The sequence below is a fragment of the Xiphophorus hellerii genome, chromosome 24 (genome assembly GCF_003331165.1).
Source record: "Xiphophorus hellerii strain 12219 chromosome 24, Xiphophorus_hellerii-4.1, whole genome shotgun sequence".
NCBI classification, from domain to species: domain Eukaryota; kingdom Metazoa; phylum Chordata; class Actinopteri; order Cyprinodontiformes; family Poeciliidae; genus Xiphophorus; species Xiphophorus hellerii.
The window spans coordinates 7,562,995-7,843,980 of NC_045695.1; the positions used below are offsets into that span (position 1 = coordinate 7,562,995).

The following is a 280,986-nucleotide window of genomic DNA, read 5'->3' on the forward strand; positions in this document are numbered from 1 at the left end:
TGCAGAAAAGGACTGAAACCCAACACATAAACTGTATTGAAACGAGTAACATGAAAACAATTAAGATTTTTTTTTTTTTTTTTTTACTTCTTATTTTTGGATTAAGGCAAATACAATTCTAGCTGTGCTAAAATAACTAAATAAATGTAAATATGTATCCAACTTGTCTTTTTGTTTGTTTTGTTATGGGGTATTTTTGTAACTGCAATTAAGCTGTTGACCAGAAGGGGCAGCATTGTATTACCATGGCTACTGAATCGAACTTGCAGTCACACAAAGAAGAAACCCGCCAATAAAAAAACAATCCAGAAGAAGAAGACAAAGAAGACGGTAGTTGATCCCAGGCAACTGTGTATCTACATCACCCGGTAAGCGATTTTGCTTTGTGAATTTTTTAGGGGTTTTGTAAATAGTATAGAAATGTTTTTTTTATGTTTATGTGAGTAGGACAGAAACAGCGTTGCTCTATTATTTCCTGTCTAAAGGTTTTGTCGTTGTAAGGAGATGCTTTAGGTAAGAAGAGCTCGATGGAAATGCTTAACTTACTAAGCTAATCATGCGTAATTTACCTCTACACGCCTGACTAAAATATATAAAGGTATTTAGCTTTTTGGTTAAAAGGAGAGTACTTGAGAGAAATGACGCAGTTGTATATAGCTGATAAGTTTTTGTCTCGCTGCCAAACAACTTAAAAATTCAGCAATTCAAGAGTTCCAGCATGTTTCTCATGGCTTTCAAGAGTCCAGTTGACAAAGTATGACACTAGCTTTGCTTAGTTCAATAGTTAATGAAGGAAGAGGAGCTGGTATGCAGTAACTCTAATCCAGTAACTTAGCAGAAGGATTAAGGATTAAGCATTGTAATGCATGCTATCCATAACTATAAAATTACAGTCAAAACCAGGAATGCTGATCTAAAGGACAAACTTTGTTTCTTCAAAGCAACTTTTGATACATGATGCTCTGGTTTTTGAGACTATAATAAAGACAAGGAATGTGTAAAAGTATTTTTCTTTGTTTTAACCATCTCTTCTTTTCTGTCTTGCAGGAATGCTTCTCCACCTTTTAACTTCCACCCTTCCCCTAATAACTCCCCACTCCCACCATTTTCCTGAACTCTTTTATTACTGACTTTTCCTCATCATCATTGCGTGGGGGAGCTAAAATTAGCAGCAGTCATGGTAGATGTCAGTAAATGGCCACTGTTCTCTCTGCTGAGCAGCGAGGTGCGAGCCACAGTCCGCCAGGCCTGTGTCTTTGGGACATCAGCGAACGAAGCCATCTACGTCACTCAAGAAAATGACGTGAGCACAAACCGTTTTAAGTCACACACACACACACGAGGGCATACAGTGTCATTTGAAGGCATTCACATGTCTTGAACTTTCTCCACACCTTACCACAAGCTTCAATGTATTCTATTGTGATTTTTATGACATAGACCAGGCGTCTGTGTTTTATAAAAGACTGGCCATTGTTAAAAAGAAGTCCTGTTTTGTCGTTTGCAAACAAAGCCAGCATGTGGCAGAAGGCGCTCTGTTTACATGAGACCAAATGAGGCTTTGTGCTTGCATGCAAAATGCTGCATGGGGAAGAAAATGAACGCTGCACATATCCCTGAAGATGGTGGTGGCAGCTGCAGGTATACTTGCTCTTCAGCAGGGACAATCCTGAAGGAAAGTCTTTCCATATTGTTTCCACAATCTTTGCACAAGCTCATCTTTTGGAGCTACTTGAAGTTGCAGTGTTGCATATAAATGAGGCTATTATGTGAAATGCACAAATTTTTTTTAATGTTTTTGCATAATTTTTTATTTTTTTTATTTTTAGGTGTATGTATTTGGTCTAAACTGCAGTGGCTGCCTTGGGACAGGTGACAGTGTGAGCACTATTGTGCCAAAGAAACTGGACTTCCTGGAGGGAAAGAAGATCGTCAGCCTCAGTTACGGCAGTGGACCTCATGTGCTGTTGGCGTCAGAAGGCAGGTTATTACACTCATCATTTAGTATGTAAACGGAAGGTCTGTGTTTTGCTCCTTCAGTGGTTGTTAAGTGCTAAAGTCTGCTAATTTAAGTTTAAATCTTATGTCATGTGACTTTTAGAATCTGTGTTATTCTGGGGAATAACGTAAACATGTGAAATATCTCAGTTGTTTAGCCATATACAAAACACCGTGAAGATTAATTTTCAGTTGAGATTTTTGTTTTCCTGTCAAAACTAGAAGTTTAGGGCTTTTCCAGTCACATTTGCACGATTTTAGTGACTTGATCCCAAGCAAACGGCACTACTTCAGATGCATTTGCATAAATATCCAGTCCTTCTAGTAACATTTTAAAATAATATATTGAATATCATCAAATGCCAATTTCAATCATTTTCAGATTATGCAGGCTTATTTATTTTGGGTGTAAGCAAATGAAGCTCATTTCAGTTTCTAGAAAAATTTAAATATTTTCTAGGACTAATAAGAATTTTAGATCCAGAGCAGTTGGCAGCTGACATCTTCTCCTTAGCCTAGGATGAATGCTTTTGGTGTTGACCTCGTATAAGGAATGAGAGTTCAGAAATCTCCCTCAAATTATCCTTTACTGTTCTGTAAATACTGCAGTTATCTCTGTTGCTTGTGTAAAATTCTTAACTACTTTTCCCACCCCCCTAACTTTTCATTAATGTGCACAGATACTACACTCCCTCACAGCCTCACCACATTAAGCAGAAGGGCGTTAGCTTCAATATAAGATTGTGAAGAATTGGGTTAGTTGCGACTTGAAGGCAAACATGCTTGGGATTTGATCACTCAGGAAGCTTTCAGAGCCCAAAGCTCTGGTTTTCATGCTGTTTTTGTTTGTAACTTCTAACAAGACAAGTAAAGGATGTATGTCTGTTGCTATCTCTCAGATGGTCAGCTGTTTGCCTGGGGTCATAATGGTTACAGTCAGCTAGGGAACGGCACAACCAACCCGGGATTTTCAGCCGTGGCGATCACGACGAACCTACAGAACAAGAAAGTGATGGAGGTGGCATGCGGCTCGCATCATTCTCTGGCTCTCACTCACGACGGAGAGGTAAGCGTTCTTTTTATTATCGCCTTGCCTGTTATTGGTAATGTATAACATGTATTTTATTTGTTTTCTTGCATATAGCAACATGGTTAACAAAGTGCATAAATACCAGACTACTACTTGATTAATTCAATCAGTTCATTGAATGAGGTAAATGTAAGCAATCATGACTGCAAAGGAATCTAAAATAACTTATACAAATTATTAAATGAATAATTTTAAATGAATGTTACTAAATGTACACACAAATCTTCCATATTCTGTTTAAATTTAAACATTACCATCCTCCCCGCAGGTGTTTGCATGGGGTTATAACAACTGTGGCCAGGTGGGTTCAGGCTCTACAGCCAACCAGCCGTACCCAAGGAAAGTCTGCAGCAGCCTGCAGGGCAAGACTGCAGTGAGCATCACATGTGGACAAGCATCCTCCATGGCTCTGGTTGACAACGGCGAGGTGATGATGCTGTGTTTATTTTTTCTAATTCTTCTAAGAGCCTGAACTTGATGCAGTGTTTTTGTACTTTTAGATTTACGGTTGGGGCTACAATGGAAACGGGCAGCTAGGAACTGGGAACAATGGCAATCAGCTTTCTCCTTGTCGCCTTACTACGCTTCAAGGGTTGTGCATTCAACAAGTAAGAACTTTCTAACTTGCTGTATAGTTTTGAAGTAATCATGGTTTACAATTAAACTGCGTTGGTTGAATGTCAAATTCAACTCCAACAGCTCTTTTCCTACTGTCCAGATTGTTTCAGGATACGGACACTGCTTGGCCCTAACAGATGAAGGACTACTGTATGCCTGGGGAGCAAATACTTATGGTCAACTAGGAACTGGCAATAAGAACAACCATCTCAGTCCTGTGCAAATCATGGCTGACAAAGAAAGGTAAAGTGGAAGAGAACGCATTTGAAACAAAAGGTTCTTTTTTCCTTTTGGGATTTAGCCTCCCTGTTTCCTGTCTTTGTTTCAACCCTCTCTACTTCAACTTCCACAGGAAGCTAGAAGCAGTAGTCGCTTGGCAAAATTATCATTTTCCTTTTCATACACAATGGCTTCAGGGCAGATGCCCATCATGTGTTACTGTGCGGTGTATAAATAAATCTGTAATCCTGTAGGGTTGTAGAGATTGCAGCATGCCACTCGACACACACTTCAGCAGCCAAGACTTCAAGCGGCAAGGTACATATCCGATTTTATCTTTGCAATATTTATATATAGACAGAATCGTTTGGGGGAAAAAAAATTTTGTTGTTTTTTTCACACTACATGTTAAAATGGTCTTTTTTTAATGATTTATTTAAAACAACAAACATCTACCTCAGAGGTTTTGACAGGGAAAATGTCTAAAAGGATAAAATGGTCCAGCTTTTCAATGTCAAGATAATCAGAATGAAATTGAAAGTTAGTAAGATCTAGATAATTAATTCAGTCTAGTACTTATGAAAGTTTAACAACTAAAACAAGATAAATCTTGCATGTAATCATTCAAGTTTATAGCAAGTCAAGCCAAGAAATTTTCCCAATCAAGCTAACTGCTAACTAGATCAAGCCAGTCAGTCAAATTTGGAGCCCATCAGAATTGAGCTATAAATGAATCCAGTCAAACTTAGAGCTAGTCCAAGCAAAGTCAACTACTTTCCCAAATCAAGTTCGCAGCTAAACAGATCAACCTAACATCGAGAGCAAGTGGAAATGCCTGCTTTAAAAAACTAAAGTTCAGTTCAGGTTCAAACCAAACTTAATTAGTCAACAAAAAAATCTAAATAAATGAGGGATGATCACTTTAGACGTGGCCACAGCACTGCAAATATCTTACTTTACAGCGTGCATCATTAACTCTTCATTGCCTGTACCTCCAAATAGTTGCGTATTAAAATTCTAATTCAAATACCTGCTTTTCAGGTGTACATGTGGGGTCAGTGTCGAGGCCAGTTGATCTCGCGTCCTCGCCTCACCCACCTCAGCAGCATGGATGATGTGTTCGCCTGCTTCGCTACGCCCCCTGTGACGTGGCGCCTCGTGTCTATGGGTGAGAAAAAGAAAACGATGTGGACAACTCATTCACAGCGCCCTCCACAACTTTTGACACCCCTGGTAAAGAAGCGTTAAAAAAAAATTTACTAAATCAGTCTTTTGTAGTAGTAACATATTCTCATACTGAATTTTAGAAAATTCCATGTTTTCTTTATTTACAAATCCACAATTATTCGCACTCCTTCTGTTAACTGGAAATTAAGGGTGGAAGAAATCTAATGAATAAATTGTCAGTATGACAATTTGCCTTTGCCATCAAAGATGCATCTATTTTAAGGCTTCTTACTCATCTCTATCAGGTGCGAAAATAAATATTTAGTGTACTGTATTCACTAAATATCCAATGAAATGAACACCATTGAACTGCATCACTATTTCAGAACACGATGACTTCATGACCATTTCCGAGGCTCTCAGGGAAGAGTTTGACTGTCCAGACACTGCTGACCTCAAGTTCAGCGTTGATGGAAAATACATTTATGTTCACAAAGCTGTCCTGAAGATCAGGTTTGTTTATTTCTGTCTGGGAATGAAACTAAATTTGAATATTTGAGCTTCTCTGCTGTCCAATTGGTCAGAGCGCCATTAGAAGAAGGGCACACAAGCACCAGATAAAAATAACTAATCACAAACATTTGACTTTTTTCCTTTATGACCGCTAATTGTATCCTTTCACCAGTACTCTAGCTTCTCCTCTGCCTAAATGAAGGTGTTTTGTGTGCTGTTAGGTGTGAGCATTTCCGCTTAATGTTTCGCTCCCAGTGGACAGAAGATCAGCAGGACGTGATCGAGATCGTCCAGTTCTCATATCCCGTCTACAGATCCTTCCTGCAGTTCCTCTACACAGACACTGTCGATCTGCCACCCGAGGACGCCATCGGTAAGACGGAACGCACGTTTTCCAAACATGATGCATTTTCTAAAGTTTGTGTCTTTGGTTCAGGCTTATTGGATCTGGCTACGTCTTACTGTGAAAACCACCTGAAACGTCTGTGTCAGCAGATAATCAAGAGGGGAATTACTGTAGAAAATGCCTTCACCCTGCTGTCTGCAGCCATTCGATATGATGCAGAGGTAATGCTATTTGGAGAATTGCTCTCCATTGTAAATACTTTGTACTCTTAATACCATATCTGATCAAATCTAATGTTTAACACATGACTAAAGTTGATCATCTAAAGGATATATTGACCTGACTAGAGGAAAATGAATGTACCGCTTCTTCTAAAACATGCAGTCCAAACTTTCTCCTTTAGATATTTGACTTTTCCCACCTTCGCAGATGCAGTGCCTTACAAAACATTTTCATGCCTTTTAAGATTTTTACATTTTCTCACGCAAAATTGTCAAAAATATTCGTTTCTACACATGCAAAGCTGGTGGAGACACAAGATTTCCAAATGTAATGGTACTAAAAGGTTTTCCTGGAAAGTATTGACTCAGAGGGGCTGAAAAAATATGTTAAACCACTGCCCAAGTATGTGCTAATCTGTTGTGTAACATCCCAATAAAATATGTTTAAGTTGGTGGTGACAAAACTGAAGCATTATGAAAACTTGCATTTCTCTAATTAGTTTGCACTTAAACAGATGCATCAATGAGGAATTGTCTCTTTCTGTGAGATTGTGACCACTAGTGTACACTTGGTGAACTGCAATCTTTGCTAACATGCGTTGTTAATGTCCTAGACATTACTTCTAATTTTCTCTGATTCATTTAACTTTAATGTTCCGTACCACTCTTGGATCTAATCATGATTGTTTTTTGTTTTTTTTCCAGGATCTTGAAGAATTTTGCTTCAAGTTTTGTGTCAACCACATGACTCAGGTGACTCAGACCACAACTTTCTGGGAAGTAGACGGAGCCATGCTCAAAGAGTTTGTCAGCCGAGCCAGCCGCTGCGGAGCCTTCAAAAACTGAGCGATGCTCTTGCCTTCTCGCATTTTAAACACACGTGTGCTGCAGGTTCAGCACGCCATATTGAACTGACAGTAGTTATCTACGGATTTTTAATCAGCACTTTTGGCCAATTCCTGTGAAGTCATTCTGAATGTTCATAAATATGAATATTTACATGCTGCAAGTGTTCTCTACCGCAATTTTCTTAACCAGTTCTTGCATTCCACTTTATTTAACTGCACAATGCATGTGAGAAACCGAAAGGGTTAAGCCACATTTGAAGTTTTAAATGATATCATCTGATTAGTGCAGGTCATTTGGTTGATTGCTACTGTTCAAGATATTTTAAGTTCAAAACGACTGATTTTGGACTTTGCTCTGTAGCACCTAATCTTGCCTGTGTTATCAAGTCAAACTTGATTTTTAAAGAGATTTGAGCGTTTACTTTTAAGGACGTTACACTAGAATCTTTACTAATGTTGTGCGCTGTTACAATGTTCTAAGCTTCCTTGTTTCTCTGTTAATGTATATGTTTTGAAATTGATTTAAAGCAATATTTGACAAAACTTAATACTTGTAGTTATTACTGTATTCATACAGTTACCAAAGATAGAATAAGAATCCTGCTGCCTGGATGTGCTTGATAAAACTAAATGTTGACCAAATTAATCTGCAGGAGGACAAAGGAAGATCTGTTTGTTTCCTTTCTTAGGTTTCCTTTTCTCAATGATCTGAAACAATCTTTATTTGGAATGAATTTGATCTTGGAGCTTAGTTTATGTGTTCTGTTTAGGGACTGTTTCAGATTTAGTAAAGTAGGTCAATGGGCAGTTAAAATCATGAGGTTGAGGTTTACAGTTTTTATTTTGTCTTGTATAAATATGGAGATTGAAACTGAAAATGTGATGGTTTCCTTAACTTGTTTTTTTTTTAAAGCTCATATTTGCTAACTTAAACACAACTCTAAAATTCTTGAGTCGATTTGCTGTTAAATACTTGCAATGATTTTTGCTTTTTTATATCTAGTTTTAAAATGCTCTTTGTCTGAATAAATAAAGACCTTGAAATAAGCAATGCTGGAGTTTTTGACTTCCACACTTTTTGTGACATGTGCCAAAAAAAAAAAATGGTTAAGCTAAAATTACAGAATTTTATTTACTTTTTTTCTCCAGCTCACTAATAAACTGAGCATGTCATATTAAGTAAACATTGTTACATTTTAGTAGGGATGTGTAAATATTGTAAATCCAAAACTTAAACAGAATTTTGCTAAATGCATTAAGAAAACACTGTTATTTTGGTGTTGTTTTTTAGTTTTTGTTATAATTTGGCTCTAAACAAAAAAGCCTCCCTTTGTGTAAACGACCATCATAAGAGCGGACAATTTTGTGTCATCCTCCAACTGAAAATCAGGGGCTACAAAAAGTGTCCTGGGGCTGGAAATGGCCCCCAGGCCACACTTTAGACACACTTGTGCAAAGGGGAGGTACACTCTCACAATTGTACATCCTTGTTTTTAAGTACCAGCTTCTTGTCATGATAACATGACATTTTAATCTGTATTTTTGCTAAAACACAAATGTCAGGATACATGTGAAAGTTACAAAATATGGCCACACCTTTGAACTAATGTTACTGAATCACCTTTTAATTCAGCTCCAACATTTGATCTGTTTCAGACACCAATCTACCCTAAAGTTATCAGTTTCTTTGAAAAATTTATTGTAAATAAGAATTTCTTGGAATTGCTAGCGTCAATTGGAACGGATGTATGATTGGATTGAACTGACTTGACTTTTTATTTGCAAAAAGTTGAGTTAAAAGCCACTCACAATATGGCGGAACTGCTTACGTGGGACTGGGTCAGCCTAAGGAAAGACATCCGGGAAGTTTGCGGAAGTAGATCAGATTGGTCAAGTTAGGAGAAATCAACCGCAAAGTGCCACTAATCGTCGGACAAAAATAAGATGTTGATGTTAGTGGGTTATTTAAACTGGAAGTAAGTTTTCTAGGCAACTTTAACTTTAATGTAACTTTTAATGTTTGTACTCCACTGTGAAAATTGGAGCAAAGTTTTAAATGTAACTACGGTTGTTAGCGGTAACAACTCTTGTTGTGAAAGAAGCAACCGGAACCGGTGCTAGTCCGTCTTGTACGCTTTAAACAGGGTTCATGTTAATACCCTAAAGTAGTCTTCCTCCTGTCGCAACTGCGATAGAAACGAAATCTATCTACTGCTCGCTGGTTTACTTTCCGAATGGACGGTACATGGAACCGAACCGAACCGGTCCGGATTGGGCCGTGCCGAGAAACGAAAGACAGCAGCACCCAAACTGACAGCAAGATACAAGGTGAGCTGGATGGAAGAGACTTCATGTTTCAGCAGCAAAGGTTTCTGTCTTGTGATGCCATTAACAGCCGGTTTACTAAAGACACAGCAGAGTGACACTTAAAGTTAATCATAGCTTTTAAATGGTTGCTTTTGAAAGGTATGGTTTTAAAAGCATAGCTTTTAAATGTCATTCAGTGTAATATAGCAATACTACGCTGTAACAATATTACAGTGTAGTGTTTTTTTTTACAGAGTAATACTTACAAATTAGCTGGTTTTTGTGTTTATATTTCTTACCAGGATCATATTCTCATTCTATATTGGAGAAAATCCACATATTTACTAACAGAATATATCAAATTGCCGTAATGACACGCCTACTGTGAAAAGTTTCAAAGTCTAACTAGTTACAATCAGTCACCCAGTTTCTAAAAAGCTTTCTAAAACCTGGGGACGGCTTCAAACGCTTTTGGCATTTTCACTGCAAAGTGTGAAAGCATTCAGCATTCACACTTTGCATTGTCACAGAAGATGCAACATTTCTAGTTTTAATTGTCTTTTGGTTATGTCTCTGTCAGCTTTGCACATTTTACCAGCAGTGTTAAAGAATTACAGCGATAACTCGTCCCAGTATTGTTTTTATAAACATATGGTGTCATCACCAAGGTCACGATCCCAGGTTGTCAAAGGTGAATCTGTTTACCTTGTTGAGCTTGTGGATGGAGGTGTTCCCTCGGGATCAACCTGAGGACAGTGAAAGCAGTCAGGTCAGTGTAAAGGCTGCACAAAGATAGATGTTTTGAACATTGATGTGCACACACCAGAGCGGGAGGAACATTTTTAATGCCTGTTCTCCATTTCAGATCCGTGGTACTGGTCTGGTGGTGGTGCATCAAGGGAAAATCTTGGGACTCCACTGTTCTGGAGTCGACCTTCACGCAGCACAAGGAGCCATCATCCAGCATGGGGCAAACCTGGCCGGCTGCCAGCTCTACTTCTCCAGGAGACCTTGTGCCACTTGCCTTAAGATGATCATAAATGGTGAGAAAGACAGTTGAGACTGATTAATATAGACTCAGATTTTCTCAAAATTTAACAGTTTAATATATTTCTATGCATTGTAATCGTGGTGTCAGATTCAAATACGTTCATAGTGTCTAGTTGGACGTATTCAGTCGCCTATGATGAGTAAAACATGCATATACAAATCCAAGGAAGCGCAGCTGACTTTACTACAGTTCCCTCTCATTAGCAAGTATCAAAAACATACAATTATTGGGGCCTGCCATGCAAAGCAATGGCAGGAACCTATTACTATTGTCGGAGAGAAGCGTCTCTTTAATATTCTTCTTCTTTATTTTTCTTCCGTCACCGTTAATGCGGCTCATACCGCTGGGTGCACACCTACAAATGAGGTATCAAAACGTGCAGAAAATTCACGCCATTGGAGCTATTATTTTTGGTGGGATTTGGGGTTAACGTGGCGACATAATTCGCAAAAAACTACGAAAAAAACCCCATTATAAGTCAATGGGAAAAATCCTGGAAATACCCTATTTTTGAGGATTTTCTGTGTCGTCACAAATTCACCTAGAAATGCTATTCAAATTTCATTTTGTAGATACGTCTGTGATCTCTTCGAAAGTGAAGACGGCTCGTCGATACCAGTTACGGTTTGTCCACAATTTGTCTCTAAGCGACCCAAAGTTTCTCATTTTTCCTAAAGTTAGAGTGCTTCTCTCGCTGATTAGAGTGAGAGATCAAGACAACTTTTTCAGCCCTAATCATTTTTGAAATCGCCATCACGCCCACAAATATCGCACGATTAGTATCAAAATCGGTCCTGACATTGATACGCCTGTCTGCTCCGGTAAAATGTTTTCGAAATTTATCTAGACCGTACGGTTTTCTGTCACGGTGCTTCAGAGCAAAGTCATGCGACAGGATTTTCTGAGGCTCTCAGGCTGTTTCACTAACACTTCACACCTTGGTGTGAAACTTATTTAACATAGCAACGGATCTCAAGAGGCTATTGGCTGCTGATTTGGACTACAAATACGCATCGTTGTAGTTCTAACTATCCTCAGTTGAAACAGATCAGGACTGAACTGGCCTTTACAACTACTTGCTGCTATGTGCTGTATATAACTGATTTAACTCAGTAACTGTTACACATGGGATTAGTTTGGAACTTTAAAATTAAGCATATTGAAAATTTCAAAATAAAAGCCCTGAATATTTTTACATGACGTAATTGCTCTTTTTGGCTTTATTTGACTTTTCCATCCAAAGCACTGTTACACATGGGATTAGTTTGGAACTTTAAAATTAAGCATACTGAAAATTTCAAAATAAAAGCCTTGAATATTTTACATGACGTAATTGCTCTTTTTGGCCGTATATGACTTTTTCATCCAAAGCAATGTTACACATGGGATTAGTTCGGAACTTTAAAATGGAGCATAATAATAATTTCAAAATAAAAGCCTTGAATATTTTTACATCAGGTAATTGCTGTTTTTGGCTTTATGTGACTTTTTCATCCAAAGCACTGTTACACGTGGTATTAGTTTGGCCCTCTGAAATGAAGCATACTGAAAATTTCAAAATAAAAGCCTTGAATATTTTTACATCATGTAATTGCTTTTTTTGGCCGTATATGACTTTTTCATGCAAAGCACTGTTACACATGGGATTAGTTCGGAACTTTAAAATGGAGCATAATAATAGATTCAAAATAAAAGCCTTGAATATTTTTACATTACGTAATTGCTCTTTTTGGCTTTATTTGACTTTTTCATCCAAAGCACTGTTACACATGGTATTAGTTTGGCCCTTTGAAATGAAGCATACAGAAAATTTCAAAATAAAAGCCTTGAATATTTTTTACATGAAGTAATTGCTCTTTTTGGCTTTATTTGACTTTTTCATCCAAAGCACTGTTACACGTGGTATTAGTTCGGAACTTTGAAATGAAGCATACTGAAAATTTCAAAATAAAAGCCTTGAATATTTTTACATTACGTAATTGCTCTTTTTGGCTTTATTTGACTTTTTCATCCAAAGCACTGTTACACATGGTATTAGTTTGGCCCTTTGAAATGAAGCATACTGAAAATTTCAAAATAAAAGCCTTGAATATTTTTACATCATGTAATTGCTCTTTTTGGCTTTATTTGACTTTTTCATCCAAAGCACTGTTACACATGGTATTAGCTTGGCCCTTTGAAATGAAGCATACTTGAAAATTTCAAAATAAAAGCCTTGAATAGTTTTACATCAGGTAATTGCTGTTTTTGGCTTTATTTGACTTTTTCATCCAAAGCACTGTTACACATGGTATTAGTTTGGCCCTTTAAAATTAAGCATACTGAAAATGTCAAAATAAAAGCCTTGAATATTTTTACATCAGGTAATTGCTGTTTTTGGCTTTATATGACTTTTTCATCCAAAGCACTCTTACACGTGGAATTAGTTCAGAACTTTAAAATGAAGCATACTGAAAATTTCAAAATAAAAGCCTTGAATATTTTTACATGACGTAATTGCTCTTTTTGGCTTTATTTGACTTTTTCATCCAAAGCACTCTTACATGTGGTATTAGTTCAGAACTTTAAAATGAAGCATACTGAAAATTTCAAAATAAAAGCCTTAAATATTTTTACATCAGCTACTTGTGTTTTGAGCATTATATAACTATTTTATCCCAAGGACTATTACGCATGGGATTAGTTTGGCCCTTTAAAATGAAGTTTAACAAAACTTCCAAAATAAAAGCCTTGACAACATTTTAAATCGTACTGAATGGTGCACGTCCGCCTTACTTAACGTTCTTGCGGTTCTCCGCGTGCCACTGATTACGTTGCGGCGTTCTTAAGCGTCGATGCCAATTTGTAGCGTGACGACGCCGGGCCCGAACCCCACGGGCGCGCCTTGGCAGGCCCCTGCTAAATTTCTTCCGAAATTTTCTAGTTTACCTTCATATTCAATTCAGAAATACTTTATTCATCCCAAAGGGAAATTAAATGTTGTCATCCAAGTATCTTCAAAGAGTTGCTGTGGACTGGAAGGATCTCCAGTAGCAGACAGGCTTGCAGCAATCTAAAGAGGCCTCTGACTGAAAACGACAGTCCCATGACATCCTAACAGCTCAATACACAGAGACTACTCCACAGTAACATATTTTGGATGACATCATCAATTATAAAAGTCTACAAAAATAGATTCTAGAGCAAGAAAGGACAGAATAATCAAACCAAACATAAATGTATCAATATACCCATTAATGGTTTCAATTTGGGAAGATATAGCAACACAGCAAATAAATAAATGCTGCAGCTTATGAAAAAATCTAGTCAAGCAGACCCAGGACTTTTCTCTTTGGGAAAGAAAAACCAAAGTATATAAAAGAAAACTTAAGTAGATATAGATAATGGTTGGAGTAGCTGTATCGATCATTTCTTCCAGAAAACAAAGCAATGGAAAACACATCACTAGGTCAGAAGAACTTTCCATTAAAGAGAAAACAAAGGGCAGCACACTGCAACAATAACTACGGGAGTGGTTTAGACACAGTCCATCAGAAGAATGCTTTCTGTGGAAAAGAAAACTAAAGAAGTGTGTAGCTAAGGGCAGCAGTAATTACAGATATTGCATTTTAATATGCTTTGCTTTCTGTTTAATTTATCTGCCATAGACGTAGTTTCTGTTTTCAATTCTGTCAAATTTCAAACCAATACCCAGACGAAAACACAACATACTTGTTACATTAAATAACATAGATACGTGAGAGCAATAAAAATAGCAATCAGCGGTTTTCATTTATTTATTCCATAATTACCATCTGAAGATGTTATTTTATTGTGTCAGAATTTGAAGAGGGTTGTCTTGGTAGTTTAATCTACACTAATGTTATCTCTATGCTGGCTTTTATTAGGGACTGTTGTACGCTGGCAACACGCTGAACTTTGGAATTGTCTTGCCGCTTTTTCTCTCCCTCAGCTGGAGTCAGTCAGATCTCCTTTTGGCCCGGGGATCCGGAGATCAGCATGCTGAGGTCCATGTCTTCAACTCAAACAAACGCCAGCAGCACGTCGCTCTCTGTGACAGAAGACGTTGTCCTGGACGCAGTTGCAGTAGAGAAGCTGAAGTCCAACAGCCGTCCTCACATCTGCGTGCTGCTGCAGCCGCTGGCGCTCGGCCAGCTGCAGTTTGTTGAGGAGACGTCTAGGGAGAGCGATTTCATGAAGAGGACGGCCGAGGATGACCCAGGACTGAACGAACAGGAACTCTTCAACAGGTAAACTCACAGCACTGAACATACATCAAATGTATATATATATATATATATATATATATATATATTGTATGTATATACAATGTAGATTCTGCACAGTTCAACGAGTTGCAAAAGTTTGGACAGGGTCAATGCAAAAGGTACCAGTCAGAAAACAGTTACAAAAATTCTCCACATTATTTATATACCATAAGATATTGAAGACTGTGAATAATAATTAAAGTAAACGATCCTGCCAAAATTAGCATGAAATATAGAAATAAAATAATTTTTTCTTTCATTTTTATTTCTATATTTACTGGCATTTTCGTCCATAAACATATACTTTCTAAAAACACGAAACATCCAGCCTTGCCTACAATCTTCCAAAACCTCAGGAGAATGTTTGGTTTGTTCAGCTTGATGAAAGTGATCTTAAAGATTTGCGCATTAATTCAAAAAATATTCGATATCAGTTTTATTTGATCACATTCCAACAACCTGACATTTGTCAAGGACGCATTAACTATTAGTATACCAATAAAGAATTTTACTTTCATTTTAGCTACTATTTTTCTTTTTTGTTGTTATTGTTTCTGATATGTTAAATGTAGAGATTGTGAAGTGATGCTTGTTCTTCATCAGTGGTTATCAGACACTACCAGGCGTCCAAATGAACCTAAAGGACAAGGACACTGTAAAAAATAAAATCACAGGTTGGACTCTGTTTCATTTGCAAAACATACAATTTGAAGTTTAAAACACTAAATTTGTTTCCAGACAACGTCTAAGGCACTTCAGAGAATTTTCCAGTAAGTTCTTGGTTGGAACATCCCAGCAGCATAAGGAGATTTTGATCCAAATGGGCCTGGAGAACCTCTGTGTGGAGCCCTACTTCTCCAACCTGAGGAACAACATGGCGGCGCTGGTGGAGGTTCTAGCTGCTGTGGCTGCAGGGCTCCCTCAACACCAGTATGGCTTCTACAGGTTGGGAACTAATTTTGTTTTGACCAAAAACTAGGTACTTAAGTTGTTGGGTTTTTTTTTTTTTTTTGGTAATTAATAAACGTTTTTGTGATTCAGAGAAAACTGTGCAACTACGCCTCCTCATCCAGGGGCCGTGTCTCAAGAGGTGGCTCGCCACTGCATCATCCAGGCCAGGCTACTGGCATACAGGACAGGTTGGTTTGACTCCACTGAAGAAAACAACTCAGAGCATGGAGGGATTTAGAGCAGATCATTCTTATATCAGAGTAGTATTAACAACTTAACTTAGAATGTAACTATAGAGGAGAGGTGCTAATCACATGGACCAAAAAAAAGCATACTTTTAAAAATTAAAATCACCAAAAATGTGATTTTATTTTAGCTATACGACAATAATCTGAGCATTAAGTATTTTAATTAAGCAACTAAAGTAATCAGATTTTTTTTCTTTTTGGAACAGGATTGTTGATACAAACAATACATTGTTTTAATACATTAATTAAAATTATATTTGGGTGCACCACGGTATACTTTTAATGCGTAGATGTGGTCATATTTACCATGAAAATAGAAGGAAATCAGAAAGCTGGGTAAAAATAATGATCACCTTGTGTTCCATCCAACATTTTTCTAAGTAAATTTTAATATAAAAGGCATAGTTTATTAAATTAATTCTTATTTAGCCGCACAAAATCAGTCAGTAAATGATCCCCATGCCCGCCTTTGAACACCCTGAGTTTAGCGATCATGTGCTAACCTAGTTATGACTGGTATTGATTATGTAATTCAATACCAGTTATTTAGTTTAATTTCAAAATAAGTTAAACTATCACTGTTACTGAAATATTCAAAATGTATGTGTTTTGCCGTGGTTGTAAAGCAGGTCTGCACCAGTTACCACAGTTAATCTTTTTATTTAAATCTAAAACTCCTCTGTGAGGAAAAGGCCAAGACTGTTCAACCTGTACAGCCATTATTGTGCCACGAAACACAAACATAACACATTGACATCAACATTAGACTGGTTTAACAGGATGCTTGATTTGAGTTAAAGCTCTGTTGCATTTCAGTATGAGTGTTTACTTTTGACAGCAAGTTGCCTGGTCAACTCTTTGCTTTTTAATTCTCAACTAGCTAAATAGTTGGAAAATAAGTCCTTAGTCATTATTGATGAGCAAGAGTTGTTAAAATAAAGAAACTTTATTACACAGATAATAGAATTTTACTCTAAGCAATTTACACAATTTCATTTTCTGTCATTTGTTGTACAAACAAAAGATAAAGTATTAAGAAATAATAGTTTTCTTACTAAATCGCTGTGTCCAACAGGGCCCCCTGCTGGTTGTACATGGTACAGCTTCCTTCTTGGATTTCCATAAGCTTTAAGCCATAATGATCTAAAGCAACAAAAATATATCACTCTGTGTGACAAATCTATATATTATACATGCTAAACGTTTTTTAAATTAAGTACTGATGTAAACAAACATTTCCACAAAATTCAGCTTTATTACCTCTAATATTTTTAATACACAAATTAATAGAAGTTTTTAGGTATTAAAATATTCATGGAAGCTTGCAGGATATATTTCTAAAACAACATGATTAGAACATAGTTATGCTACAGTGTTGATGTCTGACTGGTCTATTTTTAACCACTTTTCTTTTTTTTTTCCATCGTTCCAGAGGATCCAAAAGTGGGAGTGGGTGCTGTTATCTGGGCGAGAGGGCGGTCGGTAAGAACTCTGTTTTTTTTTTTTTTATTTCACCATAAATCATTAGTCTCTACAATAAAACGTTACCACTGTTTTGTGTGATGGAAACTCTAAATTGTAATTATTATTATTATTATTATTTTTTAATGTGTTTAGGTTCAGTTTTTACAGTTCATAATGCAGTGGTATGAAGCAGGTAAATAATTCAGGTGTCCTAATTCTTGAGTGATTGCTATGTCTTTTTCCAGCAGGTGGCGCCATTACACTGAATTTCAGTCTGTAAACCAGTTCCTAAAAGTAAGGGATACTCCAATCACAAATTAAAAATATATATCTTGACCTCCCTCTTCTCAGGCTGGCTGTCGAGGAACAGGCTGCCTGGATTTGGTGGGTTGCGGGTACAACGGCTACCCTGCAGGCTCCGAGTACGCAGCGTACCCCCAAATGGACTGTACACAGGAGGACCGTCAGAGACGCAAATACAGATACATCATCCACGCAGAACAGAACGCCCTCACCTTCAGGTCAGCTCGTTTAACCACACCTGAATGTCAAGTCTCATTTGTCTCTGTTAACTGACAGATGTCTCCTCCGTCTTTGTGTTTTCAGGACGCGAGACGTCAAACCAGAGGAGCTAACCATGATGTTTCTGACCAAATGTCCATGTGACGAGTGTATCCCTTTGATAAGAGGGGCTGGAATTACACACATCTACACCTCAGACCAGGACAGGGACAAAGACAAGGGGGACATTTCCTACCTGAGATTTAGCACCCTGGAGGACATCAGCAAGTTTGTTGTAAGTTAGTATCAGAGAGAATTAATATTTATTTTCCCTGTAAAGCTGCAGTATGTAACTTTTTCAAAAAAAGTTTTTTCTATATTTGTTAAAACTGTCACGATGTCGTGACAGTGTAATTGAGTCAGATAATTTGTGAAAAGATGGTGCTCCTCCACCCCTTGTGCTGTTGTCATCTGAAGAAAAGCACCGTTCCCGGTCAAAAACAACCCATCAGAGCCAGGAGGAAGGTCTTAGCGCTGTCAATCACCCTCGTGTACTCACTGCTAAAAGTGCTAATGGCAGAGAAACAACTGAACGTTGCAGGAAAAGTGTTAATCCCGACAACCAAACACAATAAATAAAACAGAAATAAAAATCATTTACAATCTAAGCCATTCATGTAGTGGATTATGATGTCAAGCAAAACTGACCTTTCACAAAATGTTAACCATCAGAAAAAAACTGCCAACTTATTTTAATATATCATGCAATTAATTGATTAATTGCTTATTGCAACAGGCTTCAAGGGGAGGGATGTGATCAGCCAGTAACACAAGCGTGATTGACAGCACCAAGACCCGCCTCTTGGTCCTGATTGGTTGTTTCTGACTGAGTGGTGTATTTGTGCAGTTAGTACAAGGAGATGTTTCAGAGATTATCTGACACATACTACTGTATACTGTCACAACATGTACAAAACATATTTTTCATACTGTCGCTTTAAGGAGTAAAGTAAGACATATTTATTTTCTCGCAGTGGCAAAGGAACCCATCTATTCCTCCTGAATCGTCTTCTCATCTCGCAAGTGAGTTACAGCTCCCTGTCCTCGTGCTTTTTCACTTTAACTGTGTTTTATGTTTTTTTACGTGAAACACTGTGACCTCGTCGTTTCTCTAGATGGTTGTATTCGGAAGCACGGCCGGCAGACTGAGCAGGAGTACGGAAATAAGAAGCTGTGCACCGAGAACACCAAGAGTTCACCTTCTGGCAGCTGAACGTTAGTTAGTAAAGGACGGACTAGCCTGTGCATGAGCTCCATTCCACAGACGTTATACGAGGGGCGAATAATTTGCTGATGGTAAAATCTGCACCACTACAAAAAGTATTTCCTCCTTTACAGATTTCATGTTTCTTGCTTTTTTGTCACACTTCAATGTTTCAGATCATCTACCACCACCATGTTTGGTAGTCCACTAAAAATATCCTCTTTTTTTTCTCATCAGTACACAAAATATTTTGTCCAAATTCTTGGGGATCATTAAGATATATACATATATATCAAATCTGAGGCTGACTTTTTTTGTCTTGGAGTCATTTTGATAGATTGGCTACCCTTGAAAAGGTTCCATGTTTCCTCCAAACGCCTCGTTTAGAAATCTAACCCTAAGAAATGGCTTTGTAACCTTTTCCAGTCTTGACAGATGTCAATAACTTTCTCATCTGTTCTTTAATTCCTTCAGAGCAGAGCATGAGGAGTTGCTTTTTGAGATTCTTTGATCTTTTTTTTTTTTTACTTACTTATTTACTTAGATTATTCTTGTCTAATGTTAAATGGTTCAGTTAAAAATTTTCAGTGTGTCAAGAAAAAAAAAAAACAGAAGAAACCTGTAAGGGGGAAGATGAACGAACTATTTTACAATTTATTTGAACATTTGGGACAACGTAGTAACCACAGCAACATGAGGAGTTAGTCATATATGCAAGACGCAATATAAAGTGAAATTGTTTCATATTTCCATATGAGAGGACTAAGCGGTTGAGAATGGATGCTAAACGTGGTGAGACTTGTTGACAGAGACTTGACGGAAATTTAAAGGAATGCAGATTGCACTATTTCCAGATGTTTTTATTTGACAGTTTATTACAGAATATCTAAATACATTAAGTTTATTTTCTATTTTAATCCCTCGCTATGTGTATTTTTCTCCATAGTTCAGACAAAGAAGCTCAATGTTGCCTGTGTAAACAGATGTGACTTTCAAAGTTTGAACACACCTGTGACCAAGTTTTGGATCTGAAAAGATAAAAGAAAAACAGCTTTGTGAAACCAAAATGCTACATTGACATGTAAAGAAAAGTTTGTAATGAAAGGGATTTCATTGTGATTTGTTTGAACCTTTTTGCCTTTTAGTTTTCAGCTTGTAAAATTATGTCTCTGTACGAAAAAGTTTATGTTGTTCAAAATGTGAAACTCATTCTATTGGTTAAAGATTTCAAGCATTTATCTCTTTATAGCTCCCTATCTTTATTTTGATAACTGTGGTTTACAGTTAATGAAAACCCAAAATTCACTTTCTCCCAGAATTAGTCCTCAGGTTTAACCCCCAACCTCTGATTGTCTTCCTCTTCTCTTTCTGCCCACCTTCCTGTTACACTAGTAATGAGGATAAAGTATTTTTTTTGTTTCTATTTATGCAGTATGCTTACCACAATTATCCTTTCTGGTAAGCCACAAGTCATCGTTGTGCACTCTAGAACATTTAACAGTTCAAATAAATTGTTTAGTTCTCCTTGTGTAATTTGAACTTTGGGTTTTCTTCAGCTGTAACTCAGAATCGTCACAAACCGTGACGGTTTCTGATACAGGCGACATATCAGAAGGAGGCAGACCAAGCAAGCTTGGTCCACCTCTGGTCACAAATAAAAGAAATAAACGCTTAAAATATTAAAATTTGTGTAGAGTTACTCTCAAAACTCTACACACCCTTGTAGAAACTTTCCCCGAGTTTGGCTTTTGTGACATAAAAAAAAAAACACGAGAACGTGGTATCTAACTTTCTTCAAATATTGTGCTCTAAAGATACAACAAACAAGTGCTTTGTAGCAACATTTTTGATTCCGTTAGAGCGTAAAATATATTAGGTATGAGCAAGTCCACATTCAACATCTTCAGCGGCTGACGTGGGCTGTGGAAGATGTTTATGAAGTCTTTCTTTTGTTAAGCTGGATGTATGCTTCGACTCACTCTGATTCTGAAAAAATAAATTCCTTCTTCATATTCGACTCTCTTGAGGTTTTGTTAGCCACTGTTCTGCTCTGCAGAGAGAGGTTTGACTGATAGACCAGCCCACCAGGTCATGTCTGCACGTTTGCACTAGTCACTCGTTAGTAGTGACCCCACTGTTGCCAACTCAGCGACTTTCTTGCTACATTTCAGACAAAAATATTGGTATCGGCCAAAATCAAAATCAGTAGCTAAGGCTTTTTAAAGATGGGTAATCAGCCAGAAAACTGCAATCGGTACATCCCAACTTAAGATGGAATACATACACACATGTGCAGTGATGGCATAGTTACTTTGAAAAAGTTACTTTAATCGGATTACTGATTACTCCTTGAAAAAGTAACTTAGTTAGATTACTGATTAGTTGATTTGGAAAGTAACTAAGTTACATTAAAAAAACCTTTTTTTAGTTACTTTCAGCAGCTGCTATCAACAACGCTCCGCCTCCTGTGAAAATTACATTTACATCTTTGCCAAAACTTAATTACAAGTTATTTTATAATAGTAATATCAACAATGAATCTCCACTTATAGGGTTGGACTGAAGGGGAGATTGTTTAATGGTTACAACAGTACAAAAATAAATTTAGTAATTTGTGCGTGTTTTTGTGTGTTTCTATTGTCTGGAAAACTATAAATAGGATTTTAGACCTACCCCCCACCCCGTCCCCTGCCCCAGCGTCCAGGTTGTGCGTTACGGCCCTGTGTTTGCTGTCACAGCGCACTTATCTTAATATTAATAATTATATCACTGCCCACATGACATTCTTTGATTAAATTAATTTCTCGTAGGTGTAATTACAATAGTTAAAAATTTTATTTATATCAGAAGTCTTTCTCGTCTGAGAATGTGGACCGCCGGTACTGGGCTTAGTCTGAGCCTTCAGACTATTTTAATTGGCGAAGTTTCACATAACTTATAAGCTGATGTAAAAATAATGTTTGTTTTAGATACACAGATTATTATGCTCAGCAACAAAATAATATGTATCGCCAATTACAGCTTACAGTAGCGCATTTGGTATATTAATGCAGTAGCCTGATGTAAAAACCTTTTTTTTGCTAGACAATGTCAAACATTGAGAAGTTGTAATTGTTATCAAACACGCCGTTTTGAACCCCCCCAAAAACCTCAGTAATATACAAAGAAAACCATGAGAATTAACTCATTTAAAGTTAAAACTCGGTTTCACACGAATACAAACATTGTAGCATAAAAGTTTGGGACAAGGTCAGGGTCGCTGTCAAGCTAAGTGTCTAATAGCAGCTCCGTAAAAACTTTCTGGTAAACATTACAATACCAAGACACATTAAAACATACCTTTATGTTGGCTTTTTCGATTCTTCCTTTCCTTTCTCTCTTCAGTGCTTTTTCGCGACAAAGAAATGGCTAGAAGATAAGTGATAGACTAGAACAGTGGTGCCCAGGGTTGGTCCTCAAGGCCCTGCGTGTTTTAGGTTTAACGCACCTGGATCAAATGACGGCTCGTTAAAAGGCCTAAGAAGAACATTGACATGCTGAGGTTGTTACTGCCACCACCTGGGAGAGAACTAGAACATGCAGAGCATAAAATAAGATACGTTCTGCTAACTTAGAAGATTAAAAACTTGATTATATTATTCTTATTACTGATAATATTAATATTCTTATATAGTATATATTTACATATTATCTAATACGCTATAAGACTATAACATTAATAACAGATGAGTATGTTGTCATTAGTAAACATATGCCTGGTTATACTTTAAAGCAACGTGAGATGTGGTTTGCAACGCCATGAAATAGAGGGTTGAATAAGTAATATTTTTTTATTTATTCAACATAAAGAGATTAACAATATATTTTAAACAATGTAATCTCATCTGTACCGCTCAAAAATGCACAATATGTCTATAAACAATTCTGGAGTATTATCCACCTTATTCCTGGGAGGCGTTTTGTTTCCGGTTAACTGTTGTGCTGTTCGTGGCTGTACTAACGCGTTACTATTTCAAATCCAGTAGTCAGACTACAGTTACTTATCGAAACCACTGTGCGTTACTGTTTTATTTTTTGTAATTCAATGTTCTCGTCTTGGGGAGCGATCGCCGTTTCTATGCGACGGTTATCAGCAGCGACAGAACAATGGGAGATGCGCATTTTGTCGCTGGAAAAACAGGAACTATTTTGAGTCTCGGTCGCCAAGCCCGATTATTATAAGCGGCTTTGGGCTTGTGTTTTGTTTTTCTAAAGTCGCCAGCAAATTTAATGAGTCGCGGGTTGCGCTTTTGGGCTCGTTTTTGAACGTGAAGTTGCTTATTTGGGCTTGGAAATAAGCAGACATAACCCCCAGAATTTGTCTGACCTCCAACTAGTTTTAGTCAGACTCTCCCTGTCCATCATTTCCCGGATGATCCGTCCCGCTGTGTCTTTGTTAATGTCAAGTTAATGTATTTGCTGCGAAGGACGTCGAGCTTCGCGTTGCGCTACAACTGCAAACATCGAGACTATTATTTACAGCGCAATAAACGTGAAAACAGCCACGAATGAACGTGTCCGTAAAGTTTCGCAACTAAACGCCATTATAATCATTAATATTAAGATAAATGTCATAAATTTGTGCAGGAAACATCTGCGTTGAGGAGCGCTGTGCGATGCGTGACAGCAGGGCCGTAACGCACAACCTGGCGGCTGGGGCAGGGAGGGGAGGGGGGCTCTAAAATCCTACTTAGAGTTTAGTGGAGAATAGTGGAACACACAAAAACACACACAAATTACTAAATGTATTTTTGTACTGTTGTAACCATTAAACAATCTCCCCTTCAGTTCAACCTCATAAGTGGAGATTCACTGTTGATGTTACCATTATAAAATAACTTGAAATTAAGTGTTGGCAAAGATCAATGTAATTTTCACAGGTGTCGGAGCGTTGTTGATAGTTATAGGTAGAAGTAAAACAATATTACCATACTTAAGCTGAGATTGTACATATTTTGTAGCCTAAAACCTCTGACGAAAGCCGGTTAGCGAGTTGCTGACATGTAAACAATGGTTTCGCGGCAGAAGTCGCGCCCATCAATCAGGCAAAACCTCATAGAGGCTAGGAATAAGGTGGATAAAGAAGTACTGAAATATTCCGCTTTCCAACGAAATAACGTCATTGCCACTTTGGCACAAGCACAGTGACAAACTTTCAGAGGATGAAAAATAATAAGACTCCGAGCAAAACTCATATGACCCAGCTTTCCACCGGCATTTAAACGCACCACTTCCGCACAAATTTGAGGCTGTCTGAAGCGTGAAATGAGTTTCAAAAATCCTTGTGCAGTCGTAACCGGATCTGTGCGAACATGCAAGTCTTGTCTGTGCGCATCGGGCGACTCGTGCGGACCTATTTAACATTTGTAGGCGTGGAAGGTTTGAATTCGTATTTATCAGATTTGTGAGGTTGTAAGTTAAAAAATGTGTGTGTAGAAATTTAATGTTTGTAGAAATTGTAATTGTGTGTGTGTACTTTTATTTTATATTCATAATTTCTTCATTTTTGTCTATGCATTTGATCACATATTTTCAAGTACCCGTAGTTATGCACACATTTTCTTTTTACGGTTCACAAATCATGTTTCAAAGGTACAACTCTCCAAAGTTACACACAAAGATGCTCACACGGATTACAAATCCAGTATTACACGCGCACAGGTATTTTGAGACTATTTTCACTCCATACTCTACTAACATCTTCCATCTTCCCTCAGGAATCTTTGTCAGAAAAAAAAAAATCATCCTTTGAGATTTTGGCGATTTGCAGCAACTTCACATGATTGCAGATTTCATCTTTAAAAAGCGGCGGAAGGAGAAAGCATTTTTGGCCCAAGCCGTCTTTTTTTTTTTTTTTTTTTTTTTACCCCCCTGCTGGTTCGTTTGACAAAGCTAATCAGATGCTTCCAACACATTGAGCTACGTGCTACACATGAAAAAAAGAGAAAAGATTTTCTAAATAAAAAAAATTAATTTACAAAAGTTAGATCATTGATTATGAGCTACTTTTACCAACAAACAGAATAATCTTTTTAAATAGTACAACCATTATTGTTGATGTGGTTTTTTTTTGTTTTGTTTTTTTCTATTTTCTACGCCTTCCTATTAATAAAAAATTAGGTGGGATCGGGGGGGCTCTTTTAGGAGGCTGGTTTTTTAAGATCCTTGATCTGTTTGATAAGGTACGTCTTCTCGTCGTTGAACTGCTCGTCGTCTGTGCGGTCCTTCTGGAAGTTGCTTAAGAACTCGATTAGTTTGGTCTGGTTCTTCAGCAGGATGTCAGCGATGGGCTGCGTCTTGTTGGGGTTCGCTACAAACACCTGAACAGAGACGGGATTTGGATCACACACAGGGGCTGCAGGAGTAGTTACACCACCTCAAACTTTTCCTGGCTTGGTTACATTACAGCCACAAAGTTATCTAAGTGTTTTATTTTATTTAGGAGCATCATAGTAAATGGGGACAAATACAAATGCATAATTTTTTTCAGTTTCTTTAAACCATGTATCATGTCCCTTTCCACTTCATAATTATGCACTACTTTGTGTTGGTCTGACACATAAAATATTGGTAAAATACACTGAAGTTTTTAGTTGTAATGAGACATAACAAAATAAATATCTCTTTTTCTTCTGTCCATTTTCTATTTCACTTTAGGGCTGGACAACAAATCAATAAGTTTCAGGTTTCTTATAACTGCCTAAAAGCAAAGAACAGCGTGGAGTAAAAACTGTGAATAAAAACAGCCACCAGTTTAGCAGAATCGTAGATATCTAAAACAAAAACCGAATAAATAATTATCCACACTTGTACATTTTTCAGCCATATCGTTCGGCCCCAATTCACTTAAAAGCATTTTTGCCTGTTTTACCTTAAACACGTGGAAGGCCTCAAACTGAATGTTGGAGCTCTTGTCTCTGAGCAGATTCATCATTAGCTTGAGGTTTTCAGGCTTGCTGATGTAGCATGTCATCACCGTGAAGTTGTGTCTGTCCAATAACAGCTCGCCCAGGAGCTGCAGGAAGCATAGTTTCAAATGATTTTATGTCCTGACAGGCTTTCTGAGTGCTTGCTTGATAAAAACATCGGGTGGAGTCTGAGTCAAACCTTAAGTGACTGCCGCTTTGTGACGTAGTTCTCAGAGTGCAGCAGCTTCTCATAGTTAGCAAACACCTGCAATCGAATGTAAAGAACATAATAGTTTAGTTTGTTAAGAGTTTGAGATCTGATCTGAGATGTACACAAGGTTTTAGGGCTAACCACAGGACCTGAGACCTCCACAGCAGAAACAGTATCTACAGCTGCATTCATTCATTTATAAAGCTCTTTAAAAAACCAGAGGAATTCCTTTCATCACATCACAAAATAACATCTAGGTGATGTTGTCTATATGTGTTCTAATCTAACTCTGGAAGGGTGTTTTTAACGTCAATCACTCACAGCATCGTAGTTCTTTTCGAGGAATTCAGCCACAACCGCTTTGTGTCTTGTAAGGAGATCCTGTGGATATAAAGAAACAATAAGAATATTATTGATCAAAGAAATTAAGAGTTTTAGCCTCTATTATTTCCTTCCTTGCAGCACTCTTGTTTTTTTCAAAGGTTTTAACAAAAATATCAGAAAATAATCTTACTAAGATGCAGAAAGGTTGTTTGGCCTGGTAAGAATTAATGGAAATAGCTGGAATGTTTTATTTATCAGGAACAATAGCCACTGATTAGAAAAAACTGAATAATAATAAAGGATTTCAGACTTCTTCAAAGGAAAATCTAAAGGCAATTGTATAAAAAAAAAAAAAAAAGATTAAAAGCAAATCTGCTTTTTGCTAAATCTATGGAAGGCAAGCCAACATAAAATATTTTGCTGACACAGTTGATGGGACTGCTGTTTTAGAGTAAAACATTGATCAGAAGTATAGCACAATTTGCATTGTGCTTTTAAAATCCGCAGAGTGGCGGTTTGTTAGGTCTCTCCGATCCATAAGAGTCGGACAATATTTCACCCGACTTCCTCCTCCTAATTGGATAAATCAACATTTATATCTTTCTTTAATGAGCTCAAATTAGAGTCAATGACTTTACTATTATAACTCATGTTTGAACACAACTAAAAGGAAAACTTGTAAAAATGATGTTATGTACCCTTAAAGAAGACCATATTAATAAAAGCTGACATCATTCAAAGTTACCTTAAAGGTCGCAAAGGCGTCAGAAGCAATGTCAAATGTGGACATTTCCACATAGCTGAAGAAGCTGTGGAAATGTTCGGAATAGAGAACTATCCTGGCGAGTGGCTCGTAGCGAATACATTCCCTCAGCATGATGCCGCAGTTCAGCGCTATCTGGGGGGTTTCGTATCTGGAAATACACAGAGGCAGCGTTGCGTCAGCTTGCGGGATTCACAGAGCCAATGCCATAAAAAACCCTGTCTGACTCACCCTTTCAGCAGGATGAAGAGGACCTCTTGGTGGGAGCACAAGTATTCAACGGTGGGGCTCCTCGCGCCAATCTGCCTCCTCAAGATGTTGTTAAAGATCTGACAAACATCCTTCTTACCCTGAAAACACACAGAAATGAAATTGAAACACTGAATTCTGGAGATTCTTACACCTCGTTCTTCACCATGTGGATTCGTGAACTTGGTTTCTGCTCACCTCAAATTCTATATACTGCAGGTTTTCTACCAGCGCAATCAGCAAGCCGTTGTTGTACAGCTCCTGTGCGAGCTGAGCCACGGTCTCGGTGTGCGGCTCCTTGTCGTTGCTGCCGTACAGAATCTCCTTCATCGACACCAAGCATTTTGACACCTCCTCAGACGCCTGGAGAACAGAAAAGGCAAGCAGAATGAAAAAATGCAACTCGGTTAGGAGGAATGCAGCGCTACTGTGAGTGGGAGACTGAACGGTCCTGGCAGTGAAGTGTCAGGAGGTGACATGCTCATATCTTTAATTTCACAGAGCATTGTGACCACTTAGCCTCTGGACATCCTGGAAGTTAGAGAAACTCATCTTGTAGAGTCTGTTTTTTTCTACCTTGTCTGTCTTCTTGTCATGTTTGACCAGGATGGCCAGGTTTTCCTTTAGGGTCTTGATAATGTCTGTGGGACTCTTGTGGGATTTACCAAACAGCGGCATGACGGACACCCGTTAACGCCTCGAGACCTGCAAAACACAACAGACTTTAGTCTGTGATAGGTGGCAGGAAGGAGCTACTAACAATTATATTAGATATTTTTAATTAATAAAATGAACATTTTATAGCGTTCTTTTAGTGTATGTTTGATCATTTGTAGCAAAAGATGCACCTGCAGCTAAAATACACTTCTGACATCAACATGTGAAAAGCACTTTCTGCTGGATCAACACAGCGTAGAGTTAATCTATTAATTATTCATTGGATTAACTGATTAATAATTTGATAGCAAAAGGTGTTGAGATTTCACTTATATAATTTGAACCAGGTGAAGATAAATCTGCCACCTTAGGAGTTCTGGGTAGAAAATATTTACAGACAAAGAAGGGTTTTGTTGTTCTTTTTTCCATTCAAAATGTTTGAACAGTTTGGGGTTATTTACTGCTGTTTAACGATAAATTAATTACTAAATTATTCCAATAATCACTAAATTATTCCAATAATCAATTAATCGATTCAGCCATAGTTACCACCACACACTCTAGTGTATTTTATTGGAATTTTCTGTGATGGACGCACATGTGAGGAGGAAAACTAGCACTTCACATCACTCATAGATGGATGGAGATAAACCATCTTCCAGCAGGGCAGCTGGTGCAACAATACTACAGTATATAACCATGTGCTAGAATGACCTAGTCAAAGTCTAGATCTAAATCCAATTGAGAATGTAGGGGAGAATGTAAAATCAACATTCCTCAAAGGTTAAAGAGTGTAAATACTTTTAAACTCTGAGCCCTGGGCCGTCTCTTTTTGTTCTTCCTGTAAAGGCAACTAGCAACACAAAAAAAAGACATGAGGTAAAAGTAATAACAATAAAAAGAAAATGTAAGGCTTGTGTGACTTTGAAGAATAATTGTTGGTTTGCATTTCTGCACCACATCCTGGCATTGTTCTGCAAATAATGAGTCAGGTCCGAAACACTTCTAACATCCCAGATATGCACGTCTCAAAGACTGTAAGCGTATAAAGTGGACGAAAAGCGACAAAACTGGACTGACAGTAGCCGAGTCGGACAACTTCGATGTACCCGAGTTGCGATGAAACCCTGCAGAAAATGTAAGATTCAAAACCATCTGCCAGCTAACAAAAATGAATCTACCTTGACAACAGCGTTTTCTCTTTTTTCCCATTTAAAGACAGCCTGGACGAGCTCGGAAGGAAACACATATTCATCTGATGTCAAGTAGACATGGCGTGGTTTTCCATCATTGCATAACTCATCGCTTGGGTTGTATTTTGCCCGAGCGATGAACACCCAGAATGTCAAGGAGTGTTTGGCATCTGCCTGTCCCAGTAGGTGGAGGCTAGCTGAGAATGGCGTTGAAGCCACTCTGTTGGCATGGAAACGCATAAGATAACGACATGCACATAGAGAAGGAGCAGTTTTAGAAGCAGCTCAGGACGGGAACTTGTGACTGCTAATCCTCATCTGGGAATGTGAGAGGGCATTACTCACCCCTCCTTCATAGATATTTCAGTTTCCAAAGATTTTATTTTATTTTTTTCAAATATTTGAGAGATAATTAAATTTTTACACAAATAATTTTGAGTCGCGTTCCACAGGAAAATCGGCAAATAGGTGAATCCACAACAACTTCATTTAAACTACGTACTCATGTCAGAATAGAAATGATGTAGTTCATTTTAATTTATGATGCAATAAATTACATGCTTACTGCGACAAGCTGGGGCATTAGCATTGATGTCAGCCGATATTTGTCATTTCTAAACTTATCAGTAAAACTGGGCAGATATTAGCAACCAATATTTGTTTCCATCTTGTTGGCACTTGGTTTTCAGAAGTTAATGTGATAATTGTCATGTGACAGTGATGCAGCACAGGATTGTGGGTGCTTTTAACTGATGCAGAGTAGCAATGTAATCGTGACCTTTTTATTTTTTTTAAATAGTGTTGAAATATAATGTTGGAAAAAATGGTTTTCAACTGTTACTTAACTCAGTTAGTAAGCAGATTTTAGAGCGAAAGCAAACTCCCGATTACTTGTTTTGGTTGTTTTTTAAATTATAATCTTTCCATTTTGATTAAAGTATAATAGTACTGTGAGGAAGTATTTTAAAACAGAGAGTACAGACCCCTTAATGCTTCTTTAGCTAATCATGCTGGGTCCTGTTCTCTAGTGTTTCCTGGTAGGTCTTGTTGTTACCCAGTAATTATTAAGAATAAGGTCCAAAGGGCCAGCTTTAATTACCTGATCACATGGCTTTGAGCCATTGAAAGCTTCAGCAGCTGGTTAGTGTTCATTCCTGCCTCTAAAGACTGACTAAATGTGATGTAATGAGATTAATCTGATGCCTGCCGGGGTTGAACGCACACAGCTATCAGCTCAGTTTGAATAAAAGCTAACCAGAGAGCTTCCGCATTAACCCAAATACCTAATTTATAAGCCACAATCTTGATGGAGATAAACAGAACAAAGCTAAAGTTTGGGAAGCAGTGGCAGAGACAAATGCCTAAATAAAGCCTGAAATATATCCCAGTGTACTGGTTAGCCATGATTGAAACAGCTGAACTGGCTGTGAACTTGTCAAAGACACCAAACAGCATATTTCACCATCAGATTACAACATCCAATGAATCAACCTGTGCTTGCCGGATGACTAATCGCTGACGTAGCGATGCAGCAAGGCGACGATCAGGAGGCGCTGAGCAGTCACATGCTGGAGATGCCATTCAGGAGGAGAAGGAACTATGAGATGGGGCTTTACCTAAACCTGACAGGCCGATGAACTTTACCAGCATTGATCCATTAATCTAAATACTAAAAAAAACCCTCAAATGTTAGGTTGTTCTGGGATTAAAAAGGCATTTCAAACCAAAAACTGGGCTTAGAGGTGTTAAAAGATGTCAAAAGCTGCAAATTTGTTCAAAATGTGTGCAAAAAAACAAAAATAGAGAAACACTCCCATATGGTTGATAATTTTGGTAAATCAATGCTATAAGAGCCCTCTGATTAACAAGAATTTCAAAAGCTTCAAGTTTAAACAAAACATCAACCGTGATAGGGATTATTTAGTATTGCTTTGAGTCTCATATGCTCTTTTTGTCTTAATGTTCTTGTCAAGCATCCAGGAGTTAGTAGTTACTAACTTATGACTTCCTGCTTCCAAAAAGTAGAAATTCGTGTTGCCACATTTCTCTTCACCACTCCTGAAAAGTGGTGAAGAGAAATCCATGTAAGGCAGGTTTGCTGATCTTCATAAAGTCGCTCAATAGATTAATCTTTATTTGCAACGGCATTTATTCCTAGTAAAGTAACCGAAGCATTTAAAAACTGCAGGAACTACATGATACCTGTTTTTGTAAAGCTCTTCATCGCTCAGTGTTTCCCTGGGGTAAAAAAATTATGTGACACAAAGGTCTGTTCCACTTAGCCATTCTTCAAAGCGGGAAAGATAAGAGAGCATGACATTTAAGTAACATTATTTGCATTTTTGCGACTTTGAGGTAAACGGGTAGGAATGTTTCCTTCCTGGACAAACGTACAGCTGTCAGGTTCGGTTGATGTTGGATAATGGTGCAAAGGGACCGGAGTTTGTGAAAACACACAAATAAATCTAATCTAATTGCCGACAAACTCAATTAAATTCAATTAAAAATATTTAATCATAATTCATAACATCCAAGTGTTAAAGAACCTTTGTGGATAGTGGTGCAGTGGGCAGGAAGGATCTCCAGGAGCAGTCAGTTTTGCAATAAGTCTGAAGAGGCCTCTGACTGAAGACTGTTGCTGTATGATAGTCTTATGACTGTCATGACTGTAGCAGCTCAATGTCTGGACAACAGAGATGATATTTCACAGCAACATATCCCAGATCTATTGTTGTAATTGTGATAATGAAAAAGGAGGCAAAGAGTCGATATAATCCAAAATTTCAGCAGTATTATTGTAATTATACGTTTGTCCCAATATAATGCAGCCCTAATTTGTATTCAGCCAACTTAACTCCAGTATTTCTAAGAAAAATCTAATTGCAACCAGCTCCCTTAATAAACAACCTTAATAGTGTATATTTAATCTCAATTTAAATACAGCTGTTCTACTAACAATGTACTATGTTTGGAGAACCATCTTCATGTCTTAGGTCAGAATGTAGCAATGTGTTAGATTGGCCTAGTCAAAATCCATACTTAAAAAAAATTATTGAGTTGAAGATAGTTAGCTAGTTTCAGATAACTACTTCAAAGATAACCCTAACACTCACAAAAAGGCCAACATCCTGTTTAAAATCAGGATAAATAAATACAAATTTTGAGTTTTGAACAGTTTTGTTTTGAAAATTCACACCGGAAGAGGGGGGGTATTCCTTTAAGACTTGCTTGACGATGATTGTCCAAAGTAACATACGAGATAAGGAGGCAGGGAGGAGGAAGGAGGGCAACAAAAACAAAATACACGCACGGCATTTACGGTGAAGCTAAAGAGTTAAAGAGCCCATAAACGACGGGTTTGGCGGAGTAATCTAACAATAAGGTGGAGGGAAGTGATAAGCACATAAGGCCGCATTAACAGACCCAGACAATGTGATTTACCGCGGCTACACCCCTCTCTCTCGCCTCCAGCCAAACTCCCTTCTTGTCTGACAGATTTCCAAAGCTAACCACAGCTGCAGACATCACTGCAGGAACAACCGCACGACGGGGGGGCGAGAAAGGCCTCCCATATGTACCGCCATTAAAGACATTTTAACCCCTTTTGTGAAGTTATGGACACTGTCAAGGGCAGTGATGTGAAGCCATAAGGGTAACTGGAAGCTACTGCTTTCGGCAGCATTAGCTAGAAATTATACTCACAGCGAGAAGATGTTTGGTGCCTTTTAAACGTCCTGACCGCTCCAGTCCCGGTTCACAGCGCGGCGGAGCCTGAAAGTAAAGACTCTGTGTTCACACCAGGGCTGTTGGTTGACCACTAAAAGTCTGCTAAAAATGTCTGCGATACAATTCAAAACGTGAGGGATCCGTAAAGAAGGGAGTGCAGGATTCCATCTGGTCGCGCTCCAGTATTCTGAAAAGCTAGCACGAATAAAATAGACGACTTCCGGTACAGATTGTCAAAATAAAATCACAAAGGATAATTCACGCTAAAAAGATAGGATTCAAAATAACTTAAATGCTAATATCTGCAAAAAAAAAAAAATTATTAATGTCCTATGAACTTTTCTATTCTTGTTTTTCTTTTTATCACATAGTTTTTATTTATAGCGTTTTTAAAAAATCCACTTCCGGTAGTACATAGTTGCGTTTGTCATTACTAACTTGACAAATCTGTATCTTTCCAGCTGCGGCCAAATCTCATTCACATTCTCTCACCTGATACCTGCCTGCCTCTGCACCTTATTCACTGTTTTTCCCCGACGTACGCATTTAAATTGGTAGTAGCGTAATTTCATTTACTAAATTTACCTTTAGAACATATCTGTTATGCAGTTTGCAGACTTCTGGAGAAATTATGTAGAAAAACTTGCAAGTTTTTTAAAATTTCAGACTAACTGGGCTACAATCCATGTGTATGGAGCGCCAAAGGAGCCAAAACACAAGCTTTTGTTATGCCTGGCTACTTTGGTCAAAATAGATAACATTAACACTGCAGTCACGTAAATAAGAAATCCAGTTGAGGAAACAATCTCAGATTTTATTAAAGCTGCTTTAATTGTACATACAAGTCAGAATACATATTTACAAATATACATATGTCTCATAACACTTTTATTTCACCATCATACACAGTAGATATACCATCAGAAAATAAAGACAGTGGTTGCCGCAATGTGCTGCATAAAACAGAAAAGTAAAAAATATATAACCCCTTTCTCAATTGTGTTTTTTTTTTTTTTTTTTTTTTTCCAGCCTCGGAATAAAAAGTAAAAATGATTCATTTAACTTTATGGCGTGACCATGATCAAACCCCGACAAGTTTAGTGCCCGTGTCAGGTTGTTTTTTTTCTCTAAAGAGGGCAGAAAATAAACTCTCATAATCAGGTAAAAAATATATATATTTTAGGTTTAAAATGGGGAGCTGTGAGGAACATGCCACAAAGAGTGAAACGCTGAGACAAAGAGACTCTTCTTTACAGTGTACGTGCTTTTGAGGAAAACAGCATGAGGTATAGAGGCGACATCGACAGAACAGGTACATTTACCAACACAAAATGCCAGCCAGTGATACACACAGTTTGAAAACGAAAAGGCCTGCAGCATAGTTTCTTCCTTTCCCTTTACTAACAGAGGCGTCAGGCCCAGTGTGGGCAATAAACGGGTGGAGCTGTGCTTAGTTCAATAGCATTCCTGTTCATAAAAATAAAGGAAGAGAGTACTTTACCGCGCCTTGTGGATACAGTAGAAACCTGGGGCATATAAAACCATGTTTGCTCTCAAAGAGCGAATGTGATTCGGTGTTTGTAACAGCACAAGCTCCTCATTCTGTGAAAATCCTACAAAAAGTCACATTTTTCATCGTTTCCCAATGGGATCAGATACATTAAATGGATGCGCACAAACATGTTGGGCAGGTCTGGCTTTCTTTAAAAAGAAAAAAATGAGTGGCGAGTGTCACATGCCTGAATGGGGCTGGGAGCAAAGGCCGGGGACAAAGCTTTCTTTTGTGCGGAGAAACAAACATAAATGCAGTTGACTGAGATTTGCGACGTTGTTTGGTCATTTCAGCGCGCGTCAGCGGAGGTCACAGTGACACAGTGCTGCTGGAAAATGATTTATATAGCCACTGAGTCGACTTGCGCCTGCCCCTTTAACAGCTCTGTGAACTGGCGGGCAGGAATGTGCACACAAAGACAGTAAGCCCCCATGCGCAGGTATGCAGTCACACCTGCCGGACCGAGCAACCACTAAGGTTTCCTGAGAGATAAACAGAGAGAAAAAAAAAAGAAACAAAGAAATCTAGATGTCCAAGCTGCCAGTAGTTATAAGTAGAGAAGTGCAGGATGTGGATCTTTTGGTGACAATCACCTTCTAAGACATCGAAATCTTTGTTTATGCGGTGAAAATATGGAAGGGACACAGCATTTTTGTGCCAAATAAACACACACAACGGCCTCTTTCAACTCCCATGAACAACAGGAGCGCAGTTTCGCTCCAAGACGCGGCCGCTGGCATGTTTCTAGTTGCAGCCACCCGCCACTTTTCACAGTGTACAATCGATGCCCGACACTGAAGCCGTCGCAATACGTGAAATGCCTGTTTGATAGCATCTGTGCGAGCTCTGAAGAAGAATCTGTCGCTGAGCTGCAAAGTTTGACTCCAGTGTTGTTGCATTTAGTGCAGATATTCTTGAAAATGTCTCTTGTGATGCTACATTATAGCGCTATGGCACTGAACGCATGTCCAGTAAGTTAAGGCTTCCGAGCCTTTTGGGATTTTTAAAGCAGACCTGACAGGAGACGATGAATCCACATGGTACGACTGCAAAAATGAGAAGTCTAAGGTGCAAGGAAACTTTAAAGTGTGCCACTGAAAAGAAATAAAGAAACAAACAAACACTAATTCTGTTCTCCTGTCAGAGTCAGCTGCAGATTTTATGATGGGAGTAGAAAAATAACTTAAGGGTTGAGGTATGGCGATGGGATCTTCGGTCAGGGTTTGATGTCGGAGAAGCTGGTGTAGGTCTCGCTGCAGCTGGAAGAGGTGCTTAGGTTCCCAGAGACGCTGCCATCTGCAGGACAAATGTGCAATCGGTTTCTGCTTGCAGTCACAACACAGAGTAAAGCGAGAAATGGCAACCAACCGGAGCTGCTGAGTGATTGAGATGATTTGGACTCTGAGATGAGGCTGAGGAGGTTCGCCGCTGCCACCCAGCCCTCTTTACCGCTGCGGAGGTTTTTCACAAACCTGCAGAGGAGGAAGGGTTACACAACAATGTATCAGTTCTGTTGTTCGGTCAAATAAAATCCCAGTGGAATCCATTAATAGTGGTGGAAGGAAAGTTTTTACCATTGTCCGTCCTCTCCCTCTCTGATTAGCTGGACCATGTCTCCACTTTTGACAGACAGCTCTTGAGGGCCCGCCTTCTCGCAGTCTGCTACCACACTGTACTTCCCTGGAGCCTTCAGAGTTAAAAAAAACCCAACAACAACAACAAAAAAACATATTTAATGAGATAATTACAGTGAAGAAAGGATTAGGGAATGCCAGAGATTTCAAGCTCACCAGTTTTTTCACCACTTCATCCTCGATGTCAGAGGTCATGGGGTCCTCTCCGCTGGAGAAGCCATCGTTCTCCTCCGAGGCGTCCACTGACAGAGACGGCTTGTTCCAGCCTGTCGGTACGAGACGTTAAAAAGGACGACAAAGAATTCAATCAAATGAAATTAAAGACACGAAGAAGAAAAATGTTGATTTGACGCACTCAGATTGTGATATACAGTATGATTGCAACCAGGGAGACCAATTTCTTTCTCCAAACCAGGGGTGGACTTTTATTGTTTGTTGTAAAAAAAAATTCTTATTGTGATTATAAAATTCACTTGATGTTGGGGGGGAGAAAAAAACAGATTTCATCAGAAATGTTCTTTTTTACAGAGAGCTATTTTCTCCGCTTTCTGTTCAATGAAAGCATTAATAATTCCATATCCCAGCGAGCTCCACAGAAAAAATGTTGTATCTAAATGTTGAGTTTAAAAAAAAAAAAACATCCACGTCTGTGATTGCAAACCGAAAGTCACAGTCAAATTAGGAGAAAGTGTCAAACTAAGACAAGCCAGTCCACCAATACAGAGAGTAAAACTGGGAAGCCAGAAGGATTTGTTTTGTTCAAAGATCTGGTTGTTGAAAAGGTGTTAAAGTCGCACAAAACCACCCAAAATAGAAAGATCACCAAACTGATTTATGGTGAAGCAGGCATTTCAAATCAACCATTTGACCTCAATTAGTTGTTTCTCTGGTCTGAATGCGGGAGAAAATGACTTGGAATGTTGCTAACTTCACCATAAGGAGCACAGAAACAGCAAAACCCGCCACAGTGTGACCGAACCGCCAACTTTCAAGCGGCGGTGTTACCTCGCCGCTTGCTCTGTAGCAGGTTAGAGGTACTCATCCATTTGACTCTGCTCAGAGTGCTGCGTGAAGCCGGCTCTGAAAGGGGGAAGAAACTGCCAGCGAGTCAATGACAGGAGGCCAGTGGAGGAGAGGAAATGGTGTTACACTTTAAACTGGAGGATTTGGGAGTATTTTGCTTCCGAGCTGGTCAGAAGAAAGAATTAGTGAAGCATCTAGAGAGATGTTTAGGTTGGAAAAGAGACTTTGAGGGATGATGATCTGCAGATCAATGTAAAAATGTTGTTCTTGATATAAAACCTCCAGATTTATGAGGCCTTTTAGGGACCTTTTTCAGGAATAAGCAAATTTGTGTCATAATTCTGGATGCTTAAAATGGTACCTTGTTTTTATAGTACCTACTATAGAAAATTTATTTAGCTTTTTACATTAAAAACGAATTTTATCTTTCTATTAAGGTTTAATATGGTTTCTATCATTAAATTGTGATACAGAATGACATAAAATTACTTAAATAATAGCTTGCAGTTTGTAGATTCCCTTTTTGCAAAAAGAGCCTATGAAAAGCTGCCAAAGCTAGATTCTTTGTAAAGAAATTGCCTTTATATTTTAAAATATTAATCAATTCTTTAGCATTTTTGTAAGGTAATAAGAGGAACAGTGTAGAGTCATTCAAAACCCAAACTTATTAGGACATGATAAGAATATGTAATCAACGTGTCAGCAATGAAATAATAATGAAAACACAGCTCGTTATGCAGATAGCCGATTTCTCTCCACACATATAAAACAAATTAAATGTGAAATGAGAGTATTTCCACGAAACGCTGGTAAAATCTAATCAATACGAGTATCAAACTACGCCGTGGTAAACGTGACAAGAATGTACCTTTGAACCCAAACGGCGTGGGGTCACTCTTGACCGAGTGGCGTTTGGAGGAGAGCTCAGGACTCAGAGCTGAGCCTGGGCAGGCAGGGAGCAGAGGAAGAAACGAGCAGCGGGTTGAGAGAGGGGGAAGCAAAAGCAAAAGTCAGGTTTTGTTTGGAAAAAATGGAAAAGAGCAGAGAAAAGGTACAAAAGCACAAAAAAAAAAGCAAAAGGATTGTTTCACTTTTGACCACCAGGTGGCAGGATACCTCCACCGTCGGTTTTTATAGCTCTGGAAACTCATGAGGTTGTTGTTTCTTAATGTTACCTTTGGGGCTCTTGAGGTTGCTGAAACCCTGCAAAGTAAAACGCTTTTTAGCCACTGAGGACCTGTCAGTGGTCGGGCTGGTCACAGCTTCATCTGTAGGCGATGGGTGGGAATGGGAGAGAGGATAGAGCAAATAGAGCCATGGAGATGAAGATGACGGAGAGAAATAGAGTCCAGATTACGGAGAGTCGACAGAGCAGCCTTCAGCAGAGACAGGGGACGCTTTTAAAAGCCCTGCAGCCACAGCTGGGTTTCTGGTTTTTTAACCTTTTACCTTTATGTTTCGGCGAGGGACACGAGTTCGCCTCTGAGGTCGGGTTTGGCTCCACCTTCTTCTCATCCTGCTTCCTCTGGTTCTTCTGAGCGCTGCTGCGGAACGGGCTGCGGGAAACAAACGGGCGACTTCACACACGGCTATAAAATTCAGATTTCTTCTGTTTCACTGACATGTTTTAGATCGTAAGTTACATTTTAGTACCTGAAAAAGATAACCTGAGCAAATATCAAAAGCAACTTTTTCGCCTACATGGAAAAAGTAAGAAATGATTTAATAAAACTCTGTCATTTACTCTGCCAAAACACAAAATCTTACAAAGTAATCAGCAACCATACCTGAGGGAGATGGAGGAGTTATTGCTGGTGGGATTCGGAGAGTCCGAGCTCTTCTGCTGGGTGGCGTCTGAAACACACGACAGTTTGCTGCAGAGATGAGCGGCAGCGCGTTGCAGGAAACGGAGAGCGCAAAGCAAACCAGCCTACCTCTGCAGGCTTTGAGCTGCTGAGTCAGAACCTTGCGGATCTCGTTCACCCAGGCCGTTTTAATCTCTGCGGTTGGAGCCTGGACGAAGCAAACCAGTGTTCCTCTGTTTAGTCTGCAGATTTACAGGCGGGTCTGCAGAGGCAGCTGATTTGTTTTTTTGTGTTACCTGCACTATAAAGACCTCTTCTCTGGAATTGCACCAAATCTCAAACTTCTTGTTGTCGCCTTTAGCATTCTCAGTGATGCCCACCGCACTCATCTGCACATAAACCCCCACAGATAGACACGTTAACCTGCAACGAGGACACGACGGCGATGTGAAAACGACGTCAGCTTACGCTAAGCGAGTGCTTGAAGCTATACGAGGGCGCCTTCTCGTAGCCTTCCCCGTTCTCCTCCCTCTTTTTGCAGAAGAGGAGAGCTTTCTCGTGCAGAAACAGGTGCCTCTGCATGGGCTTGAACCTGGCCAGGTCCTTGACCTTGGCGTGACCTTTTTTATGCTCCGTCCAGACGCTGAAGGAGCCCTGCATCATCAGACGGCCCAGATCTGACAGGTTGCCCTAAAAGAAGAAAAGGTGGCTTATTAAAGCAACAATCCAAGTCAAAAAAGGTGCTGATGGTCAAACACGGCGGTGGCAGCGTCATGCTGTGCGAATGCCTAACTGCGATTGAGACTTTTCATCTGATTTGACTGAATCAAAATATTTAAGCAGTTTTGGAAGAAAAAATGAAAACACTTGCAGCTGCATTTGCATTAAATTGTAGCTCAGACTCACTTCATCATCATTTTTTAACATGTTTGTAGCTTGTGTGTTTTTATTCGTCTTAATTAATGTTTAATTTTTCTTTTACATGATTCTATTTTGTGACTTATCGTCTACTGAGAAAGGGTTGTTACCGTTCTTTTATTTATTGTGATGAACAAGTCCACTGATCTTTTTTTTCTAAAGCATTGAAATTGGCATTGTGATATTGTGACTGTATGTTTTGTCAAATTCACTTCTTTAGGAATCACTGGAGTTAAATGACTTGAGATTAAAACATTTTTATAAATAACCGAGTGAACGTTACGCAAACCTCGTATCCTGTGATGGCGATGAGATGCATGGAGTCGTTGACGGCTTTCAGGATTCCCAAGATGGAGGACAGCGCTTCCTGCAGGTCGTCGGCACCGTCACAGCCCTTACTGTACTTCAGCAACTCCTGAAGGAAAACAACAGGCAGTGAGTAATACTGCTCCATGTTTGTTTTATTTAAAACTAATAACGGGTCGCTCACTTTTAGCAGTAGCTGGTACTTTGTGATTCTCTGGACGGGTTTGAGGAGGTAGGAGTCCAAACCAAGTTTGTGTTCCAGCTTCTTCTGGCACTCCTAAACCACAAAAGCAAAAGTCAGAGGAGACACTTAAGGCTGCGTTTCTCCCGGAAGAGACGTAAAGAGGAAGGCGTCGAACCTGGAAGAAGGCACAGTCCGAGCATTGTCGCCACAAGCTCTCTGAGCGAGGTTTGTTCTGGCAATAGGCCTCGTAGATCTGCAAGTCTTTCATCTGCAGGGAAGCGGCAACAGAATGTGTAACGGGTGCACTCCTTCAGTAAAGCAAGTGCTTCTTTGTTGTGGGAAAAAAGAGAAAAATCATACCCGCTCTAAAAAGCAGCGGCCTACAAGTTCTGGGCAGTCCGTGTACGCTTCCAGATCCTTCAGGAACGTCCTGGAGAGTAAAATGAAACGCCCCGATTATTGAAAAAACGATGTTAATCTAAGCTTGATCATCAGAAAAAGAACACTGATAAGTAGACCTTTTATGAAACTGATAAATTTCCGGCATGTTCCCAAACAGGATGTCCTTCTTGCTCTGCAGGGTGCTGGGGATGAGATGGGCCATGGCTGGGTTGTCCATCTCTGCTGCATAACCCTGAGCAGAACATCAGCGAATCAATGCCACGATCCGGCGCTTAGCACCGGGCTGCGAGCAAAACGCCGCGCTCACCTCCAGAACGCACAGAAGCTCCTCGACATACGCCCGCTCCGTCTCCAGCAGCTCGTTCATCACATGCCTGGGAGCCGAGGAAACGAAACAAACAAAGAATTCAGACGGATCTGAATTAGCCCGGCTGCCAGTTATTAAATTATAATTCTGAGGATGACTTACCGACGAAGTACTGCCAGGTTTTCCTCTTCTTCTGAAAGGGAAGCGTGTCTTGTCCCGCCGTTGTGTACGGGAGACTCGCCCTGGAAACATTGTAAATATTTATAGAAGAAGAAACCTCTGTAGATGCAGTGCTTCATACATTTTAGCGTATTTTTTTGGAATTTTAAAATTTACAATTTCTTTTACCTTTTTACAGAGTGCACTATCTGCTGAGTATCTCCTCTCTTTTCTCTCTGGGTCTGGAAAGCAGATTCGTTTTCACATTTTAACTACTTTATTCACATAATGTTTAGCTGCATCCATTAATTCACTGGAGACTTACTGGGAGAGGAGAGCGGAGACTTGACCTCTGGTCTCGGTGCCACTGGCTGGACTGGTCTGGTTTGCTTGGCAGCGAGTTTCTTCAGGCTAACTCGTCTCTTCTCAAACATCTCCTGAACAGAGCTCTGCTTCTGGAAAACCTTATCCATGTGATCCTGACAGAGGAAGAGTCCATCTTTAATGTTGTTGCATATCATGTTTTCATAAACTCTCAGAATGAAATCTCATCCTCTCACCCTGAGTTGAGGATTGAGCACCGCCTCGTACTGACAGCAGATGGCGCCGCGGTCCGAGATGGTGTGCAGAGCTGCTGTATCCAGGTAGCGCTCCAGCTCCTGCAGAGCCGCCTCGGCTCCATCCTGAGACTGACAGCGGTCCACCGGTTGGTTAGCCAACAGCAAGATCCCGTCCTCACACCACTGGGACGCCTGCAAGGAAAGTGTTTTTCAGCGCTTCGTCCAGATTGTCTTATTCCTGACGTTATTTCAGTAGCGGTACCTTCTCCAGGGCGTGGTGCAGCTCCCGGGCCCTGAGCAGGAGGCCCTTCTTGCTCCGCAGAGTGGAGCCGATCTCCTCACACACACCTCGCAGCTCGCCACACTTCGGCCGGATGCTGTCCTCGGCGTAGTGAGAGTTTTCTATCAGACTGTCCCCCTCGCTGGCCAGAGACAAGGCGAGGTCCATCAGCTCCTGATAGAACAAAAAACAAACAACGGCATGTCAAAGCAATCTTTGGATAAAACACTAGATGGAACAGTTTGTGTTTCACTGACTGATAATGGACCCATCATTTTAATACCAATAAATCTGCCTGTAGTCATTTATTTTGACTGAAATGTTGCTAATCCTTTCTCTTCCATTACTCAGTTGTTCACCACTTTGTTTTACGTCAACTACATAAAATCCTTCTAAAGCACATTGAAGTTTGCAGCTGTAACTTTGCGACAAAATCTACAAGTAATCATGTTGTGTGAATTCTTCTGCAAGGAAGTGTAGTGCCCTCCTATAAACACTGAATTAAAATGTATTGCAAACATCTTGAACTGATTTTATTTATTTATTTTCTTATACTGGGATCTTACGCAAGCCTTCTCCTCGTGGCTGCTGAGCTCTCGCAGGACGTGCTCTGCGTGGGCGGGGCTTATGCTGACTTCGGAGAAACCCGACAGGCGCTCGAACATCACGTCAAGCTGGGGACGCACCTAAGAAACAGGAAGGCGCTTTGATTTAAAAGTTTGCTCCCCACGGTGCGAGCAGGGCACAAAACGCGACTAACTTCACGGAAGTGCTTTTCAAAGTGGCGGAGCTGCAGACACTGCTCCAGCTTGGTGCGGTGACGTTCCCAGAAATCATCAAACGCCGTTTGGGTTTCGTCCAACTGACCCAGGAGTCTGAAGCAGACGTAATGAAATAAAGAAGCAGATTTGTGAGAAGCGGTTTCTTTGTTTGTTCATGGAAAAAGCGAATTATTATTTTTGGATGCGTCCACGCCATTGACGCACCTCTGAACAGTCGCCAAGTTCTCCATTTCATCTTGTGTCATGCTGTAATCAGGGTCTGTCTGTAGAGGCTCATTGATGCAAGCCAGCAAACGCCCTCCTTGAGACAGCGCCACCTTCAGGTCCTCCTAGGAATTGGAAAGATATTCTTTAGCAAACAAACTGAATACGCAATATTAAAAAAAAAAACCCCTCTTATTTAGCCTAGTTAAATAAATGGGTTCACTTTGATTCTACTTTCAAGTCAAACTTCATAAATATTCTTGGTGATATGAAAGCAAAAAATATGCTTGATAAAAGATGGATGCTTTGTCTTTCTGTTTTAAGATTATTCTATTTTGACTGCATCATTCACTTTAATTAGTTTTAAGTGTCTCTCCACGAACAGTCTGGTGAAATGAAGCTATTCTTGAATTGTGGACAAAAGCCGCACAAAATCATTCGTAGGGCCACATATGGCCCTCAGGCCACATGTTGTACCTCCCTGTACCAGACCTAACTAGTCGATAGTTCAAAAATCTATTTGGAAAATACTCCTTTATCCAATTAGTAAGAGCTGGAAGTCAGGTTTTTGAAGCACTAACCTACAAATTAGTCACACTTATTGTGCAGAAAAAAACCCCATCTTTAAGTCGTCAACACCAAAGCGTAGAAAACTTTACATCAATTAGGATAACTAGATACTTTTACATTAAACACAAACTGCTTGCCGTAGATTTATGTAAATATAATCCTGTTTCAAATATTTATGGAAGAGGAAAGAGGACTGCTGACCTTCATTGTGTCTTTCTGCAGTGTGTGTTTGTGCAGCAGGTCCACGGTGGCCTCTGCATCGTTGGGTAACTCTGTCTCTGCAAGCTCGGTGCCAAACGCCTGCAGGGTCTGTGCCATGGTCTTCACCATGAGGGCGAACGCCTCGATGGCCTGCGTAGAAATGCAGACGATCGTTTAAGAAAAACCTGAACTGGAGCCATGAATATGCAGAAAACACACAAAACTTTTGCGTTGACGTACAGTGCGGTGTGTGATCCAGCTGTCATGGCAGTACTCCTGTGTGCCTCCCAGCTCTGTGGTCAGTTGCCCCGGGTCGATATAAGCGTGGAGCTCGGTCACTGTACTCAGCATCACCACCTGATAAAGACATGCAATCAGAGGAGATTCCAAGGAGGGGCGAAAAAAAACATCTGAAAGGTAAGTTCATTTTTTTATCTGGTGTTTCTGAGCCACCCTTTGTAATGTCGCCCTGGGCAACTGCCTGTGTGGTTACATCTAATACCCTCACTGTACACGCGTAATAATGAGAGACAACAATTACAACTAAGTGAGCGAACATTCGTTGGTCATGTTGGCACCTTCATTTTGAACTCATCCCTGTTGAACTTGAACAGGAAGTCTGAGAGAGTCCGCTGGAACAGAGTAGTGGGACGCAACACCAGAACCAAGTGCAAGTTCCCTGGAAATGAACCCTGAGTGGGAGAAAAAAGGAACAAAAACATGTTTATTAGCCAGACTCTATATGTTAAAAGAAGGTTTAATTTGTCAGATGTTTCCAATTTGGATTTTCTGGGGAGGGGGAAAATACATCCGACACTCCTAAGGCTTTTGATTAAAACCGTAGCTTTTCTAACCTTGTAAATTGGGTAATCCTTTGATTTTAGGCCCAATTTAATTTCTATCAATGACTGAATCACATTTCGTTTTTGTGGATGCAGTTCCATAGAGAGGCATTTAATAATCAATACATAATAAAAAAAATTCACAGCTGAATAATTAAAAAAAAATTTATATTAGGAAATATATTAAGATTTAATTAGAAATCTCAGAGTTCTTGGTGTAATGGTATAAATATGACATGAAACTCTTAAAAACAGGAAAGACAATAGAGTTTAATACTATTAAAGAGAAGTAAACGTGTTCAGAAAAAGGCTTGAAGCATTTTTTTCTATTGTTCCACTTGCAGCTTATTTAACTTCTAACAAGACATTTTTTCTTATGTTGTAAGTGAAATTATCTGTCAGTGGAACTAGCACTTTTTTTAAATCAATATTAAGAAATAACTGAGCTAAAACAAGCTCTCATATGTTGCCAAAATATTACTTAAAGTCAGTTTTGTTTTATTTCAAGGGTATTAATATATTTGCACTTGAAACTGGACTGACGATTTTGTATTTTTGCAGTGTCTTTAACATCAGGCTGCACAATATCATGATATTAACCTACATTTTTCAGATTTTTCCTCTTAATTTTCTTTCCTCAGGATCCCCTCCACCTCTTGGAATTAGAATTTTTAGCATCTTAGAAAACATGCTTCCAATGTGGCATCGATGGCTTTGAAAGGTTCATCCAACAGACCACATTTATCATTGGCAAGCAGCATTTGCATTCATGGCACTTCAAATATGATATGCATTCAACCAGTTCTTGTGTTTATTCTTGAATTAAATACCTTCTTATCTTAAACCCCCTACATTGCATTGCATTTTTGCACTTCGGTTCTGCAACTTAACCGTAGCTTTTCTCTCGCCGGTTCAAAATACAGCGGAGCCATTCGATAGACAGGACAGAACCCAAGAGGCCACTCAGCTCAAAGACTTTATTGGATGTGGCTTCCTCTGAAACCCCTGAGTGAATTGCTCCTCCCTGTTAGACGGGATAAATCAATGCAGACTGACATGTACACACACAAACACAGGAGCGCACACACATGTACATGGCTGGAGGCGAGCTTAGGAAGACGCGTGACAAGATCATGACGCCATATAAAGGAAAAAAAAAAGGTATTCCCACAGCTAATCTAGGAGATATGATATTGTGAAAAGCTAAAAAGGGAAAAAAAGCTTTGATTTGCTTTTCCATTCATTACAGGCTGGAAAATGTAACCCTAGATGTGCTGCTTTTCTTCAAACAGAAAACACATTTTTAGAAAAATGTTAATATTTTTAACAAAAAGCCCTCTTGTTTCTAAAAGCAGCTTCGCTCCTCCGCTAGCAGCAAACACAGAGCAACATATGTGTATCTGGAAGCCATTAAATTCAATCAGCCCTGAGAGGTCCTGGTTTAATTTGTAGCCCTGCATTAGCTTGACAATGCTGGAGCTGCTCGGTGCATCCCCCTGACACGCCGACACAGATATATGCTAATGCGCACACGCCTCTCCGGACCCCGGGCTCTCGTGGATGAAAAGCACACATTAATAAATGATACGGATCAGGATGCTGACCGAGTTGATTTATATTCAGCCAGTGAGGAAGGACGGGTGGACAGGGAGGAACCTCTCCTGGCATGTCCTCTAATGACATCCACATGGTCCCACTGGGAGTCCGAGCCGCCTGGATATTAAACCTCCTCCCTCTGTTTTAGCGTTTAAGATGTGGAAAATGTTCTTTCCATTAGAAAGAAGGGACTTAGCTTAAATCCATACATCAAAAGCTATATTACACCTGCTTTTTTTCAGCTGACTTTACGTGTTGCAACATATTCGCTGTTTGCGTTTGCACCCGCTGACAGAGCCATCTGCCATTCAGCCTGCAGCAACGCTCCTGCTTGGTTCAGTGGCTGCGGATGCATTACTCTGACTCCCAAAGGTGGACTGCAACAAAGACAAAATGGTCCCTTTATGCAGCTTTATCCTGTTAGACTGTACTGGTGCCTCTGAAATAAAGCAAACGTTGTACATGGGGTTTATTACGGAACATGTTGTAGAAGGAGAAGGATAAAAAGCAAGAACTGGCAGCCTGCATGATCCCCATATATGATTATTTAACATAGGGCTGCTGATAATAATTTGACACATGTGTTCAAAGCTTTAGCATCTTCTTATTTGTAAAACTTACACAAATTGCATTTTAAATAGTTATTGTTTGTGCTGGGGTTCTAATAAAATTACTACTTAATTCTTCAAATATTATGACTTTATTCTCAAAATTTAAAAACAATGAAAAATTACCTTGTTCCTAATACTTCGTCATAGAGTTAACCTGAATTTAAGGTCCAAACAGAAGCTGTAAAGCAAGCTTCTCGAGCAAGATGGCCGCTCTGCAACACTGAAATATGGAGACCCCAAGGAGTGCAATCATAAAATCCAGATTTTCCAAAAATTAAATCTCTAAACATTTTTAGAAATTTTCAATTTGAAGGACAATTTGTAATGAAGCAACAACTCAAATTTGCATGGTTGTGGTTAAATACTGGCTTAGCATCACATCACAAAAACCGACATCCATAAGCAAAATAAAAATGTTTACTGTTACTCCATCTACCAAATTCACATAAAAAAAATGTTGTTTATGAGGTTCAAGCAATCAAAACACATGTTTTTGCTAAAACACAATGGAAAAAGTCCCACTGTATTTTATTAATTCCATCTTCTGGTGTTGAAACAGCAAATTGCAAACCTTGACAAAGAGCACATTTCACAGCGAGGAAGACAAGCTTCACCTTTCAGTAAGAGAAAGCTTCATTGGTCAGGCGTGTCCAACAAAGGACGAACAGAGACTGTGTCCTCCCACCACCTGCCGTTAAAGCCTTCAGGTTATAATACAATTCCTGTCCACTGTGAATTTCTTACTCTGCTTCATACATTAAAAATGAAGCGTCTTCCATGTCTTTGAATTCAGATAAATGTAGATTTACACAAAATATATTGAATTTGTTGAAATTAAACATCTCGTTCTTGTCTTTTTTTCCCCCCTTAGATTTCAACTTGAGAGGCTTTTTTTAAATATATTTCAGAGTAAAACAAACAAGCCATTAGAAAAACAGAATCGGGACAGAATGAAGTGATTAACAATTAGAAAAAAAAGAGAGATAAGAAGAAGGAGGGGTAGAGAGGAGGGGAGACCCTGCAGAGCAGCTTCTGCTTCCCTGCTGATAAACTCACCAACCACTCGAAACAATGTTATCACACCGAAAGACATAAATCGTCCCGGCTTCATCACTACAATCATCTCCACCTTTTGTTAGTTTCATTTAAAGAGAAGCGATTGAATAAAAATGGCAAGGAAAACAGGAAAAGGGGAAACACCTACAAACTATACAAAATATGTTAAACGACACCTGCAAAAACACTTAGTGTCCATGAACTTTAGTTTTACAGAAATATGAAAGACTGAACATGTTCAAAGCACCTCTGCAAGGTGGATTTTGGTTGGAGGATGAAAATCTCTTTTCGTTCCAGCCTGTGCTTCACCAGACGCTTCGTACGCCAGCGGTGAGAGTTCAATATTGATCTCCTGTTTGCCTCTTTAATAAATCATACTACTGCTAATCAGGCAGTGACATTTGGTCAGGCTATGTGCTCTGAAGGACATTATTATTATTATTAAGTTCAGGATTTTGTGATTTGCACTTCAGATCGGGGCGTGTTGTGTTGCTGTTTAAGATATCTTAGCCTACTTCATGTGGTCAGACAGGTTCTATTTAAGTGATTCCCTGGCCTTTAAGGTCTGGCAGTAGTTTGGTCTCGGTGTGGACTGTAAAATTAAACTCAGTTTTTTCCAAAAACGTGCTTATGCTGCAAAAACACAAACTCTTACTAAGTATATTTGGTCAAGTTTCTAGTGCAAATATCTTCATATACTTGCAAGTTACTTAAAATGTTTGTTTTAAGTCAAAAGAATTGATGAAAAATGACCAGATAAACATACAAACCAAACCAATCAGCAGACTGTGATTATGGTTCATGTTTACTGCCATGTTTGCATCTCAAGTGCTCAGATGTTTCTCTACAAGTGGAAGGAGTCTCATAACGGCTTATAGCCACTATGGGAATAGTTTTGCTCAAACAGAGCGATTAGGCTGGATGGTAATTAGTATCCTATTAGCATACATTTGCATAGATTTGCACAGATTGGTTGGGGGAGCTAATCGGTAGCAGACAGAGCGAGCATCCAGACAGCAGATGTGTAAGGTAAGGTGAAGCTTTGTCCTCAAGCTGCTAGAGCTGCTAAATAACATCCACACGCAGTACAGGTGAGGTAATTCAAGAAATTTGCAAGAGAATCGAAGTTATCGAATGAAAAGGACGTACTTGTTCAAACAGCACAGGGTTCTTCCTAATGAAAATCGAAATAATATAAGCAATTACAGTGTGACAATATTTTTTTATTGTGTTAAATAGACAAATAAGTAGCTAAAATTATTTAAAAACAAAAATTCATCATGTTCATTTACACCAGAACAGGAGATAAGCTATCTTAGAAGTGTTTATTTTAGATTAGGTTGTGCAATTAATTGTAAAATACATATTATTAATCTGTGAACATGGAAGTTTTTGTGTCTCGTCAGATTTTTTATTTTTTTTTTACAGTGTAAGCAAGAATCTGATCTGTACAAGAGTTTTTGCAGTGTTATCAGGCATCTGGTGTGTACAAAAGGCGCAAACAGAACTGGGCAATGTCGACGTTTTACAGTACAAAAAAGTATCTGGACCTGGTAAAGTTTTATTACAGCGTCTCCTATGATCTAATTGGTGCACAAAGTTTTTTTGGTTTTTTTACAGTTTACACAAGTATGTAAGCGTCTGTGCAAAAGGTTTTCATTGTGCAAAGAATGATTGATCTATATAAAAGATTATTTTGCAATCCAATTTGTTACTTTCTAAAACATTGAACAGTTCTACAGCCATTTTGTCCCAAGTTACTCGGACACAAAAGAGCCACATACTGTATTTATTCATTGGTCCGGCTCTACCTGTCCACTGTTTTTCCTCTTTAAGTTTGGAATATAAAACCTTTTCTGGATTGTTTTTCACTGTCGTGTCCATTTAAAAATGATTCAATCCCTCTTCTGCTTATTCTAGGCAAGGCTAAGATCATCTAGAAACAGGCTAAAAGGACACAGACAAAAAAATGTCAAAGGATTTTCCTGAGTAGAAAAAAAAGTGTGAATAACATCCGTTTCTGCTCCAGCAGGAGACCGTCTCACATGTTGTGAGACACTCCACCTCCCACTCCGGAATAATACGCTATTTTTAACTTCCCACCTCATTTCAACATCCAGGAAGACGCAGAGAGCTTGCACATGCCCTTTCAACAACGCAGCTCATGAATAAGTAGCAGCAGTGAATCTGGTTCGCACTGTAGATCATCCTAAAACATCCATTATTCTCACTAAATTATACCCACAGACAGCTGACAGCCCACAGATCGGCGTGAAGACAAGCATTAAATCATGTAAAACCCAACGGCCAGACCAAAACAGCCATTTGCCGTTGCCAACGCACTTTCTCCCTCGGTCACAAACGCACAAACAAAACAGGACGGGGGTCTTACTGCGATGCGAAGCAGGGTGGCTCTGACGGCGGCCCATCGGTCCAGCCGTCTGTCGATGATCAGGATGAAGCCCTCTCCAGACGCTGCGACGCTGCAGGAGAGAGGCATCGTTATCGCAGGGGGAAAAGACACTTTGCCGCATTCGTGTGGCGGATAGATAAGAAGAGGGTGTGCGGTGTTGAAGCACTACGTGGGACCAACGAGGGGGGCTTAAAGATTAATTTGGATGCTCCATGCAGGACGTCTTCCAGTTTTGCAGATTCACGTTGGAGTAATAGTAAGAATAGTTGTGTTGGATGACGGCTGACCACATTGGGGCTGCTTTCACTGTGATGTCATGACTTTTGAAGATGCACCAAACATGTCGGCTGAGGTCGGAACCGGACGATTTTCCCTCGAGCCATCAAAGCTAAAAAACTTTCTACATTTCTCAGTCTGTAAGCTATACATTTACACATTTTCTCTGGTGTACAACTGAAAATTATTGTGTTTCTTTTTTCCTTCCCTCTTAAGGGTTTTACTCCTTAGAAACAAAAGAATTGGAAATGCTCAAAACTAGAATCAGTGGGTCAGACTTCAAACAAAATCAGCATCAGCCAGGAAAAGCTCAACCTGCGGATCGCTAATAATGAAGTAATTTGTGATATGTCTTTTAGTTGCTTGAAATAAAAGATTTCAAAATACAACATTTTTGTAAATCCTACAATCAATAGGCTAGAGATTGAATCGGACAATTGTCTTTTGGTTGACTGATTAGAGAGCAGAAGGGCATCAAAGTGAAAATTCCTACTACTTTTGGTCTAGAAACGTATCATACAGCATGCACTTTGCAGCATTTTTTGAGTTTATGATGCATAAATGATATTCTCTTTCATTTGATTGGCAGTTGATTTTAAACTTGCCACCTTGAATTTTAATTAATGAGTCTGCAGCACGTCGTATCGTCTCCTTTGTGTATTTTAGTCCTTCAAACAAGTCAGGAAAAGCTCAGTCAAAGCAACAACAGTTTTCAAGAAAAGCTGTTTTCTCTGTGATGCTATTATAATATAGTTTTAATAAAACAAATACTGGAAATTGCTCATTTTGCCTTGATCGGCTGCTGAAAAATATGATTTTTTTTCCTACTCATTAATGCGTTAAAATTCAGCACATTAATCAAGAGCACATATTCTGTTTAGATTTTTATGACTAATCGACATGTTTTCATGTAATATGGTTTTTTTTTATCATTCAGTATATGAAGGCTCTACAGGGCATGTTTTCTCCTTTTATGCATTCTAATCCTTAACATAACAACTCTTCAAAAATTGACCTGACCGGTGCAATAACTTTCAGCGCAACCCATCAATTTTCTCCCCATTTGAAGGCTCACATAATGCAAATTCAGGAGAACTAGTTTAATTAGCTCATGCTTGATTTCTGTTTCTTTTTTAGTGTTATCTTTTCATACATTTAGACTTTAACACATTCAGAGAATCGAGATGGGTCCCAATGAAGGTCAAAGCCTCGCTGCCCGGCTGCCTGCAGTCATCATTTCTCACCGGCTGCGATTATGAGCAACCATCCTGATTACCATGGCAACCTTTTTGGCACCGCATTAATGCGCTGTTGTGCGAGGAGGGAGAAAATCTGGCCATTCATTCCACAGGCAGAGCCATATGTAGCAGCCTCATTAAGCTAATGCTCCTAAGTGTGTGCGTGCGTGGGCGTGTGTGACAATGCCACGTTTTCGTGAAAGGTCCTGTTGAACAACATGACATGCACCCTAACACCTCCAAACACACACACACACACACACGCAATGATGGCGAACAGAGTGTTCTGCCAACATGCTAACGCTGCAGAGCCGAACTCTCCGGCTGTCAGATGATGTACCGAGTGAATGCTGCTGCAGCAAAATCCTCAATCCATCTCTGCTGGTAAAAACATCCAAAACCAAAGAGAAAAGGGGACGTGGAAAATCCAAATACTTCAGGGTGAAACGAAAGAGATCCTCAATATTCCATGGTGATCATCCAATCGTCCTTAAATCTTGCTTATCCTGAGCTCATCCACTGTTTTTTCTTTGGGGTTTTTTTTTGTTGCCGTCTGTAGACGGAGAGAGGTGACCGTTCCCATCCTTGCAGAGCATCTCCCTCCTCCTCCTCCTCCTCTCTGCTCCTCCATCAACCACTTCAGAGCCTCTTCGGCCAATCACGGCCGAGTTCCGCAGCCTCTCGTCCAATTGGAGCTCGGAGTGGGAGAGAGGAGACAGGAGGGGACTCAGGAGCGTGTGTGTGTGTGGTGGATGTTATATATGAAAGGTAATCAGGCATAGACAATAAAAAAAAAAAAAGGATGTACAAGAGTCATGTTGATAACAGATGAATTATGTGTGAGAGAGAAAGACGTAAAGGGCTGATTTTGACTTTATTTTATTAAAAAAATAACGAATAAGACCTTAAAGCAAATCCCAAATCGTTCTTTCATTACAGTTTATCGTAAAAAAAAAAATGGTGAAAAAAAGTTTAATAGTTCAAGCGTAATCCCTAATTTTCTTTAAAAAAATTCATTTCAGTCTCGTTACCCCTTTTCCTTGCCTTTAGTGTTGCAGCGCCATCTGAAGGCTCCACACGGTATTATTGTACAAGCAGCTGCACTAACCTGGGGACCCTTGTGAGGTAGCGGAGCACATTCTGCAGCTCCTCCTCCGGCAGCTCACCGAACGCCGGGAACTCTGGGAAGAAGATGACGGGGTGGCCATTGATCCCGCGACCCCCTGGAGACACAGAGGTCACGGAGGAGTCATTATTGACTTCTTAAACCCTCTTTAAGTCCTGGGTGTAATGAGATTTAACTGGGCTATCTGTGAAAGATTTGTTTCTAGATAAACTGGTCCAAAAAAGTATCAAAAAGCAGTCAATTTCTTCCCATTACAGAAATTGAGGTTAATGAACTCCATCGGGATTTCAACAACAGGCGCATCGTTGAAGTAGATAGAAAATGATGCATTACTTTCAAAATCTTTTTTAGGTAAAAATCTGAAAATGTAGGTGTGTTGTTTTTTGTTTTCGGACCCCTTTATTTAGATGCACCAAAATAAAATTGTGTGCGACCGATTGCCTTTGGCTTAGCTTTCCTGTTGCGACCACTGTCATATGGGTGGTGTGTTCAGGGAGCTGTGCAGCGTTCGATTCCCCACCAAAGGTAGCCAAAAAGTTCTTCTTCCACAGTCCATTGTATCGTTTCTTTCAGCAAAAGTTTTCTTCTTCCAACTCTAAAAGCCAGATTAAGCATCAACACTTTCTTTTTTATAGGCTGTAATTTACTGATTTTCATTACTTATACTCAAAAATATATATATCTTAATGTTTAATCCACAGAGCAGCCCTTTCCTTTCCTTTCCCTAGAGACTCAGATTACACAGCACATCATCACCACAGTAAATTATTCACCAGGCAGTCGAGATCATCATGGCAACCCAAAACAGCCCCCCTCCCACCTCCCCAAGTGTGTATTTGTGTGTAATTTACTGTCTGGTGTGGACTGCGATGCTGTGTGTCTCTTATCTGGGTCGACTTGTCGTCAGAAACAGAGAAGCATTAAACTTTTCCCGCAGAGACGCCTAAAAGACAGCAGCAGAGTTTTTTCTTCCTTGTTTTCTTCCTTTCCTTCACACACCAGGAAATGCAATTCAAGAAGGATTCAAACTTGACCCCTCTAGCACAGGTGGATGATGCAAACAGAGGTTTTTCCATTCTTAATCAGGGTGAAATAATTTCCAACATATTTTTCTCACAATGAAAAAGTGTTTAGTAAGACACGAAGTATTTCATCTTTTTAGAGCCTCGTCTGTCCAGAGAATTTTACTGATAAGCCGACTTTGCTGCACCCAAACCAGCTTTTGTTGGATTTATTAACTTTGCTAAACATAGCAAGTATTTTGAAAAAAAGTGACCTAAATTCTGTTTTTATAATTGAGAATAAATTCCTTCAATGAAGCCCAAAAGAATTTAAAAACTAGAAGCCTTTGGTGCAAAATACTTTCTTAGGTTTTGGATCTACGATGAATGAGATTCCTTTCCTATAAAAATAAATAAAATAGAAGAAATTCAGACTACTTTGATTTTATTTTCATTTTCTTGGCCTGTGATGCTTTCGACTCCATGATTTTGTCTTAGACACCAAGAGCTAAGCCCAAATAGCTCTTGGCCAAAGCTACATGGCGAGATATAAAAGATATCGCAAATTTTAACAAAACCTTTGGACTTACTAGAAGGTGCCAAACCAATATCTTCTTCAAAAATGTTTTAGTTTTTTTTAGTAAACGTATGAGCTCTGTTGGACCTCCAAATTAAATTTATACAGCTGAAACTTCATTTCACCAAATAAGACGTCATCCATTGAGTTAACCATCTAAAAATAACAAGTCTTTCATTCAACACTTGGTGCTATCATTAGAACGGAAATGATAAATTAGTTCATTTCAGAATAAAATGTTGCTTTTCCAACCCAATCAAACTCTCTCAACCCTCAATAAACAACGCATGACTTCCTGTTTTCCTGGAGTTTGTTGTAATACGAACCACTGTGACTCTTCAAAATGGGAAAGACAATTCCAGTAAGGCAGGTGTAAAGCAGTCATGACAGAAATCTGACTTCAATTCGGACTCAAAGTAAAATGTCAAACTGACACAAAGGTCAACATTTGCGACCTCACTGGCTAAATGTGCTCAAATTGAAGGTAGGATTTCCCCCAAAATTTGAGGGGTGTTTTATGATTCTGCATTGGGAGTGAATCAAACCAACCTGGCAGGATGGCGAATTGCTTCTGCAGTTCGGAGCCAATCTGAGCTGCTAACAGAGGACCGTCTTCCTTCCGCAGGATGTCATCTGAACAAAAAAAATGAGCAAAAATAGAAGAAAAGTCAACATGCATTTTTGGCGTTATAGAAGAAATACATATTTTATAGGTGAAAGTGGGGTGGAAAGAGGATGACACAAACAGCATTTGCATTTCCTCTCTTCCCTGGTCAAGTTGGATTACCGTAATCTCATTTAGCCCGCTCAGACATATAGAGCCAGAGGAAAACCCCCTCCTCTTTCCACTCCCCCATGTGTTTGACCCGGCAGTGCCAACAGTCTGCAATCACGTGCGCGGCTGTGAATGAAAACTGAGAGCGTCTCTGAGGGGGTGTGCGCATGCAGACGAAGGCTGGCGCTGACATGAAGCGGGGAGGTTTGCAGGCACAATGGTGTAGCTGGCAGTGAGCGACGCTAATTACAATCCAAGTACAAACCAAACAAACTGCTAGCAGTCTAAATCGCCCCACAGAGCTCACTGTAAGGCAGTTTACAGTTATCGTATGCATCACAATGCTTCACACCTTGGAAACCAGACAAACTGAGGTTGATGTTTCTGCATTCTGGTTCTGTGTTTGGATGCAGGAGCCTGCTGCAGGCAGGGAGGAAGGCCAAATGTCAGTTTTTAGCTGCAGCAGGAGATTAACACATGAACGAAGCCGACTTTGAACATTATTTTTTTAAATTAACCAACTCTGTTGAACGTTCTTACACAATATTTACGTTGAAATTTTGCCCTTACTGTACAGCATTTCTGCTTTTAAATATATTTTATATTCTTCGTGCGAGTATTTGCGGTTATCGCCTGAGATTTTTCAGTCTGAAGCTGTTTGGAAAAGGACTGGCATACGACCAGCAGACGTGAACAGCTGTTGGAGAGGGAGCTGAATACAGCTGCACATCATATTTTTCAGATTATCACAAAAAAAAAGCTAGAAAATCTCTGTTGTAGTATTAGCAGCACATTTAACTTTTTTGTTATCTTATCTTGAAAATAAAAATGTCTGGTCCATATGACGAGGAAACCAGTCGGATTAAAAGATTACATCTGGAGTAATGCTACATATCCATACGTGTCAGCACACACCGACTAGACAGTGACTCATTCTACATGCTCTAAGTCTATTATGTAGTCCAAACTTTACTCTGACTTAGCAAGAGAAACTCAGGTTTACAACTTTGGTTTCAATCCCCAAAAAATCCTTGACATGTTTAGATTTCAAATCATTTTTTGAATTGTTTTAGAAAGAAAAGGGCAAAGAGAAGATGCTCTGAAGAGGGAAAAACCGATATGGAGAAAAGAGGGAGTTAAGGAGAAAGTCCAGAGGCAGGTGGATAAGTTAAGCAGATTAGTATGGCGGTTTAATGGAGCTTAATGGAGCTGTGACAAGAAACAGGCTTAAGCAGAAACAGTTTCTCAAAGAATTCAAAGAGTAAATAGAAAGGATGGGTGTCTTTTCTGTTTTTTTTTAGATTTTTTTTAGTCGTACTTGTGAAGTGGAGTAAAAAGGGAAAAGTGGTGAATGATTGCTCCAACACTTTATGTTCAGTATCAGAGGATATTTGATATATGAGGCAGCCTGCGGGAGAAAGTGAACTGACACATGAGTGTGTTTCAGTGTGTTGTTTTGAGCTTTCCGTAGCAGCTGTCGGTTCCGACCAGGACTCCAACTCTGGACCACAGCCTGACACGTAGCATTAGGCTTTGACTTCAGATATATTTCTATTTGTGTGTGTGTGTGTGTGTGTGTGTGTACTTGTTTAGCTGTTCTATTTTGGTCTTTCTCTGGTATATTCACTAATTTTCTCTTTCACTAACTTATACATTCCTTCTTTATTGTCTGCAGATTTCATAAAATTTGATTTATGATGTTTTTTTTAATGATCTATTAAAAATTCTTAGAAATCTGGTGTTTTTTAATATAAAAAAAAGATAATTATTGGAAAGAATCTTGAAGCTTATGTTAAAACTGCTAAAATGTTTGAATTATTTATATGTAAAATGATCTTTTTTCATTGTTTTCATTGTCAAAAAATCTGAACTTATGCTTTTGCAAAATATTTTGCTGAATTTGCATTATGTATTTATAACCAAGCTGCCAAATATGTCATTATCTTAAAAATTAATATCAGTATTTCCCTAACACTTGGAAGTGATTTATTTATTTTTTACTAGCTTGGTGTGGGTGACAACAACATTCTTTATAAATGGGAGGAAACCGATTTGATTAAGCTGAACCAATCTGCACAACACACACACACACACACACACACTCCTCCTGTGGTACAGCGGTAAACGGTGCAAATCTATTAGACATTCAGGCGTCGGGCGGCTTTTCAGGGCTGCTGCAACCCGAAAACGCTGCTTTGTCCTCCGTGGCCTGAATGAAATTAAACTACGGGTTGCAAATGAACCCTTTTACCCACCAAACAACACACACACACATATACAGACACAGAGCAGAAGTGGGCCAATTCTGCCAAACACAAATAGTGATTATGGAGGGGTTAGAAAGAATCCCCCCCCCCAGGATTCTTGTTCCCTTCCCCCCAGACTCTGACACCCCCCCCACACTTCATTCATCCCTTTTCTCAGCCTCTCTGAGCGACGAATCCAACAACTTTCATATTAAAACGTTTCGCCGCACATGTAGGCAACAGTGTATTATTTGGATTCAGCAAGAGAGAGAGACATTTCTGCACCACCTCAGCATCTCCAGCTGAGTTTATCGGTGGATTTAGCAGGGTGAAAGGACAGCGAAGAGGTGGCGGGGATATTTAATGAAGAGAGAGGGTTAAGGTGATCGTGTCTCAATGAGATGAAATGGAGGACAGGGTTTCTTTGAAGGTGTCTACATATTTAATGCCTGGAGGCAGCCGATACGTTGGATGTGACCCGTCTGTAGCGATTGGGTCAGAAGAAGCACAACACTTTCCAACAACTGCAACATTTCTTCCATCATTCATCACCTACACTGGAAAATGTTGGCAAACTTGACGGCAATTGGAAGAAAAGTTATTAATAATGCTTCGACTAGACCTTCGTTGCATGCAGGTGTTCACTGTCTGAACAGATTTTCTGAAATAAATTTTTTTTTTTTGGTAATACTCTAATTTTCTGGGATGAAAAGCGACATTCTGTAGCTGGTTTTAACCCAGACGCTGTCAAACTCTGAACTTTAGTCGTGTTTTGCTGTTTCTGGCAGGTGACAACTGCTGCATGAAAAAGAAGAAGCGAGCAACATCTGTTCCGGCTTCTCCACAAGTGTGAGATGCTTTCAGTTAAACGCTTAATTGCAGGCTTTGTTGCAACCCTAAACTCACAACTCTGTGTGTGAATTTCCTTTATTTTGTAATCTAGATTTGTGAAGCAAATCAAATTGTTATGCTGGTATGCAGAGGTGGAAAGAAGGACATTTTTCAGCTGAATCCTGTAAAGACAGATTGGTATTATCCCCATTATTCACACACAGCCTCCTCCTTTGTGCAGTAGTCATGTTCCTACAGGTCTTCCGCTGCTGAATACACACACACACACACACACCAGCGGTTCAAAGACAGCAGCCAGCTGCTCTGCTCTTGTTGGCGGCCGGCGTTGCTGGTGGCCAGTCAAAGTTCAAAGCCGCAGGAAGCCGTATCATGTTCGCTCAAACACACTTGAACTCCCCTGGCTGGGAGTTATGCTCCCAAAAACAACTGAGACGTGCAGCAGGAACTGACCTTAGAAATGTTACAGTAAGTGTTAACGTTATACATGTTCAGAAAAACAAAATAAAAGAAAGCAAATTAAGGTAGTCTCTCTTTTTTTAAAAGAAGAGTTTAAAGTAAATTCAGAACTGTTTTTTCTGTATCGGAAGTGAATGAATCCCTAATAAATGTACATTTGCGAAGGTGTTTTTCTGCAAAATGGATGTCTTAAAAGCAGAAATGTTCATTTATTCATTCAAATATATAAAAAAATTAAAGTGTTTGGCAAATGAGTACAAAAGTCACCCTGCTGGCATCAAATGGCAACAGAAATGTGGCCAGCCGGGTGTTTTAGCAAAAAAAAAAAAAAAAAGAGAAGCGACAATCCTCCAGCTTGTCTGCATATATGTTTGCACGTGTGTGTGAGGGAATCCGAGCCATATTATCTGGCATTACAGTGTGGGTTTACCAAAGCTCCATCTGTCCCCGCTGTGTGCTATCTGAAGCACACGGGCCAGCGGCTGACATGCACTCACACCGGGGCCAAACAACAACTGGGTCACAGGGCCAGAAGCGGCCTGCTATGCACCCATCCCCACACCCAAAGCTCGAATTAGTGTGGCTTAAGACGGGTTGTATGCGGTCAAACATTAGATTATTACTGATGTTCACAGGATTCCAGGGCTCCTCTTCATGTCCTGAAGCAGCACTGAGGGCAGCTTCGTATTTCAATTCTGCAGGAGTTCAACTGTTACATTTGTATTACTAAGAAAGGCTGAGAAGCCAACGTTGACTTGCTCCCTGCCGCAAACAAAAACAATGGCTTCGGGCTTGCTTGTCTCGGGCGCTGAGCCCTGATTTACTGAATAGATGGTGGCATCATCATCTCGACCAAACAACGCGCTAACTGTCCCTCTGTCTACAGTCTGCGCTGCCGTCACAACAGACACGCAACCCCTGCTCCGGCTCGAGCAAGCTGCATCCAAACCATTTTCAAGAACTGCCGATTGGTGGGCTTCCAGTGGTATGATTTACAGTGTAGAGATGAATAATCTGCACTGAGCAATTAAAGCAGCTTCTGCTTTATGACGGATGGCTCATTAGTCTCGTCAGTCGTGCTGTGGGATCAGTCAACTTGTTGTTGCATGGTAATGAGTGCTTGCTAAACAAAGCAAGCTCCATTTTGATCTCATTAGTTGCATACATGAAGCTTTATTCTGGGCCTGGATTGCATATTAAAATGAAAACATCTTAACGCGAGGCTCAGAAAAGCCTTATTAGTGACAGAGTTGAGAGCAGAACTTTCAGATTTAATTTTGGATCATTTTTATTTCAGGCATTAGATGCTTATGTCTAACCCCGTTGTCTCAGTTTGCATTAATTACAGAAAAAAGAAAAGAAAATCAGAGTAGCAATGCCGGTCAGAACTCTCACAACATTTGCCCTCAAAATATCGCATTAATTCTGTCAAAATTAAAATCCTGGTTTGATTAATCAGAATGGAACGATAAATCACAAGTTTTATTCGCACAAGCAGATTTTATAGCCACCAAATACCTCATGTGAACTCCACCCAGAAGCCACAAACTTCGGTACAAGACATTATAAAACTCCACCTGCCCTCCAGGCAAAAGCACAACCGGCTTGTGATCCCACATGATTATTTATGGCTCAAAGGAATTCCCAAATCACTGGACTACAAAAGCGTACATATGCTTGCAGTTCTGTGGGTTTAAGTCTACATCCACTCCTTTCCTCTTTCTCTGCTATTACAGTAATAGCTCCGCTGAGACCAAAGCCAGCAAATATGACAGCAGCCCTTTTTTAGCTGCCTCCGGCCATAGCTACCAGTCATTACACTACACAGAACAAAGACCATGAAACCTTAGAAAGGGAGCTGGGGGAGGATAAAAAAATGGAAACGACACACAAAGAGGGTAAGAGGTAGGGAGAAAGCAGCTAATCCTAGTGGGTTGTGTTTTTACTTGCCGTGGAGGAAAAAGAATCACTCATTCCACTAACACTGCTGTTCCTTATACAGCTGAGTGTTGCACCTTAAGACGCTCCTAATATTTGAAAATTGTTGGAATATGAGGGGAAATGTGTTCAAACATAAAACAATCTTCCTACCTTTCTACTAAACATTGTTTCATTGTATTCATGTGGCTGAACTCAAGGTTTTCTAATGCAAACATACAGCAACCTGTACAAATATTAGGATTAGTGTAAAAACCCTTGAAAAAGTTTTTAAAAATTTTATTATTATTACAGTACCGTAATTTCACAACTAATTTGAGGAAAGTCCAGCCTATAACTCAGATACATTTGTTTCACTGGGGAGAAATAAATGTAACTCAGGCACTTATTTTTAATGCTTTTTTTCTTTGAATGTCTAGACGATATGTATCTGCGACCTCCTGTTTCACTAGGGCATAAAAACAATGTCAAATAGTGGTCGATTTCTCTTAGATTAGAAAATGGGAAACATCAGAGAACGTCAAGCCACTCAAGCAAAGCAGATGTGTTTTAATCTTCAAATCTCTGGAGATTGATGCAAGGCGCACACAATCGGAGCCATTTTTAAAGTTTAAAACAACCAAAACTGTGTCAAACAAGGGTGGATGAGGACTGAGGTTTATCTTTATTCCTTTAAAATATGTTTATTAATAATCTATGTTTCACTTCCTTGCCAAACTCTGAAATCTGAAACACAAAAATTCAGTTCTGAGCAGAAATGGTGTCAGGAAGCCAAATACCGATTGGTTGGTTTCATTCTTTCTTTCTTATTTATTTTTATGTTTTCTGGTGATAAAATGTGACATTTGCCCTTTAAGGGGAGCCAAGATAATTCGGTCACGGATGACTGTTGCTCTTTTTTTGCCTGGGCTTAATCTTGGTTAGAGATCTGAACCAAAAAAATAAAATATATTGCACGATAATAAGATACCCTTTAACCCCAACATGAAACAATCAAATAAAGCCCGATTAGGTAGATGTTAAGAGTCATCCAGCTTTAAATGGATTTGATTTGCTTTAACATGATACACGTGTCTCCTCATTAATAAATCAATTTATTTGATTTGTTGTGCTTCTGCTTCCTCCCTCAGGGATCATGAAAGATTCATTCGGCTTTTCTTTCGCTTTTATTGATTCGCTCCGTTTCAAATCTTGTGTTGCGCTGCAGAATCCAACACAAAACGCAAATTTAACGTTAAATTAGTTCTCCTGAGTTACTTGAGGCGCGGCTGCACAGCACAGACAAAGGGAGAGGTTGACACTTTGCTGTTTTAGTGTGTGAGTCGGGTTTAGGTTGGCTCAAGAGTCAACTAACACCTATAAAAGCCAACAGAGAGAAAAGAGAAGCCTGACGAAATCTCCATGGAATTTTTGTATTTTTTTTAAAGCAGTCGATATTTCTCACCAGAGCAAATAAAAAGAGCAGAATAAAACAACACAAAGCCATCCAGTGCGAACAGAAGAGAGAGGAAAGAAAGGGGAGGAGATGTTGACAGTCTAAGCCTTTGGCCCCAACTGACAGGAGGAAACACTATTAATGAGCTGAATGTGATTAACATGCTGTCAGCGTGCTGCTCAGAGTACTGTACGGAGGATGGAGCAGGCTCACATGACCCCGCACTTTGCTTCGACAACACAACCGCGCGACCCGAGGACAAAATGCACCGTCCACCTCAGATTTGATTATGTAAGCTTCCGATGGATAGTGTTGCCTTCGGCCGGAAAAGCACCTTTTGTGCAACGAGACGAAATCAATTTTGGAAAAGAACGCCGGGTCGTAATAATTCTGTCAGTTGAGGGATGAAAGCTAATTCAGAAATGGTCCTGAGTGGCTCTGTTAGATCAGCAGGTTTCAAAAAAGAAAACAAATTAACTGAAAGAGGAGAGAATTCATCAGAAAAGCTGCTAAAAGTTGCAAAAGACTTGAGACTGGAGGTTCACAACCCTAAACAGTCAGAGTTCGAGTGGCCCAGTCAAAGTCCCCACCAAAATCAGCAAAAATATCAAACTCCCGATGTGCAGCTTTGATAAAAAATGTTCTCCAAAGCTTTGCAGAACAAAAACTGGTTCTGCAAAGTATTGGCTTAGGATGCATCAAACACTTTTCGAATTTGTATTTGTAAAAATAAATGAAAACCATGCATCAGTTGTCTTCTACTTATTGTATATCCTGGTTTGAGTTTCACATAAAATCCTGTGAAAAACCATTGAATTTTGTGGCTGTAGCAAGACAAAAGGAGCAAAAATGCAAAGCTTTGCAACACGATTAGGTAACCGGATGCTTCAGGATGTCGATATCAAAATGTTTGCTGGTTAACACCTTCTTTTGAAACAAGACAAAGCCATAAAATCTGATGGAGAACCATGGAGATAGCGAACAATGACAAGGCAGCACCACCCTACTAAAATAATTTCCCTTCTTGTTCATTTTTTAGTCTAATTAGAGTCATAGTTTACAAAATGAGGAACACGCCAACTTGAAAAGTACATGAAACAAAAACTTCAGCCCCTAAAGTCTGGTAACCTACATATAAAGCTAAGCTCAGCAATTTAGAACAGAATCTGTGGCATTACCTCCTTTAAAGTTTATTCCAATTTCTAGTTTTTGCACAAACAAAAGACAAATAAAGGGAATTTTACAGGAAGGACTTGAAAGTTGGATTTCTTTAGACTCATAATAAAGACGATACGACATATTTGTGCATTTTTTTAAAAAAAATACGTCGTTTATCCGACTGAATTGAATGCTAAGATGCAGAAAAATCACCTTCTGAATTTCCACCGTCTCATTAGTCGTCACGAAACCTATTTTAACACAACACAGACTCATCCGCCAGCTGTCAGAGGAAAGAGACACCAGAACTCTACCTGTGATCATCTTCAGCTGCAGCCACAGCCTGGTAATTTCTTGGCACAGTTGAGATACTCTGTTTAGAGCCATTGTTCTGCAGCCACATGCATGCCCTCTCATGCACACCCATGCACACGCTGAGCTAAAAGAGACTCAAAAGCATCCAAAGTGTCTGTCATAGAACATCCCGGTGGAAGTTAAGGCTGTCCATTCCGCTGCAGCCGAGGATTTCAGCCGCTTACTGAGCTGTCACCAAACAGCAGAGCTCTGCACAATCCCCCTTCCACACACAGCTCTCTCTCTCTCACACACACACACACACACATGCTCCCACAGTGTGTGCCAGCAAGGGGAGGAGGAGATTCAAACGGCCCGCCCCTGGTTTCATATAACACACTTTTTCCACAGGGAGACCAGACACAGCATGGAAATCTGCATAAACATAAATTATGCTTCAGTTTCCTGCTTTGATTTAGGAGTAAACAGTAAATGCAATAGTGATTAGCGTTTGTAATAAATGTTGAAATACATGTTCTGGCTTTATTGTGGCTCAGTGGTATGGAAAGCTGAAGATTATGCCCCAAACAATCAAGTGAAAATTGTAAAGCATACAAGCGCAAAAACAAAGTCTCCCTCTCGCTTTTCTAATCTTAATCGTGTTTTTCTCCTCCATTCAGCGGGACAAACTCTCCCACAAACAAACAATGCCAGTGAAGACAGCAGGGGGACCCAGTCTGCCACACACTGGTGACTGCATGAACGGCCATTCAGAGCTCCAGTTTCAAAGATGCAGCCCTGCAGAGACAAAACACATTTTTCAAATGTTTGCTTGCTCAACACCAAGCCCGTTTTCATGCAAACCTATAAGAAAAGCTCCACTGCCCCTCTGAATGACGGCACATGGCGTGAAAATACAAAAAAAGTCTGCATACTGACACAGATCTGTCTTTGTGTAAATTAGGATTAGAAAAAAGATATACGTTTTTGCAACTCGTAATAAACATCCAAGAGAAAACGTCAGATTCTGCCGATTGACACAAAGAGGTTAATCCATCTTTACATATCCTGAACACAAACATTGCCTTTAAGTTCTGTCTAAGATCTTCAAACTGTGCCGGTATTATACTGTATTAGATAACATTAGAAAACAACTGGCATCATTAAGTCCAGACAAGTCATGAGGTTCATGAGGTCAGTCATGCATACTACGGCAAGAGGAAAACCGCAAGAAGTCCTGATCACAGTTTGTCACCAGTCGTGTCGCCGCTAACATGTGGGCGAAAGCAGTCTGGTCAGATGAGATCAAAACTTCCCTTCTTGACCAGCATGCAAAGCGCCGTGTGAACACGGTTATCTCTACTGTAAAGCACGGTGGTGGCAGCAACAGACATTGGAGATGCTTTAGACCTAAATTTAATATAACGAGGCTTGAAAATTGGTGCGCACAAACACTTTCCATACGATTTTAAGTCTCGTGGGTGTGATACTCATTTCCCTTTTGGGCCTTATAAGGATTATGAATGTTTTCAAAGGGCTGGTTGTGACAGAATGTATTAATAAAATCCATTAACAAACTGCTAAAATATTAGTTAAAAGTTGTGTTTGCATTTAATAAGTACTTCTTAAACAATAAATGTGCTTATTTGTAATTATTTGCAATTAAAATCACTCATTTTGTGTTGCTAGTTTAGAAATATTTACAAGACAGTTTGCGATATTTGCTCTTGCTATGACGGTAATAAATGTGACTTTTTTGTTACTCGCCACATCAATAAAAGACTATTACGTGACATCAAGTAAGACCGAGGCAGCAGCGTAGTGAAGTAAGACATACTGCCACCTGCAGGTGGGAGTTAGCAACACTTAAACCCAATGCTTTTGAACATTTTTGTGGAAAATTTGTTATAAGCTCACAACTAGTAGTACAGTAAAAGTGCGGGGATCTGTTGATCTGGGGGACTAAAATATGTAATATGGCAGTATATAACTGCTTTGATTTGAGTGATAAAATAACATTAACGCACACAACTGACTTATTTATGTGTCACGCTATAGCTGAGGACCACACAGAAAGTTCCGGAGGGCTGCATTTCGCCCCCGGGCCTCCAGTTTGACACATATGTCAAACTGTTCAAAGTTAAGATGTTCAAAGGTGGAAGAAAAGCCAGAAAAACTTTCTGCTCCAATTAGGTTGCTCTGCAAAGTATTGATGCCACAATTTCTGTATTTATATTTTTGTTCCATTTCATAATTATGCACAACATTGTGTTGCTTTTGCAGACGTCTGTACAATGGGACAGACCACGCAGTTTATACCAGGTCTTCACATTCCCCTCCCAACCTTAGACACACGTCAGAGTCATCTTATTACCTTGCACAGAGCTTGTATTCATCTGATGATTATGTCCCTGATCAGGCCTATTAAGTCCACATCACAAATAGATTTGTTATATTGAGACCAAGTAGAACAAGTCTAATTTGATTAGAACAAAAATAGCGTATGTTTTTTAATCATCTCAACTTGTTTGCATTGGTTTTGTATGAATTTTAGGGATCTGTCTGGGTGAAAATAGTAAAAATGAGATTAGGCACAAAGAGATGAAAGACAATGTCAATGAGAATTGGCGTTTGAATTGGTCTAAATGCCTAAATGAATCTCATGTTGAAAATCGGATTATTGCTAAATGAGACTCAGGGGCTTTTTTACATTTATTAAACACGCTAAAAGCTGCAGGCCGTTCAGGGTGTGTGCCCTCATCGTGAGACTTAGGTGACGGAGTAAGTTGGCTGCGGGACAAAGGCAACCTCAAAAAAGCATTTTTGCCTCACAGATTTCTTCTGTTTTTCATCCATTCTCTTCCACTTATTCTAGGGTCAGGTGACAGGGCATGCTGATGTTCTCAAATGTTCAAATGACACTCCAATATTCCAGCTCTATAAACTAATTCAATAAGAATAGCGCAAGAGAAAAATTGCACCCAAGTCTGTTTTTGTGGGATGTGTAGGAGACTGCTACGGAAAGCTACTTATTGTTAGAAAGGATGTGATGCAGACTGCAGGCAGAGCAGCTTCCAGGTGGAGTTTTAGTTTTAGAAATCTTCTGTTTTTAAAGAAGAGACGCTGCTGAACTCTTCCGTTTCGCGCTCAAACACTATTGGCCTGTTCCAGTGTAAACAGGAAGACACCAATTCAGAAATGACTCACACAGGCCTGAAAAGGAATTGGCAACTAAAGCAGGGAACAACTCTGCAGAGGTTGGAGCAACACACTTGTCAATATAGTTGCTTTTTTAAAAAATATATATTTGGATGTAGCACCGCAAGTCTTTTAAAACCACTTAAACGACTAAACTCTCTCGCTATCTTTACATATCATAGTTTGCAGATGAAAAGATTTGGTAGCAGGAAGTAATTAGGTCAATTTTCTGTTCCCCTTTGGCCAAACGTATAACTTTGCCTCCTTCAAAGTTCACATTAACTTGACAGAAAGCAGCCTGAAGTCGTCAACGCAGCCTCACTTCTATTGCCACTGTAAAAGCCAACTCCTGTATCCATAAAATACAACACCCGAAAAATCAATATTTAGCCAACAGTTAATGTAATTCTATTTTTATTGTTTTATAATCCAGCGCCGTCTTTGAGGTCCAATATAACCGTGTGGAGAGACCATTATCCGCCTGCTAGGGTGGAACTTAATAAAGCAGATAACCAATATCCTCTTTTAGCATCAAAAGGTGTTTGCTGCAGGCTAATCTCTTCAATTATATTCTACTACAGCTGAGAAAAAAATACATCTTTATCCCTAATTCCTGTCGTTTTGGTAGATACAACTTTGTTAAAATGCCAGGTTCTATGACAAAAGAAAAAAAAAAAAGAGACCAGAACAAATATTTTTTTAAAGCTTTTCCACATGTAATGCGGCATGTGTGCCACGCAATTTAATCTAACAAGAATAAATAACTGTTAGGGAGAAATGTACAAAACTTTGGAGGGAAGTAACTTGATTTAAATTCAGCATTCTTAACTTGAAGTAGCATCCGGCAAAAGGACCTTTATTAGATCAAAAACAGAGACATACTGTAAAGAGTAATGAGTAAATAATGACAGCAATTCTACAAATAAGAAACTGTTTTTGTAAAATCATAAGATGACTAGAAAGAGGAAGAATTGCCACAACAAGAAATAACAGACAACTCAGGGAAATACCACAGGAAAACCAAGAAAAATAAATAAACAGCTGACCATAATAAGTCAGGGGACTCCATAAGTTTTTTTTCCTCTGCATATTTTCCAAAAAGTTTTTCAAAAATTACTGCCGACAGTTGCCTAATCCATATGTGCATTGCGAGTTCTTAAACCTGAATGGGAAGAAAATTAAGTATTTCCAGAGTTTTAGAAACTTTTTAAAGTATTAAATGACTTGACAGCTTCTATTCTTAAAAGGGAGCAGTGCTTAATAATCTTTTTTCTTTAGGGAACCATGGTTACCTTCAAGAAAAGCACTTGCTGTCGCCAAGTGCTTTGCTTTTCATCACGAAGGTCTTTAAAGGCAAAGGCATTGCTGCTGGTACAACTTCATACAAATAAAAAAAATTTTGAGTCGTCCAAAAAAAATAAAAAATAAAATAAAGGATCAGTTTTGGAAAAGAAAACGTCAGAAAGTCCAACAAATGGCAGAGTTTTTAAAGATGATCACAGGTGAAGACGTGATATTGGTTTTATCAGAACTTTATTTTGAAGCCAATCAGCTTCAAGGTTCAACATGTTGTCATGGATTCGAATATCGTCTTCTACCAAGATCCCGACGAGACTTTCTGTCACCTCAAACCAGTCTGTCCATTTTCCTCTGACCAGTAACTACTGCTCACTGGACATTTCCAACTTTTCAGACCAAACCTGACAGGTGCTTGTTCATAAAAATCCCGTCACATCAACTGTTTCTGAAATATACAGAACAGTTCATCTGGCACCATAGCCTCTTTTTTTGTTCCCCGTACTGATACTCAGTTTGAACTTCAGCAAGCGGTTTTCAGCCTATCAAGATATCTCAATGTCAAAATTTTATATCTTCCACACCCAGAGCAATTTTAATGAGAAAAACATGATGTAGAACTGAAACATAGCACTGTTTTTGTCTGTGACATACGAGTTGTTGCTAAAAATAATCCCCACCATGTCTAAATACAGACCAAAGCTCCCAGGAATAGATCAGAATAGCCATGTAGAAACACTGAAAGGCGTCAAGAACCAGAAACCATCAAGAAAATACTTCAAGAGTCAAGAGGCTGGTTCAGTTGTGAACAAATATGTAATTTTCATGTTACAAATATGTAACTTTAGCTAATGCAAACACACACACACACACACACCCCTTCTTACAGCTTACGCAAAGATTTAAGAAGATATCCAGGAAATGACAACTTTTACTGCACCACCTTAAGTAAATAAGGATGTTGGTTGTATGTCTTATTGTTTCGATTTAAACTCCTCCTCACAGCGCTTCTGCAGCATCGAACTTCAGGTCATTTTTCAGAAGAAGAGAGACAAAAAGCAGCTGACCCGAACGCTTCGGATAAACTAAAGAGAAGCTCAAATATTTGCTCAGAGAGCGACTTTACAGTACAAACAGTCATAAGAACTACAATGGTCTGTAAACTTTAAAAGATGGCTGCTTTTGTTGGCTCATCTGAGATCATAAAACTGGAAAATAGGAGTGGACGTCTTATTAAAATAAGATTCTTAATAATGAAAATTATTCGCAGGCTATTAAGAAATCCAGTTATTTCATGCATAATGAAACTGTAAGAGAAGAAACGACCAAAATCCCCCTGAATTGCTTCAGAGAATATCAAGAAAGAAAAAGGAAATTATAATCATGTGGTTTAAAAACAAAGGAAATGAAACATTTCCTGCAAAGTCGCACATTTATTTTGCTAAGATGTACCTTTTAGATTAGCGGCAGCTATAAATTAGACACTGGTATGCGCATTAATGTCTTTATTAAATGTGAAATCAAATAAAATCTTATGCGTTAATTGACAGCAAATGCTCTTTACTCATCACACATATATACATGTCTGTAAAACTTACTGTACAGCAGCTGGCAGCAGTGTGTATATTTGTAAAAGCTCTTCATTTCCTCCACAGTAATGGAGACAAAGCTCTCCTTTCCACCGCCTTCCTTCACATCCTCGCTCTCCACCTTCTCCCTCACCGTCTCCATCTCCTCAGGTGGAGGGACGGACGTCGCCGAGCTTTTATTCTGCTCTCCTCATCCGTTTGCAAACTCTCGCTTTCTGCTGCACACCTGTCAAGACGCCCCGTGTGATCACGTCGCTCCTGTTTCTGCCACCCCACCCCTCGGCGACAACATGTCCTTTCAACCTGCAGTGTGTTTGAGCAGCGCCAGGTTGCTGCGGGTAAATCGAAATGCCATCAGAAACAGTTTGTTAGGGATGAATACAGAGGTTTAATTGAGATCTGTTTTGCTATGAGCTACGCAATTGTGGTGGACACCGTTAATAAGACGGGAAAGCCGCAAAACGTCATTGCCATCTGCATATGCGTGAAAAGTTGAGTGGAAGGACAAAATGTGGTAGAACAAAAAAGCATCCATGAACTTATTAAGATATGTAGGTCCATCACAATTAATTAAAAATGTTAATTAAAAAAATTAGCAATACATTCAAAAAGTGAAATGTGTAGTTTTTATTATAAACAAGTGATATATGTCTTTGAGGGTTTTTTATGTTAATTTTGATTAACAGATCTCAGAAAAACCTAAATTGGACTTTCCTTCACAATCCCCTAAAGGTCTGTTGCAAACTCAGGTTTTCTTTCCACTAAACTTTACATTAACATGCTTGAATATGTTAGGACTAACCAGAGTTTTCTCAGTACGGTGCATAAAGTGCTCCATCAGTCACTCACACATCTGCACACAACCACACAGCTGGCTGAAGGAAGGTTTGCATATCACCAAAATCCCAGTCATGGCATTGAAAATACAGGAAGCTATCGCTAATATATTGTGTTTGAGCTCAACGCTTTGGCAGCTTGTCTCAGAGAAGTTAAAAATCTTGCAGGGAGCCTCATCAGCAGCTTAACAGCCATGTTACACATTACGAAACAGTAGTGAATGGAAAACAGGAGACAAATGTGATAAAACTGCATATTTAAATGTTTCTAGAAGAAAAATAACCCTTGAAATTTACATCCCAAAGCATTGATGGGACCATAGTCCAGCCCGGAGCTTGGCTTTCAGCACATATTTGAGCTGGCTCTCTCCAAATCGCATTACAAAAACGTCACAAACTCAAGGTAGAATTTTTCTAATTTCTTTACTTTTTCCACCAGCTTTATGCAGCACATAAACCATCTACAAACTCATTTTCTACACCTAAACAGAGCTTTTTTCCAACCCTGTTCAGACAAAGCGTGCCTGCTCAGTCGCCAGCCCAAGCAGGCAGAAAACGCAACACTCACCTTGCGTGTTTGTCTGTGTGGATTTGTGAGCCTTTGTCATTTCTGCAGTTTGACGGCCGCAACAGAACCAGGCGCACATGGTGAAGGTAAAAGGTCGACTTCACCTGCCAACCAGCTGTCTTGTGAACGCACTTCTACGCTGGTGAAACACTGACTGGTGGGTTAGGATTTCCAATCAGCCACTGGCAGAGGTCATGTCAGCTAATCAGTAACAAGGCTCAAAGCAAAAGTCCACTAGTGCCCCTCCTGGTCTGCCGAGTGGAAAGAGTCGGACCTGATCTCCGTTTAGATAAAGACGCGGACACGTTCGTGCCGCAGAACCAGCGGGAGTTAAACACCGGGATTGTGCTTATATGTTTAAAAAAAATACAACCCGTATCTTTACTGCTGGTAGGAAATCCTGTTCTGTCGTCTTGCCACTTTATTTAAAAAAAAAAAGAAAGAAACTCAGCTACAGGAAACTGAGACAGTTTAAAGAAGAATGGATAAAAAGTGGAGATTTTCCAGATGTAAAAGCCGCACTGTTACTTGGCGGGATCGACACTAACCTCTTCTCCAGGTTGGTGTGTGTCGGGTCAGCAGGCTGATCGAAACACACACGTCACTCAGCAGCTGGAAGAACTCTGGGCTCTCTTGAATCAACTCCAAAAGAGACATTTTTTGAACTGTACCGTATTTTTAATAAACATAACAATGACAACTCAGTTCCTGCTGCTTTACATGTCCCTTTTCCCTCAGTTTGGCAGCGGTGTACACGTCTAGTAGTGAGTGTGTGGTTATTTATCTTATTTCATGAGTTTATCTCAGGAAAAGAAGGGTGGAGGGTGGGCAGGAACAAGAATCCCCCCCCCCCCAACAGCTAATTATACCATCGGAGCATGTGTGTGTACGTGTGTCTAGGCTACAAAAAAAAAACAAATTTAATATGGACACAAATCCTGCACATTAAGGCATTTACATTCACACCCTCGTTGCTCGTATACCCCTAAATCAAATCCATTGCAAGCAATTCCTTACAGGAGTCGATCAATTAGGACATTTTATAAAGTCAAACCTAATATGTAAAAACTAAAACTGAATGATCGCCATACTAGAAAATGCTTAGCAATTGTTCATTGAAAATGCAGTGTTTTAAAAGAAAAAAAGTAGAAAAGAACAAATTATGGTAGGTCTGAAAAAGTTTCAGATATTTGCCTTCATGAAAGTAAATAAAGTTTACATCTCTTCGCTTTTTGGGTCAAATGTTTTTTTTATTTTGTTGGTCTAGAAAATGTTTTTGTTTTTTTTTGTCTATTCTCAGCACAAAAATGAAAACTGTCAGGTTTAATGAGATTGTGACCTGTATATTATAACACCAAAAATAAAAGCGCGCTTTGGAGAAAAATACTTTGTTTTGCAGTGAACATTTTCAAATAAGAGGATATAACGTTGCCAGTGAAACGCTCAACCTAAAAAAAAATATATGTGCCCATTTACTTGAAGGTGAAATTTCAAGTAAATTCACATATTTTAACTGCAGTAAAATATGTGAAAATTTTTTTTTTATGTATTTAAAAATGTTTCCAATTTTTTCTGCGCAATCAGATGTACTCATGTATCCAGTGCAAGTGATCAAAAGAAAAATAACATGTAGCCTTAAAAGGAATAAAATTGTTTAAAGCGGTATTAAAATCCAGTTTTTCTTTTCTTGTGAAGAATGTTCCAGTTTTTAAATACAGGAAAATAACCATATTATTTTAGGCCACTGCATTTATTATTTCATAAAGAAAGATGAGTTCAAATCCCTCTCAGCAGCTGCTATTCGGAAACAAACGGTCAGAACTAGAGGTGGGATTATTATTTTGTGATCTTAAAATGACGCAAAAGCGCATCTGAGATGACCTTCATTCTTAGGAGCTTAGCGAAATAAGTGAATAATAAAAATACATAGGGGGGAAAAAAAACATGCGATCGTCTTTTCTCCTGTGATGCAGCGGAGTTTCAAAACGCCGCATAACGTGTTTAAAGCCTTGACAGCTTTACGCGATCCTGTCAGTTACAGCAGAGCTAATCATTCCCAACAATCTGAAGCTCATTTTTAAAATATCACGTTTTCCGACGTTTCCAAGTCGTGCTGAGCTCAAACAGTGGGAGCTCCTGAAGCCCGGCACTCCAGACACTACTTGGAAGTTACGGCTACTAAATGAATGAAATAAGAAATTACACTGGTGCCATCCGCAAAGGTCTCCATCTCCTTTAGACGATTGCATTATCTCTGCCTTACCTAATTTATCATCACACAATCGCACTGACATTCCCACTTTGCGACTTCAAAGGCAACAGGAAAAGTCTGCTCATGCACTTTTCATTATCTGGTATCCTGCACAATTTGATTTATTAATGAGTGAAGCAGAAGAGTCGGGAGTTAAGTTGTAACAAAAAGATGAATTGTTCCAACATTTCCCCCCCGTGTTGAGATTCTTCTTGAACGCAGCGTTCTCAAGACAGCCAGGAATTGATTTAATAGGATGTGAATATATTCATACGTGTTTCTGTCTCGCCCAAATATTAGTCCCACTCTTATTTCTCATCTGACGAAGCAAAAGAGTTTTATGCACAACAAGCTGCAGGGGCAAAAGCACAGATTTCCAAAAACTGCATTACTGCAACATTAACATATCCTGACCAAGCTGAAGCTAAATAATATGGAGTATGAGGGCCAAACTATGAGAAAATTACAAAATTAAATGAGAATATAGTGGCAATATCACAAGAAATTATACTAGAATCAAGTTGTAAAATTTCAAGAAGTCATAATGTCACGAGAATAAGGTTTCAACATTACAAGAATAAAGTCGTATGAGAATAAAGTTGAAATAATATTAGAATAAAGTCATAGTAGAAAAACAATAAACTACAACTTTATTCTCGTGATTTTATTTACTTTTTTATTTCCTTAGCATGATGACCCTAATTCTTGGTCGTAAAACGCTGTACGAGTCACAGAGAGAAAGAAATTTGGGAAGCAGAGAAAAAAAAAAGAACAACTATTAAGAGAAAATCTCCATTATTTATAGCAAGTGGGTTGATGTAAAGTTGAATATTTTGGCCAACTTGAACAGCTATGAAATGAAAATAGATCATTTCATTAGGAAGAGAGGCTGAGGAAGACGTTTTTAACCCAGCTGTATTGTGATTAAACACATGCAACTATCTGCCACTTTAAATGACTTTAATATACTTCCATAATTAGGTATTTGAGCAAAGAGAATAATTCAATAAACTCTGGAAAAAGCTGCGACATAAATTGTATAAAAAGTGAAACACTGATTATTTTCATCCATTTTTTTTTTTTCTACATTTTGCTGATGCGGTTTGAATTATCTGCCAATAGGCAAATTTTCCAAAGAAAAGTCTGTCCACTATGTCACACTATAAAAAAAGTGCCACAATTTCCTCCACTGTATTTGTTTTTACGATAGAAAAGCACTTTAGCTTTTCTGCCAGCTTGGTACTGCCACATTTTGTGACTAAAAGGTTTATTTTAGTATTTTTTTAAGTGTGTGAAAACACTAAAAGCACACTAATTGAGAGAAACCAAAGTAATGAGTACATTCTGGACAAAAGTTTTCACGGTCAGATAAGACAAAGGTTAAGCATTTTTGGCTACAATGACAAGAATGAATGTTTGGGAGTCAAACTGAGGAACAACTAAGAATGATGTAGCAATTGTCAAGCAAGGTGGTGGCAGCGTCGTACTGAGGGGTTGTTGCCAATGTTGCTGTGCGTCAATTTCCAGAAATGTTCAGAAACTGTGTCATTTATTTGTGGTGCAATCATCTAAAAACGAACAGCTCAAATAAATAATTAAAAGCTCAAACTCATCACAGTGTACTGTAGATTTTGTTTTAGAATGACAAATATTAAAAATAAAAAGTCTCTCATATACTAAGATATGTGTTGGCTACTGAGATTTATTTTTCAAATAAAGAAATAAAATGTGCAATACAATTAGGAATGAACTTTATCGCACTTAAAATAAACTTACTGGTTGAGGAACTTATACCGCCAATTTTTTTTTTATTTTTTTTATTCTATTTAATTTATTTGTGTGATTTTACAGGCTTTTATTGTATAGATGATTCTGAAATGTCTCAAACAAGATTTGAGGCAAGAAGTGAAAATGTTTACAAAAATCTGAAGAAGTAAAGAGGAAAAGATGGCAGAAAACGGCGGCTCTCCTTACCGCTGACTGTTGACATCACCTCCCCCGCCGCGTCCACCTCGTCCACCTCGTCCACCTCGTCCACCTCCTCCACCAGAGATGCCTTTTGTCCCATACTTACTGGACTAAAAACAACAACAACAAAAAAAAAAAAGGCTCTCAGCAGATTTCTCTTCACATGCAAGTCACAGCCTGTAGCAACGCAACAAACAAACGCAACAAATGTATATTTATCCAACTGCACAGAGCTAAGTTCAGACGTGCGAGCGCCCTGCAAAGAGTACGGCTCAGGTGAAACTCCTCGGAAGGAATAACGAGAAGAGAGACAGACGGATGCTTATTTTGGTCAGCTGAATGAAGAGCGGGAGGGGAGGAGAGGAAGGAAGGAAGGGACACTGAAGGCAGTTCTGCAATCGCATAACACATAATGACCTCCATGATTCTGTTCTTGCAGCCGCGTTAACGACATTACAGCTGCCAATATGATCCTCTTCGATGTAGCTGAGGTTAGCTTTGCATTGTGTGATCATCTCAGGATTTCGTTTGAAACAAAATTGAACCAGGAAAGTCGCCTACTTCTACTAAATTTGACCTTATATACACATATATATGTAAAATAATTCTCATAATTTCTGTGAAAACTCCAATTGTTACTCAGTTCAGGTTTTTCACTTTGAATGTCTGGTGTTTTATCTCATGGATCCCCATCTGATGAATTCTGGTAAGAACAATCAACACAAATTTGTCCAATTATCCCCACAGAGGGCCCTTTCATTGCTTTGACAATACAGCAGCGTGCTCGCAGTCATATGGACTAAGATCTTGTGACGTGGTGATATGCCAGTCTAAATACAGACCAAGGCAAGCGAGCTCCATGTGAAGCACAATGTGACACTTCTGTTAGTCAAGTTTTTTTTCTCAGATGTGGCCAAAGAAAGGGGGGAGTCCAGAGGATACGGAAACAGAGGAATCAGCGGATTTTAAATGGGCGTAATTTCCAGAAAGAAAAAAAAAAAAAGGGAACAAACTCACTTTTGGTTTCAGTTTGGCACCGAGACGAACGTTTATCCAGAGACATTTTGGGTTCTGTGTCAGTGTGGCAGCTTCATGACCAGATGCGAGGAGAAAACGCACAAGATTTGTGAAAAGCAAGAATAAAGTTGACATGAAGGACACTGCATGCAAGTTATTGGTGAAGGACTTGATCTAATCAATCGTTTTCACAGAATGATGAACAGAAGTGGAAAAAAAGTGGAGGGATGTTAAAAAGTTGAGTGGTGGGGCGTGCTGTGGTGGCGCAGGGGGTTAGCATGCCCCACGTGTGGAGGCCTTAGTCCTCGACGCGGACGTCGCGGGTTCGACTCCCGACGACCTTTGCCGCATGTCTTCCCCCTCTCCTCACCCTCCTTCCTGTCTGCCTACTGTAGAAAAAATACAAGCCACTAGCGCCGCAAAACTCTTCAGAGAAAAAAAAAAAAAAGTTGAGTGGAAGAAGAAAAAACGCAACATGGACAGCAGCACCCTTCGTGGATTTTTAAAGCAGAACCAAGTCGACTGAGGCAGTGTGTGCATTCCTCAACACCAAGTAGGAAGAAGTGGTGAAGAGTAGATTACATTTTAAAAAGAGAGCAAAGCTTTTTCTTGTAGGGTGAGGACCGAACGGTGCTCAAAAAGCAACAATTATTGGCACAAAACAAACAAATACAGTGATAAAAATATTGCTCTTTGTAATTTATCTAATTGTGGAGTCAGTTTTCTGAGTTATTGGTGATATAAGTAACATTTTCAGTCATATTCAGATCTAGATGCACTTCTAATTTGCATGTATGTATTTGCTTATCTGTTTACCTGAACAAAACACCCTGAATAAAATGCAGATTTAACCCAATAGAGGGTCATTGATTTATCTTTCGTATTTGTGACTTACATATAAAGCAATTACTAAGCTCTCCAAAAGAGATATTCCTTTGTGCAAACAAACAGTAAATTAATTTACTATTATGTAAAGCAACAGATAAAACCTTGTGTTTTTAACTTTGCGTTGAAAGCCCTCAAATAGTTTGGATCCAACTGCATCTTCTTAATTGTGTTAGCTTAGTTCCTGCTCTGTGTCTTTTTAGGTTTTGATTCAGTTTATAATAGTTATTAATAGCTCATTTCTAACTATGCTATGCGAGATTACAGTGAGCGCACTAAGAAATATCCAGGACCGTTCTCAAAAATGTTTTATGTTATTTACACCGTGAAACCTGCAGATGTCACTAGAGAGCCATAAACAGAAACCATTAGCTTGATTTCTCCACATTTCTGAGAATAAGAATTTTGCACACTTACATTTAGACAACTAGTCTTTTTGACCATTTAAAAAAATAAAATAAAATAAAAATGTAATTTTCCCATAGAAAAAAACAGAGTTGTCTTATAGTTATTAGAGTTGAAATACGAGGATTACGTCCGGGAAAATAAATATTTTTTTTCAATGTCTTTTCCATGCTTAACTAAACCTGTAAATTGCTAAAATCAATTAACATACTTTCCCAGACTGTGTAGCAAGCCTGTGGATAATTTCTGAAAAGTAGCTGCCCCAAATTTCACTGTATTTTCACAACCTGCATAAGTTTTTATAGAAATTTTTTTTAGGAACGATTGACAGGTATTGAGACAAATGTAACAGAAGCAATAAGCTTCAAACATGGAAGTTGAAGTGCAAATATGAATTAAATCTTTTAAATTTTTATGTGGTTCTTAGCAAAATCCCCAAAACTTTGAGCGTGGACTCATATTTCCAGAATGGGGCGCTCAACTCAGTTCAGGCCTACTCTTAAATGCAAAAATTTGTACATTATTATTTTCCTCCCTAAAAATTAAAAAATATATACTTCATGTGTTAATTTCTGGGGATGCTATCTACTCAGTTTTGCGCTAGCTAAATCCACCCTCCATGTATTTAACCGCACGTACCATAACCCAGTCAGATGTTGCATCCCTCCCTTGCCTGACAGCCATATTGAACATCCCTATATATAAAAGCGTGTCAAGTTTGTAATAAGAACCCAAGACTTGGTCGGAAATGTTGGAATTGTTCTTCAAAATAAAATAAAATTTACAAAGTAACATATTTCAACTTCCAATTTGAGCTCAGAACATTAGCATTCAGCTTTGATGTGGCATTCCTGTTTAGTATATGGAAAATCAGATTCGTGTCTATGGGGAAAATCTTTAGAACCCGAAATGTTTTAAGGTCGATTCTACTGCCTCCCTCTTCAGACCGTTCCGAATTAGGCTTTTATTTTGTAAGCTTCAACCGGAACGTGCGGTATTTTATTCCGTGTACGTTGACATGGACGCCTCAAATCGCCTTACGGTTGTTTAGACTTAAACGCTTTTCTCGTGTCTGTAGGTGATTGAGTGTAAGAGACTTAAAAACGGGAATCGGCATTAAATTATCGTTGTGGTTAATTGGTTACAGCTCAGCTCGTCCCTTTGAATTTTGAGGAAGACACGTCGACCCCCGGTGAGTTTAAAAAAAGATGAGCTTCTCTTCAACTTTGATGCGCTACTAGCGGATGTCCTCGTGCTCGCGCCGTTGGCGTCTCACAAATACAGATTTAAACCGGGTTGTGTCCATTAAACTGAACAAACTCTCAGAAAACATGGTTTTATTAGCCCTTTCTCAACGACTTTCTGAATTATGTCGGTAAATTTAGCGAATTACCAACAAGCGAAACTTCACAGCCTCGGCTAGGCTCGTCCCGTTATGCGGACTACACCCACTAGCAAGAAAATGTCAGATTTCAAGGGCTCCCTTCTAAAGACTGTATATTTACACCGATAGCAGTTGCCGTGCTGTAGTTAGAAACTCAAAAAGCAGATGCTGTTTGTTTCCGTCAAACATTGAAGGTGTACTTGGCAGTCAGTCTGATGCTAGTGTGTTTTCTAGCAACAGTTGTCTCGCCGTTGTTTGATGAAGTTGTGGTTAAATTTCAGTTTAAACGGAAGCCAAATCGGCGGGTAAATAGGCGAGCTAGCTGATTTAACGAGACATGTTAGCCTTCAAACGCCCCAGTTGTAAAAAATCCGCATCGTTTAAATCAATTAGATTATTTTTACATTTTTTATTAAGTTGTTGGACATGTGTGTTAGACACTTTTATGGTAAAATTAGAACCTTAAACTGTCTAAAATAAAGTGCAAGTCAAAGAAGTATCTTAAAGGGAAATGACTTAACTCGTACCATTGAAATTTCTTAAAATACTTGTGGACGGTGATGCTGTCTGGTAGCAGTCAGTCTTGCAACCAATTGGAAGAAACCTCTGACTGAAGACTGTAGCTGTACTTGCTAGCAGCTAATATCTGGGCAGCAGAGACTGTATTCCACAGTAACATGTCCTGGTTGACGCTATCAGTATTTGGCAAGCACTGCTAATCCACCTCATTTTCTTTTGCCTCTTTAAATCTCAGTCTGACCGAATGCTTAGAAAGCTCTTCTAAAACCAAGGAGCAATGACTTTATACGACAACGTAGAAGGAAATGGAACGACGAATGGTTAGAGGATGCAAATAAGACTGCGAGGGCAGTTTACCTTCCAGAAAAACACCAACCCTCAGCTTACAGGCACAGCTACAGTCTGATTAAATCAAAGCATATTCTTGTGTTAAAATTACTTATTCAATGAACAAATCCAAGTCCCATTGAGAATATGTGCTAAAGCTGCTCTATATAGTATCTATTTTATGAAGAAGAAAGGACAGAAATGTCAGTGAATGTGCAGAAACACACCCCAAAAGACTTCCAGCTGTATTAAATAGGAGACAGAGTACAAATGCATACAGTGCTTTTTTATGATTTTTAGGGGTTTTTTACGCAAAATTGATCATATAAATGACTGTATTCGCCCCCTAAATAATGGCTTGGCTGTAATTCAGTTCCCTCCTGACTATTTCCATTTCCACTTATCTACATTTAAGCGAACATGGTGGGATTCACTGCACAAGCACCTCTTTGTTTTGTGTTGTCATCGAAAGAGATGGGAAAGTATTTGTTTTCGTCCTTTTCCCTCCTGACTTCACATAAAGTTCCTCTTGTTTTATTTGCAACTTTCAATACTTCTATCAAGACCTAGCTGGGCAATTCTGGACTCTGATGTGAAAATTGAACGTATTGATTGTTCCTGAACTCATCCATTGCCAGAGCACTTGTTTAAAAAACAAATGTTCTTTTAATTTCAGGTCTCACTTCCGTCCGCTGACGGATTTATCCTCTCAGCTGTTGGGCGAAAGGTGGAGAGGAAGCAAACATGCCTAAACCGGTAAGATGGAGTAATTCATGCTTCATTCCTGCATGTGTTAGTTGCGCAAATAGTCTCTTGTTGTGTTCAAAATCTATTTACTTAAAGGTGAATGTGAAGAGTCTTGGAAGTGGTGCATTCACCATCCTGCTTCCTTCCACTCCTCATGCACTTCTTCCAAGTAAACAACAGCCATACTGTCTTGCAGAGTGCCAAGCCCACTGGGCCTGCAGCAGCAACACTGCAGCCATTGTTGTTGAAAAGGGTAAAAAGAGAATGCCTCAGTCCAAGGATGTGAACAGCGCCGAAACAAAACCAATTTGATGCAGTCTTGTCATGGGTGTCTGCTTTCCACAGTCGAGCCTCTTTATCCAAATTAGACTTGGGAATCCTTGTTCTCACACTCCTTTGGTGCTGATCAACGTGGATATTTTAAATGAGTTATTCTACATTTATCTGATTCTGGCTAAGTTTTTCTTCTGCTCATGAGCAAGGCTGTTTCTTACGGTTTGTAATTAGGAAGCTGCAAAATATAACTGGATGAATTTTAAGCGTGCTGTAAGTGAGGCACCTCCCTGTTCTTGGATGGTAGGAGGTGGCTTGGGCTTTAGGAAGATTTAAAGAGGAACAGACGAGCACTGATTTCCTCCTTCACTTCCTCTTCTCATCGTACAGTAAACAACCTGCCGCTCTGCTAGGATCAATGCCTGGTCATAGAGAAAAATCTGGTAGCTTTGTATAGGCAGAAAACAAGTTCATGGTCTGTCTCTGGATTTTCTAAAGTGCCTCTCATGTCTTGATGTGAAACTAATCGTTTGAGAATGCACCAATCAATCAGACTGATTGGAATCAGGCAATTTTTTTTTTTGTATGAAATCAGTTGTTTTTTTTGGTTTTTTTATTGAATACATCAGAAGTACAGTTTTGCACTTTTGTAGCTGAATAAAAATCAGATATGCATGAGGGGAAGTTCTATGATGCAAAAATCTTGTAATTCCCCTTTTAAACATCCTCTATCAAACACATCGCCGCTTTTCTTTATGCAGTACAGTTTGTAGAAGAACGAGAGGAGAAAAAAGGGAAGTGGCTGGTCAGACTTAACCAAAAGTCAGAAATTCATATCGAAGTAAAGTTTGAGTTTCTGTTGTTTTTGAGTGATAGAAATTTAGAAAACTTCACCACAAACCTGTGAACCTTCAGAAGCAAAGCTCATTTTTCCATATGGGTGTTTTAGATTAACCCAGTCAATCAAAAAGAACGGACATGTGTATTGTAGCTAGACTAGGTTGGAGAGGATCATAATGAAAACGTATTTTTAAGTTCTGATTTATGGATTTAATCAAAAAGCAGGAGAAATAAAAACAGATTTATCAGTCTTTAACATGAGAATCACCAAATTGATTGACTCCAATATATGGGTGATTGATTGGTCCATCTCTAGTCTTTGGTTTCTGCTTTAAACAAATATTTGAGTTGTTCATTTGTATTTGTGTTAACATTTTACTCCCTCAGCTTGGAAACCGTTCCATGAAGAAGACTTTCAGATTTCTTGCTTGAGGCAATTTTTCTGTTTGCTGAAGAGAGAGAGAGTGTGTGTGTGTGAGAGAGAGAGAGGGGGGTCTGTGTACTTTTTGGGGCCCAGTTTAAGTCAACATCCTGGTTCTGTGGAAGTAAAAGAGCAGCTTGCAGACAGAAGATCACCAGGCAACTGAGCGACTGTCGAGGAAGGATGAGCTTCACAACATAAAGATCCCATCCAGTTTTTCAGAACGTATCTGTAAAATGACGACCCCCCGCTTTCAGATGAATAGTTTCTGGCCTCCCCTCCCTGTGTGGGAGGATTCCTTCGGTGTGCTGGGAGGTTAATCAGAGGGACAGACAGTTGCTCTGAGCCTGGCAGCTCAGATTAGCAGCTCTGTACTGACTGCAGACGGTGTGTGTTTGCTTTAAGACCGCTCTCAGCAAAGCCTCTGTAAACAGCTTACGGTGACTAAACAGCTGCACGTTTAACAATGGTCAAATCAGAGTGAGAACTGAGCTTTGCCGCTGAAATGGAGAGCGAGAATCTCATAAATTGACCGCACGCCGTTAATGATGCTGCACAAATCTAAAGAAGGCTAAAGTTGAGTAAGATTAGCTTTGCGGAAGAAGACGTGTAGAAAATGTTTTTTTTTAAAGGCAAAAGAAGTAAATAAAGCTGGGTAAAAGTTCATTGAATGGCTGAGGATTTACCCATCAGGGTGAAGCCACTTAATGCTTTTGTCACGTTTTTTTCTGCTCTCTGTCTGACTGAGGTGGTCATCTGCTGTTCCTAAACAGTGTGCCAGTCTCTTTACATGTGTTGTCTACTTTTACTGCGTGTGTTTTATCGGTAGAGAAATCTCAGTGGCCCCAATCAGTGACCAGCTGCTTGGAAACTCAAAGATCTCATTTTTTTCTGATCAGATTATGCATCACGTTCAGGAACTCCCATGTTGCACTAACTACAACTCTGTTTGGTGTGGATCAAGCTTTCTCCCATAGCATGGTGATTTGTTCTCAAAGTATGAGCCTTTCTTCAAATTGGAGAATGAGCGAATTGATCCAGTGTTGACTTTGCCCTTTGATAACATTAATTACTTTTCTGAGATGCCAAATAGTTTAAATTCCCAAATTTGTAATCATTTTCTTTTGTTTTTTTGTATCCTTTCCCTCCAGTTGTTAGATCATTTAAAAAGTTTAAACCTAACAGACAATTGATAATAGTCTAATTTCACACAAATAATAATTTTAAATTTATTATATCTCAAACAAATGGACTTGCAAAAGTCAGTTCTTGAAGACATCGCATTTGTCGCTTTGTATGATTAGCGGCGTCGGAGTCCCAGCATGTTGCTACCATCGCTCATCTCCTCCCCCTCTGTCTGCAAGCGAAGGGATTAACTGACTGTCTGCTCCAGACGAGATTCCTCTTCCTTAGGGTGTTGGTTTCCAATGTTTTGGCAGCGTCCTACTCGATGCTTCACCGCAAACACGGAGCACGAAGACTAGAGTGTCACAACTTAAAAACAGAGATGAGTGTGTGTGTTCTGTTCTGACTCCTGTCTCAGGCATGCTCCAACTTTTCACATGTACTCAGTGGGAGTCACGAGGTTTAAGTTCAGCGTTTGCTCAGGTTTCCTGGGTTATTCATTCTTGGGACGGCGCTGAGGGAAACCACGAGAGGAATGATGGCAGAAAAATTGATTAAAATTAGAGCAGAGGAATCCAAAACAATCATTCCTGAGGTTTTGTGTATAACTGCTAAGCAGAAAAAGGAGAAAATCGTCTCCTCAGCTTTTTTTTTTTTTTTTTTTTTGGCGCTTAAGTTCTCTTACTGTAATTTCATCTCAGTTTCCCCAGATCTTCTCTTGTGCTTCCTGTTGCGCTCTGCCTCACTCACAATTTCATTTCGTTTTCTTGCGCTTCCTCACCCTGCCCTACTTGCTTGTCACCATCCGCCCTGCTGAGCACCTCGCCGCTTCTCGTCATGTGCTGCAAACTGCCGCTGAGCTCATGCGCTGCGCTACGTGCACGTAGGTGTGAGAGGAAGGATGTGAGATGCCTCTGAGGTCAGCCCTCCTCGCTCTTTGTCATCAGCTGCTGCTCGGCCTGCTGCCAGCGCAGCTTAGCCGCAGCCAATGGCTGACTTTTAGCGTCTGCTCCACCCAGCAGAGGCCTGTAAGCAACAGGCTTGAAGAATTGGTCTTTCTCACAATGCAGTGCTTGGTCTGTAGGATGGAAACGATTTAATGTGTTTGTACTGCTATGGTATGCCAAGAAACCCCAGACAGCCGCTACAACCCTTCAACTGCACTCGACACTTTCATCCCAAAACATGAATGCATGACGGATAAAATATAAATTTTCTGCTTCATATTCCTTTAAAGTTTCTTTGCAATTCTAGTAGTGCAGAACTTGTATTTTGTTTTTTTGTCATTTGATATGTTATATTTCACGTATATTTTGAGGATGTAAATAGTTTGCTTTACTTTGGTAAAGGAAAGTTTTTTTGCTTTGAAATTCAGGACTAAACTATAGATGATACAAGAGAGATGCACTGAAACAAAAAAAATCTAGATTGGGTATTTGTGACACTGTTGGATCGATAAGAGCAGATCTATTCGGTCTAATTCTATGCTTTGTGCTTTGAGCAACGTCACGCTTTACTCATTTTGCAATATATTTCCAATTTCTAATTGCACTTTCTAAACAATTTGACAGTTTTTTTTTTTCTTTTTTTCAGTTTTTACATGTTTGACCAAGGTTGTCAACCTTTTATTTTGTCAGTTTGTTTCTTTGTTTTCCATTGGATGTTATAATCCTAATTGCACTGACTGAACAAATGAAAGTTGTTACTTTTACATGTTTGACCAAGCTTATAAAGCTATCTGTGTAATTTAAGTTTGCTGCACTGGTGCAGAGTTATTTATGTCAAATAAAGGAACGTCTTAAGTCAACTCAGAGCTGCTTTTCTGTATCGAATCGGTATCGGCTGATGCCAAACCTCAGATACCAATATTAGAAGTGAAAAAAGTGTATCAGTGCATTCCTACATGATGCCGAAATTCAATCTTACTCAGGCTTTTTGTTCTCAACCACAGGTGTGTGAAGACAAAGACAAATGAAGTTTGCGAAAACGTCTAAAATGTATAGTAGACAAAAGCAGTTTAAAAACCAAATTGTTTTGTCATTAATTCAAATCGATCCATCATATTTTAGTTCTTGTTTTGTTTTCCTCTTTCATTCCATCCCTCTGTGTTGCCGTTCCACGGCTCACCAGAGTCGCCATTGTGATCTCATCTGGTGACCACGGAGGGGTTGAGATTTCCATGCAAGAAAAATGTTAATGAAATAGAAATGGTGTTTCTAGTCCTGGGGGCGTGGGGACGGCAGCATCAGATAAATAGGTTCACACAAAAAGTAGTACTATTTCTACTTTTGGAGCTCAAGAAAGCCTGCAAATGCAATGATGAGTTAATAGTCATTATTGCATAATTTTCATTTACTCAATGAAGCCTTTGGCATTGTAGGACTACAGATACAGCAGTCAGATGGCCAAAGATCTGAATCAGCCAATTTTCTCATGACTGAGTCTTATGTGTCAACGGTAGATCAAGTACAGGAAATTGTATTTTTTTTATTTTTTTATTTTTTTAATGAATTAAGAGCTCCCACTGTTTTTGGTCACATAGCTGTATTCACTTTACCAGCCAGGAAAATCCTGATAGGTGTACCTAATAGTATAATCAAAGTAAATTACAGTTTTTATGTTTTGTTTTTTGCGCAGATCAATGTCCGTGTGACCACCATGGATGCAGAGCTGGAGTTTGCCATCCAGCCTAACACCACAGGAAAACAGCTTTTTGACCAGGTGAGTCTCACTAAAGTAGCTAAACATTTCATGATGGTGGAAGTCCCACCATGAGGAGAATTTTAAAACCTTTGCTGTGGAAGATTTGACATGCACAGTTTTTTCTTATTTTCCATTCCAGGTGGTGAAAACAGTAGGTCTGCGGGAGGTTTGGTTCTTCGGTCTGCAGTATGTGGACAGTAAAGGTTACGTCACCTGGCTAAAACTGAACAAAAAGGTCAGTTGTTGATTTTTTTATTTTTGATTATTTGATTTTGGGCTAATCTCCACTTTAACAATCTGCTAAAGGTATTTCTGCATGTGTTTGAATTAAAATGTCAAATAATTTTGTCCAACTAATTCATGTGACTTGCTTAGTTGGTATAAACTGACGGTGACGGATCATAATGTTGGTTATATTTCCCAGGTGACCCAGCAAGATGTGAAAAAAGAAAACCCTCTGCAGTTCAAGTTCAGGGCCAAGTTCTTCCCAGAGGACGTTTCTGAGGAACTGATCCAAGAGATCACACAGAGACTCTTCTTCTTGCAGGTAAAACGCTCATTTTTTATTTTATGTTTTGTAAAGAAAAGTAAACATTTGTGTGACTCCACTCGTACTTAAAATAAAAATCTGGACACAAAATCTCTAATGTGCGATTATTTCCATTTTCATTTCTCTTTTAGGTCAAAGAGGCAATTTTGAACGACGACAACTACTGTCCTCCAGAGACGGCCGTGTTGCTGGCTTCATATGCTGTCCAGGCCAAGTATGGAGACTACAACAAAGATGTCCATAAGGCTGGATACCTGACCCATGACAGACTACTGCCTCAGAGGTATGTGACCACAATAGATCCTGCTTTTGACTAGACAGCACAAAGTTGTGCAGAAATGTGAAGTGGAAGGACAATACATAAATTTTTCAATTTCAGAAATGTGTTGTTTGCATTTGTATTCAGAGCACTATTGCTTAAAATAAAGATATCTTTTATCTGTTGTGTGATTAAAAAACAGAAAAAGGTCAGACTGCTTTGTAACGTCTGGAGCAACCTGCTCTCTTCCGTGAGAGAGTGATCCTTTTGTTGTGAAAGGAAAATCAACTGTTTTTCATTCCCTGTTGGAGTACTGTATTATTTCCTCCGGAGGAAACAATTTCAGGGTATTTGACATTCCTCCAGGTGAACGTCACTGTCTGTGTGTTTTCCCAGAGTTCTGGAGCAGCACAAGCTGACGAAGGAGCAATGGGAGGACAGGATACAGACCTGGCATGAGGAGCACAAAGGAATGCTCAGGTAACTGTTCAGCTTTTTCTATCATTATGTGCTTAAATTTGTCATTTGATGATAGAATATCACTGGATTAAATGTGATAAAACGCCATATAATTTCACAATGTTTGATTTAACTTTCTTCTCCAATTTGTATTTGACAAAACAGTCAAATATATTCTGCTTTACAAGAAAATGCTTTGTTCTAATAGTTGTAATAGTTTTAAAATCCTTTCTCTTGTATTTTTTTATTTTTTTTTTAGAGAAGATTCAATGATGGAGTACCTAAAAATTGCTCAAGACCTGGAAATGTATGGAGTGAACTACTTTGAGATCAAAAACAAGAAGGGCACACAGCTGTGGCTGGGCGTGGACGCTCTGGGTCTCAACATCTATGAACACGACGACAAGTAAGGGATTCACACTGAAGTTCTCCAGCCTAGAACTGAAACACACATCTAATATCTAATAGGGTTTCTACACAGTTAAATTTCATTTAAATATTTTTACAGGTTTTGGGATTAAAGATGTGTCCTTTTTAGAGATTGCAGTTTGGAAATGCGAAGATGTTTTCAGTCTGTATACAGTATTTAAAGCCTGATCCCAATGAATATCTGTAGCAAATCCATTGGGAACTTATTTATTTGTACTATTAAGAATAAAAAAAAGAGATTTTTAAGATGTAAAGCTGTAATTATGCAGAGTCTGCATTAGCTGGAAGCTCATATCCTAATGTCTCAGTTGTAACAGTTGGTGGAGGTTTGTCAATGTGTGTGTCATCATAACGATGTCTATGGTGTAACCTTAAACCTGAAGGTGCAGAGTTACAGATATTGTTAGAAGGTGGAAGGAGGAAAAACTCCCATCTTTTTATTGTTCAAGGGGATTTCCTATTCTGATGAATCAGATTTATTTTTCACTTTTTGGAAAGAGAGAATAGATTTAATTACTGATCTTATGGAATTTCCTCTTGATAGGAATCTGCGTTGTTATCAAAGATTAGAGCTTTCTTTCCTTATCTAAGAAACATGAGAAGTAAACAAGAAAGAAAGCGTCTCAATGTACCAGGCAGTCTGTAATTCCTAATTATCTGAACCACTTTTAATGCTAAATCCACCCATGGTGGGTGTTGGTGTAATTGTTTTTATGAAAACTCAAAATTAACCTCCAGTCCCAATTCTGATGTTTCCTCTCTTTCAGATTGACACCAAAGATCGGCTTCCCCTGGAGTGAGATCAGAAACATCTCATTTAATGACAAGAAGTTTGTGATCAAGCCTATTGACAAAAAAGCACCTGTGAGTAAATGGTCGTCAGAGAACCTGAGGCGTCAACCAATGCAAGTTCTGTAAAAAAAAAAAAAAGTATGCTTTTACTCTCAATTTTTCCAGGACTTTGTGTTTTATGCCCCGCGACTGCGCATCAACAAGCGTATTTTGGCGTTGTGTATGGGTAACCACGAGTTGTACATGAGGAGAAGAAAGCCTGACACCATAGAGGTGCAGCAGATGAAGGCCCAAGCCCGGGAAGAAAAGCACCACAAGCAGATGGAAAGGTAGGAACACTCTGTCAGTAATACGCTTTAGAAAACACTGAACAGACTGAAAAAAATGACCTCCTAGACACTAAATACACAACAAAATGTATTTAATGTTCCCATCAAGTAAAAACTTAAAAGCATTAAAAAAATTTAACTTGAAATTGATTATATGAAGAATTTTAAACCCAGAGTGAAACTTTTACCGTTATCCAAGATGGACTGCAGCTGTGTGTCAACTGGAGTTATAGTCCCTAACGCCCCATGTTTCTTTATTTGTTCAAATCATTTGGCGAAGCCTTGTGCCTCCCTACAGAAACGGTCATTTGGCATACTTATGAATGTTCTCAGGGCCCAGTTGGAGAATGAAAAGAAGAAGCGAGAGCTTGCCGAGAAGGAGAAGGAAAGAATAGAGCGAGAGAAGGAAGAGCTCATGGAGAGGCTGCGGCAGATCGAAGAGCAGACCATGAAGGCTCAGAGAGGTACTCGTACTCTTCTGTTCTCAACATCCATCATGTTTGCTGCGACTGCACCATTGGTTTAAATCAACTTAAACCTGTGTCTGTGCCCTCTGCTAGAGCTTGAAGAACAGACTCGCCGGGCCATGGAGTTGGAGCAAGAAAGACAGAAAGCACGAGAGGAGGCCGAGAAGCTGGAGAGGGAGAGACAAGCAGCTGAAGAGGCCAAGGCAGAGCTGGCCAAGCAGGCGGCAGACCAGCAGAAGACCCAAGAGCAACTGGTGTGTTTTTGGCTTTTGGCACGTTTCAAACTCTTCTGCGTTTGCGCTCAGTATCTGTAACACGGCCATGTTTCTGGTGTCCCAGGCCACGGAGCTGGCCGAGTTCACAGCAAAGATTGCTCTCCTGGAGGAGGCCAAGAGGAAGAAGGAGGATGAGGCCACCGAGTGGCAGCACAAGGTACTGCAGTTGTCATTACTTGTAGAGATTGTAAAAACTGAATAAGTGTGTCAAAAGTTTCAGGGGTATTTAAGACGTTATATGATTCTATATCACTCCTTTTTTCTTTTTTTTTCAAATGTGGTGTTCGCTCAGGGTGCTGATTCCATATTTCAAAGCCAGTTTTAACTCTTGAGAATCAGTGATAGAAACTGACATCCACCAACTGTACGTTCCACTGAACAACATAATAAGAAACTAATCCAAAACAAAACAGAGCTCACAACCTGAAGGTTTCTTATTTAACACTGATGGAGGAAGAAAAGGAGGACCAATCCAAAGATTACTGAATTGCTCACCTTAAATGATGTCAAGTAGAATGTAAACATCACTGATAGAAAAAAAATAGTCTCCAAATCCAGCTGCCTGGAGCGTTGAACTTGCCTCTAAGGCCGTGTCAGTCTTTATTATGGCAGATGTTGTTTTCTGATGACAGGTTTGCTTGTAGTGTGCGAGTCTAACTCGTACTCTGGCTCGAGTTAAACTCGCAATGTATGCATTTCTTTATTAGCGAATGTTACGATAACCAATTTGAAGCGGTTTAGTCGTCGTCTCTCAACCTGCTTGTGCTTTAGTAATCGCCAAAATCAAAACAAATCTCCAGTCAGTTTTTAGTCAGTTTTTTTACTGATTCAAGTAAAAGAGGGATAAAATTTTGTTTTTCTTTTGATTAAAACGTACCGAAAACCAAACCGCGACATTAAAACTAAGGTATGTACCTTACCTTTATTTTTGTGTATTGTTACACCCATAATATCCTTCACTTTTTTTTTCCCCCACTTGTTCGTCGGTTTATCCATGTGGTTTGTGCATCTAACCATTAATTATTCTGTCCACCCATCAGTTAGATGATCCGTTCACAGATTTAACTTTTTATTCATTTTTTATCTACCCATCAGTTTGTCCGTCCATATTATTATTTTTGTGCGTGTTTGTCTTTTTATTCCATTCATTTCTGTTATCCGTCCGTTATGTCTTTCTGTCCATCCATCAGTTTGCCCACTTATCCATGTGGAACATTTGGAAAAAAATCTGAAAATTTGACTTCAAAAGCCTTTTTAACCAACTTAAAGGCATAATAATCTTAACTTGGCTCCATATTTTAATATCTTTTTAGCCTTTTCTTAACACTTCCTTGCGACATTTGATGAGTTTTATCGCGCATAGACACTGTGACATTAATAATGTGGATATGCAAGGTTAGCATGTCTGTTTGTGACAGCAAACATTTCACGGTGCCAAGCCCAGCTACAAAAGCCTTGTGGGTCTCCGTCTCAGTGTCCGTGTCGTCCTCTGTCCGCCTGCAGGCTCTGTCTGCTCAGGAGGACCTGGAGAAAACCAAGGAGGAGCTGAAGACCGCCGTGACACCCGCGCCCGCTCACCCGGGCGGCGACGCCGAGCCCGAGCACGACGAGCAGGACGAGAACCACGCCGAGGCCAGCGCCGAGCTGTCCAACGAGGGCGTCTGCCAGCTGGACCTCCGCAGCGAAGAGGCCCGCGTCACCGAAGCGCAGAAGAACGAGAGGGTCAAGAAGCAGCTGCAGGTGAGAAGCGCCGACGAAAGGGTTCAGAGGTGGTTTCCAAGGAAGGTGGCGTCTCGCTTCGTGATCCGAAAGTTTGTCTAAAACCACTTTCTACATTAGGTCTGGAATACATTTCAGTTAAGCTGCTACAATCTAACCGAAAAAAAACAAAAAACCTGCTTATTAAAGGTGCATTAAACAAAGACATTTACATCCCACGAAAGCAAATAACAACAAGACTATATTATTTTCTAACAGCAGTTTTGTAACAAAGAAGAAACACGATCCAAGCAATGGCAAATAAGGGTAAGAGAAAGGCACACTTGTTTGTCCGTTCGTCTTCATCCTCCTGGCCTCAGCAGGAGCTGTGCTGGCTTAGACTGTAGCCCGGCTTCAATCAGACACTCGACTCATTCACCTCAAAAAAATCTGTTTCCTCTGTCATGTTTATTCATGTACAACTGAATCCACATATCTGCATGCACTGCATACAAAAACAATCAACGTCTCGGTTGTTTTTGCTCAACCTTAATGTTTCTAAATGTTTTAATAAATTTATCTCGTGTTCTTAATGCAGTGTATGTAAGCATCTGGATTTAGCCACATTTTTAAAAAAAAACAAAAAAAACAAAATCCAAATACAAGCTTGGCTGCTGCATAGGCCAGGACTCATACTAAAGCTGTACAACCAGAACAAATTAAAATCATGTCCAAACAAACTGAAAAACCTGAAAAAAATGAACCAAACGAACAATCCTAAGAATCAGAGATGCTCAGAGAAATAGTCAAGTTTTTAGTTTAGATCAGCTCATTGAGTGAAAGTTGGATATTTCATTAATGTTGACAGAAAGTGATCATAGGAAAGTTGAGCAAAGGAATGTTCTCATAATGACCGCTCACAGCAGGAAGTATGAAGGGGAGAAAAAAAGCATTTTGAACCTCCAGCTTTGATCAAATCACCCCTTTGCCTCTGTCCTGTTCACGTTTGTCTCCATTTGTCCTCCCGTTTGCCTCATCAACCCCGGCTTCCTCTGTCTCTCCCGTCCAGACTTTGAGCACGGAGCTGGCCGACGCCCGAGACGAGACCAAGAAGACGCAGAACGACGTGCTGCACGCCGAGAACGTCAAGCAGGGCCGAGACAAGTACAAAACGCTGCGGCAAATCCGGCAGGGCAACACCAAGCAGCGCATCGATGAGTTCGAGTCCATGTGAAAGCGGAGCCGCCTAATTTCCCTCTACCTGCCCAGGCAATCTGGTTAAATTGCTCGTCGGACATTGCCAAAGCTTAAGATAGAGCCGCTCTGAGCCAGAGCCAGTCATCATTAATCCTAAAATGTTTTAGGAAAGAGTAACTATAAAACCAAAAGCTAGGTTTTATTTTGTACGGAATCAACCTGGCCATAGAAAGCTATTTTTAATTTTTTGTTGTTGTTGTCCTTGACCCATGTATGCAAAGCTTTAGTCGGATCCCCTTCTTTTCTGCTTTTGTTTCTCGCTTGTTTTATCAATGGTTTGGGGATAAACCAGGTCATATCAGCGTTTGGAGAGCTTCTGTTACATCATGTCAAAACATATCAAATATTAGAGCTGAAGTTACTTCACTATGTCCTTTCAATTCAAACTATGATTTAATATTTAGAGGTTTATGTGGAAGAAACGGAGCTGCAGTATTTTTTTTTTAATGGCTGGCTGATCAAAAACCAGCAGTATTTTTTGAGATTTTAAATGAAATCTTTTCTGTGAATTAGAAGCGAACAAAGAGCCTCTTGTCAAGCAGCGAGTTTGGACAATTGAATGTAGCAAAGATTACAAAGGGAAAATGTCTTGTTTTTTTTTTTTTGTTTTGTTTTTTATATATAAAAATATATATTCATAGCAGTAACTAATCAGCTTGTGCCACTCAGCTGTCGCCCTCAAGTTTAAAAGTATTATTAAAGATAAGCTAAATGGTTCGGTTGTAGTGATGCCGTGTGGGTCTTTCCTTTGTGTGTTTTGGGCTTTCCAGTTGAGTCCCAGTGTTTCATTCCCAGTCACCGTCGATGGTTTTCTCTGCCTACCAGCTCACAAAGGAACCAAGGGCGTTCGAAGGACACGCGGACGGATCGGTTCGGTGGTTTTTAAGGCGTGGAAGCTGAGCCTGGGCACCTGTCTGACTGGAGAGCTTATGAAAACATCAGTCCCAAGGCGGGACGCATCTCTACCTCAGCAATTAAAGCAGTGGTGACTGAAAGTCAAACACTTGGGATGCGTCCTCCCCTCCCTGCCTTTATGTAAAAGAAACAAAATCATAATGTTTGTTTTTTTTTTTTTGTTCAAATTACAAAGTTCCTTCCCCTAAAATCTATTACGTAATTCAGATTTAACACAACAGTAGAATATAGTTTTCAATAATAGTTTTATCTTTGCTATACCTGGCAGCTGGTGTTGGGTCATAGTTTTAGGCCTGCTTTTTGTGTTAAACGTCTGTATCCTCTAGTGTGTTTTTGCCACAGCAGGTGGAAAGAAATGATGTCGTGCTTCCATCGCCTGGGGAACAAAACAAAACAGGAACTGGAAAACCAGCAGCCAGGCGTCGTTTCAGTTGCCGGCTCCACCGAAGGGGAAAACGCTTGCCGACATGTCCGCCCATGCTCTCAAACTCTCCGTGTCCGAGCCGTGAAATCTTCAGTTTGACACAAAGACGCTGACGATGTCGGCTCTGGCACCTGCTGTCACTTTTTGATATGATTTTTTTTTTTTTTTTTTTTGTTCCCCCATCTTTTATTTCTGATGTTCGTTAGTTTGTATTGTTTAAGTTAGAGGTCACAGGTGGATCATGATCCATTTCTTTGGCTCACAAATAAAAGTTTTGCATTTTAAACTTGTTTTCCTGTATGTATTCTTTAAAACACAAATTGCACATTTCTCCCCCGTCCTTTAATGACAACTTAGAGGAGATGTCATGAAAAATCCACTTTTCCAGTCCTTAAAAATTTGTGTACTCTGAGTGTCTAGGAGAGAAAGAAAAAATAATTCTCTCCTGATGCTGTGTCTTTAAATTCTTTAAATTCTCATATCTTTAAATTCTTTTTGGGATATATTTTTCAGCCAATTAACGTTCTTTTGTCTGACATCACTATTTGTTGAACTGTTTAAAAGGTCATGACTTCGTTAATCAGTTTTATGAATGTGACATTTTTTTCCCTCCTATTCCTAGGGTGTTGATTTTTTTTTTTTTTAAAAAAAGGTCCGTTAAATAGGAAATTATTAATTTAAGAATATATTTTGTTGAAAAACTTGAGTGTAGAATAAGATGATATATTTGTTAAGCTACCACTTACGCCCTGGAAAATGTTAGAAAGTAAACTTGGGACAGAAGAAGTAAGGCAAGCAAAAATACCAAAGGCGACATAAAGTTATAGGCCAGCTGTAAACTTCACTTCAACAATTACAGCTTAGAAATATATATTTTTTTATATGCTGTTATTAGTTTAGCCATTTTGCCTACATTCTGATAAATAAAATTTGACTAGATCTGTAAAACCTACGGGACCCTTTGAAAAAAACAAGTTTATTAAGTTTTATGAACATGTAATGTATAAACTAGAAAGGTATTTTTAATTGTAGATTTCAGAGTACATAAAAATGTTGCACCATTTATTGAATACAACATTATGATTGTATGAAAAATTTATTTACAAAATATTCCTTGTGTCATTAGTGTGATTTTTTCCCACTGGCAAAGAATATAGATGTCTCTAATTTTAATCATCTTCAACTGTGACTGATGGAATCTTAAGCAGAAATCCAGAAAATGACATTGCATTTTTTAAGTAATTTGCAATTTATTGCAATTTCATACATTCGAAAAACATTGTTTTTCTAAATGGACCAGGAGAAACTTCCAATGCATAGAAGGTTGTGTGGTCCACAGGTTATGGCATCAGACATTAACTACGAAGGACAAGGTTTCAAATCTTGGGAGAAAAGCATAGTGTATACTGATTTTGTCAGTATCTTTCAAAGTCAATACTGACACCTGGAAAAATAAATGAGTCACGAGAAAATTCTAAAGCATAGGTCATGTGGTCCACAGGTTAAGGCAACAGACCTCAGATGCAAAAGACAAGGGTTCAAATCCTGATCTCGGTCTGTAAATATGTTCATGATTATTTTGGTATTTAATGGGATTTTTAGATGAAAACGCACAAAGTTCATCATAATTAGCCAAAATTAAGGATTTATGTCAAGAAAGACATGATTTCTGCTTAAGTATGTTATTTTTTTATCAATCTATTTTTACTCCAGGAATGCACCGATTTCAAAGTTTTTTGCTGATACTGCCGATATTCCTTTTTTGGTGCTTTTTAAGCAAAAACTCAAAAACAGGAATATCGGCAGTATCAGCAAAAAACTTTGAAATCGGTGCATTCCTGGAGTGACAAAATAGAATGGTAAAAAAAGATATTTAAGCAGAAATTGGCCTTAATTTTGACTGATTATTATGAAGTTTGTGGGTTTTAATCTAAAAATCCCAAATTAATCATTTAGATCCACTTTATTAATAGACCATTTGAACTCACATCCTTTGCATTTGAGGTCTGTTGCCTTAACCAGTGGACCACATGACCTTCTACACTTTAGAAATTTCTCGTGGCGCATTTATCTTTTCAGGTATCAGTATTGACTGAAAGAGGCTGACAAAATAGACATTCTGTCCAGGATATGAACCCTTGACCTTCATAGTTGGTGTCTGACGCCATAACCTGTAGACCACATGATCTCCTACGCTGCAGAAATTTCTCGTAGCGCATTTATCTTTTCTGCTGTCAATAGTGACTGAAAGAGGCTAATAAAATAGACATCCATGCCAGGTCACTTGTTACATGAAGATCAAAACACCTCAACATATGTCACTCAAACAGTGGAAGATGATGTGGTCAACAGGTTAAAGCATCAGTCTCCAATTATGAAGGTCAAGGGTTCAAATCCTGGACAGAATTGTCTATTTTTCCAGCCTCTTTCAAAGGCACCATTGACAGCAGAAAATATAAATGCTCCACAAGGAACTTCTAAAGCGTAGAAGGTCATGTGGTCCACAGGTAAAGGCATCAGACCTCAGATACAAAGGATGTGGGTTCAAATCCTGATCTTGGTCTATTAATAAAGAAGATCTTAATGATTAATTTGGGATTTTTAGATTAAAACCCACAAACTTCATGATAATCAGTCAAAATTAAGACCAATTGCTGCTTAAATATCTTTTTTTATCATTCTTTTTTTACCCCAGGAATGCACCGATTTCAAAGTTTTTTGCTGATACTGCCGATATTCCTTTTTTGGTGCTTTTTAAGCAAAAACTCAAAAACAGGAACATCGGCAGTATCAGCAAAAAACTTTGAAATCGGTGCATTCCTGGAGTGACAAAATAGAATGGTAAAAAAAAGATATTTAAGCAGAAATTGGCCTTAATTTTGACTGATTATTATGAAGTTTGTGGGTTTTAATCTAAAAATCCCAAATTAATCATTTAGATCCACTTTATTAATAGACCAAGATCAGGATTTGAACTCACATCCTTTGCATTTGAGGTCTGTTGCCTTAACCATTGGACCACATGACCTTCTACACTTTAGAAATTTCTCGTGGCGCATTTATCTTTCCAGGTATCAGTATTGACTGAAAGAGGCTGACAAAATAGACATTCTGTCCAGGATTTGAACCCTTGACCTTCATACTTGGGGTCTGACGCCATAACATGCAGACCACATGATCTCCTACACTGCAGAAATTTCTCGTAGCGCATTTATCTTTTCTGCTGTCAATAGTTACTGAAAGAGGCTAATAAAATAGACATCCATGCCAGGTCACTTGTTACATAAGATCAAAACACCTCAACATATGTCACTGAAACAGTGGAAGATGATGTGGTCAACAGGTTAAAGCATCAGTCTCCAATTATGAAGGTCAAGGGTTCAAATCCTGGACAGAATTGTCTATTTTTCCAGCCTCTTTCAAAGGCACCATTGACAGCAGAAAATATAAATGCTCCACAAGGAACTTCTAAAGCGTAGAAGGTCATGTGGTCCACAGGTAAAGGCATCAGACCTCAGATACAAAGGATGTGGGTTCAAATCCTGATCTTGGTCTATTAATAAAGTGGATCTTAATGATTAATTTGGGATTTTTAGATTAAAACCCACAAACTTAATGATAATCAGTCAAAATTAAGACCAATTGCTGCTTAAATATCTTTTTTTTATCATTCTTTTTTTACCCCAGGAATGCACCGATTTCAAAGTTTTTTGCTGATACTGCCGATATTCCTGTTTTTGAGTTTTTGCTTAAAAAGCCGCAAAAAAGGAAAATCGGCAGTATCAGCAAAAAACTTTGAAATCGGTGCATTCCTGGAGTGACAAAATAGAATGGTAAAAAAAAGATATTTAAGCAGAAATTGGCCTTAATTTTGACTGATTATTATGAAGTTTGTGGGTTTTAATCTAAAAATCCCAAATTAATCATTTAGATCCACTTTATTAATAGACCAAGACCAGGATTTGAACTCACATCCTTTGCATTTGAGGTCTGTTGCCTGAACCAGTGGACCACATGACCTTCTACACTTTATAAATTTCTCGTGGCGCATTTATCTTTCCAGGTATCAGTATTGACTGAAAGAGGCTGACAAAATAGACATTCTGTCCAGGATTTGAACCTTTGACCTTCATAGTTGGTGTCTGACGCCATAACCTGTAGACCACATGATCTCCTACACTGCAGAAATTTCTCGTAGCGCATTTATCTTTTCTGCTGTCAATAGTGACTGAAAGAGGCTAATAAAATAGACATCCATGCCAGGTCACTTGTTACATGAAGATCAAAACACCTCAACATATGTCACTCAAACAGTGGAAGATGATGTGGTCAACAGGTTAAAACATCAGTCTCCAATTATGAAGGTCAAGGGTTCAAATCCTGGACAGAATTGTCTATTTTTCCAGCCTCTTTCAAAGGCACCATTGACAGCAGAAAATATAAATGCTCCACAAGGAACTTCTAAAGCGTAGAAGGTCATGTGGTCCACAGGTAAAGGCATCAGACCTCAGATACAAAGGATGTGGGTTCAAATCCTGATCTTGGTCTATTAATAAAGTGGATCTTAATGATTAATTTGCGATTTTTAGATTAAAACCCACAAACTTCATGATAATCAGTCAAAATTAAGACCAATTGCTGCTTAAATATCTTTTTTTTATCATTCTTTTTTTACCCCAGGAATGCACCGATTTCAAAGTTTTTTGCTGATACTGCCGATATTCCTGTTTTTGAGTTTTTGCTTAAAAAGCCGCAAAAAAGGAAAATCGGCAGTATCAGCAAAAAACTTTGAAATCGGTGCATTCCTGGAGTGACAAAATAGAATGGTAAAAAAAAGATATTTAAGCAGAAATTGGCCTTAATTTTGACTGATTATTATGAAGTTTGTGGGTTTTAATCTAAAAATCCCAAATTAATCATTTAGATCCACTTTATTAATAGACCAAGACCAGGATTTGAACTCACATCCTTTGCATTTGAGGTCTGTTGCCTGAACCAGTGGACCACATGACCTTCTACACTTTATAAATTTCTCGTGGCGCATTTATCTTTCCAGGTATCAGTATTGACTGAAAGAGGCTGACAAAATAGACATTCTGTCCAGGATTTGAACCTTTGACCTTCATAGTTGGTGTCTGACGCCATAACCTGTAGACCACATGATCTCCTACACTGCAGAAATTTCTCGTAGCGCATTTATCTTTTCTGCTGTCAATAGTGACTGAAAGAGGCTAATAAAATAGACATCCATGCCAGGTCACTTGTTACATGAAGATCAAAACACCTCAACATATGTCACTCAAACAGTGGAAGATGATGTGGTCAACAGGTTAAAACATCAGTCTCCAATTATGAAGGTCAAGGGTTCAAATCCTGGACAGAATTGTCTATTTTTCCAGCCTCTTTCAAAGGCACCATTGACAGCAGAAAATATAAATGCTCCACAAGGAACTTCTAAAGCGTAGAAGGTCATGTGGTCCACAGGTAAAGGCATCAGACCTCAGATACAAAGGATGTGGGTTCAAATCCTGATCTTGGTCTATTAATAAAGTGGATCTTAATGATTAATTTGCGATTTTTAGATTAAAACCCACAAACTTCATGATAATCAGTCAAAATTAAGACCAATTGCTGCTTAAATATCTTTTTTTTATCATTCTTTTTTTACCCCAGGAATGCACCGATTTCAAAGTTTTTTGCTGATACTGCCGATATTCCTGTTTTTGAGTTTTTGCTTAAAAAGCCGCAAAAAAGGAAAATCGGCAGTATCAGCAAAAAACTTTGAAATCGGTGCATTCCTGGAGTGACAAAATAGAATGGTAATAAAAAGATATTTAAGCAGAAATTGGCCTTAATTTTGACTGATTATTATGAAGTTTGTGGGTTTTAATCTAAAAATCCCAAATTAATCATTTAGATCCACTTTATTAATAGACCAAGATCAGGATTTGAACTCACATCCTTTGCATTTGAGGTCTGTTGCCTTAACCATTGGACCACATGACCTTCTACGCTTTAGAAATTTCTCATGGCGCATTTATCTTTCCAGGTATCAGTATTGACTGAAAGAGGCTCACAAAATAGACATTCTGTCCAGGATTTGAACCCTTGACCTTCATACTTGGGGTCTGACGCCATAACATGCAGACCACATGATCTCCTACACTGCAGAAATTTCTCGTAGCGCATTTATCTTTTCTGCTGTCAATAGTTACTGAAAGAGGCTAATAAAATAGACATCCATGCCAGGTCACTTGTTACATGAAGATCAAAACACCTCAACATATGTCACTCAAACAGTGGAAGATGATGTGGTCAACAGGTTAAAGCATCAGTCTCCAATTATGAAGGTCAAGGGTTCAAATCCTGGACAGAATTGTCTATTTTTCCAGCCTCTTTCAAAGGCACCATTGACAGCAGAAAATATAAATGCTCCACAAGGAACTTCTAAAGCGTAGAAGGTCATGTGGTCCACAGGTAAAGGCATCAGACCTCAGATACAAAGGATGTGGGTTCAAATCCTGATCTTGGTCTATTAATAAAGTGGATCTTAATGATTAATTTGGGATTTTTAGATTAAAACCCACAAACTTAATGATAATCAGTCAAAATTAAGACCAATTGCTGCTTAAATATCTTTTTTTTATCATTCTTTTTTTACCCCAGGAATGCACCGATTTCAAAGTTTTTTGCTGATACTGCCGATATTCCTGTTTTTGAGTTTTTGCTTAAAAAGCCGCAAAAAAGGAAAATCGGCAGTATCAGCAAAAAACTTTGAAATCGGTGCATTCCTGGAGTGACAAAATAGAATGGTAAAAAAAAGATATTTAAGCAGAAATTGGCCTTAATTTTGACTGATTATTATGAAGTTTGTGGGTTTTAATCTAAAAATCCCAAATTAATCATTTAGATCCACTTTATTAATAGACCAAGACCAGGATTTGAACTCACATCCTTTGCATTTGAGGTCTGTTGCCTGAACCAGTGGACCACATGACCTTCTACACTTTATAAATTTCTCGTGGCGCATTTATCTTTCCAGGTATCAGTATTGACTGAAAGAGGCTGACAAAATAGACATTCTGTCCAGGATTTGAACCTTTGACCTTCATAGTTGGTGTCTGACGCCATAACCTGTAGACCACATGATCTCCTACACTGCAGAAATTTCTCGTAGCGCATTTATCTTTTCTGCTGTCAATAGTGACTGAAAGAGGCTAATAAAATAGACATCCATGCCAGGTCACTTGTTACATGAAGATCAAAACACCTCAACATATGTCACTCAAACAGTGGAAGATGATGTGGTCAACAGGTTAAAACATCAGTCTCCAATTATGAAGGTCAAGGGTTCAAATCCTGGACAGAATTGTCTATTTTTCCAGCCTCTTTCAAAGGCACCATTGACAGCAGAAAATATAAATGCTCCACAAGGAACTTCTAAAGCGTAGAAGGTCATGTGGTCCACAGGTAAAGGCATCAGACCTCAGATACAAAGGATGTGGGTTCAAATCCTGATCTTGGTCTATTAATAAAGTGGATCTTAATGATTAATTTGCGATTTTTAGATTAAAACCCACAAACTTCATGATAATCAGTCAAAATTAAGACCAATTGCTGCTTAAATATCTTTTTTTTATCATTCTTTTTTTACCCCAGGAATGCACCGATTTCAAAGTTTTTTGCTGATACTGCCGATATTCCTGTTTTTGAGTTTTTGCTTAAAAAGCCGCAAAAAAGGAAAATCGGCAGTATCAGCAAAAAACTTTGAAATCGGTGCATTCCTGGAGTGACAAAATAGAATGGTAATAAAAAGATATTTAAGCAGAAATTGGCCTTAATTTTGACTGATTATTATGAAGTTTGTGGGTTTTAATCTAAAAATCCCAAATTAATCATTTAGATCCACTTTATTAATAGACCAAGATCAGGATTTGAACTCACATCCTTTGCATTTGAGGTCTGTTGCCTTAACCATTGGACCACATGACCTTCTACGCTTTAGAAATTTCTCATGGCGCATTTATCTTTCCAGGTATCAGTATTGACTGAAAGAGGCTCACAAAATAGACATTCTGTCCAGGATTTGAACCCTTGACCTTCATACTTGGGGTCTGACGCCATAACATGCAGACCACATGATCTCCTACACTGCAGAAATTTCTCGTAGCGCATTTATCTTTTCTGCTGTCAATAGTTACTGAAAGAGGCTAATAAAATAGACATCCATGCCAGGTCACTTGTTACATGAAGATCAAAACACCTCAACATATGTCACTCAAACAGTGGAAGATGATGTGGTCAACAGGTTAAAGCATCAGTCTCCAATTATGAAGGTCAAGGGTTCAAATCCTGGACAGAATTGTCTATTTTTCCAGCCTCTTTCAAAGGCACCATTGACAGCAGAAAATATAAATGCTCCACAAGGAACTTCTAAAGCGTAGAAGGTCATGTGGTCCACAGGTAAAGGCATCAGACCTCAGATACAAAGGATGTGGGTTCAAATCCTGATCTTGGTCTATTAATAAAGTGGATCTTAATGATTAATTTGGGATTTTTAGATTAAAACCCACAAACTTAATGATAATCAGTCAAAATTAAGACCAATTGCTGCTTAAATATCTTTTTTTTATCATTCTTTTTTTACCCCAGGAATGCACCGATTTCAAAGTTTTTTGCTGATACTGCCGATATTCCTGTTTTTGAGTTTTTGCTTAAAAAGCCGCAAAAAAGGAAAATCGGCAGTATCAGCAAAAAACTTTGAAATCGGTGCATTCCTGGAGTGACAAAATAGAATGGTAAAAAAAAGATATTTAAGCAGAAATGGGCCTTAATTTTGACTGATTATTATGAAGTTTGTGGGTTTTAATCTAAAAATCCCAAATTAATCATTTAGATCCACTTTATTAATAGACCAAGACCAGGATTTGAACTCACATCCTTTGCATTTGAGGTCTGTTGCCTGAACCAGTGGACCACATGACCTTCTGCACTTTAGAGATTTCTCGTGGCGCATTTATCTTTCCAGGTATCAGTATTGACTGAAAGAGGCTGACAAAATAGACATTCTGTCCAGGATTTGAACCTTTGACCTTCATAGTTGGTGTCTGATGCCATAACCTGTAGACCACATGATCTCCTACACTGCAGAAATTTCTCGTAGCGCATTTATCTTTTCTGCTGTCAATAGTGACTGAAAGAGGCTAATAAAATAGACATCCATGCCAGGTCACTTGTTACATAAGATCAAAACACCTCAACATATGTCACTCAAACAGTGGAAGATGATGTGGTCAACAGGTTAAAGCATCAGTCTCCAATTATGAAGGTCAAGGGTTCAAATCCTGGACAGAATTGTCTATTTTTCCAGCCTCTTTCAAAGGCACCATTGACAGCAGAAAATATAAATGCTCCACAAGGAACTTCTAAAGCGTAGAAGGTCATGTGGTCCACAGGTAAAGGCATCAGACCTCAGATACAAAGGATGTGGGTTCAAATCCTGATCTTGGTCTATTAATAAAGTGGATCTTAATGATTAATTTGCAATTTTTAGATTAAAACCCACAAACTTCATGATAATCAGTCAAAATTAAGACCAATTGCTGCTTAAATATCTTTTTTTTATCATTCTTTTTTTACCCCAGGAATGCACCGATTTCAAAGTTTTTTGCTGATACTGCCAATATTCCTGTTTTTGAGTTTTTGCTTAAAAAGCCGCAAAAAAGGAAAATCGGCAGTATCAGCAAAAAACTTTGAAATCGGTGCATTCCTGGAGTGACAAAATAGAATGGTAAAAAAAAGATATTTAAGCAGAAATTGGCCTTAATTTTGACTGATTATTATGAAGTTTGTGGGTTTTAATCTAAAAATCCCAAATTAATCATTTAGATCCACTTTATTAATAGACCAAGATCAGGATTTGAACTCACATCCTTTGCATTTGAGGTCTGTTGCCTGAACCAGTGGACCACATGACCTTCTACACTTTAGAAATTTCTCGTGGCGCATTTATCTTTCCAGGTATCAGTATTGACTGAAAGAGGCTGACGAAATAGACATTCTGTCCAGGATTTGAACCCTTGACCTTCATACTTGGTGTCTCACGCCATAACCTGTAGACCACATGATCTCCTACTCTGCAAAAATTCCTCGTAGCGCATTTATCTTTTCTGCTGTCAATAGTGACTGAAAGAGGATAATAAAATAGACATTCATTCCAGGATTTGAACCATAATATATAAAACATGGAGCAACTTATTAGATGTGCAAAGATAGTTTTTGTGATGCCATTCATCAAAATGTAATGTTACTGGTTTTCTCAATTGTTTCCTGCGTGGTGTTTTCATGACTGTGTAGTTTCGTGTCTTTATGATGTAAATCACTATGAACTGTCTTGTTGCTGAAATGTGATATACAAACCAGGGGGGGGTTATAGAGATTTTTAGAAATATATATAATTTAACTGCTGGAAAAACCATAAATAGGGATACTTTCCCCCACAAAAATCCAAATTAGGTTAATTTGTTGGTGGAGACAAAAATTAAGACAAACAACCTGAAGTGTATTTTAGAGCAGTATGTTGCCTTTATTCAACAATCACAATTACAGTTGAAGTTTTTACACTGTTAGTTTATTGAGAAAATGTAACAAATGTGAAACTGGACTTTTAGCCTCCGAGTCAATTTTAAAATACTTACAAGTCAGAAGTTACCACAGGGTGCAGTAAACAGGAGAGGAGGTGACGCCCCCTTCATGGTTAGTGTACACTATAAATAAAGCATCCTGGTCTGTTGTAGCTGCTCATAAAATTTACAAGCAAGCAAACATTTAAACCTACAGGCCTGTCAGTAACATCATGGCAAGACAAAAACAACTCATGCAGAAAATAAAGAATTTAAAAAAACTTCATGCATAATAGTTAGCTGAACATAGTTCAGATTATCGGATGTGTCATAAGCACAATGCCACGAAGAGGCATTACTTTGGGCCCACGCTCAGTCGCCACACTGACACACAGTGCCAGGAAGCCGGAGGGAAGGCGCTTCTTCAATAAACACAAAGAATTCTCTCTCAGTATTATTGTACAGTTAAACAGATATTTGTACAATGTCTGGTCTACGAAGCAAGCTTGTAACAAGATTCACTCAAGCTACCCTCCTTGGTAGCCATTTTGAACTTCAAATGGGGGTTTGAATTCTTTCTAATTTAAAAGTTTGGCGTTTTCAAGTAATATAATCTCCTTTCGTCTTTTTTTCCTAAGTGCTTTTTTGCAATTATATGGCAAAACATCATCAGGGTCGAAAGAAATCTGAGGAAAATTCCATCAAAACCATGCTCAGGGTTTTATAGTATTTTGATAAGCAGTTTTCACAAAAATATTAAAAACTGCTCATCAATTTATTTAAATCCTAATCATTTTGAATATATATAAATAACCATGCGTCCCATTGGGATTTAGAAAACAACATCATCATTATCTTGTCTGGTAAATCGTCAAATCAAATAGAGTTCGTAAATAAGTATAGGGTGTGTATGTGTGATGAAAATAATGCTATTTAGGCGTTAGAGAAATTCAAAATGGCCACAGGGATATCATCTAAGTATTATTTTAATCATGAATGAACTCTACTGAATTCATGACTTGGGAGAAATTGTTTTAAGTTCTTTCATTACAACTTGTGTTACGTACATAAAAACAACGCCAATAAACGGAGAATGGAGATTTAAAAACGTAGTGATCCCAACCTTAGAGTAAAATCAGGCTGTCAATCACTAAATGTTCCTTTAATGGTTATTTACAGCAGCTTCCATTGTTATTGCCCACCCTGCTTATCGATGTGTAAAAAGATCCATTATGTTAAACAGAAATGTGAAAATTGCACTTTTTCCTCATTTATTGCGATTGTGTAAATGTAAAATTGGTTTCTTCTTACACATCTTTACCAACGTAGCCAATAACAAAACCCAAAAATAACAAGTAATGTAGTTGATACCTAAACATAGTAGGTCTGCAACTAATTTTCAAAAAATATATATTCAAATGAATTGTCGCAAAGCTATTTTTAAGAATAAAAGTTGTAAAATTGCGATTAAAACAGAACGGTTGTCAATGCACTTTGTCATTTCGCTTTACAACGACAAGTCCATGTACTGTATATAATGTCAGCGACTTAGTTCATGATACAATTTGTATCAAACAGGGTTTTTCTCCGTCTAGCGTGAATTCAGCTGGGATCTGCTCCAGACGACAGCAGACTCTACTGCCCCGAAAGCAAAGCGAAAGAAAACGGTTAAATATATTTACACTTGCTGTCGACGATGCGCCTGAACTGAAGCAGATAACCAGAGTTGACCCAAAAGTCTAGGGCTTACAGAGAGAGAGAGAATGAGAGAGATGTCCCTTACTAAAACTAAGGTACACAGGACAGGGTCACCCATCTCTACGGCTTACAACTCTGACCAAAAAAGACTGCCGTCTCAATAAGACGACATTTTGAACACCCTTTTTTTTTTTAAACAATCATGGAAAAAACCCCCAGCAAACACAACACACACACAAAAAGATTGATACAGGAAACAGACCAAGTACCAGAGAGTGAACTGTAGCATAAAGATCATTAATCTGTAAATACATAGTTTTTAAGCCATGTGAACTTTAACCTAAACAACTGCATTTCTGCAGGTTTCTCTAGACAGCCTTATTCAGTCAAAGTTAATTCTTATTGAAGTCGGTGGCATACCTCCACCAACATGATATAAAACTGTTTCACACACTGGACTGCAAAATTAGGGTTCGTGTTCTTTGAAGTACAAAGAGTTAAGTAACTGAATTATTAAATGTTAGCCAAGTGTCCTGTAGCTTAACTTCATCGGAATTAAATACAGACAAGAGAAAAGTCAGAATACTCCATAGGAAAGACCAGCGGTTTTGGATATAAAGCTGAAAATGTGTCTTAGCATCCTAGAAAAAGATTAAAACAGTATTTTGTGTTAGCAAGAGTTCAATACATCCATGTATAATACATGTTTAATAATTGATCATTAATGTAGCAGCTGACAAAGTTATAATTTCGATGTAAAATCATAAACGTTCCTTTGGGCAGTCATGTAAAAGTAGTCTTGCTTGTTAAAGACGTGTCTACTTTAAAAACAAAAGAACTGCTTCATCTGGGTAACAGATTCTCAAAGATGACTGTTCCTACAGAGATCAGAGCTGCGTTTTTTATTAGCATCTTCCAGGTATTTCATTAAAGGGGCAGTTTTATGCAAAATAGACTTTTTAGAGCTTTACATCAAGTTATGATGTTATTCCCTCATCAGAAACATACCTGGAGAGCTGCCTTGATTCTTTCATGCATGTTTGATTAAATGAAAGTTTTTTTAAGTCATATTTGACACCCAAATAGAGCATTTTTATAATTACTATATGCCTGAAAATATATAATACTGCCCCTTTAAGACTGCACCTACATTGCTTAAAAGTTCTTGACTAATTTCTTTTGCTTGTCCAAACGGGAGGGGATTCTTCAGTAGCCACTTTGCGCTTTCTCTGCCAAGATGGCGGCAGCCAGCTGCTGGGGGTCCGCGACATGGGGGCTCCTAGCCATCACACGCCTCACCAGCTCCGAGGGGAAGATGTTGCAAAGGTCGACGTACACCTTCTCCCTCACGTCTTCGTAGCGGCAGTGCACGGGGGACTCCGGGTGCTGCGGCCCGTACGGAGGAGGAGGGTGTGACAGAAGAGCGAGATGGGAGCTATGAGGCGAGTAAGGAGGGTGGGGTGAGAGGGCTGGTGGCGGCGGGTGGCCTAGGTAACGTGTCGGGGACGGGTGCAGAGCTGGGTGAGACGAGCTGTAGCCCTCTTGAGGCCACGGTGCGGGGTGCCAGGACGACTGATGCGTGTCAGGCAGACTCTGGTAGGCTGACGGCTCGTACCTCGACGGTGGGAGTGACGGCTGTCTGTAATAAGTCTCCCAGCTGGGCAGCGTTTTCGGTCGATGGTGGTGGTGAGACGCAGAGAGATGTTCGTACAGATGCGAGTCGGACACACTTTCACTGCGAGTGGGGGCCAGGCAGCGGCCAATGGGAGATCCAGGGGGCTGACGGTTGGACTGAGGCAGAGAATGGTAGTCGCCGGGGCAGCTGGAGCGGGCAGCTAGCGGCTGGTGTTGGAGGTGAGGAGGCAGAGGGTAAAGGGGTCGCTTAGGGGGTCCCTCTGGTGGAGGCTGCTCATGAACACAGCTCTGCCCACACGCAGCATTCAGATGGTAGGAATGAACGGCTGGATTAGAGGTGTGGTTGTGTTGGATGCTTGGGTAATCTGCCGCATGCAGACCGCACAGCTCATGGTTAGAAGCGATGTGATGAGCGTACAGACGGCCAGCGGGGTTGGGGAAATGAACGCTTTCTTCTAATAAAGGTTCTGGGGGGCATCCGGGACAGGATCGGTCACTATACGAGTCACTGCTACCACAACTGATGCTGCTTTCACTCCCACATTCAGAACCTGTGGAGCCCATCGAGCCGAGCCGCAGCTCCGGATCGTTGGGGTAGCGGCAGTCCGGGCTTCGTCGGGAGGAGAGGCTCAGACCAGAGTAGGCCCGTGTTACAGAGTAGTAGCTTAAGTCTGGAGTCTCACAGTGAGGGTAGAGATCATGGCTGGGGGCCGGTAGATGTGTCCCTGATCTGGACTGTTGGTCTTGCAAAAGACCAAAACCAGGTGACGATCCTGCCAGGGCTGAAGACACAGCTAAACCTCTGCTACAGCTGATGTTGCTACTAGAACTGCTACTGCTGCTCCCACCTATGTTGCTCTTCTGGCTGTCTAGTCTACTTTTCACCAGTAGCTTCTCCTCAGCGTCACTGTACGACAGAGCTCGGATGCTGGGATCCGATTGCCTTTTTGGGGCACCGTTTTTTGCCTCGATGGTGCCAGCTGGCACACTGTGGCTCTTCACCAGTCCAGCATCCCCCTGGTTCTTGGAGGGGACGCAGCTCTTGGCACTGGCACGCAACTCATCGGCCACGGCGCGCTGAGGCTGAGCTCCTCTCTCAGGGTGGTAGTACTTGCACTTGTGGCCATACGTGCACTTTTTCCCTAAAACAGAGAGTTGGGGAGAGAGGAAAGGAGGAGCAGTGTGTGAGGTAGTGCAGAAACTGGCTGTAATGACCGTGACAGCAACAACTATAATCAGTGTGGAGGACTTTCAACCAACTCTTTTTTCCAGAATTGTTCCAATTGTTTCAAAGCCACTCCAAAACCTTTATTTTGTCCTACAGATCCACTCGGATGTGGACTTGCTGGTGTGGCACAACCTCACTTTAAATTATCCTGCCTTTTTATATGATTTCCTACTCCAACAAATATGATTCAAATGCCTGAACCAGTTTTCAGCAGGTAAATCTATAATAGCAAACCAATAACTCTTTCATTTGGTTCAGGTAAACACCTAAAATACGCAGGACAGCAGTCCTTCAAGACCAACTTTAGACACCACTGCTTTAAGTGGACAAGAGGGTATTTGGACACAGTGACAACATTTTCCTGTTGTTTTCTCACCATATGGACAGGGTTGTTTCTTCTGCTCAGGCAGGATTGGCCTTTTCCTCAAGAAGTTGTCCAGGCTGGGGCCGTGACGTCCGAGAGGATCATCTGGAGGCATAAATCTGAAACAAAAGGTTCATTTAAAGGCTGGTAAGAACCTGAGGTTCTTTCTTAAGGCGCAAGACAAGCGTCCTCTTTGCTAATGACTTTCTACAAAGAAACTAAAGACCTGCACGTCACTATTCTTTTGCAGCAAAATCCTTACTTGTCATTGACAAAGGAATACATGAGCAGCCGCTCGTCTATGAACTTTTTCCACTCAGGCTTTTCATTAGCCAGGTCTCTGTAGTTGTCATTGGAGACGATGATGCCATCTGACTCATAAGCCAGCTTGACGATGAAGCGATCGTCATAACAGACCACGCGCCGGCCTTGGACGCGCCGTGAGGGGGTGAAGACCAGGATTTTTTCTTTCTCGAGGCGCCGCAGGATCTCCTGATCTGAGAAAGTGGGAAAAAAATCAGGTAACGGACGTAACAGAAAAAAGAATTGCACTGCTTAAAGAAAATATTTTGGTTTTCACTTACCTGTTATTGGAGCATCAGGGCGGGACTGCTCTTTCCTCCAAGCAGGCACAAAAACCGTGATTTCCTGATGGCCGCGCTCCACAAACCAGTCTACAGCCAGCTGGATGCCCTGACAGGAAAACACCTCCTTGTTTCCATGACTGCAGAGCATAACAAAGATATGTCTTTACATGTATTATAAATGTTGAATTTGTGTTCTTAGATTATATTTGCCTGTTTTACTTAAAGTTCCTGATTCTATTCAATCAAACTTCACAATAATCAGGGTTTTTCCCAGTGTCAGGCCACCAGTCTCAGTGTTTCTTTTTTATAATTTTTTTTTATATACCACTAACAGTGACAGTGGAGATGGATTGAACCAGGTTTATAGATGACACATTTAACTGTGTATACCTGGCCAGAGCGTTCCTTCTCACCTCATGGCCACGTTGCTGCCGTCCACCACGATCGGTCGCAGGTTGTCCTGGTCACAGACAGACTCCGTGGGTAGTGGAGAGTCCGATCTCTGCCCATCTAGCACATCAGAGCAGCCACAAGACGAGGATGATGAAGACGATGAGGTAGAAGTCAATATTCCCGCTGGCTGCTCGCTGTCAGGTTTGGTGCCCAGTTTGACCAATTCGCCCAGTATGTCGTTGATGAGGGTGTCGGGTCCGAGCTTGGACAGCACCTGGCGCACAGTCTCTTCAGAGTAACCCAGCTTCAAGGCAAACTCCAGCTTCGCCTGGTAGTCCTTCCCCGCCAGCTTGGGCTCTGGTTCTGGTGCGGGGCAGTCGGCCAGAGGCTCGGCCGGTTCCCGCTCCGGTTCTCCTGAGGGATCCGACGGAGCCTCCGGAGGCCCCTCCGTGCCCAGATCTACACATGGCGTGCGGCACAGCGGCTGGTGGGTGTTTTTACTGGAAGTGTAGCTGACCTCTCCTCCGTCTGAGTCTGCTGTGGCCGGCGGCGCCGTCTTGCACTCGCCATCAGACCCACCGCTCTCCTCCGGAGGGGAACAAACAGCGGTGGTGGTGGTGGTGAAGCTCTCCGCCTGCTCCTCCATAGCAGGGGGTCCTTCAAGGCCGCCAGCCTGCCGGTCGGCCCCTGCTACGTGGAGATACTCCAGGTCTGGCGCCAGGTCGAGGACTGCTCCCGCCTCCACATGGTCCTTCTGGCCCATGGATCCGTCACAGACATCCAGCACACCGGGCCGAGCAGCGCTCCTTCACAAAGCTCCACTCACCTGAGCCTGACGGGGGAGACGAAGAGGAGTTAATCACTTTAAGCAATATTTTCCCCGTCGTCCAAGCTAGCATTCATACAGCCGGCATAGACATGTTGCATGCTATCGTTTACATCCACATGTGCACAATGCTGGAAGGCATCCATTACTCATCATCCGTAGCATCGTTTACACTTCCGTTAACAGAGTGAAACCTGGAGATGCACACATTATTAACTTAGTGCAAAGGAGAAAACAACGCAGAAAAATTCTTGAACAACCGAGAGCCACTCGTATTCTTTTTCGTTGCTACAGCAACCAACTGACAACAACGTCACTAATGCGCTAGGACTCGACATCAAAACAACATGCAAACATTTCCCACACAAAGTACAGAACATTCAGTCTGTTACAGTTTCATGTTTCCAAGCTTTATGCTTATTTTCTGATTATTAACAATCGGAAAATAACGCAGTGGCGCGTAGATGAGCTAATTTAAACACCTTCTCTGCTGATGATTTCTCAGAGGGTTGGTATGTATGTTGCCTGTTGCATCAAATTCTGCAGAACATAAGGTTGTCAAAGTCAAGCTAGCATAACTGACCTACTTCCCTTTCCATTGCAATTTTTTTTTAATTAAAATATTTTCCTGACCTTCTTATCAACTTACTATAGTGTTGACAATTAGTAGCAAAGCATTGCATCCATTTTTCTTTTATGTATCGTGTGCCTTTGACTAATTGATATCCAAAACCAAATTGTAGTCATAATCTGCTAGCAGTTTTTTTGCCCTCCAGCTGCATAACGGGACGTAGCACACATGATATCATGCTGCAACATATCGACATATAGCAGCCAGAAACGGCTTTTTAAAAATAATCTTACCAAATAAAAATGTCTTTTTTTCTCTTTATGTTTCTGTACATTTATAATGTCATCTGCTTTGGTTCTGACTGCGTGCCGCACACACAAAGAACCAAAGGGGCCCCCTCACTGTAATTAATGAATTAATGGACTCTCGCCCCCCCTACCCAAGAAGCTGACCTCAGTATGTTTAAAAATGCGCTGTGCCCCAGCACATTAATCTACAGAGCAACACAGGATGAATCACTTTATATGAAAACAAGACATCCAGCCGTTAACCCCCCTTTTCCCCCCCATTCCGTCAATCTTGTAATTAAGGTCCATATGCTCCCTCCCACCCTGAGGTGCTTCAAATATCTGGCAAAACCTGCATGTTACCACCTCAAAATAAACTCCCTGGCTGCATTTATCTTTAATGGCGCATGCCTCTTAGTGGTAAAGCTGTTCAGAGATGCAACAATTTGGCCATTTTTAGCTCAAAAATCTCACCTTTTCCAGCAGCTGCTGCCTGAAAAAGTTCCTCCTGTAGGAGGAACTTGTTTTGTGAACATTGTAATATTTGTGGCATATTCATAAGCATTAAAGTTATAATTTAAGAGCTTTTACTTGATGAAAAGCACTCAGAAGTGTTTTTCTGCCACAACAGAATGAAGTCAAGTGGAAAGAAGTTTGAGAAAGAAAGACGCTAGATGTTCTCTCTGAAGCATATCTACTGCTCTTTAATGTCCATTTAAATGTATTAATGTCCAGTGACGAGCACAAAGAGAAGGAGGAACCTTACAAAGGTTTTTACAGGAAATGTTTGCAAGTAAACAAAACAAAAAAAAATGCCAATGTTTTGTGCAGATGAGGCGGAAGTCTGGATTTTTCCTGAAAATCAGCCAAACAAATGATCTGGACGAAGCAGACGAGGGGAGGTGAGACGACTCGGAGCTGCTGGGAGGGGAGGGGGGAGCAGGGTGGAGAGCATTTTATGAAACAGGAGCTGGCGAGCTACTGTTGCTAAGCTACAGCTGCTGAAAGCATGCCAAGATAGGAGCGTTCAACCGGCTACCCGAGCAAAAAAAAAAAAGAAGTCCTATATGGGGGATGAGCTGAGCTTAAGTGTGCTTCACTGACAACAATAGAGCTGCAGCCGTGATTAGGATCGGGGCCTTGGCGTTTACCACTGTGGGCGTCGATGATGCCCTAGGGCACACGAACAAGATCTACCTCACAAGGTGACTCATGCTCATACAAAGAGTGAGGCAACACTTTATTTTAAAGGATGCTCTTCTCTCAGGTCCAACAAAAAGCATCACATCAGCAGAACCCAAGGATACAAGCAGTTGAATCAACAACCTTGCTGCTGATGAGTAAATATGCCGGAAAACAGGAGAGCTGCTAATTTTGTATTAGCAGAGTTCATGGATGAAGACACACACACACACACACACCCACACACACACACACACACACACAAAAATCAAATCCAAACTACTGAAGGTACAAAAATGGACAATAAAGACCTGGTGAATGTCATTCAGAGTTCCAGGAAATCCAAAAACATTCAACATTCATCATTAATGCTTCTTATGTGGATTTTTTCAGCGTCGGATTTTCAAGTCATCCGGCTTTCAGTGCAACACGAAAGCGTCAAACGAGCCCCCTCTCTTAACCAGTGGGCGAATCTTTCAAACGTCGCTGGCTGTGGTGGAGCAGCTGATGAATATGTAACACACTCCTTACAGCGAGAGTGTGCAGAGGAGGGGAGGGACGGCTTAAAAAGGCGGTTTTTCATGGGGGGGGGCGTTTGGCGGCGCATGGCTGCATGCACAGCCGCCGCCGTGCAAAAGTTAGTATAGAAAAAAAAAAAGGCAGAATCAGATGGCGGCAGCAGATGTTTACTGATCGGGCTGCATATACTTTATTCACACTAATTCATTAAAAAATCTTGAGAAACACAAATTGAAATGCAAATTTTTGTTTCAGCTTCTGTTCTTTGTAATTTAGCAACATGTGGGGGAGGGGACACTTCAAGTCCAAATGCTGAAGTCCTAAAACTTACTAAGCACATCAATAAAGCTTTGATTTGTTTATGTTGTTAAAGATCATTTTAGAGTTTGAGACGATGTGGATTCATATCTTAACTTTTTTTTTAGGTATGTTTTTATATTTTTAAGTACTTTTGACCAATTTTAGAATTGTTGAAGTTTATTATATGGGGGGTTTTGTTACCCTAATTTTTGGTTAAATTAACATTTTTCCAACTCAGCGTTCAGCAAACAATTCAGGTTTGAATTACTCACAGTTTCTTCGATGAGCTCGTTTATAAAAATTATGAAATCGGGACGTTCAACGCGCTCTGCAGACATTTTTTCTTAACTATTCCAGACTATCTGGTTTTACTGTGACCACACATCGTACTTTATTATAAACCAGCATATTAAAGCTTCTGATTTAATACAAACAAGTTTAAGAAGCAGCTTCTAGGCAAGTCACAATAACATTTTGCTGGATGATAAATTGTCCCAGAAGTTGTTTTGAAACTACGTTCAAGTAATTTAGTGGTAACGGTATAATAACGCAAGCACACATTCTCAAAGATCAATAAAGATTAAAGAGAAAAACAATAAATCAAGGAAATGAAAACGATTGATATCGTTTTAATTTATCATTTAGGATGCTTCTCATGTTTGAACCTCAGACGTTGAGTTTGGCGTTCCTGCCTGTTCAGGTGACGGCGAGTCGAAGAGCTCAAAGATTGGAGCAGCTTATGAGAGGAAAAACATAAATTAGGCGTTTCTCTGTATGGAAAATAGTCTACAACTGGAGGAAACATTGAAAACATCCTCCAGCAGGTTCACCCTAAAGCCAGACGGTCAGAGGCTTTAGTGGACATCCTGTCAACAGTCCCTGTGTTTCAAATTTTTAATTGCAACTGTTTTTTTTACTTATTATTGTCAAATTGTTTGTATTTTATAACTTTAAATGTCTAATTTTATCATTTGTCTATTATGAAGTGTACTGCTGACTTTCTTGACCTCTCTTCACCCTTGTGTTCTTGCATAATATTACTTGAAAATGGTCTCAAAATAACAATATTATTATTTATCGCAATAACTTCTGGGATAATTTATTGTCCAGCAAAATTTGTTATCCTAACAGGTCTATTTATTAGACCAAAAAGGTTGAATCTCTCATGCACATATCCTGATTGTGTTGCAAAACGTCTCCGGTATCAGAGGCGGTTAGGTCCAGGGGAATAATTGCGTAATTGCCAGCAGAAAGGTGGAGGGTTCACATCACTCACCAGAGCCAGTCAGACCTGGGTGTCTCATTTCCACATATTTAAATCCTCGCTGAGGAGATGAGGAGAAACGCTGCCGGTGAAATGGACACAAATCGGGAGCCAAAGTTGCCCCATCCAAGCATCTTCCGGAGCGAGACGGCGTCCTCCAGCAGGCCGGTTGGACAATGAGCGGCCGGACAGATGGAGCAACAATGTCCGCCGACGCCTGGATTGAAGTAGGAGCTTCTTCACCAATCAGAGAGCAGCAGATTTACACCGAGACATGAGGAGGAGGAGGAGGAGGGGAGTGGCTCTGGGCAGATGCCTGCTTCCCTAAGGCACGCGTACTCTCCAACACACACACTCCTGTCCCAAGCCTGAAAGGGGCTTCCCCTGTGTGGCCGATGAATCCAGGAGGGGAGGGCCGGCCAACAATAGACCCACACAAAGGGAGGCTGGGGAGGGCAGCTGCAGCGTGGGGAACACCTGGCCACCGAGCGCCACAGTCACTCTTCTCTCTTTTGTTTCAGGCTGGGGGTGGTGCTGCCACGGGGGGGGCAGAGAGACGGGCCGAACCGCCCGGCCCGGCCTTTAAGGATAGGCCGGATGAGCTTAAGCAGGAGAGAAACGCGATGTGGGGAGTTCAAGGAGTTTATGTCCCTCGTCTGCATTGTTGTGGCACACTTCGGCCAGATGATGACTGGGAAACACAAATCTTTTCTCCTCTTTGTCTCCATGACGCCCACCGAGCCTCTGGCTCGCCGTAAACATGGCAGCATCATGGAGCAAAAACAATGAAACGCAGTTCGAATAAAAGCCAACGCACTGAAACTAACGATTAATTTAGTAATCGATTATTCTATTGATCATTCTGACAATAAATTGGACAAACCATTGACACATTCTGCCGATTTTTCATTTAACCGCATTTTTTTATACAGTATTAGAAATAGAAAACAAGCATTTTATTGCCTAAAATATAACGGCAGCATTCCTTTTCATGAATGTGAACAAACTGAAGCCAAAACTGACAATATTTACAGACAAATTAGTTTTTATCTTAAATGCAACATGTATATAAATTTTGTTCAGTTTGGGCTTAGTTACTGCTCTGAATAAGTTGTATTTTTCAGCAAAAGGCCTTTTTTTTAATCTGCATAGTCCACGATTAATCAATGACTAAATTAGTTGATTATTTCAATAATCAATTCATCACGAATAATTGCTTCAGCCTTACTTCATATCCCCTTTGCCTCAAATTTGTAGATCTAAGCTTTTAATTTCTACAGAGAGAATTTAAGGAAGGATGGATGAGTGAAATTATTTCAGGTACATAACGTGCATTTCACGCTGAATTGGAGATGTAAACTATGAGACCACAATAAATAATTCCTGAACTTCTTCCAGCTTTAAGTATAAATCTGCAATAATCTGGATGAAATAGTATCTTGTAGTTATGTACTGTGTGGAAATGATTCTTTTCGTGGTCTGCACCTCTTGATTTTCCCTCTGCAGAAAGCGCTGCAAACTCTAAACGCAGCATTCCTAAAAATCCACAAACACATGAATGCCTGAGGGCCAATTATGTAACCATCAATCAACGATGGTCACTGATCGGATGTTCTGGTCTTAGGGTCAGATAAGGAAAACTGTTGGACCAGGAGATTTGCCCCCAAAATGTTAACAGCTAAACCCCCAACTGCTTCACTTTTACTTAAGAAAACGGAGCAGAGCTGAAGTACGCACATGCATTTCCCCCCAACTTATTAACGTAAACAGTTACAAACGTGCAGCTTCTACCGATAAAATATACACTTCTGCAGATACCGCATGGACAAAACGAGCAAACAAGACAGAAGGTAGTTTATTGGAGAGGATCATCAACACACTAAGGTTTAATTTAAAAATGCCCACTTTGTTGCTTCAAACATAATGCACAGAGTCCATGTTTTGGATATAAACACAAAGCAGGTGGAAGAAACGAACTCCCTTTCCTTACACATGCATAATCTCGGCCTTCTCCAGTCCACAACATCCATGCTCTTATTTGCAGATATGCATTTTTTAAAGGGAATGGCAACACCCCATCCTCCTCCTCTACAATCTGCTCCACTATCCATATTTAAGACGTCGCGGAGGGCCCGTGCAGAGGCGTGCACGGTCACCGCAGAAACCCAGCACCGTCACGACCTCCCTTCCAGCTTCCACCCGCACCAACACGCAGCTCCTCCGGCTAATGAGTCCGCTCAGCTCACCGCCAGACTCGGCCGCTTACCCGGTCAGGGACGCCGCTGCACCAGTTCGGGGCTAAAACGAGCAAAACCTTCCATCCTGGGCCGGAGACGGACGCAACAAAACATCCGGCTGGGGCTGCAGCGTGACCCAACCAACCTCCGTCGAGCTGATAGAGCAACAAAGTAGTTTCCGGTTTGGAGTTTCACAATAAAATCTAACCACTTGGTTTTGTTACAAAAACGAGGCAAAAGCTGAAATTAAACTTCTTTTTTTTTTATCACACATAAGTTTCAATGTAGATTTACACAGTATCTGAAATACGTTTACTAAGATAAAATGCTTAAGTTTAAATTTTGAAAAATATAAATAAAATAAACAGGAAGCTATGACATTTAGTGTTGCGCCGCTAGAAAGGCCTTCTGCTTGAGAGGTGCAATAGCCCCCCCTTGTGGTTAGACTAAAAAATACAAGTGATATTTTTATTATGGCTAGCCTTAAATCTAAAAATAAAGTTTCATAACGTACCAGTCCTAAAGCCACTCTTTAGGCAGATTAAAGAGGTCCACTCGGCACTTTATTAGTTATTCTTCCTTCATAGAAAGTGATTTTATCTTACAAGTAACATTTCAGTACAATATAGAAACCGATTTTAAGTCAGTAAATCCTTAATATTGGTTAAAAAAGTAATAGTTCCACCAGTAGATTATATCATTTATAACAAGACATTTTTCCAATGTTGTAATCTGCCAGTGGAACAAGTACTTTTTACCAATATTCAAGAAGTATTGACTTAAAACAAGCTCCTATATCTTGCTAAAGTTACTTGCAATAAAAACGACATTAAAAATTCTGTGTACAGATTATTAGCCACTTGTCCTAAGCAAGCTATAGTTTAAGTAGTTTTTGCACCATCAGAAGCAACCTAGACATTTACAGAAAAATAAGATGTTTTACGAAATAATGACAACTCTGTAAATCACTTCTGATTTTATTCAATGGAGGGAGAAAAAAAAAGACTTTCTTTAAAACACAGTAATCCCCCATAGCACACACAGAGAGGACATAAATTAGAGGCACGGCAGAGTGACGTTTAAGGAAAAACGTGTCACCTGGGTAGTGGAAAACATCTTCTGCCACACAGCCAGCGGCCTACTGTGCACTGCGAAGGATGCAGAGGAATCAAGTGAAATGACACTGTGGACTTATTGAGCAGAAGTTGATTATCCCTGCACAGAAACGTCTAAATGATAATACAAAGAGGGCTACAAAATACAAAACAGGGGGGAGTCTAGCCTAAAAATAAACCATAAATATTCATACTGACACACACTGGTTTAAAAAAAAAAAAAAAAAAGGAAAAACATCTGCTTCTGTAAACATTTCGAACATAAGGTGTGCATTACAATTTAAAAACCACTGCAGTCACATACTTATCTGTAGAGAAATGTCAGAAACAAAGACTAAGTAAAAAAAATGATCTGAAGTGGTTCTGTAACACTGCTGTTAGAACGAGTGATTTTTATCAGCCCAAGACTACCAAAAAAAAGCACCTAATATTGATCCCATCACCCTCAGATGCACCTGAAGGCACCGTCTGACAGCAAAGACTGCTAGGAAGTTGTGTTGTCTGAATGAAAGCACAGATGCATTTTAACTGTGGAAAGGGAGGGGAAGTGAAGTGAAGAATGGGCTTCAGATATGAAAAGGAAAACATTTGTTTGGTTTGGATGCCTTTTGATCTGAACATGATTATGTAAACAACCAAGCGTCATTAAAAAGAGGTCCAAGATTAGGTGACATGACTGGTTTTAGGAGTTCCAGCAGTACACAACATCCAAATGTCTTCAGGGTTTAGCTCCAATTTAAAAATCGACAGGGAACCCTTCGAAGGCAACCGTAAAGCTACAGATGAAGCGAGAAACGGGTAAATGTCCCGATTGTGCAGAGAGACGAAGAGCCGATTCTTATTCCCTTTTTCCAGCCCGTCATCCTGCTAATCCTGCCTGCTAATTCACAGTTTAACCCTAGCCCTACTTGGAACTAATATAAAAAGAACAAAAAATAGGATGAATGTCACATTTCTGGATGTGTTTACTTTGTGTTTTTAGATTTCCAGTAGAAAAAAAAACGAAACCTGACAGCAGAGCCAAACCAAACACTTCATGAGAAAGTTAGAGCCCTAAAAATATTACAGATTGAGGATAAATAGTGTGGATTTTTCCTTTACAGCTCATCTGATGTGTCCTGCTTTGTTGACGTTTATTTATATGCAGCAAGTCACATACAAAATATACAGTGTATTTTAAAAAAAAACAAAAAAAAAACTGGGTGTAATTTTGCGTCATGACGTCACCAACAGGGATACTGTCAAACATAACTTACAGCACGATGTATGTACAAGCTGCTGATCCTGTACCCTGTGTTTAACAGATAAATCAAAGGTCCCTATAGGAGTTTTCACTTTAAGGCGAACAAAGTGAAGACGCAGATTCGCACGTCAAGCACCGGTCAGAGGGGAGGACTGGAGTTGTTCAGAAACATGCTTGACAGGGAGGTCAACAGCTACACAAGTTCTGGCACATCAAGTTTTGTTTTTCCAAACAGCAAAAGCTGTTTAGGCCTTTTGTTGACCCCTCCGGACAATTTGTTAATTACATACAAGTTTTACTGCGACACAGAATAAATCGATTACCATTGTTCCCTCAGTGGAGATGGAGGAAAGCGCAGGGCAGCGAGGCAACTACAGACCTAAAGGTGACAAACCTAACACGCCTCCATTCGCTCCCGCTTTATTTTCGTGGTTACAGTCCAAACTGTGGTTGGTTTTGCCTGAGCGTGTGAGAGGGAGCTCCTCCAGGTCAGGCTCAGGACGGTGCGTCGTCGGCTCGTCGCTGCGTGGGCGAGGTCGTCTCGTTGGCTACCAGCTCATAAGGGAGGAGCGTCCCAGGGTCATAAAATACACCTGGCTGGCGCCGCCTTGACGCACGGAGGCGAAAAAGACCTAAAAAAACAACGACAAAAAAATAAATGATGGTTTGGGGGAAACAAAAGATACCGATACCAAAAAGTAAAACTAAAGTACCAATCACGAGAGAGAGCGCTACTATTTTATAGTATGCTAAGTTAAAAAAGCATTTCATTCTGACCTTGTCATTCCTCTCGCAAAGAAATTTAAGTCTCTGGGCTCTTTTGTGCATAAAGACGCCGTCCAGGTGTCCCGTCTCCACCGAGCGGATCTCGATAGCTTTCTCTCCCCAGCCCATTATCTGGTTTGACCTAATGTAGGCTGCAGCAGAACAAGGAGCGCGTTACCTTCATGAGGCGATGATGCATTTATTTAGTTTCTGTTTGGGAATGCCTCCTCACCCACTGAAGTCGGCATTTCTCCCCACTGCAGCACCACGTCCTTGGTTATGCGTCCGTAGGTGTTCACGTAGACGCCCTCGTCCTCGTAGCACACCAGCAGCTCGATGCCGTCCGTGTTGGGGAGGATGATGATGGCGTGGCACTGAATGTTGGTCTGGATCTGGAGAAACAGAAAATTAGGCGGTAAAGAGCGGAAAACAACGCTGTGGCTTCATGGTCCGGGCCTGAACGCTTACGTGTGTGGGCAGGTAAATGTCGTAGACGGCGCCGGAATCCACGTCGACGGCGTGGAAGCCTGAGCAGGAGCCGTAGATGACCTTTAACCTCTGACCCTCCTCCACAGTCAAGTCGACCAGCAGAGGCTTGTGCACGAGGTCGCCAAAAGACTACAGACCAGTCAGGTGTGTGTTAGATTCAGAGAGGAAATGGATGTTTTCAGAATCGGGTTGTAATGTGATAAAATGTGTAAAAATCAGGGGTAAAAATCCTTTGACTAGAAATTTTAATCTGTCATGCTCCTTACTTTGAATGCCATGAATTTATGGTAGGGTTTGGGAGCCCAGGCGTACACTTCCACAGAGTTCTTCAAGGCCAACACCAAGAACTTAATCCTCTCGTATTTCACTGCAATGTTCAGGAAACTAATTTTAGATAATCATCTAATATAAAGACTTTTCAAGGATTTCTGGTTCATAAATAAGATTTAAATAAATATCATTTATTAATAAAATTTAAACAAAGGACAAAACATACCGACTTTGTAGTGGACGCAGCCCTCGAGGTCGCCCACATTCACCCAGCCCTGTTTCTTTTCCACTTCAGGGTCGTTGTGCAAAATCTTGTTCCTGAGCCACGACAGGTAGTACACTCGCAGCTTGTTCTTTTTACCTGCAACAACCCAGAGAAGAACCATAGAACCGGCTTTGCATAGCAAGTACAGAGATTCTGAATTTGGAAATCCATGAGAGATTTGTGCAGTCCTCACCTGATATGGTGACCAGAACGTTGAGTCCCTCCAAGACGTCCATCTGCTGGATGCGACGCCGATTAATCAGTGGGTAGACTTTCCCCTGACCGCTTCGGTCCAGTAGCATCAGCCCACTCTCTGTCCCGACCAGCAGGTTCACTCCTGAAACAGACACAGGACAACAAATTAACCAACCTGTCCAAGTCAAAGTCAACCAGCTCCCATTTCTGGATATTTTTTTATTTTATTTTAACACCTACCCCAGAGTGCTGCACACAGGATCTCGGAGTTGAACCTCTTCTTGTACTTGCGGATCTCTGGAGTGTCGCTCGGTGGGCGCGTGTTGACAGGGTTGACGTTGACCACCGATCCTTTGCGGGACGGGTCGGACCTCAGCGGGTCAGCGAGCCGACCTTCTTGACCAAATCCAGCTGGAGGAGGCAGACAGAAACAGTTCTGGTTGGACTTTTTTCTTTCAAATATACAACACTCTCAATCTAAACAAACTTCCTGTGATTAGGGGCTAATATGAGCAAAAGGCTGTAAAATAAACCTGACTTTGTTTGAAGATGCTTAATCTGACATAAAAAGGTTTTATTAAACATTTCTTGCCATTTAAAGACTTCTAGATGCCAAACAGAAACATGTCTTGTACTGTACATAACAGTATGGAGGGACATTTTCCAAATATTCATCCAATATTTATAGGTGAGTAGTAAAACTAATGAGAGTTTTAGATAGAAAAATAAAGCCCTAAAATAGTTTAAAGTATAAATAAAGTGTTAGTTGCTTTTATTTTAAAGGGCACACATAACTGAGCAATTTCAAATACAAACAATACAAATAATTATGCACAGTCCGTTTCAATATTTCACAACATGGCCGCCTTACCCATGTTGTTAAGGGAGCTGCCGCTGGATGGAGATATCTGAAGAAGACGAGGGTCAATGAAGGGTGTGAACGATGAAGAGGACTTGTGTTTGGACATGGAGTTGTTCTCTGACTGGGACTGGAAGATATTTGACATTAAGAAAGAAACGAGAGTTTTAAATAGGAAAGCAGCTCTGAAGGCTTGAACCTTCAGAACTAGTTAGACAAAACTGGAAGAAGAGATTTGAAAACCGTGTCTGAAATTAACTCACACTAAACCTTTCCTGTTTTTGGTCAGTCATTAAATTTAGCAAATCTTATATATACTTAATGTCAGAATAATGACATTTTTTAACATTAAAATGTAACGACGGTCATTATCTGAGTGAATTTGCAAACTTTAATCTTACTATTTCTGTTGATTTATACATTTTGCACACAAAAGAAAGTCTTCTACCTGAAAGGCATGATAGCCGCACGTTCCACTGATGTTGTGTTTTTGTGTGCGTTTTCTTAAAACAGATGAAAGTGGCTAAATTATGTCATTATGTTTGACATTTAGCAAATAGAAATAATTCTGTCGATTCTACCTAAAACAGGAAAAGTTTAGTCAGATTTAAAGTCAGATGGCAAGAACAACAAAGTTCTTTTGTTTGTTTTTTTTTTTACACACCATCAATAAATTCTTACAAAACCACTTCAAGCTGAACTTTATCGACACCAACGGGCAGTAAAACATGTTTAAACACGTGCAAAATGTTAGTGTTTCAGCGAAAGGCGAGAGAAGAAACATTTTAAATGAAACAAGCGGGACAATAAGGCCGCTGTGATTTGTTAGAGGAAAAACAAAGATTTCTTTAATCACAAGAAATGCAGGTCATTCTAGTCAGAATCCTCTCGCCGTCGTTAATCCAAAGATCCGGTTTAGTTTCCGCCACGTTGTGGCCACATCCTGCTAGCTGGAGGCACCGACGTTAGCGGCAGTTTGAGGCAGTGGATTGTGGAGCAGGAAAGAAGAAAAATGCAGGAGCTCAGGGATTAAAACCAGGTGTGAGTCGAGTCAGACGGAGGCAAAAGTGAAGCCGGGAGGATGCAGACAGGAACCAACAGCCAAGGACTGCACAGTCGGTATAGACAGGATCAGATGTGTGCATGGTAGCTGTACATGACTTTGTTTTACTAGGCCTGGGCGATACCGTTTAAAATAAAACTGGACTTTTTTTCCCTTACCAGATTCAATTTTAATTTTTTTTTTCTTGCTTTATTTCAAAAAAAAAAAAGAAGAAATGACAAATAGTAGAAAATATTTTTCAAAAAGTGGCTTGTATTTCAAGCATCCCTTCTGTGAGCTGTACAAGAGAGTTTTAGGGTCACTCTAGGAGAATTGTTGTTATAATAATTATAACATTAGCAGAATTCAGACACAATTTTACCAGAAGAATGTCATAAAAGTTGTTTTAATGAGTAAAAAAGCTTAAATAATTAATTTAATAAAATTACTACTTCACTCGACTTTATTCTGTAGATATTAAGACTCTATTCTTGTAACATTATGACTATTTTCTCTATAAAATAATTAATATTTTGTTGTAGACTTGACCTGAATTCAAAGTTCAGACAGAAACTCCTCTCAAACAAGATGGCCGCCCCGGGTGTGCTGACATCACTCAACTATTGAAACCCAAAGAACGCTTAAAAAAAAAATCCAGATTTTCCCCAAAAACTAAATCTTTAAAAACAAATAATTTGATTAACTGATAAAAACTAATTCATCCCCCAGTCCCAGTTTTACACTATTAAATGTTTAGTTTAACTCAATCTCTCCACATCTGAGCCTGTTTATTCCCAAACCGTCCGTTCCTTGTTTGTTTGCCTCTGTGGTGTGAGGGCGACATACCTCTATGGCAGTGAGCTCGTCCAGGGGAATCTGTGAGCACATTCCAGGACTGGCCTGGCTAGAGGATGACTGAAAGGAGGAAGAGGAGGAGGAGGGCGACATGGACATGGAGGAAAGGATGGCTGGAGAAGAGGAAGGGGAGTGATGGCTCTGCTGGATAAGGTCTGGCAGGTGGTGAATGCGGCCCGGAAAGCCGTTTTTCTCCGGAACGCCCTGACTGGGGCCGGAGCCGGGCGAGGAAGAGGAGGAAGATGAGAGACTGACCAACCGCTTTGTGTCAGCTGTGCTCTGGAAGCAAGAACAGGCACACTTGGGCTCGAGCAAGCAGGTGGAGAGGAAGAGGAGCTGCAGGTTTCAGAGCTTTGCAACATTTTATCCAGATGCAAATGTATTCAGACCCCGTCGGCTTTTTTTACATAGCATATATCAGATGAGAAAAAAGTAGAGCATCTTTGTAAAGTTGAATGAAAGATGTTTTTTGTGATATTTTACAATAGGAAAATACTATATTCAACCCCCTTTATACCAACAATGTCAAATTCATTCATCCATTTTGTTGTGGCACAATGCATTAATAATTAAACTGTTAAAATATACTAATTCGCTCTGTGATCGATTAGTATTTCTTAAAATGTACTGAATTGTTTTGCAGTTTTGTATTTACTATTTGTAGTGATTGTATTTATTGACCAAATTTGTGTCGTTCTTTTGTTTAACCTTTGTTTTTAGCGAAACAGATGAAAAACAGTCTTTTGGCTAATTCTGGCACACTTTCAGAAACGTTAAGCCGAACCAAGTTGATGGTAATATCACACATATGTTAGAATAGCCTAGTTAAAGTCCCGACCTAAAACCAATTGGCTTCACAGATACTCTCTATTCAGTCCAAATTTGTTTGTTGTTTTTGGGTGAAATGTGGCAAAACGTGAAAAAGTTCAAAGGGTGTGAATAATTTAGCAAATTATATGCATAATCCAGTCATTTATCTTTGAAGAGCAACATCACCAGCTGTAAACACAAGCTGCATTTTAACAACAAGATCAGTGAAGGTGGAACATCACAACACAATCAACATGCAGCAAAACAAGGCAGAGAGGCGAATAAATAACATGGAGCCTGGGCAGAGAACATGAAAACTGGATTTTTGTCAAATTAAAACATTTTTTACTTCAGCAAGGAAGGTTTTCTACCTGTCTGATGACCAGGGTGCCGTCTTTGGAGGGAGTGGTGGCTTGTTCGCTCTCCAGGTCGTCCACCAGCATGGTCTTAGCTGAATCAGTCTCTCCATTGCTCAGCCTCCTGCAGGGGGTCAGAGGAGGGTTAGGATCATTCAGCTCAGTTTGGGTTTACTGAGCTTCCAGACTTTCCCCAGACTCAACTTTCCAGCTTTCAGTCCTTCATGTTCATTTTAAATATCTGAAATCCTAAACTTTACTTTGAATTTATGATGAATATCTGCAGTTTTTCCAATATGGAACCTGGAGAAAACTGATACAAGAATACAAGAAAGCAAACTGGAAAATCAACAGGAAAGCAAGCAAGCAAGCAAGAATGAATGAACGAAAGCAGACAAGAAAAAAAGAAAAGCAAACGAACAAAAAAATAGAAAAAAGAAAAATGGAAGGAAAAAAGAAGGAAGGAAAGACACCACCAGAGAAAGTAATGAAGACTTGAGGATGGAAGGAAGGTTAAAAGGACATTAGGAAAAAGAAATGCAGTAAAAAAGGAAGTAAATTAAGGAGAGAGGAGTCAAGAATTGACAAAAGTCGCAATGAAGGAACAAAGGAAGAAAGCGAGGGAATAAAGGAAGGACTGGAAGTGAGACAAAAAGGCAGAAGGAAAGGAAGAATGAAGGAAGGATTCAAAGTTGGAAGTACAAAGGCAAGGGGAAAAAAGGCACCAGTTAGGAAGGAAGAAAAAGTTGAAAGACATAAGGCCTCAAAGAAGGAAGATGCAAGTTCAAACCTAGATATAAAATTCTCCCATATATTTATTTTTCTGAGGCTAACATTTCCTTTTGGTGAAACACTTTGACTCACCCCGTCCTGGAGTCCTCAGCTCCTGAGGTGGACTCGTCTCCCGCCTCCTGGTCCACCTCCTCCTCGTCCTCCTCATCCGTGGTGCCGGAGTCGTCGCTCGATGAAGAGTAGTCGGTCACCTTGTGAGGAGGCCGCACATCGTCCACTGCACGCAGCTCCTTGGCCAGAGCAGTCAGGTCCTGCAAGAACATATTAAAGACTCTTCATCTGAACAGCATTAAAACATCTGAAGCTAAAGCCACACCAATTTCTCCTCACTTTCTACAAGTTGGCAGAGATCTAATCAGGTGAGTTTACTGAATTTCTAGGCTCAAACAGGTTGTTTAGAAACAAACTCAGCCTTGGAGTCAGTGAAAAATGTCACCAGGATGCATTGAGAATGTCTTAGGAGCATATAATCAGGAACCTCATGATGCTGCTTTATAATGTCAACCACAAGCAGGAAAAGGGAGGGAACATTTCCCCGACATGCTCGACAAAACAAACGGGCTGCAATCTGATCCGACAACAAGGCCAGGTGAGATTAGGAACCACTCTGACATGTAGAGAAGCAGCAGGAGTTTATATGCATTCAAATCCAGATTCAGAAAGCTGCAGCTGAGGGTTAGGCCACTTTGTGTTGATGGTGAGCGGTGAACAGGAGGCAGGCATGCTGCATCGTCATCATCATCATCATCATTCACATTTACTTGTGCAATGCAGGGAGTGGAGTGAAGGTGCAGTCATAATGGGTTCCTACACATCGTTCATGGAAATATGTTGAACTTTCCCAAGCTTTGGTTTCCGGAGCTCCCAGTTCTTTGGGATCATTTAAAAATTTAAAATAAGTTCACTGTGAAATATGGCCGATATTTCTAGACTCGACAGAATCAGACAAAAAAGAGACTGGAAGGAAATAAGGTCTTAACATAGGAAGGGAGAATTAAAGAAAGAAGGGAAGGATAGAGAACAAAGGACAAGAAAATGGAAGGAAGGATGTAGGACACAAGGAAGGAAAGAAACAGTAAGAGGAAGGACATACAGAAGGAAAGGAGAAGGGACAACAGCATCTAACAAAATGGGAAAATAAATAAAGTCTGTAAAAACGCATATTTTTCTGAGCTTATTTTAATTTTTCCCATATTTACCCCAAACTCAAAAACTCAGGTAGAAAATCTAAGTTTTTCCAAAGCGTGCAGGAACCCCGAGCATAACAAGGATGTGATGACGCAAATGCATGAACGACGCTTACCATGTCACCCTGGGTTGGAAAAGTAAGAGTGGCAGAAAACAAAGGAGGTCAAGAGAAAAATGAAAACAGGTCCCAGCTGTTCACCATCAAGTATGCAATCAGGGTTTTGATTTTCCTGTCAGTTTTGATCAACTTCTGGACATCTGAGCAGTAAAAACCAGGCTGAGGAAACACTTTGACTCGTAAAACCGGCACTGAATTCAGGGAACTGTGTTTCAAAATGCCAGACTTTGGTTTCAAATACTTTTTATGAAATGTGGACAGTAAAATACAATAAAAGTAAAATTCAGTTTTGTTTATTGTCTTTCAGATAACAAAATAAAAATTACAGACGGTTTAATCTGTTTTGTTTTTCTGTTCATATCTAGACCTGGAAAGTCAAATTAATTCTACACTTTCCTAAGTTTTTCTTATAGATTATTTTCCATTTTCTAAAACACTGTTATCTCTGATATAATTTTTTTTTTTTTGTTGGAAAAAGCAATCAATAGTATAAAAAAACTATTTGTTTTTTGATCTATTTAAATCATGAATTATTTGTTTATGATCTGAATATGAATCAGGAAAAAGATTGCTTAATTTTTCACCTTTTTATCTTTCACATGAGGAATAAAGTTGGGAAATTGACACGTTTTTTTAAGTCTTTATTGAGATTGAGAACTTACGGCTGGCCGAGTAGGCCTGGAGGAGTTCTTCTCTTCTTGCTTTTTTGGGATGTTTTCCGGACGCTGAAGAGGCGAGCCTTCAGATTTAGACGAAGCTTTATGAAAACAAAACAGCATTAGTGAGAAGAAACCCAACATGGACAGAGGCTGTTTTTAATATTCTAGCAATCACAGTTTGTTAGTATAGTATGTGACATGTGTACAGTACCAGGTGACTCACAACGTGGTCTGAAACGGTCACCCGGACTGGCCTGGGAGCTGGCGTTGGAGCCCGAGGAGCTGCCGCTGCCGGGCCGAGACTGCAGCTTCTCCACTCTGTCCCACAGGGGGCGCTGCTCCACATTACTACAACACAAAAAAGCAACGGCACAACCTAAGTAAACCGTCTGGAATAAATGTATGCGTCCCTGTCGCATTTTCAGTACCTTGCAAAACTATTGCAAGGTACTGAAACTCTTCACATTTTATCAGTTAACAATAACTTGACAAATACAATATTATATTTTGAGATTTTAAGTCATAAACAGACACTATTTTAACATGAACATGTAAATACTTCCAAGAACCACTGTGCCACCAAGCACTTTAAAAAGTAGTACACAAGATTTGATTGTTTTTCTGAGTTTAGCCATAAAAACAAAAGAAATAAAAGGAAACCTGGACTTCAAACTCCAACATGGCTGCCAGGTTTTTAAAATGCAGTAAAAACCAGTTAACTTGCACTTCTGTGGCACAATTGTTTAAAGGTTAAAACATCTGAGAAATGCATCATTAAAGGTGTGTAATGCTAACTGTAGTTAGCCTTTTTGTTTTTATCTTTGAACTAGGATCTGGGTGAAATGTCAAAGCCAACTTGAATGCGTTCCAGTTCAAACCTCAGAAAAATGCCACTAGTTTCTGCTTCTTTGTTGGCTTCTTTTGTTGGCTGTTAACAGTAGATTCCGACAGAAACAATTATTTATTTTTTTTGTCTGATTGTATTAGCTCAACCTCACAGCTCAGGTCACAGCGGAAAAATAACACCTTTAACGTGGAAAATAAATAACTTCTTTTTGCACTTTTTAAAATAGTCTAAAATTTTTAAATAATTGCTCACGGTTGGATAAATTCAATTTGTCCGTCACTGACCTGCCAACGCTCCTCTGGTTGGGCTGAGACGGCAGCGGGGACTCTCTGCGAGACAGCACAGGAGACCTGGATGTTGTCCTCACTGGTACCTGTCAGAGAGAGTCAAAGGTGTTTCCGATAAATATTTTATTTTGCTTCTGTTGTCACAAATGAGAAAGGATTTAAAAACTTTACACACAAACATACAATACTGTGAAGAAGCGTTTGCTGCCTCGCAGAATACGGCTGTTTTGCTGGGGTTCTGCAGGCCTATCCAAACACTCTTGAGCTTAAAGCAGCCCCACTCACATCTTTCTTATTGCTTATGTCATGAACTTTGACCTTAACTGAGTGAAGTGACATCTGTAGGTGTTCCCTTTAATAGATGAAATTACAATTTGAAAGTATCTTTTTTGCATTTATTCAGATTTGATTTTACCAGAGGTGGGTAGAGAATCCAAAAATATTACTTCCGTAGCAAGCAAAAATTTCTCAGTATTTCTCAGAGGAAGTAAAAGCAAAAAATAGATGTCCAAGACATTACTCAAGTAAAAAAGTATTTGGTAAAAAGGTTTTGGTTATTTTAAGGACCAAAATTAGAATAATTAATTAACAATTAACAATAAAATAAAATCAGGCAAAAGAAAAAGAAAATCGAAATTAGTTTCTTTCAGTATAAAACTTGAGAAACATTAACAAAATCCGCAGGAGTTGATTTGTGTCTGGTGAATCTTTGGTCAGAATAAGTTTGATCAACATTCATTGAGGTTATTCACAGTAGGCAGAGTATCCAGAAATTTCTCTCAAGAGTAGCAATACTTTATAATACTCCATATATCGTGTTCTACTTTCAAGTAAAAGTAGAAATTATATTGTAATAAAACTACTCCTAAAAGTATACCTTTTCAAAAAGTTAAGTAAGTAGTTACTACCCTTCTCTGGATTTTACATTGAAGGGAAAACACTTTTCCAAAAGCATTGTACATCTGGATCAGAAAAAAACTTAAGAGTATGAAAATAAAAATAAAATGAGAAGAAAAGAAACCCGTTCATTATGACGTAACGAGCAACACATGAGCCCTTTAAGCCATCTGAATCAGAAAGTCCTTTGTAGTGACTGGGTTTTGTTACTTCAAGCTTTAATTCTAATGCATTTTATGAGTTACCTCTGCTGTGACTAAAACGAGATAAAACAAAGGCAGACGGAAAGAGTGAAGGACGATGTGAGAGGAGGAGGCTGACAGTGAGGGCAGGAGGGGAGTGGGATAAGAGCGGCCCTCGCCAGCTCCTTACCTTGGGAGGAACCTCCTCGCCGCTGGTCTGGCGTTCGAGCCGGGTCTGGGCCTGGGGGTGGTGGAGGGGAGGTTGGGGTTGGGGGTCGGGGCGTACAGGCAATGGGTGGTGGTGATGGTGGGGGTCCTGGGAGCGCAGGTGAAGCTGTGCAAAGCTAGAGCTCACGCCGCCAGACTCGCTGAAGGACTGGGAGCGAGAGACCACGGGCGGAGGAGGAGAGGGGGCCGCACTGTTGCTGCTCTTTAGAGCAGCCAGGTGGGACCACTGGACCTTTTAGGGAGTGAGGAAGAGGAGGGGAAGCGAAACAAGCGGACAACACAGTGAGACACGAGGGGAAGATGCGCGAGGTTTAGCACTTACATGTGCTTTGATAGATAGACATGCAGACACAGAACAACACAAAACAATGCGTCCCTCATTTTAAAAAACTTCATTTTTTGCATTTCTTTGGCTCAAATTTGTTTTTGTTTCTGACCAGTCCCATTAATAAACCTTCAAGTGTGGTTCAGTTGCATATAACATCAACTTCAGTTGTCAAAATTACTCAGAAAAGATTTCCAAGCAGAAAAACTCATATTATTCCAATTAAACCTCAATTATAAGAGTATGGAGGAGAGGAGGAGGAAGGAGTTACCTGAGGCTCCATGGGTCGGTGCATGGCGGTGGCCTCCGAAGCCGAGCCGCCGTTGGAGTAAGGTTCAGAGGAGCGGGGAGGCAGAGGGGGCTGCTTGGAAGGAGGGGCGGACTGAGGGGAGCCCTGAATGTTTTTTCGGAAACGCTCGTCAGCCTGAAGACGACAAACATGGGATGAAGGCTTGGGGATATTTTAATGGATGAACCAAATCTGACAAGAGAAAAAAAAAACTAGCAGAAAGGAACTACAGCTGAAAGTGACAACAATTGCCACCAAAGTCGAATATTTACATAAAATGTAGTTCCTATCTCCTTGTCTTCATTTTTTTTTAATACAGGCAACTGGTGAGAAAGATATTAACATGCTGGAAACTCAGAAGTAGACACATTCGAACCGCAAAAACACAAAATCACTGGAAGATTATTTTACTTGTAATATGGGAAAAATGTCTTGTTCCCATATTACAAGTAAAATAATCTTCCAGTGGAACTAGCACTTTTTAATCAACATTAAGGGAGTATTTACTTAAAATAAGCTTGCTGAAAGTTTACTTATATATTAGATTTATCTTATTCCAAGTGTACTAAGATATTTGCAAACCATAAATACTTTGTAAGATTTTGTGTTTTTGCAGCGTGCAAACAGATACAAATCTGTAAATACAAAAGCCCAGCGTGAAGAAAGTCGACGGTTAAAGACAGACGAGGGGCTCCTTGCAGACGGGACATTCTCTGCATGTTAGTTTGGGCCTCAGTCGTCTGCATGCATCTGGCACTTTGGTTACACACCGACAGCCTTTCAGGCAAAGTTCAGAGGCAGAAACTTTCATCCAAACCTAAAAACTTCTTTACCACCTCCATATACAATAAAAAAAAACATTAAGGAAAGTATTTGTGTGTGTCAGATAGTGCCTCTATAATTATAGTGTGTGAAGGCAAGCAAGTGGAAGCTGAAAAGAGCAGGCAGCAGGGCAGAGAGAGCCAGGGAGGAGGTTCACCTCTCTGATTGGCTGAGGGGGATGAGCGGCAGCCTCCAAACTTTCTGCCTGGGGAGCTTTAGAATCAGTGGGGGTTTCAGTAACAGGGGGGGTGCTCTCATCACTCCCGTCTTGCTCTGCTAGCTGGGACTTAGAGCCGTCTCCGGGGACAACCAGAGGGGCTTTAGTGGACTCAGAAGCAGCGGCGTCAAGGCCCTCGGCTTTAGGGGAAGGGGTGTGGGCTTCGTCGGGGGGCAGAGTGGAGGTCTGTGGGGGTTTGCTAAGGTCTAGTGGGGGGTTTGTCTTGTCGCCAGGCTCCGGTTTGGATTCATGCTGCAGCGACAGCAGGTAGGCCTGCTCCTGCTGCAAGCGCTTATGCAGGCGCTCTGCCTTGCGCTGCTCCTCCAGCTCACGCCACTTGAACTCCTGTTGCAGAGCGCGGTGGTGGAAACACATGAGCTACTGCCATTTTGTTTGATTCAGCCTTTATTGTAAAACAGATACATGACACAAACTAAAAGAAATACAAAAACACAAAGTGTCTTCCATGGAAACCTGAAATTAGGCACTCCTTATCCGCACTCCTTGAACTTTCCCACATTTTGCCACATGAATGCAAACTTTTATGCATTTCAATGAAACTTTTATGGAAAAAACTGAAGTGATACATGATTGTGAAACGGAGCGAAAAAGCTCAAGTTTTCTTTATCATAAAAACCTGAAAGGTGTGGAACACTGCAAAACAAATTTTGTAGTCTAGTTTCTAGAGCAAAAATCTCAGTACATTTAACAGAACTAACTTACAAGTAACTTTTCAGCACAATTTAGGTCAATAACGCCTTAATACAGATTGAAACTAATAGTTCCACAGACAGATTATCTCACTTATAACAAAACGTTTTCCTGTGCTACAAGTGAAAATCTGCCAGCGAAACTAGTACTTTTTAAAAAAATCACTATTGAGAAAATATTGACATAAAACAGCCTCCTATATCTCGCTGAAAAGTTACGTGCAAGTTAGTTTGTTTTCTATCTCAAGTGTACTAAGATATTTGCTCTAGAAGCTTTAAAAAATTGTAAGATTTTGTGATCTTGCAGTGCATGCTTTTTATATTCAGCCCCTTTACTCTGATGCTTCTAAATAAAATCCTGGTCAACCACTACAGAAAAAAGCCAGAATGGGGCATGTTGGGGATTCAAGAAACATATGGGACAGAGTCTAAAACCCAGCACACACACTGTTTTACCATAAAGAAATAATTGACAAAATGAGTGTTGACTATATGCGTGCGTGCTTCTGTGTGGGGGTGTGTGTGTGTGTGTGTCTGACAAACTCACCAGCAACATGGCCTGTTCTCGGAGCAGCTGCTCCTGCAGTTTCTCCAGGTGCCGCTGCTCCTCCTCCAGCTGACGCCGGATGTACTCCTGTTAGCCAAACGAAGCACCAGAACAGAAATCAAGAACTTCACGACCCAACTTCATATCGTCGGATATTTTAGATTAAATTCCCCAGAATGTGAATAAATTGACCTGTTCGCGGTCATTCCTCCTCTTCTCCTCCTCGGCTCGCCGGCGCTCCTCCTCCTCTTTACGCCGGCGATCCATCTCCTCCATTCGCCTCTTCTCCTCCTGCTCCCGCCGGCGCTGCTCACGCTCCTGCTGCCTCCTCATCTCCCGCTCCCGTCTCTGTTGCTGCAGATTAAAAAGCAACACGTTAACGTTTCCGAAAAGCGACCCGACCCTCACCGCTCTGCAATAAAAAAATAAAAAAAAAAAAACATCCAACCTCTTCTAGCCGCCGTCTCTGCTCCTTCTGTTGTTCGATGCGTTTCTGTCTTTCGGCCAGTAGTTGGCGCTTGTACTCCTCCTGCTCACGGAGCTGCTGCTCCTGGAGGAGCTGCTGGTGGCGGAGCGCCTCTGACCGCTCCTTGTTCTCCTGCTGCAGGCGGATGAAGTCACGCCGCAGAGTCGACTCTCCCGGCACGTTGACGATAGAGCTGCATGTGACGGAGAAGAGGAGAAAACTGTTACAGTTACCAGAGGACGGTGTCAGGAGATGATGAAGTTACTAGACTGTACCTCGGCTCTCCTTCCTGCTCTGGAGGATCCTCTTCCTCATCCTCACTGCCGCTGTACTCATATTCGGTTTCATCTGTACGTAAAACAACATTTCATTTTAACATGTCCAAACTGTTTTATTCTGAATTGAGGCACTACTTCAGGATACCTAATTTCCCAGACTGTATGAAGCGCGTCGCTAAGCTCTAAAATGAACAAACCCAGCCTCACCCTTCTCCCCTCTCTTCTTCTTGGTGCGGTCGATGTGGTCTTTGAGCTGGATCCTGACCTGCCGCTCATTGGGCTGGTCCCGGATGAAGGGATGCTTCAGCAGCTGCTCGGTCGGAGGCCGCTGCGTGTAGTTCTTCACCAGACAGCTCTCTATGAAGCTGAAAAACTTCTTGGACCTGCCGAAAATGCAGAGGAGCATCATGGGAAAGTGAAAACAAGACAGGAGGAGCTGGATGAATATTATGTGCTCCCAGGGCAAAACGGGAAAGGTTAATAAATCATTATTTCTTAATTGATGATACAGTCCCGATATCTAGATTAAAACCTGATTGATGAGCTCATCGGCTCGCCCTTCGACCACTCAAGCCCTTATTGTCATCATCCTGCTGGAAATATCTCACTCTGAATCATCTTGAGGAGAAGTAAGGTTGTCACTGATGAGGTTTTCCTTTCGTAGCCACGCTCTGTGTCAGCGTCAGTAAAATGAGACGCAATTTTCAGAAAATGTTATTAATATTTGTCATCAGGAAAAGGAAGATTATCGTAACATAAAATCATCAGGCAACAATTAATTCCAATTGTGCCTGTAAACCTCAAAACTTACAATAAGACTGGAAAAAATACTTTTGTTGTTTAAACGATTCCCCCTAAACTAGAGCTGGACGACAACAGGATAACACAAGGACGGTGAAATTGTGTTATTTTGTACAAGTGAAAAAGTATTTGGACAATTCCTTTGATATTAAAGTGCAACAACACCCAACACATCTGTGAGCTCATCCTAAATAACTTTTCATCATATGTGAGCCATGAACATCCTCATCACTCCTACAGCTTCCTTAAATTACTTGAAACTGAAATCACACCATGGAACAATCAATTTGTGGTAAGAAACCAAAAAAATGTAAGATCTAGAGTCGAGAGAAGAAGAAATCTGGGTTATTTCTGCTGCCAACAGAGGCTGCCAGGACAGGTGCAGCACAGATGTTCAGCTCAGCACCAAAGTGTTTGGATCTAAGCCTCTGTAGCTGCCCGAGATAAAAATCTGACTGCACATAAAAAGAGAAAGCGACGAAAGCTTCACCGCAAGTTGAAACAAGCTAACTTAAGATGGCAGCATGAAAGTGGATTGGAAGAGATACAGAAATATTCACCAAGACAAACTAAAGACATCGGTTTTACGTGAAACTTACCATTTTTTGGATTTGAGCCTCGGAGGAGGGTTTCTTGGGATGAGGAAGAGCGCTCGCATGGGGTGCATGTCGCAAAGCGCTGCGAGGCGAGTCATAAACTCGTTAGGGATCAAAGAAATCAACAGGTTAAATAAATGACGCTGCAAAACAAAAACTCACGCGGCGCGCCCTCTGCCATCTCGATCGCAGTGATGCCACAGGACCACAGATCGCTCTGCAACACAGCAAACATTCCCATTAAGCAAACCCGGCGGGTGAGGGAACATATCAACAAGGACACATTCTGAGCGCTCAACCCTTACTCGGTAATCATACGTGGCATCTGGGTTCTCATCACAAGCGATGACCTCTGGGGCCATCCAATATGGAGTCCCGATGAATGTGTTTCTCCTCCCGACTGTCCGATCCAGCTGGGCACTCACACCGAAATCCACTGGAGAGGAAACGGTGTGAAAACTAATGGAATACGACTAGGTAGGGTTATTGAAGTGCACAGATGTCGATTTTTAGGAACTCACCCAGCTTTACTTCAGCATTCTCAGTCAGCAGGACGTTCTGGCCTTTGATGTCACGGTGGATCACATGGTGGGCGTGTAGGTGGGCCAAACCCTGAGGAAGGTGGACAGATTATAACGGTGATGAAAAAAAACAATAAACAGGCAATCTGAAAAGTGTAGCATGCATTTAGAGCTGAAACGTTTAATCGAATTAATCGACTACTGAAATAATCGTCAAGTAGTCAGACTAAAAAAGAAAAGGCAACTTGCTGAAAAAAAAAACCATGTTCAGCACAGTAATCAAGCCAAAACTGCACAAAACACACATTTTTGAAATGGAAATAAGTTTCCTTAATATTGTGCTGCAGCCAGTTGATATAGAAGAAGCTTACTCTAAGAATCTCTCTGGAAATATAGGCAATCCAGTCTTCCTTCAGCTGGTTTCCCTTTGTGTTCTTCACCAGGTCTGTGATCGAACCAGCACCACAAAACTCCATCACCAGCTGCAAAAACACACGTCATCAGTGGACACCAGACAACAACATGAACTTTGTAATCCAGGAAGGCAGCAGGGGTTACCCAGAGCTGGTCGTCATGTCCCGGGGGACTCTTCTTAATGAAAGCACCGTAGTAGGTGGCTATGTTTCTGTGGTGGGAGTACTTCTTAAGCATATTGATCTCCAGTTTAATTTCCTCCTCTTCATCCTTAATACAAGATTAAAGCAAACAGAAACATCCTGGTTAGAAAAAAACAAGTATTTGTTGCAATCACTAAAGAGGAGCCGGTCTTAAATGATCTAAAAGGTGAAAATTTATCCGATTTTCTAGATGTTCATATAAAATACACAATAATATGGCAGACATTGCTGCAGTTGACAGGAATTTAAATATGAAACCTGCAAAAAGTGAAAGTGGAAAGACTGAAGGGAAGACACTGGGAAGGAAAGGATAGAAGGGAGAAAGGAAGAAAAGAAGCAAGGAAGAAAGAAAGGAACAAAGGAAGGAAGAAAGAAAGGAAAGAGGAAGGAAGGGAGGGACAAATGAAAGAAGGAAGAAAGGACAGAAAGAATGAAGGAAGGAAGAAATAAAGAAGAAAATAAAGAAGGAAATGAGGAAGGGAAGAAGGAGAGAGAAGAAAAGAAGGAAGGAAGGGTAGAAAATAGGAATTAGGGTACGGGATAAAAGAAGCAAGGAAGCAGTAAGGATAAAGGGGATAAAGGAAAGAAAGGAAGAGTCTAGTGTCAAGAAACAAAACAAAGAAAAAAGGAAGTAAAGAAACAAAGGGCAACTCTTAAGCAGTGTAATGAAGGATAACACTTCCTTCATTTTGAGATGATATTTGTATCTCAAAATACAAATATTTTCTCAATACTTCCTCATTTTCCATATTTAACCAGACCTGGAAACACTCAAATCAAATTCCAGACCAGAGGACCAGAGCTCTAGGAATCCTTATCAAAATGTTAAGCTCTGTGAAAACAGCGAGGTTAAACTTCACTACCGGCTGCCCTGGACGAGCGTTTTTTTTTTATTGTTTTCTATGTCTAGGAGAACCACGTTGCTCTGAAAACAAGGCAGACGTTTTTGTCACTGGGCAAATGATTCCTTTGTTTGGGGATTAATGACGCATGAGTGACTCAGGTAGCAAGTTAAACAGATTGATGGTTACATCTGTGAAATATGTACAACAGTTTTTTAGCTACTTTTATCCTGATCAGAGGCTGCACAGAGCAGAAAGCTGAGAATACTGATGTGAAAATCTACCCGAAACATGATGAGCGAAGGATTACGAGAATGGGGGAGTGATAAATCAGCAGGAAATGGAACAAAGAAGAAGAATGATGCATCATATAAAGAATGCAGAGTCGAAGTTTGTTGTTTTTAGCAGCGATGAAGCTAATTCCATCTTAATGCTACAGTTAGTCTCCGCAGGAAATTACCTTTCATACTAATAACCTCCACTACCAACTCTTCATAAAAACAGTGCAAACTCGTTGCTTTCACCCAACAGCAACTTGACACTGATTAATGGTGACACACTAATTGAACACATGCAGAGAGCAGCCTGTGAGTGCTTTGCTGTATGCGTACATGACCTCTCTTAAAAAGCACAAAGCGAAGAGTGGAGGGGGGGCAGAACGGTGATGGTTTTTATATTTGAAAACTGAATACAACCAAAATAAAAGCAATGATCTGTGCAGACATGACTTCTTCCCGCAAGTCTTTGTCAGCTGTAGCAAAATGGCAGATGAGCATCTATGCAGGCGGCCATACTGCTGCTGCATGACTCGTTTGAGTTGACGTAAGCGTTTCTGCCGAGCGAGACCCTCGCTGCTCCCCCTCTCCGCTCCCCATCCCTTCTCTCTGTGCTGCCGCGCAGCTGTTGAATTATCACACCCCCGGCTGTGAAAGCCCCGCTGCCACAAGTCACATGGTGAGGGGGAAGAAAGAAACTCGCATGGCGATGTGTCTAGAGGAGGAAAACGCAGGCAGATAGGCTGTGGTCGAACGACGAGGAACGACGAGATCAATGCTCTCTGAAGATGGCATTTATCTGGTACCAGCTCAGATAATTGAAGCTAAATAAAAGCATCAAAAAATCCTATAACTTCACTGCCTTTTAAACAGTCAAAGTGATTTGTTCTTTCTTGTCAGCATTAGAATTAAAACCATCTTTCTTGGGAAACTCAGAGTTAATTAATTAGCAAGTAGTCACCTCCACGCCGAGCTGTATTGATGCAATAACTCATGTAAAAGGCGCACCAACCAAAAACTGGCATCATTTCAGCCTATGGCTGGACAAGTCAGTAATAAAACATAATCACAATAGACACATGATCAATATCAACAGATAATATGTCTGATAGAGACTGCCATTTGTAGAATATTCACTGAACTCCACAGCATTCTGGGAGATGTAGGCAAAAGGAAAAGCTTAAAAACAAATCAATCGTCCACCTCTTGTTTCAGCTCACTAAAAAGAAAAGATTGCAAAATATATTCTTTTTTTATTGATGTTGTTCTCTATTCTAATTTTGGGTTTCAATTAGCCCCAGCCATAAATATTAAAATGAACCGAAATTAATGCGTTCGATTCATCATTCCAGCTATCCAACATATTAACTTAACTTTTTTCATTAAAATTGCTGAAATTATTAAACTTTTTGACCATATTTTGATGTATTTATATGCTCCTGTATGTTGCGTACATGTGACTAGGACTAATTGTGATTCTTCTTCTTCCAACGTTAGCGTACTATGACAATCCCAATGCCAATCACAGTCAAATACTGCAGGAGATGAATGGCAAAGTCCTAAGCCTAAAAGTTATCAATGATTTAAATTAAGCCAGTCACAAAACATTTTGATGGAAGATAAATTGTTCCCAAAACTATTGCGATAAACTGTAGTATTGTCGTTTTGAGACCAATTTCAAGCAATGTAGCGTTTAATGTAACCCTCTCAAAGATAAAGTTTCATTTCCAGAGAACATTTAAGACATTTTAAATATCTAAAATAAACACACAAAACAACCGAAACAAATAAAATGGATGATAAAGTCTGACGAAAACAAAATTACCCTTCAAAACATTTAATTAGGATCAAACGAGTAAAACAGACAACAATGCCAGTTAGGAATTTTATAACAAAAAAGTACAAACTACTTCATATTGTGTCTCATTAATTTTCAAGAGAGTGCTTTTTCACTATTAAGGGGCAGCATCACTTGAAAGATCACACAAAGCGTGCAAATGGAAATTATTGCGCTCATTTTAATTTATTGTGCAATTAATTGATTTATTGGTTATTGTAACAGGGTTAGCTTGTACAAATCTTTATAAACACATGTCCATCTCAGAGAGTCATCTGTTTTTAGCTCTTGGGCTGTATGGCTGGATTTAAGAATGTGGAGCAGCGATGAGAAATTGGGTCAGCTTGACCCCAGACTTGAAGATGGACCAACTAAAAATACATCAACAGTTTTAAATCTTTAAAACTTCACATTTCTAAACATATATCACACATATATAGTGTAATATTTAGAAAAACAAAGTTGTAAATAAGGACTATAGTTAATAAAAACACCATGTGAGATCCTCAAGGTAGTTTCATCATGTCAGAACATGATGAGTCAATAAATTATTCGCTGGAAAGAAAAATAATCAATGCATGTAATTTTTACGATCACCGTCTGGGAACACTCACCTGTTCATACTTGTTCTAAGCCTACACAACTGGTATCAGCTGTGAAGGCTGTGTAGGTGTCAAGAGATGTGAGAACCATGCTTTCCGCTTTACGTGACAGGTGAGTTTCATTTTAAAAGAAGCATTGTTGGCCTTAGGTTACAACACACCGTGAAAGGCACTCCTACAGTGTAGTCAGAAAGTCCAGGTGGAGGTTGGGCAACATTTTCGTTAACAGGATACGATTATCAGTCGAGCAGATTTCTGATTCATCGCTCTGCCGACTCAAGCAAGGTGTGGCAGGTGGAAAGTCAGGGCCTCATGGAGTCGGATCCTAACTTTTGACAGAGTGGTGCTGATCACAGCAGGGATCATTGTGGCTGTGGGACTCAGGATGAAAATGAGGGGGATTCAATGGGTCCTGTTGAGTCTTACCTCTGTGACGTCCATGACTTTGATGGCAGCCAGCTGTCCAGTCTTGACATGTCGTCCCTGAAGAGAGTAAAAAACAAAAGTAAAAATGTGAGATTTCTGTCCAATAAACTGAACACTTACAAGTTTTGTAAAAACAGCTTCGTTGCTCATCTTTCACTCCGAGTCCCTGGATTAAGATGGCATATTAGAGCCATTGTAGATATTGAAGTAAAAAATAAATATATAATATATAAATAAATATATAAACTAGCCAAGGATGAGTATATTTCTCCACACACCCAAAAAAATCTACATTTTTGCAGAAGTTTTCACAATCCCAGATATTCTCTGATGTTTAAAAGTTGCAAATTTATGAGAAAAAGAAAAAGTTAATTAAAGTGATTTTCTACAAAAAAAGGTCAAGCTCTCTTGAGATGGTAAGTTAAGCAGATGTGCATTTGAGTTTACAATGTTAAGAAATGTCCGTTCTATTGTGGAATTAGAAAAGAAATTATTGCAAACTTACATTTCAACATTACTTTTTTTTCTAGTAAATGTGTGAAATTTTTTGGCAAGACATCCAAAAAATTTTTATTTCCTGAATTTATAGTGGCCCCAATACTCCACTGTGCACAGGCACATAAAATAATAAATCTGTGCTCTGCATTTTTGTGCTCTAAGTTTATTTTAAAAATGCATTATTCCAATACACAAATATTGCAATCCAAATTTTTCCCTAATTCTGCAAAGCTTTGCACATTAAAAAAACTCTTTAGAAATAAATTGCTGCTAATTTTCTGATACCCCCAGCTCAGTTAGGCATCAAGAAAACTTAAAATAAAAAATACGCATCTTCACTTGTCTTTATACCACCGAGTTGTATATTTATGAAAAAACATGTTGAAAAGAATTTAAAAGAGATGAGTTTGGGTCAAACATTTTCAAAGAATTACAAAAAAAAAAATAGGATAATACAATTAGCAGAAACATTTTCTGCTGTTCCACCAAAAATAAGACACAGACTTTAGGTGTCTATTTACTTAAGTGCTGCAATCAGTAGTTTTATATAGCAATCCCTACTGGTATCAAATCTCCAGTACTAAAGCCCAACAGTGCCCTAGATATGAGCATATAAATCCAACATTCCCAGACTTCTCTGTTTTCCCAGCACCCTGCTACCACTCCTTACATAAACAAAGGACAGAAATAGAGGCCTCTTTACATCAGCCCCCTCCTTTACCAAACCCTGGGAGGAGATAAAACATGGGACATTTCTGGGATCTGGCCACATCGGTATTCCCCTCATCTTAGAGACAACACTGGAGGGATACTGCATCACTGTCGGGACACTCCACACACATACTGGAGTGAGCAACCAGCCCCAGTAACACCATTGTTGTGAGAAACAAAAAAAAAAGCAATGTGTATTTCAGATGAATAAAAATTAAAAATGCTCTTCAAATTCAAAACTTTCAGCAACTTCTAACATGAAACAGATTGTTTTGAGAGTTGTGATTTAGTTTGAAAGAATTTGCATTTATGTATAAAATATTTTCCAATTATAATTTAACTATTGATCAATAATTCAGTATGTATTACTGTTGTCTGTTTAGGTAGAAATACTAAATAAATAAATTAATAAAAAGGAGATCTATCAACAACTTCACATAAAAATAAAAAAAACATGTGGAAGAGCTCATCAAAAGTCAAACTCGAGTAATACTTTGAAATAATTGTAATTCCAATGCTGTATTTTTGAAAAGATTTCTTGACAGTGAAAACATCTTTGTAGAGAACTTTAGCTTTCCTACATCATCCAATGAATGAATGAATATTGAATAAACCACCAGACTTATCTTTTTGCCATAAATAAGGAAACCTTGTCAAAGGTTTTAGCAATTAAAGCAGATTTTATATATGTATTCAATACATATTAGTGACCAATCCAGTAAGAATATTTATTGACCATCAGCCAATCACTCAAGGGTTTCAACACATGGTGACTGCTGAAGGCCAAATCCCTCAAATCTGATACATTTGATTGCAACCTCTGATGTTTTCCATTTTAAATCTTCTAGTCTAGAACTACCATACACAATGTAAAAACATATTAAAAATGTTTTTAATAATGATCATTTTTATTAAACTAGTAAAATTTCAAATATTTTACTACGCAAAGCCGTGACAGCTTAGCAAAAATGTCTGTTCAACTGGGCTCCTTCCTAATAGTTAAAATCTGTGCCTTGGAATGGATGTCAGGATGTTCATCCGCCTTTCTCCCTCCCAACAATCCCGCCTCCATGAAACTGAAGTATTTATGGTCACATAATGTTTCCAAATGTTTTCTAGCGTCTGGGACGGTTATCCGATCCTCAAGGTTATTGCTCTGATGCCACAAAGCAACTGGGTGGTTACACTTCATTAGTGCAACGAATGACGAAATACTCCACTTTACAGTCATGCTCAATGTTAGAAAAAAAAAAGTCCTTTTCATCCCTCATTTATTTATTGTCCCTGTAATAGATTAAACCATCTGGATGCTTTGAAGTTAGAGCCATAGTGCACAAGAAATCAACAGTAAATCAGCAAGATTAAATTGAGGTTGCCTTGGTAAATAATCAGTTTAAATACACCATCAGTAAGTTAATCATAAAACCTAAATAACCTGTAGAAATAGCCAGACCAGATTTGACAGACATGGTTTTTATAGATTCTGGTTAAGTCCCTAAAATTTTTTACTTGAATTATGTCGTTTCATTTTTTGTCCAGTTTGTTTTGTTTGTGCAGCTAATTTTTAAAACTCAGGCTAATTTATGTGGAAGGTTTTTAATTTTTTTTTTTTTGAAGTTCATGCATAGTATTTTCTGCATCAAATGCCTCTTGGCTCCAAACTATTTTAAGTGAAATTTCTCCTAGTATAATGAAGCTCAAAGTGAAAGTGGGAGACATCAAAATATCAACAGGTCCCATCAAAACAGAGAGCAAACTTGTCAATATGTTAAAATATGTTAACATGCTGACATATTAATAAACATTAACAGGTTAACATCTTGTTAACATGTCGATAATACCTTAGCGATGTATTATTGAAAGAAAGAATACAGCTATGTCCATTAACACACACACACAAAAAAGAGTTTCCTTAAAAAACTCTTATTTCAACAGCACCAATGCTCTGCTCTGATTGGGGTGAGTGACATAATCTTGATCCTAATTGGTATATCCACAGCAAATAACATATTATAAAATAATAACATAATGTTAAAAATGATAGCAACAATGGGACTTGACAATTGTTGTCTGTGTTCTAATATATATATGAATAATAATGCTGTTATTATATACTATTCACGACAAAAGTGACATGTGCGCAGTTATGGCTTAGCAGGTCAAACAAGTTCAAGATTTAGACAGATTTCTGGCAGCTGGCTTGAATATTTTAAATATCATGACTCTGTGAGTCATGCAACTGCAACCTCAACCTCCTTTAATAGTGTTGGTCAACAAAGCTGACTAATTTCATGACAATGCTGATTAACATCAGTGTCATCCCCTCTGCTGCAACCCAAACCCAAACTATTGAGTAACTAAAGTTAATTATATGTTTTAGTTTTAAGTAAGAGCCTCTGCATGAACATCAGTCTGGTTCTAGTCCGAACATGGCAGAATTAGCACTAAACATTTATTTTACACTGTTAAACTGTCTGCCATCAAAGACGGGACATGGGAACTCCGACAGGCTTAAATGGTAAGTCGATCAAAAATTAAAGCATGTTGTGTTGTGAAATCACTTTTATGGAGGAATGTCTGCAAGGAAAACTTATTTGGGAGTGGGAGCACACAAATGATAAGATACAGAGGCCTGCTACTCAGTGTTGCAACGGTAATCTGTGGGAATATACTGAAGAAGGCTGCACAGTGGGGTACTCCGGCTTCCTCTCACAGTCCAAAAACATGACTGTCAGGTTAATTGGTTTCTCTAAATTCTCCCTAGGTGTGTGTGTGTGTGTGTGAATGGTTGTGTCTCTGTGTTGCCCTGCGACATACTGGCGACCTGTCCAGGGTGAACCCTGCCTCTCGCCCGCAACGTTAGCTGGAGCTCCCGACCCCACTGGGGACAAAGGTGTAAGAAAATGGATGGATGGATGGATATACTGAAGAAACAAATCATCCAGGCCCTGGGGAGCTTCACCACTGTCACATGTTTTCACTAGTTGTGGTTAATGGCTCACTGGAGTGCTGAAGCCAAAGAAATTTTTACTTTTAAGTAGGGCTGCAATTAATGTTTATATTAGTAATTGATTAATCGATTGTTCTGATGATTAATCGATTAAAAAAAGAAAAAAATCTCTAGATTTTTTATTGAACCACTTTTTTTTTTTTATAAAGTATTAGAACTATATTAAAAGATACAAATGAGCATGTATTTTTATTTTTACATATGAAAAATAAATATTTTATGCCTAAAATGCAATAACAAGCATTCCATTAGTAGATCTGAACTGGGTGAAGCTAGAACTTAAGTTTTGGCTAAAACACTTTTAAAACTTTTTACTTAAATCGAAAAGGTATGTATTGGGGTTTTTTTTTTTGGGTTTTTTACAGCTTTGGCTCAAGTATTGCTCTGAATATGTTGTGATTTTCTCAGAAAATTGACTTTTTCAAGTCTTTATACTCCAGCTAACGAATAATCAATTACTAAATTAGTTGACAATTTAGTAATTGTAATTGATTAATCACAATTAAGTTTGGCGTGCAATTTAACCTACTTCAGGTTATCAGACGAGAACTATTTACAATATATTTTTGATGATACAACATTTTGATTAGTCAGTCTTGCGTGTGCCAATTAAAATTTTACAAAATTTTTCTAAACATTATGGTTAAATCAATCAAGCAACATTTTGTGATTTTAGAAGTGGCGTAGTAATAAACTGCTTTTGCATTTACTCATTTGTGTTTATGCATCCAGGGTATATTTTTATATTAATATTTGCACAAAAAAGGTAAACAAGAAATCTGAAAGGGGGCTAATGCTATTTTCACCATTCTGTAGCTTTTAGAATCACCAGAGATTCATCAGAGCCCTGCTATTAGGCATTGAAGGGCCTCTTGAAGCAGAAAGCAAGGCGTGGCTGTGGAGAGGGTTATCTGAGGCACTAAGTTATCACTCAGCCCTCCCTGGCCTCCATCTCTACTCCCTCAATCATAGCTCCTCTTAACCATGGCCAGATGTGCTGCTGGCCTCTCTCCAGCTCAGCATTAGGCCACTGAATGGCTTAGAGTCTTAAGAGCCAAAGATATTAGCTAAAAAGACAGAAATAAAGGGAATCTACCCTCTTCTGTGAGAGCTCAGTCATTAAATTTGGGGAGAAATCTCACTCAGCACTAGGATGGAGATAAGAAGGCTGCTCTAAAATAAAGCTGCTGACATGAATGGCTTGGAGAATATGAACTCTAAAGTTATTTTAGAAGAAAACAGACACCATGTCTGGATTGTTTCACCATGAGAGTACTAATGACAAATTTAGGTAGAAGCATAAAATATAACCCTTGAAAATCGGTGCTGGGAAACAACAAGTTTGTTTTAACCATGCAGAATGTTTCATGCTGATCAGTTTTCTCGGTCCATGGGCTAATCTCTGCTTCAAGACTTCAAAATTTTAGCTAAATGATTTTAAGAAGGTGAAAAACATCGTTTGTTCAAACTTTATTTGTTGTTATTTGAGGACAGAACTGTCGGATGAGAGGAGTGAGGAGCAAGTTCAAGCCATCGAACGTGATGGGAAAGGATCATATTCCCTACTCTCATGTCTAACAATACTACTAAAGATTTAATATGGAGCAGCAAAAGCAAATGAGGTTGATTAGCAGTGTTTGCCAACAATTGATGCTGTCATCCAGGAGATGTTACTGTGGAATATGCTCTCTGCTGCTCAGAAATTTTGTTGTTTGCATGTTAGGACAGTCATGAAACCATCATAACAGTCTTCAGTCAGAGGTTTTTTCATATTCGTTGCAAGACTAACTGCTACTGGAGAATCCTCTTGTCCACAGCATCATCATTCACAACGCCTCTTTGAAGATATTTGGTTACGATTTACGACAATATTTAATTTTCCTTTATTTTTTTATTTAGTTTTAAATCTCCAAAGGGTTACTGCTACAAGGGGTTTGTATTAACATCTAAGGTGACATTTTGAACTTTGAGAGCAAGTAGGTGGGATTCAACTCGCAGCATCCATCTGTCTTTGGGAATTTAACATATCTATTTTCAGACCGTTCACCCACACTCACACCTCTGCCTACGGCTTTTCCAACATGCATCAAATAAATCCGGAGGAGAGAAATGATCAGGCCACAGCAGGTAGAAACACACGAGTCCGTGCTTGTCGCTGGATCTGACAGGGTTTGGGTTTTTTTTCTCTTTCTCTCTGCTGCCTCATACATCACACTGACCCAGTTCTCACAGACTGCCTCCCTGAAGACACAGAGCCAGCGATAAGGAGGCAGAGAGAGGAAGGACGACAATGCCATGAGACCAGAAGAACAGTTGGATATAATGAGCAAACAGACATATAGAGAGCTGGGAAAAAACCAGAACAAGAAGACGATTGATCTGATTGATCGATTGATTGCATTGCAGCAGTTTGCTGCTGAGAAGATTCATGGTGTTGTCTTCCGGCAACTTGAATTACAGCATATTAGCAACAATCAGGGTGCCAGCAAAAAAAGCAATGAAAAAAAGCTGAAAAAAACTAGATGTCAAATTTGTGTTCTTGGTTATTTACAGGTTTAAGCCAGTGGCAATAAGGAATTATTACATGATACATTAAAATAAGCTTGGTAATTTTCATTCTGATTAAAATGTTTAAAGGCAATATAGTGTGTGCTTTTTTTAATGTACTTATTATTTTTGGTTGGCGTGTTTTATTTTGGACAATTTGACATCTAGGACGCTCCATGTCAAACTTACACACTTCACCAAATCAAGTTTTCAGAGTTCTTAGTTGTCTGGTAACCATTTATTAAATCCATCCATCCAGCCATTTTCTAACACCCTTGTTCCTAGTGGGATCGGGAGGTGCTGGTGCCTATCTCCAGCTAACGTTCCGGGCGAGAGGCGGGATCACCCTGGACAGGTCGTCAGTCTGTCACAGGGCAACACAGAGACAGACAGGACAAACATACACTCACACCTAGGGAGAATTTAGAAAGACCAGTTAACCTGACAGTCATGTTTTTGGACTGTGGGAGGAAGCCGGAGTACCCGGAGAGAACCCACGCATGCACAGGGAGAACATGCAAACGCCGTGCAGAAAGACCCCAGGCTGGGAATCGAACCCAGGACTTTTGCACAAAAAGAGGGGTGGATAAAATGTTCAAACAGCTGGATAAAGAATAAAGTCTAAGAAAACAAATAATTTTCCCAACTATTTTCTTCCTTGCAGATCTAGACCCAGACAGTACTTAAATCAGACTTCATACAAGTACTGGGCGATACGGCTTAAAAATAAAAGTTGATTTATTTTTTTTCCATATCAGATCAGATTTTTTTTCTCTCTTTTCTAAAAATGAAATTACAAATGGAAAAAAAAATATTTTCAAAGAATGGCTTATTTCAACCATCCTTTCTGTGAATTGTACGATGGGAGCCAGGCTACAAGAATTTGTCTAATTAGGAGAAAACAGCAATTTATCCTTGCATAAGCAGAATAAATAAACAATTTTACCAAAAGAATGTCTTAAAATTATGAGGGGAAAAAAGGAAGAAAAAAAAACAAGCTTGAGTTAAGTTTTTTTTTTAGCATTAAGTAATTTTGGGGAATTACTACATCATTCCCCAAATATTGAAACTTTTTTTCTGGTAATATTAAGAAATTTTTCTTCTATTATTTTTGATTTTGTCATTAGACTTATTTCAAAGTCCAAACTAAATCTTCAAAAAATGTGATTAATCAGATTCATAGCCTGACCCGGAAGACTGAGCAGGAACCTTGACGTTTTACAAAAGTTTTACTCCTCTTGCAACATCCAACTTTGCTGACAGAAGAGTTTCCTCTCTGGGCAGAAGAAGAGCATCTCCTCTCCCACCACCTCGCGAGTTCACTTTGGTAATGAGGCGTCTCAATGGGACAGTAGCATGTACACACAGACAAACACAGAGAGTTCTGTTTGGGCAGTGTGACCCGTCAGGTGACACGCTACGTCTTGTGACACCAATTAGGGAGAAGGGTCACTGTGGGGGCGATGAGGACAAAAGAGAGACACACTGTGCAGGGTGAAAACGAGAGGAGTTTCTCACAATGTTTCACATGTCACAAGAAGAAAAAGAACGAGATCAGATACAATCCTTCAATAATGAGGAATGTGGACAGCAGAAAGAGTAAAGTAGTTCTAACACAAGACACCAGGCCTTGTTGCCAGCCAACACCCCCGTATTCTGACCTAAAGCCTCCGCAGCCAATCAGCAGCCAGGATCTTTACAACTGAGCTCTATTCAGCAAAAATTAATTAGGCAAGACGAGCTGCTGGGTTTAGCAAAGGCCTCTAGACCACTGCTTTGCAACACAACGGTCACCAATACCAAACCCATTAGTGAGTAATAAAGATCAATTCAACATATAATTTGTCTTTGCATTGTAAAATACAGCAAATCTTCTCTTGTATCCTATTGAATCCTAGTTACTTAAAATACTAGAATGCCCCATTACCTGAACTTGACTGCTTATTGACAACTGATGGATCAATACTTCCCTATTGACGAAGTTCTTGCATCTGTCGGACATTTCTACAAACTGCTGAAGAAAGCATGACTTTCAGGGCTGTGTGTGGAAATCCTGCATGCAGCTGCAGAGGGGTCGACGAGGATTAACCTCCAGTCTGGTGACATCTACCACCCCCAGCACTAACGCAACTTTACTGGATGCTTCAAGCATTAGAAAGCCCAAACATGTTCGCTCTGTACTGAAATTGCAGTTTCAGTGAGTGCAAAAGTGTAATCACAGTAGACTGCTGTGTCTACCATATTTGGCAGGTTACTCTCTGCTTGCCAGTTATAGACTATTATTGGCCTTTCACATTATCTGGTTTTGTCTTTAATGCCCCCATTTGATGTAGATTTTAGTGACCAAGAGGCTGAAGTTGACAGTAAAGCCGACATTGTGACAGTAGAAAACAAAGACTGAAGAAAATGTTTGTTAATCGCAATGGATATCGTTTTTTTTTTTTTTCAAAATATACCCTAACCGTACAATCAAACTCTGAAACCCCGCTTATTTGCAGATTTTTCTTCTAAATTTAACACCAAATTATTAGTGGAAAATTCACCTAGTCGCAGATTTTTATGTAGATACTGGTTGGGGTTTTAAAAGCAGCCAATTCAGGGGAACCATTCGTTTTCCTTGGTGTAGATTGGCAGTAACATTAAGTGTGGAAATAAGAAAGACTGTGATTGTTAGCTTCTGCTGTAATGCCAAGAAAGTTTACACTGTGCATATCATGATCAATTTGGTGTTTGAACTATTAAAATAGAACAGAGAAATGAACGATGAATGGGGTAGACAGATGGATGGACTGATTATAAACAACTGGAAGGACAGAGACGATGGATAGAGGAACAGATTGATTGATATCCTTCTGGAGAATCTGAAAGATGTCCAGAAGGATGAAGGGACAACAAAGATTGACAACTGGATGGACTTTCATAATTGACACCAGTCAAACTATTGACACCCAGATAGTATGATAGAGTATGGATAGATGGGCAGAAGATGGAATGATGGACCAATGGACAAGAGCAGGCAGATGGATAAACAATCAGAAGGATATGTGGACAGATGGGATGAACTAACATTTACACAAAAGGAGAGGAAATAAAATTTTCCCCCATGCTTATTATTCAAACTACATTGTAAGGTTGCTAAAATTGGACATAAATACAAAATTTGCTCCAACCACTGCCCTGTGGTACAAAACAAGTATTGCACAGCCCATATGGTTGGTGGGCCTTTAAACAGACTGAAGGAGAGGTTCAGCAGCAGCTCAGAGCCTTTATGCCCATCAGGCAGAGCTTGCCCCCCGAGGACGACCGTCTGATTCTGAGGGCAGGGGCGAGGCTGCCACTCCGATTGGCAGAGTAAACAAAGGGAAAAGATGGACCACATGACCTACATAGCTGCAAAGATTCAGAACAAGCTTCTCCAGATTTAACCAAAGATCTGCAGGAAACAAGGTTTCTGTTCTTCTGAAACTGGGCATTCTGATGTTAATTTTCTAAACGCAGGAGAAGTGTGAAAATAACAGGGCACAGAAGTTGGCACAACCCACAGATGCATAGCAGACAGGTCGACATGGGCGCTGTGGGCTCGGGCGTGATGACTATATATGGTGATTCTGTACTGCAGGGAGAATCTTCTCTGCATACCATTTGCAATTCAAGGATTCATGTTCCTCTCAGGCTTATCTTGGGTCATTTTTTCCTTCTTTTGAGTCATGATATCTAAAGAGAGGCCCCAGACTTGGTACACTCAGTCGGTCAGTGCCACTGATAAGCAGGGAGAGCTTAGTAAGAAGCTCTTTGTCTAACACATGAGCATGTAAAAACACTGAGGTCAAATATTTGGAAATACAGTGACTAATGGAAGAGAGTATGAACTGTAACTTCCAGACAACTGGATAGTTTACACATGATAGAAGTGTTGACAGATATCTGTAGTCAGAATGACATCAGAAAATCTTGTGTAACCAAGAGAGCAGATCACAATCTGATTAGAAAACAACTTAAATATTAGTTTGTAAGCTTATTAATGCAAAACCTGAACTCAAATTAATCTCCATCAGCTTACATACCAATCAGCTAACTGTCCAAACCAACATAAGTGATTTAAAGTGTGCTTTTTAACCCTAAAGCCATTTTCATTAAGGCTGTCTGCCAAAAAACAGAGGGGGGAAAACTGCTTTGCTGTGTTTTTAGAAGCTGACTGTAATCTGGCACCTCTCCAGGGGCGATGGCCGTTATCCTGACAGACCGAGCAGGTTTAGAGAGACAGGAGCACAGCATGGCCACCAAAACATTTACATGGCATTTTAAGACCAGGAAACCAGGTTCTTCCTTCGTTTTTACAGTGTAAATTCATGGTATCTTCACAGATTTCTGTATTCTTGTTTTGCAGAAATAAAAACTTCAGAGTTTCTACACTTTATTCTAAAATGGTTGCACATTTTAGAATCTGAAGAGGCTATGAAATCTTGTCAATATCGTTTTTAACTTCTGGATCTTGACCCACATCAGATCAATGAATTTTTTAAATATATTTATCAATTTATGTCAGCAGATGTCAGTCTTCCATATGGAACATAAATTACTTACTAATTTTTACTATGCGAGTCTTTTACACATCTTCAAAACATGAGCTTTGTGTTTCTTCTTTATATTTCCACTTAAACCAGATTTCTCACCACCACTTTAAATTATTTTCTTCCACTGCAATTGGTGCCATGAAACAACAAAGGAAGAAGAACTACGAAGGCAGTGCAGAAGAGTAGCAGCTATGGGAGGGTTGGAGTGGCATTCATGTTTTATTCAGTAGCTTTCATCTTCTTGAATAGTACATGTTTGAAAAGGATCGCTTTAAGCGTTGGCCATTAAGACAAAATTAAAACAGGGTCGAGCAACATTGCAGATATGTGCTGCCCTTTAGATATGACCTTATAACCAAACTGATCTTAAATTTCTTTAGACTAAAGTATTATGTGTTGCTATTGGAGATCTAGCCTACTTCAGGTTGTCTGTCAGGTTCTATTCTAAAGGACTAAAGTAAGTAGCTGTAAGTGTTGCAGCTGTTGTTATAGATAATTCGTGATTTACCAAAGGATGGCAATTACTTGTTCATTTAAAACTTGATTTATCTGATTAAAATCTATATGATTATCAGAAACATTTAAGTGCTACAAAGTGCTGCTTTTACAGCTCTTCATTAAAAACAGAAGATGGGTGGGCGAAATGGCCTAAAAGTTTTAACACTGTATTTTGTGGTACTATTGTGATAATAATATACCAAAAAAAAAAACATTACTTCTTTTTTAGAAGCTGCGAATGTGTGTCACATTAAATGTATCCCCAGAAACACAAATGGTGATCTTGAAAAACATTCCCATTTGGAATACTTCAGGACATCAGTCACAGAAAGAAGTGTGATTTATATAAATTGTAGCTGCATTTAGTTATATTTTCAAATTTATTGTTGCTTTCATTGAATGAATAGTATGAGTAACAATCCTGACAATGCTGATAGTTTTGAGGATCTTTAGACATCATTAATGGGAGTTTGTCACAACAATGAATCAAAATTATTACAAAAACTTTACTATCATAAATGCCTGACAAATTCAGAAACCTTTTATGAAAATGTCTCATAAAAAACAAGCTCGAACACATTGTGACAACAGGGGAAAAAAAACAAATCTGGGGGAACAAGGGGGCTTGCAAAGTGTGACCAAGCAGTGGACAAAGCAGAAAAGGCCTCAGAGGGAGGACAAAACTCCTCCCAGTTTTCAGTTAGAGGGGAGCCTGTTGTGATTATTCAGTCGGTTGGACTTTGAAACGCTGCAGACAAACGCCTCCTTTCTACAGACCCCACCGACTGACGGAGCGAGAGACCCAAACGGCCGCGGAGACAAGCCGAGCTTTGTGGGTTCTGTCTGGAGCCGGACAGCTGCTCCTCTCTCAGTCGCGAACGCCACATCCCTCCGGCCAGTTCGCTAATCGACAGCCGATCGACAGGAAGCCGCTGCAGCAGAGCTCCAGCACTTGGCAGCGACTTCACTGGAGACAGTTTGGGCTTATCTCATGCAGGCTGCCTGCAACTACTACATCTTTTGTGTCAACCGCGAGCTAATCTGACAACTGTGAGCTCCATTCTCGCATGGCGACGCTCGCAAATAGAATTAGCGCCGAACGCTGAATGTAGAAAGAGATTAAATGGTCAAAAAAAAAAAAAAAAAGAGGGAGAGGCTCTAATTCCCTTCTCCATGATATGTTGAGTTTAAAAGCATGTGGTGGGAAGATAACATGGAAGGATCCACATTAAAAGAGTTGACTTCAAGTAGTCACATGAGCACAATTTCAAGGAGGGGACAGACTGGGAGTTTATTATGCTGGAACGACTGGATGGAGGTCACTGGAGCACCGCTGAAAGCTAGCACAAAACAGCATTAATCCTCAATGCCACGCTTTGAACTGGACATATCTGCTGGGTAATGCCATTTAGCAATCCAGCTGCAAGAAGAAGAAGAAAAAAAAAACCAACATGCACAGAAAGATGAATCCGTCTGCCTCCATTCCTGCGTGGCGATGTCTTTCATCAGTAAGCAATGGTAGTTTAAGGTGTTGGAAATGCAACACCGAGTGCAGATGGACAAGCGGAACACAATTAGTCACCAAATTAGAAAAAAGTCTTTAAGTTTTTTGGTTTTGCTGTAAATAAACAGAAAACATAAAGATACTGACCAGACTTTAGTTTAAAAATCCAAATAAACTGACTATATATATCGTTTTTCAGCTACTGACATGTTTTCAATTTGTTCCCCATTTTAAAAAAATGATTGAATAGAGAGAAAAACAGGCATCCAAAAGACAAGCACGAAAACCTACACGTTTCTGATGACATCACAAAAGGCAGATCCTATTGTTTATCATTCCTTATAGCATATTCTCCTTATTTGCAAGTTTTTAAATCAAATTTCTCCATCAAAGTTCTTCACTTTTATTCTTTATCGTTGCATCAGTGTGTTTGAGCCATATGAGGGAACACAGAATGGATTTCAAGAATATTTGGCAACATTAAAACAGTTCATGACCAATGCAGACTAATTTTCATTATTAAAGATCTTGAGCAACTGTCCATTGAGATGACGTTCAAGCATTGCTGAATCACATGCTGCGGCTGCCAAAAGTGATACAGGCAGACTTGTAATGACCCAGTTGACCCCACCTTGCATGCACCTGCAGCGCCACCCACGCCATTGCCATGCCAACACAACAGAGGAAGCTACAAGTTAAGACTACATGCAGAGGCGCCGTTTTGGGGTGAATTTGTACAGAAGCCAAATCAGATGGAAGCATTCAAACTGGTAAATGAACAGTTCAGAAGACAATCCCAGTTGGGAGATTGTTTGAGTCAAACTCTGGTTTAAACCTGCAAGGTAAAAACCCAGAGATTCACCAAACAGCAGGCGCTACAATGCACTTTTTGAGTTTGAAATAAATCTGCCAAAAGATTAGAAACATGTGCTTTGATACATAAGTGGAGCTAATCTTTCTATTCCTCCATTTTGTTAGATTTAAAACCACATAGTGAAGACAAAAGGTTATTCTGGTCAAATCCAACTTCGGCATCTAGATCAAAAATCAGTCAAATGTTGCTCCGCCATATTGTTTTTCCATTCCCAGCTGATCAGCTAGATTCTTGTGCCTCTTATACCATCAACACCACACATATAAAGCAAAATCTGCCATTTTGTTTCAGTGCGCTTTCTAAGAAACGTTGTGTTTCCTGAAATCCTGAAGTGGAAATCCATTTCTCATTGCATCGCTGTGCATTGACCTGTGAACATTTGTTATTTGGAACACAAACAAAAGCCACAATTACATGGTTCTTAAAAACTGCTTTGTAGGCTGCAGCGTCACAACTCTCATTGATAACTGCTTGATATCAGGAAAAAATCAAATATACAATAACGTAGGAGGAAGTTGTCAAGACAATATGACATGCAGTTAAACCAGATGCAGGAAAAAACTGAATTAATCATTTCTGTCCCAGCAGCAATGATCACTGAAAAATATGTTTTTTCTATATATATAAATTTTCCCAGAACAACTAAATGTTCTAGAAACAAAGTCTTTAGATACACATATATGATGAGCCAATATAACTGCTGTCCAAGTAGTATTATGGAATATTAATAGTGTAAACTATTGTAATGATAATAAATGTGCTATAAAATGTAATTTTTTTAACCAATAAATTGAAATTTTACTGTCTTGTATGCAAACTATTGATAGATGTTTTGACTAAGCTCAGAAATATCACAACATTTTGTATATGGGTTAGGAGTATAAACTTCTAACAGCAATTTCAAAATGTGATGTTTATTTCTGTATTATTTACAATGTAATTTTTGTAGTCCAGCTATTTTTTTTAACATCGGATGCATATTTTTTAGAATTTATTTCCCATTTAGGGACTTGTTGCCATACTAAACGTTTAGTATTGCTAAATCCTTTGTCAGTTACCTGAAGGAACACTGAACAAGAAGGAAAGTGCAAATTTCATAATCTGAGCAATCTACTGTTCAAGTATAAATCATGTTTCACCCCAGGATGTTGTATCTACATGATCTTGGCCCGATTGTAAGTTTTTTAATGCTCTGTTGGTTTGTGACATCTGACTCTTGGAGGTTTTGCCTACATTAAGGCGAGGACTTCTTATCTACTCTTTTGTTGATGCAAGATGGGTGATGCATCAGAGTTTACATGGTCTGATTCAGCCATTAACCCTCACCTCCCAGGCCAACTCTTAACAATAACACCAGAGGGAAAGCGCTGCTCGTTCTCCCTCCATGTGGTCCAACCTTACCATCCAGCCTATTGTCCCTTCCTTTGTTCTTAGAGTTTAAAACAGAAAAACAGATCAGATGAAAACAGGACAGGCCATGCCTCCAACCAACCTTGTATACTTGTCCATAGGTGCCATTTCCAACTACCTCCACCAGCTCAAATATCCCAGCCGGATCCTGCAGTAGAGAAAAAAAAAGACAGGGTGGTTCAATAACAAGTGCTGCTACATCTTAAAACTGATAACATTGTCCGGTGTCCGCCAGCTGTTGCGCCCTGGTCTCCCCTACATGCCAAACGCATCTCGAACAAAGGAAAATCAGACACTGGCAACACCTCGATGAGCCTCAGCGCTCGTTTTTAAAGCATCTTTCGCACACAAAAAACGCCGAAACCTGCTCGTGTAAAGCGCTTTAAACAGAGGACGGTTTACAGAGAAATATTAAATAAACAAAGAGGCAAAAAAAAATAAAATAAAGAGCAGGAAAAACATCCGTCTCGGGTCCCCAGCACTCACCCGCAATGAAGCCAAGTCTATGTCTACCAGACTTTTAGCTGGAGAGTCGTTCGCCATCTTTTCAAATAAAAGCCGGGCTTCCCTGTGACTGTACTAAATATGGCCGCTGTATCATTGGCGAGGGTTTTTCTTGGCAGATAAATTAAATATATGGCGCCGGGTATTCCCGTCAAAGGAATCCGCTCTTCGGCAGTAGGCGCTCGGCTCCAGCTACTCCATGTTGAGGTGGCAGCGGGCTCCCTGTGCTGCTGCTGCTGCTGCCTCGCCGTTGGTCAAGCTATCAGTCAATGGCTGACTTCCGCTGGGCCGTTTCAAAATAAAAGTATCTAATCTGTCCTCCCCAAAATAATGTTCGTGAAAGATAACATTTATTACATGTTATATATTTTTAGATATGTATGGAAACTGTATAGAAAAGCTTATAGATATCTGGGTATTTTGTTGCTTTTACTGCAATCAAAATAGAAAATAAACAGGTTATGTACATACAAATACCTCAAATAATCATTTATGCCTGTTATGTGTTGCTTTTTTCAAGCATAGTTAGAATTCAGTTCATGTATTATTTAGAAGTGTATATTTGAAAAAAATTAGAAAAATCTGAAAAGAAAATCAAGTCACTATAAGATCTGAGAAAATGGTCTGTTGAATAAAGTTAAGTTAAAGTATATCAAAGAACTAGTCACCACATAAAGAAACAAAATATACAGTAATTCTTTTAAAAAAACAAGTTTACATTTTGGATGTTCATGTTTTTCAAATGTATTTGTTTATTTATGTATTTTGCAGTTTGCAAGTTGCTTGTATCCAATCATTTTGAGCGATTTTTTCGGCTTCCTGCCTCTTTAAAACAATTTATTACTTTAATCAGATTGGTATTTTACCTCAAATGTACTTTTGTGAGTGTTCTGATATTGTTTTGGGCTATTCTTGTGTAGCTGCATGCATTTCTTTATACATTATTTTCTAATTTCCCTGTGTTTGTTTTGTTCAATTATATGCTCAGATATGTTTTTTTTCAGAAATATGTGCTTTTACTCCCCCTTGTTCTCTTTGTGTTCATTATATCGGCATTTTTTAAAACTCTATTCTTTATATTAAACCACACTTTGCAAATGATTTTACCCTTTTTCCTTCTTGTGTTTGGGTGCTTTCTCATTTTAATATATGACACATGTCCAATATGAATAATTTCTTTGCCTCTCATTTCTCAGGTTCCGCTATCTCCGGTTTAAAATCTCTTTGCAATTTCATTACTAATGCTTGTAAAAAATAAAAAATATTATAAGGATGTGTATAGGTTAAATCTACAGCAATATCGGATTCATTTTCAACCAATCTATTGTTATTTTCCTACTTAGCAATGTATTTTTCCTCTTTTACTATTTCACTGTAACACCAGGAACTCTGTCTTTCTTTTATGCTGAAGGTGAAGCTATCCCAGCAGAGCTTCTCGTCTGTCTGCTTTCCTCTGGCTTCACGCTGATTTAGAAGAGAATCCCTCAAACACAGGAAGCCGGTTGGTTGCACACAGAGAGATTAGGGCTGGGTCTCTCCTCAGTGAGCGTGGATACAGTGATGATGACACACAATTCCTGCCTGAACTGTCCAACCGACATCAGCCCGCGCGCTGGTGTTTACACAAAGCACCTCAGCGGGCAGACAGGTGAGACAAGGGCAGACGCCAGCCTGGATCCACATGGACGTGTGCACATTGGCCTAAAATGTTCACCCTGCTAAGCATGGGTGTGGCAGATGAGCAGAATCAGGAGGGATGTTGTGTCTGGACAGTTGAGACACGGAAGAGCTTTAGGAGAAAAATAAACAAGGAATTTTTGCTACAATAATTTCCAGAACTGATTACTATCTTCATAGTGAACAAGTTAAAAATCAGTACAGTTTTGCAGGTGAGTCAGTTGTACTAAAAACTGTAATTTCTGCAAACCTCACTCAGTTTGTTGATGTAGTTCAATCACAGCTCTGCGTCTTTATCTCAAGCCATTCTGCACCTGCGCCAATAGTCATAAATCCTTTAAGAGCGCTACATGCCGTCATGCTCTGAATGCTTTCTAACAAAGCAAAAGCAAAAGGCAGGATGTCAGTTAATTACCGCCATAGTACAGTGAAAGGTCCAAACAGAGAAAGACAATCTGTTGCTTGAACAAACTTTACCAAGACATGCAAATAAAAAGACAGGAGGAACCAGTTGGGCAGGCTGGGGGCAAAGCAACAAAGCTGAGGGAGAAAATGCAGAGAACTTTTCATTCAATGTATTTTATTTAGTAGACAAACACAAAGTAGTTTGTAAATGTAAAGTAAAAGAAAATCTGAAAAGTGTGGCATGCATTTATATATTTATAATTAACAGCCCAAGCTTTCAATGACTTCAATGACATTGTCCAATCCATCATCTGAACATGGAAAGAGTATGCTACAATATACACTCTGTGTTGTGGATACCAAACACTTCACTTTAACCTTAATACAACCTCCACCCCATTCAAGACTGGGGTGGAGGTTTCCCTTCCGTAAGGTCAGAGACCCAAAACATTTAATCAGTGTCACAATTAATGATTTAGACACAGAGAACTGCAACTTCAGTCCTCAAAAAACACTATTCTGTTTCTTTTAGATGTTCACGGATGTTCTACGTACAGTCTGGCTTATTTTTGCACTAAAGAAATTAGCTAAAGTTTACACAATTTCCTCCTGCTTCACAATTAAGCACTTTTTGTGTTGTCTATGTCATAAAATCCAGTTCAAACACAATGTAGCTTGTGGTTGCAACATTTAATAAAAATGGGGGAAAGTTCAATATTTATGAGATGTTAAAACGTGACTAACGCTTAGTAAATTAGTGTCAAAAAAGATACCAGAAACCAAACGCGAACATTCAGCAGATAATAAATGTAAACTCTGTTCCTTGTGTTGATGTGATTAGTGTTATCTTATGTCTGGGATGTTTGTTTTGCCCACAGAACAGGTGACATTTATTAATCCAATATTTCACCGCAACAGCCTCGAGTGGAGGCAGTTAGATCAGGGGTTCATCGGAGTTCAAAGCTGGTATCAACGTTAATTCAAGTATTTACCCCCACCTCGTGGATGTTTGGTATCATTGCATCCACTGCATTAATGATTTAGACACTGATTTAGCTGATTGTTTCGATATTTTTTTAAAGATTGGGTCATTCTGAGTAGTATCTAAGAAGATGTTAGTTTGTAATATTTATTAGATAGAAATTGCATCTTCAAGTTGTCCACTTTGCTTTTTTTGTGTGAATTGTTGCAGCAGGTTGTTGGGATAACAGAAAGAAAACAAAGACGTCACTGTTTCTTTGAAACCACACTGCTGAAATGTCAAAAGTGAATCCAAAACAGATACACAAGGTTTGTCGTATGACCCTTTAAGTTGTTTGCACAAAATTCAAACACAACAAATGAAAACCACCACAAAGGTATTTTACACCTTTATTTTAAACCCAGTCTCTCAAACACAACTACCCACAGGGAGCCAATAATGCTTTAAAACTTGCAGCCACTCGTCACCAAAGTCCTAATATAAATATTAACATTTAATAAAAATGTCTAATTGCAAGTCATGTTAAGAACATTTAAGTGTTACACTTCTTGTAGAAAAAAAGTAGCTTTCAAAATCCAGTGTCGGCACAAAGGGAGTCAGTTTTTCAGTTCATTATTACACCCATATTAACCTTACGCAGGTTTTTGTTTTTTTTTCCCCTTGACAAGACATTTGTTTGCCTCGGTTGAAGCAAACTTCATTATTATAAAAATGTAAAAAAGTTAACACTGCTCAATAAGTCATAAAAACCTTAATGAAAAACCACAAGTGCTCAGTTTGTTCTTCAGAGGACCTTCAATTGTAACAGAACAGGATCTGCAGCTGCACAGGTGCATCTGAAAACATCACCAACGAGTTTAAATAGTTTATCAAAAATTACTACATTTGTTTAATTAATCTACATAGTTGGTTCAAGTGAAATAAACTTTTAAAGGGGCAGTTTTGTGGGGCTTTTTTGTGAGATTGAAGGGTTTCTCAAACATGCATTAAATAATCAAGGCAACACTCCTGGTATGTTTTTGATGAGAGAATAACATTATAACACAATGTTTAAGCTAAAAAAAAAAAAAAAAAAAGTAAATTTCAATGGTATTCTAATTTACTGAGATGCACCTGCAGTATCATCCATAACGAATCCCTGAATCAGGAGATCCAAACAGTGCAATAATATAGCTACATTTACAGGACTATATGCCTGTATAACAAATGATAAAAAGTCAGACATGATTATTAAATATAAAACAGTTAAATGTGTTCTTCGTTTGATTTACACCTCTCATTAATTATTATAGCGACTACTTTCCTTCAGTAAAATGATAATTCAGCAGAATTCTCAACACAGCTCACCCCAATTATTCCAACAAGACCATTGGAATAAAAGTAGGCAACACATTTTAAAGTCTGCTCTTCCTATGGCAGCAAGGATGCTGAAACCCAGCACCCTAGTTAAGTTTTTCCATTCAGTTAAGTAAAAACTCTGGCGTCGGGTAACCAAACAGCTGGAAGTCGCCGTGGTATCGTGCATAAAGACGCCTGATGTCCCGCTTGCTGATCCCTGAGAAGTAGTGCTCCACCTTGGTCTTGTTGTAGCGTGTGATGCCTGGAGGAATGGCCGGGTACGACACCAGCTGGTGGATGCCGGCCGCTCTCAGGATGAACGCCGCGTCGTGCTCCAGGGTCTCGTGGTGCCCGACCACGCTGTAGTTTATCTCGCACGGCGCGCACAGCTCCGCGTACGTCACCCAGTGGATGATGTGCTCCCCGAACTGCCGGTCCATCCGCCGGCGGCCCTCGGCATCTCCCAGATAACGGACAAAGTCCTCAAAGTGCAGGCCGGAGGCGGCCAAGTCGCTCTCGCGGTGGTTCCTGCGGTATTTGCGTATGATGGCCGGCGCGATGTCGTGCTTGTACCAGGGCTCGAAGCGGGGGTTCTTCACAAACTTGTCCTTGAACGCAGAAATGAGGCGTTCGAAGGGATCTCTCACGATGAAGAACTTAAAGTAAGAGTTTAATCTGGTGAAGCACATAGCAAGGATTAACAAGCTAATATGAAAAACTCCCACGAGAAATAAAGTGTGCACATAACCAAAACTTAAAATACAGGAAAACGTTCAGAGGACAATGCAGGTTTAGTCACTATTGTGTCATAGTTGGAGAATTCCAACTATTTATGACCATCTTCACCTGCCTTGCGTGGATTTTATATATATCCTTCTCCTGTCTGATACTTTTGTGAAATTAAATCCTCTTGATTCTTTATAATCTCTCCACAAACTATGACTTTCACAGAAAGATGCAAATGTGAGTATTCCAGGTAGGAATAATCAATTGATTAATCAGATTAATTGATTCTTGAAATAATCATCAACTAATTCAGTAATCAATCAATCGCTGACTGCAGAATATAGACTAAAAGAGAAATGTCATTTGCTGAAAAAACCCCCAACATTATCAGAGCAGTATCCAAACTATAAAAAATATGTAAACATTTTGGATTTAAGATAAAATCACCTTCATTTGTAAAGGTTTTACCCAAAACATTTCCATAGTTTTAGCTTCACCCAGTTAACATTCACTGAAGTCATTGCATTGTAGGTAAGAAAATGTCCATATTTTTTATTTTAAAAGTGAATTTAATCATCTTTTTTATTTTTAATGCATTTCTAATATTATATAAAAAGGCGTAAGCAGTTAATTGAAAAATCTATAGAATGTGAGAATTTATTAAAACAATGAATTGTTTGAATAAACAATCATTAGTTGCAGCCCTAATTTCAAAAAAATTGAACAGAGGCATGTCAGATTTCCTGAAATTTTATCCATTGCACTTGCAGGAAAAAAAATTGTCTGCTGTACGCAGTTTACACACAATAAACAAAACCAACCTTTGAGTTATTTCCTGCGGGGAGAATGACGATAGGCGGGGCAGGCCGTTTTTGTCGTGGTCGTGAACGAGGTTTTCTGGGATTTCTTCCACGCTGGGAAAACCTCCTGCAGCAGCAAGACAAAGCAGAAACGTTCTAAGCTTCAAGCTGCTTTAAAGTACAGCTTTATCCTTGTAAATTCCCACTGTAACTCCAGTGAATGTGCATCAGTCCATCCCGTACTCACCATTGAGCACAATGAGCACCTTCTTCCACTGCGTGTTCCCCACTTTAGGCGTCTGACAGAACAAGATCTGGCGCTTGTCGCAGACAAAGATGCGGTCGAGGACGAACTTGCTGATCGAGACGTGAGTTAAATTGCTCAGGCTGCTGTTCTTACACACGGCTGAAAGATGCTGGATTCGGCTCTCAGAGATCGCCTGCCAATCTGACACGGTGGCCGCAACTGAGGGCTGAGACAATCACACAAGAACTGCCATGGCTGACGGACTGAATTTCACAACAACTTTTCTTGTGAATAGAAAAGAGGTTAAAAAAAAATAAAATAAAGACATAAAAAATATCTGAAATAAATTGCTCACCTGATGTGATGGCGTTTGATTTTGCTCTAATGCGCTCAGCACAGATGCCGGTTTCACCACCTTTGTATCTCCCACAGTCCAACTTTGAGCAGGTCGCTTCTTATAACCTCGGAAAGCACAAACAAATGTTAATCTGACTTTTAAACATGCAGAATAAAATGAAATAAATCATCTCTTTATCGTCCTGAAATATTTCTAACACCAAAGTGTGCCATCATAATCGAAAAACAGCCCAAACATCAGTATTGAAAGAAAATATATATTGGAGTCTTATCACTACAGTTTTGTATTTTAACACAAAAAGTAGCTGAAAAAAAGAGGCAGATAGATTTTAATATGTTCATATATTGAAAGAAAGATGGATTAAGATACAAGTAGCCTTAAAATTTATAAAGTAGCACAGAGAAGATTAAAAAGTACAAGAAGAACAAAAAAATATATCCAAACGTTTTAAGAGTTGAAAAAATTTGCTTGAAAAACAAAAGTAGAATGAACAAAATGTTGCACATCTAATATTTCTTTTGACAATCTTCAGCTTTAATTACAGTAACAATTCTCTGTGTCCTATAAGCTTCTGCAATGTCTCCTGATAGTTTTCCATCCAGTGTTTTGTGATTTTTTTTCACCAAGATATAGTATCGATGACCGGTCTCTTACCTTCAATAGTTTTAAAGCTGATGAATTTACTGACAAACATGAGGACGAGCAGGACCCAGCCACAAGCCCCGAGGAGCAGCCACTGGTGCCGCATGATGTGTACATCAGCCCACGGCCATGGAAAGCAGAAGTTCGCACCTGGACAGGTTTACAACACGCAAAATTAGACGCCTAAAACATGACGCCATCATGTGAAAGGCGATTCAAGGAAGTGTCAATGCGAAAATCACTGAGAGGTACAAATTTCTATAAAATATTAGCATTTGTAGCTCCAGTAGTTTATATAAAAATGCTTTAATTGGCTAGCTAAGTATCTTGCCAGTTAGCAAGCCACGCCTGCTCGTCTCTGATAATCCCGCAGATCTCTTAGTTTATCTCTGCGAGGTTCATAAAAGGTGACAAAGTAGATAGTGAGCCAGTAAAGCATTTCCTCTTACCTTTATGTTGACTTATAGAGAGCGGACAGCTAAGTTAAATAAAGAGTAAACATTAGCCATTGCTATCGAAGCTAATGTGTTTTTCGCTCCATCCGATCCAAGTGCAGGCAAAATGAACAGCTCCTCCCAGCGATGGGACCGCGTTACTGCACCCTAGATTTGGCGTCTGTTTTTCCTTCCAAATGCTCAAGACTTGCATGAATGTGTTCATCTGAGAAACTGTAGACATGATGTCGATAGATGGATAAATACTCAATGAACTTAAATTATTTTTTAGAAGGCTTAAAAACATTTTCGTTTTGTAGTCTGGTGACTGACCATTGATTTCCAAACAGGATCAGTTTTTATTTCCAGCTTCTCACTTGAAAATGTAATCTTTTGATTAAAGATATAAATATTTATGTATATTTAATATTTTCATATCTATATTTCAGTCTAGATGGTATGTTTTCTCTACACCTTACTATAATTCTTTTTCATTTGTTACTCTTGTTCTGTCCACTTTCTGTCATGACAGCGTAAATTTCCCACTTGTGGAACAAAAAGGATCATTTTGTCTTTAAAAGTCAGAATGCTGCCTTTTCTCTCAGAATTATTTGATTAAAATCCAAATTCTGACTTTTTGTCTTCCAAATTTAATCAAAAATCTCAGTAACTTTTGGTTTAAACATAGATAAACAAAATAAATATCTGTTATAACCTCGGAAAGCACAAATGTTAATCTGACGTCTACACATCATGCGGCACCAGTGGCTGCTCCTCGGGGCTTTTTTTTTTTCACTTAACTGTGATGAAATTTGCCCAATAGTTGCCCATCATGCTCTCATTTGTATTGGTCTGACAAAACTCTAGTTAGATACATTTAAAATTTCATGGTTGTAACATGAGATTTGAGAAAGTTCAGTCAATAAACTTTCAGGTCATTTTTATAAAGAAATGCATCCGGACTTTTCACCATGTTCCTTATTATGGGAACAAAGAAGTGACAAGAATGAGCTCAACAAAAAGACAAAGACAAGCTTCTTTGTATTTTTAATTTATTCCACAAATTTAATTTTCATCAACGTTGACAGTCTGCAGACCTGTTGAGAAATGAAGAAGAAACAAATCATTATTAAACCATCTGTGTTGCTTGTACGGACACTTCAGAGTCAGCGGCCTGAGGATTTTACCTTTGCATGTGGTGACAGGAACGTATGTGACCAGGGTGTAGAGTTTGTTGGCAGAGTCCTCATCCTCGTTACGCTTCCTGGAAAGCCGTACGCGCATCCTGTACGGCACGTTCCTGCACAACACATCAGGAGAAGGAGACTCAACAGCTGCTTCAAGTGCCAAACAAGTTAGAATAAAACCTCACAGGTGTCGGCTGTTTGCAAGTTCAGTTTTGTTGACAAATTGATTTTTCATCAGAACCAGCAGCCCAATTAAATCCATCCCAAAAAATAAATATATAAAAAAAGAATAAACACATTTCTACAGAACAATGTATAAATTCCAGAAAGCACAAAAACAATATTTGGAGATATAAAGGTAGTAGATTCAGATCAGTATTTACATGGTATATATCCTACCTACAACTGTCACCAACTTGAGTTAAAATTCATCCAATATTTTCCAATGATCCAACCACAAAAATAAATATGTACCGTCTTTAAGCAGATTACACACATTAGTGGATAGAGAGCAGCCAAACTGAAATTATGAGTTAGGTGTGATTTTATATTACATAAGGCGAGAGCCTCCTACAATAGTGAGATGCATTAAATGCACCATCATGTGTTTCAACAAAAAAAAAAAGTGGGAAATTCGAATAATGTTTTTCTTGATGTTAGGCATATTAATTTCCTTTTTGTTTATTAGTGGAACTCAAGACAGACTGACTGACCTGATCCCCTTGCTCCACACTGCCTTGTTGAGGCGAGTGTCGATGCGGACATCAGGAGTTCCCATCTCCTTCATGGCGAACTTGCGGATCTCGTTGATGGCACGGGGAGCCCTCTTCTTGAAACCCCTACATGAGACATTTCAGTCACGTTAACAGCAGAAAGGAGGACGAAATGAAATTCACACAGTCGGATTGTTTACACAACCATTTACAGTTTAAATATAACTTTTTGCTCTCTATGCACAATCAAGAATATTAAACAGTGATGAACCTCTGCATAAACACAGACAGAATAACACGTTTGATTTTCATTGAATTTCTAATCTCTAACAACAAAAATATTTAGAAGGAGTCAATACATTGAAGTATTTTTGACCTGTCCTAATGTTAAAAAATATACCAAATATGAACTTTAATTTACCTGGCTTGATAATAAAGATTTCATAAATGGCAAACTGCGCTTAAAACATTGTTTTTCTGCAGTACTCACACTCCATGAATGCGCTTGTGGATATTGATGGTGTACTCTCTGGTCACCACCTCGTTGATGGCTGAACGCCCCTTCTTTTTCTCTCCTTTCTTGGTTGGGGCCATCTGGAGAACATTAATAATATATTACAGTACCGATTTAGTTGATTTTGGAACAAATGCTAAAACTACAAAGCAGCTTCAACCTCAACTAGCATCAATCTTACACCAGAAAACCGCCGCGTTAGCATTAATTTGGCAAACCATAACATTATTAAAAATAATATATAAATTACAGTTTATATAAACTGAAAACGTAATAAAAAAAATATTTTGATAAAGGACCAATTCTGTTTCTAAAACAGAGTAACCGTACTTAGATTAGCCACGTTAGCTGAAGCCACATCTCCTGATCCCCTGCTACAGCTCATCGTTTTAACTACCAAATCATACGTTTAACTATCTAAAACACAATGTGGCATTTTATATTGTCCTTATATACATACTTATAACGCTAAAGAGTATTTATTTTGCTTTTAAAACACAGGATGGTGATGGATTGTAGATAGTTTTGATCCCGATAAACGTACTCACCTCGGCTCGTAGCTGAGGCGGAAGTCGGAAGGACGGACCAAAATGAGAGCGGAGTAGTTGAAGGAAATGGGTCCGTTGGAAATAAAATACACTAGAAACAGGTGGATGAATAGTGGTTCCCAATGCTTTAGAGTCAACTAGAAACATTTTTGGCAAATAATGACATTGATAAATACATATAGAAACATTTGAAACAACTACTTAAAGTTAATCAATTATAATTTACAAATTTAATAACTCGAAAACGAACAAGGACTTTTGCTGCTGGAACTTACCCGGATGAACGAAGCACTTATTTTTTCCAGAACCTTTGTATTTCCGAGAAAACATTTTCTGCTCTCCAGACAGACTTATATCATAACTATTTAGAATAACTTTAATGAAGCCCCCTGGAGTGGGTTCTCCCTAATTTTCTATTATATTATGGGTAGACCACTGCCAAACTTGTTTGAAAATCCTAACCCTAATCCATCACAAGGCTTTTATTGTTAATATAATAAAGGCAGAAAATCCAATAAAAATAATTATTTTTGTTTTCGTTGATTTAATCACAAGCAGTAAATCCTTGTAATCAAACATATTCAACTAAACAGAAAAAACAGTAGATTATTAATTATTAATCATTTTATTGAATCATACGGCAGGAAACAGTATTTTAACATAATTATTAAATAAGTACATGATAAATTAACCAATCAGATACACCCATTTTTCAAAATTATATGGGGTCTGTTTTTCTTAAAAAAAAAAAAAAAAGAAAGCAAGGTTTTTAAATTGTTTTGTGAAAGAGTAATTAATAAATGTGTAGTAATGTGAAGATCAGCAGTTGTAATAATCTACGTGAGTGTAGCAAATTAATGTACAGACAAATTCAGGTTTAATTTGGTAAATTCAGATAAAAAAACAGGCTAATCGGTTCGCTCCAGAATCAAGATTAGGGTTTATTTAGTCTGAACAAAAATATCCTGTTAATACAAAAATATTTGAGGCACTATAGCTAGTATTTCAGTCAAAAGAAACAAGTTAAAATATTATTCAGACAGTAAATAAAGCAAATAGTTATATTTAATTTATAATAACGCTGCTAGATGTGCTTGTATGTTATCATTTGTCAAACCACAATTCCTGTTTCCGGTGTTTTATTTTGAAGGAACTCGCAGGAAGGAAGCGTATTTATAAATTCACCAGCTTTATTAGCTGTAATTACCACTTGCAGCCACTAGAGAGGATAGACCCGCCGCTCAAAATGCGGTACAAAATAAAACCAAAACCGTCTCAAGACCATAAACTGGACATTTTTTATATCAGGGCAGGAGAGCTTTTTATTCCGACCCTATTTATTATTTATTTTAATATTTTTACTGTGCATCTTTGTATTAACATGATGTTTCTGGACACAGAGGGTAAGTACATCTGTAATTAAGCAGTCATAAATATTTAAAACATTTTTATACTGTAGAGGACAGAAATCATAACATGTAAAGTAACTGCCTTGTATTGACTTTAAAAAATGATAAAAACAATAAGTAGTACATTGTTCTTAAAGCCGAGCAGTGCACATGCTGCCATCTGGTGGACATAGAAGGTAACTACAAATGTAACTGACTGCTGTAGTAATTCTGATTTTAGTGAGCTAGCTGCTGACACGACCATCTTCTTAAATAACCTGAATGAAATTCCCCAAATTCTCAAATTGACTGAAACATTTTCAAAGGCTTCAGGGCTTAAATTAAATTTAAACAAATGTGAAATGTTGCCTCTAAAAGACTGTCTTACAACTACCGCTTTTCATATTCCTATAAAATCCAATGTCAAATATCTTCCGAGAAAACCAAAGCTGTATAAATTGTACGTTACTGATATTTTCATTAAAAATTCTTTTAGTTTTTTTTTAAGTTATCAGAATGGGAGGAGGAGGTAGGAGAGGTGAGCAGAAAATAATGATTGGTTAAATGAAAGACCCACAAGGAAAAAGGAAGGAAGGGCTGAGGCCATGACCCAGAAGAACACAAGGTGAGAAGGAAAGGAAGCATGGGAAGATTCCCAACAACGTTGCAAGTGGTGAAAACATACCTACTGTATATAATTCCTGCTGTGCCAAACCATCACCATGAGTGAAATACAAACCAAGAAATAATAATCAGAATATAAAGAAATGGTTCCTACATATGGCAGGAGAAAATTTGGAAGGTTGGACTCGAGGAATGAAGAAAAGTACAAAAGGGAGAAATCTAGTCAGGCACATATTTTAGCTCTTCAGACTTGTCCCAATTTAACCACAGCATAAGGATATTATTCTACATTTATTTTACAATAGAAAACAAGTTAGCACCACACCAAATATCATTACTTGTACACTTTGAAATTACACAGAAAAACCGCTTTCTGGCGTTCACGTGCGCAGTCCCAACACTACAACCAGATTTGTCCTCGTCTTCATGATGTCTGGTGTAACGCAATCCTGGAACAAAGGTGGTGCAAGGGTGAAGTCGCACGGAATCCAAGGCCTCCTGTGCCGATCCACTGTGCCAACAGAGCCAGAGCACACGGCCTGCACCATTCACATCCTCACTGATTATTCGCTAAGCATCAGGCTTTTCCATATAGGGAATTTCCTTTTCTGTGGGTAGACAAGGAAACTCAACATGGCAGTGTTTGCCTGTTAGTGCTTTGCACACTCTTCAGTTCAAGTCATGGAGTCACTGCCAAGCCATTCATTTCAGCTATATTAAGCACATTATACTGTTTATACAGACTAACAGAATAGTTTGGCAGTGCTTTTTAGTAAGTTCATTCAAGTCTCTGCAGGATGTGGATTTTTACCCTCACCAAATCTGCTCATTTGTTATGAACATGAAATGTTCCATATTTTCACGACTGGACGGTCAGTTTTGTACAAAGCAAAGAAGCCGGAAGAAGAAAAAAACCCGAAGATCTAAACATTTTAATGCACATTTATAGCAACCAATGCAGAACATACAAAAAGAAACGAGTAACTTGAGCGTGTTAGTCGGGGGAAGATCTGTAAATTCAAAATCACTTTTAAAACGGCACAAAAACATGAATTAGACATGTTTAATACAGAGTACACTTCTTTGGGCTCATCAGCAGGGGGTCCTAGAGTATGTTCACATGGTCACGCCCTCTTATTACTAAACAAGGTTCTTAAGTAAAGAAAAGTGATGGGGAGTACAGTTCAGATGAAGCCTTTTAATGTGTTTTACTCTCAGGACACGCAAACCTCTGGTTGAGCTGTGCTCAGCTTGCTGCTGCCCGTTTCAGCAGCCTCACCTGCCGGAGCCGCCCCGCTCTCTGACCTCTCCGGGGCAGAGGTCTGACCCGCCATGGTCCTTCTGAAGAGACGGATGCTCATCTGGAGCAGCTCGTTGTCCACCACAGGTGTAGTGGGGTACTGCTTCGTTTGACCCTATTGAAAGGAAGATCTTTTTATTTAATTTTTTTTTTTTTACACACGCATAACATTTTATTAGTTATAAGTTAAGGAGCATTTAGTTACCTTTTCGTTTTTCAACAACTGCCGGCGAATGGCAAAGTCCCTGCGAGCGCATAGCGCCTTGCAGCAGGGTCCCAGGTTGCTCAGTAAACCGGCCCTCTCCACCCGTCTGTTCACGGCAGCCATGTTCAGCGCTCCCAGGTCATGCTCAAAGAGCTTGTCAGTGTCTGATAAGAGAGAAACAAGAGCGCAATCGATTACAAAATCATTTAAAATCAGGAGCAAATCAATAAAATCGTTTGAAAGAATAAAATAAAAGGAATAGAATAAAAACATCTCTTTGCCCGGCTTTCTAAGCACAAGGCCAAATAGAGACTTAAAGAGGAGCAACAAAAGCAAATGCGGTGGATCAGCAGTGCTTGCTAACAACTGATGGCGTAATTCTAGACGGATTACTGCGGAGCATCTTCTCTGCTGCCCCGGAAACGGAATCAGGAGACTGTCTTCAGTCAGAGGCCTCCTGAGATTTGCTGCAAGACTGACAGCTTCTGGAGATCCTTCCTGCCCAAAGTATTACCATTCACAACTACGTTTTAAAGATACTTGGAAGATAAGTAACATCTTTTTAATAAAGTATTTTTGAATTTACTGAAAGCTTTCATCTTTTTCCCCCCACTTTATTTTCCCAATTTTAAGTTTATTTAGCTAAATAATGATCATATTTATAAAATGTTTACTTTATTCACCAATATACTTCATATGGAAAAATTTATGTTTGAGTTTATGCCATTATGGTGCAACGAGGAGGAGTCACTCTGCCTTGCTTTTAAACAGTTTGTAGTATTGCTTTTTTACTACACAATTTATATTTACCACATTTATGAGCTTTTTTCCCCAATATCACATAAATCTTAGATCTAGTATTTCTGAATTCAAAGCTTTAAACTTAAAAGTGAATAAACATTTTCCAAAATCTGTAAGAACTATGAAATTGGATGCATATAGAAAAAAGGAAAACAGCAGCATCATCAATCAATCATTTTCAGAAAATCAAAACACACCTTTGGGATCGTCCAGCTCAGACTTGCACACTTCTTTGACTTGTTCCAAGAGTTCTGGGCCTGCGAGGCGCTTGGAAATGCCCGCCCTCAGCAGGACGGCGCCTGGCGTGAAGCGGAGCAGAGCCGCACCCGCCGCGCGCGGCTCCTGCTTCTGTTTGGGCATTAAGCTGGACCAGTCCACATCGATCACATCCAGGGGACCTGTGGACATGAGCGAGGTTAAATAGTTTTGCGAGATTACTTCAAAGAATGACTGCAGAAGGTAGAGAAAGTATTTCTGCCATACCTGTGATTTTCTCCTCCTCCTGCTGATCCTCCTTTTTCTGGCTGTCGGCCAGAATTTCATCCAGCTCATCGTCGCTGATGGGTTCATACTCCTCTCCAACAGAAGCGATGGACTGCTCATCTTCTTTACCGTCATCCTCTCCTAGAAAAAGTTTAAATTTAAATTCACATGAAGAAATGCAGGAGATGAGGAGACGTGGGGGGTTTTTGGTCTCGTCTTCTCACCGTCGATGCTTTCTGTCTTCTCCGGCTCACGCTGATCTCCAGCTGGATGGTGACTGTTGCTGGATTTCTCTGGCTCTGGAGAACTGAAGGCTTCTCTTGGGAGCAGAGGCTCGAAGTCGCTCCTCATAATGTCACCTCTCGCGTCTCCTCGCGCTGCAGCTCTCAGGTCGCCGTGCGGCGGCAGGTCCATCATCACCCTCTCCCGTTCTCGATCTGCACCTCGATCGCCCCGGCCGTCTCGGTCACGCTCCCTCTCACGCTCTCGCTCGTGCTGCTGGACGAGGCCCTCCGGGAGCAGCCGCTCGCGCTCCCGGATGTCCCTCTCACCCCTTAGCAGCAGTTCCCGGCCGGGACGCATCAGCATGGGGTCGCGACCCCTGCTCGGCCAGTCCCTGGGTTCTGGCTCCCAGTCTCTTTGGGGCTGGACGGGCTGCTGGAGGTGCAGCGGCGGCGGCTGCTGCTGGTTCTGCTGGGGCCGGAAGTCCTTACGATCTCGCTCGAAAGGCTCCCGTTCTCGACTGTCATAGGAGCCGGCTCGCGACCTTGACCTGCCCTGCCTCTCAGAGTCCGGAGAGCTGCGTCTGGAACTGTGGCTGCGGGAATCTTGACGGTCTGCAAAACAAGTCAGATTGGAAAAATTTAGGGCTGTTTTGTCTTAATTACTGCTGTTCTTTCAGCAAATGGCCTATTTTTTGAGTCTGTATAGTCCAGCTAACAATTAACTCTTTACTAAATTAGTTGCTGATATTTCAACAATTGATTTATCACGATTAATATGATTAATGGCTTCAAACAGGTTATGAATCCTGACCTGAAGAGGTGCTGCGGCTGGGCTCCCCTCTCCGCAGCTGATCGATTCTAGATTTCCTCTCAGCCCCAGGAGGATCACCCACCATCGGCCGCTCTCTCTCTCTCTCCCGCTCTCTGTCCCGGTCTCTGGAGTTGGAGCCCTGCAGCCGGCCGCGGCACAGGCGGGGCCCCTGAGGGTCGTCCAGGTGGGCGGACTCGCTGGAAGGCGAGCGCGGGCGGCGGGACGACGCCCGGCTCTGGTTGCTGCCCATGCTGCTGCTGCGCGCCGGCTCCGGCGGAGGTTTCCGCAGCAACGGCTGGGACATGAGCGGCTGCGGCGTCAGAGTCTGCAGCAGCATGGGGGGATCCGGGGAGAGCAGCGGGGCGATGGGTGGCGCGCCACCCCGGTCCCGGTCCCGGCCCATCCTGTGTCCGGCAACCCTCCTCAGCGGTTCGGCGGGAGTCCTCTCAGCGGGAGGGGGTGGAGCTTGTGTATCCGCCACTCCTCCTCTGTCTGACTCCTCCTCATCGGACCAATCGCTGAAATTGTTTGTTTTGGAAAGTGGGGAGCGCTCGGTGTTTGTGGCGGCGGCTCCGTGACGATCTGGCCTCATGGACGGCGGTGGCGTCCGGGGGCCTCTCTTCCTCTTGCTGGGAGCCGCCTGGACGGCCGTCTCCTCCTCTGACGCGTCAGACTCTCCGCCCGGCGACCGCTTCCTCTTCCTCTCATGTCCCTTCTTCTTGGCTCCTTTTCTCGGCGAATGTAAAGGCGGAGGAACGTCTGCAGACACGCTAGCTGGAGGTTCTGTGGGAGCAGGAGCAGCCCCTACAGGAATATCCTCTTCCTTACGCCCTTTTTTCACACCCTTCCTCTGCATTTTCGTCTTCTTTTTGCCTTCCTCGTGGGACTGGACAGTGGCGTCTTCGCTGCCGACGGGAGTCGCTGCAGGTGGAGGCGGTGGAGTTGACTCTCTTTGGTCTCGGCCTCGGCCGCGTGAGTCCGCCGTAGCATCAGGGAGGTACTCCCCCCGCCTCTCGCTTCCTCGGCCTCGATCTGCGCGCGTCTCCAGCTCGTCGTGGCAGCCGCGCGTGTCCCGCTTGTCCCTGGCTCCCCGGCGGTCCTCGTCTTTCCAGTAAGTGGCCTTTTCACTCGACGCAGCGCTTCGTGGCGGCGACCGGGACAAGCGGTCCTGAGGCCTCACCACCTGGCTCAGCAGACGGTGCTTATCCCCGCCTGCGCATAAAACACGTAGACGGGGAAAAATGCCAGAAATTAAACACCCTATTTTAGGGATGTAAACTACATATTTACAGACGGGTAGAAATGTTTTCTGACCCCTGATGAAGACATTTAAAAAGCCTGTAAATAAATACTTTTTTTTTAATGCAGCAACAAAAACTGACTCAAACATTTACAGCATCTCAGTGTCACCCGGTCTCCATAGCAACCAACCAATGCCGCTACACTGACGAGTTTTACGGAAGCAAAGCCTAAAAAAATAAAAAATAAAAAAATGTATTCTGTTTCTTCTGCTGGGATTTCAGAGAAACGATAATGCCTATTTCTAGTGCTGAATTCGAGCTGGAAAGGAGAGACTGCTGGAAAAAAATGTGCACAGGTAACAGGGATGACCATAGTTATGTGTATCCATGGAAACATACTGGGAGTTTTTGTTTTTTTTTTACAGCTGGAAGCATCTTCAAAGGCTCACATAAAACTTGAATTACGACCCATTTAAAGAGAAGCAGCAAAAGCAAATGTAGAATATAATCTCCAATAATTATGGCTCCTCTTAATATGTTGCTTTTGTACATGCTTTTTCTCCTCAACTGAATAAATTAACACATAAATTAACGATTACATTTTTCAGAGCGGGTTCATACCACTGCAGTAAAAGCTGCATTTATTTCAAGGCTTTTCACGCATTTCTACCAAGAACGCCAGCAAATGGTTGCGTCTGATTGGCCGATAAACAGAAGGGTGTATTTGCCTTACACAAGCAAATCAAACAGGAGTGTTTCTTTTCAAAAAAAGATTTTCCCTACTGTCAGATGGAGGCAGACACACGGGGCTGGGGAGGAGGGGCTGTGGGTGGAGCTTGGCCTGCCCGCGGCCGGTCGGGCGCTCACTTTTGTCCTCGCCGCTATTGTAGCCGTCGCTGTCCGCCGGGCTGAAGTCCCGCGCCGTTCGCTTGGGCAAAGGCTGGGGGCTGGGGCTGCTCTCCACCCGGAGCCTTTTACGACTGCAGAGAGGCGACGAGAAAGAAAACAATCATGAGCCACAGCAGGATGCAACTTATTAAATATCAAAATTAGAAATGCATGAAAAAAAGCAGCACAATTTAATTAGGATTTATTTTTTAAACCATAATTATTTAACTGTATAATTCATCTGTATTATATTATTATTTAAAAAAAAACAACAAACAAACCGGATCCAAATATTTTCCATTCAGTCAAAGCTGAAATAATTATTTTTGGAATTTTTATTTTAGAAAATAATTTTATAGTCCCATGCTGAAGCATAACAAATGCTGAAGCCAAGAAAATATCATTTTTATCTTTTCACCTTCAAAATTTTATAGTGTACTTTGTTAATGTAAAATTACAAAATTTTAATTTCCAAATGATATTATTTTTTAGGTATTTATCCCATTTTGCTTTTTAAATCACACGTCATATTCAAAATTAATATTCTTCTACTTTGTAGAGGTATGCAACGCAAAAACACAAAATCTTACCGCGTATGTTTGATCTAATTTTAAGTGCAAATATCTTAGTAGACTTGAAAGAGGAAAAAACTAACCTATCAGTAACTTTTTTGCAAGATATAGGAGCTTGTTTTAATTTAAAAAGTACCAGTTCCACTGGCAAATGATTTCACTTTTAACAAGACATTTTTTCCAGGTTTCAAGTAAAACAATCTGCCAGTGGAACAAACACTTTTGATCAATTTTAAGATTTTATTTATTTCAAACAAGATGTTGCTCCAAAGTTACTTGTAAGTAAGTTTTGTCATATTCCAAGTGTAGATAAAAATACTTGGCAAGATTTTGTGTTTTTAGACCATTAAACCCTCCTGCAGCATCACTCATTAAAATGTAATTATATTTATTAAAAATGAATGAATGGTTCTGTAGCTTGATGCTTTATTGTATTCATCAGTTTAAGCAGATTAAAGAGGAGACTGAGATGAAGACGTGCCTCATCTTCCGCTCGTCCCTGCTGTCCTCTCTCCTCTCCCGCCTCTCCTCCCTCCCTCTCTCTCGCTCCTCCCACTCTCGCTGCCTCTCCCGCTCCCTCTGTTCTCGCTCTCTTTCCCTCTCTTTCCTTTCCCTCTCTCTCTCCCGCTCCTCCCTCTCTCTCTCCCGCTCCCTCTCCTCTCGCTCCCTCTCTCGCTCTCGTTCCTCCCTCTCCCTTTCCCGCTCCCTCTCTCGCACTCTCTCCCTGGCCCGCTCCCTCTCTGCCTCTCTTTCTTTCTCTCTCTCCTTTTCTCTCTCCCTCTCTCGCTCCTTCTCTTTCTCCCTCTCTCGCTCCCTCTCGCGGGCCCTGTCGTCCCGTCTGTCCTCCGCCCGGTCCGTCCTCCGCTCGTCCCTCTCTGACTCCTCAGATCTCCTCTGATATCTGTTTGGAGAACCTAAAATAAAAAGAGGGAAAAATCGAAATTTTCTCCAACTTGTGCAAAAGGTCATGAAGAAAAAGAAGGTAAAAGGAAAGAATAAGATAAACGTAACACATTGAAATGTTATTACAGATAGGAAAAAAATATCTAATCAAAAGAGAAATTAAGAAATAACCACTTGAAATACATCAGATTTATTACTGAAATAGACAAAGTTCCCCATTATATTCTGATCTTTTATTAAATTCCTATATATAATAAGTGTAGGCTGAGTATGAATAGCAGATAATTGTTTCCAGACATGGTTCATATTTTCAATGTTTCTCTCCAAAGCTGATGTTCCCCGCAGCTTTCACAGCGACACCCACCTCTGTCTCGGTTGTCCCGGTGATCCCTCTCTCCATGCCCCCCCCTCCGGTCGTAGGACGAGTCTCTAGCGTGGTCTCTGCGGTCGCTCTCGTAGCGGTCCCGATCCGAAGTCCTGTCCGAGCCTCTCTCGTTGCCGCTCCGCTCCGCGCTGCGGTCTCGGACCGTGCTGCTCCGCGACTCCCAGTTGTCATAGCCGCTGTCCAGTTGGGAGCTGCGGGAGTTTCTGTTGGAGCCTGGTGGAAGAAAAAAAAAACGTAATTCAGTGTTTCTGGAGGTCCAATCATATCAGTCAATGTCAATAATCATTAATTTCTTGTTTTAAATATCTGAAATACTTCCAAAGTCAGCTTTTTAAAATGAGTTTAAGATATTTTAAGGCATAAGAGGCATAATTTTGTATACATGAATTTAAGGATGGGTGGACATCCTGTAAATCCTGTGTGCGTTGAGGTGTAGGACCTTTATCAGAGGCTTCGTTGGCGCGCCCTCTTCCTCTGCCGTTCCTCTCAGTTCTGTCCAACTTGCTCTCTGTCCTCCCTCCGTCATCCCGTCCGTGACCTCGTCCATAAGCCCTGTCGTCCGGAGGAGGCTCCTCCTTCCTGTAGGCGTCGCTCCGCTCCTTTTCCCTCCCACGCTCCTTCTCTCGTTCGCGGTCGCGGCGTTCCAGCGACTCCCGGCTGGAGCGAGTCTCCGCCTTAATCTCTCTGGAGTCCTTCAAATCCCTGCCGTCTCGGTTGTCACGGGAATCTCGGGTTGTTTCTCTCGCTCGCTCACGAGCGTCACGTCGCTCGCGGGCCTCTCTGGTCTCCCGATCATCTCGAACTTCGGAGTCGTAGTCGCGATCGTCGCGATCCTTCTCCCGTTTGCTGCGGCTCTCTGTTTATAGACGAGACACAGAAGTTTAAGAGCATTCAAGAGGAAATTCTAACTACAGCTGAATTCATCAGTGGAGTCTTGAGACATGCCACAAAAAGCAAAAGATACCGTCTCTGTGGTCGTGTCTGCGCTCCTGGATGGGCGGGGTCCGTTCTCGGTCGCCGCGACTTCGCTCTCTGCCCCTGGAGTGGTGGCGGGCGGGGCTGGACCTGTCGGACCGCCGGTGTGGGGAGGAGGCGTCGTGAGAGGCGGGAGGCGATCGGGAGCGACGAGAGTGGAGAGGCGAAGAAGCAGTGACCTGCACCGCGGAGCTCCGGTGGTAGGAGGGGGAGGAGGAGCGGCGCCGGCGAGGGGAGGGGGAGAGACGATGGGCGGAGGAGCCCGACTGGGATGAGGGGGAGTGGTGGCGGGAGGAAGTGGGGCTGCGTTGGTGGCGCAGCGGGGAAGGAGACCTGCGGCGACAAAACCAATCCCTCATCACTACTGTGTTTCACTAATAGATCGGGTAAAGTAGGAAGAACACTTTCCCATGGTAACATTTAGCACTTTTCAAACATTTTTAATGTACAATTTCAAACTTCTCTATCACCACTTTGGAGATAAAAATTTTTTAAAGGAACTAAATCACATATAATTTATTACTATTAATAATGATAGTATTTTATACGGATGCTCCGATCAGGTTTTTTGCTGCCAATTCTGATACTGATCATCCATGAGGCCGATCTCCGCCGATCAGTGATCTTTGCCGATCGCCTGGAATGGCTGTTAATTTTTTGGTTTAGGTAAAAATAATGATAAAAATTAACCTGACTGGTCTGAGAAAGTTGCATAAAAATCTCCAAAAAAAATGTTCTTGCCAAATTATCTGGCATTTACCAAGTAGAAAACTTTTGGTGATTCTAGTTGACCTAAAACAAGAGAAGTTTGGTCTGATTTACCTACAGAAAGTCACAAAAAATGTAGGTGTCTTTTAATTATCTTTAAATATCTGGTTTCAACTGTACATAACGCTTTCCAAATTTAGACTTTTATTCAAACGACAGATTGAACTTCATAATAAAACAGTTTTAAGGTCATACATATAATTCAAGCATTTTCAAGGATTTCCAGCAATCCTAAGGGACGCTAAAAAGAGAACCTGGACAAACCTTTGAGGGGGGAAGGCTAGAGACGAGGCTTTATGGGAAGCTTTGGGAGAAGCTGACTTCTTCCTAGCTGGAGGAGAAGAGTCTCTGGAAGGAGACGACACGCTGCCCGAATGCTCCTCTGACGTCAGCGCACGCTTGGCCTTGTGGGAACTCTCTGAACGATCCCTAGAAAAACGGAAGAAAGCAAAGTAATTACGGCAAAAATTATAATAAAAGACATTTTGTTTAACAAATCTGGTAAATTGTGTGAATTTAAATGTGGGTTTACAAACATGTGAACCAGCTTTTTTGCATCAACTTGGATTGCAAGGCATGTTAAAAACAAAAAAATTGGGGTTGTACTAGAAAATTAGAACAAAATCAAACAGCTTGGCCAATGTACAAAGCATTCGGTGGAGGCAGCATCATGTTTAGAAAGTTCAGAAGAAAAAACTTTAACAAAGTGTCATTTTTCTTCCATGTCATCTTTCTGCACCAATTTATGTTGGTATTTGACATAAAACAAGAAAAATTAATATATGTTTTCATAAATTATAGACAAAGGAGAGAATAAGAAAACTTTGGTTGCAACAGCTGACCTGCGTTTCTCCTTCTTCTCTTTGTGTTTTTCCGTATCTCTGCCCCGATCTTTCCCTTCCTTCTGCTTCTCCTCGGTCTTCTCCTTGTTTTTGTGTTTGCCTTTATGCTTCTTCCCGACCACAGGAATGTCCAGCGGGACAGGGGGAGGAGGACTCGGCGTGCGGGGGCCTTTTTTCTTGCTGTGGCTCGCTTTTGTTGGTCTAACAAGACATAAAACACAAATTTATATAAAAACCATCGCTTTCTGCGACTTCAACTTAAGTTTAGTCACTGCAAGGAGGTCAAAACCATCTTCTCAAAAAGATTCCTCCATACCTGGTTGTTTCTGACACAGCTAATGCCAGTGCTAGCTTCTTCTCCTTCTTCCCAGACCCCACCCCTTTGACTCCACTCTTGTGTTTCGGGGAGCCGCTGGACTTTCTGGACACGGGCGACTCTTTGGAGCTCAGCAGCTCATCAGAGACCTGTTGGATGGAAAGGATCAAATCGAGAACCACGGTAACAACCAAGCTGCGTCTGAATCTTTGAGCAATCTGGCGCCTCTTACCTTCGGCAAACCCGTGCTTCTGGTTTTGGCGGGGGCCTCGTCTTTCTTGATGACTATATCTTCTCTCTTGTCCAGGTTCTCCTGCTCCAGCTGCATCAGTTCTCGCTGGATTTTCTGCCGCTTCATCTCGAGGGATAACTCGTAGTCGTAGTCGCCGATATCAGAATCTGAACGACAAATGGGAGGAGATAAATGTTTAGTGCAAAGAAACACACCAGGCGTAGCATTTTATGAGACATAAGAACATTCTGTATTATTATTATTATTATTGTTATAATGCACCTTCACGATTAGTTTCCCACTCTGCAGGCTCTTCTTCACTGGCCGGGGTACGCTCCTTTGTGATCTTTATGTCCTCCTTCTCTCTGTGTCGCCCTCTAGAGGGATCTCTCTGCTATTAAAAGCAAAACTTACAAATCACTCAAAGTGTACGTCTATAAACCGTTCTATTTATTGTTTTTGATTAACCTGGGCTTAAAACAACATCTTAAGGGTTCCAATCTCAAAAGAATGAGTCATTACTACTAGAAAAACACTCCGCAGCAGAACTTACTCTCACTGTGGGGGATGTGGGCTCGTCTAGGTCTCGCTTTAGGTTTTCCGGGTCAACATCTTGTCTTTTATTCTTCATCCTCTCCCGCAGGTCACCTGTGGGCCTCTCGGTTGTCCTGCTCGCACAAACAGATACGCTCAGCGTTTGGTTCGATGCGGGCAGAAAGAGGCACGAATCTGATCTGCATGCAGGTCTTACCGGCTGAAGGTGAATCCTTTGCTTCGTGGCTGAGTTCCATGTGTGTAGCGGCAAGTGTTGCCGTAACTGCAGGTACCTGTCTTCAGCCAATTTCTGCAGTGACTCTGAAAAGAGACGCACGGGTTAACCTGAGGACTTTCATGTCTTAAAATCCACATTTTTCCAGACTAAAATGAGAAAAGGTCCCATTCAAAGGCATACATAGTATTTTTCCTTTTGTGTTTATAGCAGAAGTTTCTATCCAGCTGATACGTTAAATATAAAACCACTAAAAACAACATATGGATAACCAGATTTATGGATGTAGGTGAAGCGGAAAAGTGAATGACACATACATCAGCAGCATTACTCCCCGTGCTGGGACCAAGTCTCTCAAACACGCTGGGCCGGCGAGACGGGGCGGCGGGGTTGGTGGTGCTGCTGGTTGTGGCGCTGCTGCTGCTCCCGCTGTCCGAAATGGTTTTTGAATTCTCCACTGTCACCTTCCGCCTGATCTTGGACATTCTGCAGGACTGGGAAAGATTGCAGTATGGATAGATTGTTGGTTTGAGCCAATTTTTATGTTGGACTCACATTTTTAGTCTCAATAAACGAATCAACTGTCAACATGATGCTCTTTGCAAAAAAATATCAGGTATAGATTAGGGATAAGATGCTTTGGTGAATTACCAAAAACTCAGCAGTACATGCTCTACATCAGTCAAGATGGAAATCTATTCTATTTTTGACCTTTATAGATATAAACTGTTTTATTAGTTTTGTGTTTTCACAAACAAGCAAAGAAAAACAAAGAAAAACTGTCGCTGTACTATGTCACATTCATATCATATCATGTCTTCGTTGCTCCTGTGCCTAACCTATCGCCATAATGGTCGCCAAACTTTTACATACTTGATTAATACTTGAAAATAAGACAGACCTTTATATTTTTTAATAAATACTTCTTATCGTCACTTTTATAGCTTTCATAGTAGTACCACAAAATACTGTGATAAAACCTTAGCGTCCGTATCGCCCACCCCTATGCATGACCATTTATTTAATTGTGGTACATATCATCACATTATTATTATTATTAGTAGTACTGACCAAAGAAGTCGTAATTATGCATCCAACATAACGCAGCAACAAATCAAACAAAATACAATCATATGGCAAAAAAAGCAAGGTAATGTTTAAATCTTTCCTTCTGTAATCTAACGATTTGCGTAAATTTCTAATTTTTCTGACCGGTGGCTGAGTTTTTGTCTTAATGCCGTTGATTTCATAACACTGCAAAAGACATTCCAGCAAATCTGGTTTTAAAATTTGCATAAGTCATGCCGATAAGAGTTAGTGAGGAAAACAGCAATGAATGAGCAACAAACGCATCAACACTGCTCTGCGGCTCAAACAAGTTAGAATTAACGCTGCAAAGCTCAAGGTTTTCTAGTCAGTTTTTATCTAAATATTTAGTCATAATACTGCACCATATTCTCATTTAATCTGTATGAGAATTCATTTTAAATACTAAGCGGTATCGAAGCTATAGCTTTTGACTACTTCATACGCAAATTGAGGCTAATGCTAACATTAGCATGGGCCGTGGAGCAATTTGCAGCAGAATACAAGCTAATAATGCGGATGTATAAACTAGGTCTCACCCAGGATATAGTTTTGGTGTCGCATCTACTTTAGACTAGTTAGCGGAGTGAGCGCTTGTTAAAATAACAAGGCTTATTCTTTCAAATCAAAGGCGAAGGTTGCCCTGAGAGGCGACATGTTGGCGGAGAGTCGCTCACCGTTCTTCTTCTATGGTATTGTTAGGGGAACTTTGTAGGTAGCTGACTCAATACCGCCACCGGCGACTTCCTAATACATTTCACTCCTCTACGGAAGAGGATTGGAGCCTTTGGGGGGAAAACAGACTTAATCTAAGAATTCAGAGAAAAAAGAAAAGAGTAACTTCTAAGATTTAAGTCTGAACTCTTAGAAAAAATAGAAATTCTGACTTTAATCTAAAAATCCTGACTTTAATCTCAGAGTGACTGAAGCTATCCCTATAATTTGTGCACCTTTTTCAACAACCATTTTACCTTCCACTCAACTTACCATTTTTGTTTTGATGCAGCACTTCAGTTTTCTCTAAAGCAAATGAGTGTTGAACAACTGACAAGGCAGAAAACAAAACATGTTTATTAAAAATCCCTCAGAAAATTTCTCAAAATTTCAGAGAAATTCAATTTTACTCTATACAATAAATAAATGTAATTTATTGTTAAAAAATTTACAAATTATTTTTCTTCAATTTTTCATGAAAAACAAGCTGCTGATCATCAGTGGCACCACTGAAGGGGGATCGGCAGACCCATCCACCATAGGGTCATGTATGCATATAAAAGATAACACAATTACATTAAAAAGAGGAGAAGACAAACTTCAATGAGTTTCATTTATTTATTTACTTGCGACTGTGTTATATTTTTTATCCATTATTGTGAAATACGCCTGGCGACACTTCTTCCTATAGATATAAACATTTTCCAACGCTCTTGTACATTTTGGCTAATGTTGTGATGCTTCAGCGTATTCAGTGTCAGGAGGTGTAATTCAAAAACTGCTGAAAACATTTAAATTCACAACTCAAGCTGCAGGTCCAGCTTGACGGGAACTCGTTGCAGCTTGGGGTTTCTCCATGACCTTCAGAGCAATGGTCTTCACCGCGAGCAGAGCTTCATTGCAAGCGCCCTGAATGTCGGATGGCGGCAGCAGGAAGCCATATTTGCCACGGTCCTGGAGCTCAAACGTGAAGGAGTATTTAATGCCGAGATTATACGCCCAGTCATCAGAGCCACCGGGAGCCAGGTCTGCAGACGGAAAAGGTAAAGGTAATATGTGCCTTTAATAAGTCAAAGGTCAACAAATAAATATTCCTTACAAATTATCTGTGCTCCTGCTCCATATGTGTAGATGTTCTTGTAATATCTCTTGATGTTATCTGCAGCAGTTTTGACCATCTCGTACTATAAAAAAAAAGGAAAGAAAATCCATATGGTTTCAGGATTTTGGGAACTTTATGTTTCAGCCAAAATAAATCAATCAGACCAGTTCACTGTGATTCTCGGCTTCATCCTCGGTGCAGGAATATGGGATGATGAGCATCTGAGAGTAGGAGTGGATGCTCAGATAGATCTGAATGGATTCCTTGTGGCTGCGCAGGAAGTTGGCGACGGCCTGAGACTCTGGCTCCGATTCAGGGAAGGGGCCGCAGTAGATTTCAGTGCAGGGATCAGGAGAGGCTCCTGTCGCTAAGTGAAACAGATGATCACACTGAATAAATGATGCGTTCTTTTTTTTTTCTTTTACATTTGTAAAACATGAGAGGGATTTTAATTTTTCTGAACTTACTGCACCAGTTGGCGTCAAAGTTTCTGTTCAGGTCAACTCCGATGCAGGACGTACCCTTTTGGGGGGAACGGTTCTTCCTCCACATTCTGTTCTGAAGCAAAGAGAGAAAAAAAAACTATTTTTCACACAAATTCTCAGGCATTCTCAAGTACACAATTACCCCAGAGACACATGATGCAACTAAATCTTAAATCACAATAAATAAAGTGGAACAATTAGGAAAGCAGAATGGCTATTTAGTAGAATGGTTCAAGGTAAAAGAAAACCTTGAACCATAAAAATGAATAAAGTTACAACAAAAACACTAAAAAAATGTTTATCAAAGGTTCAAAAGGAAGGCTAAATGGACATAGAATACAATTAAAAAAGGGTAAAGCAATAATAAAGAGACTATTAAAAATCAAAAAACATTGCTAAAGAGATCTAATTTGCTGTAACAAAAGACTCAAACCTACAAACTAAGAGCATGAGTTGTAAAACTCTGGAGGGGCTACAATGACCCAGTGCTCAGGTGGGTGAATCTGTTACACTAAAAATCTGAGCTTTATTGAAGTGTGGCAAGAATAAAACCTAAAAAAACAAATAAGCCGTGTAGGAAACTAATCAAACAGTGCGTTTTCCAGATATCCTTACTTTTGTCCAGGTGTATTTGTATCCGTCTGGGTTCATGACGGGCAGGACGTAGAAGTCCATGTTGTCCAGGATCTGAGTCATTTCAGCATTCACGTTGTAAAATGACAGCGACTGTGAAGGAAAAGAGCAGCTGGCTTTTAGATCTCTGGAACAAAAACACTCGGGCAGGTTTTCGGGGGCGGGGGAATCCTAAATAAAGCGTGCTCACGTAGTGGACGAAAAACAAGCAGAAAGCAGGAGAGATCCACTCTCTGGCATGGATCCCACAGTCGATCCACATGGCTTTCTTGTTTGGTCTGTTGTTTAGAGACAGCTGAAACGCAGAAGTGCAACATTGACGTCTCAGACTCACTTCAAATTACAGAAATGGAACCGTCTGGCTCTTAAATGCACCCCTTTGTAAAGATGTGTTAAGAATTTTTTTAAAAAAAGGTTTAACTTCTATGGCAGTAGATTCATCTCACAATGAAATTTTTATTTAACTGTTAAATTGAGCACATTTAATAAGTAGCTTTTAACTAAATCTCCATGGGAACAGTTACTACCACCCCTAAAACTCTCTCTGCATGTGTCACATAAAATATAAAAGAAGAAGACTTAGTAAACTGAAAAAAAACAATGTTTATTGTCAAATTAAACGTTGGGTTTTTAGTGGTTTGGTCATGTTTTTAACACAAGTACAGGTTTACCTTTAGAGCGTACAGCGGCCTTTTCTCATATGAAGAGCCAACAAGAATAGCTTTAACTTTGTCTGGATAGTCATGGGCTGTTCTGTTAATCCAGTCATAGATCTGCGACAAAACAGAATCTTTAAATTTTTTCTATTAAAAGAAAAATAAAAACATTTGAGTTAGGATCTCCCGCAGAGTCTCACATCCTCTAAAGTGTGGTATCTGTAGTAAAACGTGGAGCCACTTCTTGGGTCACCGGAGTCGTTCCTCATCTGCATTTTAATGATCTCATCAGCATTGGGCAGCATCACTCTACAATGAAGATTTCAACACGGTTAAATGTGGCACAAACAAACAGCTCTAATTTACAATGGGAGCGACATACTCATGTGTAATATCGTGTCTCTGCAGCAGGTTCCTGACCGTCTCGGAGCTGTTCCCAGGAACGTAGAGGTGGACTTTTGTTAGCTCTTTGATATTGTGAGGTGAAACGGGCTGCCACAAACCTGTCTGAGAGAAAATGTGCAGCGTTATCGTCTACTGAAAGAAAATAACCTAAAGAGGCAAGTAAACGGTAGTAAAGATGAGAACAGTCCTACCTGGTACTGGGTGGACACATTCTTCAAAATCTCCACTTGTTCTTGAGTGTTAGGGGTGATTGATAAAACTTGGCCACTGCAATAAATGTAAAAAAAAAAAAACCCATCAACTTAAAAAAAATGGATTTCACATTTGCTCAAGTTATAGTTGTCTGATAATAACATTTGTTTGATGGTTTAAGACATTTAAGTGTGACAAAAATGCAAAAGCAGAATTAAATTGTAATACTTTGACAGGAATCTATATACGGTAACTCACCGTTGCTCTTTATGTTTACATAAGTATGTTCCTGTCTGACAAAGTGTTATTTTCTATAGCTTATAGAAATGAAATGCATACATTTTCAAAACTGAGACCAACTAAAGCCATTTACCTTGTTTTTGTGCATTGTCCTGTCTGTAGAAGCAGGTCAAAATTTAAAAAAATAAACAACACCCAAAGAGTCGTCATGATGAATGTCCAAGCTCTGTCCAAACTGTGGGGGTAGGTACAAAATTATTGATTGAAGCTGTGTTTGTTCAAGTAAACTTTACCTTTGAGAAAACAACGAGCAGGGCAGAGATCAGTAGAAACAGTATTATTTAATTAGTTATTAACCAGTGTCATATAAAGCTGTGTAATTTGAATATATGGAAAATTATTCACACAGTTTTGAGTTTTCAACTCGGTTCACAATGAAGCGCTGACGCAGTGATACCCCCTCGCCTGTTGGTGGCGCCAGACAGTTAACTCAATGAGGGGAGCAGAGCAGAAGAGGCTGTGACGCACGGACCGGGCTGACGCAAAGATGTCGGCTCACGATCAGCTGGTGTTGTATTTGTGTGAAATAACGAGGTGAGATGCAAAGAAATAGCTAAAACCAGCGCATAAAAATAATTAGGAATATAAATATAAATTATGCTGGTTCCTGCTTCACTTTGTGCAAAAAAAATGTAATGGGAAAAACAGTAAAATATTGATATTGTCTGTGTTTCTGCGCATCATTAGTCTATTTAATCCATTCTAATTGTAAAAATATGCAAGCTTTTGTTAATGCATTTATGAAATCTATCCTTTAAAATTGTAGTCTTATATCGGGAGTATCCCTCTTGTAAAGTTATGCCCAAAAACTCTGACAGTGTTACTGTGTTGATTTAAATGGTGAAAGAATAGCCTTAAAAGATGAACACATTTTGAACTGAATTAAACAGAATCGTGTTGCCACCAGCGCAGAGCTTGCTCAATATTAGCTGCAGATGAGTGTACAGTCTTCAGTCTGATAAAAACATTTAAAAAATTACAACATACAGCTGCGAAACATATTTCTATTTTTTATTTATGAAACTTTGGAGCGGATGGATATTTTCAGACCTTTTTGCGCCGATTTTGCGGATTTCTCTCTTCCTGTAAACCACTCTGCATCCAATGCAGTACAAACAAAGATGAGCCAAACACAAAGTGCATGTCTTTGTTTCAGGTTGCTGTGGAAGTTGATGCTCCCGCTGCTGCTTCTGTGCATGCTGCTGGTCGCTGTCCTGGTCCTACTGGTGCTGGCCGTCCGCCACTGGCTGCAGAGCACCAGGAATGCTCGCCGGGCGCGGGAAGGTCGTCCCACAGTGGCATTTTTCCACCCTTACTGCAACGCTGGTGGTGGGGGAGAGAGGGTGCTCTGGTGTGCTATCAGGGCTCTACAAAACAGGTAGCAGTAAAATTTTAAAGAAATAGTTGTTCAGTGGGTAAAGAAAATAGTGCTGAATTCTGTATTTTTATTTCATGAAAGTTGCCCTTAGCATTTAATGCAACCAGGCCGTTTGCAGGTACGTGGACATCAACTTTGTGGTGTACACTGGGGACCTGGGCGTGACCGGCCAGCAGATCCTGGAGGGAGCCCGTCAGCGCTTCAACATCGTGCTGCCGCGGCCGGTCCGGTTCGTCTTCCTGCAGCACCGGGTCCTGGTGGAGCCCGGTCTGTTTCCACAATTCACCCTGCTGGGACAGAGCGTGGGGTCCGTCTTCTTGGGATGGGAGGCCCTGACCGAACTGGTCCCGGACCTTTACATCGACTCCATGGGTTACGCCTTCACCCTGCCGCTGTTTCGCTACCTGGGAGGCTGCAGCGTTGGGAGCTACGTTCACTATCCCACCATCAGCACTGACATGCTGTCTGTGGTGAGGGAGAGGAACCCAAGGTAATGCCTATCTGCTTTTACCAAACTGATGCTGCTTGCTATGCACTAGGCTAACAAAGTGCGATTGTCTCAGGTTCAACAACCCAGACTTCATCTCAAACAGTCTGTTCCTGAGCGCCTTTAAGTTGGTCTATTACTGCCTCTTCGCCGTTCTCTACGGGATGGCCGGCTCCTGCAGCGACGTCATCATGGTCAACTCCTCCTGGACCCTCGATCACATCCTGTCTCTGTGGCGCTCCCCAAACCGCACCAGCGTGGTGTACCCGCCCTGCGACGTCAGCGCCTTCCTGGACATCCCGCTGGAGGAGGACGGGGACAGGAAGTGCCACTCCATCATTTCCGTCGGCCAGTTCAGGCCAGAGAAGGATCACCGGCTGCAGATCAGGGCCTTCAAGAAGGTTTTGGATAGAAGGAGGGAGAGGTCGGGCGTCAGGGAGGGGTTGAAGCTCGTTTTGATAGGCGGATGCAGGAACCAGGAAGATGAAGACAGAGTTCTCATGCTTCGGGGACTTTGCCAGGAGCTGGGCGTCGCAGACAGGGTGGAATTTAAACTAAACGTATCTTTTGAGGAGCTGAAGAGGCAGATGAGCAAAGCCACCATTGGGCTGCACACCATGTGGAACGAACACTTCGGAATAGGTAAAAAATAAATAAATTTGATTACCGTCTTCAAAGTGATCATGCAAAATGTCAGCACGTCCTTTTTTTTAATACATTTCTGTTGTGATACATATCTCAAATTCTGTTCGTGTTGTTAAAAAATTCTTAAATTTGAGTGGGTGCAACCTGCAGGAACCCTCTTGTAAACGTGCGCTTACCGTTTTCTCTTCTAGGTGTTGTGGAGTGCATGGCAGCAGGAAAGGTCATCGTGGCTCACAAGTCGGGGGGTCCGAAGCTGGACATCGTCAGACCTTTCGACGGAGGTCAAACCGGATTCCTGGCAGAAGATGAGGACAGTTACGCAGGAGCCATAGAGAAGATCCTGGCTCTGCCGCCTGACAGCCGCCTGCAGATCAGACACAACGCACGCCAGTCGGTGGCACGCTTCTCGGATCAGGAGTTTGAAGCCTGCTTCCTGGAAGCCATGGAGCCTCTGATGGGAACACTGGAGCGATGACCAGCTTTCGATGTCCCAGCTGAGGCATCTTCACCTTAATGCACTCGTGGCTTCATGCAGGACTGGTGTCAAACACGGTTAAATCACTTGTCTCATGTAGAAAACACGTCTTGAATTGAAACCATTTTGTTACAGTGAGGTATTTAGGTGCATAAGGAGCTGCAGTGTGATGTTGGACGTTTTTGTCTATAGTGTACATTTTGTAAAATTCTCAGCGGGAACAAATTACCCTTGATTTAAAACCTGAAAATAGAGGGTTCAAGTAACTGTTTACAAAAAATATTTCTGTCTATTAACATTAAATGTGAATAAAACAAAGATATCGTGTGCATTAGGATTTTATATTCATGTATCAGTTTAAAAGGAGATGTTGAAGTGTAATAAATGCACTGGAATTAGCTTTAGTATGTTTAGTTTTGTCTTTTTGTGCCCTGTCTATTTTAAATTGAGTACATCGTAGAAAAAAAAAATCCAAGGTTTCTGTAAAACAATAAAACAATTTACACAGTTTTTTTGATTATAAAGTAGCAGTCTCTCTGAATGGTTTGTTCTTTCTGGAAAGAAGTTAATCTTTCACAAGATTATATACTTTTTACATTCTCCAGCCTTTGTTGGGACTCTGAACTCTCTAATCATATAACCCAGACACAGACTTAAAGAGGAACGGCAAAAGCAATTGAGGTGGATAAGCATTGCTTGGTGACACTTATGGTGTCATCCAGGACGTTACTAGGATATATCGTCTCGGCTTCCCGATTTGAACCATTAGCATGTCGTCCAGCAACAGTCTTCAGTCGGAGGCCTCTACAGATTTGTTGCAAGATTGACTGTTACTGGAGATCTTTCCTGCCTACTGTCTTACCATCAGCAATTCTGGACATTTGGATAATATAGCATTTAATTTTGCTTTGGAAAAAATAAAATATCCTGCAGAAACAACTGTTTTTTAAGGGTGCTTTCATATTTATTTTACAGAAATTAATATAATTACTACTGTGACAGACTGGCGACCAGTCCAGGGTGAACCCCGCCTCTCACCCGGAACGTTAGCTGGAGATAGGCACCAGCACCTCCCAACCCCACTAGGGACAAGGGTGTACAGAAAATGGATGGATGGATAATATAATTACTTAACATAAATATGATAATCCTGCAACCCTGCAAGTTAATTTAGATTCATTTGTAGACTATTTGAATTATCCCTATGCGGTAATAAGACAGAATCTTATAGCTCAAAACAGATACATAGCAGAAAACATTCCAAGTGTTGTTGAGCCAGAATTAATTACAACTAATATTCATGACATTTATACTGAAGGAAAGCGAGTACTACAATTAGCTCCTCTGTTACTGCAAAAAATAAATAAATAAAATTGATATTTTCTACCACATTTTATTGTTGTTGAACTCCACACATCATGCAACTTTATCACATCATATTAAATTCAACTTTCAGGACTGATTAGCTGGACTACAATAATAAGCCATCTCATCCACAGGTTGTAGAGTAAAATGTGACCACTAGAGGGCGGAGTAGGCCTGTATTTCCAGCCAACACCAAACTCCAAGAGATGCGAACAAATAAGGACTCTGAGACGGGGTTGAGGTCAGGTTTGAACATGTATATTGGGATTTTCAGTTTATATGCAAGAGGAAACATTGACTTCAACCTTCTTTGCATTTACTTCACACTTTACCACATTAATAGCTTACAAACTGCACTCAAGCAAACGTCCCCTCAAGGTGGTTTAAAGATATGCCGACTCAGACAAATGAGAAGCATGTTGAAGAAGTCCTTCAGCGGAGGCAACCATCAAGGAAGCCGACACAAACTCCCTCTGCTTTCAACACCAGTTAAATTATGTGGAAATATTACTGATATGTCATCATGGCACAAAAGGACACGTGGGGAATGGGATACTTCATGGATAGCACAAGAACCCGGAAAATAAAAGTACTGCTGCAAGGCAAGGAAACCCCTTCATGCTCCGCTTTCTAGGCACTGCTGTCCTTGTGCGCTGTCGGCTTAAGCAGCAATGGCACCATGAACAAACAAGACGGGATTCAAAGCACATTCGGTCTAATGCAAGTCTGATGGTGGGTTATTAAATACACGGTGTAATGCTCTGTACATTAACCAGGCGAATACGTCTCCTTCAGTGTGTACTAAGATGAGATTCCAGTTTGTATTCCTGATTTCAAAAGGCGCTGGGAACCAGTGGTGATGTGGGATGAGGTCCAAAAATCAAGCCAACACACAAGGAACTCACACAGATAAACAAACACAGGCCTCCACCTCCATTTAAACACAGTCCCTCCCAATTTTGCATTAAATAATAATAATAAAAAGTGTTTTTTTCCCCCAAGGTGTTTGTAATGAGGCTTCCTTTACATTTGCATTTTTGTAAAAAGATCAATGAATTTTGAACTGAGAAGGTTCTGCAGATACTACAGGTGCATCTCAGAGCTTTAAAATAACATCCAAAAGCTTACTTCAGTAAGTTCAGAAAGTGAAATTACACAAAAAATATATATATCTATTTTTGTTCATTTTGCTTATGGCTTAAAACCCAAAATATAGGTTGCAGAAATGTCACATAAAAGCAATAAAAAGATTTTTAATTCAGAAATGTTAGCGTACTGCTAAGTAAGACTTCAATCTGTGATTGGGGGGCCCTTTTGCATGAGTCAAGGAAGTTAAGATTGATTTGATAATGACCACTAACTCATCTGCATTGTTGTCTCTGTTGTCTCATCTTCCTCTTGATAGAACTCCACAGAATCTCCACTGGGTTTTACATCAAGTGAGTTCAGGTGGTGCCAAGTCCTACTTGAAATTAAAACCAACTTAGAGACGCATGAAGTACCCTAATCTCTCCTGGTAAACCACTGGGCTGATTTTGGATTTGATAAAACATAGCAGAACTCAACTTTCCTTTAAAAGTCTTTGGATAGAGCCAGCTCCTCTAGCATTTATGGATTACCAGTGTGGAGATCCTCAGCATGTAGCATAATATTTCTGTATTAAAATCCTTCTCTTATTTGTCTTATGCAACATTCAAAACTGAATTTTTTCCAATTTTTTTTTAGATTCATTAGTGTAGCAGAATCCCTTTCTTCCTGTGTATATTTGCCTCAATCCTACATGCCAATGTGACCAAACCTTTATCTGGTTTAGACAAAATTTGTTGGCCAGAATTAAAAAAACAAAAACAAAACAATGTTAAATTCATCAGTCTTTAAATTATTTCATACAAAAGAAAACATGGCAGCATTCCTTAATGATCAACTACTACACCAATATATGTAATCATGCATGCAGACAATGCATGTTTCCCTCTCATTCATACGCACACAGAGACAGACACTCAACCCAGGACAACTCCAGCCTGTTATCACATGTGGTTCATGCAGTGATCAAAGCAGAAACATGTGGTCCCAATCCGTTTCTTTGTTTGTATCCAGTACGTGGCATAGCTTTATGGGAATAAAAAAAAAAGGAAAGCAAACACATGATTTGGCTCAGACCTGGATCCTTCATACCTACCTGGTCCAGTCTTAACAGTCTTGGTACTGTTTTACAAAATGCACTGTTTGGATTCGGTGGTCGGATTTGGCTTTTTATATATACAAGATCACCAATTCATCAGTGATCACAAGAGAATTTAAGAAGTTCAGGATTTCATATCAATTTAGCTAATAACGTCTGTTCAGCCAGCTGCGTTGTGTCCTGGTCTCAGAGTTCAACGTTATCCGGTAAGTTTGGTTGCATCCCCGCGTTTGGGCGGTGCGGGTGGTGGTCCTCTTCGCAGTGTTGCATAGCCTGAGATGTTTCCGGACATATAGCCGTCGTTTCCTCCATTGCTCTGCTTCCCCTGGTCCAGTAGCAGCTCCGGGGGCGGCGGAGGCAGCGCCATGTCATCCATGGTCCCCGCTGGGTCCAGTTTGCCGGGGAGGCCTGGACCCTGACGACCCACCGACTTGCGTTTCAAAGTCTGGCTGAGATCCGCCAGGAAGTTGGGCTGACCTGAGCTACCCTTTGGAGATGTGGGTGGAGGTGGAGATATGCCAGGCGGTTCCGGGGTAGTGTTGCTTCGCCGCCCTAGGGTGGGCGGAGGAGTCTTTTTTAGGGAGTTCTTTGCCCATATTGAGTTGCTAACAAGGGAGACAGGCGGCGGAGGAGGGGGAGCTTGGGGTTGAGGGTTTACCACGGCTACCCTCGGGACATCATTGCCTGGAGGCGGTGGAGGAGGGAAAAGCTCAGAGACAGGGGGAGGAGGTGGAAAGTAGGCGCACTCGGGTGGAGGAGATGGAAAGTCACCACCTGCCTGTTTGGCCTGGCTTACTTTAGCTTGAAGCGCCAAAGGTAGGTTAGACAGGTTGAGCTTTCCTGGTTTAGGAGGTGCAGGAGGCCCATTTGAAGGGTCCTTTGAAGGAGATCCAATGGAGGAAGAAATGGGACATGGGGAAGATGGGGTGCTATTGCCCTGGGGAGCAAACTTGCTGAGCAAATTCCTCCTGGATTCCTCGTAAGAGGCTGACGAGTTGGCCTTAATGCTGGAGTTCCTCTGAGGGGTTGGAGGGGGCTTCTTACCACCGAAACTGGAGGAGCCAGAGGGCGATCTCCTCAGTGGAGAGCCCATGTTTCCAGAGGGAAGTGGCGGGGGCGGTGGTGTTGGGCCAGTGATGGGTGCTGGAGGAGGAGGTGGCGGTGGCGGTGGTGGAGGTGGTGCAGGGAAACTGTTGTTGCTCTCTGCTGGAGGAGGGGGGAACTCTGGAGACAGCAGCTGTTGGCTACCGCCAGGCTGCCATTTTGGTTTCGTTTTCACAGCAGGAGGGGAGAGTGGGGCTTTAGGGTACTCAGCATGGTTGACTTGGGATGAAGCTCCTGGAAACTGACTTGCCAACTGCTTCACCAAAGACATGGTAGGTACAGCTCCCGCGGAAACGCTCACTGTCTTAGTCAGGCTGTGCTGCTTGGGGAGGGTAGGCGGAGGATGGTTGTGACCCTGCTGGAGGCTGGGCTGTTTCTTTAGGTGAGAAGGTGCAGGAGGGGGAGGTGGAGGTGGGGGTGGAGGCGGTGGAGCTGGATTTGGAGCAGGAGGGAATGGTGATACTGGGGACATGGGTTTGGGTGCAGTGTGAGGCATAAAACCAGGAGTGAAGGTTTTGGGTGGAGCTTGGGGGGGTCCAGGAGGAGGTGGAAACTGTGCTGGTATTGAGCACTGCTGGGGTGGCGGAGGAGGAGGTGGGGGTGGCGGTGGAGGCGGTGGAGGTGGTGGTGGTGGTGCTGGAGCAGGCGGTGGGGAGTCCTCAAGATCCCCGTTATGAGACAGCAGTTCCCGTGGCGGACTGGGAAACCGCTCCTTTAGCGCCTGCTTCAGCCCGTTGGCGTGAACAGTCTGTCTCATGGGGGTTGGTGCAACAGGTGGAGGCAGAGGCGGAGGAGGAGGAAACATCATGTCGCTGGCATGAAGCGCAGGAGGTGGTGGGATGAAGGAAGGAGGAGCAGCTGGGTTAAAAGGGCCAAATCGCAAAACCGCCATCGCGGACCCTGGGGTTGGCATTGACGGCGGAGGTGGAGGCGGAGGAGGAGGTGGGACGTTGGTCCTTGCAGCAATATGATTTACGTTGGGCTTGATGACCTGTGCAGGTGGCGTCGGAGGTGGAGGCAGGACTTGCTTAGCCGTCGCCGGTAGCTTGTGAGAAGTCTTCTGGTTCTGCAGCCGGGTGATGGTGCTGTACTTGTACATGGTGGGGGCCGGCGAGTGGTGCGACACCATTTGCAGTGGAGGTAGTGGAGGAGGTGGTGGCGGGAGTGGTGGTGGAGGGGGTGGAGGTGGACTGGGAGCAGCAGCTGGTTCCTGCTGATCGTAACTAATGCTGGGCTGCGGCTCTGGAGACTTGGGTGGCGGATGTGGAGGTTGTACCGTCTCTGGGGGTGGTGGTGGTAGCATCTGGGGAGGTGATGGAGGCCGATGTGGTTGGATCACTGTCGGTTGTTGCATTAAAGATGGCTGAGGTGGGTGCTGCTGCTGCTGCTGCTGCTGCGGAGGGGGAGTGAGGATGGGGTGGTCAACTGAATGCTGACTGTGATGCCGGTGGCTGTGGGAGGAATGCGTTGATCCACGCGACGCCTCCATCCTGATCTGCTGAGCAAATATAAGCAATAAATAAATCACAATCTCTTATTTAACATACATTTTAATGTCTGTGGACAGAAAATCATACTTTAGAATTCTCCTCCATCTGGGTTCCTCTCTTCCAGGCTTCAGAGAAAATGGAGCTCACCACACTCTGGGACCGGCCATGAGAGGAGGCTGTGTCTACTCCACTGTCTGAATGACCTGAATGATTGGACTGGGACTCTGACAGGATGCAAACACAAGAACCTTCTTTTTAACTTCATGCTGCATTATCAGTGGAGTCTGTGATTGGAAAATAAACTCACCAGGTATACTGGCAGAACTGGAGCCTGACCGAATGCTGGAGGTAGACAGAGATGACCAATCATAGGCTGCCTCTGTCCTCTTCATTGCTTCCTGGTAGTTCACATATAACTGCTTGCCATACTATAGATAAGTACAAACTTCAAGTCATTTATGAAAATACATATAAAAACATTGCTGATTGGCCAAAGTGAACTGATTTGGACTCACCTTGGCGATGCGGATGCCGTTCACCCACTGGTGCAGGGTCCTAACATCGTCACAGCAAAGGTATTTGATGTACTGAGACTTCTTCTGGATTTGGGGATGCTGATAAAGCAAATAAAAGTAAATAAACAGCCCCATCTAGTGGCTACAGCTTGCATAAGACATAACAACAGGACAAAATATTTCCCATCAATAATCAGAATTTTGCTCAGTAAAAATCAAAAGGATTTAGGATTTGATATACTGTTGAAAGACCCAATCTCTCTCTGGTCGTATGGTTAGAAAATAAAGTTTTTTAAAAAATGTTTTCCTTACTAAGCTACATGACTACATTTTCACACCTCTTCATCTTCTTTAATTGATTTGTTTATTTCTCTCAATCCTTTAGCTTCTCCATAATAATAATGTAATTTTCAAGTTTGAACATTTCCAATGTGTCTCTCTAGTAGTTTTTAATTAATTTGTTGGGTTTTTTCTTAAACATCTGTAAAGACTTTTTTACAATTATAGATAAAGTTTGATTTACTTATACATCAAACTTTAACTCTTAACCGGAGCGTTTGATGGTAAAAAAGCTTTATGTTAGTTTCATCTCACCAATGCTCGCAGTTCCAGTTTACGTTCAGGTAGCAATAATTGATTCTTTTTCATCTTTGAAAATTTGTAAAGGTGTGCACGTATATTTTTGATCGCTAACAAAGCCGACTTGCACTATCACAAATAAAGCACAGATTTTTTTGTAGTTTGTAACTGCCACTAGCTTAGCATGTCAACAAACGAAAGTGACTTTTTCCTTTGCCAATTGTTTTGCAGCTATCATCAGAATAATAGATAGAAAAACAAAAGTGTTGATTATTAAGAGCTTTTTCTATACCTGTTAACTATCTACAAAGGTGTTGGTCAGTGATTTCCTTACCTTCAGGGCCAGGCAGTAATCAGTAGGAGCCTTGTATTTGCTGCGGTAGTCCTGTCCATAATACACATTAACATGATCCAACTGCAGGAAGCACACAAGATCTCTGGACGCCTTCAGAGACACAAGATACAACATTATTATGCATATTTCACTAATTATGACAACTTTGAGTGATGAATTAGTAAATTAATTCCTACTCCTATCACTTTGAAAAATACAAATTTGAAAATTACAACATTGTAATCTAGATTACAACTAATTGAGAAAGAATTCCACAAAATATAAATTAAATGATGATTATATGGGGGCTTTTGAACATGGAGCATGTCTCTAAATTTTCAGATGTTAAGAAGATCATTTTTGATGGAGAAAAAGGCTAGAAAAGGAAGATAATTTAGGGAATTATGCACGTTGCACACATGCTTACAAAAATAAGAGCACATGTGCACTTCAGATCTAGTACCATACATGATAAATGGCATGCGTTGTTTGCTTCCACTGTTCTTCAAAGTGATTCAGCACACAACAGGAAATACCGCAGAGCAGACTGTGGATCTGGTTCTCATGATCCCAACTCACATTTCTGTTTAACCCTTAAAAGTCTGGCATATAAAATGCTGAGTTTTATAAGTGTACCTGCTCAAAATTAGAAACATTGCTTGACTTTTTTTAACTGATACATAAGGATTTTGCAATTATCATGAAACAGAAAATTTCCTCCCATTAATTTTTCTTTTTTATACAGAATGTCCAAAAATACTTAGCAACATTTTCACTGAGTACAGCAGGTTTCTGGAGAATGTAACAAGGTGTTAAAGAAGTAGTGGTCTCAGTACTTTCTGAAATCTCACTTTAACAAAGTTTTGAGGACAGAGAGTTTTTTGTGCATCTCCAGATTTGCTAAAGTATGCATAAACTAACCCTGGGCCTTTAAAAGAAGTCGAGCCATTACAGCTTACAACTTAACATAACACCAAAACTGTGTCGTTAGCACCTAATTCCCATTGTGTTACTTTTAATACAGCTATTTCTAAATCTTCCACCTCTTTAGTAACAGGTATTTGATGTAAAAATTATACAATACTGACACAAATGATGCAAAAACGATACATGTACATGTTATAGAGCATGATATCTCAGAAGGGCTTGTATCAAAAACAATACATTTTATAAAAGTTAATTTTTAAAAATATATATATCTCTAACATTTTACAAAAATATGTAGTATTCTTATCTTTATAAAACTACATATACGCATGACAACCACGGTTATATCAAATTATACAAAAATGATACAAACACTTGCATCAAAAATGATCTGTAGTTTTATAAGAGTTATCTTTAAATGTCACTTTTGATAGTCGTAAAAGTGCTAACTTTATTAGAAAGGTAGAGGTCTCAAAAATATGTTGGTGTTATAGGATTATTCATAAACACAAGTCTAAGCTGACCTTTGCTTTGCCTTTTGGGACATAATAGATCCCTGAAGCCCTGAGGAGAAAGTAACGCTTTTTCCACGACTTCTTTCCATCCTCTTTGAGCCACAGAATCCCCTCAATCTCTGGCACCGACACCGATCCGCCGCAGAAGCATTCCTGAAAGGCAAAAATGAAATAAAGAACAAAATAAAATAGTGTGATTCTCTGTCTTCATTTCCTTCTACCAGCAGTAGAAACAAAACCAAAGGTCGTTTTGCACGTCTTTACCTCTAGTAGAGCTTCTTTATTCCGGTCAGCCATCTCTGATGTCTCCTTCCGCCCCAACAAGTAGTTCTGAAAGGGATTGAAGGGAACAGGACAGTGAGTCGATGACAAAGAGGAGGGGGAGTGAAGCTGGAAACACACCTCGTCTTACGGTAAATAAATTATTCACCTCAACTCGCTTTAGAGTTTTGACCTACTTTCAAGTTCCCTCCCTGACTGGCAGCTGTGTAAGCACTCAGCATGCATAAACTATGTGCTTGCGTGCGCGGCACGAGCAGATTAACGGGCGCTCACCTGGGGGTTCTTGAAGAGAGCGTACTTCTCGATGCGCTCGATGAACATGAGCTTGTTGTGGCTGTCCCGGGTCCAGTTTAACAGGTTCTCCACCAAGTTCTCATGGTCCTCAAATATACGTTCTGGAAAAGATTATGGCGCAATGAAAAACCTGTCGTCAACATCATTAAGCGTGCTTAATTGAGTCAGGATGGACGGCTGGCTTACCCATCTGCAGCTCCGTAATGGTTTCCACCAGAGACCAGTCTGGACTGTAGCCACAGTGAGACTTATCCAGCAGGCTGTCCAGCACCTGTCTGACCGACTGCCGCTCATCCACCATCATGGTCTTGGAGCTCTCGTCCGACATATGGACCCGAATCACCAGCTGAGAAAGAACAGGAGCGTTAGAAACAATTAGTAAAGGTATTTATTGCTTTTTGTGACCAATAAAATACAGACGTCTGTATTTACCAGGTATATTCAACTAAATGCATCAGAATATTAACAAAATGTTGATGTATAAGCCCAATATACCTAAATAATCATGATGATAACTTAACAGACATTTTCACAGGTAATTTGTTCACTTATTTGTTTTCCTTTGTCTTTAAATATCCATATATTGTATATAATACGCATTTTTATGGGGCTTTTGTTATTTGTTTATGAGATAAGAAACTGAAATGAACCGGTAATTGGTGTTTGTGGGGGGGTTTTAAACATAAGGAGTCAAATTAAATAAGCATATGCTTTTCCCCTTTTTATTCATTTATGTATGTTTGTTTGTGTTGTTTTTCCCATGTCTGAAACAAATGCTAAAAATGCTAACTGATAAAAAAAAAAGTTCACTGACAGCTTACACTTAGATGGTAAGCTCCAAATTCCAACGCTATAAAATACGGCTGTTCCGAGGACATTGATGGAAAGTTTAGTGGAGGGAAAATATGGTAAACGAGCAACAAAAAACATTTGTACTTGAGTTTGAACTGTTTGTTTGGTAGCCGTTTTGGCTCTAATCTCTTTCAAAGGCCAGGCATTATTATATTTGTATATTTTACAGTTACTTTGATGGAAAAAACCCCTCTTTTTCCAAAAATTACCATTTTATCCTCATGTCTGACAGACCAGTTTGTTGTTATACACAGACAAACAGATACGCACCGTCAGCATATGACAGAACTTGGACTATATTCAGTTTGATCAACCATGATTTACAAAGTTTCCGTTTGTAAACTCAGTCAGTTCATTCAGGCTGCAAGAAAGCGAAAAAGAGCTTTCCACAGATAACAGGAACATTAAACAGCTTTCAGTAACCGTCTGTTCACAAACATGCTGAACTTGAAAACGTTGATACCCGTTTAAAAAGCTAGTGGTTGCAAAGCTAATTGCTAATTTTAAAAGCTAAAGACACCTTAAAATATTCACTTATTTTGTCTTTGTTAAAATATTCGATTCTGTTTTGTAGCTTGATGGCACTTACACCTCTACTCCTGAAAAAAAAAAGTTATTAAAACAAGACTTTAGGAGTGCCTGAAAAACATACTTTGAAACCTAATGAGGTTAAAACTTTACAATAGCTGGAGGCAAGTTTTAATTCCTATTGCTGAATCCAAACCGATAAAGCCAATAACTGCTTCCCAACACCTCCAATTTTTGTTTTGCCGACCCTTTGACCCGGATGATTGAGCTGAAACCCAAACCAGTGAAGGCACTACGACGGAGCCTCAGACATGGGGAGCCTGACCTACATTTCTCAGAATACAAACCGACTCACCCCCTTCTGAATCTCTACTGCATAAAAGTTGATGAGAAATGTTGAATTTTTAATTCAAATACAACGAAGCTGATGGAATTGCATGCATTCAGCGAGTCACTGATTCTCATGTTGCAGCTGTACCAAGCTTCCCTTTATCTGGTCATGTCAAAGAAGAGCCCTGTTGGTTGGAACACTGCTGGGCTTCACCCATTAATCACACATTTAAAAAAAGGAACACCATTCTGCAAAATGCATTTGTCCTCATTTACACAGTCGGTTCATTCATGTGGAGTCCAGTATCGATACATAAATGGAGACAGAGGCTGCAGTCGTCCAGTCAAACATCAGAGCAGGTTACGGTGGAAGTGGAAAAGCAAAAAAGAAAAATAGCTGCATTGTCTTTCAATGCACAGACTGACTTCTTGCTTCCACAATCAAACGCTGCATTGACCTATTTTCCCTGCGCTTCGATGCCTCGCCATGGATGAAGTTCAAAAGCGTATCTGACAAGATGATGAGTGCTTCTTAAGATCGAAGGAGTTTCATGAAGACAGATCGAGTCTGAAAGTGTTCAGAAAAAAAACAAAACGCATTTACCTTTTTGACCTGCGCCTCCTTGATTTTCTCCAGAGCGACACGGATCTTCTCTGCCTTGATCTTGGCGGCTTGCTCCTCCTGGATGGACACACAGGAACATGTTTAATCCATCATGGCACACACACGGCTTCTTCCAATTTAAGCTTTTTTAAAAGTTGAAATGCCGCAAACTACATAAGGATTTTTCTCTCCATTTTCGTAGCTTACCTGCCCTCTCCAGCAAGATGCCATCATCTCCATTCTACAGGTTAGCAATGCTTACACTTGTGTAATTAATATGTTATATAACTGATGTGAATCGTTGCGGTTGCAGCTATGACATTCTCTCAAACGTGGCACTCCATCATTCTGGATTCAAAGGAAGCTGCGGCAGCTTCCTTTGATCCTCTTAAACAATGCTAGAAGATTCCTAAAGGACGCGAGGCTGCAGATTGATGCACCGACCCTTCAAAGAGCATCTATGAATCCCCCAAAAAATATAAAATCCTCAGTAGAAGTGGGAAACATTGTAAAGTTGTTCCACAATGATCGTCGGCGGGGATGAAACTGGGTAAAAGTCTGCGGCGGCGTGGGGGTTCACTGACATTCACATGTGCACCCAATGTGCACAATTTGACAAACCAAAAAAAAAAAAAAAAAAACCCGAGATAGTAGGAAGGAAGACGCCCCTCCCCCTTGCCTCTTCCCTTCGTCTCTTCAGAACAGCAGCCAGGCTTTGGGAGCGTGCCCAATCGATGGAGCATAATCCCCACAGATATAGTAGGAGCCGAAGGGGTCAGCCAACCAGAGAGCTGCTTTCTCAGGACCCTCCAGCCAATCGGCGAGAGACGATGGCAGCCTCCGGTCCTGAGGCTAAGCCACAGTGGCAGGGATGTGCGGCGGTGGAATTTGGGTGAATGTGGTGCTGAATATTTGACGACGTCTACAGATGTGTTCGCAGAAAGAGGGTGAGGGGTATAAACAAGAACCACCCCCTCCTCCCTTTGACCCAGACTGTCTTTTTCACATGAGTAGCTTCAAAGCAAGCAAACATTAATGGAGTCGGTGTGGCCGACTCGGAGCGGCCGGCGTTCAGAGTAAGGGGGTCAGGGTGGGTTTAACCTCAGATTTAACCCTCTGACACCGGCACAACTCCTGTTTCTGGTCCTACTCTACTGACACGTTCACACCCAGCCAGTTTTCAAGAGCTCTTCTGAATAGTTGGGGCATTTCTTTTTTTATTTTTACTTTGGCATCCTCACACTTTAATGTCTTTCCACTCTTTCCCCGCCTTGCTCGCTCTCATCAGTATTCCACATTCGCGAGTTCATTCTCGCGGCTTGTGCATTGCAGGATTTCCCTTCTAGGGGTGAGCATTTATCATATAATCTATCGCAATGATAAGAAATTGGATTTATCGCTGTCGAGTTAAATTTAAGTTATTGACAGTAAATAAAAGAACAACAATGTAATTCCATTTTCTTCACAGTTCATCCATGAGAGCATCAATAAATATCAGGAAATTAAATACAGTTACTGTGTGCAGTTTAGTGATATTAGTGGTATTTTGAGGAAGTCAATTTCAAAATGGGAATGGTGTTTTTCCAAGAACTGCATTTGCTGCGGCAGCCACACAGTTACCTAAAAAAATAAGACATCCGTTTTTTTTATTATTATTATTTTTATCGTTATCACAATATGCCACACAAAAAAAAGAGATAAAGCTTTAAGTCCATATCACCCACTTCTCTCCAAATTTCAGTTCATGATTAAATGACTGCTCAAAAAATTAAAATCAAAAAATCAAGATTTAAAACTTGACGACTATTCCCGGGGATTTCAAAATGCCCCAAAATAAAACTTTTCTACTGTCACCACATGCTTTCTGAGAAGGAAAAAAGGCTTAATCAAATCATTTTTTATTAATTACATTTAGGATTAGACTGGACTGTATATCACAGAAACCGATCTGTTTTATGTGACAGGACTGCACAAGCTGATTTATGATAAATTTCTATATAATTGTAAAAACTTCTGAGATAGAGACTTTGTAAATCTAGCCCCAGTTTCAACTTAAATAATGGAAAAGCACTGCATAACATTGACAGATACAAGAAACATTAAACCTCAAAAAGGTTGATACATTAGCTTGACAAGATTATTTCCTCATAAAACAGAAAGTAAATCAACAGTAAGCCGCATGCAGAAAAAACACGGAAAGGAGAAAAAACACAGATCCAAAGACAAAAGCCCTCATGCATCTGAATAATGTTTAATAAAGACCAACTCATGGTGAAGTTAATAAGGAAAAATTAAGTCAATACTATCCATCCTAAAAACTGCAATGAAAGCCTTCATACAGATAGCTGAATATGGCGATCTTGGTTTTCCCCAATAATAAAAACCTGGGTTCCCACACATTGTTATGGTAAACTACCAAACTTTTAATGATACAACTTTCCAGAGCCTATGCCCCCATCGCTATCCAGATGTCAAAAACACTAAAATCTAATTCCAAAATTTTCCAGACTGTGTCGGAACCCTGAAAGATGGATTTTTCCCCCCCCAGCAGGCATGCAGAGACTCCACAGGCACCCAGACCGATCATGGAGTGTAAAAGGAAGTCACCTTGGTCAGGAGGTGAGAAGGCTTCCCAGCTATGCTTTTCAGAATGAGTGAGGTTTCTCGGTCCAGATAGGAATGCTTGGGTGAGGAACAGGAGATAAAAAAAAGAAAGAGCAGAGGAAGAGACAAAATACAGGGAAGTCAGTGCCAGATGATTATCTGAGGCTTATTAATTGCAGGTGTTGTGATTCTTTAAAAAAAAAAAATAAAATAAAGCAGCGTGGAAAAGAGAGAAGACTCTAAATAAAGCACTCAGCGGTTGTGGTTGTCAGCTGAAGGAAAGACTGTGTGAAGAGTGAGGCAAATTCAGATGTAGTTTCACTTACAGTTCAGCTGCCTTCACACATCATTTTACAGCAGTTTTTACATCTCATTGTTTTATGAACAAAACTGAAATATTATGATCATAGCGCTGCAGAAAGGGTTTCAAATGAACTAAAAATCTGAAAACCACATCCATACACAAATAACCATTAGATTTTTTTTTTATAAGAACTGCTAAATGTTTTTTTTTTAAAACAGGTGTAAAACATTCCCCAAAACCCAATTTGAACACACAACAATGTTCTGCATTTTCAATAGCATAACAGCTATTTTCCACAATTACAGTTGACTGTACTCCTCACACGCAAACTTACAGTGGCCTGGTCCACTTCACCCTCGCGGGAGGTGAAGTCAAGCTGGCGTCTGGCCGGCCTACTGCAGGCCCGTCGCAGTGTGACATGCTGGAAAAGTCGGAAGGTGCAGGCAGGCAGGCAGACGAGCGGGTGCGTGTGTGTTTGTGGAAAGAGGCCAACGATAAATCAAAGGATGCAAACAGAAACAAAGTGAACACATGCAGGAGAGAGAGGGAGACATGCAGGATAACATGGTTGTTGTGACCTGACTTGTTTTTCTTCTTTTTTTGGACGCCTGTTTTTCTTCGAGCTTCTACAGGCTAGAAATAAAGCTGAGATTTGCTTTGCCTAAAAGCAGATTAAATGTGTCTTACCAACACTTTAGAGCAGTGTTTCTCAAGCCTTTTCAGGCTGAGGATTAAACACTCACGGACCACCTAACTTTAAATTATCACCACAATAACACAACATGAAAAAAGGATTTTTTTTTTATTCCAAGTGTTGTGTTAATTATACTTTAGAACTGTTTGTAATTTAGAAGCAGGATAAAAGAAAAATAAAATTGAGTTGCTTGGTAGAAACAAACATTTTCTTTCAGCCCGAGGAAAGCCTGACATAGTCTATTATTTTATTTTAGGTGTTTAGATGCAGGTAGTCAACGTGGGGTGCAGCGCTGCTCACCACCTCGCACTCAGCACGCTACGTATTGTAACAGTGTCTTAAAACAGTTTTGTAAACTCACCCCGAGAAACTGAAAACTACCGTACTCATGCTGACATGAATTTCTCTGACTACATAAGTAGTCCTGGTGTTTTCTTTCCACCAGGTATCGTCGGCTTTTCTTTTGAGTGACCTAGTCATAAGCCACTTATCCATTATTATTTTTAAACACAACCCTTTGGTAAGCTAACTGTACATGTCGCACTTTGAGCTCACATCACAGCAAATAAACGGTTATTTGCATGCAGTACCTTGATGACCGCAGTTTGAGAAAGACTGCTTTAGAGGTTCATCTGGTTTAGTCAGAGAGCCGGTGGTGAGTTCCAGGAGCCCAGAAAAAGTTGTTAACATTGCAATCCAAAACTTTGTAGATTGCAGTGGGTTTCATTACACAAGAGAATGCACAACACACACCAAAAACATGCAACTCAAACTATCCCCCTTATTTTGCTGTGTGCTATGTTTTTGGTTTCCGTGCAAATATCATACCTCTGTGCTGGTCTGGTTCTGCCCTTGCGAGCTCGGACTGCCCTGCTCATCTGCCTCTCCTCCCGTCATCCCTTTATCCACATCCAGGGAGTCCATGCTGGAAGCCGAGGCGCACGCCGAATTAATGCTGGAGCGCTGCGACTGAGCCTCCTGCTCACAGGCTGTGCCCACCGAACCGGTTCTGCGGTGCTGCCTGCCACCGGACGATCCAGAGGAGGGGCGCCGCAAAGCTGTGGAGGACACTGAAGACGAGGAAGACGAAGTAGAAGAAGAAGAGGAAGTCTGACGCGCTGCTTCATCCATGCTGAGGGAGGCCTTCTCCAGCTGGGAGGTGATGTCGTCCAGGGAGATGTTGGAGGCCGCGGATCGAGAGCTGGCGCTGCCGCCCCGAACCGTGCTGGCCGGCGACGCTCTGGCACTGCTGCTCGTGCTTCCTGAAGGAAATGTTTAAGGAAAAAAAAACACTGAGAACACAGAAGTGATCTACCACAAAAAACAGTCAACTTCGACACGTTCAGAAATCCCTTTCTTTGGATCTTTTACAAGTGGAAAACGTTCTTTATACTTTTTAGACTCTCAGGAGTTCTTAGACTCTATGCTTGCCCATTTCAAGTATAAAACACAAAACTTAAACACATTTATGGTAGATATATCTATAGATGTCAGGATGGACAGATGAAATTAATGGACAAAAAAATAGACGGATGGATGAAAACAGCCTTCTCTCATAGTTAATCTCTAGAAATAAAAAACTGGATCACATCTTCTTTATCAACTCATCCACTTCATCCTTAATGAAGCCAATGTGGATGTGGAAGGATATTTTTTAAATTTCAAATTGAAAAACAATTTTTAATATTCTTCAAAAAACCTAGTGAAAGAGCAAGAAATCCTTTCATAAAAACCCTTTTGTGTATTTTTCTGTGACTGGACAGAGTCTGACTGACTCCTGCTTCCTGTGAGCCGCTGCTCATTTGGTCAGCCTTTTCTAATCTGAACCAGCGGAGAACAAAGCCGGCGCTCATTCTCCCCTCGCAGCGACTCATTTAAAAGTACCTATTTATCCCGAGAGAGTCAAACTCAAGTCTTTGTAATTCCGCTGACCTTTGATTTGCACACAAAGCAGGGGAGTAACTCATGACACAATCTCCTTAAAATGCAGCACGCTGTAAAGAGACTGAACTACCTCCGCTGTTTCCCCCTCCACTGGTGCCAGGGTGCTTGGTGCTGGCACTGCGGCCCCCGGGGCCCCTCTGTTGTCCCTTGTTCTGGCTGCGAGACGCCGAGTTTGGTTTGGAGATGGTGCTGAGCTCTTGCTCGATGGAGCAAAGGTCGGCCATGAGGGCATCCAGGTCGACGGTGTCTCCCTGATTCAGAGCCTCTGTGAAAAGATTTCACAGGGGATGGAGGAGGAAATAGGTTCATTATGGAGGGAACTCAATTTATTAGGAAATTATTTTTGTTGTGCTGCCTTTTGACACCCGAGTCTCACCATTTATGTTGTACATAGAGAAGCGGTAGGAGAAGTTGGCTATGTTCGTCTCCTGCCTGAGAGGCGGCTTCTGCAGTGCTTTTTGTGGCCGACCATCATCCAAACTCTATGATGAATGAAAAAAAAACAACAAACAAACAAAAAAAAAAATCAGCAAACACCGAAACACAACCAAGGCAGGGGATCATAACAACCACGTCTGATTGCAATGCTCCTCAGTGTCTCACACACAGCGCTGCATATATGCACAATGTAAAGTGAAGGGGAGAGTTGCTAGGAAACAGAGACAGGATTAGCAGTGTTACGGTTGCCATGGATACAGCCTCTTCCTTATTTCCTCCTGCCTGTCTGCCTACCTGTGTGAGCTTGTCCAGCTCACCCAGCCAGGCCCCAAACATCTTGTCCAGGTCCTGGTCCTCCTTGTCGCTGTCCTCCTCCGCCCCGTGGTCCAGCTCGTCGTCCGACACCTGATCCATCTGCACACACAAAAATTAGAAATTACTATATTATAGATTATAGGGATGGAATGAGAAGACACCAGTTTAACATCTCCTGGTGACATCAGCCAGTGAAAATGATGCAGGAGAAATTAAAGGCCACACACAACATTTAAGACCATAATAAGGACTGAAATGTGTTAAACTGAGGGACTTCACAGATGTTTTTAGTGATACAGCACCCCCAAGTGGACAGAAAGAGTAGCTCAGCTGAATATAAATGAAGTCATTTCATTGTAAAGCAAAAAGTCAAATCAAGAAGAGGCATTGTTTCAACTGATGGCATAAATAAAAGGTAAAACTTAAAGAATAGGCACGTACTCTTAATAGGAATTTAGATTTTTATTTTATGAATAACGTTTTGATTTTTAATCAAATTTTGGCAAACATAACTACATCACAAATGAAATACAAAACAAAATCCACCACATATATGTGCCATTACACATCACTGGATATAAAGAGGTTATTAAATGAATTAGTTTAAAACCTAGGAGTTTAGAATTTCGCATTGTACATAAACCTTAATTTTACAGAGAGAATACCTAAAAATCTTGAAAGCATAAATGAAAATCAACCTTTTAAGTGTCATGACAAACAGACATTTTTCTGAAGCAAAAATGCTTTTGAATCACCACCTTTAATACAGAAAATACTTCCATTTATGGATAATAATGCAGCACCTTTAAATTTAACATATTGAACCCAGTAAAGCTATAAATAACATTAACGTCTTAATACGGTGGTTGGAGCTGAAAAGCAATAAGTGAATATTTTAACTAGAACATGAGGAGGAGATACTATCGATCACAATATGAAGATCTGTGGACAGTAGATGTGAGTCAATCCTTTGGTACAGTCCAGCAATCTCCCTCCAGAGCCGTCTGATGGAATATTCCCCAGTAATCCCATTGATGTTTTCAGACGGTGTCACTGCCTCCAGTTATCCAACCCATGTAGTGTCAGTCACCAGTTGGGCCTGTACCAAACCAGGATTAACTCCTCTGATGACCCTCATTCGTTTGATCCGGCAAAAGATTTTTTTTTTATGCTTTTATGGGAATTTCTGAGCTTCTACAAGAAAAGCTGTTTAAAATCCATGTTGTGCTACAGGAGAGAGGTAAAAGCTTGAAGTAAATGTGGTTGGAGCTGAAAAGCAAAGCAGTACTGGGTGGCAACACAGACTGAAACCCCACAGCAGTTGGGAGACACTTGTTACAGTGTCACATTACAGCATTGATGATGGATAGCTTCCTGCCTTGGCATTGGGACTTGGCCCATCAGCTTGAATAAGAAGGTGGGATATGCATGTGCAACCTAAAAACAAACCAAGTAAATCTGGGTGCGAGCGTGTTTGAAATTACATCCATTCTCTCGCAAGCGAGTGTGCGAGGCGGAACAGGAAATGGCCTGGATGGGCAGAATTCCTCATTTCCCTTATGACCCGCTCCGTGTCAGGAAACTCCAGCTGTCCTTCTGTTTTCTGCACCACTTACTGGGAAGGGGAGATATATGAGGGTGTGGGAAGACAAGTTGAAAATGAGGTCCAGACTCCTCCACCCTTACAGCCATCAAATGGACCATTTACTGAGGCTTTGTGGTTCGCCAGATTACCATTCAGTCATTATCATTTCTTGATTTGGGTACATGTGGCTCCAGTGACACTCACTGACACTTGTTTTAGGGTTACTACACATTTAACGACACAATATTTTCGAGACTCAAATTTCTAGACTTCTAAATAAAAAATTATAAATACAGTATTTTACTCTAAATTCATGGGCGATATTTCTGCTCAGATCCAGCTTTAATTACACATCTTTCAAATACAGAGGACAGTAAAACAGACCAAAAAGAGATTAATGGTTGGATTGTTGGAGAGGACAAAAATGTATAAATTACAGACCAACAACTGGATGAATGGATAGATTGACAGATGAATGCAATAATAGATTGACAGTGAATGAATGAAATGAATCAATGCAACAATGGATTGATAGATGGTCAAGTGGATGACTAGTGGAGGGACGGATAAACAAATCCACAGATGGATTGATGGTCAGATAAAAGATGGACACAGGTTTTCAACAATAGGAAAAACAGTATCCATGGTTTCATTTAGTCTACATTGACCCAGAAAATATTTAGGTTCCATATCTTCAAGACCTTTCCAGTCTGTATAGAACCCTGATTTAATTTACAGCAGATGAAGTGTCAGTCTTGATTAAATCTAGACAAAAATAAGGTAAAAAAAAAAAAAAACGAACAAAAAACCCAGAGTAGCAATCAGTGCATAACCTAAAACAAAGTGCTCTTCGACAATGACTCTAGTTATGTCATCCTAATGGAATCACAGCCTCAACCAGAGATCCTGCTGCAGGTTTAAGTGAATTACCACCTGCGGCCCAGCTTTTAAGCTTATGGACCATGACCTGGCTGAGATGCAGGGCTTGGAGGAAGATGCTGTGTGTCTGAGAGTGTGCATGTGCAGGAGCATTATCACCATTGAATGCCAGCCTTGGCCTTTTCCCTCCTGATACTGAGCTACGCTATTCTTTCTTGTCTGAGCATGACCGACATTGATCTGGATGGGTCAGGGGTCTAAACTGAATGAGCAGAGGTCAAAGGACTTCCCAGTGGAGTCTCTTTTCCAAGGTCTTTTTGTGAACGATTGCTCTTGTAGCTGGTGAATCAACAAAAAAGGAATAAAGAGAAGAAAGTATAGTGTGTTTTTGTCAGAATAAAATGCACCAATCTTCCAGCCCATACTGATTATTGGTTTTCTTTGAGGTCTGGCCTACAGAATCTGATTTTGACAGTTTCTAAAAGTTAGGAAATCGAAATATTTTGAACACATTAAATAAATTTTTTACTATTTGAATTTTATCAGCCAGTCACTGCATGGTCACAGCTGATCAAGGGGAAACCGACCAAACTTAGACCAACTAGGACGTGCTGTGGTGGCAAAGGGGATAGCGCGACCCATGTTTAGAGGCCTCGAGTCCTCGATGAGGCCATCGCGGGTTCGACTTCCGGACTCGACGATATTTGCTGCATGTCTTCCCTCTCTCCTGTCAGCCTACTTTCATATAAGGGACACTAGAGCCCACAAAAGACCCCTGGAGGGGTTAAAAAAAACAAAACTTAGACCAACTAACTTGTAAATCGCTAATCAGAAACAGAAAGGTAGTCTTCTTGCACTGAAAAACTCTTCTCATGAAACTAGAGAAAGTATTGCACTTAGCCCTGATAACAGCAAAGAGGTAGGAGGAGGAAAAGCGAAGGAAAAGAACAGAGATCTATCTTTAGCCTTTCAGTTCAAAGAGTGTCAAGAAGATTAGAAGAGCGCAGAGTAAAGACTGTGTAACAAAAGGAACAGATAGTGTATGTAAATTTTTAATACTGCTGAAGAAATGCTTAAAAGTGTTAGATTTTTGGTCAAGCACCTCTCCCTTTGTGCACCGTGTATTTTTGTCACCAGAGAAAGTAGGTTAATAAGTGACTAACTCCCTGACTTCTAGTCACATGACTTGGAATGACTGATCCTGCCTGAGGGATAATTTCACACCAAACTTGACACACAAACCACTGGCATCATGTCAGATCAAAGGATTTGGCTGATTATGTCTTTGTCATAACAATGCTTCTTGGTAATAAGTCTCTTGCCATTACAAAGTCTTTAAATTAAATTGCACCACATCTGTACAGATTATATATTTGTGTGCGTTGTACCAGAAGAAGAACTGCATAACGGCAAACAACTTTTCTTACTTTCGTACCAAGTTTATAGCGCATTTAAAAAAACAAGAGATCTACACCAGGAGGCCCCAGATCTCCCTGCTTCTTTCCATTAGTTGGAGAAAAATGCATGAAATTACATCACAGGTCAGCTTGGGTCTTCTTGGCTGAATCCTCGCTAAATTCTGTTTGTGTAATGCCGACAGAGAATCCGTGACCATTTGGTTCCCATTAAAACGTTATTTGAGATTGACTAACAAGTTTTATGATTCAGCTTTCAGGCCAGAGAAGTAGTAGTCTTAGGTCTGAGGAGTTTACAAGAACGGTAAGTTGCTGACGTCTCAGTTAGCAACAGGCATGGGTCACTGGGGGGTTTTCGTAAGCATTGAACAATCACTATGAGGTGTCCTGGTTTTTTGCTTGATTCATGACCAGTGTTTCCAGTTAACATTCAAATACCAAAAGCTCAATAAACGTGGGTTACAAATAAATCCTTTCATATTTCAAACAGACAGGAAATACGAGGGCTGAGATGTGGAAAATTGACATAACTAAATAAACAATTTGGTAGCCAGATACTTCCGCTTGAGCTAATTTTTCCATCAAGTATTTCTTAACAGGCTATTTCTAGATCAAATGAAAACTGAATCAATCTTGTTCTTATATCCATTCTCCCTCTCCCCCATATTACCCTCACAATCCCACCTCCCAACTGAAAAGCCTTAACAAATTATATAATACTAGCAAAGTGAGCCAAAATTAAAGGGAAGCACTTTGGAAAATAAGAGAGTAGGGAACAAGAGGTCATTAACAGAAACTCATTAAACTCTAAGAAAGCATGAATAGCTGCTGCGGTGCTTGGCTGTAAACACAGATTGGGAATTCTTCAGAGTTTAGTGGGATACAAACATTTAAAGCTCTTAAAGTCGCTGGCAGCAGATGCAGCAGCTTCACCACTGCTAGGAGTGGCTTTAAATCTGCCAGGTCTGAGGATTACAGCTAATATGCCAGTTAAGATGTTCCCCAGTACAAAGTCAGAGGAGAATAAATTGGGGACAAAGTGGTGCAATTAACCCTCCTGGTGGGAAAACATACACAAAACAATGCTAACGGCTAACATTAGCTTCCAATGCTAATGTTACAGGCTAAATCACATTTGAAGCCAATTAAAGTAATATAAGATTAAGCTATTAATGGGTCTATTCTTAAGTTGGTGTGGAGAATGCATCATTCTGCATGCAAAAAAAAAAACTACCATTAAAACTTGAGCGTTTCTTAATCAAGTTTATTACATTTTTGTTACACTAGCAGCTACTTTAAGAGGCTCCTCATTGGTTGCTGGTCATGTTGCCCTTTTGTATTATTGCAATCCTGCTGTTTTCAGACTCAACTTTTAGATTTTTTGTGGCCCGTGTCTCTGTTCATCTCTGTTCATCCCTTAAAAAGTATTTAAGGCATGACATAAAGCAGCTTTAATAACACAGGAGGTTTGAGCATGTTTCTGTTGATTATCTCTCAGTTTAATCAATTAACAAGCAACTATATATACATGCTATTTATATACAATATGGTCCAATTTGAAGGTTTCCTCAACAGGATAAATTTCATCCTCCTGCTCATGTCATCCAGTATGAAATGTGCTTCCAGACAGATTATGACTCATGACTTACACATACATGCGTCTAGTTGTCAAAATAGCCTCCATGGGATAAACTGAAGTCATAAAACAGACACTGAAATCCCAAGACATAGGATATCACAAATGACATTCGGCATCACAATGACCCTGCTTAAAAGCCTGTAAAGTCCATCTTGCGATATTGCGTGTGATGAGCCTGTCAGATCGAGGCCTTCGTCAAAGAACAAAGCCTCCCGGTCTTGAATGCTTGGTCTCATTGCCACCGAGATATAAAACAGATTCGATCTCTCTGCAAAATGCGAGAACGTCTAATTACTTCCAGGCTTATGTTTGCAACGCAGATGATAGTCACTCACTCATATCCACTGCTATTTATCCTTTTCTTTCTTGTTCATGACTAAATCCAAACCACAACAACACAGAAAATATATAAAGCAGTACGAACCTACCCACTCACTGTGCAACTGAAAAAACCCTCTGCATATAAAAGGAGTGGCGTTTTGTTTCAACTCCAGCTTCTAACTAGCTGTGTCTGACCTAAACCTTTGACCTTTAGTGAATGTGATATTCCACTCTAAAGGTAACATAATAATGTTTGAGATAGATAAATATTGGGCTGATTCTAGTTATAACAACAAAGATGAAGCCTATATCTGGCAACTTTCTGCTGACAACTTTCTGTACATGACAATTTTGGGTAATCCCCGGGTAACTGTGGCTCATCTTGCAATAAGAAAGATGTGGGTTTGATTCCAGCTTCCTCCTGCCACATGTTGATATGCCTCTAGGCAAGGCACCAAACCTCAATGTTTTGGCATCTGTGAGTGCAACTAGGCTAATGCGGCTCTACTGTAGAGCACTTTAAGTGGTTATAACAACAATATAAATATAAACTCGGTTCATTGTTAGCTGGTTTGTCTGCGTTTCATTAGACGGACGTAAGAAATGACAACTTGTGGTTACAAGCGGGCAAAAGTTTCATGAATAACAGTCTTTTGATAACTTCACAGTCATGGTCAAGCTACTCTGAAGGAAACCCAGACGGAGTTTACAGTAAGCAATGCTAAGCGAGCTAAATTTAAATCGCTAACACAGGAAAGTTAAAAATGGCAATTCTACCAGTAATTGTGCACAATTCAATCTAAATATAAGATATGAGAAGAAATCTGTCTTTTGAAGCAGACATGTTGTAATAAGCAATAAATGAATTAATCGCATGACAAATTAAAACCAAAAGCTGGATGAAAAAAAGTCTTCAGTCTGATGCACTGGCCTTAACTACTCTTGTTTTTTAAAGGGGAGTTTTGTTTACACAGACTTTGTAATTAATTTAGTTTATTGTATGTTTTTTTTTTTGTTTTGTATATTTAAAATGTCTTCCAGTTTCAGTGTGAAAAGTTCATTAGAATTTTAAGTTTATTAATCTTTGAGAATTTGTTCTTGCCTTTGCCGTGGTATTACTAGAAAATGGTTTCAAAGCAACAATTTTATATTTATTGCAATAACTTATGAGACTATTTATTGTCCAGCAAATTTTGATGTTCTCTCAGGCCTTTTTTGAAGGACATGTGCTGTTCTTTTTGTATAGTTGTCTTTTATTTAGATAAATTTGGAGGATTGTATTCATTTTCAGTGATGCAAAAAAAAAAAAAAATGTAATCAGCCACAAAATATCTGATCAGTGCTTCTTTAGCAGTCACCAACGTCTGTTTTGGCATAATTTCTGAAATGTGGAAAATACTGTAAATATCTTAGAAGCAATAACACTCTTGTTTTCCACTAAATATTAATGTCGCTGTGTTTTTATATCAGGACTGGCGTAGTAAAAAAAGCAACATAAATCACATAGAAAGGAGGGACTGTTGTGAGGAGCTGGTTAAGTGCAGCAAAGGAAGAAAGGGGTTGATGGATGGACACAATACCAGGGGAAGAGCTACCATTAGACTGCGAATAGAGTCGGGGGCTGATCGCCAAAGCAGCGGCTCCGGCGACATCAGTCAAGCACGAGCAACAGCCACCAATCAGACGCAATCAGTCGAGCGTGGCATGACACAGCGGTCCCGCACGGTTTATACAGCCAATTAAGAAGGAGGGGTGCATAAAGAGCTGACGGGGGCCGGAGAGAGGAGAGGCAGACAGATGGAGAGCAAGAGCTGCACAATCCCAACCTGGAGAGGAGGGGGATAGTGGAAGTGCACGGTCACACTGGTGGGTGGGAAGTGTGAGGACGCAGCAAGCTCACCAGTATCACGGCGAGGCGAAATTCAGCAGCAATTGTCATGGCAACACACACGTGCACACGCACAGATCTCTGCCACACGAGCCTCATCACTCGCTACGCTACGCTAGTTCCTTTCACCACAAACAGAACAACCATGTGCTGCGTTCCATTGTCTGTCTGCATGGAAACATCAGCAATAAAATAAACAAGAAACACGAAGGTGATCTGTGCTAGGTGAGAGCTCTCAGAACGTCAACTCTGTTCGCTCATGAACAAACATTACAGAGGATGCGTCAGCTTCCCTGTAGGGCATGAGCCCAAATGTGAAATCAATATTCCTGTCTTTTCCCTAAAGAGATCAGGTTCCATCCAGACGCATACGCCCCATATACACACACACAAACACACACACACACAGAGGGGCTCAGGTGGTCTGCTGTAATATTTTCACACACCGACACCAACACCAACTTTTAAGCATGATGCAGCACTGCTGCTGCAGCAGCAGAGGCTGGGAACACAGAGATTATCCAGTGTTTGGTCAGCGGAGGGTTTAAATAAACCAGACTGCACCTGCAGTGTGAATTAATCAGCATCAATGCTGCTTCATATCAATGGTTTCTGCAAACAGGTATTAAGATGTGGCAAATCTGACAATGTTATATGCTGGAAAGCTTTTAGAGAATGTGACAGTTATTTATCGACAATTCATATTTCTGTCAGCGTTTCCCCGAAAAGGCAGTCAGTTTGATTAAGCGGACAAAAATTTATTGATGAAACAATTACATTAATCACAGTAAGCATGGTTATTTTTGCTGGCATTGTGAGCTACTTAGAAGGACTAACAACATTTGAGTTGCATTATTTAGTTGGTGCCATTATGTTTTCAGTTTAGGGCTGCAACTAACAATTATTTTAGTAATCGATTGTTATATCGAGTATTCTGATGATTAATTGCATAAAATGTTCAAATTCTGCAAATATTTTATTTAACCACATAGGTCTTTTTTACACAACATTAGAAATACAATAAAAGATGCAAATAATTAAGTCATTTTTTTAAGACCCGAAAAATTTGCCGGACTCGTTTCCAGCCATACCTCCTCCAGCATTCCTCGCTGTGCCAGGAACACACAATCGCATACCGCATCCCCCCCAAACGCCTTCATGGCTGCATCTCAGAACCAGCAGGAGAGATCGGCTCAAGGGTGGCGTTTTAGAAGCGCCTGCGCCTGAAGAAAACAGTTGCCATGATAACTGTGATCAGCTGTGCGTGATGTGCACGGCTGTGCCGACGGGCGTGCCGAGCGATACGGACAGCTGAGTGGAGGTGTTAGTGGGAGTCTGTGAGTGACACTGAAGCAGTATGAATCGCCAGCAAGCAGCCACCAGCTCGGTCTGGTCGATTATTTGTATTTGTTTTGTTTAGCTTCTCCTATCAAAAGGCCTTGTGCTCCGTGAGTCGTCGGCTCATCACAGTCACACAACGTTAAGTCAGCAGTCTAAACACAGATTCGTCTGTCTGAACGACGAAGAAAAGCAGCAGCTTTATCTTTTTCTCTGGCTGAATGAAGCCTACAGTATCGCAGCTGGCTTAAAGAAGGCTTCTGCAATTTACTTTGACTTTGTTTTTAATTAAGAACATTTGGGGCAATTCTGTATCAAAAATAGAACAAAAATGCAGTTTGAAAAGGATATTTTTTTTAACTGCTGCACATGACATTCAGGCACAGCTGGGACACTAAAAACCAACTTTTATACAGTTTCTATTCTCAAATATGGGTACAATCTTATTCAAAAAATGTCTAAACCTCAAAACTGATTGTTTTCAAGTGGTTATGTTGTTGCATAATCTTTTTATCCAGGCGTTGACAGTGCCTTCTAATTCTACTTCATTCCTTTAAAAAAAATCAAACCAAATCGCCAATCAGTTCTATACTTTACCAATTTTTTTAAATGAGTTTACTTCTGATGGAAGTACAAAAAGTATCATGTTTTATTTATTTCCCTTGACTGAAGCGTATTGGATCATGACTTTAAACACCAAATACATACCAAACTGTGATTGTTGTGTACCTTTACAACCCGAGTAAAAAAGTACAGTGCATATTCATTGGTTTTTCTATGGAACATAACTCCAATTTATTGGTGAAAACTCTGAATGATGTCCTGTGGTAACCAACAGACCTCCATGTTATGCTGTGAGAATCTCTTGTCTCGTTAGTAAAGAAATAAGTTCAGTTTGACAACCAAAGACATAGACAGCAAAGAGGAAACGTCTAAATGCTATAAAGCAGAACATCTTTCTGCAAACCACCGCTACGATTCAACCCCACATGCTTCCACTTAAGTCAAGAATTATCTCCTTCGGTGAGGAAGACTCTCCCCTTCCCTCTCATTTAGCTCTGATTTACACAACCTTCTGGAGGATTTTTGGGGCGTAAACTGTATGCTCCTCAAACTCTGAACTCACAACAACAAGCAAACAACACAGATCTCTATTGTCAACAGGGAATGCCACTTAGTTAAAAATGTATTTCAGTCAGATGACTGATGGTGCTGGTTTGAGAGCGTAGAGCCCCAGACACGCATGTTGGAGAGGCTGCATTCTAGCCAGGACATTAGGCCACCAGAAACAGAGCTTCACAGGAAGCTGTCTTTTTTTTTGGATTCCTACACATTCATCTAGTAAAATACTCCATAATTTCTGTTTATTTACAATAGTAGACACCAAAGTTCACTTATAAATTATTCAGCAGAGGAAAGAGGAATGAAAAGGAGGCAAGACCTGTGAAAGGAAGGAGATGGAAGGAAGGACAAAAGGAAAGTAGAAGGAGGAAATAGGGCACAAGGAAGGAAAGAAGGATGGGACACAAAAAGAGTGGAACAATGGAAGGAGGACACAAGATTGGGTGGTGGGGGCACCAACAAGGAAAGAAGGAGGCATAAGCAATTAGAGATGTTCACAAAGGAGGAAGGGAGGACTCCAAAAAGTAAGCAGTAGTGAGAAAGGAAGGAAGACACAAGAAAAAATAAAGCACAAGGAAGAAAGGAAAGAAAGAAACAAGAACATGAATGAAGGGCACAACATTGCCTAAATGTTGCCACACTTTCCAAGGTGTGGAAGTATTTTTTCCTCACTCCTATTTTCTCTATCCATACTCACTCAGAGCTGGAAAAGACCTGGATCCCATTCCATACTTTAAAAAACTGTATAGGAACTCTGGGCTTGATGCTTTCCAGAAACCTGCCCTTTCTTTCACCACAAGGAAAAACAGCAATGCCAGGATTTACCAACTATAATTTACAGGAACTTTTACCTCTGAAGTGGCTTTTCCTTTCGTCCTACTGAGGGTAAAGGTCAGACCACCACTCCACTCTGCGGCTGGGCTTTTATCCCCTGGAAAAAAAAAAAAAAACGGAAACCATGATCAGACATGAGCAAGTTTCTGACTGAGCCTGATGTCAACTCGCTGAAGTTGACATCTTTAGTCAAACGCTACAGACGGACTTTTGTGTTTCTATTTGCGCTGCAGAAGAACAGAGATACTCGACAGCTGGAACGGATCGCAGCAAGTTCTCCGTCACAAGAATGCCGAGGATTAACTGGGAAGGGTGCTTGAGCGAGAGACTTAACTGTGCTCAGACAAAATGACTCGCACAGTCAGAGAAATGTTCTCAGTGAAGTTCTTAAAGCAATCAGCCAGTGTTCCTGCTAACAATTTTAAATTAAAACTATTCAACTTATAGGGTGGAAAACTACCCTGATAAATCTGCACAGCTGGATGAAAATGGTACCATGCCTTACCCAGTAATTTCTAACATGAGTCAAAGCAAAAGCCTTGCTCAAACTATTAGGTATGTGTGTCAATGTGACTCATGAGTCTGCGAGTTTTAACACTTCAGTGGGTCATTAACTCACTACAGTGCTGAGTCATACATTAGTAGGTTGTTGTAGATAAAAAAAAACTACATGTTCAGGGTAAGTAAGCATTTTAAACAACTACAAGATGTCCACACACTACGGCAGTTTTGAGGTAATTTTGAGCAGAAACAAGCCCACAGCATCACAGATTCTCAACCATATTTAAAAGTGGGGAAGAGGAAACCCAAGTATCATAGATCCTCTATTGTATTTAACAAAGGGAATGACGTGCATTTGTGCTCCTTTTCGTGCCAAATCTATTTACAAAGAACTGCTAAAAAACTCAATCTTACTCATACTGGACAAACATGCTCAATCAATACTGTAACTGTGATTTAGTTGTGGAGTGTGTGAGAGGTAGGCAGCTGATGTTGTGGCTAACTACAGCGAAGCTGTTCCCGCTGGCCTCAGCTGTTTCTTTTGCTTTCCTGCACGGCAACTGTTGTTTGGACGCAGCATGTGGCCTTACAGGCAAAAGAAAACCGAGCGTTTGTTTTCACAGCAAACAGACTCCCTGCAACAACGCAGAGAGAGTGCTGTAAAGAGATAGTATGACGACTTGAGTCATCCATCCACACGTGCCATAAAAAAAAAATAGAACAAACATAATTGCCCCGTTAGATTATAGGTCAGGCCGCTCTTGTAATTTGCAGACGGTCGAAGCGTGATATCACTCAGTCAACACAAGGCTATTGAACAGGTGTGGCAGTGACACATGGGTCTGCGCAGCTGCAGGGAACAACAGTTGCCTCAGTCACAACAGAGAAGGGGCCGCTTCGCAGCTGCTCCGCTGCTGAAAACAAAGGAAGGTCTGCGGCACACGCGCAGACAAACAAGATCGACTTGCCGTCAAGACGCAGGAGTGCTAAAAAAAAGCAGCTCAAGCTTGCTTGTATATTCAGGAGGTAAAGTGTCTATTTAAATTAAAGTGAAGGCAACCCACTCCAAAAAATACACACCTACCCTGTGTCATCAGTTAACGTCACACACAGGGTTCAGTGTGGTGGACACAGGTGTGTCCTTGTCTCCCCGGTCTAAAAGTTCTGCTCATTTCCTGTCTGGAGCAGGAAGTGGGAAGAAGGGAAGGGCTCTGAGCGAGCAGGGGCAGTTATGATGTCACTGCAGGAAATAAAGGCAGGATTGTGTACGGGGGGAAGTACAGAAAACAGACGATGACAGAGAAGGAGCACTACAGAGGTTTACAAGCATGTCCAAGATGGTGAAGTTCACACAGCAGCACTCAAATCATCTGCACAAATCAAACACGATCCTCAATTCTCCAAAGTTTTGCTTTAAGGGGGCAGTTTTTAGTAAAATCAACTTTTTATGGCTTTTTTTTATCATGTTATAATGTTATGCCCTCCTCAAAAACATACATGGAGGGTCGCCTTGATTTTTTAGATGCATGTTTGAGAAATCCTTTAATCGCTCTGGGCAGCCAGCTTTGCAAAACGCCTGGGTGGACCCAGCTCCGCCTTCAACATGCAACTCCACCTCAGAGCAGCAGCTTCCAAACTTCTGAGCTCCCCTGCAACACCCCACTCAGCTCCTTCAGACTAGCCAGCAGCAATTAGTTGGAACTGTGCATCTGCTTAGCTCATATTTACTTCTCAGTGCATCACTGGTAAAAATGTTGTTAAAGCTTTAATAGAGGAGCTCAGTTGAGATGACTTCCTGAAGGCGGAGTGTTAGAAAGAGCAGGAGAATCAAATTTACCAAGTCTTATTTTAAGTCTTTTAAGTATATTTGACATGTAACTTAAAAGGTAAAAGCTACTTAATCAAAAGCATAGAATACTGCCCATTTAAAATGTTTTAACCAGACAGAGCTAACAACTGGACCACAGTCTGTGTTCTGAAAAAGATGAAGCAGTTACCCTCAGCCTTCCTGTAAAGTGTGCAGAAGCCGACCATCAGCCAGCCGTTTGATGATGTGCCACAAAGTCGACCGGCGATGGGAAGGCATTAGTATTGATCAGTGGATTGCTGTTGTTTCAGGTCAAGTGCAATCGACCTCTTCACTGGGTCAATACAAAAGAAAATTTAAAAAATAAAAAAAATCACTGCTAAGGTTGTTTGATCATCAGTGCCTTTGAATCGATATATGTAGAAGGAGCGCTCCACTGTGGCCTGGAAGGTGCAAGGTTTGAATCCCATGTTTGGGTCTTGAAGTTTGCATGTCCTACCTGTACATGCATGCGTTCTCTCCCAATACTCCGGCTTCCTCCCACAGTCCAAAGTCATTAAGAAACATCTCTAAATTCCCCTTAGATATCCAAGGTTTCCAAAAATAATCCCCGCTATCAGGTATATAAAACTCAAAGACACAAACCACCAGAAACAGGTTCTGGGTCAGAGTATAGAGTATTATCCTGCTGGAAGTGGCCATCAGTGGGGATAGGGGGTTCAAAGTGTGCAAAGAAAAATCCTTCCCCACAGATTAGACCATGAAAATGTAGACGTTACCACCTAGATGTCACAGCTAAAACTGAGTGAGAGTGGAGGTGGAAAAGCTCTCGTGTCATATCGCACAATAAGCTGGCACTGAAACACACCAACCTGCACCGAACCGCTCAGCGTAAATGAGGCATTTTAGCAAAACTTACTTCACTTTGACTAGAACTATTGAAGCACTTAAATATCACGTCACATCCCTACTAAAAGCATCATGTTCCTCCCCTCTGATTGGCTAATTTGTTGTGTAAACAGGCAGCTATCTAATAAACTGGCTGGTTAAAGTAAAATTTAATTAAATATGTTTTATGTTACACTGTTTTGATTAGATTTTATATTATTTCCAGTAATTGTTCTGATCCTAGTTTGTGCCACTCTCCTCTTAGACTATGCCCTCTGATCAACCTCCAGCAGAACATATTTATAGGAGCTTTATTTTTTGAAGTCCCACAGCCACATTTAATTATTAAATGATGGTTGTTGTGAATAACTTACGCAGCACCTCTAGAAACGTTGTTTATTTTTCAGATTTCTTCACCGTTGTTTGCTATTTTTTAACTAAAGGTGCAAAATATAATAATTTAAACAATATTTTTCAAAAATGATCCACATAATTGTGTTATGTGTAAATCTGGACCAGAAACAATGAAAAGGTGAGCTTCTTTTTTAAGATCAGAGCTTAGATCCAGTAGTGAAGAAGTTATTGAGACAAGCTCTACTATTATTTACCTTCAGCTGTTTCCCCTCATTCAATATGCAGTCTGGTTCTGATTACAGTGAACCCATCTCCACTCCTCAGTGGGATTCTCCATGCTCTTAGTGAGAACTCGCCCCCTGGAAAAACCACACATGGTGGGAATTATGGAATAATGCTGTGTCAGGAATGTTCCCACGATGGCCAGTGGGATCTAATGGAGGTCCCACTGGTTGGTTGGCAGCCGGTTGGGTTTAGCAATAACACGCATGAAACGTTGCACAGTGAAATTCTTCTTGTATTAGCCCACATTTTGGACCTGCTGCTTTCGTGCTGGATCAGAGACGCTGCTTTGTGGAGATTTATTTGCGCCTGGGTTTTGCGTAACAACAAAGGAATATTGTGTACTCTATAACCTCACCACCGGCATGGCTTTAGAGCAGCTGATATTATTAAAGATGCACATCTCTACTCATTTACACTGTCTTGCAAAACTGTTCACACCCTTCCAACTTTTCCACATTCAGTCAACGTAAAAGTGAAAAAGTTCAAGGTTCATGACTAAGGTTTCTGCAGGTTTCAACAACTCAAATTTAAGACCTAATTAAGACCATTATGAATGAAATTTAAGACCTGCATCACATACAAAGAAAACTGAGTATTGTATATAACAGCAGAAGTGAGATATGGGCAAAGATGAATGTTGTCCAGCAGACAGGGGACAAATTTACACTTACTTATGATAGACACAAAAAAGCTACATAGCTAGCTAGCAAGGGTATGCTAGCGGCTAGTTAGCGGTAGCCTCAATCACCATGAGTCACAAATCCTGACAGAAAAGTTCCACAAGAAAAATAAACTTCCTAGAAGATATGAGATTAAATAGTCCCACTACCACATATTTAAGGCTAACTTATATTTTTTCTAATATATTTAAGAAATTTTAAAGTCTTTATTTTAGATACATAAATTTCGGACATTTTAAGGATGTGTGGACATCTTGGTGACTGCTTTTACAAATCCCAGCTATCACCACCAGCTATCGTGGGGGTCAAGACACAACAGCGACCTTTCCCTTGAGCTCCAAAAGCAGATAAATGGGCAAACAAAGGGGCAGGTTACGCTTTACTCACCAAGAGGAGTTGGCTGTGAGGCACGTGGACCAAAATAATCAGAAATCACTGGAGAGTGAGGATCAGCCAAACAAAAAGAGATTACAAACTGTACTCAGCCACCAACTTAACCCAGAAACTCGGTCAATACAACCTTGTAGTCACTTTCAAAGCTGCTGGGGTATTAGTCCGACAGATTTGGATACAAACAGTCGCACATACACACACTGCTTTATGAGATTAAACTTGTAAGTTTGAGTTACTGTCAAGGGATTTTGCTTCAAAATCTGCGCCAATCCACTTCTGCTACTGCAAGCACGGCCCCGCAGCCTTTATTGGCCGAATTCTTTCTGCATTGTAGGTTACTGCAGTGAAACTCTAGATTCCTTCGCTGTCCTCAATAAACCCTGACGTGAAAAAAATAAATAAATAAAATAACAGAGCAGCCTCCCAGTGTTAGCTCTTACAGTAAATCCAGAGCACTACAGAGAGGCATGTGAGCAAAAGAGAGGCTTCCAGATTTTGGCAGTCGACGCGAGGAAAAAGACGGATGATCTCACCGCTTCCAAGTTGTTGTCTTTCGGATGAAACCTCTTCCACCCAAAGTGTTTCACATTTTCCTAACAGGTGCGCCTCTGCTTCCTCCGGCCTTTCTGATGGGGGTCACTGCTAACATCGAGTTCCCACCAATGAGCAGGGCAATCAGCCAGCTTCCCCACCCTTCCTTGAGGTTTCACTGCCCACTTAAGTGCTGCCTGTCGAGGACATGAGCGGGGTAACTTTCCTGCATGTGGTAAGAAGATGCAAGAAGTGCATATTTAAAGAGTGCTCAGCCCTAGTTTTTGGATCAGAGCTGGTTTGCAGCTTGAACTAAGCACAGAAACACTTGAAACAGTTGGAAGATTTCAATAATGTATGGCTGCACCCGAGTAAGCGTGTCAAGCTGCAGAACAGCTTCTGTGGCTGCAGTTAAAGAGGATAACTAGAAGAATCTGTTACAGTTTTATAATTTATGGATGGGTCTAAAGGGGGGTTTATGTTTAAATAAATTCAACTTTTTAGATGTGTTTTGGTTTAACTGAGCAGTTAAGTTTAGCCACAAAACAGCCACTAACCGTGTTGGTTAATGATAATGTAAATATGACATTTGTAGCCACTCAGCAGGGGAGTCTTACATAAGGTGGGGTTCCTCATATTCTTTCCTTGTTATATGCCAGTTGTAGTTTTTGAAAAATGTTCACATAGATATTAGCATGTTTGATTGATTAGTTGTTTTCTTGTAGCCATTTCCTGATTTATGAGGCTCAGAACCCATCACTCTCATATGAATGGCATGTTTTCTTGTCTTTCCCATTTGAAAAGTGGCTACGATTCAGTACAAACCTGGCAGTAAAAGGGATCCTGAGTTTCACACAGGTGTGAACACACGTAAAACAACCGGAGAACAGTTTTCTTCTTCTTCGCGTGATTCAATGTATCCGATGTTACTGAGACGTCAATAGAAAATATCTAGATGTACTACAGGAATACAACGTCATGGATTAAAAATTAGAAGGTGAAAAAGATCCTTATTAGTTATATTCATGTTTTTAGGGTTTCTAATAAGTGTAGCACCTGTAATTTGTTTATTTATGATTATTCTATAACAAAGAAGACGTGAATATGTTTGGAGGGCATTGTACCTAAAATCCAACACAATAAACTGATTTGAGAATAGTAATACCACCAGATTAAACTACATCTGATAGCCTCATATGATGCCACTATTACATTTTCCCCAAATAACAAATAGAGCTGAATCCTCTGTGGATTTCACTGGAATTCAACCCCGAGGTCAAAGGTTCACGCAGCAACAATGCGCGCCGCTCAAAGCGGAGGTCGCTCACCTCAGCGTTTCAGACCGAAAGGTGGGCATTTTGCAGTGGCGTGGGAGGAAACAGCAGTTTAATTTGTCTACATCTGTGTGTGGTTCCTCCATCACCCCAAAAACAAAAACAGAAGCAGCTTGCGCAAGTCGACACGGTGCAGTGACGAAAAGCTGTTGTGGTTTGGTGAGAAGAACGTGAACTCTGCTCGGGTTCTGCTTCTGTTTATCTCGATAAGAAGAGTAATCGCTATTTCATTTAATTCACTATAGGATGTAAAGCAATCTAGTGAGTAGGGTATAAATCCTGCTTCTCCATCTGCAGCTCATGAATCACCTGGTCTATAACTATGGGCCAGACAGCACAAACGTATCTCCTCTGAGTTAGCACTTTGCACACTCTCAGTAGTGCTCCAGCTTGCCTTAAGCATTCCGTGTCATCTCCGATCCAAAGAGCCATTATCCTGAATCCGACTCCACAGACATCCCATGCCATACATCATCCCACCTCCCTACTGTTGTGGTGGAGCATAATCTAGACCCGTGAAGAAAGAAACCAAAAGCCATAAATCACATCTTCTGCGTTCTCTGCACCGATATTGGATACAGCCGCTGAAATTTCAGACGATAAGTCCCACAGGGAGTGGATTTGTGTTTTATTAATCTTGGATGTAGAGATCAGATTTGGGGCAATTGCTCAACTTCATTTGTCAGTGGGTGCACAAAGCCAACCCTCTGGCGTTTACTGTCTCAGGCGTAAATCATGCTGACTACAGGTGGGAAATTTAACAACACACGAGGTGAGGTGCAACCAGAAACTTGAAAATATAGTTTGTCATAATTAAAACAACATCAGAATCCAAGCATATCATGTGTCAGAATGGACTAGTCAAAGTCCAGACCTAAATCCAATTAATAATTAGTAAAAAGATTAGAAAACATTCAATCTGACAAACACTGAGCTATTTATAAAAAAAGAGAACATTTCCTATGTTTATTAGTGAGAAAATGTTGAAACTATGAATCATTTAGCTTCTTTTTCAAACGTAGGCACTAGTTTGTGTTGATTTGTCACAAATATGAAGTCTAGTTTTTCATGTTTTCTCTCAGGTGGATACATTTAGCCAACTGACAATCAGCCAGGAATGAAATTGGGCCATCTGCAGTACAGTACAGGATAAAGGAAAAGGGTGAGGAGGGGGACGGAGGGTGTCACCCACCACAGAGCAGAGAGAATCGGCCACCTGCCTCTAGCTGGAGAAACTGTCGTTATTAGCTGCCTGAGCTGCTTAGACAAACTAAAGGAAAAAGTTCAAAAATGAAGAAAACAGAAAAATAGTAATAAAAAAAGAACATCTTTAGGAGAGAATATTCGCTCAAGCTTTCAGATTACTGCTGAAAACACAGAGCAGAGCGAGATGATGGCCTCGTTCTGCCTGCTCTAATCAGCAGAGAACTGGCTGCAGTGTTCATCAATTCTCCCCTCAGCACAGGCAGGTCATCTGACACACCTCGCTTCCTGATGAGGCATTAGGATCCTAAACTGTGCTGTTTTTTTGTTTGTTTTTTTAATGCATAATGCCTTATTGTAAGTAAATGCCTTGGAAAAGGATAGGCAACAGTGCAAACAAAAGCATAAAAGGGGTGTGACTGGACCTCAAAGTGTTTATTTCCATCAACAGAAGTGGGAATGAGCTAATCTTTGAGTGTGTGTATATGAGTATGAAAAGGCCAACAGGAAGAGCAACCTGCTATCTGCAGCAGCAGACGTTTTGCAGGCTACGGGCAGCCCTGGTTAGACATTTGTCTTTGTTTGCAGACATTAGGGGCAGCTGCCACCAAAGGTCAGCGAAATGTTGGCAGAGCGAGGCCCTGCAGAGGCTGGAGCCACGTGCCCTGGGAAAAGCTGAGGACACGCCCACTTTTCAGCCTGTTTTTACCCAAATCTCACTTGAACAGCCATGTTTTGCTAGGTCTGCAGTTGTGGGATCCCATTTTCATCTCCAAAGCTTTATCCTTTCACTCTTTGGTCTTTATGTTCACTAATTTTATCTAGCAAAACGCCAAGATCTTCGCAGAACATCTGGATTTAAACTAAGATTAAATCACACAAAGTTATTTGACCGCTACTGAAAGCAGATTGCATTTTTAGTTATTGGTGTCGGAGTAAATGTGGCTGAAAGCAAACGCATAGCACACTTTTGTGCACTATCTGTCAAATAAAACCCCAGTGAAATACATTGATGTTTTTGGTTGACAACATGTGAAAAACCTCAAGGGGTCTGCATAGTTTCACAAGGCCCAGTATCAGGTTCTGGTCCCCTACTGCACCCTCTACCGCAGTTCCCAGTGGAGCTGCGTTTGAAGTGCCATCCCCCTTATAGCTGCACCTCTGGCTGTAATACAAGCCGGGTAAACTTACACCGACCACCATCGGCACCTCCAGCCTCATCTTTTGAGCTTTTGTGAGGTGTGGTCTACAGGGACTGACACACAAAAAAACATGAGCAGCTTTTTGGATAACCCATCCTGTGGCTCAGAATCATTCTTGAAGCTTAAAACTTACATAAGAGGGGTCGTTCTTAACTTATCAACAACATTCCAGGGAATCAAAGAATGCTAAAAACAAGGAAAAAAATATTTTTGTAGCTTCAGAAAGGAAATCAGACTGAAAGTGATTTCACTTTGCTTTTAAGCAGCTTTTATCTTGTTATAACACCCTAACTGGACTTTTATTGCAATATACTTGCATGCATTTCCTCATATCCAATAACCCAGTCGAGGTGAAACTCACAGGCCTGAATAAGACAAGAAAAGTTGTCTCCAACAACAAAAAACACAGCAAACATCCCACAGACCTTTCCATTTACACAACCAATCGTAATGAATGTCTTCGGGAGCACTTCTGGACTGGGATGGAGCGCAGGAAACAGACGCCGCCAACAGCGCCCGAAGGAATACATCAGCGAGTTTTCCAGATGCGTTTCGGGGAATCTTTTACGTCACAACTCTGACAAGACAAAGAGGGAAATCTGATCCCGACGTGCTGCTACTTTCCTCTCGCTACTTACTACTTGAAGAGGGAGCATGCAGAGGGCTAGTGGTTATTTTCAGCCCATTAACTGCACTGTAAAAGAATGGATGGTCTACATTGTTGCAGCACTGTCTCCATGCCCAGAATAATGTGCTTCTAGTCTACTGCTTTCTTGATGCAAATCAAGCGTGCTATAAGGCCACAAACAGTCTATTATAATGTGGGGAATAAAGGCCGGGCCAAGTGGCTCTTTAGTGGCTTTTTCTCGTGTTGTTCGGCTAGAAATTAAGTCATAGATTGTGGAAAACAAATGTCAGCAGAGAAGGGAATAAACTAGTCAGGCCAGCTTTAGTCACACACAGAAATGCAAGTGTTTAACAAGCCAAATAAGAGGCAAAACATATGTAAATGAAGTGAGGTGGCTACCAAAAGAAACAAAACGCTGAATGCTGGATAATATAGAAAAGGAGGAAGGATAAAGCAACAAGAAATGAATGCAAAATTGACACAAACAATCATTCAAAAAGAAGGGGGAAAAAACCTAAATGAAATTAGAAAAGGGTGGAGTTCTTGACTGGAAAATGATCGATTTCTCCGTCCAATTTCCTGGACAAAAAATACTCTTGAAGTCTCTGTGTGTTTTCTGAAAGGACTGAAGAAAAAAGAACCGTACTGTAACCATACCTCAGTAGCAAAATCATTTTCATGTATGACAATGCACCATCTCATGCTGCGAGGAATACCACTGTGTCATTGGCTGCTGTGGGTATGAAAGGGGAGAAACTCATGGTGTGGTCACCATCCTCCTCTGACCTCAACCCTATTGAGAACCTTTGGAGTTTCCTCAAGCAGAAGATCTGAGGGTGGAATGCAGTTCATATCAAAACAGCAGCTCTGGGAAGGTTTTCTGACATCCTGCAAAGAAATTCAAGCAGAAACTTTCCACAAACTCACAAGTTCAATGGATGCAAGAATTGAGCAGCTGATATCAAAGAAGGTCCTATGTTGACATGTAACTTGGTCTGTTAAGATGTTTTTGATTGAAATAGCTTTTGATTTTAGTACATGTGACCACTTAATGCTGAGCATTCAAAGAATGACCGTTTGCAGTTCTTTATAATCCATAAAATGTTTAGAAAATCTGCTGTGCATAATAATCTGGAACATTGCATTGTGAGTTTTTTATTTTTGAAAAAAAAAATACTGTTCTCCTGGGGAGCTTTGTTCAGTAAAATTTGATTTATACTGTAATAGTTCATAACTTGAAAATTATACTGACCATCATTTGCATTGACCATTTAGGAAAATCTGAGAAAATATCACTTGCATAATAATTTGGAACACAGTGTGTTTAGGGTGCCAACTGATGCACCATGGCATTCCTGTAGCTGTCAGTTTTGCAATGAATCTGAAGATGCTTCTGACTGAATACTAAAGCTTAAAATTATGTTTGTAAGAGGTACTACAAACAATGACTTCAGGCGTCGCCATGTTGAAATTTTGACTTCTTAACGTCAAAGCCATGACTTCAGAGGTAACTGAAATGCCGCATAAATCCCACATTGAAGTGTTTTGTGAAACAAACTTTTCCTCTGCCCTATGGCGCCCCTTATGCCATGGCACCCTGAGTGGAAAGCCATATCGCCCATGACAACTCCTGCAGCCAGCTAGAAATATGGCTCACTAAGGTCAACCCAGGGTCACCATCTTCTTGTTGTTCAAAACACTTCAAAGACTTCAGTGGAAAACAGTGGAAGACAATTTTCAAGTCATAAATAATCATTGTATGGACACTCCAGGCTCCAATGAGAGCTGAGCACATAATAAGGAGAACCATTGGTCAAACTGGCTGAATGTTATCCAATCTGCTGCGGCCAGCGTCACCCAACAAAGAGGATTAAACCGGTGGTGATGAGCTGCAGAGGAGAGATTTTTTAATCACCGGCTGAACATAACCATAACACCCACAACCCGGTTATTTAACAGCATTTCTATCATGCTGTATTCCTCAAATTCAGCAGCGAAAGCCCAAACATTGGCTCGCCATTCTCCCCGGCCATTACCAGAGGCTGAGCCAGCCTCCTCCCGGTGACAGGGTGGAGGCTACATCTTTTTTGTTTAGCTGGATGATGCAGGCAAGGGGAGAAACCAAATTCACCCTGGATATACTCCCGGGCAGCGTCAAAGCAGGGCTTTGCCAACAAAAACTGACAAATCGCTCCCAAACAATGAGCTCATGTTGAATTGTCCCTCCCAGGAGAGCGGCGGCTCTTTTCCCAGTCGACCCAAACGCTGCACAGCCCTTCTCCCTGAGAAAGGGATTGTTCAATGGCCGCAAATGAGGCACAGACTCTCCTCATTCAAACATCCTAACGCAGAAAACAGCCAACACACAGACACATACACACGCTGGTATGGAAGGATATGTTTTTTTTTTGTTTGTGTCTACTTCTTGTTTTCTTTTCCCCGAGGTCACAGTTTGGGATGGGCTAACAATGTGGATATCCAACATTAAGGCGACATTAATGGGATTTTATCGATATAAATCGCTTTAATAAAACAGAATAAAAGCGATTAAAGTCCCCGACGTGCCAGAATTGAGAATTAAATCTACTTACTGTGAAATGGGATTCACAAAGAGGCTTCCCGTTTTCCCCTCAGTGCTGTCCAAGATAATAAATAAATATCCTTGTCCTCAACGGGAGAAAATATCGGGACAAACTCCTGTTACGATGTGGATAATTAACGATTTTAAAATTATGAGTCTATTTTAAACTGTCCTCATGTTTCCACGCGCTCCCTCGCCTGCAATCCACAAATCTGTTCCCATTCCCATTCTTCTCTCCCGCAGCTGCTGTGGAGACACGCTGCGCGTCTCCGTCGTTTCCTGTCCAGCCCAGGAACGGACATGGACGCTGCCTTCAGGGCCCGTCGGAAATTACGTTAGGACAGGGGTATGGGGAGATGCAGCGTCTTGCAAAAAGTTAACACACATCTAAATATTTTTATCAAATCTGGTGACGTTAAAACTATAAACCTTAAAGTATTTTTTGGGGGGATTGAGAGAGGGGATTCTGCATGAATCATTTTTTAACGAAAAAAAAAAAAATCCGAAAATATTTTTGCGTTAATACAGGGACCCAACATAGTAGTTTCAATCCCTGGTTCTCAAACTGCGGTACATGTACCACTGGCGGTACTTGGGTTGCTTTTAGTGGTACTGCAGTGAAATTTCCGTATTAGTTATTTGAACACTAAGTACAAATTAACTACTAAAAGATTAGTTAAACAGCCCAGTCAAAGTCTAGACCTAAATCCGAGAATCAGAGACGAGTCATGAAAATTCATGTTCACAGACTCTCCATCTAATCTTGAGCTAATTTGCAAAAAAAAAAAAGCTGCAGAAGACAGAGGTAAACATTGTATAATTTTCCATACACTACATAAAATCCCAATGAAATACACTGGATTTCATTGGGATTGTGTGAAGACACATCCTCAGGTCTGAGGTGGGTGTTGCAGATTAAAAGATTATTGTCATCCATATCGATCTCTGTCCTTTCCTGATTTGAATGCTTCACAATCCTACAAACAAAATAGATATTTTCTTCCTAGTTAAGGTTTCTAACACCTATTAATGTAAGTAAACTCATGCAAATGGAAACGTGAACAGTAATTTTTTTTTATTTTTAAGTCAAGACAGGCTATTAAAAGGAGGTAAAGCTTGTCAGGTACCAATAATGAAGCCTACAGGATGAGAGAGAACCACCAGCAGAATGATTATAAAGTGCATTGTTGCCATCTAGTGGATCTACGTGAATGTTTCTGATCACTCCTTTTTTCTTTTTCTTTTTTTTAACCAAGACGTTTATGCTGACACGTTTCAGACAAGTCATCTCCTACACCTGGTCTGAACATGCTTTTCTTGTACATGCTCCTTAGATAATGACTCATAATACTTTGTATTTCTTAATCACTTCTCATAAATGTGTCTTTCTCTGTCTGTCAGCGTTTCCTGAAATCACACAATGTCAGGCACGTAAATGTCAGCGGAGCGTTTGCTGCTGTCAACCAGAGGGTTCGGTAAACACTCCACCTGGTTCACAGATCGGGTCATTGCCCTTTTTCGTTTAGTTGTGCAATCACAGAAAGGTACTTCAGACGGTCGAGCCCAAAGTGGAGATGTTTGGATGTGTTGCACAATGTTACATTAGGAGAAAAACAAACTAAAAAGGGAGAAGCGGATGTTGGAGGGTCATAATTTGAACTTTTAGAACTTCACAAAAAACTTGCCAGTCTTTCTCTGCCACTGCCAAACAAATTTTGGTAGAGGGAGTGTTTTGGTGTTGATCTCGGCCATAAATGGAGGCAATCTCGAAGCAACGAGATATTAAAACTAGATTCTACAGCAACTGGTAATCCCTTATTTCCACTCTTAGGAACTTAAACTGTTGGCTGAAGAATATGATGCCATCCCACAGCAGTGTATAACCAAACTGCTGACCAGCATGACATGGCGGTGTCAGGCTAACTTCAAACATCCAAATTCACTAAACACCCAACAAGAGTCAGTAGCAGGCTAATCTGCAAGTTTCCTTACAAATGTTGCACCATTTACAGGAAACTAGAGATGCTATCCAACATCTACGCTGCAAAAGGAAACGTTTTGACAAACAAAAACAACTTCAGGACTTTGCAATAATTTTTTTTTAGATGCGTGCTTTCAATTAACTGACACATAAAACCTCACATCATTTTATACTTAAATTCTTTACGTACCCATTTGTGCCGCATGTTATTTTTGTGTTAATTTTAAAGGAATCACACTTATATGACCTTATAGTTTCGTTTTCCAGCAAATATGTTCTATTTCTAACAAGTAAGTGTGATCTGGGGCACATAGAGCAAATAAAAACAACACGTATCAGTGTGTTTTGTGTGACCTGTGTGGCTTTCATTTCTCCAATACGTACTTTCTGACAAAATAAAATCTCAGAAGTTAAACAGCACACACAAAAGAAAGCAGGGGGGGGGGGAGGAAAGCAAATATCTGATGATTTCTTTGTTTAATTCATGATTCATGATCACAAGCTGTAAGTCACAGGAGGTCATAAACCCCAGGAGAGAGCGGAAACTTCATAAGACGAGGCGTTTTCTGCCACAGGATGTTTTCTCTCGAGAGGGCGCATGAGCTTCAGTCACTGCAGCTCTGTGGGTGAGCTTCGTTCGGGGAGTAAAGTGAGGATATGATGTATTAACATGACAAGAACACGTGCGTGGAAGCGGGGTTGACTGTATGAGGGCGACAGATCAGATTCCTCTGCAAGCACACGGCTTCATGCAGCTCGTGGCAGGAGCTTAGAGTTGGTCGGTGATGAGGGGAGATCCTTCTGCTAGAAGCAAGTCGTCGCTGTCCGCGCAGAAGTCGGGACCATGATGGGAGTTTACTGGTTGTTAATAATCCTGCTGAGCTGCACGTCACCTAGCAGATGCAGCGGTAAGTTAAAAACACAATATAAGAGTTTACAAGTTACGGTAGAGGTTAGAATGACGATAGGAACGGTTATCAACTTTAGTTAGGCAATTCCAAAGAACACAATAATGTGTGGTACAAGTACAACTCTGGTTTCATGTCTTGGATTATTGTTATTTAATCTATTTCTATGTAGTGTTCAACAAAGTAGAAAATTCAAGAAAAGCAGCAAAATATCATTCAGCAACAAAGTTAAAGCAGTCTCTGCAAACACAGAGTTATGTTGGAGAAAACTGAACTTGACACACAACTTTGCGACGGCACAGACGCAGCAACACTGGGTGACTCAACTGTGCCACTCGCTTCACAAACTTGTATTTTCATCATGCCTATGAGAGGTAAAAGTGCCTAAAACGGCTGATATCAAGCAGATTCCACTGTGGGCGTGCGGTTGCTGTGAAACAACCATTTCCATGGTTAGACAAAATTAAAGCAAAAATATCAAGAGGGATGGATTTCTGAAGCTCTTTTTTTTCTAAAGCTCTTTTGATTTGTTTAAAGGGGTTTTGAAAATATTAATTCAGAACATACATTTAGCAATCAAGTATGAATGAAATGTACGACCACTGCTAAAAACTGAATTAACGCTCAATTTCTTTCACATTTTTCTCTTCAGAACAACAGTGGGACGTGCGATGCACAACAACAAAAAAGCCCGAAGATGTGTTTGTGCCTTGCCCAAACATGACTGCCGGACACGCCAAAGCCAAAGACAAAGACACTGAGGTGACATATAAGCTCTTCAAGAACCAAAAGGTGATTCAAGTGTACCCCAATACTCAAAAACCGTGCAACCGAACCGATCTAGACATCTACCCAGAACAAGACAAGAACGGGACACTTACTGGTTTCAGACTTACGAGAAAAGCAAACACAAAGCAAGCGATCTACATGTGTGAGGGTACAGTTACTTACCCTCCTCCTGTCATCAGCAGCAACAGTACAGTCCTGATCCTTGAGGAAGGTGAATATGTCAGAGATGACATCAAAACTCATTTCAATATTAAGTGTGCATATTGTAAGATAAACTAAAAAGAAAGAAACAAACTTTTAACATATGGTTCTTTCAGGACAAGGATGCCCGCGCAAAACAGAAGAATGTAAAACAAACAAACCAGAAGAGCAGAAAGCAGGCACACCTGTATGGATCTGGATAGTGGCTGTTGCACTTCTTAGCACCTACAGCCTAGCAGCTACTTTTACTGCCTTGATTATCTGGGTAAGTAATTCCTGAATGTCACCCATCCCAAGAAGAAAACTCAATCATTGATTGATTTTTTTGTCAGTGCAAAGTCAAAATATTTCTTTTTTTCCTTTCTCTATAGAACAAAGTAAAAAAAAGTTTCTCCACAGCTAACAATCCATTACAAATCTTCTGAACAGCTTAAATAGGCATTATAACCATGTAACTAAACATTTAGGAATTTCTGATGGTAGCAAAAACACCAAATACAGAAGCTGGATAATAAAATGTCCATCAACAACCTTTGCAACACTTTAGAAGCTACCAAGAAGTAAACAAAAATTAGACATCTAAATGATTGTTATTAAATGGTAACTATACATTAATTATTACCTAACCCATAGTAAATGTTAATTGGGTATTAATGTTAGACAACCTTATTGTAATTCAGCATTATGTAACTAACATTATCAAATGTTTCTAAAGCGAATATGAACAAGGAATTTAGAAACGTTAAGCATAAAAATGAAGCATTTTTAAATGTAAGTTAAGCATGCCGGTTGCAGTGTACTGATTGTAATAACAAAAAACTGAACACTGGCAGAATCAAGAGAATGTTTGATTTTCTGGCCAGGTGTAAAACATTCAACTTTCTCTTCAGTTCTTTTACAAGATTTAAAAAGTTGCTGAAGTGAATAATTACAGCTGGAAATGTTTGGGGCAAGCTGGAGGTTTGTGAATGTAACTTCCAGCCAGTCTCCAAATTTGAACATCCCACTGAATGACATTTTCGCACCCAGACGGCGGCATGCTAAACGACACGTTTTTGCTTGGGCAGTTGGGTTTTCTTTTACATCAGTCACCCAAAATTGATGCTGTCAAGCATAAAAGTGTTTCTGCTTTGGTTTTTGCGCATGTGAAAGCTGTGCAAGCCCAGAGTTCAGGCAGAATAACTTCTTCAGTATCTGACGTCAACATCTGCCTTCTTTGCAGAACATGAGGCTGGCAGCGGCTTTTGTGTGACTGAACCAAATGATGAGCAGCATGTCAGATCTATACTGCATGGATCTATATAGGCTATGCACAAAGACGGCAGAAAATAAGTGATGAAACAACTTAATACACTATAAACATAATCCTATTTAGAAACAGACGACTAAAAATAAGTAATTACAACTTTAAATTATTTGTCATTTTTAAAAACCATGTTATAGAAATACTTAGTTCCTCAAGACATATGCAACCAGTTAGTTATTTAATTAATTATCTGATTGGTGGTAAATTTGTAGAACCTGACATTAAAAGCTTCAGCAAGTATTTATTTAGCTTAGAGGAACATAAATCCTTGATATTTATGTGCTTATGAGTATTTTATTATAAAACAACATTTTTGATGCTAGAAAAAATACAGCTAAAGGGCTTTATCATGTAGTATTATCGTATTTGAAAGTGAAGATGCTCAGCTCTAAAGCTGTAACCACCAACAGTGTCAACAACACAAAAGGTTTATGAAACAAGGATCTCAGATATCTGTCAAATTGCCAGATATTTGTGATATAAAAATGTGAAAGCAGAAGCATTTTTCATCAAAGAAAGCCTTCAGGCCTGGCTGGAATAATCTAAAAGCAAAGGGGGAGAGTTTATTTTTGGCTTGATGAAAACAAATTTAAAGCTAAAATTTAAAAAAAGCCTGTCTAAATATGACTACAAGACATTAGGGAAAGATGGAATAATATGTGTGAAAGTTGCAAGAGCAATATGATTTCCTATAAATAGACAAATGTAGACGTCTTTTTGCTTTGCACTCATGGCAAACAGACTCAGAGTGAAACATGTGACAGCAGCAATGCTATAAGGGGTATATTTTACTCAGATAAAACTGGGTCAAGTTAAATAAAACTGTGAATTGTTCCAGATATCAGTCAGTTCCAAAAAAAAAAAAGAATGGCTTCACCTGAAAAAATCTTTGCCCTAATTAGGTCTTGTATGCTTCTCGATTGATTTGCACAGGACGTACAGTGTGTCACATTGACAATAAGAGTTTGAAAATGTTTGTTCGTGGCCTCCTGCGTTTCAGAAGTCCGCCAACCAAAATGGATTAAAACTGTATTATAAGCATTTTTGTTTTACATATTTTTCCAACTCGTAAGCAAACCGCAAACGCCACAACTTGACTTCAAACTTTGATTATACCTGCTACTTCTCTATGTGTAGATTTACAACTTCCAGTCACTGATTCAGTCGCTTTACATGTCTTGCAGTATAAGATGAAGGACGCAGATTCCCAGAGCGACTACATAAACACCAAACCCAGACCTCCTGCGAAACGCAGGAAGAAAAGAGGACTCCAGCATCCTATACCAAAACACTTCTGATGATTCGGACATCGCTGGATCATTGTCCTTCCCACTCCTTAACGCACTTATTATCTATAGGACTTACGATGAATATAACATAACTGTAATCAGTTTCTTTTGTTTAATTTTTTTTTGTGTATTCATCTCTAGCAAAAGCAGCACTTCCTTTATGTGGGCGTCTGAAACAATGATGCGTATATTAAAGACAGTGTCAGGTTTTGCTCACTTCCTGTTTCGCTCACTGTAAAAGAAAGATGCGTCCTTGGGAACCCCTATCTTTGTGGTCGAAACAGAAGGTGGTGCCTCAATGAGGGGACTTAACCACATTTAAAGAGTTCTCTTGAGTTTGTAAATCAGTGCAACACCTTGTGGATCAACATTGACCACAACTTAAATAAATACAGTTTAAAAAGCTGCAACACCTCTCCTGCAAACATGTGCTCTCATTCATTTTCTGAGAATCAACACAGAGACCGAACTGAGGTTGATGACTAGCATAAACACAAGGAGCTGCAAGCAGACTGAAAATAACAAGCTGCACCATTTCCTGTCTCCCCACATTTGTGTTTTTTTTTTTTTCTTTCTCTTCGGTTGTTGGTACTTTCAGCAGAGGTCGGAGCTTCAAAGGCGCGCCACCTTTACCGTGCTCACCTTGCAGTTTCTGTGCAAGCGCTCACGCTGGTTTTATTGGTTTCATTTAGTAGCAAGTTTCTTTTCACAGCCACCACAAGCACTGACGGAATTAGCATAATGTTTCTGTGAAGCCTTTAAACTGATTTGGGAGTTAAGCAAATGACTAAAAACGCGTATAAATTATTTGTCATTTGCCAGTTATTGCTCAGTTTTTTTTCCACAATGACTGAATAAGCAACTCTCAGAAGAAAAGATCATCTCGGGTATTTGCTGTAATGCCATTGTAAAGCTGTTTGAAATCTTAAAAATAGAAAATGTTTTTATTATAACAAAAAATGCATTTCAAAGGAACAGCTCAGTTCTTTCGTGCCGACAAAAACGGAAAATACATTCAGAGCCCTTCATTTGTAAACACTTTATTAATATTATTATATACATGTTTTCACTTTTGACAAACAATTAATTTGCACAATAAAATCTGAGCCATGTAGAGAGTTCTGTTTCATGTGTTTAGGATTCCACATCTCCCACTTGTGGTTGTGCTTCTGATGCGTGTTCTGGAAAAACGAGTCCTCGCATCTTATCTGTCATCTCCTCCTCAGATGAAGATTGTAGAAGTTGCTCTGTTACCTTCAGATGAAGAATACAAATTTAAGGTTTGCTTCATCTGATAACAGCCGATATTTCAACTTACACAACTACATCAGCCTGCTCGCATTTTATCAACATCACATTCCAAGAAGACGTATTGCCTATAGATTTTTAAACCGTACGAATTCATATCACACTTAATTAAAGCAATGTTCATTCAGTACATCTAATAAACTGTTAAAGTAAAGCTGCGTATTAAGAAATGAAGTAGCCAAACTGTTACTGAGAGACAACAGGGAAGATTTATGGGTACAATAAGACAAAAGTCTCACCAAGACAGGAGTGTATCCCAGAATCTTCAGATGACGGATCTGGAGAGCGAGGGGCCCACGGGGGTGTGACGTACCAAAGCAAAAACTAGAGTTTGGTGTATAAATAACAGCAATTCTAGAACATGAAACAAACAAACAAACAACAAAAAAAGTCGTGTCAGCTTGAACAAAAACAAAATAATTGGATTTGGATACAGAGGTTTGGCTATGTCTTTGAGGGAGAAAACAAAAAATAAAGATAAACTTCTTCAGTATGATTACTTACATTTTTCATGATCTTTATGCAACAATTCTTGGGTGTTTTAAAATCCTTTCTGAATAGTTTCCCTAGATTAATCCTGTTAGCGTGTTTACTTTGATTATTCCCTTTTTCTTTTATTTTGAATTATGTCTAGTTTTGTTCAGCATCATTTCATTGTTGCTACAGTTCCTTATGATTAGTTTCTTAGTGCTACGTTTCTTCTATATTTGTCCTCATATTCTGAGGTTCCTGTCTGGCCTGTTTCTCCTTTTAGTTCCAGTTGCTATTTGGTCGTACTTCAGCTTTTATGTCTTTGCAGTTAAGGCCCTTGTACCCACCTTTGCTACCCCATTTCAGTTACGCCCCAGCTAATTAAAGTTTTTCTTTGTCCAACTCTGCTCTGTTCAGCTCAGTTTAGCTTTAAGCTGCTGAAGTTTTTGCTTTTTAATGAATCAGAAAACGTTTCAGCAGTCATCTGAAGACCTTTCCCGACACTTTATTGTTGATTTTGTTAATGTTTGTGTTCTTATTAAATGTTTACTATGCTCTAAATTAAAAAATATGGCTTGAAATAAACTCATGTTCAAAAGTACTAATAAAGTGTTATGACGCATATATTAGTACCGATATTACTCCAATTAAAACTGCCTGTTATGCTGCTGATATGAAACATCCTCAAAAACGACTTGAATCTCCAAAAGACGTCTCATTAGAAAGACTGTACTAGTCTTTTGAGTTATTAATAGTCTTTTTTTAAAGCTGCATGAGGAGAAACTTATTATGGATGCAATAAAACTGATGTCAACTATTAATAAATAGAGGAAACAACGCAACCCTACAAAAAACTACATCTGTAGGACTGTCTTCTACTGTATTTACCCAAGTCTTTATGGAAATATGCAACATCTTGCCATTAAATGGAAATATATCTGGACATTTAATTGTCTAAGACATCTAACTTCACGTTTGGACTTTGTTGCCGTAAACCGTTGTGAGAACAGCAGCAGATGCACGTGAGAAATCACAGCGGACATCATTACCTGGAAACATCCTCATTACCTGCCTTCATAGCAAACTTTACCAAATATGACATAAGCATTTACCAAAAAAAGAAAAACCTGCCACAGACTGCAGCTTTGCAAAAAAGGCTGGGCTTAATTGTAAGATCAACCAGTCTACTGCTGCCATTTCCTTACCTTTGACTGCACTCTGTTGGGGAAATGCTACTTGTTTCCGTCACACATGGCTGGTTTGGAAGAGGTCTGGTTACAACACCATCTGAGAGCGCGAACATAAAAACACGTGTTTTGAACCAGTTCGTGCACAACAACGTCTTTCCTCCGAGACCAAGATCTTTACCTATGACGTAGAAGTTCTCTACCACCAACATTTCCTGCAGAGTTGCATTCGCCTGATCTGCCACCACACTCTGCAGGCTCTTTGAGAGGCGCGGATTAACCAACGGGTTGGGAGTGGGGTTCCCCAGGACGGACGGGGGGACAGTCAAGGGCTGAGGAAGAGGAGGGCGGTCCAGACGGAGACATATGTCCACTCTCTGAAACATTCTCTCCTTGCTCTTTGTGAAACTTGTAGCTGAGAAGAAAGTAGTTTAATTTAGAAATGCAAAATCAAACATAAAAATGAAATACAGCCTAACTTATCAGACAGTGCATGTTTATGGGTTGATTGTCCTTACATGCTAGCTGCTCCAGCGTACTACTACTCAGGAGCTGCTCCAGCAGTGCAGATGGGAAGTGATTCATCCCACACAGGTAGTGGGCAGCCTTTAGCAACTCCAAGCCAGACATTTTGGGCAGATAGGAGATGAGAGCATGGCTGAGACTATCAAGAAACCTAAAGATATGAAAAATAACAAGGAAAAAAAAAATCTATCTTCATATACAACAGCAGTAGTTAAGCACTTAATACAGTTCCTAGATGTTTGAAATATTAGCCTCAATGTTTCTACAAGCAGAAGTTGGTAAAAGCCAAAGCCTGATCCATAGAATGCTGCTCTAACAGTTTAAAGGAAAACAGAAAAAGCAACCCATACCAGGAGGCTGTTTTTTTGTCCAATACCATCTTCATTTTATGAAAAACTAAGCAGAACAAAGTAGGAAATTTATGCTTATTTAATGTGATTGTTTTGCCAGAGCAGCTTGAACTGGGTGCAGCTCATCCTGGGATTATTGAACTGTGCTCTATATGTGCAATTTAATAAAATATTAGTTATTATTTTGGAGAAAATCCTAATTACAATATGAGGACGCACATTGCATTTTCCCTCAATGGACGGAAAAGAAGCCTGTAAAGCCATTTCCAGATAAAGAGGAGCCTTTAATTGATGCTAGTACTGGGATACTAGACCGTTTCCATGGAAACCTGCGGCAGCAAGGCGCAGTGACCATTTTATGATGTCATTTGTCACCCACATAGTCATATTGTGGAATTACATTGAGTTTAATTATCTAAATATGTAAATAAAACAGGTTTTGTTTCCTCGTTTTAAATAATATGCAGGTCATGTATATTTTAATATCAAGCAGGCGACACGTAAACAGGCAATACGTTACTAATTCCCAATGTTAGTCAGTAACACTCTTGGTGACTGCTGAGTGTGTGTACATTACATTTATACACACTTTAACTTCAAGGGCTTCCTTGTTTTGACAATATGAACTGAGGTTAATGTCCAAAACAATAAATTAAATTATACTCACGCTAGCACTGTTTAAAACCCTGGTTTTGTTGCCAGAGCAACTGTAGTGGCCAGGTAGTGATCCAGGTACGACAAGACACCAGAGGAACAAATCTGCACCTTGTCCTAATTCATCAAATCTAGCACTTCTCTCCGAACATTAAACTGGTAAATAGTCTATACCTGAACTTAAACTTAGGGGTCTTTAATTTATCTGATCATTTTGTTAGCTGATATATATTTAAAAGTAAAAGTAAAAAACATCTTTAGTCAGACAATTCTGATTGCTAAGGAACGGTTGGTGACTTACGCCTGTCTTTGATGCCGCAGATCGTAGTTTAGCGAGGAGTAAACCGCTAAGACAGACAGGAGGTCTTTAAGGGTGAGCGCATCAGGGTTGGCAATCACTTTTTCAGTGTAAGGCTCCATTAAGGAGGTAGGACAGAAGAGACGGTCCTTAAATGCAGACAGGAAGAAGACCAGCTGAAAAAAAGGGTATATTATTATGCAACTGAATATGGTTGGCAATTTTTTTAAAATTTTTTACAAATGTCGACAAATAAAGATTAGAAGACAGATGTCTCTTCCAGCACCTGTTTATTGGTCCATATGTCAAATGTGGAGGCAACATGATCCGAAATGCTAGTAAGCAGGTCTGTGTCTCTGTAGAGAAGCTCCTTATAGGACTGCAGTACATTGTACAGTATGTTAAAAGGAATGTCATGAAGGTTGTCTACCAGAAAACACAGAAATAGGAAGAAAATACACAGTAAGTACAAGTGAATATATCTCCTACATATCTTTTAAGTTTGTCAACAGTTCAAGTGATTCACAAGTCTTTCCTTGCGGTTAAGGTGTTACCTTTGATTTTATCACTACAAACTTTCAGCAGCGGTTTGGAGTGGAACCCTATAGTGGCCATGGTGAAGATCATGTGTTGGGCATTGGGGAGGCTGAACTGGTCAGTCATTGATAAAGCCTTCCTCTGAAACACACGGGGTACAGAAAATCTGACGAGGCAGATTTGGTCCAGCAGAAAATAACATACAGTGCTTCACAAAAACACAGTCGGTTTTGAAATTCTTCAGCGTTTTCACTGGAAAACAGTAGATGGGAGAATGAATAGTTAAATTAAAGCTGCAAACATATTCAATTAATATCAATATTGCAAATTCAGTATGTGTAAATCACTAATGAATGACCTAAATGAATATACTGGAATTTGTGGCTGTAAAGTGGGTAAATGTAAAAACAAAATTTCAACAAGAACGAATAGATTTGCAAGGTGCTGTACATTTATTTATTTATAAATTCAGATAATTAAGAGAAAAATCATAAACCCTAACGTGGTGAAGACTCAAACTTACCTCCAGTTTCTGTTTGAGCTCTCTTGGAGCATCTCTTCCCAGGAGTCGCATCATGGTCTGGAGAGCCAAAACATTTTGAATCTCAGGAAGACGGGCCTCAACCACCAGCCTGAAGCATAAGAAAACTCTGTAAAATAAGCTTAAAAATCAATTGACACTACCTAATACTTAATTAAAATATCAAGTGATACCTCATGCCTTCCTTTAAAGCATCCACATTCTGACTAGCTTTCATTCGCTCCAGAGCAGAGGCCAAGATGGACAGCGCTTTCTCGTCAAAGTCATTCAGTCTCTCCTGTTTGTGAATAAAACAAATTAGGGTCAACATGAAAACAATAGAGTGTCTTTAAATTGAAGAAGACAATCTCTGACTGCTCACCTGGCAAGTTCGAAGGAAGGTCTGGATCACGCGGCTGCGCTGAGCCACCCCCAGGTTGACCACACTCAAAAGGGAGTAGGCAACGTCCTCGTTACGCATGTAGTGGATAGACCTCGTCGCCTTTTGCAGAAGATTTTCAAATTCAGGATGCTCAAACATCAGCTGCAACTCGTAGCGCCGCTGTTCGTCCGATAGCTTCTTTGTGGAGAACCATATGCGGCTGAGGCACTGGCTGACCTGTCGATTTGTGGGCGCATACTTGGATGTGAGGTCTAACACGTCTGATGGGGAGTTGCAGTGATGCAGGAGTTCTAGGAACGGGGAAGTCCTCTGTCTCTGCTCTGAGGAGGTCTTGTTGAGTTCATCAGTAGAAAGTGAATTCTCTGTAGTGAGACTGTTGCTGTCTTTTAGATCTTCATTGTCCTTCTCACCACAGGAATAGAACCTTGTGGTACTAAGAGTCCCAGAAAGGCGGCTTTGGTTCAGCCTCCTGCCCCAGAAGCCTGTAAAGCCATTTCTAGACAAAGAGGAGCCTTTAATTGATGCTAGCACTGGGATACTAGACGGTTTCCATGGAAACCTGCGGCAGCAAAGGCGCAGTGACCATTTTATGATGTCATTTGTCACCCACATAGTCATATTGTGGAATTAGATTGAGTTTAATTACCTAAATATGTAAATAAAACAGGTTTTGTTTGCTCGTTTTAAATAATATGCAGGTCATGTATATTTTAATATCAAGCAGGCGACACGTAAACAGGCAATACGTTACTAATTCCCAATGTTAGTCAGTAACACTCTTAAATAGAAACCAGGCGCAAGAAATTATCTGTTAGTAGGAAAAACTAACGTATTCGGCTAACAAGGTCAAAATGCTTCCCTCCAGTTATGAAATGACAAGCTAGCTCTAGTTAGCTGCCCCCTTTTTCAACGGAACACAAACACATACAAAACAAACGCTGTTCTGTAGACTTTGCACTTGCCACTCCATAAAGAGTCGAAAAGAAATTGTTGTTTAGTGATGGTGAATAAAGCTAAAAAATAAGATAAATATTGCCTAACTCATATTAGCGTTCATTCCCATGTGCAGGTTAAAGTCGCGGTGCGCTGCAGTATTGCGTCCCCCCAGCAACGTCGACCTCTCTTCTTCTTCTTGTCAAGTATTTTTTTTAAAAAACGAAAAATCTTCTCTGTACGTCAAGTTCACGCTGTTGGTCAAAGTATTTCAAATAATAATTCCTAAAAAATAATATATGCTTATATTAGAAACTATGTCTACGTTGGTTTTTCTCACATGTTGAAATCTGAAAAAATGTACAAATATATTTTAAGGATTTATGAAAAATGTTTCCACACGGATTCAAATCCACGCAACAACTCACCTCGGTTGCCAAGCAACAGACGCCTTCTTGTTTTCAATGGTTAAGATGTGACAGTATGTTGTAAAATGGCCAAATTTGTGCTCGCTGGTAATCCTTTATCTTGTTTTATTTTATGTTTTAGAATATATTTCTAATGATAATAATAGTTACATGAAGGACGTATCAAAAATTTCCACATCTGTAGGTAAGGCGGACTGTCCTCTGTATGCCGAAGCGGAGCGGTTAGCAGACACTCTGCAGCGAACCCTTCCGAGCTTCAGGGTCCATAAGATCCCCGTCCTACCATCTGAGTGGGAGGTTGTTATGCCTCTTCCATTTTACAAGGTTTTAATGTGATTTGTAGCACAATAAATGAAAAGAGAGAAATATGAAGTTAATATTATGGACGTTAAGAAATGCAAAAATACCATGCCATCTATTACGGAAGCCGAGAAGGAACGTTTTCTGGAGCAGACTTTTTTGGGTTTCTTCCCAAAAAACTCAAAAACAGTCCCTACTGTTATTTGTACTGTTTTTTCCATTTCTTAGAAATACTCGTCTGTTGTTTTTTATGGATTAATATACATTCATATTCTGTCAAATGTTTTTAATAATAATTTTTCATCTATCCTTCTCTCAGTTATGTTTTTATACTTTTAATCTCGGTGTAAATCTGCCTCGATTTGACTGTCACTTTGCCGCTGGTAATTTCCAGAGACAATAATGTTATTTCTATTCTATTCTAATGCCGTTATTTCACCATAATACACCATTCTTATGTTTCATTTACTCTTGTTTGTCCTTCCCTATTTTGTCTCTACACTTCTGCTCTTACTCTTCTTACAGAGATGGCTTGAATTCACATGCAATAAAAATGGCTGGAAACACGAGGAAAGTCCCTTAATTTGGAGGGAGCTGGTCGAACAAGGGGGCAAAGGGATGTTCTTGGGTGGTTACAATGACTTTGTGGACCATTGCCAGGTAGAAACTGACATTTTCTCTGGTTAAACATACAAATCACCTATTGACTTTTCTGCTACTGCTACTATTATATTAACTGCTATTGTTCAAGTCGGCCCAAAACCTCCTTTCTAGACTTTTAATTCTACTTCAAATATCTTTTTATTTTTGAAGTTAGTTTGTATTTTTTTCCCCCTGTGATCTCACTTCGTTGTCATGCTTAGAAAATGCAGTTTTCAGTAGTTCTAGTTTCTCTGTAGATGTTATTACTCTTTATTCAAACCATCTTGTGAACTTATCTTTTTTTAAAAACTGGAAGGACTCACTGATGTAATGTGGAGTCTAGAGGGCCACATAAAAAGCTACGGCGGGCCAGATTTGACTCCCCGGGCCTCGAGTTTGACACCTGTGTTTTAAAGGGTAGTTTCAAACTCCATGGATATGTTAAGAATTCATCTTCAGATTAAAGTAATTGTTGATTATTGTTGCTCAGGTCTACTACGGCGTCACGTCGAAAATACCCGAAGATGAGGTGGAGACAATTGTAGCAGAGAATCTTGAAACGCAACTTAGCCTCGCTGCTGAAGAACAGCATCGCCTGAGTCTAATTCATCCCTGTAACGTTTGGATCACAGGGTAAGTCAGGATGAATGTTTCAAATGGAAATACCCCTTCAATCCATTTGCCTTGATATTTCTTCTGTTTGTTTTTTGTTTTTTTTTCTTGCAGTGCTCTCTGCTTAACTTCCCAAATCTTGATCCCAACCCTGCTGTCTGATGAGGCGTTCCCTGACGTTCAAACGGTTGCTCTCCACCTGCTGCACCTGAGCGGCGATGAGGAAGAAATGCAGATGCTCAAGTTGGACACTGAGGATTTGGCGCTCAGTCTGCTCCATCGGGTACATCGCCTTGGCGTAACTGAAGTCGTGCAGATTTTAAAAATGTAATCCAACACGGTGAATTCACAGGTGACGGTTCACACAGATCTGGAACAGGCTTTCCATGAAGCCCACGTCATCATTCTGCTGGACGATTTCGACGCCGATTCAGAGAATGAGAGCGACGAGGCCAGGAAGCAGAGAGTTAAAGACTTATCTGAGCGCTACAGAGAGTATGGGCGCCTCATTGATGGACGCGCCGACAAAGAGGTGAAGGTGATGGTGTCCGGGGTGTCTTTCGTCAACACGAGATGCTCGCTGCTTGTGGAGAGCGCTCCTTCCATCAGCAGCCACCAGTTTGTTGCCATAGCAAGCCAGCTGGTGAATGAAGTCAGAGCTGTGCTCGCAAAGAAGTTGTGCGTGATGCCATCAGGTGTCTACTCTACTTCTTCTGCATCAACAAAAAAAAAAGAAAGAAAAGTAATAACAAGAAACAAGTTATCCTAATTTGATCTTCCTCTGCTTCAGATGTCGCGGATGTCATTGTGTGGGGGAACATCAGCGGCAGTTTCGTCGTTGACCTGCGGTGGGCGAAAGTGTTCAACTATCCAGGGGCGGTCAGGGTACCGTCTTTCTATTCCCAGCCGGTGCTCAGGGTTTTATACGACAGGTGTGTTTGACAAGATTCCAGCTAGTTTTGCAACAATCCTTTTTTCTTTTTAATGTAGGATCATTAAACACACAGTGAAATATTCAAGTGCTCCTGTTGCAATTACACAAAATGCTGTGTGTAATTGTGTAAAAGAAAAGTTGAGTGGAAGGGGGAAAAAAAAATGCAGTAGCTGCTTTACTGACCTTGATTGGCCATCAAATGTGCCTGACTTAAATCCCATAGGGAAAAAAAAGTGAATAAGGCTTGTATGAGTGGTACGGAATAATTATCTAAATTATTAGAAATAAATAAACATTTCAGTTTAATTCCACCCCGTTAGCAGAGTTCACATCTGTCAGCTAGCAGCTAAAAATCAGCCTGTGCAAACAATGCCAGCACAATGCACCTGACTTACAATCTGCCCTAAATGATTGCATGCATGATGTGCAATGAAGCAGAACAATAGGTAAAAGCCTCCTTTTGTTCCAGAAAATGGATAGAAACAGAATTTAAACCACTGGTCCGTCAGCATCGTGAGGCCTTGCTTTCAACCACCGGCCGGGGAGCCGCAATATCAGCCACTAACGGGATCCTGCAAGTCCTGAAGGGTTGGCACGGAGCCTTTGGTCCAGATGAGGTTTTTTCAATCGGTATAGCTTGCACAGGTTAGGACCCGGGCGCGCGGATTTACGCAGCAGTGAATCGAAACGTGCGTTGATATGAGTACTGTTGCAACTTTCTGTATTTAGACTTGTTCAGTCTCCCACACGGCATCATCTCAGCTCCGGTTACATGTACGGAGGGCAAATGGTCTCTTCTGGAAAATGTGAATGTTGAAGGAAAGATGTTGGACGAACTCGAGCTTTGTGCAGAAGAACTGCAGCAGGTTTGGAACAACACACACAAAAATGACCTACTGTTGACTAAATATTGTTTAAAACTGCATTCAGCTTATCTTTTATGCCGTTTTTTGTTTTTTTTGACGATCTGAAACATGTTTTTACATCCAGTCCCAACTTAATAGAGTGTTTTCTTTCCGTTTTCCAGGAAAAGGAAATCCAATTTCAAGATCCTGTTTGAAAGGCGGGAAAACAAATAAAATGTTTGGTCACTTCCTTCTCATTTGGTTTCAGTTCGTCCTTTTATTCTTCTACCTTCACAAAAGTGAAGGTTCAAGTTTTCATTTTGCCACGTTCAACGTCAAATCGGTTCTGCTTCGCGAAGATTATCCGTAACAGATTTGTTCATTTAGACATAAAAGATTAAATAGAGAACTTTGTGGATAAAGGAAAGATTAAAAAATATATTCCCTTTTTTCCTTATAATTATTAAACGTCACTTTTTATAGCCGCTAAACATAAAATTATTTTGTTAGCATCACACGTTACCAACATATCGCCATGTATAGAAATCTTTAAACATTAAACTTTTATTTCCATCATTAGTAACAAAATATCAAACTGAACCTCTTTTCACCTGAAGCATTCAACGGTTTGTTGTTTTGTTTTTCTTTTCCATCACAAGTTGTGCAGTACTTTGTCTGAAGACAAGGAGAACTTGAACAGAGTGCTGTTTTTACATGCAGAAAATACACTTCCCATCTTTTTTTCTTTTGCATTTCTACACTATTAGCAACTGGGAGAAAACATATCAGAGATTAGTAGAAATACGATGCACTACTACTGGTCAGGAAACGGAGACACATTCCGCTGTGTTACGATCGCTTTTGTACAACCTGAGTCGGATGCCGAGTCGTTTGTGAAAGCAGAGAAGGCCCCTCCGTACGGACTTGATCATTTCTGAGCAAATTGTGGTAGCAATTCCCAAGCCGTTACAAGAAAGGGAGAAAGAAAAAAAAAAAAAAATAGCCGAAGTCCCTGAAAACAAAATTTTCCTACATGCGTGATACACCGCATGCATGAACAGTAATAGTGACAGCTATACACATGTAGGGCCTATATAACATTTTTTTTCAGTCACAAATGGACGAATTATGTACAGATGGCAGAAAAAAAATAAATCGCATCCTTCTTCTGTTTCGCCACGCATGAAAGTCACTTGTGTGCCATTTCTATATTCATAACATCCAATAATGTCAAAGCTGCAATTTTCAGGCAACAAGTCACTAAGAAAATTGCTTCTTTTTTTTTTTTAACGAAAATGCAGAGGTTCAGTAAGGGATTCATGTAATTTTCCTACAATTTACATCTGGATGTACACTGTGCCGTTAAAACACCTATATACAATCAATATGGTAGCCAAAGGGATAAAAAAAAACTTTCAGTCTTTCTATACTAGCTGGCTGTTCATTTAAATAATTTATAGCATATATTAATAGTTATAAATCTAAATCCATCATTTTTACCGTCTCACAAACTTACGCTCGGACGGATTCAGCTAGTGAGCTGCTGTAATCAGGAGCCAGATTCTGGTTGCCAGGCAAACACAACCCGTAACCGATAATCCTTCATTCAAGTTCTGCCTCCTCAAACATTCAGGAGGAAACCGACACAAACCTCTACTGCACCGTCTGAACCAGGGGATACATTTGTGGTTCAGGTACACTCATCATGGGAAGCAGTTTCATTAAACTCCATAGTTCCATAGGTCAATCACGGTGGTGGCAGCATCATGGTGTGTTTTCATTGCCACTGGAACTGGTGCTTGGACAAAAAGAATGAGGACAGGACTAATGAAAAGTAACAAACATCCAGGTGTGTCCACGTAACGGGAATCAACTACAGGGCAAATTTAAATACGTTTCTAAGCAAAGCAATGCGTATGTTTATGTAACAACATGGATATTGGCGTATTAGTGTCTCATTTATTGCAGCAGTTGAGAAACGGGCTACGCAGAAGCAATTTTTTGATTTTTTCCCCCCTCCATGACAATCACTTTAAAAAAATATAAACGTGGATTAGAAAAAAATCTACAAAAAAATTCAAGCTTCTTCCTGTTCTCTTTAAGAAAAAGAGAACAGTAGTGTGATTCTAACTTCACAAAAAGAACAAGACTGACAAAACTCTTTCCCATGATGAGTAAACCTCTGACTAGCACTGTATATCAAGGGGAACATTTAGGGATTTTACCTGAACATGTTATAAATTTAAACTTTTCTACAAAGTGCTGGCTGCTTCCCACCTGTAAGACTGGAACAATTTTCCAACTTGAGCTAATTTAATGCCAGACTTTGCATCAATTACGGGTTAATCAGAACCAGCTTTTAATTTTTAAATTAAAGGATATTGGGAGTAGCAAAGAGAATAGAAGAAGTTCGACTGTAAACACACTAGAATGGGTAATTCTTAAATAAAATATCCCATTATATGTCCCCTTTAAAAGGTACAGTAGAGTTTTGTTTTACTGAATGGAGTCTCACTAGTAAACTGCAGGACTAATGCATTTATATATATATATATAGATAGATAGATATACATATCTATATCTAAATATATATATATCTATATATATATATATAGATAGATAGTGAGAGAGAGAGACATATATATTTGGGTTTTTTATGGATATGATGTACAAATAAAAACAAAAGCAGATGGAAGGGGGACCAGTGGGGCTATGACTGTGGTTGCTGAGGTGCGTCTGGATCTGCCCCCGCCCCCGCCCCCTCTGTGTCCAGACTCTCGTCCTCCTGCTCCAGTTCGCTTTGGTCCAAAAGCTCAAAGTCCTCTTCCTCAGTTGCTACTAGAGTGTCATCCGGGTACTCTTCGCCAGCTGCGCTTTCCGTTGTCGTAGCCCCGTCCTCCGGGTCTCTGTCCGGATCCGGGACTCCCACTGTAGTGTCGGCGGACTGGCTGGGTGACTCCAGAGCGCCCGGTAGGGTTTCAGTCGGGAGGAAGTCGGCCAGGGAGGGGTCCTCGCCGGAGCGCAGCAGCGCCGACAGTGTGTTCTGCACGACGGTGGAGATGGCCGTGCTCACTATCTCCTCGCTCAGAGCCTCCAAGGAGCGCTGCGTGCCCTGACTCACCGCCGCCTTCGCCTCCGCCTCTTCCCTTACCCCCGCTGCCGGCAGGGCACCCTCCTCGCCCCCCGGTGGCCGTCCGTGTCCGTTGAAATGCGTGTTCACAAAGTGCAGAGGCGACGCTAGATGCTGGATGAGGAGCGTGGCGGGGCTCAGCGGTTCCTTCTCCGACTGGCCGCCATCGCCCTGAGCTCGCGGGGGGAAGTGAAGCAGACTGTGCTCTATGGAAGGGAACTCCTCAATGGAGGGGAACTCAGGAAGATCCCGCAGGTAGGCCTCCTCCGGGTCACTGTGGAAACTCTGCTGGTCCAGGTCTGGATCAGAGAAGTGACACAAATCTCTCACTACTTAATAGAATTCTACCAACCTGATTTTTAGTTCCTCCTTAGAAGCAAACATATCTTTCTTTGTCAGAATAATTGACTTATTAATTAATTACTAAAATAATTGCAGAACTGACTGAAGGAGTCAGACTTACCTTCAGAGAAATCAGTTAGTTGAGGCGTGGTGGCTCTAGAGACCGGGAAGCCTCCGCTCTCCAATATTGACGCTTCTTCATCCGACAGTTCAGAGTCTGTGATGGCCATTGCCAGAGCTGTCGTTTTCACATCCACCTTGCAATAACACGAGCAAAAAAAAAAGAAAAAGAAAAAAAGTTAGTTGAAGTTTAAACGTGAATCTCGTCTTCGCCTTAAACTTTTGACGGAAAAAAAGAAAATACTTCTTCTGTGGTGACGCCGGGTTGCAACATCAGTGAGACTTAAAGTAAATGAATCCAGGAGCTCAAACAACTGCTAAGCACTCTGAATCTGATCTAGGAAGAATCCTGAAACTAATTACAACACATGACACCTTCACACACCTTCCAGGTGCAGGAATGTAGTAGTACTTGAAACACTCGAAATGAAGACACTCACCATACCCCTAAATTTCACAATTGAGTTGATTTCAGCATAAAATATATCCAAGTTCCAATTTTCTCCTGCTTTCTTCAACAATCCTATATATATATACATATATATATATATATATATATATATATGTATATATATATATATATAGCTTCTGTGTAGTATGAGTCCATACCGTTGGAGCAAAGCAGGACAATTCTTCCTCCTCTTCCTCGCTCTCACTTTCTGTTTCTGCTCTGGGCTCACCCCCCTCCTCCAGCTCCTTTTTTACCTCTGTGGAAAAAGTATTTAAACACATAAATGCAATAAATAATATATGATACTCTATCAGAAAAGAGTAAAAAAAAAAGAAAAGAAAAAAAGTTAACCGCTACATTGTAACAAACACTCACTCCTCTTGTCGTGCTTCCGGTGCTCGGTGTCGCCCTTCATGCTGTAGTCCAGTTTCATCAGGATCGGCTCCAAGCCGGTGTACATCCTCTGGATCAGCTCATGATACACCACCAGGGGCCACAGCAGCACGCTTAGGGCTGAGAATAGGCACACATGAAGAAAAAACATTCACAGATTTATTTTTAAAATGGCTTTCTGCACAAGATGCTGCAGAGAAGGGAGGGAAATGCCAACAGCGCCTCCTGAATTTATAACAACCCCTGATAAAGCCAAGTAAGCAGCCTCTTATTGATTTGACTGTGCAATTAAGGCAAGTGGATATTTTCACAAAGCTTATGAAAACTGACACACGTTTTAGTTTGAAGGCATGTTTGCTTGTTTCTCCATTTAGAGGAGAAGATACGAAATAGGACCTCTGTCATATATGACTAAAGTTCCTAAACACTCTCACAGTGGGTTTCTAACACATCTTTACCAGGGGTGAAAATAAAAGTTGACAGACATGTATAATAAGTGATCTATAAGGAAATCACAGTTTAAAAGCTGCATTGTACACATAATGGGTTTTTTCTATTAACAGGATTGTTATCAACACTGCATTTGCTCATTATCCTGCAGGCGGTTCGTCACGACAACCAGACAGCTCGACTGTGTTTCTGCATGACAATTAGACCCAAAATGACTCACCTATGATATATGAAATCATGATTCCTGGCACATAATGTCCAACCAGAGAGAGTACAAAGCAGCCGCTGCACATCATCACACAGAACTGGGAAGCAGAAAAATGATTTTATAACCAACGTTTTTATAATTATTTACACAAATTCCCTTGGTTAAAATGGACTGAGTGTCTGTGCGCACCCTTCCATGGTTTCTGCGTTTGTACTGCAGCGTCTCCTGCAGATACAAGCAGCAGGTCAGGTAGCTCTCGGCGAGGTGGTGGCTGAGCTCCGGGACGCTGAGCAGATGATGCTCCGAACTCAAAGTTGGGCTTTAATTGAAAAAAAAAGAAGGCGTGCAAAGAAAGAGGAAATTAACACCTGTGCAGAAAATAAATCTGCCTTAACCTGCAGCCTGAAATATAAACGAACTAAGCCATCATCTTCATGCACTGACAGAAGCGGAGGACAAAAACGAAAAATTGTTTTCTAAAAGGAAAAACTGAAAACACACAGAAAATGTGATTTTAAGCAGACCTTTGTGCAGGTTCAGCCTCAGCATGTTGGACTGTAGGGATAAAGAAGAAACATGAAAAATGTCTTAATTTTACAGATAGGTGCCTTCGAAGTTAGTTTTATCCAGATTTCTTATTTTCAAATCAGAAATCAAGAATCATTCCTTTATCTTAGTACAACGCTGCCTTAATCTGGTGCATTTAATATGATTCATTGTTAGATAAATAATTTATTTTTAACAAACACACTTCTTAAATACAATTACACTAAAGTCACAGTGGTGGACTCACAATGCTCTTCAAAGGACTCTTTTAAATCCAGTCATAGGGTGTCGGTTTAAGTCTCTAAGCTTTCACACTTATTCCCCCCCTCCACCCTCAACTTCTTCCTGATCACAATTATCGAGACTTTATGAACTCAAATTAAAGCTGGACATTTCAAAATCAGGATTTTAATTTTTGTCTTGCATGCTTTTACTACATGTTTCTCTCTTTTAGATATGGGAATTAAGTAACTACAGTGGATTACAAGCATTAACTACTGGAAAGGAAAAACTTAAAAAATGATGACAAGTCCCAGTTAATTAGTTTGCGCAATGATCCCATCAATTCTTTGCGCTTGCATTTTTTTTTTTACTTTCGAACACTTCTGAGGTGCAACCATGGCAAGGAAATATTGTTTTTACAGCTGATTAGCCACTCCAAAGTTAAAAAAACCCACATTTTTTAAAACTTGAACCACAACCTTAACTTCCAGAGGAGTTGAAAAGGATGTTTCATGCATTGATCAGAATGGGCAAGGATCATATCTCTAACGTCTCTCTTCCACAATACATGAGACTCTCATACAGATCCTTCCAACCCACAGCATCACCTTCCATACTCTTGAAGACATGTGGATGATATGAGTTTCGACAACATTTAATTGAGATGATACAAATTCTATCACCACGAATTTTCCTCAATGTGAAAAATCTGGACCCCTGACATCCGCCTGAGGTTCCAAGCCATTACCCAGATAAATTATTGCCTTGTGGAGTATGAACACAGTGAAACAGCCTAGAACCAGGTCCAAAAGACCGCCAGTAATAACAGTAGTTACACCTGAGCTCACCTGTAATGATGGGTAACTTGGGCTTCCATCTCTCCAGCAGCATCAGGCCCAGCAGGGACACACTCAGTAGGAACAGGGGCCGCAGGGAAGTGGAGGATAGGAGCCTGTGGAGCCAAAAACAGATCCTTATAACTTGCTGATGCATTAACGATGTCGGTGCCCAGCGAGTCTGACACGGACAGCTGGTCCACAGCTCCGACACGCAGCAGGACAAGAAATGTCTGTTTGAGCAGCAGCAGGTGTTTCATTAGGAAACAACTTATTTATTTACTCAACAGACACGGCTAAAGCTTTCCGTGCTAACTGTATTTAAATTACAAGCTAAGTTAGCATTAGGCTAAAGACGTGGGATTAGCTAACTTCACTTGACATTTATTCGTGCTACCTACGCTGACACCAGCTTAAAATGCGATTAAAAGATGTTTTATTGCTAAAACGTGGATAAACAGAGACTCATTCGTTACCAGAATAAAGTGTTAAGAGTCAGGGCGGCTGAGACGCTATACAGCGGCCTCTCCCAGACCAGCAGCCTCTGCACCCACAGCAGCAGGGGCTCGTACGGCGATAGCCAAGCTTGGAGACATTCCCGCAAGCGGTCGAGCTCCGGGTTCCCGTCCCCGCACGCCTGCTCCGAGGTCCCGGCAGGGAACAGGTCCTCCAGGCCGACGGAAGAGGAGGTTAACAAGGGGCGTTTTGTGGCCTCCTCTCCGCTCGCCATGTTTTTCCCCCACTTTTGTTATGTTGTTTTGGAGATCACGGGGTATATGGAACGGTCGCTGTCAAGACAACACGCTAAATGAAAAATTACAGCTTCCGAATGACTCCTTCAAAATAAAAGACGCTAAAGCTAAACTTAAGAAAAGGTTCTTATGCTGGCAAGATGCTTTAAACGTATACAAATTCAAAAGTAAATCTACGGAAGATACGGAAGAGGATTAGGGCCACTGAAAAAAAAAATTATGGCCCAGAAAAAAAAAAAAAAATCTCTGAATTCTCATGTAAAAAAAAAACAAAAAAAAAACATCAGTGTCTCGAAAAAATAATAATGAAAAAAATTCAATGTCCGGAAAAAAATTTTAAAAAAAAATTCAGTGTCCCAGAAAAAAAAAAAAAAATTCAGTGTCCCAAAAAAATAAAAAATAAAAATTCAGTGTGCGGAAAAAAAAAAAAAAATTCAGTGTCCCATACGGAAGAGGATTAGGGACAACGAAAAAAATTATTCCGACTTTCTTCCATTAATAAAATTATGGAAGCAAAACAGCGTTTATTTACTTACAAATTTTAAAACAGATATGTTTTTTTTTCTTCATAAATTCCAAAACAAAAGGTTAATTGGTAAAATAAATATGCGTTACACATTTTCTTGCTGATATAGATACCATGTATTTAATTGAAATTATATTATTAAATAATCACAAAAACTATTATTATTATTATTATTATTATTCCTTATTTTTCTGTGGCAGCAGTACGTGTGGATCTAAAACATGTTTCTTATAATTAGCAGAAATATATTGAAAATTATTTGGACAACAAAAGCAAGATGAATATTTTACATATCACAATTTATTAATTAATAATTTGGCAGTTTGAACCCAGGTAACAAATTTAATTCGACTTTTTTCGTACTACAAAGCAACAACGGCACCAGAAAGTTATTAATTAATTAATTTGTTTTTATTAAATTTCCATCTGGGATTAATTGTTAAATTGACTGAAAATAAAAAAAATTAATAAACACTCAAATATATCACGATGTAATATTCTTTCAAGCAAATGGATCGTTGACATTGTGTTTGATTCCCATTTGCTCAAAAACACCTACTTCCGCTGTAGCTTCTTATCATTTCAACTTGACGTCCTTACGGTGGGAGCACAGATGGGCGGCGGCATCATCAGCGTCATCACAGATAAGGGGAAAAAAGGTCACGTGCTTCTTGTTTACCGTGTAAAGTGGGGAAGAGAGTGGGTTAAAGAAAGCAAGAGTGAGGCACCATGCGGTCAGGGTTCCTGCTGGCTGCTTATGACAAAGCAATAAGTCAGCGTGAACATGTCACAAACCCCGATTCAATAAAATAAAAAAAATAAAATAAAAAACACACGCACACAGCTAGATCTGTTCACGTGTATTTAATACAAACACAGGATTACAGCGAGTAAACATATTGATCACGTTGTGCAAACTGAGTCAGTGTGGGGAGCCTCATGAGAAATGGGATTGGAGACACTCATCATCTTACTGTAAACGGCACAGCCTGGTAATCTCCTCTCCTTTCATTCATCCTCTAAAAGACACAAATCAACATTGCAAACTACATCTGGTGCATCCCAAACATATTCATACCCTTTGAACGTTTCTATATTTTTCACCTTAGAAATGTAAACATCATCTTAGATCACTTCTGAAGGGGATTGAATAAAGACCATACACCATAGTTATGGTAACTAAGTAAGATGGTGGACGGTTGTTGCTAAGAGTGGAAGGGAGTGGAACGACGTCAGAGCGTACCTGCACTTGCACATTGCCAGACGTCAAGCCTGCAAAGGCAGAAAAGCAGAAAAGAGGAACTTCTTTTATTTCCTCCTAGGATAGAAGAGCATCGATTCCTGCAGGTGTAAGGACCAAAGCCTGCAGGAGGTCAGACAGAGAGATAATGCCCTTCACAACGTCCAACCTGTCCACCAGAACCAGCCGGTGGACCTGGAAGAAGAAGAAAAAGTTGTTTTTTTAAACACCTGATCGACTGACCTGATGGCAAAACACAAGCCTAAACAACACGAACCTCTGCTTTAACTATCCGATCTATGACCGTTTCTAAAGATTCATCTGGATAGCACTTCATCACACCCTCAACGCAACACGTGCGTCCGCGAATGGCTTCCTCCATCGTCATGTCCAGGTTGTTATAGGTCTTCTGGGCTGCCAGATTCTGTTATGGAAAAAAAAAGAAGTCAGCAAACAGTGGTCCAGAAAGGCCGAAATCAGAGCCTTAGATCAAATCTTTTCTGCTGTACTCACGATGACATCAAATCTGGAGTAGAGCGCCACCACTTTGCCTGTGAAAACAAGCAGCTGAATGCTGATACAGTCTAAAGAGCCGATAATATCAAGGAGATGTAAAATGTTGGCTTTAAAAAGCATACTTTGCCCATCCACCACAGGGAGCGCTGACACTCGCCGCTCCACAAATATGGACAGGGCTTCATAAAGCGATGATGTTTGGTGGACAGTAGCAATGTTCCTGAACGTCCCTATGCCCAGCTCCTGGACCGGCCTCTTTAGAAATGCAGGCTTGGGCAATTTTTTTTCCTGAAAATACATCCGGAAACTATAAAGTAGTACAGTGCTGTGAAAAATATGTTTTTGTCCCCATCCAGAGTCCTTCTGGTTTTGTTGTTTTATTTCAGAAAATAACAGCAATAATGCAGAGAGAGCTAACTCACAAATATGTGCAGGAACTTGAGGATTCGCTTGTGAGTCAGGATGTGGAGAACGTTTCCCGACTCCGGGTCGATGACGGGCAGTCTGTGAATCTTGTATCTGAGTAAGGAATAGATGGCATCGAAGAGGCTGGACAGGAAAAGGGGACGCAAGAGAGGAATTTGATGCTCTGCGGAAAAGTCCGTGAGAATTTGCTCTAAGAAGAGTTTTTGTTTTCACCTGGCCTGCGGAGAAATACTGATAAGGAACTGAGTTGGAGACTTTAAGTACACATCTAGATTAAAAAACAGGGAGAGCTCAATTTGATATTCAGCGAGATTGTAGCTTCAAGATAATGTTATTGTTAGTGGTTGTTATTTACTTTGAAGGGAATCACCTCTCCACGTTTCAATCTTATGGCTCTCCAGTCCATACATTTGGACCTTTGGGAGGAAACAAGAGCAAATAAGTAATGCTAACTCTGTTTCCCGCTCTTCCCTTTATGCAACTTTGTTTTACTCTTTGCGCCCGTCTTTACAGTCCCAGAGTTGAGATGCAATAATGTAAAATTACAATCATCAATTTAAAAAGTAAAAATTACGATCCAAGAACAGAAAACATAAGTTTAAAACAAACACTAACTCAGCAGTTAAATATCAAGTCCTAATTTGTAGATAATGTTTGTGTAAAACGGTGACAAACAACAAAACCTCCACCAATGTTGAGTTACTAAAGTTGTCGTATATTCATGCTCACCATTGGTGACTTGTAATAACAATGGAGTATGTTGATGAAATCAGTAATAGTCAGCATACCTGTGGAAGAAACGGAGTTACACCCCTGTTCTTACACAAACCAACAGTAAGCAACTCCGTAGACGGGGAAACACAGGCCTTACCCACAAATCTCTGCAACTTGCTGTCCCAGAGCGGCGCAGCCCTCAAGCCATTTGCCACCAGGGCAAAAAAGGCCTTTTTCACCTTTGGAGACAACAGAACCAAAGTCAACAGAAGGTTTGAAAGAGGTGGCATAGAGTGTGAAGCCAGATACCAGCATCACAGCTTAGCTTGAGCAAATGAAATACTTTTATTCCTCAGATCTTAATCTTAATGTGCTGCTTCGGCTGTCAGAACAGGAAAGAAGAATGCGGTCCAACCTCCCTGGGCTGGAATACCTGTTCACGGATGCTAAGCGTTGATGAACGTGAAGCAGCGAAATAACTGGATTTTAACTCAGCAGTTTACTGGAAAGCTAAATAGTCAAGCACTTTTTAGTTAAAATGGTACCTGAATGTTAGAGTTTGTATAGAAACAGGGATAACAGGTTTCTTTAAAAGCATAATATTATGATATTGATAAAGAATTGATAAACGTCTCCTGTTTTGGTTTGGAATAAAATGTTCAGTGTTCCCAGCTCATTTGCTAATATGGAAATGACAATCTGTTATTACTATTATTATTATTATTATCATTATTGTATATGGAGTAGCTCTTTTTCTAGACTTTTGTTTACATTTTGTTGTCGATTATTCCCTCTGATTTTGGATGCTGTGCAGCTGGAAGGATTTTCCCTCTTTTTTTAACTTTCAGACAGTTATATGATATATAACCATGGCAACAATGGTGGCAGACAGAGATTTATAAGGGAGCAACAAAAGCAAATGAGGTGGATTAGAAGTGCTTGTCAACAACTGATGCTGTCATCCAGGACATTTTACTGCAACCTGAACACTGAGTAACAAGATTGTTACACAGCAACAGACTTCAGTCAGAGGCCTCTTCAGTTTAGCTGCAATACTGACTGCTACTGGAAATCCTTCCTGCCCACAGCATCCTCATCCACAACGTTTTGAAGATACTTGGATAATATGAGTTTCAAGAACATTTAATCTTCCTTTGGAATGAATAAAGGATTTTTCATTGAATTCTAAGGATTTTGAGCTTTATGCAGTTCTTAAGCACCCTGATATCAACAAAATCTAACTTTATACGTTATATACGCTTCAGATTGAGAAGCCCTTGCGTCCCCGTTTCTACTGGAAAAGTCTACGCTTACCTGTAATGTTGTATCAAATATGACCAGTTTACAGCTGATTGGAATGGCGTCGTAGCAAGTGTGACTTTTCATGAAGTTCAGGTAGACCGTGGTATCAGCCTCTAGGAGAACCCAGCAGTTCATCAGCACGGAGACAGACGCGTGCATACAATATGTGACGCACTACACATACCCCGAAATATACAAATGCCTGCATGTGCACAACTGCAGTAGAGCAGTCCTTGTAAACGTACCTCGTTTCTTCACCTTCGGCTCCTCTGGTGAACACGACACCTACAACACAACGCAAGTATTTTCTAAAGACCTTAAAATCCAACCTCTGTAAATGATCCCTTTCATCGGCAGCTCAGTAACAAACAAACCTGTGAAAGAGGCTCCATTATCCTGCTTGTCCATGGGAAAAAAAGCAGGTCTCGAATGACAGGGACTGTTTGGTTTGTTACCCCTTCCTATAAACCAGTTGGGTCTATATTAGGAGCTGCAGAGTGATATGTGTTTGGCTGGTGGCGGCGGAGGAAAGGGGGGAGGGGAAGAGAAAAGGAAGCTGGCATGGGTTCAAGAGGAGGGACTGTCTGGTTTATCTCAAATCTAGACATCTGCTTTCTTGTCCTTCAGGACATTGTGTCCTTCTGCTCCCATTGTCTCTCCTGGATGACCTGCGTAATTTGAGAACATTTATTGAGCAGGGTGTGTTTATTACATGAAATCATGTAAACCACCATTGAGATTGCACCGTTTAGCTTTCAACTCTTCTGACACTGTAACAAGGTTCCCAGGAAGAGAATCAAGCCCACAGCATCACACATCACAGCTCCTCCACCTTACTGCACCAGTAGGACTCAGGTTACTCACGTCATCTCATCAGCTCTGACGACTTTAAGTCGCTACAAATACACTGCTTTATATAATAAACGCTGGAATATTAAGAGTTCAACTTCAAATAAATGCAAAGAAAAATAAAACACTTTTTATAAAAGCATTTATTAATTATGGGTTCATCCTTTTTTTTTTTTTTACACCATTTACAAAATTAAATGTTTTTCTGCTCCAAAATTTATCAAATCCAAACCTTGAATGTATTTTTCCCCCATTTCTTGCTTGATTGCACATAAAAATACGTTTTTCTTTTTCCATGGTGTTTAAATGGAAACAAAGCAGCAATAAAATAAGAAAAACAAGTGGTGTATTTCAGCAAAATGTGCAAATTCCAGGTTGCATAAAAAAAACAACACTTCAGTTAGCCTTCTAACATGTTGGACACAGAGGCAATAAACCTGCTACAAAACCCATAGAGGCCAAATCTTCCAACACTGACCTTCAACGGGGATTATTACCAACATGAAATATGGTGCATAAGAGAAGGAAACGCTAAATATTGTAGAGGAAACAGCATGTCTTTAATCTCAATGAAACAAGTGACAGGTGCATTTGGATATGCAGATAAAGCTTCCACTCAGTAGTCTACTTCCACTTTTTGACACTTTCCTCTGCAGGTACTGAACCCCCACTACTTACCCTGAACAAAACAAATCAGTGCTTGCAGCAAATTTGACCAAAATCTGACCCAAACTGATACAGGAACAAACAAATGGTAACACAGAGTACGCATGAGCAAAGTGAAAACTTAGGAAACAGCCCATGCTGGTTAAATTCGTCCTCCTTGTAAAGCTAGTAAAATAAGCGCTCGCTGGAAAGCTTTCTTGTAGATATGCTTAGCAACCTTTAAACAAATACGCTAACCTCCCCGATCAGACACCATCTTTTGTTTTGTTTTTTTTGTCATGTATTAGTCAAGACATTCAGAAGAAATCTTGTTCATCCCAATATGAAAAAGCAGATTTGTCACCCTTAAGAGCGCCTCAGTAAAAATAAAAGTGCCACTTTGCGTCTGCATTCGTAACAAGATGACAGCGGTGAGTCATGAAAACAAAAGCTTTTACGGTTTCCAGGGATGTTTCCAGTATGACAACGGGTGACGCCTCTCTAGCCGGGAACAAGCAGAGCCTCAGGTCGGCACGGCAACAGATCTACAGTTGGAAACGCCCCAAAGTGTGAGTCCAGACTTGATCCTGCGGCTCCCATCAGGCCGGAGGAAAACCACGTTGACTGAGAATGGGGTTTGACAGGACCGTGGCGAGGGAGTGCCGAGGTGTTTCGAAGCACACATTGAAGATGAGGAAGGTTTGGAAGACAGCCGGAACAGTCGAAGGAGGAAGACGGCCAGGCTCGGGGAGATTCCGCGTTGGGATTTTTGACAGGAGGCACGCGGCTCACAGAGGCCAGCAGAGAACCCCACAGACACAAAACAGAGTTTTTTGCAGACCCCATCGGGGAATCGTTCGGTCTGTGTTGCTGGCTGATTTCAAGCAAAGTGGTTTGGCCGTTCAGTGACTTATTGGTCAGAACACAACATGGCGGGCGGTGGGCCGGCGTGGCTGCTTCTGGGCTGAGACTGGGGGTCTGGAGGAGGCCGATTTCGTTTGGCGAAGGAGGCGCGGATTGGTCGCCTCTGCACAGACTGAGCTGGTGAACAACAGCACTGCTAGCAATAAGAACGGCTACACCAGTCAGATACACCAGGCTGAGCATACAGGACACCTAAAAACACACATGGGAAATCTAAATTTACTCTCTTTGCATTAAAAGCCTCTTCTGTTTTGACTCCACTGTTCCCTTCTAAACAGGTTTCTAACCTTTAGAAAGTGCTGATAGATGGCAGCGAGGGCGTGACTCCATGCGGAGTGATCCAGCAGCACACACAGGTCAGTGTAGGTGAACCAGCCACGTCTCATTCCTTGCTTCTCCGCAATGCTGCAAACAACAGTCACCCCCAAAAACTGTAATGAGTTCATGCTTCTGCAATCTTTACTCATGGCTCAACAAGAAGTAAAACATTCAAAAATGTCACAATAAATTCCAACCTAAACTGATATTAACTTTACTTACTGAGAATGACATTTTTTTTTTTTACATTTTAAGATTAAAATGTACACACCTTGTTTCCAGGTGCCGGAGTATATCAAAGACGTCCTTTGGCTCTGTGAAGAGGCTCCACTCCTGGGGAATAAAAACACAAATCAAGATAAATCATACATACAGAAAAACATGAACACACACAGAGACACACACACACACAAACCATGTCTCACTTACAATGGCATTCAAGAAACTCATTTCCAGGTTGTTGATCGTTTGGACGTCCAGTTTCCCAGCTGCTCCCCACTCATCATTGAAAACCTCCTCTTCCTCACCTTCGTCATAGAGGTATTTGCTGGCAACCATCTGGAAAACAATCAGAGAGAACATTTAAAATTGCCTTAAAATTCACACACGCTATTAATAATGCTACTTGGTATTTATAACGACACATGACCCCCCGCCCCCAGCCTTCGACGTGCATACCATCGAGATCAGGAAAAGGTCAGATGAGGAGATCTTTTGCAGGTACTCGGGGTTTCTGTGTCGGAGTCTTTCTATGTAAACCAAAGCCAGCATCATGGCACACGGAGAGATGCAAGCCTCCCTAAGCCAAGAGAGAAATATGTTTTAGGTCAAAACGACAACAGGCTGTAATACTTGGAAACAAGTGATATTATGGAAAGAACTAACCTTGCAACATGAGCAGCATACTTCTTCTGGAGCTTTCGGATTGGGCTCGGGGCAGACTTTTGGAAGATTTCAACAGCAATATCTGGAAGCACAAAATCAATATGATGGCCTCTAATGACATAAACCAACGTGCAATTGCAAAATAGCACACAATACACCTAACGTTATAATAATGTTAGAAAATAATGAGTTTTGAGATGAGTCGTTTTTGGTATTAGTTTAGACTCATCTAGATGTAGTTTGAAGAGTCCAGGTATTCCGGGGAAGACTAAAAACTCATGGTAGGTAAAAATATGGAATTTCCCTTTTGCGATGCTAAGCCTTAACACTCACCTGTAACAGGGCAAGAAAGGGCATCTAGTGAAACATCTTTGTCCAGGCCATAATACAGTCTTTTTCTCACTCGCTCGCTCAGTTTTTGGTGTCCAGGAAGAAACTGCAATAAGAGCATGAGCTATAATGTTTTATTCAATGCAAAATGACAAAAATCATCACTTAAAAAGCACAAAACCAGCTTAAAGTCGACATTAGCTGATAAAGCTAACGATTTAAAAACATATGTGTTCCCTTTACACCGCAGCAGTGTAGAGGAAGCTGTAACAATTAACCACAACCCAGACTCTGTCGCTAGTTAGCGTGCTAGGCTAACAGCTAATAAACACCCATTACCCGCTAAGAAATACCAGTTACAAGATTATGGCATCTTGTTTTTAATTTTATAGCAATAATTAGTGTTAAATTTGAGTCCAAACTTGTTGAATAGCAGTTTCGCAATTTTATCTCCTGCCATATAAGGCAATCCGCGTTATATGTCACTCACATCGGCAAGCTAACGAGCTTAGCATCTGCTAGCATGACTCTAGCTCATCGACATACCGTGAACTCCTGGAAGTCCGAAAACTGAAACGTGTTTTCATTAAATAACGCGTCGAAATCCATAGTTACTGTAAATTACACATCTGTAGGTTGAATTTGGAGGAGAAATAAAGTCTGCTCGGCCTGGTGCCTCCTCCCTCCCAAGCTTAACTTGGCTTGAAAACACGCCCTGACAGAAAACAGCCAGTGACGACTAAACCGCCTGGTGTTGTGTTTGCTTTCGTTTCAGGCAAATTGAGGAGTATCGACTGCAGGGGGCGCTGCGTACACAGGAGTACGGAACCCAGACCGTACAGAAATACTTCTTCTTCTTCGTATCTATAATGGCGGATCGCAAGCAACTGTAAGGTGCATACCGCCACCTACTGTGGCTACATGAGTGCGTAGCAACATTATTTTACATCTATTAAATTCTATTTTTTAACTTTGTATTCTGAAGATAAATAATGATTTCCTTATTTTTTTATTGTACTTTTTATTCTTTTATTGTCTTTGCTTTCCTTTGTATGTAATCTGGACTCTGAGTCTGTAATAAAATCTATCTATCTATCTATCTTAATCTGTAAACATCCAATATGTTTCCTTTATTTCCTAATATTCCTTTAAGACTCCATTCCTGTCATGTCCTTCCAACCATTCTTCTCAATTTCTCCCTTTCAGGTTCATGTTTTGCAATTCATCAATACATGTTCTATTTCTTTTTTTCCACATCCTTGACATTTATCTTTTCTCCCTATTAGACATAAAATATCATTTAAATAGGCATGACCTGCTTTTACCAAAATACTTTCTGACCTCTGTGCTTATGTATTTTAATGTTAAGGTTTTTACAAATTTGAGTTTATTATATGAAGAGATATTCAGAAACTATTTTTTATTTCAACGGCCGACACCCACAACAAACTTCAAAGCGCATCACATTTTTTTTTCTTAAAGCTTAAAATCCTTATCCTCCAGTAATTATTTAAGGTAATACATTCTCATTAAAATCTAATGGAAATTTATGTTTTTCATTTAGAGCCCGGAGATTGTGAAAAATATTTTTATTGTTTATAATACCAAGGCAAACGCTTCTATAATTTCCACAGAACCAAGTATACATTTTCAGATCCACAAGTCAGAAATTGGAGAAAAAAAAAAAAAGTTAAAATAACACAGATCATCACAAAGTGTATGTTTACATTTCACATACTGAGAACTAATAGTTGTGTTGGTGTGTATTCTGACGGTGTGAAACGGTTGGTACAGCAGTAGTCATGCATGACTTTTTCTGTAAACCATTATGAGAATAAAGCAATTATTATATCCCACTATGCTAAACTGATTGAATTGTACACTTAAAAAGTTTTACCTTGACATTGTATATGCAGACAAATAAAAGAAAATTCCTGACAGCGTGTACTTCACCCCATTCTCATTCATAACAGTCGCACTGAGTTATTCATTTCTTGATTAAGGTGAATGGTTTTTTAATTTATTCCCTTTCCATGCCCCATCGACATGCCATGTTGATAGGGCGCACCGTAAGCTCATGTACGCTCTACATGAGCTTACGGTAGAGCTCATGTAGAGCTTTAACATGAGTGTGTATTTCTATACATTTGATAGTAGTGTCATATCCTCAGTTCTTTAAAGGCACCTTCCCTTTTCTACCTGACCTGACATTGCATGGACATTTCCTAAAATAAATAACATCACCACGTCATTCAGTGTTCTCAGTATAACTTTTAAATAAAGCATCAACTCTGACAAGTAGAGTACAAAAACACACTTTGTTGTCTCAAGCAATAAATACATTCAATGTCTCTGATGGGCTGAAGAGGTGGACGGTGGCTGTAGTTTCTCAGACTTGCGATCTTTTGCTTCGGTATCTGAGGAGGAATCTGAGTCGTGGGCCTGCTGTTGCTTCAGCCACATGTCTGCATATAGACCTCCTTTGGACAGCAACTCGTCATGCCTTGGAACGAGAAAGGGTTGACATTTAATCCCGATTCAGGGAAATTTGATCCACATTGGCGACAGGATCAGGGGAGAAACCTACCCTCCTCGTTCAGCGATCCGACCCTCACTGATCACCAGGATCTGATCCGCTCCAATGATGGTGGACAACCTGTTTTTTTTTGTTTAAAGTAAGGGAGTGCATTAGTGCCAAAAATAAAATTAGATTGTTTGAAAAATGGGTGGATGAATGGAACTTTGAGACAAATAAAGCCAGGGCAATACTTTTTTGTTTCCCTATCTGTATCCAGACATGAAACATACACAAGTCAGACTCTGATTTCTGCGTTTTCCTCTTACCTGTGCGCTACGACGACGGTTGTGCGATTGGTGCAGACTTTGGCCAGAGAGGCCTGGATGTTGCGCTCTGTCTGCGTGTCCAGAGCAGATGTTGCCTAAAGAGAAACTCGGTTATAAAACTACAGACTTCTTCTGGTATTTTATTCAAGGCGATTTTAGTATAACTTTGCTCTGATACCTCATCCAGCAGGATGATCTGAGGTGCCTTCAGGATTGTTCTGGCAATAGCAACCCTCTGCTTCTCACCTCCACTCAGCTTCAGACCTCTCTCACCCACTTGCGTGTCATAGCCTGCAAATACCACAACATGGTGAAAACAAGTAGAAAAAAAAATATATATTTTTTCAAATTACTCTTAAAGCAAAGAAGGAAGTAAGGGGAGGAATTGTAACCTGCAAGCTCAATGGCTTACCTTCAGGGAAAGTCATGATTTTATCATGTATGTCTGCAGCTATGGCTGCCTCCTCCACCTCGCGGTCGGATGCAGTGATGCGACCGTAGCGAATGTTTTCCCTGATTGTGTCATTGAAAAGCACCGTATCCTGAGGAACCACACCGATGTGCGCCCGGAGAGATGTTTGCTTCACCTGAGGAAACAGAAGGCAAAGACAACTGAAGTGTGTAGTCATAAACTACAGCTAAATTAAAGCACAGACTCTGTGTCAGGCCACAAATTCAAATGAATTCAAATTCAAGCTGGTGGGTTTGCTCACACTCATGTCAAGATTTGACATTGTGCAATATTTTAATGCCCAGGTTTTGCCTTACATACGTAACTTTGGTCGGCTTTCGGCAGTGCTCCTCGCTCAAACTTCCTGCATATTTTTTGAGTTTTACTCGTGCAAATGTATGAATTTGCATGAGTAAATTTACATTTTATTCATGCAAAAGCTGAGATGAAAAGCTGTGAAATTTATTATATTTGCCCTTAAAAGTAGGAAAACATTTTGAAGAATTCTGGTGTCATTCTAGACTCTTACTTTTGAGATATCCTGGCCATCTATGCGAATGCAGCCTCCCTGAACATTATAAAAGCGGAAAAGCAGGCGAATGATGGTACTTTTCCCAGATCCTGATGGTCCAACCTTAAAAGGAGAGCAAAAACAAGAAATCATAAGAGAGCACATGAAATATATTAATAATGAGAAATTCCCTATTTAAATTCACCGTACCAGTGCAACAGTCTGTCCTGGAAGAACAGTGAAGGACACATTCCTGAGAATTTCCTTTCTGTAAAAATGATCAAAATCCTTTAGTATTTTTAGTCTTTGTACTCAACTTTACACTAAAATGAAAGCAAATGTGAACAAACCCATTGGTGTAGCTGAAGTGGACACTGTCAAACTCCACTCTTCCCAGTTTGAACTGCAAACTTCCAGCATTAACTTCGTCTTTCACCTGCAGAAAACATGCAGAACATTTAGAAGAAACGCTACACCACCGATCCAAATGCTCTGCAGTTTCAAACATACCTCCTCTTCTTCCTCAAACAGCTTGAACATGCTTTCCATGTCGATGAAGGAATTTTGGATCATTCTGCAGGAAAAAATGGCAAAAAAGTATTTTACAACAGTTTCAGAAGGACATATCTAAGCCCAGTAGAGCCTCATTTTTACCTGTAGTAGGTTCCAAACCAGTTGAGAGGGGTGTAAAGCTGGATGATGTATGTACCGAAGAGAACAAAATCTCCCACCTAGAATCAGAAGGCTGCCATTGTCACAATAAGAAGACAAATACATCAGAATATGGCAGGAATAAACCGATTCAGCACCTGAAATTTCCCCTCTGTAACAAAATAGGCACAGAGTAAAGAGCCGGCCAGCAGTCCAGATCCGATGATGACGTTCTGGGTTTGATTGAGTAAGGCAAGGGACGCCTGAGTCTTCCACTCTGAAGCCTAAAACAGGAGCAGATATGACATGATTAATATAGTCGATGTTATGAGAACGCATAATCATTCTCCTGAATCCCAGGTGGATACCTCGTCTAAGTTTGCGTGTAATTCTAAAAACACGGCAGCTTCAAATACCAAGCTTTTGTTTCTAGTGTAACTATTAAACCAAAACCCTTTGGTCCAATTACAACTGCAACCTTTATTGTGTTTTATTGTGATTAATAAACACAAAGCAGAAAATAAATGTCACAGTCTAGACTTCATCCAAATCTGCTCTCCTCTCATTTCCTAGACAATTAAAGCTGCTTCAGGTAACTCACAAAATATGCAGACAATAAAACGACTTGTGACAACACTGGGTAGCTAAATCAAAATGGACAGCAAACTTTTCAGATTTAGGTCTGTAAAAAATGTACAAAAATCCTGGATAATTTTCGATTTACCCATAAATAAGCCCGACTTTGTGTCCATCACATAAAATCCCAATGAAATACACTAAAGTTTGCATGCACAGGCTGTGAAGATTAGCATTGATAGCGATCTTGACAGAAGAAAAACATTCCGTCCGACAGGACTGAACAAAACTATTTTGACTCCTGTCGAAGTAAAACAAAACTTTTCAAAGAAACTATTTTCATCACACTGCTTTGAAAAAGCAGTCACTACCTCACACATACCTGATACTTCAAGATGGCGTCTTCAAACCGGCCGACCTCGTAGTTCTCTGCATTGTAGTATTTTACCTATTAAGAAGACAAAAGGAGAACAAACTTGACTCAGGGGATTTTAAGGCATAGGCATACAAATATTTGTTTCATTTTGTTTTGTATCATAATCATAACATAATCTGCATTCATTTGATTATACCGTTTCAAAGTTCAACAATGAGTCCACGGCTTTGGACTTGGCAGCGTTGTCCTGCAGATTCATGTCCCGTCTGTACTTGGTTCTCCACTCAGTGATGATGATGGTCAGAGCTACAAGACATAAATAATTAAAGTCGTCCTAAGCATTCTTTAAGATTGTTTTGGAGATGCAGAGCTGTAAAAAAGTATTTGTTCCCCATGCGGATTTCAAGTTTATGCTTTTCTGCCTCACTATAAAGATTTCAGATCGTCAGACCAGATTTTTAATCAAACATAATCTGAGTAAATATACAAAAAAAACAACAAAAAACAAATTAAATAGAATCTGTCTGGCAAAAAGATCTCAAAAAGCAACACAACATGCTCTGATCTAAAAATAAAATTCCAATGTGGCTGAATTAAAACAATTCTGCTATGAAGAGTGAGCTAAAACTGGCAGGAGCAGGTATTAAATTCAAGGGGCAAATGCTTTTTCATAGTAGTTTAATTTCAGACTCTGTAGCCACATTTCATTGTCATGGTTACGCTTCAACATGCAGCACTTACTGAGGTATAAGGTCATGCAAATGAAGACGATCAGGCCGAACCAGGCGTTAAAGTTAGTGACGAAGTAGATGATGGAAATCACAATATCAGCGATGGTTGGAAAGATGCTAAACACAATGTAGCTGTGAAAAAAACAAAAAGATTTATTTTAGTTGTTTTTTTTTTTTTTTGTTGGTTTTGGTTTATTTCACGGCGTGAACAAACACAGACCTGAGCAGGCTGTTGATTGACGACGTGCCGCGGTCGATGCTCCTCAGCACATCGCCGGTTTTGCGGCCCAGATGCCAGCGCAGCGAGAGCGAGTGCAGGTGGGCGAACAGGCGGACCTGCACCACCCGATTGGTGAACTGCTGCACCCGGATCCAGAGGAACGAGCGCAAGTTGCTGACGAACCCGGAGGCACCTGAAGAAAAGGACGGGCAGGATACAGAAAAATGCATAACAGAATCAGGAAATCTCTGAGATTTTAAACATTTACAAATGTAGAGGTAGCACTCACCTGCTCCCCCACCCTGCAGGAACTTGAGTCCAACATACACACCCACTGTGGACGCCACAGTGTGCCAGCTGCTGCCATCAGTTAACCCATTAACTGTGAAAAAGGGTCACAAAGAAACATGTTCATCCAGCTCAAATCTCACACACCTAAAACACATGGCTTCACTCACCGATATTTTTATAGTAGATGGGTACAAAGACATTAATAGCTCTCTCCACTCCCAGCAGGCCCAAGCAGAAGAGGACCAGCAGCTGGAGGACAATGTTGCCTCGGGGCCACATGTAGGGAACCAGCAGACGGACCTTCTGCCTGAACCCTTGCCAGGTTGACTGGTTCTCCTCTGGTCTTCCTAACAGGCTCTAAAAATCAGAAAAAAAAAAACATGACATACAGGGCCATGCAAAAGTTCTGGCACATTGAACTTGGGCAAGTTTTGCAAAAATAATAGTGGAAAAAATGTCCATCCCTACCCTAAAAGACTGCTGTGGACTCAGGGGGATGGAACAGAAATGCAGATTTCTTTTCTTAACTTTTTTTATTTTTTTAAGAAAAGGTTGAATAACTTTGTTTTGCTGCTCATACTCTCCCTACCTGTGTGCTGTTTTCCACGTCCCGCTCGTCTTCATTTATAAGGAGAATGTAGGGTTTTCGGGGCAAGCCGGGGGCTTTCAGACCAACGAAGAAGAGCAGCCCGGTGCAGACGTAGCGGATCACCCAGAGAGCAAACTCCACCTGAAAGATTCAACAACATCTTAAACTACATGGATGATGTAGATGTTTCCTTATCATCTGAATGAGCTTCAAATTAGGGCTGAAAGGATTAACGGAATTAATCGTGATTAGCTGATTGTTGAAATAATCTAAATTAGTAAGCAATTAATCGTTAACTGGAGTATACAGACTCAAAATAGGCCATTGGCTGAAAGAACATCATCCTCAAAGCGGTAATTAAAAAATACATTTAAAAAGATTAAAACAAAATAACCTTCTTTGTCTGTTAATATGTTCCAATCAGAACATGAAGGAATACAATAGAATAAAAAAAGAATATATCTTACGGATCCCCCAGGGGAAATGACAAGCTACCCCGATATTAGGTGTTAAATATTAATAATAGTAATAGTAATTCAATATGACTGAATGTAAATAAATAAAGAAAAGGAATACCGTTATTGCAATTCAAGTAAGTAAATGTTTCCCCCCCTTATTTAAAAAATTAACTGAATTATATGTTTATTTTAATGTTTAATTGTGTTTCTAATATTGTCTAAAATAAGCTTAAGTGGTTAAATGAAAAATTTGATCATTTATTTGATTAATCATCGGAATAATCAATAGAATAATCAATTACTACAATAATAATCAATTAGCTGCAGCTCTTTTTTAATTATAGGGAGATTCAATAAAAACAAGTGTTTACACAGTAGACAGATAAGCAGGCAACAAATTAGAGAAGCAGCTTTGGTTATGAGCTGACTAACTCTGACTCAGCATGGCAGGAGCTGAGTCATAGTTCCCTTTTTTCTTTATAAAAAAAGGGGGGAAAAGGGCAGTTGATAAATGTAGAGATGAGAATCTGAAGGCATGACTCAGCAGAAAAGAGAAACATCTTTCGTCATGTGACTCAGCAGAAAAGAGAAACATCTTTCGTCATGTTTGTTTTTAATGCTTTGCATGTTAAGCAGGTTTTGTACCTTGAAAAGGAGTGGCGCACAAAGCAAATACATATCCAGCCTTTGGCCTTTTAGACTGACAATGAAAGGAGATTTATCATAATGACCAGATTAAGTGTGACAAATGGATATTACACAAGATTTCAGGTTGTGGACATGCAAAAAAGTAATAAATAAATAAAGTCTTTTCTTCTAGGTTTTGCCTCACCTCTTGCTGACTGGTCTCCAGCGCCCACCACCACTGTGAACTGTACCAGGAGACGAAGGCCAGGTTCTCAGCAGAGAAAGCAAAGGCCCAGAACACCAGCAGGGCGGTGCTGTGACCCCTCGTCCGGTCCATCAGGGGGACCCTACGCCTCTCCACCCAGAGCAGGCCCAACGCCCAGGACCACCCCAGCATCGAGAAGGAGCCGTACAGCACCACGTAACCCGGGAGCTCTCCGCCGTCGGCCGCTCGCCACACCAGCCCAGCCAGGAATTGGAGCAAGAGGAGAATGGTGAGGACCAGCTGGAGGCCGTAGAGGTGGGAGCGAGGGATGAATTTGGGCTCCATGCGGGTGCCATACTTCTGGTAGCAGATGCAGTGGACGGTGCCGAGGAAGAAGCAGATGGAGAGCAGGATAGTGGAGATGAGGGTGAAGTGGAAGCAGGGGGAGATACCTAAATCCACCCAGGTGTGGGAGATGGAGATGTTTCCCTCACAGTAGCTCTGGATGTACACCATGACTGCAGCCGTGGAGCAGATGTAAGAGAAAAACAATAGGAGACAGGTAGTTGATTATTTCAGTCGTTCAATTAAAAAGTCGAACACAAGCAAGATGAAGATCCAATGCAGCTCCAGTGTTTTAACCCACTTATGTTTATTTTTAAATCCCTGTCATGCTGCATTCAAATTCTAATACATAATGTTTGGGTTTTGCCATAAGATTTACAGAAATAAATGCCGACATTTATAGCACGCTGCGTGGAGAGAAATGTTATATAAGTTTCCTTTTTCTTTCGAAACAAAGAAAAGAGAGACACAGAGTAAAGTGCGCAGCATTTCTTCACGAGAGCCGCTTCTATGATAACGTGCATAAAAATATGGAAACAGTTCACATTTAAACTGCGGTATACTGAGAAAAATCAGTAGCAACGGTGCATTTACAGCTCTGCAGATACATTAGACGTCTAGTTTCGCTGTTGTTGATGTATGAACCTTACCTTGCTCGTCCAAGTCAGATAATATATTGTAGATACTGCACTTATCGCCAACAGAGATTAGCCGTCCGGAGGGAGGCTAACCGGTTTGTTGTCGCTAACACTCGGTTTTAAAACTAAACAGCCGTATCAAACTGAAGCTTCAGCTTCTTCTACGCGGTGTTTCTGTCATTGTTGCTCTCAGCCGAGTGGATAAAAGCTCCAACACATTTCGTCCTTGTAGCGTCAGGTGTTAAACAACAGCTCTCCATGACTCGGCAATTGACGTTTACGCAATAACGTCAGACTGCACGGCAGCTACAGCGCCCCCCAGTGGACGAAAACTAAAACGACCCTTTCGAAAAATTTGAATATTATTAAAAGATTTATTTATTTCAGTAAATTAATCCACTAAATCAAACACATTATATAGATTCGTTACACTGAATATGTTTTCAAACCTTTACTTCTGTTAATTATCATAATTTTCTGCTTTAAGCGAATGAAAACACAACATTTAAGATTAAAAGATAAGCCCAGAGGTGGATAAAGTACCCAAAAGTACAACTAATTTAGCATATTATTATATATATAAAAAAACTAGCTGTCAAAGATGTAAGAGTAACAAAGTAAAAAGGCTTTTGATGTACTGAGTGATCTGATTTAATATTCTAACATGATTTCATCAGACAGACAAAAAATAATCTGCAAATTCTGCTATTTTAAAAACTCGAATGAAGGTCAATACAAATAAATAACATAAGTGCAAAATAACAAATTCAAGAAGAACAAACAATATGTGGAATTAATTGTATCTTCTTGATCCCTAAATGACACCACAGGCTTAGCAGACAGGAAATGGCTCTTGTCACTTTATATAAAAGTTATGTGTCTGATGCATTTTTGGTTGAAACGTTTGTTCTTCTTTCAGTGATTGTTAGTTCAGCAACTTCAGGATACAGAAGTTACTCAAGTGTGCAAAGATACTGCAGTAAAAATACTCCTAAAACTAGCTTCGCTTTCAAAAAGTTATAAATGTAAGTAGTTACCTACCTCTGGATATGGCCATGTATACATCCATCATTTCACAGACTGCTGACTTATCCAAAGTGGAACCAGCTTCTCAACCAAATGATAGACCTCAAACCCCCTAAACTGTGCAATAACAAACCGGTTCAACTGGATAGATGGATATGTTTTTTTTTGAATGCTTTTTTGTCTTTGCTTGTGTTGCATTTTTTGATTATCTGAAACAGTTAAGTGTGACATGACAACAACAACAACAACACAGAAACCAAAATCCTTATGGGAAAAGCGAGGGGAATACTTTTTCACAGCCCTGCACTATTTATTCAACAAATAGTTTGTTTTCTATTAATAAAGTTAACACGCCTCGCTTCTCACTTGTTGATCTGCTTTAACACTAGCACATTAATAAGCAGATCTATAGAATCAGAAGTTGTTTCTGCTTATTGTGTTAAAATGGTAGGTTTTCTATGTTGCTTTTTTTTTTTTTTAAAAAAAAGATCTTTAAAATGAATAAAGATAAAAAAAAAAATAACTTCTTCAAGACTAAACGTATTAAATTTCCATAAAAAAGTGAGATTAAAGCTTCAGATTAAAGTAAATCAGATTCAAACTGGGGGTTAGCCACCAAAGGAAAATGTTAAAGAAGTCGGCAGAATACAGTATTCAAGCATATTCCTGAAAAGTTGAGTGGAAGGAAAAACGTTTATTTAGACAACATGGACTACAGCTGGAGTCAGAACTTCAAAAGCCATCATCGCACACAAACATATTCAGGTTATAAGCCACAACAGTAACAGTCCTTGTGCTAAATTACTTCTGAACCAGAGACGACATCAGAAGTGGCTTACATGTGAAAAAGAAATTGGTTTTGAACCTCTGAGTTTTCTGACGTCCACTTTAACACCATTTTATCCCCTGTAGTGCTGGGAGGCGAACAGTAGATGGCACTAGATGCAAAGGTTTGAAAACAGTGACACAGATGAGACCTGTGAGTACAAGCTTTTCACTAAATCTTCACACCCGTTCATGCAAATTGGAGGAGGAACTGCCTCTAGAAGTCACATCACAACACATGAGATGTTATTAACATCAGCGCATCATGTGACAGCCAAATAAAAGCCCCCGACTGACTGGCTGATGATATTGTCCAGCAGCGACAGGGTTTGTCTTTCACTTAAAGGGGTAATTTCCAGCTCAGGGAGCGCACAGAAATGCATCATCCCTGCAGTGATGAGAGGCTTTAAGCCGAGTGCCTCGCCATTCAAACTGTAAATTTGGGGGTTAGCAAAAAGAGAGGAAAGTGACTCAAACACCAGCTGTTGTAGCTATGCTTTCTCTGGAGGAATAAATTACTCCTCAGAAAAAGTTAGCGTATGAAAGAGGGGGTGAAGGCAAAGCATGCCCTGATGTGGAGTGGATAAGGAAAAAGAAATAAGCGAGCTTGTGATGTCTTGTGTGAATTTACCCGCTCTAATACACACACACACACACACACACAAGAGGAAAGGATGCGAAAAAAAAAGAGGCTAAATTTGATCATTTAGAGCCTTCACAAAGGGAATAAAGAGCTACTAATCTGCTTCATCTCCCCGGTTCTTTTGTATGAGTGGAAATGGACCTTCTGTCCACTGGCTGCTCGTCACCCTGCTCCTTTGTCCCCCCCTGTAGATGTGATGGCCTGCCCATCACAAACCTCATCTCTCTCCTTCTTTTGTAAGGAACCCCCGCATACAAGCATCAGCTGGAGCCCTATAAGTCCTTTAGGTGTATCTGTTCTACTCCCCAGAGCTGCTTTTTCCACTCGCCCGCCTCTCTTTGTTTGCCGCCTGACACATATAGGCGGTAAGAGGTGGGGATAAGATGGATGCATATGCCAATTTTATCTCTTGATTTAGTGGGAAAGGAATACTGGTGGCATTAGGAGTGCTACGTCCAATCTTATTAGCACCGAGGGCGATCAATAAAGCTTTCGATTGTGCTGAACAGAAGTCACTGGGAGACTCGGCTTTTCGAGCTTGTTTCTTATTAAAGCGCCCCGGTGAATCGCCTTTGCTGCCTTTAATATACGCCAGTCGCTCTTGATATTGTTCATGTTTAATCACTTCAAATACAGCATTTTCAGTGTCATAACCCTCAGGTCATTTTTGTCTCATCCGTTGTGTGATTCTAGCCACTCTCTTTGCAATTTCTTGAATTTCATGGTAAGCAAGAGCAAATCTACCCACAGACTTTGACTCAAAAAGTCTTGAGGCACCCAAATTTGCTTTTAGATAATGTCTTAAACTTGGCTATAAATAACAAATTTGACACAAAAAGTGACCCCCAATCCTGTTCTTATTGTTGAGAATTAACTTTTTCTTTTTAGTCGAGACCTAAAAGAATTTGCAAATTGAATCCCTTTATCTTAACAAATCAGATAAAAAAAAAATAACAGTTCATATAATATTTTCTTGTAATTTTAGTTAGTTTAGTGATTTTTTCTTTGGACTCACAAATACTTTCAATTGAGGATTTTTGGTCCACTTGACAAGCGGTTTGGACAACACTGACCTCTGGTTCAACATGGTGGTGGCAGCATAAATCAGGTCAGAAATGGTGGGAAGATTAACATAGCTAATAACCGGAAGAAAACATATTAACCTGGACTATTCTGGAATAGTTAAAAGTAAAGCATATTGATGCACTAGTCCACTATCATTTGAATCTCTGACGCTCGCAGACACTCTTCATCCAATCCTGAGAAGATTTGAGTTATTTTCCAAAAATCTCAAATATTCAATGTGCAGTACCCATGACTCCCGTTTCACACTTTAGACAAATGCCGAATGCTTTCTAAGAATCTACAGGTCTCTCTGTCCAGGTCTCCATGGTGAAAGACTTCCAGCTGGACCTCACTTTCCTATCGAGGTCAAGTCTGCACTGTCCAACCCTGCCAACCTACAGCGAGAGTAACTCATCCACCTTTTCTTTGCCGCAAAGAGAACAGCTCAGGGGACAAGATCTGCTGTCAACTTGCTCTTGACAAACACAAAGAGGGTCCTCTGCACTGAGATTGAACTGAAGCTGAGCTTCAGTCCAAGAGAGACAGAGAGTAGGGGGGCTAGGAATTGATTAAGAAGTAGCTGAGATAAAAAAAAAAGATGAGATTGAACCTCTGTGGTATCAGCGTTTCTTGATTTGGAGATATAGATAGGCTGAAGTGGAGGAGTGTAGTTAGAGAACCTCAGAACCAGACTTCAAACAAAGTGTAAGTTTGTTTCTACTTTCATATTTAACTGTTTATGTGATCAACTCCGCACACAATAAAAAAGCTTTAGGGCACACTAACATTATGTGAGAATGCAGCATCCTGGGACTAATGTTATGCAGATTAATTAAATTGCTTATTGTATATCTCATGCACTCAGACTGCGAGACAGGCATGCACTGCTGCACAAGGCTCTGAGGTGAACCGCTGAATTCATATGAGCTCAAAAAGCAAAAACAGAGATTTTGCTTCCGGCTTTTATCCAAAAGAATCAGGGATTATTTTGTGTTTTCTTAGGCTATCTGTGTCTGATATCAAAATTAGTTGGAATATCTGAAACATTTAAGTACAGAATAAATATGTAGATATGTAAGAATAAATATGTATGTAATAAATATGCAACTGCACAAGATGATCATGTATTGTTTGATGCAAAAGCACGAGGTTTTTAAATAAAGAAAAGCAAAAACAAAAACCCATGATGTAAAACTCCTTCCTGTTGCAGGCAGAAGATCGTGGATTTTGGGGTCGGCACCAGCACCGATGAAGTCTTTGATGAATGAGAGCAGCTCTTCATGGCCTCCGACGGCCTGCTGCAAATGTCATAAGGTGGATACAGTTGACCTCCAAGCACTTTCATTCAACTTGTGCCAAATCCAGAACCCTGGAGAGAGAGAAAGTCTGAGAGAGTGAGTGAGTGAGTGAGTGAGTGAGGGAGGGAGGGATGGAGGGAGGGAGGGGGGAAGTAAGAAATTCAGAAGCAATGATGTGACCATGGCTGCTTCTGGACATCAGGAGTCTGCTGATGAAATGGAAAAATCAGCAACTGCAGTATCAGGGAGTTGGAAACACGCTGTGTTGCGTCCTACTTTGAAGGGTTTGTTTTAGGCTGGCTGATGACTGACTGAAATCTAGCAAAAACGAGGCACAAGCTAGCATTTTAGAAAATATAAGAGAGATTTCAGATTTAGCTCCAACTAATGTTTAAATTGTGAACTGGAGGGAAAATGATACATGATTTTTGAAAGTTTTTCCTAACATAAAGTAAAAGGAAAAAAAAGCACAGGATGCTTATATGTGAATATTTTGTTCATCTTTACAATATACTTTTGCAAGGTACTGCGAGTTGTTAAAATGCAATCACTTTTGGCATGAATGCTGGCTGCAACGTGGTTCCCTGAAAGCTGCATACCTTTTAATGTTTTAATGTCTTTAGATAAGAATAGGATAAGATTCAAAAATGAAAGTCAATGTTATGTTGCATGACAATGTTTCTCAGATTCATTCCCACTAACAGTGGAATCTCTGCAGATTGAAATACGCACATCAGCCACTTTATTAGATAGGCAGACTTCACTGATTGTGGGATTCACCCTAGCTAACCTTTAGAATCACCTCAATTTGTTATGTTCTTGGTTGTTTTGAGTTATTTTTGAGTTTTTATTATTCTGAGTTCCTTAGTCTCTTTCTTTGATTAGAGAAGAAAAAGACAGAAGATCGGTCTTGCTTACGTTTTACTTTAGTTCAGTCCTTCTTACTGTTTCTAGTTATATTACTGAGTTTATCCATATTTATTAGCTCCAGTTATTCTCT

The 280,986-nt window shown here is 40.2% G+C and overlaps 20 protein-coding genes and 2 long non-coding RNA genes across 49 annotated transcripts; 8 read left to right on the forward strand and 14 right to left on the reverse strand.

Moving 5' to 3' along the window:
* Window positions 1–286: 286 nt before the first annotated feature.
* LOC116716220 (RCC1 and BTB domain-containing protein 1-like) lies at window positions 287–7,183 on the forward strand. 2 transcript variants are annotated; one of them, XM_032557121.1, is made up of 13 exons: window positions 287–368; window positions 1,048–1,303; window positions 1,830–1,980; window positions 2,898–3,064; window positions 3,357–3,515; window positions 3,589–3,696; window positions 3,807–3,949; window positions 4,180–4,243; window positions 4,967–5,093; window positions 5,479–5,605; window positions 5,827–5,978; window positions 6,042–6,172; window positions 6,878–7,183. In XM_032557121.1, the coding sequence occupies exons 2-13, from the start codon at window positions 1,178–1,180 to the stop codon at window positions 7,016–7,018; spliced, it is 1,596 nt and encodes a 531-aa protein (XP_032413012.1). In that variant the 5' UTR covers window positions 287–368; window positions 1,048–1,177; the 3' UTR covers window positions 7,019–7,183. The 2 variants fall into 2 exon arrangements, 1 of the variants encoding a protein (XP_032413012.1); XR_004338413.1 differs by lacking the exons at window positions 6,042–6,172; window positions 6,878–7,183 and having other exon boundaries at window positions 4,967–5,158; window positions 5,827–5,959.
* Window positions 7,184–9,147: 1,964 nt separating this feature from the next.
* cdadc1 (cytidine and dCMP deaminase domain containing 1) lies at window positions 9,148–21,091 on the forward strand. 2 transcript variants are annotated; one of them, XM_032557101.1, is made up of 11 exons: window positions 9,148–9,348; window positions 9,996–10,096; window positions 10,193–10,370; window positions 14,331–14,628; window positions 15,385–15,591; window positions 15,688–15,785; window positions 17,278–17,327; window positions 17,661–17,830; window positions 17,916–18,109; window positions 18,845–18,893; window positions 18,986–21,091. In XM_032557101.1, exons 1-10 carry the CDS (start codon window positions 9,255–9,257, stop codon window positions 18,871–18,873), a joined length of 1,419 nt encoding a protein of 472 aa, XP_032412992.1. In that variant the 5' UTR covers window positions 9,148–9,254; the 3' UTR covers window positions 18,874–18,893; window positions 18,986–21,091. The 2 variants fall into 2 exon arrangements, with proteins under 2 accessions (XP_032412992.1, XP_032412991.1); XM_032557100.1 differs by having other exon boundaries at window positions 9,149–9,348; window positions 17,916–18,105.
* A 1,797-nt stretch (window positions 21,092–22,888) lies between these two features.
* cab39l (calcium binding protein 39-like) lies at window positions 22,889–33,333 on the reverse strand. Its single transcript, XM_032556978.1, has 9 exons — window positions 33,121–33,333; window positions 28,145–28,273; window positions 27,767–27,931; window positions 27,551–27,669; window positions 27,302–27,470; window positions 26,554–26,613; window positions 26,221–26,286; window positions 25,985–26,128; window positions 22,889–25,433 (listed from the first exon to the last, which is right to left on the reverse strand). Exons 2-9 carry the CDS (start codon window positions 28,244–28,246, stop codon window positions 25,254–25,256), a joined length of 1,005 nt encoding a protein of 334 aa, XP_032412869.1. The 5' UTR covers window positions 28,247–28,273; window positions 33,121–33,333; the 3' UTR covers window positions 22,889–25,253.
* A 604-nt stretch (window positions 33,334–33,937) lies between these two features.
* Window positions 33,938–75,916, reverse strand: mcf2la (mcf.2 cell line derived transforming sequence-like a). Of its 4 annotated transcripts, none has more exons than XM_032556767.1 (32): window positions 75,634–75,916; window positions 55,317–55,400; window positions 53,172–53,286; window positions 50,529–50,619; window positions 44,610–44,723; window positions 44,272–44,388; window positions 44,032–44,181; window positions 43,261–43,385; window positions 43,035–43,149; window positions 42,841–42,960; window positions 42,257–42,448; window positions 41,995–42,186; window positions 41,760–41,913; window positions 41,624–41,676; window positions 41,438–41,517; window positions 41,276–41,342; window positions 41,085–41,200; window positions 40,927–40,996; window positions 40,742–40,834; window positions 40,567–40,659; window positions 40,366–40,491; window positions 39,627–39,848; window positions 39,455–39,547; window positions 39,288–39,366; window positions 39,141–39,207; window positions 38,803–38,909; window positions 38,529–38,621; window positions 38,222–38,296; window positions 36,487–36,596; window positions 36,271–36,383; window positions 36,065–36,168; window positions 33,938–35,992 (listed from the first exon to the last, which is right to left on the reverse strand). In XM_032556767.1, the coding sequence occupies exons 1-32, from the start codon at window positions 75,725–75,727 to the stop codon at window positions 35,913–35,915; spliced, it is 3,504 nt and encodes a 1,167-aa protein (XP_032412658.1). In that variant the 5' UTR covers window positions 75,728–75,916; the 3' UTR covers window positions 33,938–35,912. The 4 variants fall into 4 exon arrangements, with proteins under 4 accessions (XP_032412658.1, XP_032412655.1, XP_032412657.1 ...); XM_032556764.1 differs by lacking the exon at window positions 75,634–75,916 and adding an exon at window positions 70,014–70,199; XM_032556766.1 differs by lacking the exon at window positions 75,634–75,916 and adding an exon at window positions 63,942–64,203.
* Window positions 75,917–78,942: 3,026 nt separating this feature from the next.
* Window positions 78,943–94,413, forward strand: LOC116716126 (radixin-like). 2 transcript variants are annotated; one of them, XM_032556979.1, is made up of 15 exons: window positions 78,943–79,126; window positions 80,841–80,920; window positions 86,208–86,291; window positions 86,413–86,508; window positions 86,698–86,820; window positions 86,955–87,106; window positions 87,479–87,562; window positions 87,801–87,947; window positions 88,738–88,834; window positions 88,928–89,091; window positions 89,425–89,555; window positions 89,652–89,812; window positions 89,898–89,990; window positions 91,337–91,573; window positions 92,601–94,413. In XM_032556979.1, exons 2-15 carry the CDS (start codon window positions 80,909–80,911, stop codon window positions 92,763–92,765), a joined length of 1,746 nt encoding a protein of 581 aa, XP_032412870.1. In that variant the 5' UTR covers window positions 78,943–79,126; window positions 80,841–80,908; the 3' UTR covers window positions 92,766–94,413. The 2 variants fall into 2 exon arrangements, with proteins under 2 accessions (XP_032412870.1, XP_032412871.1); XM_032556980.1 differs by lacking the exons at window positions 78,943–79,126; window positions 80,841–80,920; window positions 86,413–86,508; window positions 86,698–86,820; window positions 86,955–87,106 and having other exon boundaries at window positions 86,233–86,291.
* Window positions 94,414–104,687: 10,274 nt separating this feature from the next.
* Window positions 104,688–118,000, reverse strand: LOC116716138 (probable ribonuclease ZC3H12C). Of its 2 annotated transcripts, none has more exons than XM_032557002.1 (6): window positions 117,870–118,000; window positions 110,675–111,486; window positions 110,259–110,398; window positions 109,937–110,171; window positions 109,687–109,793; window positions 104,688–109,224 (listed from the first exon to the last, which is right to left on the reverse strand). In XM_032557002.1, exons 2-6 carry the CDS (start codon window positions 111,415–111,417, stop codon window positions 107,654–107,656), a joined length of 2,796 nt encoding a protein of 931 aa, XP_032412893.1. In that variant the 5' UTR covers window positions 111,418–111,486; window positions 117,870–118,000; the 3' UTR covers window positions 104,688–107,653. The 2 variants fall into 2 exon arrangements, with proteins under 2 accessions (XP_032412893.1, XP_032412894.1); XM_032557003.1 differs by lacking the exon at window positions 117,870–118,000 and adding an exon at window positions 115,616–115,829.
* An 801-nt stretch (window positions 118,001–118,801) lies between these two features.
* On the reverse strand, window positions 118,802–157,863 carry LOC116715785 (mitogen-activated protein kinase kinase kinase kinase 4-like). 13 transcript variants are annotated; one of them, XM_032556430.1, is made up of 33 exons: window positions 157,586–157,863; window positions 157,182–157,247; window positions 141,474–141,530; window positions 137,433–137,558; window positions 137,246–137,356; window positions 136,875–136,965; window positions 136,659–136,789; window positions 136,516–136,570; window positions 136,357–136,435; window positions 135,164–135,339; window positions 134,954–135,026; window positions 134,661–134,871; window positions 134,405–134,566; window positions 134,213–134,299; window positions 132,896–133,300; window positions 131,899–132,051; window positions 131,265–131,534; window positions 129,993–130,081; window positions 129,085–129,209; window positions 128,865–128,959; window positions 128,200–128,208; window positions 126,969–127,147; window positions 126,120–126,228; window positions 124,930–125,217; window positions 123,054–123,171; window positions 122,423–122,593; window positions 122,181–122,324; window positions 121,949–122,083; window positions 121,719–121,819; window positions 121,432–121,581; window positions 121,196–121,355; window positions 120,976–121,115; window positions 118,802–120,830 (listed from the first exon to the last, which is right to left on the reverse strand). In XM_032556430.1, the coding sequence occupies exons 1-33, from the start codon at window positions 157,640–157,642 to the stop codon at window positions 120,747–120,749; spliced, it is 4,407 nt and encodes a 1,468-aa protein (XP_032412321.1). In that variant the 5' UTR covers window positions 157,643–157,863; the 3' UTR covers window positions 118,802–120,746. The 13 variants fall into 13 exon arrangements, with proteins under 13 accessions (XP_032412321.1, XP_032412319.1, XP_032412325.1 ...); XM_032556428.1 differs by having other exon boundaries at window positions 129,073–129,209; XM_032556434.1 differs by lacking the exon at window positions 131,265–131,534.
* Window positions 153,635–172,313, forward strand: LOC116715792 (uncharacterized). The gene is made up of 3 exons (XR_004338254.1): window positions 153,635–153,645; window positions 154,902–154,907; window positions 172,011–172,313. It is a non-coding gene; the product is annotated as an uncharacterized LOC116715792 (long non-coding RNA).
* Window positions 161,043–165,362, reverse strand: chst10 (carbohydrate sulfotransferase 10). Its single transcript, XM_032556444.1, has 6 exons — window positions 165,228–165,362; window positions 164,791–164,928; window positions 164,134–164,240; window positions 163,779–164,004; window positions 163,553–163,658; window positions 161,043–162,680 (listed from the first exon to the last, which is right to left on the reverse strand). The coding sequence occupies exons 2-6, from the start codon at window positions 164,882–164,884 to the stop codon at window positions 162,128–162,130; spliced, it is 1,086 nt and encodes a 361-aa protein (XP_032412335.1). The 5' UTR covers window positions 164,885–164,928; window positions 165,228–165,362; the 3' UTR covers window positions 161,043–162,127.
* LOC116715791 (uncharacterized) lies at window positions 164,915–167,238 on the forward strand. The gene is made up of 2 exons (XR_004338253.1): window positions 164,915–165,026; window positions 167,088–167,238. It is a non-coding gene; the product is annotated as an uncharacterized LOC116715791 (long non-coding RNA).
* Window positions 166,248–168,298, reverse strand: rpl31 (ribosomal protein L31). The gene is made up of 5 exons (XM_032556447.1): window positions 168,175–168,298; window positions 167,603–167,706; window positions 167,113–167,238; window positions 166,400–166,512; window positions 166,248–166,309 (listed from the first exon to the last, which is right to left on the reverse strand). The coding sequence occupies exons 2-5, from the start codon at window positions 167,704–167,706 to the stop codon at window positions 166,278–166,280; spliced, it is 375 nt and encodes a 124-aa protein (XP_032412338.1). The 5' UTR covers window positions 168,175–168,298; the 3' UTR covers window positions 166,248–166,277.
* Window positions 170,459–183,672, reverse strand: zc3h13 (zinc finger CCCH-type containing 13). Its single transcript, XM_032556422.1, has 20 exons — window positions 183,527–183,672; window positions 182,219–182,395; window positions 181,884–181,987; window positions 181,686–181,800; window positions 181,415–181,526; window positions 181,133–181,299; window positions 180,901–181,049; window positions 180,585–180,785; window positions 180,007–180,171; window positions 178,964–179,307; window positions 178,439–178,855; window positions 177,979–178,212; window positions 177,193–177,625; window positions 176,035–176,231; window positions 174,011–175,222; window positions 173,200–173,811; window positions 172,976–173,116; window positions 172,690–172,890; window positions 171,692–171,855; window positions 170,459–171,601 (listed from the first exon to the last, which is right to left on the reverse strand). Exons 2-20 carry the CDS (start codon window positions 182,384–182,386, stop codon window positions 171,401–171,403), a joined length of 5,337 nt encoding a protein of 1,778 aa, XP_032412313.1. The 5' UTR covers window positions 182,387–182,395; window positions 183,527–183,672; the 3' UTR covers window positions 170,459–171,400.
* A 633-nt stretch (window positions 183,673–184,305) lies between these two features.
* cpb2 (carboxypeptidase B2 (plasma)) lies at window positions 184,306–187,665 on the reverse strand. Its single transcript, XM_032556443.1, has 11 exons — window positions 187,548–187,665; window positions 187,174–187,249; window positions 186,960–187,084; window positions 186,778–186,886; window positions 186,593–186,694; window positions 186,112–186,216; window positions 185,904–186,014; window positions 185,271–185,361; window positions 184,968–185,170; window positions 184,801–184,885; window positions 184,306–184,729 (listed from the first exon to the last, which is right to left on the reverse strand). The coding sequence occupies exons 1-11, from the start codon at window positions 187,622–187,624 to the stop codon at window positions 184,506–184,508; spliced, it is 1,308 nt and encodes a 435-aa protein (XP_032412334.1). The 5' UTR covers window positions 187,625–187,665; the 3' UTR covers window positions 184,306–184,505.
* A 236-nt stretch (window positions 187,666–187,901) lies between these two features.
* On the forward strand, window positions 187,902–191,398 carry alg11 (ALG11 alpha-1,2-mannosyltransferase). Its single transcript, XM_032556442.1, has 5 exons — window positions 187,902–188,008; window positions 188,631–188,852; window positions 188,971–189,342; window positions 189,416–189,981; window positions 190,176–191,398. The coding sequence occupies exons 1-5, from the start codon at window positions 187,962–187,964 to the stop codon at window positions 190,457–190,459; spliced, it is 1,491 nt and encodes a 496-aa protein (XP_032412333.1). The 5' UTR covers window positions 187,902–187,961; the 3' UTR covers window positions 190,460–191,398.
* A 662-nt stretch (window positions 191,399–192,060) lies between these two features.
* On the reverse strand, window positions 192,061–232,368 carry raph1b (Ras association (RalGDS/AF-6) and pleckstrin homology domains 1b). 5 transcript variants are annotated; one of them, XM_032556425.1, is made up of 18 exons: window positions 232,081–232,368; window positions 219,701–219,780; window positions 208,642–208,761; window positions 208,286–208,391; window positions 207,980–208,174; window positions 206,794–207,227; window positions 205,606–205,692; window positions 204,971–205,045; window positions 202,364–202,441; window positions 200,236–200,395; window positions 200,029–200,150; window positions 199,738–199,803; window positions 199,483–199,626; window positions 198,032–198,142; window positions 197,119–197,217; window positions 196,911–197,031; window positions 196,691–196,827; window positions 192,061–196,608 (listed from the first exon to the last, which is right to left on the reverse strand). In XM_032556425.1, exons 3-18 carry the CDS (start codon window positions 208,759–208,761, stop codon window positions 194,209–194,211), a joined length of 4,455 nt encoding a protein of 1,484 aa, XP_032412316.1. In that variant the 5' UTR covers window positions 219,701–219,780; window positions 232,081–232,368; the 3' UTR covers window positions 192,061–194,208. The 5 variants fall into 5 exon arrangements, with proteins under 5 accessions (XP_032412316.1, XP_032412317.1, XP_032412318.1 ...); XM_032556424.1 differs by lacking the exon at window positions 232,081–232,368 and adding an exon at window positions 225,125–225,250 and having other exon boundaries at window positions 194,209–196,608; XM_032556423.1 differs by lacking the exon at window positions 232,081–232,368 and adding an exon at window positions 219,892–219,976 and having other exon boundaries at window positions 194,209–196,608.
* Window positions 232,369–234,538: 2,170 nt separating this feature from the next.
* On the forward strand, window positions 234,539–239,051 carry LOC116715852 (uncharacterized). Its single transcript, XM_032556558.1, has 4 exons — window positions 234,539–234,959; window positions 235,612–235,959; window positions 236,066–236,214; window positions 238,440–239,051. The coding sequence occupies exons 1-4, from the start codon at window positions 234,896–234,898 to the stop codon at window positions 238,551–238,553; spliced, it is 675 nt and encodes a 224-aa protein (XP_032412449.1). The 5' UTR covers window positions 234,539–234,895; the 3' UTR covers window positions 238,554–239,051.
* A 517-nt stretch (window positions 239,052–239,568) lies between these two features.
* fastkd2 (FAST kinase domains 2) lies at window positions 239,569–245,878 on the reverse strand. The gene is made up of 11 exons (XM_032556553.1): window positions 244,777–245,878; window positions 244,589–244,692; window positions 244,398–244,506; window positions 243,892–244,015; window positions 243,624–243,763; window positions 243,341–243,513; window positions 242,029–242,186; window positions 241,692–241,925; window positions 241,529–241,610; window positions 240,092–240,206; window positions 239,569–239,798 (listed from the first exon to the last, which is right to left on the reverse strand). The coding sequence occupies exons 1-11, from the start codon at window positions 245,413–245,415 to the stop codon at window positions 239,679–239,681; spliced, it is 1,998 nt and encodes a 665-aa protein (XP_032412444.1). The 5' UTR covers window positions 245,416–245,878; the 3' UTR covers window positions 239,569–239,678.
* Window positions 245,879–246,023: 145 nt separating this feature from the next.
* On the forward strand, window positions 246,024–249,748 carry mdh1b (malate dehydrogenase 1B, NAD (soluble)). Of its 3 annotated transcripts, none has more exons than XM_032556556.1 (9): window positions 246,024–246,245; window positions 246,343–246,455; window positions 246,984–247,118; window positions 247,591–247,733; window positions 247,827–247,995; window positions 248,065–248,407; window positions 248,503–248,644; window positions 249,116–249,291; window positions 249,376–249,748. In XM_032556556.1, exons 1-9 carry the CDS (start codon window positions 246,224–246,226, stop codon window positions 249,615–249,617), a joined length of 1,485 nt encoding a protein of 494 aa, XP_032412447.1. In that variant the 5' UTR covers window positions 246,024–246,223; the 3' UTR covers window positions 249,618–249,748. The 3 variants fall into 3 exon arrangements, with proteins under 3 accessions (XP_032412447.1, XP_032412448.1, XP_032412446.1); XM_032556557.1 differs by having other exon boundaries at window positions 246,177–246,455; window positions 249,376–249,512; window positions 249,674–249,748; XM_032556555.1 differs by having other exon boundaries at window positions 246,177–246,455.
* Window positions 249,749–250,039: 291 nt separating this feature from the next.
* retreg2 (reticulophagy regulator family member 2) lies at window positions 250,040–256,919 on the reverse strand. Its single transcript, XM_032556554.1, has 9 exons — window positions 256,666–256,919; window positions 256,202–256,305; window positions 255,110–255,140; window positions 254,775–254,904; window positions 254,598–254,682; window positions 253,910–254,047; window positions 253,693–253,790; window positions 253,085–253,220; window positions 250,040–252,920 (listed from the first exon to the last, which is right to left on the reverse strand). The coding sequence occupies exons 1-9, from the start codon at window positions 256,917–256,919 to the stop codon at window positions 252,202–252,204; spliced, it is 1,695 nt and encodes a 564-aa protein (XP_032412445.1). The 3' UTR covers window positions 250,040–252,201.
* Window positions 256,920–258,316: 1,397 nt separating this feature from the next.
* Window positions 258,317–262,205, reverse strand: prkag3a (protein kinase, AMP-activated, gamma 3a non-catalytic subunit). 3 transcript variants are annotated; one of them, XR_004338289.1, is made up of 13 exons: window positions 262,040–262,204; window positions 261,911–261,950; window positions 261,678–261,778; window positions 260,521–260,602; window positions 260,379–260,437; window positions 260,005–260,065; window positions 259,863–259,917; window positions 259,646–259,772; window positions 259,346–259,511; window positions 259,221–259,258; window positions 258,985–259,131; window positions 258,711–258,902; window positions 258,317–258,486 (listed from the first exon to the last, which is right to left on the reverse strand). XR_004338289.1 is itself a non-coding variant. In XM_032556603.1 (12 exons), the coding sequence occupies exons 1-12, from the start codon at window positions 262,055–262,057 to the stop codon at window positions 258,786–258,788; spliced, it is 996 nt and encodes a 331-aa protein (XP_032412494.1). In that variant the 5' UTR covers window positions 262,058–262,205; the 3' UTR covers window positions 258,317–258,785. The 3 variants fall into 3 exon arrangements, 2 of the variants coding, with proteins under 2 accessions (XP_032412494.1, XP_032412493.1); XM_032556603.1 differs by having other exon boundaries at window positions 258,317–258,902; window positions 260,020–260,065; window positions 262,040–262,205; XM_032556602.1 differs by having other exon boundaries at window positions 258,317–258,902.
* A 434-nt stretch (window positions 262,206–262,639) lies between these two features.
* Window positions 262,640–266,225, reverse strand: cnppd1 (cyclin Pas1/PHO80 domain containing 1). Its single transcript, XM_032556600.1, has 8 exons — window positions 266,163–266,225; window positions 265,620–265,722; window positions 265,287–265,368; window positions 265,080–265,200; window positions 264,831–264,959; window positions 264,673–264,734; window positions 264,371–264,488; window positions 262,640–264,275 (listed from the first exon to the last, which is right to left on the reverse strand). Exons 1-8 carry the CDS (start codon window positions 266,223–266,225, stop codon window positions 263,661–263,663), a joined length of 1,293 nt encoding a protein of 430 aa, XP_032412491.1. The 3' UTR covers window positions 262,640–263,660.
* Window positions 266,226–267,188: 963 nt separating this feature from the next.
* On the reverse strand, window positions 267,189–275,417 carry abcb6a (ATP binding cassette subfamily B member 6 (LAN blood group) a). Its single transcript, XM_032556599.1, has 20 exons — window positions 275,142–275,417; window positions 274,147–274,664; window positions 272,857–272,997; window positions 272,435–272,624; window positions 272,266–272,358; window positions 271,977–272,169; window positions 271,767–271,888; window positions 271,222–271,331; window positions 271,032–271,097; window positions 270,232–270,357; window positions 270,077–270,153; window positions 269,933–269,996; window positions 269,773–269,858; window positions 269,633–269,690; window positions 269,441–269,545; window positions 268,873–269,047; window positions 268,639–268,751; window positions 268,461–268,555; window positions 268,204–268,272; window positions 267,189–268,119 (listed from the first exon to the last, which is right to left on the reverse strand). Exons 2-20 carry the CDS (start codon window positions 274,660–274,662, stop codon window positions 267,960–267,962), a joined length of 2,559 nt encoding a protein of 852 aa, XP_032412490.1. The 5' UTR covers window positions 274,663–274,664; window positions 275,142–275,417; the 3' UTR covers window positions 267,189–267,959.
* Window positions 275,418–280,986: the final 5,569 nt, after the last annotated feature.

Coding starts and splice junctions, on each gene's coding strand:
- cab39l (XM_032556978.1), bottom strand. CDS start 28,246: ATGCCGCTGTTTGGTAAATCCCACAAGAGTCCCACAGACATTATCAAG. Junction 27,932..28,144: donor ATGACAAGAAGACAGACAAG/GTAGAAAAAAAC, acceptor TCTGTTCTCCAG/GCGTCTGAGGAGGTGTCAAA. Junction 26,287..26,553: donor TCGAAAAGAACTACGATGCT/GTGAGTGATTGA, acceptor ATTCGATTGCAG/GTGTTTGCTAACTATGAGAA.
- raph1b (XM_032556425.1), bottom strand. CDS start 208,761: ATGGATCAGGTGTCGGACGACGAGCTGGACCACGGGGCGGAGGAGGAC. Junction 207,228..207,979: donor TGGAGGGGGAAACAGCGGAG/GTAGTTCAGTCT, acceptor CATTTCCTTCAG/GAAGCACGAGCAGCAGTGCC. Junction 197,218..198,031: donor ATTACTGCCTGGCCCTGAAG/GTAAGGAAATCA, acceptor TTGCTTTATCAG/CATCCCCAAATCCAGAAGAA.
- LOC116716220 (XM_032557121.1), top strand. CDS start 1,178: ATGGTAGATGTCAGTAAATGGCCACTGTTCTCTCTGCTGAGCAGCGAG. Junction 1,981..2,897: donor TGTGCTGTTGGCGTCAGAAG/GCAGGTTATTAC, acceptor GCTATCTCTCAG/ATGGTCAGCTGTTTGCCTGG. Junction 3,516..3,588: donor CTCTGGTTGACAACGGCGAG/GTGATGATGCTG, acceptor TTGTACTTTTAG/ATTTACGGTTGGGGCTACAA.
- fastkd2 (XM_032556553.1), bottom strand. CDS start 245,415: ATGACTATGTGGGTGACAAATGACATCATAAAATGGTCACTGCGCCTT. Junction 244,507..244,588: donor GCTTTAAAGGAAGGCATGAG/GTATCACTTGAT, acceptor CTTATGCTTCAG/GCTGGTGGTTGAGGCCCGTC. Junction 243,514..243,623: donor ACATATGGACCAATAAACAG/GTGCTGGAAGAG, acceptor CCTTTTTTTCAG/CTGGTCTTCTTCCTGTCTGC.
- cdadc1 (XM_032557100.1), top strand. CDS start 9,255: ATGGACGGTACATGGAACCGAACCGAACCGGTCCGGATTGGGCCGTGC. Junction 15,786..17,277: donor GCTACTGGCATACAGGACAG/GTTGGTTTGACT, acceptor CCATCGTTCCAG/AGGATCCAAAAGTGGGAGTG. Junction 18,106..18,844: donor AGGACATCAGCAAGTTTGTT/GTAAGTTAGTAT, acceptor ATTTTCTCGCAG/TGGCAAAGGAACCCATCTAT.
- abcb6a (XM_032556599.1), bottom strand. CDS start 274,662: ATGGTGTACATCCAGAGCTACTGTGAGGGAAACATCTCCATCTCCCAC. Junction 272,170..272,265: donor CCTGCAGGGTGGGGGAGCAG/GTGAGTGCTACC, acceptor CCTTTTCTTCAG/GTGCCTCCGGGTTCGTCAGC. Junction 271,332..271,766: donor TTGCATGACCTTATACCTCA/GTAAGTGCTGCA, acceptor TATGTCTTGTAG/CTCTGACCATCATCATCACT.
- LOC116716138 (XM_032557002.1), bottom strand. CDS start 111,417: ATGGGCCAGAAGGACCATGTGGAGGCGGGAGCAGTCCTCGACCTGGCG. Junction 110,399..110,674: donor GGCAGCAACGTGGCCATGAG/GTGAGAAGGAAC, acceptor TATGCTCTGCAG/TCATGGAAACAAGGAGGTGT. Junction 109,794..109,936: donor TATTCCTTTGTCAATGACAA/GTAAGGATTTTG, acceptor CTTTTGTTTCAG/ATTTATGCCTCCAGATGATC.
- mcf2la (XM_032556764.1), bottom strand. CDS start 70,146: ATGGAGACGGTGAGGGAGAAGGTGGAGAGCGAGGATGTGAAGGAAGGC. Junction 41,201..41,275: donor AGCTTCTGTGCGTTCTGGAG/GTGAGCGCGGCG, acceptor TGTTCTGCTCAG/GGTTATGCAGCAGAGATGGA. Junction 36,384..36,486: donor ATGAAGTGGTGAAAAAACTG/GTGAGCTTGAAA, acceptor TTAACTCTGAAG/GCTCCAGGGAAGTACAGTGT.
- cpb2 (XM_032556443.1), bottom strand. CDS start 187,624: ATGACGACTCTTTGGGTGTTGTTTATTTTTTTAAATTTTGACCTGCTT. Junction 187,085..187,173: donor ATGTGTCCACCCAGTACCAG/GTAGGACTGTTC, acceptor ATTTTCTCTCAG/ACAGGTTTGTGGCAGCCCGT. Junction 184,886..184,967: donor CCGAGAATCACAGTGAACTG/GTCTGATTGATT, acceptor TTTTTTTTATAG/TACGAGATGGTCAAAACTGC.
- mdh1b (XM_032556555.1), top strand. CDS start 246,309: ATGAAGGACGTATCAAAAATTTCCACATCTGTAGGTAAGGCGGACTGT. Junction 246,456..246,983: donor TCCTACCATCTGAGTGGGAG/GTTGTTATGCCT, acceptor CTCTTCTTACAG/AGATGGCTTGAATTCACATG. Junction 248,645..249,115: donor CTCAGGGTTTTATACGACAG/GTGTGTTTGACA, acceptor CTTTTGTTCCAG/AAAATGGATAGAAACAGAAT.
- rpl31 (XM_032556447.1), bottom strand. CDS start 167,706: ATGGCCCCAACCAAGAAAGGAGAGAAAAAGAAGGGGCGTTCAGCCATC. Junction 166,513..167,112: donor GTGTGGAGCAAGGGGATCAG/GTCAGTCAGTCT, acceptor TGTGTTGTGCAG/GAACGTGCCGTACAGGATGC. Junction 166,310..166,399: donor TCCTGTCACCACATGCAAAG/GTAAAATCCTCA, acceptor ATTTCTCAACAG/GTCTGCAGACTGTCAACGTT.
- retreg2 (XM_032556554.1), bottom strand. CDS start 256,919: ATGGCGAGCGGAGAGGAGGCCACAAAACGCCCCTTGTTAACCTCCTCT. Junction 254,905..255,109: donor GAGGCTGAACCTGCACAAAG/GTCTGCTTAAAA, acceptor TTTCAATTAAAG/CCCAACTTTGAGTTCGGAGC. Junction 253,221..253,692: donor TGTCCTGCTTTGCTCCAACG/GTATGGACTCAT, acceptor TGTTATTGCAAG/GTGGATGTGAAAACGACAGC.
- zc3h13 (XM_032556422.1), bottom strand. CDS start 182,386: ATGTCCAAGATCAGGCGGAAGGTGACAGTGGAGAATTCAAAAACCATT. Junction 181,300..181,414: donor GTGGGAAACTAATCGTGAAG/GTGCATTATAAC, acceptor TTTGTCGTTCAG/ATTCTGATATCGGCGACTAC. Junction 175,223..176,034: donor GTGTCTGCCTCCATCTGACA/GTAGGGAAAATC, acceptor TTTTATGCGCAG/GCGGGGATAAGCACCGTCTG.
- prkag3a (XM_032556602.1), bottom strand. Junction 261,779..261,910: donor GCCGAAGGTGAAGAAACGAG/GTACGTTTACAA, acceptor GGGTTCTCCTAG/AGGCTGATACCACGGTCTAC. Junction 259,773..259,862: donor AGTATTTCTCCGCAGGCCAG/GTGAAAACAAAA, acceptor TTTCCTGTCCAG/CCTCTTCGATGCCATCTATT.
- alg11 (XM_032556442.1), top strand. CDS start 187,962: ATGTCGGCTCACGATCAGCTGGTGTTGTATTTGTGTGAAATAACGAG. Junction 189,343..189,415: donor GTGAGGGAGAGGAACCCAAG/GTAATGCCTATC, acceptor CGATTGTCTCAG/GTTCAACAACCCAGACTTCA. Junction 189,982..190,175: donor GAACGAACACTTCGGAATAG/GTAAAAAATAAA, acceptor TTTCTCTTCTAG/GTGTTGTGGAGTGCATGGCA.
- LOC116715785 (XM_032556428.1), bottom strand. CDS start 157,642: ATGGCGAACGACTCTCCAGCTAAAAGTCTGGTAGACATAGACTTGGCT. Junction 121,356..121,431: donor ACATTTACCTGCCCACACAC/GTAAGCGTTCAG, acceptor CTGTTTCTCCAG/ATCCAGACCAACATTCAGTG. Junction 121,116..121,195: donor AGAAATGCCGACTTCAGTGG/GTGAGGAGGCAT, acceptor GTTCTGCTGCAG/CCTACATTAGGTCAAACCAG.
- cnppd1 (XM_032556600.1), bottom strand. CDS start 266,225: ATGGATTTCGACGCGTTATTTAATGAAAACACGTTTCAGTTTTCGGAC. Junction 265,723..266,162: donor CGGACTTCCAGGAGTTCACG/GTATGTCGATGA, acceptor CTCTTATTGCAG/TTTCTTCCTGGACACCAAAA. Junction 265,201..265,286: donor TATGCTGCTCATGTTGCAAG/GTTAGTTCTTTC, acceptor CTCTTGGCTTAG/GGAGGCTTGCATCTCTCCGT.
- LOC116715852 (XM_032556558.1), top strand. CDS start 234,896: ATGATGGGAGTTTACTGGTTGTTAATAATCCTGCTGAGCTGCACGTCA. Junction 234,960..235,611: donor GTCACCTAGCAGATGCAGCG/GTAAGTTAAAAA, acceptor TTTTCTCTTCAG/AACAACAGTGGGACGTGCGA. Junction 235,960..236,065: donor AGTCCTGATCCTTGAGGAAG/GTGAATATGTCA, acceptor TGGTTCTTTCAG/GACAAGGATGCCCGCGCAAA.
- LOC116716126 (XM_032556979.1), top strand. Junction 89,556..89,651: donor GACCATGAAGGCTCAGAGAG/GTACTCGTACTC, acceptor GCCCTCTGCTAG/AGCTTGAAGAACAGACTCGC. Junction 91,574..92,600: donor GGGTCAAGAAGCAGCTGCAG/GTGAGAAGCGCC, acceptor TCTCCCGTCCAG/ACTTTGAGCACGGAGCTGGC.
- chst10 (XM_032556444.1), bottom strand. CDS start 164,884: ATGCGGCACCAGTGGCTGCTCCTCGGGGCTTGTGGCTGGGTCCTGCTC. Junction 164,005..164,133: donor ATCAAACGCCATCACATCAG/GTGAGCAATTTA, acceptor TGATTGTCTCAG/CCCTCAGTTGCGGCCACCGT. Junction 163,659..163,778: donor GGTGCTCATTGTGCTCAATG/GTGAGTACGGGA, acceptor TTGCTGCTGCAG/GAGGTTTTCCCAGCGTGGAA.